General features: G+C 45.8%; 6 protein-coding genes, 1 long non-coding RNA gene and 1 other non-coding gene across 17 annotated transcripts in view; 4 read left to right on the forward strand and 4 right to left on the reverse strand.

The window, feature by feature from the left end:
* The window catches only part of LOC135918652 (uncharacterized), a 12169-nt gene extending 1921 nt beyond the window's left edge, over window positions 1-10248 (forward strand). The window contains exons 2-5 of one of the 2 annotated variants that reach the window (XM_065452281.1): window positions 110-342; window positions 2150-3150; window positions 4893-5067; window positions 8024-10248. In XM_065452281.1, the coding sequence (XP_065308353.1) occupies window positions 110-342; window positions 2150-3150; window positions 4893-5067; window positions 8024-10156 (3542 nt within the window). In that variant the 3' untranslated portion in view covers window positions 10157-10248. The remainder of the gene's footprint in view (window positions 1-109; window positions 343-2149; window positions 3151-4892; window positions 5068-8023) is intronic. The other variant, XM_070540536.1, reaches the window with a different exon arrangement.
* Window positions 10249-26412: 16164 nt separating this feature from the next.
* LOC135918653 (endothelin-converting enzyme-like 1) lies at window positions 26413-39414 on the forward strand. 2 transcript variants are annotated; one of them, XM_065452282.1, is made up of 5 exons: window positions 26413-26598; window positions 28452-28684; window positions 31095-31375; window positions 33113-33290; window positions 37190-39414. In XM_065452282.1, the coding sequence occupies exons 1-5, from the start codon at window positions 26451-26453 to the stop codon at window positions 39320-39322; spliced, it is 2973 nt and encodes a 990-aa protein (XP_065308354.1). In that variant the 5' UTR covers window positions 26413-26450; the 3' UTR covers window positions 39323-39414. The 2 variants fall into 2 exon arrangements, with proteins under 2 accessions (XP_065308354.1, XP_065308355.1); XM_065452283.1 differs by having other exon boundaries at window positions 28455-28684.
* Window positions 39415-46406: 6992 nt separating this feature from the next.
* LOC135918708 (transmembrane protein 65) lies at window positions 46407-62102 on the reverse strand. The gene is made up of 6 exons (XM_065452366.2): window positions 61792-62102; window positions 59578-59687; window positions 57682-57736; window positions 56984-57026; window positions 54378-54483; window positions 46407-53063 (listed from the first exon to the last, which is right to left on the reverse strand). Exons 1-6 carry the CDS (start codon window positions 62084-62086, stop codon window positions 52935-52937), a joined length of 738 nt encoding a protein of 245 aa, XP_065308438.1. The 5' UTR covers window positions 62087-62102; the 3' UTR covers window positions 46407-52934.
* Window positions 62103-66289: 4187 nt separating this feature from the next.
* On the reverse strand, window positions 66290-127069 carry LOC135918656 (ATPase family AAA domain-containing protein 2-like). 7 transcript variants are annotated; one of them, XM_065452285.2, is made up of 26 exons: window positions 126616-127064; window positions 120709-120778; window positions 118933-119180; window positions 117819-117929; window positions 115128-115235; window positions 111727-112051; window positions 107666-107777; window positions 106442-106658; window positions 103907-104048; window positions 102850-102998; window positions 102360-102608; window positions 98780-98992; window positions 97507-97711; window positions 95734-95851; window positions 93752-93944; window positions 93100-93285; window positions 89849-90072; window positions 88963-89219; window positions 87639-87665; window positions 84641-84763; window positions 83792-84130; window positions 73385-73528; window positions 69885-70090; window positions 68780-68840; window positions 67773-67954; window positions 66290-66692 (listed from the first exon to the last, which is right to left on the reverse strand). In XM_065452285.2, exons 1-26 carry the CDS (start codon window positions 126715-126717, stop codon window positions 66633-66635), a joined length of 4371 nt encoding a protein of 1456 aa, XP_065308357.1. In that variant the 5' UTR covers window positions 126718-127064; the 3' UTR covers window positions 66290-66632. The 7 variants fall into 7 exon arrangements, with proteins under 7 accessions (XP_065308357.1, XP_065308359.1, XP_065308365.1 ...); XM_065452287.2 differs by having other exon boundaries at window positions 67773-67951; window positions 126616-127040; XM_065452293.2 differs by lacking the exon at window positions 126616-127064 and adding an exon at window positions 126105-126348.
* LOC135918663 (mitochondrial enolase superfamily member 1-like) lies at window positions 124755-148305 on the forward strand. 2 transcript variants are annotated; one of them, XM_065452305.2, is made up of 16 exons: window positions 124755-124826; window positions 127630-127752; window positions 128105-128207; window positions 132405-132520; window positions 133128-133241; window positions 137073-137113; window positions 137213-137244; window positions 137330-137368; window positions 138433-138515; window positions 139354-139388; window positions 140396-140483; window positions 141596-141730; window positions 142421-142592; window positions 144441-144540; window positions 146440-146521; window positions 147817-148305. In XM_065452305.2, exons 2-16 carry the CDS (start codon window positions 127633-127635, stop codon window positions 147910-147912), a joined length of 1356 nt encoding a protein of 451 aa, XP_065308377.1. In that variant the 5' UTR covers window positions 124755-124826; window positions 127630-127632; the 3' UTR covers window positions 147913-148305. The 2 variants fall into 2 exon arrangements, with proteins under 2 accessions (XP_065308377.1, XP_065308376.1); XM_065452304.2 differs by lacking the exon at window positions 124755-124826 and having other exon boundaries at window positions 127449-127752.
* Window positions 148306-149218: 913 nt separating this feature from the next.
* Strump (WASH complex subunit strump) lies at window positions 149219-188833 on the reverse strand. The gene is made up of 27 exons (XM_065452294.2): window positions 188619-188833; window positions 187624-187858; window positions 186130-186236; window positions 184328-184412; window positions 183885-183985; window positions 182838-183030; window positions 179862-180014; window positions 176538-176651; window positions 174536-174713; window positions 172768-172904; window positions 171085-171214; window positions 168394-168506; window positions 165546-165712; window positions 163441-163516; window positions 161909-162160; window positions 160995-161177; window positions 158126-158305; window positions 157062-157189; window positions 155589-155679; window positions 154031-154205; window positions 153136-153215; window positions 152836-152939; window positions 150986-151115; window positions 150354-150450; window positions 150074-150233; window positions 149668-149758; window positions 149219-149451 (listed from the first exon to the last, which is right to left on the reverse strand). The coding sequence occupies exons 2-27, from the start codon at window positions 187843-187845 to the stop codon at window positions 149395-149397; spliced, it is 3504 nt and encodes a 1167-aa protein (XP_065308366.1). The 5' UTR covers window positions 187846-187858; window positions 188619-188833; the 3' UTR covers window positions 149219-149394.
* Window positions 188834-189096: 263 nt separating this feature from the next.
* LOC135918711 (U4 spliceosomal RNA) lies at window positions 189097-189238 on the forward strand. The gene has a single exon (XR_010569735.1). It is a non-coding gene; the product is annotated as a U4 spliceosomal RNA (small nuclear RNA).
* A 78457-nt stretch (window positions 189239-267695) lies between these two features.
* LOC135918655 (uncharacterized) lies at window positions 267696-268985 on the reverse strand. Its single transcript, XR_011506955.1, has 2 exons — window positions 268838-268985; window positions 267696-268750 (listed from the first exon to the last, which is right to left on the reverse strand). It is a non-coding gene; the product is annotated as an uncharacterized lncRNA (long non-coding RNA).
* Window positions 268986-284062: the final 15077 nt, after the last annotated feature.

Here is a 284062-nt window from a genome sequence, read left to right on the forward strand (position 1 = left end):
CCAATCACAGCCGTCAAGAGTTCGACCGTTTGGCAGAACTTAGCTATCTTTCAGATAGAACTCATACAATTGTGCCTAAAACGAATGTGATCCCACAAACCGGCCGTAGCAGTGGACCAAGGGGTTAAAGCCAAGCCAGCTGGAAGCACCTCGCCCCAGAAGGGAGAACCGCCAAAACGAGAGTCAGCGGGGCCGGCGAAAGGGGCGGCGGCCGACCACGCGTCGAAGCCCACAGAAGGGGGATCCCCTAGGCACGCCGGCGGAGGATCGCCCAAACACACCGACGCCGCCAAAAAACCAGCGGCGACAGCATCAGCGAAGCAGGAAGGATCGCCAGGGAAGGTAAGACCACGAGGTAGGAGCGTTACGCAATCACTGATGTGATTAGATAGATAGATAGATAGATAGATAGATAGATAGATAGATAGATAGATAGATAGATAGACAGACAGACAGACAGACAGACAGACAGACAGACAGACAGACAGACAGACAGACAGACAGACAGACAGACAGACAGACAGACAGACAGACAGACAGACAGACAGACAGACAGACAGACAGACAGACAGACAGACAGACAGACAGACAGACAGACAGACAGACAGACAGACAGACAGACAGACAGACAGACAGACAGACAGACAGACAGACAGACAGACAGACAGACAGACAGACAGACAGACAGACAGACAGACAGACAGACAGACAGACAGACAGACAGACAGACAGACAGACAGACAGACAGACAGACAGATAGATAGATAGATAGATAGATAGATAGATAGATAGATAGATAGATAGATAGATAGATAGATAGATAGATAGATAGATAGATAGATAGATAGATAGATAGATAGATAGATAGATAGATAGATAGATAGATAGATAGATAGATAAGAAAACTTTATTGGAGGTGTAAATTAGTAGTTGAGACACTGGCACAGAGGAGCTAGGCTGGAGGCCATGTAGCCGCGACGCGGTTAGCCTGCTCTGCCAGCATGACTTGGTATTCTGGGTCATTCTTCTTGATCGCACACCCTCACGCTTCGAGCGTAGGGGCTTGCCGACAATGTCTTAGCTGAATTCACACAGGTGTGACATATATCTGGCTTTTGGTATCTTGTAACCGCTGCCGGAAAAACAACAGTGCTTTAGCGCTTCCAGAACATTGTAGCGAGTTGCAAGAGATATATAAATGTAAGTTTCAACGAGACAAAAACCCAGAATTAGTCGCTGAGTAAGTAAAATAAATGGTCCGGGCCTAATGAGCGCCAATATAGACGTAAATTTACTTCATTGCACCATACCCCTGTAAAGAATGCACAGCCGTAAATGTGGATATGTTGAGGCAAAGCCACCGTATGGAACACTTTTGGGTAATAGAGTGAGTTCGCTTGGTCTAAGCAGGACTCGCTTAGACAGAGGGCAGCTGGAGAAATTAGCACAGTGGCGGAAGTGGAGCAGGTCACATTGTAAGGGAGCGTAACTGAGGGAGAGGCAGTTTCGACGTAGTAGAACAAAAGTGTTTTGGATGCTAGTGCGATTCCGTGCATCAGGTTACCGAGGAGGACAGTCATCCAATCACAGGGCGCCACAGTATATCGCATTGCGGTCGCTCGGGTGTAAGCCATGAGAACATGTTAGTTCTTTTCTTTTCTTTTTCTACCAGAAACAATACGCATGAGGTTTACTCCTCATGAACTTTGTACCGTGCAGCAAAGGTTGGCGCTCGTGTCAACCAATCAGTATAAGGAGAGCCGAGTGCGTGCTACAGAGAAGGGAAGAAGACTAGCTTGTTGTGCGCTATTGGTCCTTGCGCAACGGAGCTTCTCACTGCATCCGGCTCGAGAGGTTCTCTTTTGGTTCTTCGGATGTACAAATTGTTCAATAGTGTACGCCTACTCCCCTTAGGGCTGATCACGGTGGACGTAATGATCTGCACGTGGTGTCGCAAGAGAATAATTGAATATACAACTATGTGGCAAGCGATTCTCTCGCTCAAAGGAGCTCCCAACGCTCGCAAGATGCAAACTACATATAGGAGTGTGTCCTGCTGCTATATCTCCCACTGGGACAAAGATATGAAAGCTTGAGATCATTTGCGCTAGTTCTCCGTAGACCTGATAGATTCAACAACGCTTTCCAGGACGTCGCGTCCAAGCCCAAGGCAGCAAGGGAGTCCCCAGAGTTTGGTAGCCCTTTCAAGGCAGCTGGCGCGGCCAAGTCCCCAGATCATGGCAACCCTTCCAGGGCCGCTGGCGCGGCCAAGTCCCCAGAGCGTGGCAGCCCTTCCAGGGCAGCTGGCGTGACCAAGTCCCCAGAGCGTGGCAGCCCTTCCAGGGCAGCTGGCGCGGCCAAGTCCCCAGAGCGTGGCAGCCCTTCCAAGGCAGCTGGCGCGGCCAAGTCCCCAGAGCGTGGCAACCCTTCCAGGGCAGATGGCGCAACCAAGTCCCCAGAGCGTGGCAACCCTTCCAGGGCAGCTGGCGCGGCCAAGTCCCCAGAGCTTGGCAACCCTTTCAGGGCAGCTGGCGCGGCCAAATCCCCAGAGCTTGGCAGCCCTTCCAGGGCAGCTGGCGCGGCCAAGTCCCCAGAGCTTGGCAGCCCTTCCAGGGCAGCTGGCGCGGCCAAGTCCCCAGAGCTTGGTAACCCTTCCAGGGCAGCTGGCGCGGCCAAATCCCCACAGCTTGGCAGCCCTTCCAGGGCAGCTGGCGCGGCCAAGTCCCCAGAGCTTGGCAGCCCTTCCAGGGCAGCTGGCACGGCCAAGTCCCCAGAGCTTGGCAACCCTTCCAGGGCAGCTGGCGCGGCCAAATCCCCAGAGCTTGGCAGCCCTTCCAGGGCAGCTGGCGCGGCCAAGTCCCCAGAGCTTGGCAGCCCTTCCAGGGCAGCTGGCGCGGCCAAGTCCCCAGAGCTTGGCAGCCCTTCCAGGGCAGCTGGCGCGGCCAAGTCCACTGCGGGCGCCGTAGTGACGACTACACCCACGCACATGCCGTTCTGGATGCAGCCTGACGCCGCCGCCACCCTGTCGCCGAAGACAGCGGGCAGCGCTGAAGGGCCTCCGGGATCGCCGTCCTCCGGCCGCAGGGCCACGTTAGCTCACGGAGTGAGGAATATCACCGGAAAGCTGCTGAGCATGGTCGGCTCTCCCAGGTGACAACGAGAGGAATCGAGATGCGTGTGTCCTTCGCTAACTATCGTAGTTTTGTTACCCACGGGGAAAGTTATTATGCCCCACGTGAGCCTCACACGACGCACCGAGTCTCCAGACTGCGAGTTGTGCGATGTGAATGAGACTATAGGTCACGTGCTTTGTGACCGCCCTAGCTACGTGAAAGAGCGTCAAAAGTTTTACAATGACGTTAACGCGTCTCGACAGCCAACCGTTGCCGGAGGACGTTATTTTAGGCCCTCGGCCAGACGCTCAATCGAGTTTCAAGGCCATCCAGGCGTTACTGAACTTTTTTAAAAACTACAGGCCTGGACTGTAGGCTTTGAGTATGCCAAATTGCTTGCCAAATGTTCTACATCTTTCATCTCTCGTCATCGCCACCCATCGTGCGCCTCTTTGTTCCGTCTTTCTTTCCCTCTTCCCCTTCCCCAACGCCGAGTAGCTGGCTAGAGGAATACACGTCAGGCCGACCTCTCTGCATTTCGTGTCATTAAACTTCTCTCTCTCTCTCTCCCACACAACATGAGGTTAACAAAAAATAAGAAGAAAGAAAAGATCGTGGAGAAGCTAGAGGAGCTGCGCAGCGAGTGATAGAACAAAAAATAACTGATAGGCGTAACGTACAGAGACAAGAACACGGCATCGCGCATTAGAAAGCAAACAGGGGTGGCTGATATCAGAGTTGAGATTAAGAAATAGAAATGAACTTCGGCAGCCCCATGGTAAGGCGTTGAGCCGATAACCGATGATCTATTGCAGCAGCTACTAAATGGTTGCCAAGGGTAGGAAAACACGCCCAAGGACGGCCAAGAATAACGTATTGTGATGAAATAAGAAAATATGGAGTCAGCTGATGCAAAACAAGGGTAATTGCAAATGGATTGTATGGGCATCCGTCCTTCAATGGACATGAAAGGTCATCGCTGTTGAGCAGAAATCCTAAGGCTAGCGCGTACTTTCGATACATCCGTTCCTAAAATCAGCCACAAATAGCATTTGCATTCCAGTTAAAATTTTTCCGAAATCTTCCCTTTAGAAGTTCGAAATAACTTGAAGTTGAACGCCAATGCATCACTTTCTTGCATATTTTTGCGGACAGACATCCCAAAAGCGGTAATATATGACCATCGTCGATTATGGAAATGCATATGATTCAGCATAGATACGGGCAGTGGTGGACGGGTCTAGGAAGCTCACTTGAATATATTTCAAAAACGCATTGCACGTGATGAGCCTCCAGAGTAACCTTACTTCATTACAAGAATTCACAAAATGTTGGCCACGTGCCCCAGTGGCGCGTCCACGAAGTTGCGTAGACGATCGCCCTCACTGCTTCGCACTTGGAGGTGGAAGGAACTACATCTTTATTGTTTTTTATGCGTTAGCATTAGGAGTGTCAAAGTAAAAGTCGTGTGTGTGTGTGTGTGTGTGTGTGTGTGTGTGTGTGTGTGTGTGTGTGTGTGTGTGTGTGTGTGTGCGCGTGCGTGCGTGCGTGCGTGCGTGCGTGCGTGCGTGCGTGTGTGTGTGTGTGTTCCCGGAACAACACTTTGCAGTGTGGTGAACGCGGATTAAATCACAGAGGTGGGACCTCAAAGAAGTGCGACGTAATGCTAACGCATTTCTCTCGCATTTCCCGCTAATTCGCCGCTAATCTCATTTTTTTTTAATCTGACAAAGTTGTGCTCAGTCACAGCCAAGAAATCCACGGTTCTCCTCCACGCAGCCCTCCCAATGCGAACGAGCAACAGGCTCTATCGGCAACCATGCTGTCCGGCCTCACTAGTCCCGGGGCGAGGCCCAGGCTATCGCAGCTCTCCAAGCGAAAGCTGCTGTCGAGCACGACCGGAGGGGGCAAACCTAAAAAGGGCTTGCGGCGATGGATCAAGCAGCGCATACGGGTAAAATTGATCGATTGAGTTTCGACGCCTGAACTATATATTATATTATTTGGGGTTTTACGTGCCAAAACCACTTTCCGATTATGAGGCACGCCGTAGTGGAGGACTCCGGAAATTTTGACCACCTGGGGTTCTTTAACGTGCACCTAAATCTAAGCACACGGGTGTTTTCGCATTTCGCCCCCATCGAAATGCGGCCGCCGTGGCCGGGATTCGATCCCGCGACCTCGTGCTCAGCAGCCCAACACCATAGCCACTGAGCAACCACGGCGGGTGCCTGAACTATATGAGAGGCGCCGTATATTATAGGTACACTGTAGAGAAAAGCTAAATCAGTTAGGAATGATAATGGAGGGGTTTAGCTTGTGCCACATTCGGGTAAACGCAGGCGGACGGGGTCGTTGGGGCAGAGGCGTAAACGGGAGCGATCTGCTCGGTGCAGGCACCTGGTGGCGCTGAGCTCAGCCAGACAAGCAAAGCTAATATTGCAGTAACCAAGTGTATTTTACTTTGATGCGGATGTAAATTTGTGCAGCAACACGATTGTGCCAGTGCCAAAATGTACACTGGCAGCAAAGTAGAATACATTTGATTGAGACAATATTAGCTGTTTTTGGTCTGTTTGAGCTCTGCGCCACCAGCTGGCTGCACAATGCAGGCCGCTCCCGTTTAGGCACCCGCAGTGTTCGGGTGTATATCTTGGGAAGATTACCCCGCGTCCTGTTTATCGTGTGTCTAGGTAATCTTCCCGAGATATACACCCGAACACTGCGCCACCTCACCCATAAATAGCCGCGCGCCTATGCCTACATCTGGATTGTGATCAAGGGACCCGTACGGGGCCCAAAACGTCGGTTAATTCTTTATTTTTATTTCATTCTTGGCGAGTAAACCGTTTTTGACACCGCAATTACAGTCTATATCTTAACCGATAAAAATATACGCTAAGTCCGAGTACACGCCGCCAAAATCTATGACATCACGACGACCTGGTGCGCGAAGTTCGAGGCGGCGTCGCCAGCCCGTCTTTCGTTCTTGCTTTTTTTTATGGCTTACAGACTAACTTAATTCCAGAAGTCTCAGGGGAAAGAAATAACCGATTACAGTTAAAATTACTTCATTCAAAACTGTTATGATTACGGTGACCAGTTACAGCTCCAGGAAAGTAACTGAGCAATTTCTAAACTAAAACGTGATCGATTATCTTACATTACACTGCTGGCAACTGTTCTTAAAATTGCACGAATACGGTAAATACGACGAGCCGACCTCGCTCTTGCAATGCGTCATCTGCACTCTAGCACGCACTCTTTATAATTTCACTAAGAATGTCGTTTCAAGATTTTTATTCTGTCGTCTACCCTCGTTTTCTTAAGAGGACATTGGCAGCGACACTAAACGTCGCTGGACATATGCGCTGGAGGGAAGGGTGCCGTCGTAACGTACGCAGACCGGACGGGAAAATGAGCGAACAAAGGTCGATAACTATTCAATGGCAATGGAAAAAAAAAACGCGAAGTTTGAGCTCGCCGGACATGAGCGTTCCGACGTGGTGGCGTTCATACAACGACAAACGCGAAACCCTCTACAGATGCACAAACTACGGTGCAGAAGACACAGGCAGCACAACCTTCCGCGAAGGTCAGGAAACAAACATTGGGCGCCGCTGGTTTCACCGTCTTCACGAGGCTACAGGGTTCTCTGGGCGTTCTACTGGGCTCTGAACTCTGGGCGTTCTACTGCAGTTACCACTACATTCGAGTGTTCGAAGCTGCGTCGCCTGTTACAGCGTGTCTCGTCGATAAAGTAACTGCTTACGTGTAATTGGTTACTGGGAACAGTCACTGAATTACAGTGAGCCTTGCCGAAGAAACGGGGTAATCGATCCATTACAAAGCTACAAAAAAGGTTGATTACAAGTATTTAGTAAGCTATATTTCTTAAGTATGCGCACTGAGCCTCTTCTATCAGTAAAGGTGTATTTTTGCTATTTTAGAACGGTAATTTATTAGTACAATTCTCATTATAGTTCTGTTTAGTAATTGTTTAAGTACCCAGCCTAACCAACCGTGCGCCGCGCAACAAAAAAAATCATAAAAGAGAATCAGAATGACTAATCTTGCATTCTCCTCTTCCGACCGCCCTCCGCACTAGGCTGGCTATGTGCAAGCGTCGCGGGAAGATTAGTAGCGCACATTGGGCGATGCCGTGTTTCCTCCTTTCTCTCGAAGGCGCAGTCAGCTCTCGTTACTAATTGGCCGACTCGATCCCTGCAGCATTCGCTGCACAACAGGGAGTTGGTGAGGTGCAGTACACGGTGGGGCTCCAGATTTATCTTGGCCATTACGCTGAAGCTAGGTTACTGGCGCCAGCACAGACCGTACACCGCAGCATGCACATTGCCAACACAGAGAGAGAGGGACGACAGCGATTGGTCCATTCGTGTCTTACGTTTCGCTCAGCCCTGTAGAAGTGTTCCTCTAGAGAGAATGACACATGCCTCCGTGCGTGGTCAAAAATGATTGGATATCCCTCTGTCTCGCTAGACGAGTTTCTCCACGCCATTCTTGCACTGCCAAACGAGGGGGGAGCAATCATGAATTTTTTTCAACATACTGCACATTTGTAGGCCATACAACTCCTGATGAAACCTAGCTTGATACCTGCTATGGCACAGTGAGCTCTCTCAAACGCGACCCTTCCTGGTCGGATGAACAAAGGTACTGCCGAGCTATACGCCTCTTGGTCGCGTCTCGAACGACGGAGTGAGTCCTGGTGCGGCTGAGAATTTATTCAACGCAAGGGGAATATCGCGCGTGTAGCCAGGTTTTCACATTCCACCAAACAAACCCATCACGTGGCGCAAACAGCCTTTCGCTGCAAAACGTTACATCGTCTTGCGTCAGCAACCGCTGATATTCATGCCGAGTTTGTGTTACCCTGTATGCAACCGCAGGCTCGCAGCGTCGGGGGAGTGACACACGAGCAGGAGCCCATGAGTGAAGTCAACTCGGTGGGTCGCACTGTGCTGAAGGTCGTGGTCATAACGGCGGTCACCGTCCTGCTCTGCATCGCCATGCTGGCCATCACCTGGCGCGTTGTCACCGGTTCCTGGAGCATGCGAGGCCGAGAACACGGCCTCTCCGCCGGCCACGACAAGAACGACAGCAGCAAGGCGCGCCGTGGCAGCGGCAGATCCTGTGTCGCGGACGCTTCCGGAAGCCCTTGCCTCGACCGTTACGAAGCGCTGTTGCGGAGCTCCGTCGACACGTCCGCCAGTCCGTGTGGCAACTTCTACCAGTACGCCTGCGGTACCTGGAAGCGGAACCACGCCTCGTCGGCGGCCATGGTCGCGTGGAAGGCGTTCACAAGCAACGTCATCCAGCGTGTCCGCAAAGAGAAGGTCTCCGCGCTCAGAAGGCACGACGAGCCGGTGGGACAGGCGGCGAGGTTCCTGGAAGCCTGCCTCGACGTTGGCCGTGGACGTGGGTTCTCGGAGGGTGTTGGCGCCGAAAACGACGTGAAGGCGGTCTTGGCTGAGGGTGGTATGACGTGGCCGAACAGCAACGAACGCGCGGACTTCGTGTCTTCGCTCTTCTTCATGGCGAGGCACGTCGCCCTGCCGGTGTTCTTCGGCATCGAAGTCGGTTACACCGAAGACGGACTGCGCGCCCTTTTGTTCCCTTTGGACTCGCAATTCCAGAAGACACTCCGCCGCTTCCGGCAGCACATGAAGACGGACCGCGCTAGACAAGACGTCCACGCCGCTTACAAGAGCTTCACGGAGGGTGCCTTCGACGGAGCGCGGTACGCCGAAGTCGTCAGCGCCTTGTCCGCGATGACCAAGGTCTTCGACATCTACATCGACGCAGCGGACAAGGAGGAGCAGGAAGACGTGACGTCCCTGAGCCAGTACGCACCGTCCGTGCCCGAGGAGAAGTGGAGGTCCCTGCTGCGACGCTACCTGAGGTATTACTTCTCCGACCTCGAAGCCGTCGTCGTGTACAACACCCGTTCCTTCGCCGCCATATTCGAGGCTCTCCGCGACAGAGGGGAGGCCGTCATGAGCGACGTGCTCGGCTTCCTGGGCATCCAGGCGGCCATCTACTACACCAGCACCACGCTCAGGGACGTGTTCTTCGATTCCCCGGGCGAAGCGGCCAGCCAGCAGGAACAGTACTGCTTCACTCGAACCTACAGGTTCTACGAGCACGCGCTGAACCATTTCCTCCTCGAGGGCAACGCTGGAGCCGCCGCGTCGCTGGAAGAGTTCCGCAACCTGGCCGAGAGGATCCGCTCGCGGTTTCCTCGGCTCCTGGAACTCAACGACACGCTGCGGGGCGACATTTCGTCCCGGCCCGCGGAGTACAACGTGCGCGGACTTTTCGACGTCGTGGAGAAGTCGCGACCCGAGTTCTTCGGGCCGCACTACGCGAGCTACCCGAACGTCACGAACAGCGCGCTGCGCAACTGGATCGCGCTCTCGGCGCACATCAGGAAAGCCGGCGCCTCCTCGGCCGAATACGTCGAGAGCGGCGGCGCTGCCGGCGGCCAGCAGGTCGACTGCGCGGGCCAGTGCGGCACGCTTTTCTTCAGGTGGCGCCTCACGCCCTACCACCTGGGCTTCCCGTGGTACCTTCCCAACGTCCACCGCGGCGTCCTGCTCGCTGGACTCGGGGCGCGGGTGGCGGCCGCGCTCTTTCTCGACTACGTCGACAGAAACGCCACCTCCCGAGAGGAGGTGTACACGAGAAACCACGCCTGCCTCAGCGCCTGGACGCCCAACCTGGGCACTTCGCCGGACCTGGAACTACAGGCCGGAGTGTCGGCGGTTGGGACGGCGTTTAGAATGTACGAGGACGAGGCGAACAGGTGCGCCAATAACTCCTCTCTCTTCGCCGACGTGGGCACCGTGAAGGCGCCGCAGGTGTTCTTCGTCTTCGGCTGCCACCTGTTCTGCGGCGACGACGCAAGCGGCGAGCGCTTGTGCAACGTGCCGCTTCGGCAGAGCCCCGACTTTGCGCGCGTGTTCAACTGCGATCGGAGTTCAGCGATGAACCCCGAGAAGAAGTGCGTGATGCACATTTAGAATCGGGGGTCACCCGTGCTTGTTGACAGATTAATGTCAAGTTTACTGTTTAAACGAGTCTCACAAATGCAGTAAAATGTTAGAACAGCGTGTCCTCTCGTTCTATCTTTTTCTCCCTATCTTTACGTGCCCCATTTAAAGGCGTGGTATAAACTGAAAGCTGGGCGAGATCGTACCGATACACATTGTGGGTTTCTCGCAAAACCCGCCGACAGGAAAGGAAACGAACAGACGCCGCGAGAGCAAATTAACAGCTGGCGTTTTCATTGCGATTGCAATTATATACACACTCCAGGCGCATTCCCGCCGTCGCCGTCGTGGTGATGTTCCGGTTAAGTCCAAGTGCAATAACACCGTGGCCGCGCGCCGTAGGTGCGAGTGAAAGCGTGCGAGGGTGAGGCGAGGATGGTGATTTGATCTCGTGCGGGCAAGGGAGGAAGCCGGGCCCGCAGTCTCCCACACGCGTGCAAGGCACGGGGTGCGAGGAGACGGGGCGGGAGTTGGAGGGCTGTGCTAGTTCGGCGGTGGCTACGACTGAGCGCCGCAGCGCGGGCGCACCAATTTGAAAGCGACCTGCGATGAGTAAAGACGGCTCGCACGAGGAGGCTTTAGCTCGGGAACTCCTATCTAAATACATAGAAAATGTGAACTCCTTTTACTCGGCAACCGCTGCACCAACTTTGATGAGGTTTGTTGCATTTAAAAGAAAGAAGTGACTGTTGTAAACATGCCTTGAAGTATCTATAAAAAAATTTTGAACATCGCAAGTTTTCAAAAACAAAACTACCAAGTTTAGAACTCTGTAACTCAGGAATGAAAACAGATATCGCATTTCCCTAAATTGGATCTAATAGTACATCAACAGCGGACAGAACTGGCGGCTTTTGAATACACCACTAATATGCGAGTAGGACTTCTGCAAAACAGTGAAACCGGTAACAATTTCACGTAAGATATAAATTGTTACACGGAATTTGTCTATTGGATATGTTATTGGGCGCGGTTTACAGAACTGCGATATCTGTTCTTGGTGGATAGTTACTCACTTGTAAACTTCGGCTTCTATGTTTGTTTTTTCACTTACAACTTTCGGAAATCTTTATTTAAAGATTCATGCCCTAAATCAATATTCCGCCTCCAACAGTAACTAGAATTCAACTTTCTCTGCAACAAATTTCATTAAACTCGGCTCAGGGGTTATCTCGGAAAAGCACTGTTCCACGTTTGAATACGTGGCAACGGAGTCGGGCCCGAGTTAAAGCTTCCTCTTAACCCTTACAGATCTGCTTACGCAAGGAACCCGCGAAGGCGGTATAGTGCGCACGCGTAGTTCGCCCGGGGTCTTGAGCGCGCACACTGTAAAATTTACACCCTAAAAAGTGAAAAAGGGTGTAAATGTGTCTGTAACTCACACCCTTAGGGTGTTATCTATATAACGGACACCCTAAGGGTGTGAGTTATAGACACATTTACACCCTTTTTCACTTTTTAGGGTGTAAATTAGTTTACAGTGCACCCGAAGCTTTCCAGGCGCTGCGGGCTCTGCGTTACGTTCTCGCGAGTATTATCGCGTATTAGCCGCGCGAGCACATTTTCCAAAGTGGCTTCGAACGAAGGGAGGCTTATTGCGACCGGCCAAGGGTGATCTGCAGCGACACGTCGCGGCGAGGCCTGAAACGCAATCCTATCTGTCAAAGGAGATAAACGTAATAAAGAAAAGCACAGTTACGTGGGCGCTAGCATGAAACAAAGCTCGGCCCCAGCTGTTTCGTTGGGTTCGCCAGTGTGTCCGCTTTCAGACGTCGGGGGAGGCGTGTGCCCCCCTGCCCCCTCGGTGGATGCGCCTGTGGACAGTATAGCGTCCTTGGGCTCTTCAGTTTCACTTTTCCGTGTGAAATTGGTTGTAGCTTATTGCGCTGTGAAAATTAGCACCGGAAACTTTTTTTTTTGCAATTCTGTAAATGGTGATTTTCTCTGATATGGCGCTCTTAAATACTTTCGTTAGCGTCAGTCTCTTGGTTAAAGAGTTAATTATCCCGACTTGCAAAATTACTTGTCTAATGACTGCATCGAGACATTTTCAAATGTATATGACTGTGTCGTAAAACCAATACAAATTAAGTTATTTGGTTATCTTACCTATTTTAGTGCAGAGCTCTTAAGAGACCGTTCCCGCGTCGGCGTACCTCGGCGTCGTCGGGGCTCTGCCGAGCGAACGAGCAGAGCGAAGGATGAAAGAGCGCATCGGGGAAATGAAGAACGAGACCTCTCTCCCCCGCGAGAGCGAAGAAAGGGCAAGGAGGAAAGCGGAGGAGAAGCATGAGGCGGAAAGCGCAAGAGGAGCGGAGGGGGATGTCGTGGGATGCGCGAACAGTCCGCGGACCTTGGGCAAGGGCAGTTGCAGCGGCGAATCCAACGTTACTTATCACTGTGTGCCAATGAGTGAATTCAACCTATCCTTTCGAGGTGGTTAGACATTAGACATTAGACATTATTTATTCATCATGAATTTGTACATCAACATAAGCAAACAACTGTTGGGCCCATAGCCAAGGCTAGTGTGGGCCCATGTGGTATACATGCGTTTGTGCTGCGGCGATCAGGACAGTGACGAACAAATGTATATTGATTACACATAATTGTACAGGATGAGAAACAAGAGGGAAAAAAGAAAACATACGTCAGTGCAACAATAGAATAGTATCACAGAAAAATATCACCACAAAGACAAAGCAACATTCTTAACTAACTTTTGAGAGACAATCTTTTTATGGAAAATAAAAAGTTACTGGCACTCTTCACTTCTATTGGTAAGGCGTTCCATATCTTTGTACCATGATACTGAATTAGTCTTTGACCGTATGTGTTTCGGGTAACTGGTAAATTGAAATTTATGTTAGTGGCGTGTCTAGTATTTTGTGTAGGAATCACAAATGTACTAAACGACAATGAGTGATTGCGACATATTATGTTATTCACTAAAATAGCAATTTTCATTTCGGAGGATAGGGTAAAGGGAAGTATTTTCAACCTGCAAAATAAATGACTGCTGGATTCGAATGGACTAGAAAACGTCATTATCCACACTGCTCTCTTTTGTAAGCGCAAAATTGGATCCAAATATGTTTTAAATGTGGACGACCATGATTCGCAACAGTATGTCATATGACAATGAAAGAGAGGAAAGTAGAATATTTTCAGTACCGAAATATCGAAGCATGCCCTCGCCTTTAAGAGCCCATAACACGCTGACGCTAGCTTCGAACATACATTATCAATGTGTGGTTTCCAGTTTAAACTACTGTCTAGTGTCACGCCCAGATATTTAATTGTGTTCACCTGTTCCAGAATGCTATTATCAAGATGTATTTGCAGGCGTGCACTGTTAACATGACTATGCCTAGAATGAAAAATCATGTAGTGAGTTTTAGCTTTGTTAAGTGTAAGTTTGTTTGCTCCAAACCACGATGAAACACAGATAAGTTCTTTATTAGCAATCTGTATTACTTCGTGAAATGTTTTGCCTGTGAACACTAGTGCAGTATCGTCCGCGTACATGACAGCTTTGGCAGATGTGAGAATTGAAGGAAAATCGTTGACATACAAAGAAAATAAAATTGGTCCTAGGACAGACCCCTGTGGCACACCAGTTTTAACAAAAGAACACGAAGACGTAAAATTAGTAATTTCAACAAACTGCTGTCGGTTGGTTAAGTAACTAGAAAAAAAATTGAAAGTACTGGCACTGAAACCGCAGTATTCAAGTTTCTTTAGTAGTATGGAATGAATAACTCTATCGAAAGCCTTCTTGAGGTCTAGAAATATTACTAGGGCTAATTTATTATTATGGAGTGCTTCGTTTATATGCTGCGACAACTCTAGTACTGCTGAGGACGTAGAGCGAACGGTTCTGAAGCCATGCTGAGATTCATTTAAAATGTTGTTTATGCTCAGGTAATCTTTACATTGAATAGAAATAACCTTTTCAAACACGGTATTAATAACACTCAAAACCGAGATTGGTCGATAACTTCCAGGGTCATTATTATCACCAGATTTATATATAGGAGATACTTTAGCAATCTTTAGAGCTTCATGGTATGTACCGCGTGCGATATTAAGATTGAAAATGGTTGTAAGAACAGGGCAGAGGAGGTCAACGTTATCTTTTAAAACTTTGACAGTAATGCCATCGTGACCAGCCGCCTTGTTAACATTCATATCGGTTAATATACTTTGTAATAGAGTATCTTCTATTGGTTTAAGGCAAAATGTGCAGCACAATAATGGTTAATTAACATCACATGTCTGATGAGTTATACTGTCAGCTAGAACTGGCCCAACGTTGGTGAAGTATGTGTTACACTCATCAACTTTTTCGGTGTCAATCCGGTCAGGAGCAATGTGCCTTTTCACAGGTGCACTAATTACGATGTTAATAATGTCCCACATCTTTCTAGAATTACCCTGAGCCTTACGGATCAGTTGCGCATTAAACTCTTTTTTCCTTATACGGATGATTGCAACGTCAAAATTTCGGGAGCTACGAAACTGCTGTAAATAGTGCATACTATGTCTTTGCTGTTTCCACTTCTGATACCAAGTGTCTCTTTCCTTAATGGCGCTTAATATAGTCTTAGTCATCCATGGACACAACGGCTGCTCGTACCTGTGATGATTGGTTGTTGTGCATTCAGAGATGACACGGGAGAGGGTTTTCAGTAGCTTGTCACATTCGGTATTGTTGTCTGCAGTGCGTACGTCAGAGAAATTTATCTTCTTAATTTTATCACGAAGCAGCGAGTGATTTATTCGACCTGTGCGTGGATTTAGTTCATTCCTAGTAATGCTTCCATCATTAGGTATCAATGCAAAGACAGGAGAGTGATCTGTTATACTCGTATTGTATACACCTGCGAGAATATTATTATGATTGCATAGAATATGGTCGATGATTGTGGCTGAGGTTGCTGTAATTCTTGTGGGTTGAGAGATTGTGTTCTTGTAATTGTATGATTGTAATAACAAAGAATAATCGGCATTTAGGTCTGCGTAAGTGTCTATGTTGAAGTCCCCGGTTACAACTACAGAGTTAAAGTTTCTATCGGTCAAACCGGAAAGAATGGTTTCCAGAACACTGTAAAACTGTTGTAAAATTGAACTGGGTGGTCGATAGACTACGCCTATGACCGTGCCTGTAGGTATTGCGATAAAAAGTGATTCAATGTTATCATTACTTATAAGTAATTGAGGCATTTCGATGTGGGTTAGTTCTTTTCTAACATATAAAGCAACACCTCCGCCACGTGATGAAGTCTGTCTTGGGTTATATAGAAAATGATAACCGGAAATCGGAATGTGTTCGCTGTTTCTTAGCCATGTTTCCGAGAGCGCAATGATGTCGCAGGAAAACTGATGCTGCGCTAAAAATGCGCACAATAAATCTTTGTTTCTATTCAGGCTCCTGATGTTGCAGTGAAGTATAGACATGCATGGTTTTGCATGAAATTCGGTGTTAACTTCAGTGATTGAATATGCCATAAGGACGAAAAGCAGTAGCTCGTTAGAGATGTGAACACTAGACAACGTTGGCTAGGTCTCCTTCAGTTCTTATGTGCAGTACAGTGGAATTTTCAAGCTTCCTCATTAGGATCTTAGATTTTGACACCCAAGCAAACTTCCAGTGTTTATCCCGCTTCATTTGTATGGCTTTGCCGAGCAAGATCTTGTACTCTGGACAAAGATGCTCATTGATGTACACAGGTTCGTTCCTTTCAAGACCAAGTGACGATGTCGTTAACCTGTTACGTTTAGCACTCTGCAGCAGACGGTCACGAACGTTCCTGGAAACAAACTTAACGAGAATGTTTGGTCGTCCTTTGTCTTTTGTCGGAACCCGATGAACCACATCAATGTCTTCCAGTCGAAGCTCCTCCTTCAGGCATGTGGCTATCTTCAGCATCATATCGGGTAAAGATTCTTCAGAAGATGCAGGGACGTTTTTGATTTCTAAGTTGTTCCGACGGCTATACTGCTTTAGCTCTATCATTTCCTTCCTCATGGTATTTACCTGAGTGTTTAATTCCTTTATATCTCGACTGTGGTCGGACTGCTTCTCCTTTACCTCAGTGAGTTCGCTGCACACGCCTTTCACATCTGCTCTGAGTTGCTCAAATATGGAGCTCATGTGGGTCATAGAATCTTTGAGTCCTTCCATATCGGTAGATGATTTCTTGTTATCATCAGCTATACCTTTGATGTCTGCTCTGATTATTGTAGTGATCTGTTCAAGGCGCAAAGTAACATCAACTAGAGCCTTTGCCAGTTCTTTAACAGTCGACGGTGGTTTGTCAGCAAGTGTCTGTCCAAGGTTTTTTAAAGGATTATCACCCATATTTAACAATAAACAGTAGAAACAGAGCGATCCAGGAGCCTAAGAATAATATCAAGCAGAAAAAACAGCTGTAGAACGTACCTGCAGAAAGCAGTAGAAAAGGCTTAGTTTCGAGCTGTTGCTTGCAGCTGCCTGGATCGCTCTGAATTGTGGCCGATGAAGGTCGGGCACGTCTTTTTAAGCGGTAGTCAGTTGCGCAGAAAGGGCTGAACTCTTGATATGCGCATGAGATGCCACTGCCACATCAAGTCCCTGGGTCTTCCGTATCAAGTTGTACACGCGTGGCGAAGTGCGCAGGTTGTTGAAGGGACCAGTCGCCTGTGTGGCTATCGATGGCAAGCGCGGTGCAGTAGTCAGGTCGGGCGCCGGATCCTGCAGAAAGCAGTAGAAAAGGCTTAGTTTCGAGCTGTTGCTTGCAGCTGCCTGGATCGCTCTGAATTGTGTTACTTTGTGTTAATTGTGGTTAAGTGTCGTACCTCCGCCACAGCGCGTTGACAAAGCTTAAGATTATATTCTCGCGAAAATGAAAAAACGGGAAGGCCCATGAAAATATTCTTTCAGCCAAGAAATATATGTTCCCTCTAAAGCGTTAGTTCTTCTTACACGTCATTCCTTGCGCACGTAGTGACGCATTTTCGGGGTAGCCGCTCTGCCATCTAAGCCATCAAGGTTTCTAGCAGAAAGCAGGGCGCAGTCGAATTTGTCAACAACCCCAAGCAAAGGCAACAGTTCCACGTCGTAGTTAGCTCAGATGGAAGAGCGGCTGGCCCGGAAAGGCGGCTGTCCCGGGATCGAGTCCCGGACTGGGACGAATTTTGTTTTTTCAACTGGGAGGCGTTTCTTTCGAGGATTCAGTACGGGTTTCCTTCGTAGCTCTTAGCTACGTTTAAATGGATGTCTCATTTTTTTTAAATTAAAAATAAGCTCTCGTGCGCGGTCACGGCTACACTCGTTCACCTGCTCTGGGAGTGCAGAAACGCTCCGTCCGGCTCTACCTCCGACAAGTGTGAGCAGACCCTACGAAGCCCGCTCCGACAAGACCAGCAATGGGCTGTCCAGCAGGTTCGAGCAGCGGCCGCCAGGTACTCCCTGTCGGTCCCTGCGTGAGAGACGCCCACTGCGTGCTGACGTGTGGCCTGCAGGACCTTTAATAAAGTTCCACCAATCCAATTCTCTCTAAAGCGTTACTTCTTCTTTTAGGTCCCTCCCAGCGCACCTGCTGACGTCGATTTGTGCGCTGTTTGTTTATAAATAAATAAAAAAGAAAGAAGCCGCTGCGCCAACATTGTACCGTGCTTACCTTTTTCCGAGAAAGTCAATCTGCGCATATCCTTTTATTCATGGCGTAAATTGGCGGTAGCACATGTATTAGCATGGAAACAGTTCAATGCGCCCAACCAGCGCTTTTTAGAGAAGTGATTGAACACGGCTGCGACAACATTGTAAGGTGCCGTAGGCTTACCTTTTTTTTCCGAAATGGCAATCTGCGCATTGACTGATTGATTGAAAACTTTATTACTCCACCAAGCTGGGGCGCTCACCTCCACCTACACGCAGGTAGGAGGAAGCGGAGAGGACGAAGCAGTCTACCGCGGCTTGAGGACGGTGAGTCTTCATGGTGTAAGGATTGGGGTCGGGCATGAAATAAGTGGCAGCTGGCCCATGCCGTCGTCCGACTCATCCACGCTAAGGACATTGTTGAGGGGAGGGACTTGTTCTTATCGAGAACGAGGAATACGGGATTAATTTACAATATCTATATGAAGGCTGGAGAATGTTACATTTCATCAGTCTAGCTTGACTGAAAAGAAAGCACACCGAACAGCCGGCAACGGCTGCCTAAAAACCCTCTGTCCTCCCTAGGTCCCTAGGTGAGGGAAAACTGCCTTTCAACCTTCGTCCAATGGGAGCGTTCAAATTCATCGTAGTCGACCCGCCTTTGAGAGTGAGGGTTCACACACTCACTTTCGCGCTTTGGTTTCCCTGAACACACCGAGGTGAGAGGGTTCTCGTAGACTGGGGATGATACGCTTGACCCAAGCAGGCGCTTCTTGATGTCAGACCTGACTCCTAGCTAGCCGCCGCGTCTGTCAGTTCAATGTGACGACTTCTGGGGCCCGTGAGAAAGCACCGCAAGGCACCCTTTTCCAGGAGCTCTCTTGCTCCAAGTAGACCGTGAAGGCGACAGCGAATCGACTAACAATATTATGTCCGCCGAACGTGGCTAGACTCGCTGGCGCCGCTGGGCTGTACGCAGGAGGCACATTGTTGGCTCTCCCGAACGACTCGTCGCAGCGGGCTGGGAAAATTTTGCAGGTCGGTACCCCTGCCGGCCGATCGCAACAACAGCCTCAACGGCCAGGCGGATTGCTCGACGCTGCTCGTCTTCAGCCTCGCTCTGGAGCAAGGCCTCCCAGGCTTCTTCATTGTCAATCTTTTCCTTGGCCCTTGGAAAGCCAGCACAGTCCCATATTATAAGGTCTAGCGTACCTTTCTCCTTAAAAATTTTTCAGAGAGCGTCGTTATAGTCCCTCGTCTGAGTTAAGTAGATCCAATATAGTGATGTGTAATTGTTTCCATGTAGGCGTCGCCAAATGCCAGCGTCTTCCAGAGAGAGATACCGATGCGGAGGTGGAAAGATTCTTCTTTCGGCTCTGTAATGATCTACGATTTCCCTGTATGTGATGATGTTATCAGTACACGCCTCACACGTATCTCGGTTAACGCTAACGCATTATCGTCGAAAGGCATTGTGAGATCGGTACTGCCGCGATTTTTTGTCATTGAAGAGCTGCACATACACAGTTGCACATAGCGACGTCAAGTGGGCGTCAGAAAAAGTTCATTGAAGAGTATCCGCGCCATGGGCGCAACAGTAGAGCAATTAGGACACGTTCCAGTGGTGTCGGCTGTAAACCCTATAGGTGCACCTGATATGAGGTGTCTGGGCCGCCCCAGCTCGAATCGTCAAAAGTCAAACTTTCTCCACCCGAAAGATTGCGGAGATGGAAGCGGACACACGGGAAAGCACGTTATATTCCCTCGGAGGATGAACCTCTGGGCGAACTTTTGAAGAATGGACCTCTAAGCCGTCAGAAGCATGTAGAACAAGCATGGCAAATGAGCCGCCCGGTGGACTAGTTGTGGAGATGACTACACGTCCCTGTAAGAGGGAGGAAGAAGAAGAAGCTCGAAGCGTGCAGACGTGCTTTGCATCGGCTCCGTGATTTCAAATTTTCCAACCGTCCAGAATCTTCTGGTGCCACAGGGATCAGCGGAACATATTTCTAAACATCAAGGGGATTCTACGGAACCGAACTTCGGTGAGCCGCAGTTTTAAGACCAACGAGAGCCCTATTCATTCGGCCACGCCGACGGTAGGGTTAGCCCTAACACCGAACGCTGGCGCGCGGGAGCTCGGAGACCCGCAAGCAGCCACCGTTTCTACGGTGAGCTGTGGGGGTGACCCAGCCCGGAACGCTACGATGGCGGGAAACCCAGGCACCATTGCCCACCAACCCACCGACACCGAAACCATGGAAGTCGTATCCGAGAGTCACCCGAGACCCCTGCCTGACGAGGCCTTGCCTGGGCCGTCTCCCGTCCTCTCGGAGCAGCTCCACAATCAAGAATCTCAGTGGCAAATGGTCGTTTCCCTTCATCGGAAACGCCGTCTTCAAAAACAACAATCCTCTGGTGAGCAAGACCCAGTCGGGCAAACCCCGCCATCGAAAGCCACACCGTTAGGGCTAGCTCTAACCCAGGCGCCAGCCGCCGCCGCGAAAGCCACGTCGCAAGCTACCTGCGAAGAGCGCGGAGCCGGAACACCTATTTCTGAAGACGCGGCTGCAAGGAGCAGGCCTCGCCGACGCGCGCCTCCACTCCCGCGCACTGACATGAAAATCATTATCCGCCCGACCCCGGGCCTCATAGTTCGAAAACTACAGACCCACCAGGTGGCCAAGGCGATCGTCCAAGCCACCGGAGGTGCGCCGACCTGCAAGGGGGAAGATTTCATCGTCCGCCTGCGACATGGCTCGAACATCATCATCGTGAGCACCCCTCACGAGGCCATGGCAGCCGCCCTCGTGAAAATTATAAGCCTCGCCTTTCACGGACGATCACACCCTGTGAAGGTGTATCTATCAACACCCGAGGGCCTGCTTAAAGGTGTCGTACACGGCATCGACGCAGGCACCGGCGAAGAAGAGCTTATGGCGAATCTTCGGGTCCACACACATGGAGTCCGCATCGTGCGGGCCCGCATGCTTGCACAATCCCAGACAGCCCTACTCCACTTCGAGGGACCCCAGGTGCCTAGATTTGTGTATTACTGCGGAGGGGAGATGCCTTGCCGAGACTACCAGCCGATAAGGCAGTTCTGCTCCATCTGTAGAATCACCGGACACCGACCAGACGTCTGCCCCAACCCAACGGTTCGTGCGTGCAACGTTTGCAACCACATTGACCCAGACGCCGGACACACTTGTGTTCCGAAGTGCACCCTGTGCGGAGGGGCCCATCTCACCGCCGCAACAGAGTGCAACAACAAGCTCAAGCGCATTCCACCCAGATGGAAGTCTTCCTCCACCACCACACCCAAAACCCAACGACAGCTTCGCCCGGTCACTCAGTCGACCAAGGCGGCTGACCTTCGCCCGCGATGGTTCAGCTCCGAGCGGGAAGACTCCGACTACTCGGAGTCTCCGAGCATCTACGGATCCCGGTCCGGTTCCAACCCAAGGTCCAGGTCCCGCTCCTGCTCTCGCCCCCGGTCTCACTTTTGGTCGCCCAGACGGCGATCTCGGTCGACGCCCAAACAAGCACAGCAGGCAGCACCAGCCACCGCGGCACTCAAAGACAAGGGGCCCCAGCAACACCACCGAAAGACCAAGGAAGCCTCACTCAAAAGGACTACCACCAAAGAACATGAGGTAAGCTGGGCAGCAGTAGCCTCCCCCTCGTATAAAAAACCACAGACGCCACCATCTGTTAAATTGGAACAGGAACTCGCCACCATGCGCGCACAGATACAAACACTCACACAAGAAAACAGACAACTCAAACAACAAGTGATACAACTCACACAAATACCACAAGAGATGGCTCCGCACAAAGACATCATTGACCTACAAACCCATGTCGATGCCATCCGTACCCAGATGCAAGCCTTCATGGACGCTACAAGCGCCCAGTTGGAACAAATAACACAGACTGCAATACAACGCACAGATGCAGCAATAAAACACATGGAATCCACTGTAGATAGCAAGCTTAGGAACCAGCTTCACTCCATAAAACTACGAAAGATGCTACGACAGAACCTTTACAAGGCCACACCTGTAGCAGCACCGAATATCACCGACCACAACGTCCAACAATGCCTAGACGATACAGGCAAGTCAAAGAAAACTTAGAAATTTGGCAATGGAACTGCCGTGGGTACCGGAGGAAGAAAGGGCTGCTGACACAATTGATCGCCCATTCCTCAAAGCCACCGGGGGTCATAGCCCTACAAGAGCCCGGTACCCGACCAACACTACATGGCTACGAAAAATACCACACAAGTCAAGACGACAAGTGGAAGGTAGGCACACTAGTAGACAGAAACATCACAACCATACAGCACAAACCCATAGACGACGTGGACATACTACATGTACTTCTCGAAATAATATACAAAGGCAATCAGAAACAGAGCGCCTTCATCCTCAACATTTATTGCCCCCCCAGCCAAAGGTGGGCAAACATAGGAAAACTCTTTGGGGACACCCTCCGCCTCGCTAAAGACAGTCCCCTGGTAATCATATGCGATTTCAACGCTCAGAACACGCTATGGGGGTACCAGAGGCAGGATTGGAAGGGTCTCCAGCTACAAACACTAATTGAACAATGTCACCTCACACTCATCACAGACCCGAACATACCGACGAGGGAAGGGAACAGCGTAACACGCGACACCACTCCCGACCTTGCCTTCATCATTCGATCAACACACTCGAAAACCTAGGCAGCGATCACTACATACTAAACATAACACTACAGACTGGACGCCTACGCAGGCAGATCGGCGCAGCTAAACTCACTGACTGGCGAAAAATCAGGGAAGCCCAAGAACCAGGTTTCTTGGGTTCGTGTTGTTATTTCTGGGAACCCCAAGGTTTGTAGGACCTGCCGGCCCGTGCGAGTCCGCGCAAGTCTGTTGTTGCGAGACGTAATGGGCTTCTGTCAGTTCGCTGAGGGTGTTGTGCAACCCTAGCGCCAATAATTTTTCAGTCAATGTACTCATCGGCAGGCGGAGAGCGGTCTTCAAAACCATCCTCGGACTGTGTGAGGTGGTAGTAAGGCAGGCTGTATGTGATTCTGCTCACCACCAGGCTACTGACCAGTCGGAGGGTGTCCCTTTCCTTCATGCCTCTGTTCTTGGATGTTACACGGGAGATCATGCGTGATACCGCCTTGACACTGGTTTTAAGGAGTTTAAGGGTGTGTGTGACCCGCTGGTTGGACTGCAGCCACATGCCCAGCACCCTCGGCAATGGCTTTTCTGGTATGAGGGCCCCGCTGAGGCGTACCTCGAGTCTTCTTGTTGGGCCTGTGGGGACTGTGTGGTTACCCCGGCCTCGCTAGACTCGTAGGAGCTCAGATTTCTCGGGGGAGCATTGTAGACCCCGTTGGCCGACGTAATCTTGAATGAGATTTGCTGCAGTTTGCAGCCGTTCTTCTTTTTCAACGAGGGACCCTGTTGTGGTCCAGAGCGTTATATCGTCTGCGTAGATTGCGTGCCGCAGACATCCTACGTCCTGCAGTTTGCTTGCGAGACCGATCATGGCGACGTTGAACAGCGTGGGAGAGATGACAGCACCTTGCGGTGTGCCCTTGTTGGGAGGGTGGTACACTGGAGTCTGGATCTCTCCCATCTTCAGCTCCGCCGTGCGATGGCTCAGGAAGCTCTGAACACACTTGTACGTTCGCTCGCCGCAGTTGGTGTTGGCCAGCCCTTCTAGGATTCCTTGGTGGCTGACGTTGTCGAAAGCCCCTTTGATGTCGATTGCTAAGATGACGTGTTCGCCGCTGCGGGAAACGTTACTGAGGACTTCTTCCTTGATTTGAAGTAGCACATCTTGTGTGGACAGGCCCGCGCGGAAGCCGAACATGGTGTCCGGCAGGTGTTTGTTATCTTCCAAGTGTCTCTGTAGTCTCGTGTTTATAATTTTTTCGTACACCTTGCCGAGGCAGGACGTGAGCGATATGGGTCTGAGGTTTTCAATTGCCAATTTCTTGCCCGGTTTAGGGATCATGATTATTCGTGCGTGTTTCCACATCGCCGGTACCGTACCTTGTTCCCAGTGTTGGTTGAGAAAGGCCGTGAGCGCGGAGATAGACTTGTCGCTCAGGTTTCTGATCATCGAATTCGTGATTTGGTCCGTGCCCGCCGCTGTGTTACGGGTGGTGGCACCGGTGACTGCTCTCAATTCGTTTTCGGTGATAAGTTCGTCCATTAGTGGGTTGGGTTGTCCTGCGTAGGGTGTTCTACATGGTTGTGTGGGAGTGGGATCTCCGTTGCACTTGGTCTTGATGGCATCGATGAGGTCTTGTTGGCTCCCTGGGTAGGTGTGTAGTAACCGTTCCAGAGCCCTGTGTCCTTCTCCTTTGGTTTTGGTGGGGTCCAGGATGGCTTTGAGGATGTGCCATGTTTTGGCTGTGTCCAGCGTGCCACCGAAGGAGTCACAGAATCTATACCAGTTCGCTGAGGCGAGTTGCATGGCATATTCTTCTGCTTCCGCTGTTATTTGTGCTATGCGCGTCTTCAGTTTCCTGTTATATTTCTGTTTTTTCCAGCGGCGGGTAAGGCCCCTTTTGGAATCCAACAGGTGTAGTAAGTGGGGATCCACCTCTGGGGTCTCTTCCGTTCTAGCGATTTCCTTTGTGTGGCATTGTTTATGTCGACGGAGATTGTCGCACCAGTCTTCCAGGTTCGTGATTGTGTCGGCATCCTGGATCCTGTCGGCCTCGAGTATTCAGCCATCGTGAACTACCACAGAGGGCGTCGCTTGCGATATGCACCACCCCATCAAAACCTAACGACAGAAGAAGCCGCTGCCTCGCGTAGGCTCCAGACAGGCACTTACACGAACCTACACATATTACATCGGATACACCCCACAGCCTACAGGGACGAATGCCCATGGTGTGGGGCCACACCAACCCTATACCACATTACGTGGGAGTGCACACAACACAACATAGAACACCCAGACACGAACACAACGAGGGAGCAATGGGAGGCACTGCTGTCCAGCTCGGCCCTCGACGACCAGCTCAAGCTGATTAAGAGAGCTGATAAGATGGCAAGAGCCAGCGGAGCCCTGGACTAAGGGCCCCGACCATTAGCGGTTTTTCTGATTATTCTTTTAATAAAGTTTATCTATCTATCTATCCCTGTAAGAGATGTGGAGTCAGAAAGTAGGAGTTAATTGCTCAGGTAGTTAACGGCATCCCAGACATAAAGCAAGAATCTCTCAGGTAGTTAATGCAACAATACGTTATAATAACTATCTACGTACCACAATACTTAATTTTCCGGCATGAAACACGAGGGCAGTTAGTAACAACTGTATTAACTTACCACAATGCCACAATTTATATAGACAGAGACTATTGGTCTTCAACGGTGCTCTAATATGGAACGCACTCCCGCTCAGAATATAGACCGGCCAAAACTTTATGCAGTGCTTAAAAAACTTCTTTCATGAACGCCCACAGGATCTTCCTATTTGTGTCCCCTGATGTCATGACATAGTCTTTTGTTTATTCTACATTTTCCATGTAAAAATGATTTCATAACATGTGTTTATGTTGTCTCGTACAATAAGTATGCTGTTATTTTTATGTCTATTTTGTTACTGGACCCCAAACTAGCCGCCAAGGCTATGGGTCCGGACAGTATTGGTGTATTGCGTGTACGCAATTAATCAAAATATTTAATTTCAAAAGTCCAATGTTTTGTAACGCTGAGGATGACGAATTTTTTTAAACGAAGCGTTCTTTGCCTCATCCTCCTACTTTGAAGGCTCTGTCCTGCCAAGTAGACAACTTGAGAGACTGGATACGTGCCACTGAGTATGTTCCCTTGGCATGTGCCCGCATAAACTTGGCTTAGTGCGTCTGCACAACTGGGCGCGTGACGCCGGGTATACGTGCACATTATTGTTCATTGTCCCTGAGAAGGTATGCGTCCTAATAGGCAAGCAGAACAATAGAACGTGAACAAGTCGACAACGAGAATTTGAAAATGTCGTCTGTAGGGAAGCGAAGCAGACGTCAACCGAAGCAGCCGAATGTGGAAACGTGAACAGAATGGGTCCACAGCGTCCGTTGAGCGATGAGCTATGCAGAGAAGTGAAGAAGTTGGCACAGAAGCTGCCGAGTGTAGAGGAAGAAGTTATGTTTCCAAGACACTTGTCCAAGCATTTGCGGGAACGCCATAGAAAGCTTTGTTTAGCAGATTCCCACATAGATACGCCGAATCTTTTATCCTAGCTTTCTACCTACAAAGGGGGGCGGCAAGGAATCGGGCTGTGCTATTGTAGAGAATTGGACGATTTCGGGCCAACATTTCGCACGTGCCTCGTTCAATGCAGGTGCCGGCATTCTATCTTTCTCATTTTAAATAAAACACAGAAATTAAACCACTCGCATCCGGCTATTGAACACAGGTTATTTTCTTCTTGGTTTGACCTACGGAGCTTTAAAAGTATACTCAAAGCATTTTTGCCTGCGCCCCCATGAGTCTTAGCATATACCCGTTAATCGGCGTGCGCAATGGTTCGAAGTCGTCGTCGTCGTCGTTGTTGTCATCATCATCACCATCGAGCTCCAAGAAAAGAAGTGGAAGCCATGGCCTCGCCAGGCGGTTCTCCGGATGGTAACATCAGCCCGTCGAATAAGATCACCTCGCCGAAGGCCCCGCACTCGTCGCACAAAAGTGGCGGCTCTACAAAGCCTAGTGGTCACGCTAAGCCGTCCGGGGGATCGCCGAAACGTGGTGAGTGGCCGGCGTGCGAGGTGGGCAGGGTTGCCCTCCGCGGTAGCTTAGTGACTATGGCGCTGCACTGCTGAGTTGGAGGTCGCAAAAAGTTCCCTTCCGGGCCGTTTCGCGGCCTCATTTTGACAAGGGGGGGGGGGGGGCGGGGCGACGCAATAACGCTCGATCACTTAAATTTAAGTGCACCCGACCTGCTCACAAATAATCCGGATTCTACCAGTGCGGCGCGCTTCAAAATCGTATCGCAAATTCGGCACGTAATTTTTTTTTTACGCCGGCAGTTACAAACCCTGGCCACATACTCGCCTGTTAAGCAGCATTAACTCAGAAGCTTCCCTTAAAACTCGTGGTAGAAAAATGATAGTGTTGTTCACCTTTCGTTACAGTTACAGTGATATCGAGTTCGTTGCGTTTAACAGAATGCGAAGCTAAAACCGGCTGCCTGACGGCAGAGTTTAGCTTTCCCCTTCGAATGCAAGGAGCCTTGTCAATTTCGGTTCAACCGAGAGCCGAGCGATGCCATTTCTGCATGTTCACATTTCCGAGTTCATGCCCTTGCACTTAATCCATCATTTTCATTTTTCGCCGAAACTGAAAATTTGTCGACCGTGCAAATTCCTTTCGGATATTTGGGGACCTTGTTGGGCCCGCTTATTGGCACTGCTGGTACGTTACGTCGGGTTACAAAATAATTGCGTGAACGTTTTTTACGGTTTGGTTCTTACCAGGGGTGCAATTCTAATGGGCACTGTAGAATGTCTGCCTTACTTTCGAATTCATTTCATTTCATTTTATTTCCTTAATGGTCCCGCACAGGTGGTATCACATAAGAGGTGGAATACAACATAAACAAACAAGTGTTATATTGCATTCAATTCTGTAAATCAAAACTTGTTGCTTCTTGAACAAACTGTGAAGAGCAGGTGATGGCAGCGATTTGATGAGGAAGGCCATTCCAGTCTTCAGATTCTCGGTAGAAAAATGAGGCTGAAAATGTATTTGTGCGTGAATTTGGTTGTGCTACCTGCTGGGGATGGCCAATGCGTCGTGACCGGCGCGTTGGGGGAACCATGTATATGGTGGTCGATTAAGCGTCGAATAGTAGAACCTGTGGAAGAGGGAAAGGGTGGCAATGCGGCAACGAAGGGATAGAAGCGATAAGGAAGATATGCTGACGTTGTAAGAGTATGTGGGATGAATATACCTGGTGGCGCGATTTTGAACTGTCTCGAGGGCCTTGGCGAAATATGCTTGATGCGGATCCCAGATCGCAGATGCGTATTCGAGTTTCGTTCTTACCAATGACCTATAGGCTAACAGTTTTACAAGCAATGGAGCGAGGCGTAAGTGACATCTTAGAAATCCCAATGTCTTGTTAGCCGATGAAATAACATTAGTAACATGCGCATTCCAGGCTAGATCATTTGTCAAGGTGATATTTGTAAGATTCCACTTATTCCACGGTGACGTCTCCTATCCGATAAGAAAAGCGAAGAGGCTGATGACGACGGGTAAACAAGAGAAGTTTGCATTTATTGGAGTTGAGTGTCATCAGCCAAACATAACACCATTCTTGTACCCGGTTAAGGTCGGATTGAAGAGTTATTTGGTCAGTGATGGTATTGACTGCGCGGTAAATAACACAGTCATCGGCAAACATACAGATATGGCAGGACACATGCAAGGGTGATTCTGCAATTGAGGCGTTTTCAGCCAATAGGAGAGGCCGCATCAGTCTCCTGAGCCAATCACAGCCGTTAAGAGTTCAACCGTTTAGCAGAACTTAGCTATATTTGAGATAGAACTCATACAATCGCGCCTAAAACGAATCTGATCCCACAAACCGGCCGTAGCAGTGGACCAAGGGGTTAAAGCCAAGCCAGATGGAAGCACCTCGCCCCAGAAGGGAGGACCGCCCAAACGCCAGTCAGCGGGGCCGGCGAAAGGGGCGGCGGCCGACCACGCGTCGAAGCCCACAGAAAGGGGATCCCGTAAGCACGCCGGTGGAGGACCGCCCAAACACAAAGACGCCGCCAAAAAACCAGCGGCGACAGAATCAGCGAAGCAGGAGGGATCGCCAGGGAAGGTAAGACCACGAGGTAGGAGCGTTACGCAATCACTGATGTGATTAGATAGATAGATAGATAGATAGATAGATAGATAGATAGATAGATAGATAGATGATAGATAGATAGATAGATAGATAGATAGATAGATAGATAGATAGATAGATAGATAGATAGATAGATAGATAGATAGATAGATAGATAGATAGATAGATAGATAGAGAGATAGATAGATAGATAGATAGATAGATAGATAGATAGATAGATAGATAGATAGATAGATAGATAGATAGATAGATAGATAGATAGATAGATAGATAGATAGATAGATAGATAGATAGATAGATAGATAGATAGATAGATAGATAGATAGATAGATAGATAGATAGATAGATAGATAGATAGATAGATAGAAGTAAACTTTATTGGAGTCGTAAATTAGTAGTTGAGACACTGGTACAGAGGTGCTAGCCTGGAGGCCATGTAGCCGCGACACGGTTAGCCTGCACTGCCAGCATGACTTGGGTTTCTGCGTCATTCTTCTTGATCGCACACCCTCACGCTTCGAGCGTAGGGGCTTGCCGACAATGTCTTAGCTGAATTCACACAGGTGTGACATATATCTGGATTTTGGTATCTTGTAACCGCTGCCGGAAAAACAACAGTGCTTTAGCGCTTCCAGAACATTGTAGCGAGTTGCAAGAGTTATACAAATGTAAGTTTCAACGAGACAAAAACCCAGAATTAGTCGCTGAGTAAGTAAAATAAATGGTCCGGGCCTAATGAGCGCCAATATAGTCGTAAATTTACTTCATTGCACCATACCCCTGTAAAGGGTGCACAGCCGTAAATGTGGATATGTTGAGGCAAAGCCACCGTATGGAACACTTTTGGGTAATAGAGTGAGTTCGCTTGGTCTAAGCAGGACTCGCGCGAGGCAATGTTGTCTGGGTGGCATTTTCGGTGGTGCCCACAAGAAGAGAGAATTATTCGCAGTGTAGCTACAATTGGCGGTATAAGCGTAATTAGCGTCAATATAGTCGAAAATGAACCACATTGTATTGTAGATTGCACATCTCCGGGATCAGTGCGCCTTCTCTCTTGTTCAGAAAAACGAAGAGTCGACCAAGTGTCGACGCAAAAGAAGAGAAGGCAAATGTAAATGAACGTGAAATACGATACTGATTAGATACTAAGTGAGTCAATAATGAACGCGAAAAAAAGACAAGAGACGGAATAGAAATATATAATGAACATTGAATCGTAGAATCATGGAATCATTTTAACCGCTATGCATGTGGACCTTGTCTCCTTTGTCCTCGATACTGCTTGACTGTTTTTCCTCATGGTGTTCTGGCCGCATATTCTTCGGCATCCTACAAAAATTGTGGACGGGAAACTTCAAGTAGTGCGGTCTAACCAGCATGGAAATGACGGGCATTGCATAAATTTGCCCCAACTTCGTCATTTCGGCTTCAAATGGCTTTGTGAGCATACAAGAGCATATTCCCACGAAGTTTAAACAAATCTAAGTGCTATAACCATCATTCCCATGGTGGCTGAACTATCAACGCGTCAGAGTTATCTCTAGTAAATTTAGTAGGAAACTATGTTGGAGAGCTCAAGTGTCGCGTGGCAAAGAGCATCACAAGTCACGTGGTAAGGAGGCAGGCATCGCAGCGCCATAGTTAGCGTTTGGCGGCGAGAGGGCAGCTGGAGAAATTAGCACAGTGGTGGAAGTGGAGCAGGTCACATTGCAAGGGAGCGTAACTGAGGGAGAGGCAGTTTTGACGCAGTGGAACAAAAGTGTTTTGGATACTAGTGCGATTCCGTGCATCAGGTTACCGAGGAGGACAGTCATCCAATCACAGGGCGCCACAGTATATCGCATTGCGGTCGCTCGGGTGTAAGCCATGAGAACATGTTAGTTCTTTTCTTTTCTTTTTCTACCAGAAACAATACGCATGAGGTTTACTCCTCATGAACTTTGTACCGTGCAGCAAAGGTTGGCGCTCGTGTCAACCAATCAGTATAAGGAGAGCCGAGTGCGTGCTACAGAGAAGGGAAGAAGACTAGCTTGTTGTGCGCTATTGGTCCTTGCGCAACGGAGCTTCTCACTGCATCCGGCTCGAGAGGTTCTCATTTGGTTCTTCGGATGTACAAATTGTTCAATCGTGTACGCCTACTCCCCTCAGGGCTGATCACGGTGGACGTAATGATCTGCACGTGGTGTCGCAAGAGAATAATTGAATATACAACTATGTGGCAAGCGATTCTCTCGCTCAAAGGAGCTCCCAACGCTCGCAAGACGCAAACTACATATAGGAGTGTGTCCTGCTGCTATATCTCCCACTGGGACAAAGATGTGAAAGCTTGAGATCATTTGCGCTAGTTCTCCGTAGACCTGATAGATTCGACAACGCTTTCCAGGACGTCGCGTCCAAGCCCAAGGCAGCACGGGAGTCCCCAGAGCGTGGCAACCCTTCCAAGGCAGCTGGCGCGGCCAAGTCCACTGCGGGCGCCGTAGTGCCGACTACATCCACGCACATGCCGTTCTGGATGCAGCCTGACGCCGCCGCCAACCTGTTGCCGAAGACCGCGGCCAGCACTGAAGGGCCTCCGGGATCGCCGCCCTCCGGCCGCGGGGCCACGGTATCCCACGGAGTGAGGAATATCACCTCAAAGCTGCTGAGCATGGTCGGCTCTCACAGGTGACAACGAGAAGAATCGAGATGCGTGTGCCCTTCGCTACCTATCGTAGTTTTGTGACCCACGGGGAAAGTTATTATGCCCCACGTGCACCTCACGCGACGCACCGAGTCTCCAGACTGCGAGTTGTGCGATGTGAATGAGACTATAGGTCACGTGCTTTGTGACTGCCCTAGGTACGTGGAAGAGCGTCAAAAGATTTACAATGACGTTAGCGCGTCTCGACAGCCAACCGTTGCCGGAGGACGTTAGTTTAGGCCCTCGGCCAGACGCTCCATCGAGTTTCAAGGCCATCCAGGCGTTGCTGAACTTTTTTAAAAAGTACAGGCCTGGACTGTAGGCTTTGAGCATGCCAAATTGCTTGCCAAATGTTCTACATCTTTCATCTCTCGTCATCGCCACCCATCGTGCGCCTCTTTGTTCCGTCTTTCTTTCCCTCTTCCCCTTCGCCCAACGCCGAGTATCTGGCTAGAGGAATACACGTCAGGCCGACCTCTCTGCATTTCGTGTCATTAAACTTCTCTCTCTCTCTCCCACAAAACATGAGGTTAACAAAAAATAAGAAGAAAGAAAAGATCGTGGAGAAGCTAGAGGAGCTGCGCAGCGAGTGATAGAACAAAAAATAACTGATAGGCGTAACGTAGAAAGACAGGAACACGGCATTGCGCATGAGAAAGCAAACAGGGGTGGCTGATAGCAGAGTTGAGATTAAGAAATAGAAATGAACTTCGGCAGCCCCATGGTAAGGCGTTGAGCCGATAACCGATGATCTATTGCAGCAGTTACTAAATGGTTGCCAAGGGTAGGAGAACACGCTCAAGGACGGCCAAGAATAAGGTATTGCAGTGAAATAAGCAAACATGGAGTCAGCTCATGCAAGACAAGGGTCCTTTCATGTCCTTCAATGGACATGAAAGGTCATCGCTGTTGAGCAGAAATCCCAAGGCTAGCGCGTACTTTCGATACATCCGTTCCTAAAATCAGCCACGAAAAGCATTTGCATTCCAGTTAAAATTTTTCCGAAATCTTCCCTTTAGAAGTTTGATATAACTTGAAGTTGAACGCCAATGCATCACTTTATTGCATATTATTGCGGAAAGACATCCCAAAAGTGGTAATATATGGCCATCGTCGATTATGGAGATGCATCTGATTCAGCATAGATACGGGCAGTGGTGGACGAGTCTAGGAAGCTCAAGTGAATATATTTCAAAAACGCATTGCACGTGATGAGCCTCCAGAGTAACCTTAATTCTGTACAAGAATTCACAAAATGTTGGCCACGTGCCCCAGTGGCGCGTCCACGAAGTTGCGTAGACGATCGCCCTCACTGCTTCGCACTTGGAGGTGGAACTACATCTTTATTGTTTTTTATGCGTTAGCATTAGGAGTGTCAAAGTAAAAGTCACACACACATATATATATATATATATATATATATATATATATATATATATATATATATATATATATATATATATATATATATATATATATATATATATATGCGTGTGTGTGTGTGTGTGTGTATGTGTGTGTGTGTGTGTGTTCGCGGAACAACACTTTGCAGTGTGGTGAACGCGGTTTAAAGCACAGATGTGTGACCTCAAAGAGGTGCGACGTAATGCTAACGCATTTCTCTCGCATTTACCGCTAAATCGCCGCTTATCTCTTTTTTTTTAATCTGACAAAGTTTTGCTCAGTCACAGCCAAGAAATCCACGGTTCTCCTCCACGCAGCCCTTCCAATGCGAACGTGCAACCGGCTCCATCGGCAACCATGTTGTCCGGCCTCGCTAGTCCCGAGGCGAGGCCCAGGCTATCGCAGCTCTCCAAGCGAAAGCTGATGTCGAGCTCGACCGGAGGGGGCAAATCTAAAAGTGGCTTGCGGCGATGGCTCAAGGACCGCGTCCGACGGGTAAAATTGATCGATTGAGTTTCGACGCCTGAACTATATGAGAGACGCCGTATATTATAGGTACACTGTAGAGAAACGCTAAATCAGTTAGGAATGATAATGGACAGGTTCAGCTTGTCTCGCATTCGGCTAAACGCAGGCGGACGGGGTCGTTGGGGCAGAGGCGTAAACGGGAGCGACCTGCTCGGCGCAGCCACCTGGTGGCGCCGAGCTCAGCCAGACAAGCACTGCTAATATTGCAGTAACCAAGTGTATTTTACTTTGATGCGGATGTAAATTTGTGCAGCAACACGATTGCGCCAGTGCCAAAATGTACACTAGCAGCAAAGTAGAATACATTTGATAGAGACAACATTAGCTGTTTTTGGTCTGTTTGAGATCTGCGCCGCCATCTTGCTGCACCATGCAGGTCGCTCCCGTTTAGGCGTCTGCCCAACGCCCTCATCCGCCTGCATTTACCCGAATACCGGACAAACTAAACCTCTCTAATGTACGCTGCTGCCTCGTATAACGAACTTAATATTCGTGCTGTGGTGAGGTCTGTCGGTGAGACGTCCGTTCCGGGTGACACGTTTTCCCATTGTTTCCTATAGGAACTCCTTCTCGAACCTGGGTTAACCATGCGAAAGCGCTCAAATGTCGCTACCGGCGTCCGGTAACCCGGCATTGCGCAAGCGTTGTCATATATGTCGGAATACCGGTCACGCAAAAGCTCTACAACGTGACGTCACCGACATCAGTGTTTCTTTTTATTTAGGCCGTTGCGACTCGGTGAACGTTCTCGGAACTTGGTAAGTTAAGTGCTCGGCGCATTTGTAATGCAATTATAGTCTATATATTAACCGATAAAAATATACGCTAATCCGAGTACACGCCGTCAAAATCTGTGACATCACGATGACCTGGTGCGCAAACTTCGAGGCGGCGTCACCAGCCCGTCTTTTGTTCTTCTGTTCTTTTATGGCTTACAGACTAACTTGCACAGGTCTCAGGGGAAAATATAACCGATTACAGTTAAAATTACTTCATTCAAAACTGTTATGATTACGGTGACCAGTTACAGCTCCAGGAAAGTAACTGAGCAGTTCCTAAACTAAAACGCAATCGATTATTTTACATTACACTACTGCCTACTGTTCTTAAAATTGCACGAATACGGTAAATAGGACGAGCTGACCTCGCTCTTGCAGTGCGTCATCTGCACTCAAGCACCCGCTCTTTAATTTCACCAAGAATGTCGTACGTTTCAAGATTTTTATTCGGTCATCTACCCTCGTTTTCTTGAGAGGTCATCGGCAGCGACACTAAACGTCGCTGGGCATATGCGCTGGAGGGAAGGGTCCCGTCGTAACGTACGCAGACCGGACGGAAAAAATGAGCGAACAAAGGTCGAGAACTATTCAATGACAATGGAAAAAAAAGCGAAGTCTGAGCTGGCCGGACATGAGCATTCCGACGTGGTGGCGTTCATACAATGACAAACGCGAAACCCTCTACAGATGCACAAACTGCGGTGCAGAAAATACAGGCTGTGCGACCTTCCGCGAAAGTCAGGAAACAAACATTGGGCGCCGCTGGTTTCACCGTCTTCACTTGGCTACTGTGTGACACAACTGTGGGCGTTCTAATCCTGTAGTTACCACTACATTCCAGTGTTCGAAGCTGCGTCGCCTGTTACAGCGTCTCTCGTCGATAAACTGCTTACGTGTAATTGGTTACTGAGAACAGTTATTGAATTACAGTGAGCCTTGCCGAAGAAACGGGGTAATCGATCCATTACAAAAATACAAAAAAATGTTGATTACAAGCATTTAGTTAGGTATATTTTGTTAAGTCTGCGCACCGAGCCTCTTCTCCCAGTAAAGGTGTATTTTTGCTATTTTATAACGGTAATTTGCTAGTACAATTCTCATTATAGTTCTGTTTAGTAATTGTTTAAATACCCCACCTAACCAACTGTACGCTGCGCGAATAAAAAATCATAAAAGAGAATCAGAATGACTAATCTTGCATTCTCCTCTTCCGACCGCCCTCCGCACTAGGCTGGCTATGTACAAGCGTCGCGGGAAGATTAGTAGCGCACATTGGGCGATGCCGTGTTTCCTCCTTTCTCTCGAAGGCGCAGTGAGCTCTCGTTACTAATTGGCCGACGCGATCCCTACTGCATTCGCTGCACAACAGGGAGTTGGTGAGGCGCAGTACGCTGTGGGGCTCCAGATTTATCTTGACCGTTACGCTGAAGGTTACTGGCGCCAGCACAGACCGTACACCGCAGCATGAACATTGCCAACACAGAGAGAGAGACGACAACGATTGGTCCATTCGTGTCTTACGTTCGCTCAGCCCTGTAGAAGTGCCCCTCTAGGGACATACTTAAAGAAGGGAATTGCGCTAAAAAAAGACACGGACGAGCAAGGACATGGATGGGCGCAAACTCGCGACTGATTTTATTCAGAAAGAACGCAAATATATATACCTATATTCTTATTGCCTAATCATTACCTAAGCGCACATGCCAAGAACTTTTTCTCTTTCTTATACAAATTGATACTAGAATCGCTTACGCAATCATCACCTGACTTATCAATGTAAAAAGCTTCTGCGAGTTCACGTGCTACCTGGTTTCGACTGCGCCTTAAGATTTTGGTTCTAGCCAGCAAAGGCTGGCATGCTTTATCAGGCGTAGCCAAAGGGCATGCGCCGCAATGTAAGGGCAAATTTGACCCTTTTTTCGTTAACCATAGAAAGCTTATGTTCCCTTAGTCGTTCATTTATATAACGGCCCGTCTGGACAATGTAAACTTTTCCACGTGTCAGGGGAATTTCATACATAGCCCCGACCGAACACCCGACAAAGTGGGTGGCGTGACGTTTCGTGCAGTCTCGCACGCATTCCTCGCCGGAGACAATCCGGGGGCACAAAGAGGCCAACTTGCGCGGGGCAGAAAATACCATGCACCGGCACACCGTAGCGATTGGCAACATTCTTTAGGTTGTCACTATAGTCACTATAGTCACATTAGGTTGACACCCTATGAATATAGGGTAGAACCGCCGCTCTGGTCTTCGGTTGACCGCCACCATCTTGAGGTGTTCTAGGTTTCAAGCTTTGCAGAAGCTTCTCTGCCACTGCAGCCACGACGGAAACGGGAAAACCAGCCTTCTGTAACCTGCCAATCTGATTGTTGAGGCTGTCCTTTACCAGGTGAACACATGATTTCCGCAGGGCTTCCTTCAGGCACAGCATAACAATGGCGCGTTTTACCGTCTTAGAATGAGCGAACTCAAAAGGCAACAGGTCTTTCCGGGTCCTTACTCGTCCGTGTCTTTTTTTAGCGCAATTCCCTTCTTTAAGTATGTACGACCGACTCGCCCAACAACGTGCTCTCTTCTAGGGAGACGGACACGTTCCGCCGTGCGTGCTGAAAAGGGTTGGATATCGCTCTGTCGCGCTAGACGAGTTCCTCCGCGCCATTCTTGCACTGTACCTCTCAAACAAGGGTGAAGGGGGAGCAACCATGATTTTTTTTTCAACATACTGCACATTTGTAGGCCATACAACTCCTGATGAAACCTAGTTTGAGTTCGATAAGGCGTACCTGCTATGGCACAGTGAGCTCTCTCAAACACGACCCTTCCTGGTCGGATGAACAATGGTACTGCGGAGCTATACGCCTCTTGGTCGCGTCTCGAACGACGGAGTGAGTCCTGGTGCGGCTGAGAATTTATTCAACGCAGGGGGAATATCGCGCTTGTAGCCATGTTTTCACATTCCACCAAACAACAAACCCATCACGTGGCGTAAACAGCCTTTCGCTGCAAAACTTTACATCATCTTGCGTCAGCAACCGCCGATATTAAAGCCGAGTTTGTAAGTGTGACCCTGTATGCAACCGCAGGTCCACAGCGTCGGGGGAGTGACAAACGAGCAGGAGCCCATGAGCGAAGTCAACTCGGTGGGTCGCACTGTGCTGAAGGTCGTGGTCATAACGGCGGTCACCGTCCTGGTCTGCATCGCCGTGCTGGCCATCACCTGGCGCGTTGTCACCGGTTCCTGGAGCATCCGAGGCCGAGAGCACGGCCTCTCCGCCGGCCACGACAAGAACGGCAGCAGCAAGGCGCGCCGTGGCAGCGGCAGATCCTGTGTCGCGGACGCTTCCGGAAGCCCTTGCCTCGACCGTTACGAAGCGCTGTTGCGGAGCTCCGTCGACACGTCCGCCAGTCCGTGTGGCAACTTCTACCAGTACGCCTGCGGAACCTGGAAGCGGAACCACGCCTCGTCGGCGGCCATGGTCGCGTGGAAGGCGTTCACAAGCAATGTCATCCAACGTGTCCGCAAAGAGAAGGTCTCGGCGCTCAGAAGGCACGACGAGCCGGTGGGACAGGCGGCGAGGTTCCTGGAAGCCTGCCTCGACGTTGGCCGTGGACGTGGGTTCTCGGAGGGCGTTGGCGCCGAAAACGACGTGAAGGCGGTCTTGTCTGAGGGTGGTATGACGTGGCCGAACAGCAACGAACGCGCGGACTTCGTGTCTTCGCTCTTCTTCATGGCGAGGCACGTCGCCCTGCCGGTGTTCTTCGGCATCGAAGTCGGTTACACCAAAGACGGACTGCGCGCCCTTTTGTTCCCCTTGGACTCGCAATTCCAGAAGACACTCCGCCGCTTCCGGGAGCACATGAAGACGGACCGCGCAATACAAGACGTCCGCGCCGCCTACAAGAGCTTCACGGAGGGCGCCTTCGACGGAGCGCGGTACGCCGAAGTCGTCAGCGCCCTGTCCGCGATGACCAAGGTCTTCGACATCTACATCGACGCAGCGGACAAGGAGGAGCAGGAACACGTGTCGTCCCTGAGCCAGTACGCACCGTCCGTGCCCGAGGAGAAGTGGAGGTCCCTGCTGCGACGCTACCTGAGGTATAACTTCTCCGACCTCGAAGCCGTCGTCGTGTACAACACCCGTTCCTTCGCCGCCATATTCGAGGCTCTCCGCGACAGAGGGGAGGCCGTGATGAGCGACGTGCTCGGCTTCCTGGGCATCCAGGCGGCCATCTACTACACCAGCACCACGCTCAGGGACGTGTTCTTCGATTCCCCGGGCGAAGCGGCCAGCCAGCAGGAACAGTACTGCTTCACTCGAACCTACAGGTTCTACGAGCACGCGCTGAACCATTTCCTCCTCGAGGGCAACGCTGGAGCCGCCGCATCGCTGGCAGAGTTCCGCAACCTGGCCGAGAGGATCCGCTCGCGGTTTCCTCGGCTCCTGGAACTCAACGACACGCTGCGGGGCGACATTTCGTCCCGGCCCGCGGAGTACAACGTGCGCGGACTTTTCGACGTCGTGGAGAAGTCGCGACCCGAGTTCTTCGGGCCGCACTACGCCAGCTACCCGAACGTCACGAACAGCGCGCTGCGCAACTGGATCGCGCTCTCGGCGCACATCAGGAAAGCCGGCGCCTCCTCGGCCGAATACGTCGAGAGCGGCGGCGCTGCCGGCGGCCAGCAGGTCGACTGCGCGGGCCAGTGCGGCACGCTTTTCTTCAGGTGGCGCCTCACGCCCTACCACCTGGGCTTCCCGTGGTACCTTCCCAACGTCCACCGCGGCGTCCTGCTCGCTGGACTCGGGGCGCGGGTGGCGGCCGCGCTCTTTCTCGACTACGTCGACAGAAACGCCACCTCCCGAGAGGAGGTGTACACGAGAAACCACGCCTGCCTCCGCGCCTGGACTCCCAACCTGGGCACTTCGCCGGACCTGGAACTACAGGCCGGAGTGTCGGCGGTTGGGACGGCGTTTAGAATCTACGAGGACGAGGCGAACAGGTGCGCCAATAAGTCCTCTCTCTTCGCCGACGTGGGCACCGTGAAGGCGCCGCAGGTGTTCTTCGTCTTCGGCTGCCACCTGTTCTGCGGCGACGACGCAAGCGGCGAGCGCTTGTGCAACGTGCCGCTTCGGCAGAGCCCCGACTTTGCGCGCGTGTTCAACTGCGATCGGAGTTCAGCGATGAACCCCGAGAAGAAGTGCGTGATGCACATTTAGAATCGGCGGTCACCCGTGCTTGTTGACAGTTTAATGTCAAGTTTACCATTTACACGCGTCTCACAAATGCAGTAAAACGTTAAAACAGCGTTTCCTCTCGTTCTATCTTTTTCTCCCTATCTTTACGTGCACCATTTATAGGCCTGGTATAAACTGAAAGCTGGGCGAGTTCGTACCGATACACATTGTGGGTTTCTCGCAAAAGCCGCGGACGGGAAATGAAACGAACAGACGCCGCGAGAGCAAATTAACAGCTGGCGTTTTCATTGCGATTGCAATTATATGGACACTCCAGGCGCATTCCCGCCATCGCCGTCGTGGTGATGTTCCGGTTAAGTCCAAGTGCAATAACACCGTGGCCGCGCGCCGTAGGTGCGAGTGAAAGCGTGTGAGGGTGAGGCGAGGATGGTGATTTGATCTCGTGCGGGCAAGGGAGGAAGCCGGGCCCGCAGTCTCCCACACGCGTGCAAGGCACGGGGTGCGAGGAGACGGGGGCGGGGCGGGAGCGGGGGGCGTGCTAGTTCGGCAGTGGCTACGTATAGCGCGACTGAGCGCCGCAGCGCTGGCGCGCCAACTTGAAAGCGACCTGCGATGAGTCTCGCACGAGGAAGCTTTAGCTCGGGTGCTCCTATCTAAATAAATAGAAAATGTGAAGTCCTTTTATTCGACAACCGCTGCACCAACATTGATTAGGTTTGTTGCATTTAAAAGAAGAAAAGCGACTGTTGCAAACAATTTTTTATTTGTGCTTTGAAGTAGCCATAAGAAACGTGAAAATCGCAAATTTTCAAAAACGAAACCATCAAGTTTAGAACTACCCAACTCGGGAATGAAAACTGACGTCGCATTTCCCTAAATTGGGTCTAATAGTACATCTATAGCGGACAAAACTAGCTTCTGAATACACCACTAATATATGCGAGTATGACTTATGCAAAACCCTATTGAAACCAGTAACAATTTCACGTAAGATATAAATTGTTACACGGAATTTGTCTATTGGATATTCTATCGGCCGCGGTTTACAGAACTGCGATATCTGTTCTTGGTGGACAGTTACTCACCTATAAAGTTCGCGCTACTATTTTTTTTTCACTTTGAACTTTTGGAAATCTTTATTTAAAGATTCATGCCCTAAATCAATATTCCGCTTCCAACAGTAACTACAATTCAGCTTTCTCTCTTAGCTGCAACGAATTTCATTAAACTCGGCTCAGGGGTTATCTCGGAAAAGCACTGTTTCACGTTTGAATACGTGTCAACGGAGTCGGGCCCGAGCTAAAGCTTGCTCTTAACCCTACAGATCTGCGTACGCAAGGAGCCCGCGAAGGCGGTATAGTGCGCACACGTAGTTCACCCGGTGTCTTCAGCGCGCACACTGTAAAATCTACACCCTAAATAGTGAAAAGGGGTGTAAATGTGTCTATAACTCCCAGCCTTAGGGTGTTATCTATATAACGGACACCCTAAGGGTGTGAGTTATAGACACATTTACACCCTTTTTCACTTTTTAGGGTGTAAATTAGTTTACAGTGCACCCGAAGCTTTCCAGGCGCTGCGGGCTCTGCGTTACGTTCTCGCGAGTATTATCGCGTATTAGCCGCGCGAGCACATTTTCCAAAGTGGCTTCGAACGAAGGGAGGCTTATTGCGACCGGCCAAGGGTGATCTGCAGCGACACGTCGCGGCGAGGCCTGAAACGCAATCCTAGCTGCCAAAGGAGATAAACGTAATAAAGAAAAGCACAGTTACGTGGGCGCTAGTATGAAACAAAGCTCGGCCCCAGCTTTCGTTGGATTCGCCAGTGTGTCCGCTTTCAGATGTCGGGGGAGGCGTGTGCCCCCCTGCCCCCTCGGTGGATGCGCCTGTGGACAGTATAGCGTTCTTGGGCTCTTCAGTTTCACTTTTCCGTGTGAAATTGGTCGGAACTTATTACGCTGTGAAAATTAGCACCGGAAACTTTTTTTGCAATTCTGTAAATGGTGATTTTCTCTGATATGGCGCTCTTAAATACTTTCGTTAGCGTCAGTCTCTTGGTTAAAGAGTTAATTATCCCGACTTGCAAAATTACTTGTCTAATGACTGCATCGAGACATTTTCAAATGTATGACTGTCGTAAAACCAATACAAATGAAATTATTTGGTTATCTTACCTATTTTAGTGCGGAGCTCTTAAGAGACCGTTCCCGCGTCGGCGTACCTTGGTGGCGTCGGCGCTCTGCCGAGCGAACGAGCAGAGCGAAGGATGAAAGAGCGCATCGGGGAAATGAAGAACGAGACCTCTCTCCCCCGCGAGAGCGAAGAAAGGGCAAGGAGGAAAGCGGAGGAGGAGGCTACAGTGAAAGCATGAGGCGGAAAGCGCAAGAGGAGCGGAGGGGAGATAGCCTGCGCATGCGCCGAGTTGCCGGCGGCCACGGCATCCGCAACCGCGCGGGCGATCTCATCTGCGCTTCCGAGGTTGGCTACGCTCGCCTGCGGCGTCAGATGCTGAGGTCAGTCCGCGCTACCAGCGTGTGTCTGACGGGGATCACTGCCCTTGCAAGAGGCGATGGCGTGCGGTTACGAGGATTACGAGTGAGGCTCGACGTTACGCTCCCTTGGGTGTTGTCGCCGCTGGCACTGGTGACACGATTTACCTGCGACGAAGGACCGACCACTCTCGTCGTTGGCAGAACCAAAGCGTGAGAAGCGTAGTGCCGCGCAAGACGGGCTGTGCGCCGACGATGGCTACGATATGGCGCCAGAGTAGCGCGTGTCGTCTGTGTGGACACAAATCGCCGCGTGAGCGGAGGTTCGTCTGCGGCAGCTGCTGTGAATCGCGCCCGCGCATCACCCACGCGCTGCCTCTCGCGATTAACGAGGTAGTCGCGCCATACTTCGCTCCGTTTTCAGTGTGCCGCACGAGGCAGATTGTCCGCACCAGCTACGCTACTTATAGAGTGTTCTCTTCTTAGTATAAACCGCGTACCTATGTAATCATCATACAAAATATTGACACGCGAAATAAAAACACGTATAGAGCTGCACTCAAATTTCGCGTTAGGTAGTATCGTGATAGCCGGTGAGTATTTAAAGGGCCCCAGGTCTGATCATATTGAGCTGACCTGCATACAATGCGCACTAACGATCATGTCCGCAAAGTATTACACTCCTACATGCCGCGAAAAGAGGTGAAATTTGAAACCAATCACCGTGCGCCCTTCTCGGGGTAACCACGCTCCCAGCCGGAGAGTCGACGTCAATCGCACAAGTGGGCCAAGTGCAGCGCTGTGGCGTCACGCACAATGACATGCGGCTTCGGGAATCGTTGAAGGCAACATCAGTTGTTTGATCTGTTGCTTCAATAGCCGACTTCAGAGGCCCCTCAGCAGGCACCATAGCAAATTTTCGTTATACGCTGGAAGTTGTTACGTGTCTTCTATGGAGCGTTCTGCCGCAAAAAATTTTCAAATCGGCTCATTAATAGCCGAGATAAACATATTTTAGTGCCGCGAACCCATGATTTCAGGAGGCGAGCTTCACCGAAAACATAGACGCTCGCTCCACTTGACCGTCTAGCCTCCGCAAGCGAAATTCCTTCCTTTAGTTGTCCCACACTAAACCTCGAGTATCACGTGACGCATGCGTCACAGACCCCGCCTTCATTTTTTTTTCACTTTTTTTTGTGGCGCGGCGCACTTCCGCTGACGGCGTCGCGTGCGATTCGCGCAGCACACGATTTTGCGCTCTTTGCACGAGGGCATCTGACTAACGGCATAAGCCTGTGCTACACGAATACTGAGGCAGTCACAAGCGGATCACGGAGCATGATTGCGCCCAGGAAAACGGTAGAAAATGACAAAGTTTCGGTGTCTGCGCGCACGACTGTACGAGGTGGGACAAGCAGACGAAATGGAAGTACATCTACCTTGCTGCAGTGCGAAGTAAAAGAAAAACATGCAGACATTCGGTTTGTGTGTTTTATTATTTCTCTAAGCTTTAATTCGTCTATTCTAGCGACGTATAACAGAAATAACAGATGTTGGCTTGAATAATTGCCGAAGTCACGTATCACCACGAGTGACGTCATAGCACGAACACGTGTACGTAGGCGCACTAGCACATGTACGTCATCCTCCAGCTTGGAGCGCGGCGGCCGCGAGGAGAATGGAAAACGGCGTTCGGTTTGAAATTTCAGATCTTTCCGCGGCACCTAGCAATGTAATACTTTGCGGACACTATCGTTATCGCGCACTGTATACTCTGCGCTTGTCAGCTCAAAATGGCCAGACCTGGTGAGGGGACATTTAATGTTTAGAGAGTAAAACCTACAAACCGATTGTCTGCGAGTCTGTTTTACTCCATGCCCTAGCAAGAGGTACGTACTTCCGCTTCTCGCGGAACGTACCCGCAGAACATGTTATTTTACCAAGCCCGAGGGTACTGGGCCTCTTTAATGAATGAATTTGAAAAAATTCCTGTGGTAGAGCAGTTCTTGGAGTGCACATAGCTTCCAGCATGTGACCAAAATTTGCTATGTGGCCTGGTAGGGGACTCTAAGAAATTTCAGACGCATTTCGTGAAACACCCAGTATAGATAACAGAACTTTTCTATCATGAACAATGGCTAATCACTCTTACTAAATACAGTTGCATACCAAATATACTAAACAGTACATTTTTTCATGCCTTGCAGTGACTGCCGGAAGGGAAATTTTGCACATGTGCCAACAGGGTGATTCCAACCTACATTCACCACCTATCTGGAAATCTGTAGCACTAAGGACGTTCTGCAATAAGCACCGTTTCCATGTTGTGTGAAACCATGAATTCAAGAGTCAAGCAATGCTATCTGCTTGTCTTGCCATCTGCTGGTCTCATGGTCGGCTTAGTAACAGAAGCCTCAAATGGCTGTTGCGGCATGTTCAATCTCTGGACAAGGATATCTTTTTCGACTTTACAGCTTTCCTTCCTTCAGTTTCGTTTGCAGCTTCAAGCCTGTTTCGGGCAAATGTCAACTTCTTGCTTGGAAGATTTCCACAAAACTCATTTGATAGCACCTCGAATTCAAGAGAATTTATGATCAAAGCCAAATGTCAAGCAAGGTTCAGTTGTCTTGAAGTTGTATGAAGACTTGCCTAAAGAATGAAGGCAATTAATAAAGTTGGCTTCACCTCGCAAGGTCTACTATTGTGAACAATTCAGCTTTGAGATTCATCTGGAGAACGTGAATTCACTTTGCATCGCTTCTTCAAAGTGCCTGTAAAGAAGGCAAGCCTTTAAACAGGTTTATCTCTAAACTACCTTTTCTCTGAGGCTTGCATTAGAAAGGCTGGCAGAAGCGCAAGACAGGAAAGAGTGGGTGCCACTAGGAAGCAACATGAATGAGCTCTTTCTAGTTTATGCATGTCTAGTTTTGCACTCATTTTCCTTGCATAGCAATGCTTAACAAACTCTGCCTGTTAGAGGGCTGGACATACTTGTAAAACGGAGGCGAATGAAACGAGATTTGCACATGTGTTATTGTGAACATGTCTCCTCTGAAAGGGAGCCCAGGCAGAGCTGGCCATTGACTGAGTGTAGGTTACAAGTTTGAACTGCTTTTAAAGCGGCATATGTGATGTGTCTGACATATGTGCCACTGCCATCCCATGCACAGTTGATGTGGTTCGTGTAAGAAGCTGCTGAAAACAACGCCGAAATTTGAAGCTGGTTCGAGTATCCACACTTCTCTTTTACAAAGAAGACGGGTAGAGTGTACTTAGGTTAGTTCAAGGTGCCTTTGAAATCAAGCGATGATCGAATAGTTCTTATTGTTACTTTGTTAGTGCAGATGCCTGCAAAGGAAAGGTAATGTCTGCAGCAGACTTGTCTGTACAAGAGATCCTGCTGTGGAGGAACCAGCTTCGAAGAAGCTACATGCAGTGATTGGTTTTCAAGTGTTTAAAGCTGAATTGAGCTGAAATGCAAAGCTGGTTCGAGTATCCACACTTCTCTTTTACAAAGAAGATGGGCAGAGTGTACTTAGGTTAGTTCAAGGTGCCTTTGAAGTCAGGTAGAGAAGCTAGCTTCGAAGAAGAAATCAAGCAGTTTAATTTTTGGTGTTTGAAGGTGAACTTGGCTGTAAAGTAAAGTCCAGAAAACATCTCACTGTGCAGAAGCCAGCAAAAATAGAAGCTAGGCAGAACAAGTTTGAAGCTACTGATGCCCGTAGAGGAATATTTAGCACTCCCTGCATGCTTCGCTGATTTGCCAGTAACACAAAAATGATTACAGTCAGCTTACTTCTCAAGTATACTAGTAGCCACGATTTCCCCGAGGTGAGCTCCACACGAGGGTACAGGTTTTAATCCGGTTTGCGCATAAAAAATGAATGAAAAGAAAAGAGAAAGAGGGAAAGGGAAAAAACAAAAACAAGTCTGGCAATGTGTTCGAAAGTGCATTGTTACAACTTTGACGTGTTCTAAGATGGAAGATGATTTTAGCAGACCAGGCTGGGTGAATTGACCTCCAGCTTCCACATGCACTCTAACGAGTGAACAAATGCCACGTGCAGCAAAAAGAAAGGAGTATGCTGCTCCCCGACAGCATTTGGGCTCCAGTCACAGAGGGTGTATTCCCAGTGTTGAAACGATGCTACATTCCAAAGGTGAAGAAAGTTTTAACGGCAATCAACGTGCTTTCCCAACGTCATCCCAAGAAAGGACTTCCGCATGATTACGATTGGCCAGTGCACTTCCAACTATGGGGCAATGATGATGTGGCGAAGTCTGGCCACAAGGTGCGCGGTGTCGGCGAAAGAAGACGTGTGAGCTGTGCATTCAAAAGAAAATAAAAATCAGTCTGAAGGGTTAGCCTTGCAGGAAACAGGAAAGGCCTTGAAGAGGCCTTTCCTGTTCTCGCGACAATGTCATTGCTGCAAAAAAACTAGTAGCACACAGTTTTAATTTGAATGTGGGATTTACCTCTGCTCATAAACTACTACATAGTACATACACAGCGCATAGTGACAGGCCAAAATTTTCCACCTAATGTGCATGGTTAAATTTTCTCCAGAAGCGCTGCAGTCTTTCTAGGTCTGCACTTTATAAAGAATGCTACACAAATGTTGATACGTCTTTATTGTGTTTTACAGCAGCGATAAAAGTGTGCCTCGCCTCAGAGGCCGACTGTTGTTTCTAGTTGTAAACTTTGTTATTTGACTAACAAAAGGCTATTTCTTAAACCTGCACATGTAGAAAGAAACCACCAATATCCACCAGAAAAAGAAAGCCAATTGTCGATGTAAAAATATGGAAGTCACACTGGTAATACATCACCTTATCAGTGCAATGAACTTCAAAAACAGAATGTGCAGGTGTAACCTTATAAACAGCTGCTATACGTTTTATAAATCTGCATGCTTTCATCTTGTTTTTCTTTTTTTTTCATAGCAAGTTTTTAAATAAATAAAACAAAATGACTGTTACCCAAGAATGGAGCCATGAGTGCACGATAACCATGAAGGAGGTAAATACATTATAACAATAACAACACATACAATTACAGAGTGTCAACAAGAGAATAGGCACCAGAATTCTGATGCACGTTTGGTCATGGTATATTGCTGTCAAACACACGTTGTACAGCATCAGGACAATGCTATAATTCTCTTTTAGCAGCAAAATAGGTGAACACTGCATATATTAACAAGCACAGGTAAAAGATATCACAACTCACAGGCTGATTAGGTAGCAATTGCATGGACAGCTTTAAATATAGATGAAATACAGCAGTCTCCACTATATTCCATAAGATCGGCCCTGACAAAAAAGTAACTCAAGTACCCACTTCCAATGCAAGCTTATATGTTCAGGAATGTGGGACTTGGAACATAACATCATGGCGCAAAACTGACAGGCTTCATGACTTGCAATAGGAGATATGCTACTAAATAGAGAATACCAATTAAAACTGCCTGGATCAAACAATTATAAAATTATAGTAAACTAATGCATCAATAACCAGCCCACACAAGCAACTGCAAATGGCATCTAGTTCCACATGCAAATTTTAACCAAGAAAAGGCGTCCCACAGAAGCTGTACCACCAGATACTACAGCATGCAGTCCCATAACTTGTAACCCAGTGTGAACATCTGGACATCTGAACATTTGAAAAAATGCTATGAATGCATACCAGTAGGGTTTTCAGGTATCTCCTTGGCAAGAACCCTGTTTATCACAAAGGTTGTGATGGGAATCTCATTGCAGTGTCTCCTAACAATACAAGAGAGAGGCACTGTTAAATCTTGGTGCACAGTGAAACACAACAAAAGCCACCTTGGCCATGGTCAGCACAACACTGGGATGCAGTATTTCCAAAATCTTCACAAGCTTCGATAAAAACAGTGAATTCGTATACGTGTAGCATTTGAACCTTTTGGGATGTGAACATGATTACACTGTGGGCAACAATTTTTATCTCACAATGATAAGCATTCATGAAAATGTTGCGACCTTACACGTATAGCATTTACACCTAATGGAGTGTCAACAAGATTACACCCTCCAAGGAGCAATTTTTATCCTACATCACCTTCTGTCATGCATGTCAGAGGAGGCAAACAGATACAGGTACAATGTTGACTACTGCGCGACAAAATTACACTCTGAATTGTGCAACAGCGTCAAGATTGAATCATTGGGACAATTCATCAATGTGGGAACGATAAGAAACCAAGATGTAAGGAGCACCTGCTTTTAAATAGCCTGTTATTTTCAAGCAGTCATACAGCACTGATGGAAAATGCAGAAAAGCACAAACTTCCACACAGCCTTCCATTTTGTCTGTGAACTATAGTATTGGGGCAACATGGCACCCACACTGCTTAGAATGCTGTTTCTTAGATAGGCATTTATGTGCACAGAGCAACCGAATTCAAACAGACCATTAATGACCAGACTTCAGACTACATTTACCTAAATTATGCCGAGTTGTGTTAACCAACTTTTATAAAAAACCTCCTAGCTCTCATTCCTGAAGATGCTTGCTAGAATAGTAATGTTGCTTAAGTATCCTAAACGTCCTCATACTCTATTCTCCCTCCTCACCTATAGCTTAACTTGGCATCTTTCTGCTTATACACAGACTGTCATGCAATATGCTACGCTGTCTAGGCCTCTTCAAGCTCGGAAGTGTTCCCATTGAGCCAAAACATGGCAATGATTGCAATATAGCTGAGCAGGCATCGTAATAAAAGATTACTGTAAAATGCAGGCCCGAGAATGTCAAATGACATGAGCTTCGATCTATGCACAAACACATCTACACACTACACTAAACATGACAGGAATATGTGAGAATGCAATAAACAGCTACATAAACTCGCAACATCCCTAGGGATGATCATTCTAGGTTTCCGTGCAATGTGAGATTGAGAGAAATGTGTATGTCAGCTCATGACTCAGCGTGGCAATCACTCGGTGGTCTTCTCGGCAGTGTGGCCCCTAGTATGGTAGAAATTCAATGCATAGAATGAAACTGATGCCAGAAATGGCAAAACAAAGATCCAGCCTAATGTGACATCGAAACAAGTTAAACCTTAATGCACCAGTAAATCAGGTTAGTAGCTGGTTAGCTGCCACCGCATTTGGGTATGTTTACTGCATCCCATGCTGTCAGCTCTGATGCACCAAACTGTTTCTTGTACACCTGAATGCGATTTTGAGCATTACAGTAAATGTTGATGTGATTGCAGTCACAGAGCATGCAAGCATGGAGGTACTGGGCCACTAGCATTAGGCCTATACAAGCTCAAAGGGCACTAAACAGAAATATCAATTTGACCCCACACAGAGCCGAATGCATCTCTAGCATGCTGAACTTGACACCTCGATATTCTTATTACAGCATGGAAAAGTTAACAGAACTCAAACGGCAGTTACGATTGTGTAACACAAATGTTTAAAAATTAGCTATGGTGTGGGCTAGGCATTCTCGCTCCCCGATTGTAAGCTTGCCAAACTGCTTGAGGGTCTGAAGGTCCTGCTTCCTCAATGACATTTCAGGTTAAATGACATATTACAGCATGCTGGCTTAAGCTTACACTCCTTTCCGATAGCTTGCTCACTGAGCAAGCCATCGCTACCGGCACTGCCGTCAAAAGATACACGCACACTGTGGCCAACTCCATGCTGCCTCCAACTCACGAAGGGAAAGGCCCTCGAGGCTTGACCGCACCACAGCAAAAATTGTACAATACTACGGGTACAATTAGTGAGTTCTACTACCCCTGATGTGCGAGTGGCAACACTAACTGGTGGTGTTGTGGCGACCCGAGCTCTGCGTCGCATGATTAAACTCTCCTCTCTCATTGGTGGAAGCACACATGGCATCGCATGCACTTCTCCCAATCGATGTGCTGCGGACAGCGATGCCAATGATGGCGATACAAAACTGAGGAATGAGCTAAGGAAAGATATTGATAAGCTGGAGTGAGTTTTGAGCAGGTGACAGTTCAGGAAGCCAATTACTAATTAATGTTTACGCACATTATTATTATTATTTTTTTTGTAGAGCTGCACCTTCCATGACCAGGAATAAATGTTAACAAATTGTCCTAATTTTTCTAGATGAGGAATGGTGGCTGGGCTTTGTGGAGTAAAGCAGGATTGGTAGATTACAGTTCTCAAAGACAAAAGGTCATATTTGCAGCTAGAGGGAGGAATACCACACAGTATAAAACATAAACGACAAGGGCAGTAATTTTCACACTTGTCTGTTTTTTACTGTGTATATGTCTTTCAAGCAGCAAATATGTCTTTCAGGAAATACCAGTTTGACCAAGAACAAGTTCTCATGGAATACCAAACAGGCGAGTCCTACTGGGAGCAAGGTGGAAAGGACGCAAAATCAAAACATGGGTAACAACACAACCGTGCAATTTGTCCATCAGCTCCATGTAGTGTCCTACATTCTGACAATGCCTGCTAGGTGCTTGTTGGTTAAATATAAAGAATGATTGTGTACCATTCAAACTCGTTTTCTTCGGCATGGAAGGAGCCAAAACATGTGAAAATGCAGTGACATGCGCAACATCACATTGATATCACTGCTGCTCCAGTAATGGTGTAAACTTCGAGAAGCTAAGTTTGAGCTGCAATTTCTCAGCTACATTTATTATTTCAGCAGAAAAGACAAGCAGATTTTTTAATGAGTAACTCACCAGTATAAGCTAATTTAGCATTTATCTTTCGTGTGCCATTAAGCTTAATTCTATAAAAAGCAACAAGAACCTGTTGCTTTTTATTCAAGAACCATAATGTCCATCAATACCCGTAATGGGCTACACTTGACTATAATGTCATATATCTGCAATATTTATCTACCTGTGTCACCTAAATATTCAAAGCAAGCACCTAAAACAGCCTACGAGTGAACACAAAAAGTACGCTCAGGTGTTTGACATGTTTTCCATGCTAAAAATGATATACAACATGAAATATTGAGAATGGGCACTGATCCTCTTCATTTCATGTTGTGTTCCATATCTAAATTGAGGCAACCTACTGTAGCTGGTGTACTTCGTGAGATGTGACAGCATGTGGAAAATGTAATGTGCCTGTAGAAGTTGCAAAACTTCACATAGTTGTGACCACTTTTAAGTAGTTAACAGACAGATTGCCCTTCTATGTACAAGAAACAACTTTCAGTCTGTCGCTCTGATGTGCCTTCCAATGCTAATTGCCTCATTCCTTGAATCCCAGATGTGGCGACATTTCACGACACTGCCTACATTTTTGATCGAATAAGCTTGTCAGATTTTGATGTAGTATTGGTCCTGTATGAAATGTTTATAATGGGATGACCTTTAGAGGCATAGGCCACAATTTTCTAGCAATTATTACTGCACTTATCATCCCCTGTTCATGGCCAGCTGATACCACTGATAATATGGGCAGAGCATTGTTCTGACCACTGACGAAGCCCAAATAGGAATAGCATTGAAAAAAGCGTCGCTAGAAAATGCCAGCCCTGGATACAGTATGTCCCTACTCATACAACAAATGTACACCCAACCAACAAGCCACATTAGTTAAGAATCCACAAACTTAAGTTTGAGCCTCACAGGTGCATCAGTGGCTCAAACACCCATATGCTGCTCTTTCAAATGGCAGGAATCTCAATAGCTTTTATGCACATTTCATCAAAGAGTTGTTCCTGCACACTGCAGAAGTAATCGTAAGGCAATACAAAAATAGCAGCCATGTGCCACTACATTTGAGAATATGTTAGCCGGGGTGTCTCTTGGAATAGTTTTAAAAGTCAGTATTTGACGATAGTTTCACACCGTCGCTTAGATGGCAGCTAGGATTGGCGACCGATTAAGCCCAAATATCTTACAGGGTAAAAAATACGTAAAGGACTAGTGCAGTTATTACCACTAGGATACATGGGCCAATCAATCAGTGGCCTTCTACATGCAAGCCACAAAGAAACCTAAAATATGGTTAGAACAGGTGAACACGAATGGTAAACATTACAGTGAAAAGTGCACCAGAGCTAACACCTATATCTAGTTGGTCACATAAGCTAAGAGAACATGCTCAACATTACACTATATATTACCTAAACTGATGGTTACTTCTAGATGTTGCACAGCTTTGGATTCCATGGCATTACAATTCCGCACTCATTGTACCGAATGCAACACCAGCGGCCTAACGGTTGACTGCCCAGTGGCCCTCAGAGAATGAAGAAATATGCAAAATATAGACAATAGCAACTGGTGTTTCATGAACTCATACCTTTTCCTGCTACCTCTACTAAGCTGTTCTATGTCGGTGCCTAGTTTTGATTATGCTATAGGTAAGCTAACAGTGCCACAACCTAATCTGGAGAGACAAAACATCTCTTGTGGAGCACAGATGTAGTCATGCAAGAGTTCAGTATGATAGGCAGTCTGCAAGAGGCATTCATGTTTTAAGTACATGCAATGGTGGAAAATGTTAATGTTCAGTGTTCAACAACACACAAGATGACAGACCAGCTCAAAGCCTTCAGTTCAAATATCACCGCATTACAATTTGCGCAGCATGCACGACAACCCGTCATTCCCATGCAAGCGGCTACCACAATGGAACTAACGCACACCCGGCCAAGCAACAGGCACGCCTGTTTTGCGGGTAAGATTAACCATCATCGTTCTGAATAACTCGCGGAAAAAACAGCTCGGCCGGGAGCGTTACGCCAACGAGACCTGCAAGAGCTAGCTTGAACTGACCTGCGCTTGCCAAAGACACGACAGCAGCTCGGAGACAAGGCTGGCTGTTGACAGGTTACCAACGTCACTGCACTTGTGGGTGCATAAAACATGTGCACAATCAAGACGGCTGGTCACAGAGATCACAAGACGTCATTAAACATAGAGAGTTCATAGACAGTGTCAGTTACGGCATGCCTCGCAGTCAGTGGTCTCCCACCGCCCACAAGGCACCAGCAGCCAAGAAGAAAGGCAGAGAGGTGCGTAATAGTCGATATGCTTCCCAGTTGAAGGAAGGCTGGACGTACAGGCCGGACAGATTAGGCAGCGCTCAGGAAGTCAACATTCTTTGGCGGGAGGTTCGGCAGAAGGTGACAGATGGCAGGCAAGCTCAACTGGTAGACTTCTTGTCTTGCGACTGGCGACCTTCTGATCTCTGCCTCATGTCCTCTTTCGACGAGAGAAACAACAGTGGGAACATGCCCAGAATGCAGCCCAGGAAGACACCAACAGCTCTTCCCTGCAGACAGAAGAGTAGAACAGCCAGTGTTGCCATGAGATCTACCTCATTGTACTTGTGTGCTGGTTCTTTATATGGTCGAACTATACCGATTCGCCCAATTTTTTGTTTAGCTGAAGACCTAACTGATCAAAGCTTCTTTGTTGTTGTTTTTGTTGTTAGCTTGTAAATGTTGCTACCAACTTCCAATTGCCATGCTTATTGGCACAAAACATTGCAGACACTTACGGTTGGTTCAAATTCTAGAACCCACGTGGACGTGTAGAGCGTTCAAGTGAACCTTCTACTATAACTTTATTGATTTGCACATTTCTCACATGCAAATACATCCACTTGGAGGTGTTTTCCTGGCATAACGTGGATGACTACAGTCATTTGTGAATTTCTACACAGGTGGTTTTGAAACTATGGTTCATGGACTTCCTGAGGGACCCTTGAGAGAATTTAATGGCATTCACAAGTTCAGGTTTACAGGTACGTCACTGATGAACACAGCCTGTCAAAGAAGCTAAAAGGGCATCTGGTGAAGCGTTTGTGAAGTGACTGCACTCTGATGGCCCTGATCAAGGACTGAAAACTCGAAGCTGCCTTCTACGAATGCAGCTTCACAAAATTGGATACAAAGGACAGAATGCAAGTGTTCATCACTTGCATTCTGCGAAGAAAAAAAAGAAAGGTCAGCACATTACTGCAGTTAGAAGTGATAGCCTTTTAGACCAATGAACGAAGCTCACACGCTTGTGCATTTCCTACAAACAGACCTATCTTAATATTGCCACATTGTAGCGACGGTGAAGGATCAAGCACTGCCAAGTGCATAAGTTAAGAACTTGATTATTGGGTGAACTTGACCCCCGAAAAACAAGCAACACTCAAAGCACAACAATAACAGCAAGTAGATATAAGAATTTTCTGATACAGTCAGTGCGTCTTACCCCAGGCAAGAAATTGATAACATTGATAGTCCAGTAAAACATGGTCACTGTCAAAAAAGCAAAACAATGCATGTGCGATGATATGTCTGTTTCTGCCAGTTTACCCAATTGGTGTATACAGTTGAAATTAATTACAATAAAGTCCCATACGACATGAAAATAAGTTTGTTACATCCTACATTCGTTATAAGCATACTTTTGTTACCCGGATATTGATAAGAAGCATTCTAGATTTACCTCGTATCTGATATTCATTATATCTCATTATATGCATGTTAGTTATACGGAGGTTTGGCTGTAGCTCGAAAGCAATGTACTCGTAAGACGTTACCCAAAATACAGCCCCTGTACACGCGGGTGTCAAAGCAGCAACACTCACAATGTTGGCACTCCATCGGGTGGCAGCCAATTCCAGCTGAGCAGGGCTCAGGCTCGGAGCCTGGACACCAACCTTGACTGCTAGTTTCTCCACGTACCAGGCAGACCTACGTGGTAGAAAAGGAGGTTCTAACTGTTTTTACACAATGCAACATGCACAGCTCTGCAGTTATAAAACCTAGTCAGACCTAACCTACACTCTAAAAACAGTTGCACCCATTGGAGTGTATATTTGCCGCAAAACAATAATCGTCATCTGTCTTGTCCGCATTTCCTTTCTTTAACGCGCCAAGCCCGGTACTTCCCAGTAACGAACGGCATGTGCGTTATCAGCATGACATAGCATTCCCGACAGGAAAGTAACGAGCGCAGCGTTTTCAAGAAAGAAAATGCGGGCAAGACAGATGACGATTATTGTTGAGTGGCAAATATACCCTCCAAAGGGTGTAAACTTTTCTTAGAGTGTAACCGTGAGGAAGAATACGCATAAAATTTTTTTCTCACTGTATCGTTAACACAGTTGACTACCGTTCCTTCGATGTTTTGCTAATTCGGATTCACTGGAAGGTCCCGGCAAGAATTCATACATTACCATATTTACCATAATTCACACAGCCTGTCAAAGAAGCTAAAAGGTGTGGGGATGCGTGACTCTCACACGTCCCCTGATATGTTGTTTTTCAGCATAGCTCCCGTCTCCTGTAATCCGGCTTCGCTGCATGGCTTGATGCCTGCAGCAGTCGGTGTGGTTGAAGTGCATCGCGAGAGATGGCGTGAGTGTGGCTCTGCTAACGCCAACTAACAGCGGGGCTACTTGAGCGCGGAAAGGAGAAGGCTCTTCCTGTTTGGCTCGGGTTCGGCAAATGGTGCGGACATCCCGCGAGTGCACCGATCCATGCTTCTGCGAGACCGTCTCGTGAGGCCTCGTTCGAACGCACCACCATTCGCATGACCATACGCACGAATGACCAAGCGTTGGTGTCAGGCAAGGAGCGAACATATTCACTCGTTACCCGGTCGCGGTTAGTTGGACTTCCGTGGTTTGTCGCGCGTACATTGTTGTAATGTCATTTTGGTAACTCCGGCATCGTCACATCGTCGTCGTCATGCCATTGTCATCATTGCATCATCATCATTCCATCTTCATTGTTTCATCGTCTAATTTTTCCATAGCATTTCCAGTGCCTTTATGCCACCATCGCCATTACATTGCAGTCATTGTCACCTGTGGGGCGCTCAACTCTTGCACGTCCCTTGGTGTTGTTTTTCCCGCAGGGCTCTCACGTCTACTGTAATCCGGTTTCTCTGCGTGGCTTAGTGCCGGTGGCGGTCAGTCTGGTTGCAGCGCATTATGAGAGATGGCGCGACTGTTGCAGTGCTAATGCACCTAACGGCAGGGTTAGTCGGGCGCAACCGGGAGTAGGCTCTTATTTTTTGGCTCGTGGTCAGCAAGCTGCACGGACGTTCCGCATGCGCACTGATCCGTGCTTCTGCAAGACCATCTTGCAAGGCCTACACCGGAAAGGATGAACATGATCGTTCAAGCGGGCCACCGTTCATGTTACCGTACATGCGAACGACCAGGCATTGGTGTCTAGCATGGAGCAAACATATTCGCTCGCTATCCGGTTGCGGTGAGTCGGCCTTCTTTGATTTGTCGTGCACCCATCAGCACGTTCTATATGTTGCGAGTCGGCTAGCAGGCATTAGTGTATAAAGGTGCAATAAATGCCCTTGTGATTGTCTGCACTACTGTGTTGTTGTTCCTTTGACCCAAGAGCCCAGATCACAGCCCCACATCTGGCGCCCAACGTGGAGCAGCCCCACACATCATACCATCGTCATCGTCGCGTGGTCATCACATTTTGTCGTTGTCATACAGTCAGCTTCATGGCGTCACGGTCATTCCATTGTCGTTCCTTCGTTGCCATGTATAGCACGTCAATGATTGAGTACAAGCTTACGTTGAGCAAAGTGGATCCCAGTGAAAATGTGCTTGACTGGGTCGTGTGGTCTCTACTTGCAAATGATCAGTAGGCTCGAACAGTATTCTTTCTTCACAAATATTAATGAAAGCTTCTCTCAAACATATTCCCACAGTGGATGGGATCCACAGATATTGTTAATACAATTGTTCTTTACAAACCATCACAAGCAAACGTCAATTACAATTGAGCCTCACAAATTTTTTTTAGACTAGTATACAGAATTCTAAAAAACTGCCTTTGGTAGAGAGTATGATTCTAGTTCTTGAGGTGTATTAGCCAACGTAGTGGGCGTTACTTGCAAGAGAAATTGAAATGCATAATCAACTAATCAACTAATTTGCACTAATTAAGTTTCTAACTTATTACTTTACGGCACACATTTCTATTTACAAATTGTAGTCCCTGAGCTTGCACAGCATGTCACCTTGAAACTAAATGCAAACCATGTGGCAGATTGTGCTGTCTCAAGTCGCAGGCAATGCTTTTTATTAAATCTAACACATCATAGAAGAATGCCTACGTTACAGAAAAACCTGCTCTGTTCATATTGTTGTTCACATAAGGCACCAAGACTGAAGTATTTCTGAAGTCTAGCACAAAGGTGGCTCAGAAGTCTTACCCGATTCCAGCAGCATCTGATATGGCATTCCCCAGGCCGGCAGCTGGAAGAAAAAGACAAGGGCAGTGGTGTATTTTGATGACAGTTTGATAGTTTTGTGCACTGATCACACTGCAAATGTCTGATGCACCCTTTTAAAAAAATTTGAAATAGCACTATGAATTGCTTCCTACATCTTCACTGGCTCAGTTACCACTGTCTAACACTAGTAATTCTCAGAAGTTGCATCTTGAGCAACTGTAAAATGCATTTATGGGTTCCTCCACTGAGTGACCTCCTGAGCACTCACCACAATCATCTCCACCATTTTTTCTTCTTTTTTTTTACTGCCGGGACTACTGTGCTTATTTCTGAAAGCATGTAACAGTGAATAGCTCATTAAAGAGCACCTATACAGGCAGCTGTGCTAAGAAATTTTTAAGAAGTGCTAAGTTACTTCAGTGTAGCGAGTCATGAAAATCAAGAAATAGCATACCAACTCTCAGGACTCGGAAGCCTGAACTGTTCTGTGCATAGTCATCACCATGTGTGCAACACATCATGAAAACTTGCACTTTTTTGTATCAAAATTGCAGCTGTGATCTCAAAGCTCAGCTTCTCTTATCAAGCAAACAGGCAGCAGGTCTACAGGGAGGCAACACTGCTTTAGTTCAAGCCAAAAAGAACAGAAACAAAATAACAGAGGAAGGCTTCAGCACCTGCCATTGTAGAAATGCCCAGTCCAATGCCAATGGTGGTGTCAATGTAGTCACCCTGAACAAAAGAAAGAAAAAGCATAAACGTTAAGATCACAAGAAAACATTAGCACATATACAAAAAACAAGATAAGATAAAATTCATTCCAAGTAGCCCACAAAGCAAGGCCAATGTGGCCTAATTTGGGGCCTACTGTAAATAGGGGCAGCAGGTATGTATCACCTTTCTAGTTAAACAACTGGTTTGTTAGCATCGAAATTTTATACAAAGGTAGCGTTTCACGGCAGGTTCAGTTCAATACAACATCTGCAGGCACGCTTTGGATATTTCATTCACAATAAATCTCAAGTGCATATTGTCAGCAGTGCAACCATTACAAAATGCAGATTTTGTTGCAAAGATACCGTGGCACCATCTCTCGCCGCTGCGACAAAATGCAGCATTTGCCATAGCGGCAACAGATGGCGCGATCATTCCATCAACCTTGCTTTAGGGCACGGTGACCAAATCTCGCTGTTGAAAGGCTCAGCTGCGTTTTAGGTTTTCCCCTGAATACAGCAAGACGACAGCGTTTTGTTGATCGGCCTATCATATGTAGTAAACATGGCCCTCGGCCAAGTACTAGTTAAAAATTGGAGATTGAGCTGCACCGAATCAGCCAGCGCTAGCGCTCGCTTGTGCTTACACCAGGATAGCTCACCACCTAGACATGTTGAAGTGTAAGTTTTGAACCGAAATCTTAAAAATCATTTTTTAATGCAATTTTGTGACCCACAGCTCCCCTTAATGTCTACTTTATCTCAACATATAAAAGGGGCCCTGCAAAGCTCCTGAGAAGGCTTGTTGGGTAGCAACGAGAGCATCTTCACGATGTGGCTATTTCGTGCACCTTGTGTGACAAGACGTGACGTCGATGTGTGGCACTTTGATCACTGGTCAAAAATGTAACATTTTATTTACATTCACAAGATATTGGAAGTGCTGCAACAAAAGCTATGGCATTGCATATGAAGCCATTTCAATTATCACCGAATTATCACACAGCCACAAGCAAGGTGTCACAACCAAGGGAACAACGCACCAACAAGCAGAGCACATGGCACACCAACGGCTGCCTCACGGAAGCAATTGCAACCACAGAAGTGATGCATGGCCTCCGAGACTGGTGCGCGTACCACCTGGTTGTGAAGGCCATGTTAACACCATCAATGAGCTGAGAATGCTTGGCAACCATAGCATGCCAACTTACTCTACGTAACACTGATGCTTTGCGGCTATTGGGTTCCATACTAGGACATGGGAGACTGAAATGTGGCAACTTGAAAGTTGAAGTTGACGGTAACTATAATTTTGCTTGTATTCTGAAGTTTCTGCAACCGATAACTTCGGTTTGTGTGCATTATCGTAATTTGTTTTGCTCTTGGTTCTTTGAAATGCTAAAAATATTGGCCTCCTAGAGCGTTGCAGGGCCCCTTTAAGCAGGAGAGGAGAGAGCTTGTAGGGAACTGGCTAACAAGCCAGAGCTGGGTGAAGTGTGCGAATGAGGGAGCTTATCCAACTTTGACCAGCCATAGCCATGCCATAACTCACGACATATGTTGAGCAATGACTAGCTTCAACACGAGGATTGCCTCGTGCACACTAAAGTCATCAAAATTAGTAGGCTGAAATTAGTTAATAAGATAATTGTGTCTTGCGATGCAGTGTGCAATGATCAATTGCATGATTTGCACCTGGCCAGGAGGGAAATCTTACACCATTCACATCACAGTCCACAAACACTCCACGCTAGGTAACCTCACATGCTAGACGATGACCATGAAAATAATTTTTGCTTCTTGAAGGCTTCCACTCCCCATAATTTTTTAAATACACAGATCAAATAGGCTGTTACTTACCGCTACAATCATGATGAAGTTGTCAAGGAACCCAAATCCCACAAATGGCAGGGCATTGTGAATGGCTATCATTCTCAGCTGGGCAGCTGTGGGCATCGTCCCTTTCCCATCTGATAGCCAGCGAAAACAAATAAAAGCGCCATAAGAAACTGTGAAGCCTCTCAGTCTTACTAACATAATAATGGCAATTCAGAGCAAATTAGCAGTTTCTTGAACACCTCACGAGGATGCTTAAAGCTGAAGTCCACATGCTTTAGTTGTATTACATGAGGTAGCCATCCTATAGATGGCATCGTAGATCAAATAGAACAGCAATGTGAAATGCACAGAGTGAGACGTCTATAATTCACTAAATTGAGTAGCTTCCAAAGTTGCCTGCTAAACGTGAAATGGAGTATATGAGTGGCGTGGCGGCTCTTTGGCATGGCGGTTCTTTGGCACAGCTGGCATTGAGATCGTCATGATGCTGCTACAACCAGCACACTTGGACCACAGAAGAGTTCATTCTGCGGGAGTTCTCTCATATTGGTTTTATAGCTAGGGTAGCAAAGTAATAAGATACTGCCATAGTTTATATAAATTTTTAGTGTGGCAATGCTGCGGATGCAGCCTGTTGTTTCAATGGCATGAAAGCACCATTCGAAGATACAAAGTACAAAAACAATGTGCACATGGACCAGTCAAGCATGAAAAAAGTACCTCAAAGTGCACTTAATTGTGCTTTCGCTTGCACTTCATCACGCATAAATGACATTTAGTTCAGTGCTGGTTGAGGACTTGTCTCAGTCTGTCCTGCCACATTATATCTACTGGATATGAAGTGGCAAGGAATGAAGTACAGTTTATGCTTGCGTAAATCAAAAAAGAAAGTGGCTTTGTTTTGCACTTTGCGGCCTGACAGAAAATGCTTCTCAATAGGCATCAGGTACCGACACTGTGCTTTTTTTTATACTTTGCTTATGGAGAAATGACAGAACTGAATTTAGTGAGCAGCAAGCTTCATACTTCATACCTTCACGCTCGAGTGGCTCATGAAATTGTATGCTGTGCCAAGAACCGTAGTCGAACAAGGGTGGTGACTGCAATATGCAGTGCCTCCTTTCCTGTTTTTGCTCATGCCACATTAATTGGGATAAAATCATTAATCGAAAAATTGCAAAATTCAAAATGCCCCCCACAAGGCACTACTGGTAATAAATGCACCTCCAGCGCTTGTCGAATGGATGCCTGCCGAGGTGGGGCCGAGCCCCGCCTTAAAAAGTGGAGAGGGGGGAGGCGGGCCCCCCTGACTGCATCTAGCTTACAATTAAGACTCGGTCTGTAGGCAAGTCTACATAGAAATATGAAAATTCGGGACAGGCTGCTATATTCTCAAACGTAGGTGCATTGGGAAAAAACTAGCATACCAGGGGAAATGCTTGCAGTGCGAGACACGGTACGTAATTAAAGCCCTGTAGCGCCCTCTCTTGACGTGATCCTGAAAGTGCAATAAGGCCACATTACTTTCTGGCCGTCCATATCAGGGTGTCCATAAAACGCCAAGCATTCACTTTGCCCGCCATAAAGGCACCGCCTGGAGAGACTGGTGAAGGTCGCGCTAACTTAGACACATTGCAGGGAAGGCTCTGTTTATTATAGGTTGCCGGAAAAAGAACCACGAGGATAAACGCATGAAATGGGAACGTAAACAGCGCTCATGATGTAGCGCAGCAGAAAAATGTATATATATTGAGCGAACGGTAGTCGCGCACCGGATTACAATAACCTTTTTCCCCCGCTTTCTATCGTCGTTGTGCAGCACATTCCTAAAGTTAGATCCACTTCGCGGACACTCGCAGCCCACGCTAAGACGAGGCAATCAATAAAAATGGCAACGAAGTAAGTGTATACACGAAAAGGTTTCACATGGTGTGCATGTGACATAAGCGCGCGCGTATGTAAATATCGCAGTTAACCTCGCCCTTCAGTCTCATATGGGCACGAATAAAATTCACATCTAAGAGTTGTCTAACACGGTGACCACCCCGCTCCGTTCATATGATCACTCAATCCGAATGGGTTTCAGAGAAAGAACGGAAAGCAACATCCCATGTCGACGGACACTCGCAACAGGACACCTGTTGCGACGAGTTTTTCTTCCGCACGCTCGACGTATGTCAAGGCGTGCACAAATACTAAGTCGCAGTACAAGTACGTCTACGCAATAACACTCACTCTGCTCGGTTTTCTCAACGTGAATCGTCAGTTCTTCCATGAGAATCTTCCTCTCTTCGGGCTTGAGCCTCACGATCAAGTCCTGGGCGCGCTGCTTCGTGAGAATGATCTCGTGCGTTCCCGTGTGCTTTCCGACGCCATTGCTGTAGGCGGACACGCAGAACGATCGCAACAGTGCCAACGGCGCACTGCGATGCGGGTGAACGCGCGTGAAGGCGCCAAAAAGTTGCGACCCCGCCAGCCTGCAAGCCATCGCAGACGCTGTAGCAGCTGACGGAAGCAGGGTCGACGCCATGTTCGTCACAAAACGACGCCTGCCGGACGCCTACGGAAACCGAAACTTACCGTCGCGCTCCAAGAAACCAGTTTCATACAATAATTATTGAAACTCTATGCAAGAAACGGTCACAAAAGCAACTCACGGTTTGCGGAAGCGCTGTAGTGGAGGAAATCAGGGTTAGCCTGCACAACGTGGGTTTCTTTAGCGTAAACAAGGAAGGAAGCGCTTCACTGGATAAAAATGGCGATCCAGCCGCTAAGCAGACCTTAAACTTTTAAAAAATGCAGTCAAAGCCTCTCAAATTATTACTTAAGTTGTTTGAAGAATAACTTGTTCTGCAGCTATGCTGTGAACATGTACTCTTGATCTGTGCCATTAACATACCTTATTTGGATACTACCTTACTACCTTATTAGGTCACAGTGCTACACGCACACACAAAAAAAAATCAGTGGGAATCGCTGAAAATTAGAAACTGTTATTATTTTTTTATCAGTACTGCCCCAACTGGATGCAAGCAGAGAACTGGGGGATCACTGACATCTACAAAACTGCAAACAAGCTCTAAAAAATTTGACATTTCATGATTAAATTGCTAACAAAGGAGCTTGCTCGGTGCAAACACGACCATTGACTAGCAGCACAACTGCATCAATATGGTTAAAAGTGGATACGGAATGTTACCAAGTAGCAGCAATTACGCTTTCAAGTGTCCAATTTCCATCTCTATTACACCATGCAAGGATCAAACATGATGGAACAAACATGTCCGTTTCTTCCCTTTTGCCTTCATGCTGTTAGTTCAATATGACCAAACATACTATCCCAAACCTGCACTTTGCATCCCCACATCTACCGCCACCTAGACTTCTTTAACCTTGTATCAAATCAAATGAAATTCTCACAATTCAGCAGCAACACTCAAATTCAAAAAACAGTTTGGTTTAGAGTGTGAAACTAACTCTTCCCTATTTCGAAAGATGGAATAAACCCCAAGCCACTGTCTGCCACTTCCTCGGTTAGTTCTGGCACATGAATTCACTGCACATAGTCACAATATTTTGAACACAATTAGAGAAAGACTTGCACATGTACAAGACTCAATTTCTTTATTCACTCTTTCATTTGCAACACGAGGTAGACGGCCCTATCAAATGGCAATGCTGGCAGTGGCATCGTTTTTCTGACCACTGTTTCCAGCAGCATTTGAACATTATTAATGTTATTAGCTCAATAAGTTCGTGGCAGTGTTTAAACCTTAACCTCCACAAAAAAACCACAGATGTGGATAACGCTCTTGGCCCTTTGATTCCAGCTTGTGCAACATGTGCGACACGTTTACTGCTGGACATCACTACACCACTCGCAACCACATTAAGGCTGTAAGGCTTCAGTTTTCGCATCTGTAACACAGGCTGGGAAGCTTTATACAGGGTCAAGAAAAAAGCAGTTTCTGCGTGCGAGTGTTTAAATTAGTCCCAACGGGCATTCCGTTGCAGAACTGCAGCCAGTGATGGTGCCTGGTAATGGAGGTGCTTCCCTTCTCTCGGCAAAACAAAGTGCTCTTGGAGGAGTGAATAGCCAGCCACACTAGTGAATGTAAGGGAAATAGTTGAAATAACGAAATCAAAGGTACAGCATGCAGCCTCCCTCAAGACTACACAATTCACAAGACCACCTTTGAGAAACAATTTACAGCAGTAAGTTGACACGTCAGTCCTATCACAAAGCATGCTACGTGTGGCTGGCGTAGCAGCAAATCTCTTAGTGTTGCAAAATGGTATCCTTAGATTATGTGTTTATTTTCTTTGGCATCGACACAAAATGTCTGACCAAAAATAAATGAAGTACTTCACAATCAAAAGCAATCGTCTCAGAAAGCTTAAGAAAATGAAAGAAAAAAAGAACTTGTTTCACTTTTGAAACTTAAACAGGCTGCACCAACGTAACTATGCAAATGCACAGCAGAAAAGCCGTTCTTGCAAATTATGAAAGAAAATGGTCGCTACTTAAGAAACAGTCCACATTTTCATAAGAACCTTTCACAGAATCACGAACAGACCTACAAAATGAATAGTGTCCAGAGGGCTGAAGATCAAAAAAGGGAGGAATGCACTCAGCTCATCTCGACACAAAAAAATATTTTTAAAAAATATTCCCCACCCAGCAAAACTGGCAATATAAGCGAGTGCGCCCCTTCTAGATGCAAAAGTTCATGAAAACAATAACGTAGCAAAGGAATATTGACAACATGCACAGCCAGTCCAAAAACACACTCAAACGTTCGCATGTGCAGCTGTAAATGCTGCCCAATCACGCTTTCGCCAACGCACGGCGGTGGGCGACTTTCACAGCCCATTCGCTTAAGCACCAGCGCACACACTGTGTCGATTCTATTTCCTCTGAATCCAGATGTGCATTGTTAACCCTATTCTGGACACTCACACTTTCATCATAGTTATTACCACAAACTACCATCAAGCACACCACGACAATTGATACCAGGTAGCAACTTTATATGAACCATCACGGAAATCCTTCGTGAGAGCTCTTGCTTTTAATGTTTACTTGGGAATAAAGAGAACAGAAGGCCTTACCCAACATTTTGTGAGAAAAGGTAGTCTGCCATGCATCATTAAATTTAGCATCAAACTTGAATGCACTAGGGACGCATCATTCGATACCCTTCAGGACGAAACCTTCATGCTAGCGTGTTGGCAACGTCCTTCCAACTATGCCATGCCAAGGTGTACACAAAAATGTTACACCCTTAAGAGTAAAAGTGATAGCCATGGGACAAATCAAATGCACCTCTTGCTCTTTTTACACCTCTAAGGGTGCAAAATGTTTCGCTACCCCTGTACGCATGCCACAGAAGATAACCATCACAAATGAATCCCGAGTGCAGTCAGCCCACCTCCTACAATAAAATAAACGCCAAAACACCATTCACAGAACTTTACACATGGAGAGTGCACCAGAATGATCCATTTTTATAGCCCTGACATATCGAGTACCACCAATGTGCAAAACTCCGACTATCAAACAGGTGCGCCCGACTAGTTGCGTCTTTATGCCAAGTAAACATCCAGGCACGACAACACATTCGTTCCAGCGTCAACTTCACGTCAAAACCACAGCCAAGACAAGTCCGGTAAACTAGGCTTTCATACCAAAGGCATCTATGATGTGTATACTATCTAGAAACGACATGTTGAGCAAACAACACATTTCGTTCACAGGCACAGACACAACACGAGAAATAACTGTTCCTACTATGGCCTGCAAGCGTTTCAGTATGCAGTGAGAATGCCAAGTGGTCAAGACGGTCCAAATCGGTAGTTCCATTTGCAGGTACACATCTAGGAGTACTAATCACGGTATGCATTAATTAATGGTACTCTTTGCCAGGCTAGTTAATTCACGTATAGAGGAGACATAACAGCACGATCAAAGATGATCACATAGAAGAGTTTAAGTTCTTACATTCTTTTATGCGATCTTTCTTTACGCCATTATGTCTTCCTTACGTGCATTATTTGTCACGTCAATTCCACAACAACTGTTTAACCCCCCCCCCCCCCCCCCCCAAATACGATGCGGTGCCCAACACAGAATGAATGCCGAAGAAAAACAAAACGAAATAGGCACTCAAAGTATAGCCACACAAGCCTAGGCCTACATTTCAAGACCTTACGTACAGCTCAGCTGGCTGCTCTCCCAATGCCTGTGATGGGCCTAAAACAAGCGCAGGGGTACAATTTCGCACCTTCCCACTCCAGCTCAAATCCTGTATGAGGTGTTACAAAGGCAAGACCCGCTTTGTTCACCATGAGGAATCAGTTCATGGTCTCCAAAGTGCAGATGTTCGACTGTGCCGCCACTAGGGCGGCAACAAGACATAAAAGCCACACCCCACTGACATAGGAGCGTGGACCAGCAGAACCCCGGTAGGTACTTCATTTCATCTGGCTGTGATGAGTCAAACCACTTGGCTGTGTCCGCTTAATTGTTGAGAGTCGAGGCAAGCTTTCCGGTCGCAGCACAGACACAAGGTAAAAAGAAAAAAAAAAGAGACAACAAGGAGATGACAATGAAAATGTTAAGTTTTCTCAACATACGATCCAGACAGATATGACAGGCACCACAGGAGGAAAAGGCTCCCAGGTGCCACATTCGTACACGCACACACACAGGCACGCACACGTAGGCATGGTGTTGGGAGAAAGAAAAAGAACTACGGCAGCATATTTTAATATTGTCCATCTGCATCATACCGGAGAGAAAGAAGATTCTCAACGGCCAGGGCAGTGTACTAGAAAGGCATCAGTTCAGAAGAAGAAATGATGTGGTCTTGAACTGCGAGAATGTCTTGTCACGCATCTTGCTGCATTTGTCTGCATGATCGGCGCAGGTGGACCCGTTGGTTTGGCAGTGCTGCAGTGGTAGTGCGTTGCCCACAGCTTCGTCGCGACAGGCTGGTGCTACGGCAGTCCCTTCCCTCTCTCTCGCACCAGTTATCATTAAATACGTCGCGGCAGTGAGATTGCTTGAGCCGCTGCTATGTCCGTGTTTGGCAGCCTAATAGGCTCCTGAAGGAATCCAGCTGTTGGGCCATCTCCTGCAAGCAGGTGGACCAAGGCAATCAGATTCAATTCCAAGAATTTATTTTCAATTTGAACAAGTCAGCAAACTAAGAAAAAAAAAAGAAGCATTCACAAGCTAGAAGCTAGCACGAATTTGAAGTGCAAGACTCTTTGAATGGGACAATTTAAAAACCAAGTTATCGTCCAAAATTGAGATTGATTGCTAACAATTTGCTTTAATTTTTAAATTATTATTTATTCCCCCCTCTCTACATCATCCAGTGGCTAACCTGTAGGCACCCCATGCTTCATAGAAATCAGTTCAGTAAGCAAAATTTTCATAGGCGTTTGCAAGAAATGCCGATAACGTTTAGAAACAATTTGCAAGAAGACCCCACAATAAAGCTGGAGACTTTTTCATCTGGAAACACTTCGCTCAAGATGAATGTCCAGCACTCCAAAACTGCCAACTAGAACCAGAACTGGTTTCTGCGCACATTACACATAAACCGAAACTCGCTTTCACTGCACAAAGTTTTTCTCAAAGTACTTGTTAGCATCTCAGTGCTAATTGCACCACAATGCTCCGCACCAGTGCTTTGCGCGGATGGAGGGAGTGCCGTGGTAACAGGCAACGTACGAGTTTGTCAGCGCCGCGTGCGCTGTTCCCCAACTACTAAACACAATATGGTGACCTGTAAAGAGGAGAATGGGCAATCATGAAAGAGGGGACAAGGGAGCTTCTACATGCAAGGGCTGGAAGAGGGTCGGGTTCCCTAGGGAAGGACGAAACTTTGCATAGCGGAGAACCTTGCCTTGAAGCCACACTTCAGGGCGAAATGCGCGTATAGCCCGCACCCCATTTTACTGCAAAATGTTTTTGAATCTCGGTCTGAGTCATACGCGCAAAAATACGGTGATGCACATCAAATGCACTTTTGAGCCCGAATGGGATTGACTATCTCGATTGTGATTGGATCTTTCGCACAAGCTGCAGAGGGGAGCCCGCCATGGTCGAGAAATTTGGGCCCAATCAGTCTTGACTATGATCTAAAGTGCCCATGTGATAACTTTATAAAGAAATAAGCAGGTTGAAAGGGATTCACACCACCTACCAGGAGCATGACGTTACGGTCCCAGGAGCGCCGGTGACGGCGCACAACGTTGAGCAATGCGCAGTACAGTCTTTCAAGCTGCTCCACGGTCGCACCTTCTGTCTGGTTCACTGTCCTGTCCTCAAGCTCCTCCAGCCAGCCCCGGTTCAACTGCAGCACCTGTGCCGTTGTGGTGGGCTCTGCTGGGCCAGCACCATTTAGACGAGAAGAGCACATTGAAGCAGTTTCAGAGCTGGCTTCAATACATTGCGCCGATGAACACCCTGACATAAGTACACACAGTTGGAATCGATTTGAGCTCTAACTGCATGGCTGCCAAGTTTTATTTCTGACTGCTACACAGCCCTACTCAATTTATTTTTCCTGCGCGTTGATTCTTTGTCGCAGTTTTTTCCCATTTAAGTATTTGTGAACAGTTCATAAATTCCACCGTTTGCCACAGTCCCGACAGACAGGCCACACTGGTCATGGTGACGACTACCCTTCCAATACTCAATCTTGGTGTTTTTCTTTGCGCGCATTTTCCTTTTTTCTTTCAAGTCACAATTCCTGCACGTGATGACCCACCGGTGAGTCAGCGGTAAGTTGTGCCCTGTGTAAACTTCCTTGCATCGAGATGGTGCCACGAACTGTTAAACCACGAGCAACGAGACATTTCTTCACCGTCGATTCTAAGCAATGATGTCGCTTACGCACTGTAGAAAAGACCTGCACATAGGGAATAACTGCAGTGACCCACATCCAGCGAACATGTCCACTTTTCAAGGGTTAAAAAAAAAAATTTAGTTTTCAAGAGCAAAGAGCAAAAGTAATTTGGTATTCTGGAGTAAAACATTGGCCCGGTCATCAATCATGCTGGAATGCCTGTGAAATGCCACTGCCGGAAGGGACACTTTACACTACTTTGTTGCAGGTTTTTATACAGCCGATGGAAATTAGGTGAGCAAATGCAACGCTCTGCTCCAGATGAATACTGTTGCTATTAGGCCTCACTGAGGTGATCTCACCTTCAACAGAGGATGCATCTTCTGTCACATCGTCTGCTTCACTTTCTTCTACTCGTGCCGCCTATAATAAACAAAACAAAAATGAACAAATGACCGACAGCACTGACCAGTTGCTAGTAAAGACAAAGATTGCTAACAAGCAAGTCACTCAGAAGGTGCAAATGTAATGACAAGACAAAAAATCTCGGTCCTGTGTTAAATAACAGCACAGTAGTAGTCACAAATGCAGAAAACTTTAGCAGGCTCTTATATATATTTAGTAAATACGGAATTTTTTTTTGTTTAGTTTACATACATATTTTTTAATCACTTATGAAAGAGTACGATTCGGCTGGTTCAGGTAAAGTGCCTGTAAAAGTGGACATTACTTGCTCAGCAAATTGCAATGCCTAGATAGCTATTTAGGAATAATTGCTGATTAAGATCTCTCTCATTTCTGTTTCCCAAAAGACTCTCTCTAGTATTTTGGGGTGGTATTAACCGCAGAGACAATACTAAATGAGCAATGTAACTTTCAGTGCATATAATGCCTGCCTCCTCGGATAATCCACTTAGAAAGGTCAACTTGTGCATTTGACAGAACATTTTTGAAAAGTGCTGTATTTTAAAAATAAACTTGTGGCTACCTGTTGAGGACATTGCAGTGACTAATTTGTGTGAAGCTGGGCACCACACTGCTGACGTCGTTATCCTTTCGACAGGAAAGAGTTCCAATAACAGCGATTGATGTAAAAACCTTCTTTCCAGTAGAAAGACTTGAGTTCCATGAACTGGAACTCTTACAAACACGGCTGAACATTTCTGAGTGCCGATTTTACTGAGTCATAATGGCCACTTCTGCTATAAAGGACAAAACGCCAAGCCATGCTCAACAAACCATGTGCTTCGATCCAAGGTTTCTAAGCTCATTCCTCCACAAACCACGACCGTGGACAGCCTCATGGTAGTAGCAGCGTTGTGAAACTCACTTAGAAGTCGGGCAACAGATAGGCGCTGAAATGTTCCCTGAGACAATCATTCCTGCCCAATCCCACAATTCGTCAAATGCCACATAGGTGCACCAATATGGCATCGAGTGCCGAGAATGTGAAAGCATTCTGTTCACCTTTTCTTGTGGTGATTTGCTGGACTCCGCAGCGTCAGGACCAACTTTCTTTGACCCCGTGGGTGTGGCTGCCTGCCTGGTTTCCGTCGACGGAGATTTGTCCTTCGCCGCAATCTTGGCAGCTGGTTGTGGCGTGTTGCAGTTCTTTCCCGTTCCATCAGAAGACGACCGCCGTCGCTTAGCTGAAGTTCTAGGCGCAACTTTATCTGCACCAAATTCGAAGTTGTTATGCCACACCGTTGTGTTGAGCCACAATGCCAAGACGATATGCTCAGCTTATAAAGATTTGTGACGAAAGAAAAGCTACATGGCACAAGGCAACTAATTTACAGCCCTCTGGCGTTTCACAGTGCCTGGCAACAAACTATTACTGGGGCAAACTAAAAATTCCTTAGTTTGGTTCAAAAAAAAAGGTAGCTGCTACAAATTCCGTATTCATGCAGGTTATTCTCGAACATTCATGCAGGAAGACAGACCTTTCTTTTGAAAGAAAAATACCTTGGTGCCTACAAAAAGAAAAAGTTGGCAAATGGTGAAAATTTGGCCATAAAGCATCTCCCCTTTCAAACAAAATGTTCGCAACACTGCTTGCTGGAGTCACTACTTGCAGCAGCTGTATGTACTTCTGGCTTCCTTTGCTGCCTTTTTGGGCAAAAAAGAGAATGCACAACAAAAAAGCTTCATTTTGAAAACAGGCCTTACATGTTTCTATCAGATGCTAGGAGGGACATTCATAAAGTTCGTATTATCGGTACCATAAGTTTGGAACAAGCGTACAATGATGCACGTGAGAATGAATGCAAGCCTCTTTAGTTGCAGAAGAATATAAAAATTTTGCTCTACACAGTATCGCGAAGCAATGCTAGAGCATCGAAACAAAAATGGCAGCGTTCACCAGGAAACTTAACTGAAGCACCAGGAATGATCTGCTTTCTCTTTTTGAAGGGACACAAACACCAAGGAGGTTCATGCCGAGCTGGTGGCGGTGTGCGGCGACAATTCCCCCGGCTTATGACACAGACACTGCGGTTTCAATGCGGTCAAACAACCCTAGACGATGAACAACCAAGTGGCCAACTACAACTCAATTGCGAACCAAAATTTCATGTGCAAGTGGAAGCTCTAGCGCTTGCCAACTGGCAGACAAGTGTTCGGATTAAGCTTAGGCTCAGATCAAGCTCTCATCCGAATCTCACTGCTTAAGTTCTGCTCCACTTGGCCATAGCACAAACTTGAAACACTTCCTTTAGTATACATTACGGAGATATCGCTGCAAGCAATTGACCAGGAATGTCAGTCCTAACTTTAGCTACAGTTTAGACCAAGAATATTAGTTCTGGTTAGCAGAATCGGATAAATCCATCATATTAAGTTGACCTGACCAGCCAACAGATCAGGTTCGGATGCCAAGCAAAAATTCAGGTCATCTGTCTGACCAGCTCCAGGGGCCCATTACCAGCATAAGAATAATTATTGCTGCTCATTTGCTGCCCCACACATCATAAAATTCATAGCTAAAATTCTGAGGTAGCACAAAAGAGAAATGTGTGCGTCACTGAAAATTTCGCTGAGAAGATGAGATCACTTTTGCATGCAGGTACTGCAACAGTATATGATGCACTGCACCAAGCAGAAAGCGAGAACATCATAAAACAATATGTAATGCAGGACCGTATTCGTAGTCCCTTTACATAAATAATGTAATGCTTGATAGCCATGAGTTTCCCATGCTTCAGAAGTATTAGTGTGAAACTTCAGCAGTTGGTATGATTTTGTTCACATGAACAAAGATTGCAACACATTAGTGATTATACAGGATAAAATAGCAAGGAACCCAGAAGCAGGGCCCTCCATCACAGCCACCACCATCGCATGACCCTCTGCTATGGCCAGATTTTCATCCCTTGAAAGGACTACATTTGCCATTCTATCCTTTAACAGTTATTTCATTCTGTTTGTCAATTGCAAACAGAACGGACAGTCAGTGCAGCACTAACCGAAAAGGGCAATATGCCAGGTGACAGAAGAAAGAGCTCAGTCTCCCCAAAAAAGCCTAACATATATCTGCGGTTTGTCTCGGCTGGACCAGAAAGGAAAATCAATAAAAATAAATGTAAGGCCCACTCCGCTCAGGCAAAGGGTGCCCAATGCAGTATGCAGTGTTATGCAGAAAGCCTCAATGTGATGCCAATGGCATTACTGAATACACTTACATAAATGCTGCCCTTTTTCTTGCCCCCTCCCACCGAACCCGCAATCGTGACGAGGTGCGGCCCTTGGAGAAACGGCCCACCCCTGTTCACAATCCGTGAGATACCTTCGCACCAGAAACGGTGAATGCTATTGCTTTCACAATGGATTAATTTCTCCACGCATGCATGCACCTGGTGCCCACCTAGTCCTCAACACCTTCACTTCCGCGGCGACTCGGGCTCCGATTGGTGCAGCACACTTGTGGATACAGTTGTTCTCCGTGCCATCTAAGGCATTAGATATGCTTCTGATTTAAAGCTTTTCACAACAATGCCCAAGACATTCCGAGAGCAGACAAGCTTACATTCTTGCTTTCAAATTTTGGGCTGCCAAGTTTGGAGTGCGGCCCTTACTCAAGTGGAAGTGGTTATCAATAACGTGCTTGCTGCATTCTTAGTGAGGAGCCCATCCGAACTAAAAGCGCATTGTTGCCGACTGCTGCGAACATAGCATTCTGCACAGCTTAAGCTATACACCAGAGTGCAATTGCAGGCTTGAGCAATGCTTAGTGGAGAGTAAGCCAATGGAATCAGAACGCGCCTCTGGTCTCAAGATGACCTATAGCCTTCTAACCACAATCGCTCCGAGTGCTAAGCTCTGGCATCTAAGTTTCCAGTGACACCATGAATCGATTTTCCTTTTTCGCATCCAGAGCTGAACTAAACAGGATGCAGATGCTGGCGTGACCAGCACTTTTGTTCAAGGGGTTGCAGATTCGCATAAAATGCATACTGCATTAGAAATAATTGAGCCATGCTTTGAAGATACCACACTGTTGCCTCGAACACTAAGGCAAGGTTTCCGATTTCGTCTCAATATAACCTCAGTCGTGGACCACCAGCCAATCAATAAATTTGATGCTGTCATTTTACTGGGCATGCGATTAAACCACATAGAACTTGGTGCAGTCGTAATCCCAAGCAAGCAGGCATAGAGCTCGAAGCAAGTGCCATTTTACCTGTGCATGGCCAATGACTCGTGATAGCAATTTTGCACTCATAAATCCTTTTCCCCTCCCTGGCTTATTACAGCACCTTTCTTTCCCGTCATCCTTGGCTTCTTTCGTGGCTCATATGATCTCATACAGCCCCTAACTGAAAGCAAGCCTCTTCTGTCAAGAGCTTTCCCCCTAGTGAACCACCACCAGGGAAGGAAACCCGAATCTGCGCCGTTCCAGACACCATGCAAGCACAGCCCAGCAAACATGAGAGAAATTGGGGGGCGAGGGTTCTGAGGAAGACCCCTACCGATCACAGCGGGCGTCTTTCTGCGGCCGGGCAGAGCAGCAGCGGCGTGCCGCGTCACGTGGCGACGGTAGCTGCCAAACCACAGCGACTTGCGACGGCGCACCACGGGGTATGCCCGCCGGTCGCCGCCGGACGTCTCCCCTCCTGGGCACCACCCGCACACTAGACGTGTCACAACACCGCCGCAGCTAAAAACCGCGCACCGACGCTCTTGCCAGAGGGCGCTCGCCGCAGTGCAAACACCTTGCAGACAAGCCACAGCGACTAAACATGGGTCCACAAAGCGGTCTGGCAGGAGCCACCGCGCTAGAGTGGGCCAAATGAGCACAAGCAACCTTCCCTCAGGGTGTCTAGCAAATCCAGTTTTCCCGATAACATGACCCCTCCGGGTTGTCTCGAACTACATCAGTCAAGCTTCAATTTAATGAGATTTCATACAACCAGCACTAGACGCGTCTGCGTTCCTGGTACAATGCTGACCGCACTGTCCTGGCCATGTGGCAGAAATGCTCTTGACCACAGACGCCAACACATTCAGGGCTGGTCACATGAAATCTCACTAAAGTGAACACGTCTCCGAAAGCGATTACCCAGGAATACCGCCAAAGCTCTCTTGCATCCACAACTTCAATCACACCCATGCAATAGTTACACAATGGCAGAGTCCGGTTCCTGATCCTACAGTAAAACCTCGTTAAACCGTACCCGCTTAAACGGTAGTTTCGTTTTAAAAGTTGTAAAGTCAAATTCCCGACTTGGCGGCCATTGAAGATAATCTGCTTTGTATCCGCACAAACTGTACCAGCTTATTACGTACATATTGGTTAACACGTAGCATTTCCACTTTTCGCTGTGCAAACAAGGCGGTGTGCCGTCTCCATCGGGCGGCCTGGCAGAACAACAAGCCTCAGAGATCAGAACACAGCCTCTAAGCACCTTGTGCATTCGCGCATGAAGCCACATCAACATCAGCATCATAACAGCGCCATGCCCCCGTGCCAGAGAGCGTTGTGGCGTCGTGCAAACAAGGACTTGTGTCATGCCAAATCTTGGATAAAAAAGACGCAAGGTGCTCAGCATAGAAGAAAAATTAGACATCGTTCGTGCTATCGAACGTGACACAAAGAAGTCAGCGCTGGCACGCGACAGGGATCTACTGTTGGCTACGGTGTGTAACATTTGGAATGCAAAGAGGCTGCTCGGCAGCGCTGCTGCGACCGCGAAGAGATATCGGCCGTGTCGGCTACAAGGTTAGACTTTTCGCCATCGTTGCCTCTGTTGTTGCCGAAGTGTCGACTAGCGACAGTGATGAGGACAACACGGAAAGCGACAGCAAGGGCGATTCAGGCGATTCACTTGTCGTGCGAAGTGAATAAATACTGCATGTTTTTTTGCCCTTTCATTGCACTCTCTCTGATTCCGTTTTTGACAAATAAGTGAGTGATCTCATGCTATTTCGGTTAGGCAGCACTACTGTTTAGTACATACTTTTTCCAAGCTCCGGCCAACTACAGTTTAACGAGGTTTCACTGTATTTACAAAGGCATGATTGAAGATGGCACAAGTGCTTCTTTATTAGTGCCTCTTGTGTCACAGGCAAGACAGACAGGCAAGTGAGGAATTTTGTTCATTTGAATCGTGGATCCTGATACATGGATACGTACCAGTGAAAAGGACTAGCCCATGGAATGATTTCTGAATCATTCGAACACAATCTTTCAACACAGAACGATTTCCCACATAATCTGCATGCCTTCCAGCGTCTAATTGGCCCAATCTTCACGTCCTTTCGCACTTCCCGAAATATGCGCCGCAACTTTATTTGCTGTCGTTCCCTCTGCCTGCGTTGCTTCATAGTTTCGATCACTCTTACTGGCCTGGATCTATTGACAGAGGTGGCCGCAGCCAATGCAGTGCCGTTCTGCAGATTACGGCATTTAGGTGCTGTTTGTGCAACCCTTGTATCGGGCCAACGCGGGGACATGCGTAAGGCAGAAGCACTCGCAGAAACAACAAAATCTGTGAGCGTGTCCACCGGCGTGACCCATGTTCTGCGTTCGCCTGTGCGGCATTGAGCACGAGGGGCTCTGCGGCACATGTGACATATGGCGCAACGTGGGCCTCAAGAGTGAATATTTGATTTATGCATCGAATTATTCTAGCATTCGCTATCAATTTGTTGCAGTGATATCAGAGTATTCGCACACCCCTATTATTTAGTACTGTGAAAGGCTGATTTACTAGCTTCGCTCAAATCATTTTATTTTTCCATTTAGTTTTATGGGCAATTTTTTAACTTCAGCCTACTAGTATCTTGAAACGACAGTACGATGACTGTAGATTCAAGGTTGTGCTAGGTGGGAAGAGTGAACATGCCAACACTTGAGCATGTCAGTATGGCTGTATGTCGAAATGTATGGCGTGGTCACATTTTGATGCCCACTTCACATTATTTTCACTGGCACAGTTCATTTCTTGCACACATCAGTGCGGCATTTCAACAATGCTTCAATGCAATGCTTGGAATTAAACTATGGCGTTTTACGTGACAAAAACACGATCTGATTAAGAGGCGCGGTGTAGTGGGAGACTCTGGAAATTTTGACCACCTGGGGTTCTTTAGCATGCACCTAAATCTAAGTACACGGGTGTTTTTGCATTTCGCGCAAGGCTTGGAATTTCCCTCCCAACAATTCCCTGTCCTCCCACTTGTCCCCGCTTGCTAGACACCCTGAATATCATATTGAACACGTGTAGCACAGACATTCTAAAAGCCATGTTGACAAAGAACCAGTTGCACAAATAAAAATAATAATAAAAAAAAGTACAGACACAGCAAAGCACAAAGTGGCCACAGCGGTCTACACTACTGCATTCAGCAAGCACATATACTTTGTGGATACATTATCAGCATTTCATTTTGAGTACACGAACCATTGTGCCATGCAAAAAAATTTTCTTTTTTTACTGCAAACAATTTCTGTGTGCCTGTGTATACAGATCAACACTCACAGAAGCACCAACACGATGGTGGAAACCTGACGACCACAAACATGGCCAAGGGCCCCTTTTTAACGACTCTTTTCATTATTTGCATGCCACCTGTAGCCCTGACCAACCGATCCCGTAGATAACTGCAGCGTGGCAGTGGGCAAGCCAATGGCAAAGGCTGAGAACAGTTAAAGAAAAGCCTTCAAGAAATATTTTTAAAAAATTAAATTCTCGGGTTTTACATGCCAAAGCTACAATCTAGTTACGGGCATGCCACAGAGGAGCTCCAAATATATTTTGACCACAGGGTATGCTTGAACGTGCCCCTAAATTTTGTATTTCACCCCCCTTTGCAACGTAATGGCCCTAGTAAAAACACCTTTGACTCTTTATGAAAATGGAGCCATGATTCATGATTGGAGCCTTGTCATGACACAGCATCTTCGCATCTTGCACATATATCAAAGTGGTTGCAGTGTTTATTGGCACAGGCATGCCCAGATTATCATGACAGAGTAATTTTTCATCTTGCACACTTGCCAAAATCCTCTTAAACATGTGCTTGCTGGGAAAGAAATGTCCAAACGGTCAAAAAACTGCAATTTTATTTGCAGCACACCAGTAAGAATGAAATTAGGGGGTTTTACATGCTAAATCCACTTTATGATTACGAGGCACACCATAGTGAAGGACTCTGGAAATTTTGATCACCTGGGGTTCTTTAACATGCACCTAAATCTAAGTATACGGGTTAGTTAGTTAATTTGGGTTTAATGGCGCAAAAGCGACTAAGGCCATGCTGCGCCAGCCACAAGATATTAGGAATTCAAGTCTTAAAGCAGCGCAAGCTGCGATACTTTAGAGTTTGTGCAAAATATCAGTTTCTTCTAAAAAGCTGAACAAGTCAGTGAAGGGCACTAGCGGTTCATCTCCGAGTATTGATGCGGGGTGCAAAGGTATGTGTAAGTTGTAGAGATTTTGTAAAAGCCTTTGTCTCTGTGTTTCAATGTTTCGACATGTCATAATAATGTGCATTATGGTGAGAGGTTCATGACACTTCTCGCAAGTTGGCGGGTTCTCGTTTTGAAGTAGAAAATTGTGTGTCAGGTGTGTATGCCCGATTCGAAGTCTACATAGTATCACCTCATAGAAGCGTTGCTGGTGACTGCATGACTTCCATCCTCCAAGCAGGGGTTTTATTGTGTGTAACTTGTTATTTGTGCATGAGTCCCATTCTAGTTGCCACTTTGAATCGCTCGGATACTGTCTTTGTATGGAAGTGTTGTTTGTGTTATACCTTTGTGCGCAGCTATGAACGCGCATCTATCTGCTGCTTCATTCCCTGGTATCCCGACATGGCTTGGGACCCAGCAGAATCGTATGGTTCTTCCGTATTCATTATAGGCCAACATGTTTAGGATATTACCAATTAGGGGTTCAGACGCGGAGTTAAGGTTTAGAGATCTGAGTGCGCTTAACGAATCAGTATATATGATAGCATTCATCTGCTTGTCGCTGGTTATTTTTTCTACTGCCGTCCATATTGCAAAAACTTCGGCGGTAAACACTGAAGAAAAATTATTTATCCGAATGCTATTTTGCCAATTTTTTGTTACGATCCCAACACCTACGTATTCTTGTGTTTTGGAGCCATCAGTGTAAAACTCCGTGTAATTTTTATATTTTTCTTGAATGGCTCGGAACTCTTGTATTATGTGTTCTTGTGGAATGTCTTTTTTCTTTAGATGTGTTAGTGTCCAGTCACATAGCTGTGAAAAGTTGTACCATGGTGGCAACCTTGGTGGCCTTTCAGCAACCTGCAGGGCCTCATGAGGAACGTCGTAATTTTGACAGTATTCTTCGTGTCGTAAGATTAGTGGCCGAATCATGTTTGGTTTGTTTGTGTAGTGTATCCGTGATTTGCACTGTGTTACGATGCTGTAGCATATATGTTGTGGTGATGATCGAATTCGTAATACATAGGAAAGTGTAAGTAGTGCTCTGCGTTGCTGTAAGGACGGCTCATTGCAGTCAACATATAAACTTTGGACAGGCAATGTTCTGTACGCACCGCTCGCCAGTCGTAGGCCAAGATTGTGAACTGGATCAAGTCGCTTAATGTAGGACTGCCTAGCTGCACCATAAACTACACTACCGTAGTCGAGAATGCTACGTACAAGAAATCGGTATATACGTAATAGACACGTTCGGTCAGATCCCCAGTGCTTGTGCGATAAAACCTTAATGATATTTAGTGCTTTATTTGCTTTTATCTTAGTTGAGTTAATGTGGGCAAGGAAATTAAGTTTTGCGTCAAAAGTTACACCTAAAAATTTGTAGTCTTTGACCGGCAGCGTTGTACCATACAACGTGAGAACTGGAGTGCAGTGTAGACCTCGCTTCTGGGAAAAGAGAACTGTAACAGTTTTGTGTGTTGAAAACTGGAAACCATTCTTGTCGGCCCATTGTGTCAGATTATTTATCGTTATTTGTAGTTGTCTTTCGCAGGCGGGTAGATTTGAAGCGCGGCAAGCCACTTGCAAATCGTCGACATATAATGAGTGCATAACAGATGATGGGATAATTTTATTAATAGAGTTCATTTTGACTATGAAAAGTGTCGTGCTCAGAATGCACCCTTGTGGTACGCCATTTTCTTGTGTAAATGTGCGTGAAAGTGTTGTGCCGAGACGCACTTGAAATGTTCTATTTGACATGAAATTACATAGACAATTTAGCATTCTGCCGCGAATTCCCAGGTCAGCCAGGTCTCTTAGGATTCCATATCGCCACGTCGTATCATAGGCCTTTTCTAAATCGAAGAAAACCGTCAGACAATATTGCTTGTGTAGGAAGGTGTCACGTATTTCCTGTTCTAGTCGTACGAGATGGTCAATGGTGGAGCAACCCTTTTTGTATCCGCACTGGTGCATATCTATTAGGCGTCTTGTTTCAAGAATAAATGTGAGTCTTGTGTTTATGATGCTCTCATAGGATTTCGCTAGACAGCTTGTTAACGCAATGGGTCTATAGCTACTAGGGGATGTTGCGGGTTTACCAGATTTTAGAAAGGGCACTACTATCGCATTTTTCCAATCTGTGGGCATTACCCCAGACTCCCATATCATATTGAAAAATTTAAGAAGTGTCCCTACCGATTTCTGAGGTAAGTGTGCCAGCATTGTGTAGTGGACACGGTCAAGACCTGTTGCCGTTTTTTTACCGGCAGAGAGAACTCTGTTCAATTCATGTATTGTGAGGGGGTTATACATTTCAGCTGAAGCCCCAGTGGTGGGCAGTCTCTGTTTCTCCGCCGACTCTTTATATTTTAAGAATGAATTTGAATAGTTTGCCGAGCTGGAAATGTTGTAAAAGTGTTCACCTAATGAGTTGGCTTGGTCCTGTAGTGTTGTATGTGTGCCTGGGGATGTAAGTAGTGGTATTGTGTAAGATGAGTACTCTCCTCTAAATTTTCTCACCTGATCCCACATTCGTTTTGATGTTACCGAACTATTAATTGAAGAGATGTATTTTTGCCATGATGATTTTTCAGCATGTCTACGAATGAACCGGGCTTTGGCTTTGGCTTGTTTGAAAGTTAACAGGTTGCTATAGGTAGGGTACCTTCGTAGGATTCCCCAGGCCTTATTTTGTGCTTTTTTAGCGTCAGCACACTCCTTCGTCCACCAGGGGTTTAGCTTTTTGTGCACAATACCTGATGACTGGGGTATGGCCTTTTCTGCCGCACGGATTATAACCTCAGTGATTTTTTTATTAAGTTTGTCAATACTTAGCTCTGGCGAAAAGACATCTTCTAGTATCGCGTTCTCCATAAAGACCGGCCAGTCCGCGAGCTGTAATTTCCATTGACGTGGTCTAGTTACTAGGGTTTTTGGTGATGATAGGAGTTTGATGACTGCGGGTAAGTGGTCGCTGCCATATGACGTGTCGAGAGCTTCCCATTTAAGATCAGTAAAAAGTGAAGGTGAGCAAATAGCTAAGTCTAGACAACTAAAAGTGCGGGAAGTTGGTGAAAAGTAGGTCGGGACGCCTGAATTTAAGAGACAGATGTCATTGGATAAAATAAAATCTTCAACCAACTGTCCTCTTTGGTCAGTTTTGACACTCCCCCATAGTGTACAATGAGCATTAAAATCCCCTACTAAAACAAATGGTTCTGGTAACTGATCTGTTAAATTTTCTAATTGTTTAGTAGTGAAGTGGGTGTGGGGTGGAATATACAGTGAGCAAATGGTGATGGTTTTGTAAGATAGAATGGTGACAGCTATGGCTTCTAAAGGTGTATTTAATTGGACGTCTCGGGTAGGAGTGCCGCCCTGCACGACTATAGCCACTCCGCCTGACAGACGGGTGGAACATTCGTGGTCCTTTCGGACGACAGTGAAACCTTTGAGAATCTGACTATTTTTTGGACCGAGATCTGTTTCCTGAAGACATACAGCAACTGGTGAAAAAATGTTGATGATATCTTCGATGTCACCTAGATTGTGCATGAGACCTCTGCAATTCCAATGAATAATAAAAGCCATTTTAAAATGAAACGGTAAGAATTGGCACTACGGAAAGGATAAGAGGTGAGATGTTAGGTGACATGGATTTAAAAAGGCTTATACAAATGAGCGATAACCTTCAGGTTATCGCCTTCTTATTTTGAGTGGTTATTGGGATCTTTTCCCTCTTACCGCGCTCAAGAGAGCGCTTGTCCTTCGGTGTCAATGACACCGGTGTTCTTGTGTCGATCTCCATCGCTCTTTCTGAAGCGCTGGAAGACCGAGAGTTGGGTGCCGAGACACATGCCTTGGGCCTTGGGGTTCGCTTTATCTTAGGGCCCTGCGGGACTGGTGTTTGCAGGGCCTTGGAGGAGGATGGAGCAGCGTCGGCTGCTTCCATCACGGGGGCGGGAGGAGTCACTGCGGCACCACTGCGCGTGGGCTCGGAGGACTCCGGAGGCCTCTGTGACGCTGCCCCCGACTGCGTCACATCGGCGTAACTTCTACGCGGAAGGTATGATAGCCGCTTTCTGGCTTCAAAGAACGAAATTTTTTCTTTGACAGTTAGTGCAATCACTTCTTTTTCTTTTTTCCAGCAAGGGCAAGACCGCGAGTAAGCTGGATGATCTTCTTTACAATTAACACAATGTGGTGGAGAGGTGCAGTTATCTGATTGGTGATCATTGGAGCTGCATTTAGCACAGGTTGCTTGGCCTCGGCATGCATGTGAAGCATGTCCGAACCTTTGGCACTTAAAGCATCGTCTAGGGTTCGGGATATATGCTCTGACATTGACTTTAACATAACCTGCATCGAGTGAAGTAGGCATTTCACTTGTTCCAAAGGTGAGTATGACATGTTTGGTGGGGATTTCTTGGTTGTTTCTGCGGATTACTATTCTTTGTACTTTTGTCACATTTTGTTCTTGGAAACCCTCAAGGAGTTCCTCATCGCTCAATCCAATAAAGTCTTCTTCAGAAATCACGCCCCGGCTTGTGTTCAGTGTTCTATGTGGTGAAACTGTCACTGTGGCGTCGCCAATACTGGTAAGGTCAGTGAGCTTCTCTGCTTGGTCTTTATCATTCAGTTCTAGGAGGAGGTCCCCGCTAGACATTTTGGAGGCTTTGTACGTCGGTCCGATTTTTTCTTTCAGGCATTTGGCTACAAGGAATGGTGAGAGTTTTCTTACTGGCATGTTGCTTTCGCTGTGTACTACATAGAACTTGGGGAAGGATGGAGCATTGCTCCGAAAGGAGAAATGGAATGGTACTTCGGTGCGGCATCTTTTTAGACGCCGATCATAGACGACAGAGGTTTGTGCTGCCATAGAAAATGAGTATGTTCGGCAACAGCGCCGACCGCCCACCACGGAGCCCAACGAGGGGACGCGGCAGAGCTTGTGTACAAGCCTGCACGACGCCAGCCGTACGCCGTCGCTATAACCAAATATGATGTACCCAAGGTAGGATATCCACACAGGGTTAACCCTTGCCGCCGTAGAGAAAGGAAGTAAATGGAAAAGAGAAGAAGACAGGAAAGGTAAAAAAGTGAGAGATAAAGACGAAGGCTTGAGGAGAGTGAGATAGGAAGAGGCGACTACCGATTTCCCCCGGGTGGGTCAGTCTGGGGGTGCCGTCTACGTGAAGCAGAGGCCAAAGAGTTGTGTTGCCTCCGCCGGCGGGCCTTAAAGGCCCGATCACCCAGCATCGGCTCAACCTCCAGGATCCCCCTTTCCCCGGACACGGCTAAGCCGCGCACAACTACACGCGGGAGGGTCCAACCCTCGTGTGCTCGGGTCCGTGGTGTCGCAACACACCAAACGCCTGCTGACGCAGACGCCCCTGCGGGGAAGTATACGGGTGTTTTCGCATTTCGCCCTCATCGAAATGCGGCCGCCGTGGCCGGGATTCAATCCCGCGACCTCATGCTCAGCAGCCCAACACCATAGCCACTGAGCAACCACGGCGGGTACCAGTAAAAATGCTTGAAAACCAGTGTCACATGGCAAAGCGACATTCCGCACTGAATCTTTTTGGCACCACCATTGATTTGCATAGGATCTGCCTTGCAACTAACAAAACTGCAGTGTCGAAGCACGATGCAGTGCGCATTTGGTTTCAGACAGAACTTCAGGTGTCTCGGAAATAAGAAAATTGACTCGGTAATGTACGTTCCTTTCCTTGTTATTGCTCACTGTACTTTCATAACCACTCTCAAAATCCTAGCTTATAAATAGGGGTTCTTGGTATGCTCGGCAAACAGGGTTATTGGAATGCTACAAATTCCTGCTCCGCTCGTCTCTACGGCAAGCTGTACGGCAAGCTGTTGTATGGCAGATTGCTGTCAGCAATCTGCCGTAAAACGTTACACAACTGGCCACATTATCACGTGCCTCCCTGACAAGGTAACAATCATTCCTCAGAAAAATTAATGCTATGATTTGTTTCATGCGCACCCCTATGCAGTACAGGAACTGGCTGTCACGCTGTATTATGTTGAGCGAAATATTTCAACTTCAATTAAAGAACAAACCCAGGGGTTTTACGTGCCAAAACCACGATATGATAATGAGGCATGTTGTAGTGGAGCATTAATACTGACCACCAGGGGTTCTTTAATGTGCACCCAATGTGTGATCCACAACGCTTTTGCATTTGGCCCCTATCGAATTTCAATTCGCTGTTAGCAACACTTGTTCGTGAAAATACACAGGAATAATATTTCAGTAAAGGGTAAAGCACTCTCTAGGCACTGAGTGTCTTTGCAATCAGGCTCATAGTTCACTGAATTAATGCTCGATACTACTGACCCAGTAACTTCACCTGAAGCTAAGCAGTTACAACCCTGGCTCCTGGCTATCCAATCACGAACTTGCACAATCAAACACGCTGCAATGGGTGCTCACCTTTGCTATTCGACGAAGGCCTGGACGACGACTGGCTATCTGGTGTCGACGCGACTGGAACCTCGACTGCAGCATCCTGAGCAGCAGTCGTCTGTGTGGGAGGAGGAACTTCGGTCTTGTCTTCCGCAGCTGCGTCGGCCGTGCCATTCTCCGCAGCGTCCTCTTCGTCAGACGGGACGACCACCATTCCCCGAAGTCTCCGACTAAACCTCTTGGGGCCCGCCTCTTCATTGGACGCCTCGGCTTGAGGCAGATCAGGTACTGGTGCGTCGGAGTTCACCGGGGCAGGTCGCGGGGCGACGTGGTAGTTCTTTGGAACATAAGGCACTGGCTCCTCCCCTGAGGAAAGGAAGCAACAATGGCAATTACCTTTCTTTTATCCTTTGGCACAAGGGCTGCTTACCTAAGCAGTGCTGATACGCCAAGGGGATACCAGAAATAAAAATTATTTGAGCTGAATTTGTAAATTACACTTCTACAGAAACTAGAAGAAGGTCCTCTCACTGTGAGAAAAGGCTTGCAAAGGCATAAAAACGAAAGACTGGTGGTGACACCGCCTTTCAAGTTCCCCCCCAGCAGCTTGCTTTGACGCATTGGATTTCCACTATGTCTGCTCAAACCTAGTAAATTCTTTATCAGTAAAAATGGACTACATTGTAGGTTAACGGGGCATTGAAATACTTTTCTAATTAATAATTAGAATGGGCTCAGTATTAACGGACGTTGTCTCACAAATCTCCCAACGCACATATTTTTGTCCGAATCCTTCAAGTATAAGCGGAGTTTAGCATAGTTATCACAGCAACACAGTGCTTGAGCAGAGGTTCCCAAGACTGAAAAGCTACTTGCCTCTTTCCTTGCGGGCCTGGACAATGTCCTGGCAGATCTTCTCGAAACCCCAGTCGAGCTCGGTGTCCACGAGCGCGTTGGCTGCGTCCTGGAGGGCGCAGGCCCTATGCCGGATGTTCTTGTCTGCCGGGAGAAAGGGGCCATCAGACGGAGGAACAGGAATGCGCAAGTACGGGGTCAGCGGCAAATAAGAAATGGCCGAGCTAACAAAGATGGCACAGCCAGACATTGTTATAAGCAGTCGCATCCAATGCAAATACAGTCAGACGCCATCACGACAAATTGACCAGTGTAACGGCCAGGCCTACTTTCTATCTAACAGCTGTATTGTGACTGCCATCACAATGAAGAATTGTACAATGAATTTGCCTGTTTAAATAATCTACGCATCCCTGTCACATTCTGGTCTTCTAAACCTAAGTTAGGCCAAAGCATCTGCAAATCGTTTGTTGACACTTTGCGTCGACAAAATGCAAGTCTAGTCGGTGACCCTACAGAAAGCAATGAGAACTCAGTTAAAATATCAGAGTAATGGTAATAAACGGTCAGCAAATATATTAGGTTAAATGGCGACAGGGCAGGGGATTCACCGCGACTATATTTAAACGGAAATTATCGTACTTACTCGAATCTAGGCCGGCCCCGATTCTAAGTCGAACCCCGAATGTTCGAAGCCAGAAAAAAAATTTTAAAAACTTCCATCGAATGTAGGCTGCATAAAAAAGTGAGGACAGCATTCACAAAGGAAAACAGCATATATTTAATATGAACATGCCTGCGGGCACACTTGCGGGCACACGCAAGCTCATGTTGGCGCGCCTATGCATGCGCAGACAGTGCGGCACAGCTCGCACGCATCGTAATGTGGCGCGATCTCGGTGTACAGCTCCTCTGTTATTGCATGCATATTTCCCTTATCACTGTCATCTCCTCGTTGCGGCACACGCAAAAAGCGTCTCCCATTGCCCCCTCTAACGACATGCATTTTTCTCATTGATGCCGAAGTCCCGCCCGGCTTGAAAGTTTGACGATGCCTCTGCAGCTAGCACAACTGTTCGTTTGAAAGCATTGCCTGTTTGGTGCCATTACGCTAACGCCACGCAATGGGCAACGCCGCATGCCAGTACGACACAGGTCAAAGTAGCGACGTCGCTAGTGTACTTCAGTTGGCTACTGACACGGCTAATAACGGCTGCATACTGACTTTTCTAGATGGCGCTAGAATGATGGCACCGTATATATTATTTTTAATTACAAACTGGCGCGTTTTCTAAAATCCTCGAATCTGAGCCGACCCTAGAGTTTAGTATATGATTATTTAAAGAAAACTATTGGCCTAGATTCAAATAAACATAGTAGTATTAGGTTGGTATGCATTAACGAAGTTTTGCTGCAGACACGCTTAAGGGCACCACTTTTTTCCAGATTTTGACAAGGTATGGCCCTCACACAGAACAGGGTCATTCAGTCTAATATTTATTGCAAGTACGAAATCTGCGGTAGTACTCCGTGATCACCCACCACCACAAAAGTGAGCACCATCCTTTTCGCAATTAATTCAGTCATTCATTCATTCCATTCATTTGCGTGCTGCCACGGAGGAATGCAAGGAAGCCAGTCGTGGCCACGCTACGCACGTCAGCAGTCATCCTTCCTCCGTGAGAGGTATAAGCACAGCTCTCCCCACCCAATAACAGTGCATGAAAATTCGGTGAAGGGTGCACGTGGCATCAGCACACCGAACACGATTGCTTCTCAGAATGTTTTTTTTTCTCAAGATTTTGGGCTGTCAGTTAGGCTGCAGCCTTTAAATTGGTTGATACGGCAATTTTAATTTCAGCATGTTCATTTTTACTTGCTAGGTGCTGGTAGAAAGGCAACCTTTATTAAGCCATTATGCTAGTAAGCCGCTATACTAAAACTTTGTGTATTTGGCTCACACCAACTTGGAAAATTTAGCAATTCCCACTAACTGTCCTCACCAGTTTGTGCTTTATAATACTGCATCAAATGCCCATGAACTCATTATGACTGGAACAGGGAATTTGACCCTCTTCCAGTTGTCACTCATCGCGCTTGATGCCAAGCAGTAAGCTCAGAAGTGGGGGTGGCGCTGGAAAAAAAAAAGAAAAAAAAAGAAAAAAGAGTACACCCTCGCTGTCTGCAAACCCGTGCCCCTTGCTAATGAGAGGCTGGCTTTCCCTCAAAGCGTAGACGTTTAATGGCTAAGGGCACTTTAAAGGGGAAAGTTCGCTAGTAGCACGAAATCGCAAAATTCAGCACAAAATTGCCCCGATATTCTTAGATTTGGTAGGCCTCGATATTCTTAGATTTGGTAGAAACAAATGCTAAGAACCATGTTTGCTCCCGCACACCCAGCAATATACTCGATTTGATCAGAATATTCAACAACCGAATGTTCGAATATGCAACTGAATGTTCGAATATATTTTTTTTTTATCGAATACAAATATTAAAAATATAATATTCGATAATATTCAAACTTTGCAAATATTCGCACACCCCTAGTTATTTTGGATCCCACTTGTTGCGTTACAAAGGCATTTAACTGTATACCTTCATTATTAGCCACACTGATTTCGCCAGGGCAAGAAAAAAAGATCAGGGCAGAGTCTTAAGTGTGTTCGCTTAGACGGCCCAACAATAGGTCCTCCTACCAGTTCTCATGGTCGGTCGGCAGCATGCCATGCCAATACATTGGTATGTGAACAATGCTAAATTACAAGGTTGCATGAAGGTTAACCAAGAAATGCTGACATTGTCAAGTGCTAAACAAACCATACCAAGACATACAGCTAGGTGTTACAGTGCAAAAGTACCAAGTGAGAGCAAATAGACTGCAGAAATTGATGCTGAGATGCAAGTGCTTCAAAAGGTAGCCAAAAGTTTATCCCATGTCTGGGGTAAACTTTTGTATAAACTAAAAGTGTAATGGTTCATTAAAGGATGTGAAATTCCTTACGGCATGTATACTTACTCTTCATCTGCTGAGCAGATGAGGTCGCTGAAAGCCACAAAAACGCAGAATAGTCAGAAGTAGAGATCTAATGTCAAATATGAAGTCCGTGCTAACACATTCGTTCACACTACAACACTTAAGCAGAATACTTAGCCAAGTTTCGTGCTGCAACGCAAGTACAGTCGAATCTCGATAAGTCGAACTCGAAGGGAGCCGAATATTTGATCGACTAAAAGGAAGTTCGCATTAAACGGAAGTTCGCATTAGAGGAAGCTAACTAAATGGAGGACTTACCTGCAGTGATGCATGTGCACTGAGTTAACACATAAGTGGCAATTTCCACACACATAAGTGGCAATTTCCACAAGATTTATTCACACGTATTTACAAATAACAGTCAGTTATTAGGCGCATCGGTGCTCGTACTGTGATAGGGGACGGCGAGTTCACGCGTGTATATTTAAAGGAAAAACACCGCGTCCTCGTGACAATTGCCCCCTTCGAATTTTTGGTATGTTTCACCGCGCAAGACTGCTGTATCGGGGCGAAGTTGACTTTCAGGAACTGGTATTGTGTAAGACGCACCCAGGCATTGGCGAAGATTACAAAGGCGGAGTCGGCACCATTGCTAACAGCAGCGAATTGTTTCAATAAAAAACACGGCACCACACAGCAAGAAGCCTGGCAGCGAACGTCAAAGTAGCTAGGCCTAGCGTTGCCGCGGTGTGGCTACGGCTGCCAGCGGATCTGGGTGCGAGAGCACCGGCTCAAGGCAGCGCAATAATCAAAATGGCAGTGGTGGTGGCTTCGATTAATGCCCAATCACAATGCTGCTTTCGCCTTTCTTTTGCTTGTGTTTGCTGGTTTATTTTTCAGTGGAGAAATACATTGCTATGGCCATGCTGAGCTCTGATCTCTCCTCTTTATGATGATGCCAAGATGGCGGCGCTGCGTCAAAGGATAGCCGAGCGAACCACGGTGTGACAGCGCCTTTCGTACCCCGATTTTTTTTGCAACTTTTGATGACAGCACTCTACGAAAGTGCTGTTTTCTCGATTTCTGCCGCACTTTGTTATAAACATTTCACTATGAGGTAAATAAAGGTCCAAGGATTGCGAAAAAACATTAATCAGAAAATTAAAAATTTTGCCAATTTGACTAATGCTCTTGAGAACGCGGGACTTTTTTTTTTTTTTAAGAGTACATTTATTTGCGCGCACTTAAGCTCTGTAGTTTTCTCGTCACTGCCACAGAAAGTTGTCAGCGGGTACACCGCCCGCCCAACATGAGAAACATGTTACCGACAGGTTTGGTCAGCGGTGAGAGACAGAGAGAAACGCACCCGTGGGGTTCCGGTCGGGGTTGTATTCGAGCGCATTGGAGCAGATGAGCTCGATGTCTTGCAGGAACTGGGCCACGGTCTGGTACTGGTGCAGGTCTATCTTGACCATCATGGTCTCCATGTCCATGGGCTGCTTGATTACCTCCAGGTAGTCAGGCACCTCCAATGCGTCCACGGGCTTAGCAAACATGCTGTACCGCCTGTCACGCATCAACTTGGTCAAGATGTCCCGCAGGAAAAGGCGCAACTCTCGAAGCCTGCGCAAAAGAAGGTTCCAGGGCTTCAACGTGTGCCTACGTGATGAGGCGGAAGCTTGGGCGAGTTGGTGTTTGAATATCGACATGTTTGCACAGCGCATAAGACGAGGACTGAAGGAAGAACAGTGCCCGTGTTGTGTTCTTCCTTCAGTCCTCATCTTCCGCGCTGTGCAAGCATGTCGGTATGGTATGCCTGCAACTGCAACTACAACTATGCCATCTGCAAGCTTTCAGGTCCATACAATTCGCCTGCATTTCCAGGCCTCTTGGAGTGGAAACTTGCACATTGCGCTCACTGGTGCAGATATCCTCGGTATTTAGGTTTACTTACTTATTTGGTGTACCTTACAGGAACCTGTGAGGGACAGTGGGTATGGAGGTGTCACATAAGACTCCCTACACAATTGTACAACAGGTCTACTTTCATTCATTCGATCCTAACGGGACCGATGAAATTGAATTATCTGGTGGGTCAAATTAAACGAGATGCAGAAAAAATATCAAAACACACTGCCGATTCATCAGGCAGTACTTGGCCAATTCTAACACGACGTCGAATCAAACACGTGCCTGCTTGAAAGCCTGAAAGGGATTTGGCACATCTGTGACTGGGATGACTTTGCTCTTACGTTGCTTCCTCCTGCTGTCGGAGGCGCTCCAGTTCGGAGGGGGTCAGCTTCCGAGGCTCCGGCGGAGGGGCTGCTGGCAAGGCTGGCATCTGCTCGGGAGGGGGTCGCTTGGGCCGCGGTGGTGTGGCCGCCTTGGTGAATACCGGTGCGAAAAAGCTGCGCCGTTCCGCCTCTGTAGGGGGCACCATCTCGAGCACTTCCGACGGTCCAAACAGCTGTTGCACCTGCAAGAGACAAGGAAGTGATGCCAGCCCTTATCAGCAACACGCGACATGACTTTCTGAATGTTGTGATCACATTAGGTTTGATGGCCTAACACACACGGGCGCGAGTTTATAAATAAACAGCAATGTCACAGACAAGCTGTGTGGGAATGCGCGACCCTCGCGCCTCCCCTGATGTTTTCCCGCATAGCCCCGTCTCCGTGCGGCGTCGCCGCGTGGGCCGCGGCGTTGGAGTGGTACAAGCGCGGTGCGAGAGATGGCGTGAGCGTCGCGCCGCTGCGGAGGTTACTTGGGCGCCGAAAGGAAAGCGCTGGCTCTCTTGGGTTCCAGACGGCCAGCGGGAGAGACGTGCCGTCCCGCACGTGGAGCGACCCTCTTTCCCGGCGGGTCGCCGAAGCAGCGCGGACATCCCGCGTGCTCGGCGACCGATGCATCTGCGAGACCGCCTCGCGTGGCCGCCTTCGAACGCGCCACGATTCGCGTGACTATACACGCGAACGACCAGGCGTTGGGATCCAGCATGGAGCGAACATATTCGCTCACGAGGACGCGGTAAGTCGGACCTCTAGATTTGTCGCGCGCCCATCGGCATGTTTTGTGGATAGCAACTCGGCTAGCAGGCATTGATGTATGTAAGGTGCAATAAATGCCCTTGTGACTGTTTGCACTACTGTATTGTCGTTCCTTTGTCCCAAGAGTACGGTGTGAGATATCCCATATCAGACCCCACATCTGGCTGCCCAACGTGGAACTCTTGGGGCATCGGACGATAATTTTAAGTGTTGCTTCGTTCGAGACCTTTGTTTGAACCGAAGCGTAGGCCTAGCGTGGATTTTGATCGCTAGCGTCAGCGGCGTGCTTTCTTGAGCGAGGCGGCGGTGGCTGTAGTGTGTTTGAACATGTCAACTTACTAAGCCTTTTCGCAAGTGTTTTTTTAATGGCATTCGTTGGTACGAGAGCCACGTGGTCTGCATCCTGGGAGAGCGAGGCTGAGCGCCCGCGGAGCAGTGGCAAGCCTGAAGCGAGTGAGTACGGAAGCCTCGTGGGTGGTCCGAATTTCCTATGTAAATATGTAAATAGCTTCTTCTATCTCTTTGACTCTGATGAAGTCGCGGCTCTGGGAGCCGGGTGGCCGCGGGCCACGGGTGCCACGACGGGCTGACTGGTATTGCGGCCTGGCACCGGGCGCTCCGACACCGTCTGGGACGGTGGGCGCCGTCAACTCGGATGCTGTGTGCACCGAGCGGAGTAGGACCACCTCACAGAGCTGACGTCTCCTCGAGGCTGCCTGTTTTGCGCCCATTTTGGGTGTTGTTTTTGGATGCCGGTTGTTGTCAGAGAGCGACGCTTTAGGCCTAAGGCTTTACGAAGCTGCCTGTCGCACGTGGAGGGACACAACCCGGTGGACCGTGGCGTTGAGGTGTTGCACTTTGCTTACCTCATTCTAGTTAGCCTCGCACGAATTGAAATTACTCGTTCGACTCAAGAAAGCGAGCTTCGTTCACGTGAACTTAGCATCTGAGTATAGCTGCCCGATCTTTTGCTAGCCGAGTTGAACATCGTACCACGTGGGCGATGCGCATGCAGACTTCCTCTCCCTTGCACTACATTAGTGTTTGCCGAGTGTGTTGAGTTTACGCAGTGTGATTGGAGTCACCCCTGGTTTGCCGTCGCCTGCACATCGTCTGCGCTGCTGCCCCGGACTACGATCGAGCCACCCCCGGGCGATGGTGATGCCGTGGCCAGTTCGGCGCGACGACTTCGGCGGCCTCCTGTATCCAGCTCGCAACCCTCGGCGGCGGACAAAAGAGCCGGCGGTCACCGACAGCTACTGCGGCTCCCGCCAGCAGGGCGAGTCGGCGCGAGCGACGCTTGCTCGTACCGACTACTGCGTCGTCGTCTCCGGAGTCCTGGCCTGGGATCGTGCCGTCGAGGCTGCAAAGCCGCTGCTGTGACCGGCGGACGCCAGCGGTGTACCCAAGGACAATGTCGGCTCGCATGCTATGGACAGCGTGTGGACATTTCCTCAGCGCGATCACTGTTACATGTACTACCTTGTCGCGAAGCGCGTGTTGATGTTAGACCGTGTGACATGTTTCGCCGGAATAAGAAGTGATTTAAGGTTGGGGGGATGTGGGAATGCGCGACCCTCGCGCCTCCCCTGATGTTTTTCCCGCATAGCGCGTCTCCTGTGGTCCCGCTTCGCAACGTGGCCTGCGTGACGTCAGCGCGGTCGATGTGGTTAAAGCGCACTCCGAGAGATGGCGCTAGTGTTGCGCGGCTGCGGGGTTACCCTCGGCGGGAGAGACGAGGCGCGCGCTCTTGGCTTCGAGACAGCAAACGGGCTGCACGTGCAGCAACGCTCTTCCCCGGCGGGTCGCCGAAGCAGCGCGGACATTCCGCGCGCGCGCGGCGACCGATGCATCTGCGAGACCGCCTCGCGTGGCCGCCTTCGAACGCGCCACGATTCGCGTGACTATACACGCGAACGACCAGGCGTTGGGATCCAGCATGGGGCGAACATATTCGCTCGCTTCCGGTCGCGGTAAGTCGGACCTCTAGATTTGTCGCGCGCCCATCGGCATGTTTTGTGGATAGCAACTCGGCTAGCAGGCATTGATGTATGTAAGGTGCAATAAATGCCCTTGTGACTGTTTGCACTACTGTATTGTCGTTCCTTTGTCCCAAGAGTACGGTGTGAGATATCCCATATCAGACCCCACAGCTGTTACAGAAAGAAGAGGGTCTGAAAAAACATCGCCTGACACTTCTGCTTGTCAAGTTAGGGTGATGAAAGTTTCAGAAAGTAATTTTTTTAGGGGTTAATCGAAGATATGCATCTTACTTTCCTTTAAATCCTATAAATTATAATGTGTTGAACAACTTTTTCCCAATTTCTTCTGCCGTAGTTTAAAGAGCGCAATTCATGCTAAATCCAAGACAGTCTTTATATACAGGAAAGGAAGCTTCTCGCGCGCAAGTTTCGAGAATCGCCGCTCTCGATGATCGAACAAGGCCCCTGCTCACCTGTGGAGGCAACTGATTGAAAGGCACGTCGGCCGTGGCCAGCCAGAGCACCGGGGTCAGGGGCTCCAGGTCGCTGAGGAGGGTCAGGAAAGTGGCTCGGACCGCGTCGCCCAACGTCTCCCACCACTGGCACACGTGCGGGAGGTACAGCACTCCGGGCAGCACCCGCTGCGCTTCCTGGAGCACCTGTACCAACAACGGCAGAGTCCGTCAGCTGATGTTCAGAACGTGGCAAACAGTGCAGACGATGGGACAAGCGATTCGAACAGGAGAGATGTCACTGGATCTGCACACTTGTCCGTCTTTTGAAGAAAAGCATTCTTTGCCTCTACCCCCCCCCACCCCCTTTGCAGATGCTGGCTGCAGTCTTTTAAGACTTGAGCTAAACATGGCTGACAATGTTACCGGATTTTAAGCCTTCCCAGATAATGCGTTTTCATCATGATCCCTCCCTTTGAAATATATGAAGAGGTTTCTACTGCCTTCTAAATTTCCCGAGCATCATATTCTACAAACAAATACAATGCCAAATCACAACGACAATTACTCATTGTCGAAACCTCTAACACTTGCACATCTCTGTCCATCACTGATGCAGTGAAAAATCGGCTTTAAAAAAAAAAGCAAAGTAACGGCGATGGCCAAGCTATACCTGGGCGCAGGCCTCCTCGGGTGCGCGAGCTGTGACAGAATGGAGTGAGGGCAGATCTAGCCGGTGCAGGGGCAGGTGCTCCAGCAGATGGAGCACGGCAGGCGCCACGTGAGTCGTCTGGCCGAGGCCAGGGCGGCCACAGATGAGAAGGCGGGGCCGGTGGCTGGCACTGCGGCTGGCAGCGAAACGAGACCTGCACGCAGAAAAAATATAGAAAACTCAGTTCGACAACACTTGGCTGTAAGTGGCACTTGCTGGCACTCCCGCGCCTATTCTTCAGCACACGCACAAATATCTAGCAAGGTTGACGGGATGATGACCTGCCGCAACAGTTTTAACCCTTTACTGCACCTTGTTGCATTTACACAACATTCTGATGAACAGCGTTAAACACAGAGGCAAGTACATTTAGAGCTGCCTGTACACATTGTTGCATTTCCGCAACATTCGTCTAAAAAACGAGTCACCTTGTGCTGCCATCTGTGCTCATCCTTTGCATCTTCTACCAAAACAAGCGTAGTGGAGGCTGCGCGCACCCGCGAGCAGTGATATGGATAAGTTTTGCCAACTGTAAATGTATTTCTCCATAAGACAAAGCCCCCCCAAAAATTCTCACGCTAAGCTCCACATCCTCCTGACTCTGTAGATCCCCAAAAGAACATTGTTATCTCGGAATAGTTTGTTCCTGGCGACAGAACGTTGCTATGTTGTGCAAATACAACAACGTGTACAGTCGCCGACCGCTTATTCGGACCTCAGGGGGACTGCGGAAATGTCCGAATAAACAGGTGTCCAAAAAGCAGATTAAGAAGAAAAAAAGGAAGAGATCTTTTATTTCCACGCACTTATTCGGGCTCGGCAGTAGGCTTGAAGAAATCGTGAATGCGCTGTTGCACGCTGTTCCGTTTATGTGCAATCAGATAAGCCTGAATCTTGGAGAGGGTCACACGGTCACTATAGCGGGCTGAAAGCACAGTCACTGCTTGTACACGCTCTGCATGCGACGGCAGCGTAGCACATGGTGCGTCGTCTCCCGACTCGGGAGTCATCGTCCGGCAATGCAGCAGAAACCTGACGGATGATCTCGCCGTTGTCGAGTTCTGCGCATGTCAGTACAGCAGTGTCAGCACCTGTGAAACTGTCAAATGCGACGGTGTCCAGAATCGCAATGCAACCACTGCGCAGGTCTCGGCAGAACATTTTTGGCGTCAGTAGGGAGCACATCGGAAGGCGACAAATCTTAGGCCTCCTGGCAGCCGCTTGCTGGCATTCCCCAGCGCAGTCTGCGCGGGCACTGTCGGTGCCATTAGACACTTGACACGATGTTTCCATATGCCGCATTGGATCACCGGAACCTCGACACAGCACACAAAGCAAGCACCACCATGCCAACACCAGTCGCACAAACGAAAAACGTGGCCTACTCGCAGCGTCATCATAGAAAGAAGAACTGGCATCGTGCGCGAACATGTGTGCAAAGAAACAAATCAGCTGCTGGATTGTCTTGACATGGCTTACTAAGCTGAAACCGGAACTGCTGTAGTGCTGTAGAGCCACTTTATCGAACCAGGCAGAAACAATAATGATGAGCGGGGATTTGCAGTAGCGGCACTTCATGGGGCAACAAGGAGGTTCTGTTCAAAACAAAAATGGTGTTCAGCAAGTCGAACCATGCACCGGTCAGAGTCGGTGCATGGTGGACTCGATCGAGTTGGCTCAAGGAGTGTCCGAAAAATCAGACGAGAGGTTGCAAGGTGTCCGAACTTTCGGCAGTTGTTATACATTGTGGTCTATGGGGAGAATGGCGGTGCCGCGAAGCGGACCAAATAATCGAGCATGTCCGAATTTTTGGAGTCTGGAAAATCAGTCGGCGACTGTATATGATGCACATGCACTTGTGCTGGTCAAGAAGAGAACGCAGAAATAAAGATTCAATCAAATGCATCAAGCAAGAAATGCTACAATAAATAAGTGACCTTCACCTGATGCTTGGAATGATGCTTTCGGTGCCCGCGACCTCAGCGAGATCGACTGCAGAGTTGCAGACTCCGTTCATGGCTTCATCATCAGACACCACACTGCTGTCGTCACTCTGATTGCCTGAAAAAAAAAAAAAGAAAAAGAAGAAAGAATATTTGAAGTACAAGCTGAACTCAAGCCATGCAAACACCACACATATACAGAGCGATTCTAGCTTTATCGATAGTGAAATGGCAAAGGGAGCAGCGACCGAAACTGCCAAAAATTAAAAGCTGGGAAAGTGTTACCCAAAATTTCTTTTGTCAGAATGATTGCAAGAAAGCCTTAGAGACGTTAAAAGCTGCCGGGACAGCAGTCCTTTAACAGCGAGGTCATGTTTTCTTTATATTTCCATGCAATCCATGGCTTTCTTTAGCAGTATCATGCAGCTTGTCAGCCGTTTTCAAATGCCTTGCAACATTATTAGCAGCCAGCAGTCACATGTGAGCGCGTCGCCATGATCACATTTGCGCGTCCATCGTGCTGTGTGAAAATTTGGTATTCACTTCCCCATGGAGAGCCTTATTACTTCTGTTCAGTCTTTTGCACCCATTGAAACTTTCCTACTTTTGTACCCATCAGATCGCATGCACAACGATATGAAATAGCTTTGCCACCACAAGAAAAGCAGGCAGATCTCTTATCCAGCACAAATCATATCCTGATCACTATCGGGCAGCAGCTAAGACGGAACAATGGAGGAATTGCAAGATAACGAGGCAGATCTTGAAATGTCAGTCTCGTAACACACAAAACGTGCAGCTCACCGCTGCCAAAGAACAAGCACACCAGCGATTGAAACCTGCATCAGCCAATGGGAGCGCTATGTGTGCAGTAACGAATTGCAATGCTAGTTTCCCCTTTTCCCATTTGCCTTTTATAATTTAATTTCCGCATGAAAAAATACTGCACTGTGGCTATCTTAAGCTCCTACCTGCTGTGTTTAAGGGCGATATCAAGGTGGCAGCATTGCATCAACGAAAAGTCATGCAGTACGCAGTGCTACGGCAACTCCCAAAATAGATTTTCCTTTGTCTCGAGGTCATTGCATTGAAGCGAGATTCCCTTAACTTCCTCGGCATATTTCTTTATAACATTCCGCCATGAGATAATGAAGAGTGCGAATGATGGAAAAGAAACACATAAGGAATTTGAAAAATTACATCATGTCGACCATTTCATTAGCATTTCAGCCCTGAATTATTAGTGTTTCAGCATTAATTATGACTACTACTTTGTTGCCGTTACTGTCTCTGCCCCCTGCCAGCTCTGTGCAAGCTGCTACAGGTCACCTCTGGGTCACATGCTTGTGCCACAGCCAGAAAAACAAAGCCACGTGTGCTTCAAACTATCATTCGGACAATGAAGACATTTAGGACACTGGTGGACTAGGTCGGTGCTACTTAGCAAAAGAGGGCAACACCACATGGAGGGGCACTAATTGACGGTCCCGAATATGGGATATAGTGAATGCTGACAGCTCAATCCACCTCGTGGATTGAGCATCACCATTTTGTCCACTATTGGCCTGCCGCCATCTTTGTCCAAATACAAACAAATCCCCCTGACTCTCTGTTGGCACGAAAACATGGCAAGCAGAAAAATCAAGGGCATTTTCAATTTGTCATTTCTGGCCGTGAAATATTCGGCGCACGGAGAATTCGCTTCAAGAGAGACCATCCGCCCTGGGTGCACTAACCGGCACTCCACCGGGTTGGGGGGCCCTTGCAACTAACCGTCCTGGCCGGTGAGTCGCTGCGCAATGGACGACTTGTGCAGGCCAGCGGCAAAGGCGTTCTGCAGGTACACCAGGGCCTTCTCCACCAGCTGGCACAGCAGGGGCCGCACGGTCGTGCTCAGCGGGCGCGCCGGCGAGGCGCCGCAGCGTTGGGAGGCCGGCACGATCTTGCGCATGGCTCGGTCGTAGTCCTCCGGCAGGATCTGCACAGATGCAGGCACAGGGATGTGTCCACTACGAGCTAGCCATCACCGTAGCCCAGTGGCTACGATGTTACGCTGCCGATCTCAAGGTCGCAGGTGTGATCCTGGCTGTGGCGGCTGCATCTCGATGGGGGCGAGATGCGAAAAGGCTAGTCTACTCAGATTTAGCTGCACATTTAAGGAACCGACCCCAAGTGGTCAAAAATTGATCCAGTCTCTCCCACAACAGAGTACCTAGTGATGAGATTGTGGTTTTGGCATCTTGGCAAAATCTTTATTTTTATTTAACTGTCCAGTATGCATGCTACTGCAACAAAATAGACCCCGGACTAAGTCGGCATTCACACTGGCGATCGGCATAGGTTGTGCAAATGTCAACCCAACTGCCACCTGACCGTGACCATACTGAACTCCTGTGGCGATGTGCTGTCGCCTGATCTGCCTCCGAGTCGGAGAGCAATTAGGCCGCCGAATCAGAGGGGCGAAAACTGTCCTGCAAGTCGTGCTCTTGCCTAACTTGCCCTGCCACGTAAAATAAATCTCGGCATGTATTCCCACCCTGCCCATGCACTGCTTCAGTCAGCAGTGCATGAGTGCGAAAATGAGGCAACGAGAGAGACTGACCCGAGAACAGTTGCTCTTTGAGCCTCATGCTGTCCTACCTTCATTATATCCAATATTTATTCTAAGCAAATACTCATCACACAGTTTTTATCAGTGAGAAACATTTTATATTTATTTCACATCCATACATTAAGGTTCCACTCCACAGTCAACTAGTTATCAGTCATTTGCTAAGTATCAGTGAAATTATCAAAATTACTAGTAGTGGCTACCATTTAGAAGAGAGGACACACATGTAGTAAAACACCCTCAACAAAGTCATTGGGACAGGATCTCGCTAAACACAGAGGAGATAAAGGAAAGTCACAGTGACGCGAGAGGAGGAAAAACTTCAAATAAAGCTATTTTGTTGTAACGGGGGTTTACTGCATGCTGCAATGCTCGTCAACCATCAATAGCCTCGTCACGTAACGCATGGCTGCCAGTATCGCTTGAAGTGCGCACCTGTACTGTGTCTATGTTGAGCTGCAGCTTTTCCTTGGTGGCATAGATCTGGGGAAAGCTGCGCCTCAGAGCCACCAGGGCAGCCTCCGAGCACAGCGCCTTGAGGTCAGCCCCGCAGTAGCCCGTGCAGCGAGCAGCCAGCTCCGAGAGCAATGCTTGGCTCGGGGCCGGATGCCAGTCCCGTGTGTGGATCTGGAGTATGCTGAGGCGTGCCTGCAAACCACGGCAATGTTCAGGAAAGATTGGAAAATATGGATGAGGAGGCTTTGTGAAAGGACACGAAAGAAAAAATTAGTAGAGATGCATCAGTTAAAAGTCACTCCTGCAATACCAATAAAATTGCTCTTACCATTAGAAAGGGCTTGACGAGAAAGAAAAGAAACGCAAAAACGAAAGATGGGAGGTGATTGTCACCCGGAAGTTCTTGCACCAGCTCACTGCGACATAATAAATTTCGATGCCATCTTGTCGAGCGCACTATATTTTTATCAGCAAAGATGGACTAAACAGTTCTCTGAAGCAGCCAAAGGACGAATTTAGCAAGTTTCGATAACTTTTACTACAACACAACAGCCCAAATTAAAAAAAAAAAACTTTGAAATCTCACGCTTATGTACTAGTGCTGTGGTTTCAGTGCACAAAAAAAAAATTTTGAAAGTTTGATGTTGGCTTTATCTTCTGGTAATCAATCCAGTGTAGCGCTCAGCTCACTCGCCTCCCTTGATGTTTTTCCTGCATGGCTTTCATGTCTCCCAGAATCCAGCTTCCCCATGTAGCACATGCGGTTACGTAATTGTACGAGCGATAGCGCCCGATTCACTAATGCCACTAGATGGCAGGGATACTAGACTGCACAGGGAAGTAGTCTCCTCCTCTTTGGCTGCGGGAACTCTACCCGTATGAACAGACTGTGTCCGCGCTCGACGGGGCACTTTCGTTCGGGAGACTTCACCCGTGAACGACTTTAGCATTGCTGTCGGGCATGTGGCGAATATATTGGCTTGATATCCTGTCGCGGTGAGTCGGACTTCGATTAATCAGTGCCCATCGGCATGCTCCATTAATTGTGATTCAGCCAGCTGGCAGCATAGAGAAGGCACAATAAACGCCCTTTGGCTTGTTTCCACTACTGTGTTGGGCTTCCTTGGCCCCAAGAGCATGCTTGAAACCTCCCAACCTCTACCCACAAAGTTAACGAAATGAAGCTATGGAATAATTCTCAATCTGTCAAACTGATTTAGTGCTTCTCTTTCGTGTCCTGTGAAACTCTGCCAATATCCAAAATGAGCCGGGGTGCTCACCCCCTTATCTACAAATCCAGTAGAGCACAGATGTTCAGGCACTCAAAAATTAGCCCCACCCAACTAACCAAATGGTTAATTGATTGGTTAGGACAGTGATTTCATAGTGATGCATTTTTCCGATGCTATTCCTTTTCACACTTTGTCAGTGGTCAGACTGACTCTCTGCCTGTGTCATCAATGGGATCTGCCAGCGGTGAACGGTGTGCGATGGTGGTACAAAATTGAGCCTAAGGCATTGCTGGAAAATTGCAGCCAGGTTTGCTAGTTGCAAGAGCGAAAGGCATGCCGACTCCTCCCAACTATGAAATGGTTACAAGTGAACTGGAAGCAGTAGAACACATTGTACGGCTAGTTGGTTCGCGAACAGTGACAGCACACTAAGGAACAAAGACAAGACAAGGCACCTTGTCCTGTCTTTGTTCCTTCTCAGTGCGCTTTCAACGTTGGTGCTTCGTCTTTTGGAAAAAAAAATGAACTGGAAGGTAATAACAATGAAAATAGCACACATTACTGTCAAGTGTGCATATGCTTCCCCTTGACCAGTTAACGGGTGGGCCAGTTACATTTGGGGCTCAGTTCATGTCAGCTGCTACCTCCAGCTGCTATCACATGTCTGTTCCTGGACATTATTCAAGGGGAGACAGCACTTATCTTTTATTTATCAGTGCATTTCTATCACACTTGCATTACTTCAGTAGTTTGGCATGCTGATTTCATATATGCAATAGATTTTTCTTTGTAACAAGTAGTCTATGACATACTAATAAATGTCTTTTGTGCATACTAGTTTGGGGGTGAGCTCTTTCTGAAATGCTGGTTGTTATGAAGGTGCACGGCGCATCAAAATGATGATGAATGATAATTTTCAGTGCTACAATAACAATGCTCTAGACTGATTTGGGCCAAAGTTACAGCACGCCAATCTTTTTAAAACGAAAGCCATGGATAAAACACCATGGATAAAAATATAACTTTCTCAAAATTTCTGTTGTAATATTTGCTCATATTATAGGCCTACTGCACCCTCCAACTGTCTACCTTTCCGGCTGATTACTGCGTTAGGATAAGTAGAACCCGAGATATCAGCATCCCAAAAGTAGCACACCATCGAAAATGCTGTTTTGAGAAAACAACAAAGAACACTTAACAACATGTTCATGGTGATTAAGGCAAAGGCTAAATCAATTGAGGACAAGGGTCCAATCAAGCAAAAATAAATGCTCCACACCAATTTAGAGGTGGCACAACTATCACTGGGGGCAATCACTTTCTAGTCCTGCATTGTTCCTAATGATGTTTACTCCTCTGAGCTTATATGAAACAAAAACGGCTGGTACTGCTTCCAAAACATGGTACTAAGAGATGTATACAAGCCAAAGTGCCACCCCTACATTAAATATGGGTGCGACCAAGTCAGTGGTTCAGCTGAAAGAGCGACTCATAATCGAATACAGTCAAACCCGGACGTACTGAATCTGAAGGGGGTCACAAAGAAGTTTGATAAATAGGTAATTGAATTTATAAAATAAGCATTTCATACAAAAAGTATCAAGGGGATCTTACAGCTGTTCAATATATACTACAATAATTCATTATATGTGGGTTCGATCCATCCGGGTTCGAGTACGTTATTTGCACAACATTCAGTATACAGAGCAGGGCCGGCATTCACGAAGCTGTTTGCAAGTTGGAAGAGTTGGAACAAGTGCCAGCCAATCTTAAAAATAAGCAGATGATTAGTCAAAGTTAATGGCCAACGAAAGTGCTTATGAGCATAATAAAGCTCTGGAATCTCCGCCTCTGATCACTTTGGTTTTGAACAAGCTATAACAAGGACCACTGGGTCCACTCACATACTTAGCTTGAAGAGAATTTTTTTTTAAATCTTAATAAAGAACGAAGTTACAAAGGAAACCCATACAGGTTTTTTCGCAAACGGCTTTCATAGTTGAACAAAAATTTGCCCTGGTCTGAAGATCGAACCCAACACGCCTTTACACAGCGATAGCTCCACCCTCTGAATTATCCAACAGGCTAACAGGTCACAAAGGATCACAGGACATGTAAATGACAGCCCCAAAAAGACACTGATACCAGGGTTCAATCCCCGTATCCTGCTTCATTTTTCTTCCACTGCGAAGCCTTGCTTTTGAGAAACCTTTATGGGTTTTCTTTGTAGCCTCGTGCTGGAGTCCAAGTGGATGACAACTTCCCCTTCCACAACCCTTCCACCACCTGGTGGATTTCTGCCAAATTAATATGCCACACACACTTACCTTATGGCAGGGCAGTGAAAAGTGGAACTCGCGGTCGAAACGGCCTGGCCGTCGCAGCGCGGGATCTATGGCGTCGATGCGGTTGGTGGCCCCAATGACGACCACCTCGCCCCGAGAGTCGAGGCCGTCCATCAGGGCGAGCAGCGTCGAGACGATGGAGCTGTGGATCTGGTCCTGCCGCGTCGACCGCACGGGTGCCAGGCCATCGATTTCATCGAAAAAGATGATGGATGGACGCATGGAGTAGGCCTGTGAGGTGTCACGAAATTACTTCAGTGAGCACTGGTCAATGTAAAACAACAAAGAAATGTTGTTCAACTAGCACACAACACAGCCGAACTGCCAAGAACTATAAAATGAGTTGCAATTTTCCCCGTAGGCAGGAATAATGGTCGCGCCACATTTCCGTCTTGCGATACTAGCAAGCAATTGCACATTTCAGGTCACGAGCGCCCGAATCACCGCAGCATCCTCGCAGTGACGGCCTCACCTGGTCGAAGAGCAAGCGCAGCTGTCGCTCGGACTCGCCGACCCATTTGCTGAGGCAGTCGGCGCCCTTGCGCATGAAGAAGGCCACCCGCGAGTCGCCTCGAGCACACTCGTTCGCCAGCGCTCGTGCCACCAGCGTCTTGCCAGTGCCTGCAATGCAGACGCAAGCGATTTGTGGCAACCACAGAACAAACAGCACTGGTGGTGGAAGGAGCCTACAAACAATGCAATGGGAGCCTTCACAATGCGATTTTCCAGGGTTGTGACAGCCTATGGAAAGGCCGTTGGCCCAATAAATTTGATGGCCGCTACATTTAGCCAGCGAGAATCAAAATGGCCGTCCACCAAGGAGGCCACACAGGTTGACAGACCAGATACTGATATCAGCACTGTGAGAACATACCAAGTACCAAAGCACAAAAACAATATTGTGTAAGAGGATAAACACTTGTTTTATAAGGTGGCCATATAACGCCACAAACATCTTAATTACTCAGGGTCCCTCGTATGCTGCCACCACCTGGTGGTTTAAAGGCCGACTGTTCCATCATAATCTCCCTACCATTATCGCAATGACAGGAGGGCAAGCTTGCTTTACACACCAGTGAGTTTACACCCCTTACTACAGTCAAACCTCATTATCATGATGTCGTAGCTGATGCTAAGATGCCTTTATTGATCTAATATTCATTATAACTGTATACTCGCTACATGCTCATAATGGCATTTAAACGTTCAACCGACCTTATTATACCCATAATTTGTTATAGCAAGGTTCAACTGTAGTTATCTTTCCACACACATTTGTTCACATGATGCTACCTGGTTACACACTCCTTTTTTATTTCTTTTTCTAAAAGGCTCTCTCTCTCTCTGTGCTGAAATGTTGCAACGCAAATAACTACAAATAGGCAAGCACCTAGGCTACCGCAACACTGCACGTAACTCAGTCCAACACAAAGCAGGCACAGAACTGAAAAATTGCCCTGTTGCACAATGCGGTCAGAAATAAAGAACAAGCGAGTCACTGCACTGCAATGGGACACACAGCAACTTACCAGGGGGTCCATAGAAGAGCACGCCCCGTGGTGGGGTGATCTTGAAGCGCTCGAAAACTTCGGGATAGATGAGCGGGAAAAGGATCATCTCCTTGAGCTGCCGAATGTGACTGTCCAGCCCACCGACGCGGTCAAACATGACCTGCGCATTCAGGCCCATGTTTTAAATCTTTCACACACCGAACCTGCTTTCCACGAGAAAAGTGACTGTGGAAAAATAATAATCGGCAAACTTCAGCTATTCCACCAGCTCTGACCTCGTTTATTGGCGACAGCAAGAAATTCTCGCATTGGGCACCACTTTACAACACAAGAACTACTACTTTGTGATGCACGTGGGATTGTCTGCCTGCTACAGTATTGCCTGTTGTGGCCTACGAAACACACGCACAGATGTTGCCCCCTTTTAGAGCCTCTGCGGCGCGCAAAGCCCTGTAGAAATTGCCAAATTCCAAAGCTGCAGGATCGCCCAATGGTCGGCCCATTCAGCTCCCAAGCGCGCATTGCTGCAGAGACATGAGCTCAAATCCCTCTGGTGACGATAAACAAAGCTTCGTTTTTCTTTTTGCCAGTAGCATATCTGTCATCTTGTGAATGTTAAAATACATAAAAAATCCCAGAGACACAATAGAAGCGGGCTGTGGGGAATAGCATGCATTCTTTCTTTGTTTTTTAAACTTTCAACTGAGCCCAAATCTGTGGGATGCACATGCACTTTATTAAAGGGACCCTGAAACGATTTTGGCGATTTTCTACAAACGTACTGAGTCGTTAGAGTAGGTTCTTCTGATCATTAATTGATGCATCTAAGTGCTCTGCGTAAAGCGTGTAATTTATTATAAGGTTTTAAAAATACACATCACTGCCGATCGCAGCGCACTGCTCGGCGGAATTTTAAGCCGCCCCTACCCATATGATGCAAATAACCCATATTACGTCACATGGGCGAGCTATATGATTGGCTGACCAGGGCGCGTGGTCGATAATTTTTCCAGCTTTATGGTGAACAAATGATGCTCGTAATAGTTGGAATGTTAGTTACTTTGTTTTTGTAAAAAGAAAATAACTTAAAGAGAATACACAAGAATAGTTTTTTAGTACACTTCAGCACTTCCGGCACACAGCAAGTGCCGTCTGCTTGTGTTACAACGTACTCCATTTTGACGAGAGCTCCGCGGTCAGAGTAGGTTTCAGTCTTTTCGCGAGCACTATGATTCGACTTTGTTGCCTTGTGGACTGCAAACCTAGCGACCTGCAAACCGCGAGTCCAGTATTAGGGCAAACGCAAGCGCAAGGGGACAGGGTCTGGCCGCTTGACTGTGCCGGGATGAGCCACGAGATGAGCAGAAGGGCAAATGTGAACGGTCTGCACGGTGCAGCCACCTGGTGGCACAGAGCTCAACCATACACAGTAGCAGCCACGAAGTGTATTCTTTGCTGCTGGTGTGTGTTTTTCGCAGGAGTGTAATCATCAACACGTTGATTTATAAATGTTTAAAATGCTTTACACTTGGTTAGAGCAATATTAGCGCTTTGTTTGACTGGTTAAGCGCTGCGCCAGCAAGTGTCTGGACCGTGCAGACCGATCAGGCTGCTCACGTACGTCTACGCTAAAGTTCCTTCATCAGCTTGAGTTTATGCCTCCAGTCATTTGCCGAAATGACCAGCTTGCCTGTTTTTAGTGGAGTACCGGACACGTTCGGCGCTACGACAGAATGCTCGCAACGCACGCTGCTTCGATAGCTCTCGGTCGACGGCCAAGCGGCTTGCGGAGAGGTCTCGCGCGGGAGGGGGCGTGCTCCTAAACAACCGGAAGTGAGCGATGTGACGTTGCATCGTGACGCTGAACCAGTGAAGGCGGAGCTTAGCGCCGCTCGCTCGGCGAGCGAGTTGAGGAGGAAAAGCATAGCTAGGGAGGAGGGTAACTTCTAATCGCTTGCAGCTCCATTAATACGTAACGCTTCACTTAAATTGTGGTGCGAATGTTCTACTTAAGCTGTACGCTATGCGCCCACAAAATTTGTCCGAACCGTTTCAGGGGCCCTTTAACAATTATTAGGTTTCCTCTATATAAAAAGAATATACAAGAACACTAAAGACGGTTTCCCTCCAGCACCATAGGTGTCATGGAGCACTTTGGCAGTCTGAGAGAATAAATAAGGTTGGACGATAGTTCCGGGGCATTGTAGGTACAATCCCAACTTCTATTTTTTTCTTTTTAAATGCATTTATCTTTTGTGTGGTAACGCTTCATTAGTAAAATCAGAAAACTGGCCCAAATTAGCAAACATTATGGGATATCCAGGAGAGTTAGCAACTTCACTCTAAGTAATAGGTGGTGTCCAAATTGTTACCCCAGAGATGGCTCTCCCACAGTAACAAAATACAATTTCAAACGTCATGCTGCAGCATGCTGCAAGCGCCGAAATCAATTGCAGGAGTTGGAAGCACATCACGGTCGCCGCGTTTTGAACACCGCCTATTCCAGTAGGAAACTCCGCACAGCGGAGGCTCAAATCAGGGTACGACACTTGCCTCCTTGTCGACATGCATGGGGTCTACGTCGGCCAGGCTGGAGCCGATCTTGGCTCGGTCGCGGAGCACGCCCTCAAACAGGTCCTTCTCCTGGAAGTTGAAAGGCAGGCACCGGTTTCGGGCGCGGACCATGCTGCGTGCCTTGCGCCGCTCGAAACGCCGCTCGTCGTCACTCGAACTGCTCGTCGAGGAGCTGTTATGCGTGGCGTGGCGTTTCCTGCATCAGAATGAGAGGCGATCTTGTTCAATGCAGGCTACATTCAGCATTGATTTCAAATAGGGAGGACTGTTACAACTTGCGTCCCGTGAAATCGTGCAAGGGTGAGCCGAGAAGGATGGTGGCTTGATAAGTGCGGTCTTACTGCGCGAGCAAGGGGAAAGGGCGGGAGGGGAGCGCACTAGCGGTACCGCGATCAAGTGCATGCAAGGGAAGGGGGAGAGAAAGCGGGGGAGCAGGTTGGCCCACGCCTCTTTCAAGCACACCCGTGGCTGCACATGGCTGAGCACATATGCAGCCCGTGCACTCAGTTTTAGACGTAATCTGCCGCATGTGCATTGAGTAGGCACGACAAAATGGCAGGGCATCATGTGCACTGTCTTCCCATGCATTTAGCACTGGAGGCTGTGTAATCTCAAGATTCGGAGACGTGCAAACGAAGCATTTGCTTCCCGCTGCCGGCACTTTTCGTGCTGGCAACACTATCATCCATGGGGGGCAAAGTACACACGAAAGCATGGTTGGCCTTGCTTCGCATTCCTGATGTGAAGATGTAATCGATAATCCGATTACCCCGATAATCCCGATACTGCTGGCTGAAGAAAAAAAGAAGGCATCTCCTGGAGCATTTTGTCAGCCAAGGAAGAGCAGGCATGGACTCCGAAAGCGGAGGATATAATGTGCACCTAGCCAGCGGATTATCCAATGTGACAGTCTCCAAGATCAGGTAGCATGGCTCAGAACAAGTGATTTAGTTCGGAAAATCAAACTTTGGAGCCTAAGTTTGTCCAAAATATCAGTCGCGCAAATGCATTAGCTCTATGGGAACCCTGACGGTGCATTTATTAAGTCCGGAATATCCATTAAAGTCCAAATTCTTGCAGTCCAAAAAATACATTGGCGACAGTATTGTTACGTGTTATTGTTATAAGTGGACTGCAGTGTATAACGAAGTTCAACTATGTTGAAAAGGTACCGATAACACTGAACATTTTTGGCATCCTCACCTTCTGTACATGGGACTCCTGTGGGCAGGAGAATGGTAGGAAGACCGGTTCCGCCGATCATGCTTTGGTGTGTGGAAGATGCTGGCTATCCGCTTGGACCGCTTTGTCTCCGCTGCACACAGATCGAGACGAGAACATTTGTAGAGACGAGTCGCACTTACCAGATGAGCAATTTTTCTTGCAGTAAGCCACACAAAGCCACAATGGGAGACCTAAACTAGTAGCTGCAATCATCAAGTTTTTTGCAATAATTACCTGAGAAAACTCCACTGCTGCAATCGCCCAGCCGCCATGGGATTGAGGGGTAGTACGTGGATTTGCCTGACCTTGGTGCTTGTGGACTGAGACGTTCTTGTGGCTTTGTTATCACATTTTTGTCTGCCTTAAGGCATTGTCCTAAATTTCAGTATACGAAGTGCAGAAGACTCTGCAAGCATGCACAAACGCTGCTAATTGCAGCAGTTCGGCCTCTCAAGGTGGCCAAAGTGAAACACACCAAGAGTCTAAAACATGGTAGCTTGCCTGTGAGAAATTCATAGGGGTGTTCTATGCTGCTTGTCGATGCACGTGTTCCAAAATTGGGCTCCTGCGCTAGAGTTTGTGTGTGTGAATCCTGCCGTCAGACAATTTTAATTAATGTCCATTCCATTATTTATTACATGGTACTTTGTTGAAAATGACTAGCTTACAAAGCCACAAAGCCATTTAAAGTCAGACGGACAATGTTCAGGCAAATCCACGTACAGTAAAAGCTCGTTGATTCAGACATAAAGGGAGTGAAAAAAAAAAAATATCCGAATTAACCGATTGCTGACTTATCAAATCAACAAAAATGGTACATTTACAATTCTTTTATTGCGTACCTTTACTTTGCGAGGAAGTCAGTGATGCTTGTTTGTTTTTTCGCGGCTAGTTGGGCGGAAAGAACTAGTTTTCGTATGTGCAACAATCCCACAAGTGCAAGCGTATTGCATGGAGCATCATAGCAAAACTCCTCTAAAACAGCGAGAATCTGCGGCTTCTTTTGCAGTACAAGTACAGTCTACTGGTTAAAACAGACTCGCGTACAACAGACTTGGATTTAACAGACCATATTTAAACCTTAGCTTGTTCTACCCATTTTATCAATGCAACGAAGCTCGCCTCTAATGGACCGTGCTACAATGGACTATCGGCTACACCGGACGAAATTAGAGGCAATCTTATTTCAAAATTGGGCGTGTAAAACTGAATTTTGCCGTGTGAACACGAGCTGACAACTGACTTGCGAGGGTCAGCTGACGATCGTGGCTCAATATCATGCACGTGAGGGAGGAAGGCGGAGTAGAAACGCGCCATCTTTCGGGCGCGAGGCATGGGGTGGGGAGGCGAGAGAGAAGGGGGTTCTACTCCGATGGCTGCTGCTTGTGGCGCAGCCACCGTATCTTGAAAGCGATCTGCGATGTGGACAAAGTGCGCCCATGCCAGCCGCTTCGTATGTGCTGTGCTTTCGACGCTTAGTTCGTCTTGAAGCAAGAGATAGCACACAGGTCAATTCACTTGCTGCTGCAGCTGCACTTATCTGGCTTAATTCGCTATTGCAATGTACGCTTCACCTTCCAAGTGAAACAGTTTTTTTTTTTAAGACATCACAACGATAGTTTTGGAAGGAAGGCGCCTTGAATATTATGGACTTTGGATAAAACAGACGTTTTTCGTCGGACTACTAGGGTCCGGTTTTAACGAGAGCCGACTGTACTGCAACTTCTTCAAATGGGTCGTTTTCATTGGACAACCTCATCCACCACACCGAGGGCATTCTGATCAACACCGAGGGTTGTTCTGATCATCGCTTAACTGGCCGGCAACAACGTCGTCGTCAATTGCAACGTAGTCGGCAAGGTAAACTTCGTCGAGAAGCAGGCCAGCGAATGTCTCATCACCGCTGTCTTCTGGCGCTGCAGCCTCTGGGTTTTCAGATGTCTCAGCCCGCACAAATCCACTCTGTCTAAAACAGTTTGCCAGCACTTCTTTCAACGTATTCGCCCTCACGTGCACCAAAATATGTATCACACTCAGAAGTGTGATGTTGTACTGCTGCTTCCGATCCATGCAGAGAAGCTTGCATTCCAACACTTGCTTACGAAAGTTTTCTTGACATATTGGATAATTCCCTGGTCCATTAGTTGAAGGACAGCGGTAGCATTGGGAGGAAGGAACACAAGCCGGATTGCCTCCAGATTCAAAATGTTGCAGTATACAGTGCAACTGTCCACTAACATCAGCACCTTGTGTTCACTGGTGCTGAAGCGTCGATTCAGATCCTGCAGCCAAGCACGAAATATGTCGAAGGTAATCCATGATTTGCAAGTCGCACGGTACTCGACAGGAAGATGCTTAATGTTGTAAGAAATATCTCAGTTTCAGCACCTTCCCAATAACGAGAATTGGAAGGCACTCCATCCCTGTCATATGTGCTGCCAACACCACTGTCACCTGCTCCTTGCTTCCTACCATCAGTACAAGAGTCCCCCCATTTAATGTAATTGATTTGTTTGGCAGCACTTTGAAGGAAAGTACTGCTTTGTTGGCGTTAAAGACGTTTGGGTTGTAGGCTGCCACATGCTCCTTGAGCTGGACGTTTTGCCATTCTTTAACAACTTCTTCGTCCACCTCACCCCTCTCCCCACACATGGTCCTGAACACAAGGAAATGCCGGTCCTTAAAACATGTTAAACAACTTTCCGTCGCCTTGAACGAAACAACATTCATTCATAAGACATAGTTCTCTCCTGGTGGGCAGATAAGTGGTCCACTCAATGGCAGCTTCGTGTCACGTGCAGCAGCAACCCACAAAAAAAAATGCTTCCCCCAGAGATGGGTGGGCTGCAGTTCGTAATCGCTTCCACTTCTTGTCCCTCATTCTTCCCGTGTGTTGACAGCAAGCTTCTTTTTACATCTAACTGGCACATCACCTCTTCTCTGCAAGCGCCGTCTTTAAGTGCCTTGAGAATTTTGACTTTTTTCACGAAGTCCTTCACCGTGTACTTCGCATGCTTAACCAGTACTGCCATCACGGCAGAGAGCAGCTGCACGGTAGCACCTCATGCACGAACCCGACAACTATGACAGTAGCGATGCCTGCTCCAAATCCCTACCTTGACCGTTTAGCAGCGCCCCCTTTCATAGGTCACCGATGACACTAGCAATGAGTACTCCGAAAGCTTGTTTCAGTTGTACACCAGTGCCAACCTTGGCTTGCCTCCAGTCCAAATTAAACGATGCGCGTGCAATTTCGTGCCGGATTAACGGTTTGCTGCCACAGGGCTGCGCACATTTTTGAAGGGAGGACGCGGGGCACCAAACTGTCCAAATTTCCAGGGGCTGAATTAATGCGCTTTTACTGTGCTAGCCATCAAATCCAGGCTGGCTGAGCCACTTCACTTACAGCTCCCGTAGCGGTAATGCCACAGTCCCCTCTAGTAATTACACGAAACCCTCTGGCTACGACGGTCATGTTCGGTCAGAGCCCTTCTCAAACTTTTATACACAATGAATCTCTTGTTCAATGGTCGTTCACGACCCACTGAGTCCGTGTTACTTAGTGGCTTATGCCAGGGATGCATTATTAGGTAAAGAAAACATATTGTGCCATAAGAAATAATTGCGCTATGCTTTTGGCTAATAGCATTACATTTGAAATGCTTCAAATGTCAATTACGTTCATGAATTACAAAGTTGAATGCAGGGAAGGATGTTGCTGACCTCAGGTTCACTCAAGTGTTTACTCAGCACTTACGGTGAAGGATTTTAGGGTTTTGAAGATGAACGAAGTTGACCATATCCATTAGCAGAGCACTTTTATTTTGTTAAAATAAGGTTTTGCATATGTAGCTCTCTAAGGGAACTTCACTTAGCTATATATATCTTATTTCATTAAATCTCTCCTGCTTTGTAATGAGGCTTCATTGTATTAAATAACACACAACCCCCCCCCCTCCTCTCTCTCTGCCAATGATTTCCACGATGCACGACTTACAGTATGAAACTCTTCGGTTTATGTTGACAGGAGACGCACTTACCAACAGGCACTTGGAAGCGCTCCGTGACGGGCTTTTTGGGACGGAGGTGGTAGCCATTCATCACAGGCAGCGGCACCTCTTCTTCCTCATCGTCGACGTCGCTGTCCCCAGAGACCCCCGAGCTGCCACCGTGGGGCTCCGAGTCGCTGGCGGCCACTCCCGCTGCCGCGGCTGCCTCTCGCCGGCGCCCGCGCCGCTCCTCCGCAGCCGCACGACGGGAGCTCCTTGTGCGGAAGAACGGCTGCTCTTCGGCTGCTGCAGCCGCCGCCTGGTGTTGCTGGCGCGTCCGCTTCACCCGTGAGTACATGTCGTCTGCCGAGAAATGCTGCAGGGCAGCATGGGAGGAACAGAAGCTGTCAAGTGCAATGGCACCTTGGCGACCCATTAGTTCAACCTAGCCCAATACTACCGTTCTGAATACTAGCGTTCAACACTAGCGTTTCGAATCAAAACTTCTGACACGGGAATTTAATATTTGATTCCTTCAAATACTGATTACGGCTGAATATATCGGGTTTACCACGATTGCTAGAGCCTGCTTGCTAGATTGGTTGTTCTAGCCATGATTGCTAGAACAACCAGCAACCGCATCAGCCTTTCGTTTCACCTTTTAGTTCCTGCCAATTTACAAGCTGCCCAGTTCCAAAGATACTTGCGTAATAAGAGGCGCTAAAACACTTTTAAAAGATTAAATAAAACATTTCCGATCTGTAGAAAATGCTTCCGTAAACATGCATGCCAAATATTCTTGCTCCATGCAAAGAACAACCTAAAACCATGCGTAAAAGCTGCTCTCCTCCGACTTTTGAGGCCCAAGTTTTCTTTTTATCCACTTCAGACGACGTCAGTGATAACGTTGCAGCAGGTGCGACGGCTTGACACCAGCTACTGGGTGATTATGACCATGAGTTACTATTCGAGAGCTTGCTGGAACACAAGTGCACACTTTTCAGACTTTGGAGGAAACTGGGAAAGCGACTGTTAATACATACTGCCTATCCAGTTCATCACTTTTCTGTAGCCCTAAGGCATTTTTGCCAGTTGCCTACCTCGAAGAGTTATCGTAAGCGTACTGTGAAAACAAGAACGCAATAAAGAAAGCTACAAACATGGCATTGCAATCGGTGTCAGGCCAGCTTAGGGCAACGAATCAGTTAAGAGAAAAGGGCAAAAGTAAACACAGCGCTCTTTACACTGTAGGGAAGCTCGATTCTCACGCGTCCCGATGTTTTTCCCACATGGCTCCCGTCTCTCCTACAATCCTGCTTCCCTGGAGAGCTGTGCGCAACCAGCAGTTGCAGAACAGCATAAGAGATGGCGCGAGTGTTGTGTGTTACGAACACCATGTAACGGCAGGGTTACTCAGACACAAAAGGGAATGAGCGTCTTCCTTTCTAACTGGGGGCCAGCAGAGCGTGCGGACTTGCACGCATATCAGTACGTTCTGCGGGTCTGTCCCGCAAGAGGCTTCAGAGCAGGGCCTTTTTTTCATTCACTCTCTTCTCCATTCCTTTTCATTACCCCTTCCACCTTCCTTTTTGCTCTTTCTGAGCTGCACTGCAAGCCTACAAAAAGACATGACATACCAACTCGCCCAAACTGCTATGCTTTTGATTCAGAGGAGGCCTCTGGGACAGATGAATACAATCGTTCGAATGGCCCACCGTTATTTCCCCACCGTCTAATCGTTCCCCAGAGAATGATTAGGCACTGGTGTCTGGCAAGGGGTGAACATATTCGATTAATATCCTGTTGTTGTGAGTCAGACTTCCTCAATCTGCTGCGTGTCCATCAGCATATTCCATTGGTTGTGATTAAAATAGCTGGCCTTGTATAAGAGGCGGAATATATGCCCTTCTGATTGTTTGCACTATTGTGATGTCGTTCCTTTGTCTCAAGATAACATTTGAGACTTCACTACAACTCCGTTCATATTAAAGGGGTTGGGACACCAAATTTTGAGGCTATAAAGAGCATGTTGTAGGCTGCTTCTGTAGGCAAGGACACCCAGAACGAGGTATTGGACGCTGCAAACATTTCAAAATAATTTTAATTCAGCTCCAAAAGGTCATTAAAAACTCCTCGTAGTCGAGACCCATCGCTAGCGCGGCAGTTACTACGTCACAGAGGAGGAACGAAAATATTGACGTCATAGCACACTAGCACAAATACGTGGCGTATGATGAGTAGCGATGAAATGCCGATTACGGAGCCTGCTGAGCCAAGCGACCGAGCATAGCCTCCACTATGACCAAGCCACAGGCATATAGAAATCCTTTCTTAATGCAAAGAAGGGGTAAGGCATGCAGACACGGGCACAAGAGGAGAGAAGTGGACAACACGAACGCCGCACGGCGGCCCGCAAACGACAAACTGCGTGCGGCGAGTTGCCATGCGGACGGGCCTTTACACGTTTGAGTGTAACACTAGCCGGTCGACTCCGAAAGGGAGCAGGATATGCAACGTTCGTGTTGTCCGCTTTTCTCCTCGCATAATTTGGCAGCTCGGAGCGGTCTCTCGTTCGCTTGGCCTTTCTCAATGTGAGGGCCCGTCCACGTTACCGGCACGGAAACTCGCCGCACGCTGTTTGCCGTTCACGGGCCCCTGTGCGACGGCGGTTTTGCTCACGAACGGTGAGATTTCCTTGCCGTAGAGAGGACAGGCCCGGGACCCATTTGTGCGGTAGCCGTACGGCGAAGCGGCCAATCAGCGACCGAGGAGTGGTCATTCTGGCACCGACGGCAGCTTCACCGCCTCTGATCGTTTGGCGCCGCCGATATCGTCGCTACGCCTTTTCTGGTTGACTTCAAAGCTAAAGCTTACAGCACTTCGGGATGAATCACTGACTCTCACAAGCCGCAATATTTTCTTACCGTTGTTGTTGCTCTTCGCAATAATATTAATCGCGACATGCACTTCGAATCGCCAGTTGTTGACCTCTGCTGGCAGAGCACACAGATGCGCGAGCAGACGACGCAGCATAGTTTTACGTCACTATTTCTTGTGGCCCACGTGACCAATCCATGTTGCGCTTCCTCCTCTGTGACGTCATAGCATCCCCCGGAGCTCAGAAACCAAAACCAAAATCGCTCGTTATAATAATGCGATTATTAAATTATTTATCGCATATATACGAGTCCCTCTGTGTGTATCGTGCTCCCTGAAGCATGACGCAACGTTTGAATCAACAAACGCATGAACGAAAATTTTGATGTCTCCACCCCTTTAGGTCCTTTTCAAAAATTTTCCTGGCAAATATATTCCTTGAAACGCATCACATCGCCCTTATTCAAGAGTGTTGCCAAGATTCGAGAACAGGTTTTTCGGGGCCCCTTTAACTAATTTGCCATTTGCACCCCTACAAGACCACATGGCGGCAGTTGATAAGCAACAGCGCTCACCTGCATCTCAGACAGGCCGAGACGGCGGAGCTCAGCATTCACTCCTTTCTCGTTGCTCCGCTTTGACTCGAGGCTGTCCTCATTGTCCCCGTCTAAGGTCTCAGAGTCCTGGAGTGAGCAAATGCAAGCCCATGAAAACTAGACAGTTGCGGGTTCATACCAATCTCGCAATGCTCTTACTGGCCATGAAGCCTCAAAGATAGAGAAAGAGAGCTCTTTAAAGGGTCCCTGAAGCGGTTTCTGTCGTACGCCTAGACATAGAGGGTATTTCTCAAGGAATGCTTTCTCACAAGAAATTTGCATCAGCACGCCGCAATTACACAGGTATGAGCGATTAAACATTACAATCCCCTCAAGCCACTGCACACCCCTGAACATTTATACCGTGTGGCCGTCGCTATGTTCCAGCTCCTTCAAGCAGCGACGTCAGTGTTTTCTACTTTTGGTTGATTTGAACTGTGTGTTCCCACATCTCTTTTTTATGCAGTTTTTATTAAGCCTGGGCTACATGGAGTAAAGTTTAAAGACGAACTGCGCACGACGGCGCTACACATAACGTTTGCTGGCTTCCCCTTTCTTTTTTAGTGCAACATGAAGCGAAAAGAGATGGATGACACCGTGGCCGTTTGCCAATCGTATATGCAACGTAAAAATTAACATGCAGCTGGTTCGGGAATTACTTTCGTTTGATAATCCCCTAATAATATGAAAATATCTATTACGTAGATTTATGATTGTCGCTATATGACACTCACAAGATTTCTTTGTAGCCGTCAGCAGAAAATAAAAGTGCTGCCACTAACTTGTGAATGTGGTGAAATGGACTGTTAATAACTTTGTCACTACTCTACAATTCTACCTAAAAAAAAAAGGAATGAAGTTAAGGATACAAAAAAAAATAAAATAAAGTACGCAAATCGGGAAGCGAACCCACACTTTCAGCGTGGAAGGCAGAGACAATACCACTACAGGGATGTAACTCAAGATGGTAGCTTTCTCACAGACGTTATGACACCTGGTGAAGCACATTCAATTTCCTTTGCAACAATTTTTTGCCGGATCTCCGCTTGTTATGGTATTTTTCTGCTATCATTCTGGACAAATTATATACAAAACTTGGCTCTCTGAAAGATGTGTAATACAGCGCAGGTACCATTCATGTTCCTGCCGCAAAAGAAGACATCGCTGCTCCTATTCTCACATGACAACTCCACCGCGTTCCATCTGCTGCCCACTTCCAGAGCTGCAGCAGACCATCTACATTGTCAAACGTAAGTGGGCCATTGGTGTGAAGAAACGTCTGAATTTATTACATTTGTGTACTTATTTTTAAGGGTACACAAAAAAAAAAAACAGTTACTACACATACGTAAGCTATTAAAAATAACCTTAATACGGCGGCATGTTTGAAGCATTCCCAATGACACAACATTGGTAGCCATCGAATAGCTTGACCAAATGACATCACGCGCCCCCACTCTATGTAGCAGGGGACAGAGTGGCTGAAAATTCAGGGGAGCGAAGCGTCGCTGCTATCAGTAATGATGCACATATAAAAAATCATATAATAAATTACACACTTTATGCGGAGCGCTTAACTGTGTCTATGATTAGAAGGACCTACCCTAACAACTTGGTATGTTTGTACAAAATGGCCAAAATAGTTTCAGGGTCTCTAACTAAAGGCAGAGGTTTTTGCTGACGTGCTAAGGACTGCTGACACGAAACTCTACATAGGAAAAGGAAAGGAGATTAAAAGATTGCACGGTAGGGTAGCAAAAAAAAAATATATATAGAATGAGCAAGTAAACCTGATAACGGTATTTACAGGTGAGACAATGGAGAAAAATACAGGCTTTTCTACATCTTAAAGTGAACCTTCTGTAAAGCTTTCTGAGAAGGACAGCTACTGAGAGATATTGGAACGATAAATACAAGTCCTGCTGCTGCTTTGTTGAACTGCAGGTCATAGAACTTAGGATGCTATGGAATGTTAGCTGGACACTTATATGTTCTCTGCCCAAGCACCGTTACAGGCTAGCTCTTATTCCCAAATCACTTGCAAGACCGGTATCGAACACGACTTCAAAATACTGCTCTGTTCAATTCAAATGTTGATGTTCCTCTAATGTCACACCTTGAGGGATGTGTTCAGAAACTGTTAGTGCAGCTCTACTAATGTCAACTGCACAGGCAATTTCTTTTTTCAGCAATACTCAAGGACCGCAATTTGCACAAGAACATGGACACAATGAAACATTATAAATGCTGTCGAAGCTGCTTCCAATAGAACAATGACTTTGCGGACATAAACTTTAACAGATCAAGAATGGCCACGCTGAGTAAAGCTTCCAATGGTTTGAACCACTAGAGCCACTAGAACAGGCCGTCAATTATTCTTGGCAGAGGCGAGAAGATTGCGTATTCCTACTGCTGCATTTTGTTGACCTGTTGGTTGGACGCGCAATACAAGTACCAAGGGACAGGGGCACGAGAAGGCGACACGACATGGTGACGCAGTACAGCGCCATGTTGTGTTGCCTTCAACCCCGCACGAATTGCCAAGCTAAGAAGTTGTGCAACCACATTGTGGTTAGCAAGACCAGCTGAAAGGGCACAGCAAATTTAGGCAGGCCAGGATTTCCCGTTTACTGTTCAACACAAACATAAAGTTGGAAGCTGAGAACTCACGTTGCCGCCAGGAGGCATGCTGTTGTGGTGGTGGCTGGCTGAGCTGCGGAGGTAGTGGTGGAAAGCGGTCGGGTCCTTCTTGTTACCAGCACCCGACTGGTTCGTAGGAGACTGTTGCGAGACGAGAGAATAGAGTGTCACAGTCAGTTGAGACACACGTGGCTGCAAGCAACGACCCAAGCATGGGCCTCGGAGACTTTCAGCCTCTGCGTGTACATTCTGACATCTACAGAACACCACAGATGAAGACATGAGCAGCCAAGCTGGTGACACTACCTTGCGTCGCCCGAGTTTATACGAACTCAAAGAGCCATCAGTGCTATGATCACTCCTACTCTAATTAGCTGCTGGCATGTAGCGTTGGAAGCAGCATAATCATTAACATAAAGTGGCGGCTCAGCTCGTTTTTTCCCCCGACAAGAAGTCTAACCCACGTTTACAACAAACATTTCTTATGTGCAGCTGAATATCAGAGGCTGGCACTACCGATGTGTCTGTTGCCAACCATGTAAAAAATTAGAGGGAGAGCGATTCCTTGGGTTTAGCTTACCAAAGAAACACCTTGCCTGTGACAGACACTGTACCAGGCTGTGGACTCATTTTGACCACCTGCAATCCTTTCTTTCATTCCACTCCCATTAGTATGTATAAACATAAGTATGTGTAAATAAATAGACAAGTTATGGTCATATTGCCCAACCGGGGATTGAGCTTGCAACCCACTCCTCAGCAGCAGATTACTGTAGTCACTGAGCCAATGTAGCAGGCAAGCTTGCACAACTTCACAAGACCTTAATAACCTAGCCCCTTGACTGCCTTTCACGGCACTGACTGACAGTTTGCAGCAAGAAGAATTTGTAAAAATTTAACCGTTTCCATCGTCAGCCCTACTGCCGTAAAACCCTACTGCCCAAACAAGAACTTGCATAACGTAGTGATTTCATTTGCTTATTTTATTCCTTTCTTATAATCCCCCGTTCACGACCGACAAGTCGTGTTGACAATGCAGGCGGAGTGCTGCTTGAACCATCAATGAAGTGCAAAAAGGAATGGCACTGGAATAAATCTGTTACATAATCCCGGCCCAGATGACAGCTAGGAAGTGACGACAGACCTTGCTGAAGTCTGGCAGGCTTGACGTCAGTATCCATGTCTGGTTGAGGTTGCCATAGATACACTTGCGACGGCGTGTGCTCCGTCGCACCATGCTGTCATCGTCCTCGTTCATGTCGTCATCCGTTGAGACGGCCACATTATTGGGTGGCGGTGGCGGTTCACGGCGTCGCAACGAGGAGTGTGCCCGGCCGTTGGGCAGCAGGTGGTTTTGGTGGACGTGTCCCCTTACCGACTGCGTCAGGCGCGCTGCAAGACAGAGAAAAGCTGGCGATTTGAACGAAAGGTCGGCGGCATAGGCCGATATTAGCTCACGTACACTCACTAATATTTTCACAGGCTGTATACTCACTCGTGGACTTACACTCCTTGGCAATCCCTCCCGTTCCTACTCCAACTGACATTCACCAACACTCACTTGCCTTCATAGTCACTTCCATTCACGTGTGCACTCACATTAATATTTGCGTCAACTCTTCCTCACCGGCACTCACACATATTCACACCCACTCGCACTTGGCGACAGTCACTCACAACCACTCAAAATCACAGACTTTTGTTCGTACCTGCACTCACTCCCGTTTGCATTCACTCACTCTCTTCGTCATTCACTAATGCTTGATCTCGCACCTGTGAAACATGTGTGAATTGAGTACGAGTCAGTGTACTCATGAGTGAGTATGCCAACCTATACTCGGAAACACGCCTGGTTAACTGATGCATTCACTCATTAGTTGACTATCTGCTTGTTTGTTGCATTCCAGAGCTACATCAGAGGCCATCCGTCGAAATGTGGCAGGGCAATAAGACTAACAATTATCTAAGCACACTTACAAAGAATACAAACAAATCTAAGCATACTTAGATTTCCTTTTTGTCTGTATACCTGCTTTCATATAGTTTGCGTTACGTTTCATTACTTTGTGTTAGCGTGAATCTGACATGTAGCATAATTAGTTTTGCAAGGGTAGCCAATATTTTTGCTCTGCACTTATGTCCCTGCCAAGTTGAAGTTATGTGCCAAGTTGAAGGGACAGTGGACTTCTTCAGGCCATTTTGTAGCTATTTGGCCCACAGCCCTCAGTATCTGTACAATTCGTTTTGTTAGCCCAAGACCACAATGAGTGAAAGTTTCCAGAACTGAGACCCTACGTTCTGAATTTGGCCGATTTGCTAACAAAAGCAAGTTACGGCACATAGGGCAGGCATTTCCAATTCAGTGATAATTGCTTATTGATATTTTTGAAAAGAACCATGGATTACTGAGTCTACTGATATTTTTGAAAAGAATTGTCGTAATCATTGCAACCTAAACGCAATGAAGGAATTCTATTTTATGTCACCATAAAGGTGTTCTGGCAGAAATAATCGTGACATGCATATTCAGCAGTTTATTGTGGGTTCGACACTTTTAGACCTTCTCTTTATCGCAACTTTACATGGATGTGAAATGCCTTGGCAGGTAGGGGATGTTACTGTAAAGAACCTTCAACTCCCTTGTTTTTAAACACAAATAAAAGAAACAACAGCCATTCTGCCATTTCTTTTTACTCTGACACTTCATATTACACCAGACAAGGATGCTGGTGTTATTACAATTAAGAGCCTGGCACTTCCAAAAATCCCTTGGACTGTTTTCTACAATGCAGCAGTGAAAGAGAGTTACCACAAACGAAAGGGAGACGATATAATGCAAGAACTCAAAACAGCCTGCAAATGCATCGGCAAGGAAATGGTGAGGTGGAAAGGCCGATGTTCAACTTCAATGAGGACTTGCCTGAAGATTCGTCGTCGGAGAACTTCAACCTTCGAGACGATCGCCTTTTGTCTTCATCGTCAACGGACTCCTAGAATGAACAGAAAAATAAATCATCTTTAGAACTACACCGCCCTTATGCTACCAACAATATGTTAGCACCATTGTACAATATAAATGTTCGCACGTGTGTCAAAAGCTACGAGGGGCAAAATTTTTTCCAAGATTCTTTGGCATGTTAACCAGAACCAAGTTCTAGAAGTAAAGCCAGCCAACCTTGAATACATCATAAGGTCGTTCAACAAAGGAGCATGCATGTTTGGCACTTGATACTACATTAACATACGTAGCATACATTAGTGTATTAGCGTACAAAACAGACTGCACTCACAAAATTAAGTAAAACAAATATGTAGAAGCAATGCACAAGTAACACGCATCAGTTTTCACTTTAGACAATACAAAAACGAAAAACAGATGACTAGACACTACAGTCAAATCCCTGTCAAGTTAATCTATTCATGGAATCTCTGAACAGGTTACTATAGCTTACTTGAAGCTTCTATGGATCATGTCGCTGCAAAAAAATTATTTGGCTAAAGCATATCAGTATATATCTAAAACATATCAGTATATCTATCAAGAGCAGATTGCGAGGTGAGCAGACAATAAAAGAACTTATGGATCGATTCCAAGCTAAGCATACCTTGAATGTGGTGTACTGAATATTTTCCACTACCAAGTATTTTCTATTTTAGGAATTAACCTGTTACCATGAAATCAATGAAATTGTAGTTTTCAAAATTATTTATCAGTCTGCACTGATTTAAGTTCCACTTCGCATATTTAAAAAGTGCATATGACAATAGCAGTAAAATTTTAGGATTAAGCATAAATAAGGAAAAGGCTCCTCTTTCGTGGGATTAACTGCCTCTTCGACAGCAATGCTGAAAATATGAACACAACACTGAGCACTTCTAAATTATAGGAAGACAAGACTCGAACGATAAAAGTCCACCAAGGTCTGTTCAGATATAAAATCTGGATAAAATATCACAGATTCCACAAATTTGCCTAATAAGAAGCAAAAATCGCACTGCAGTCATGAGCCTACGATTACGATTGAGAAGCTTGAATCGTGATGCACGAATTTGAACAAGACTTGATCCAGATTATGCAGTCACCATCGAAAATGCCCATCACGCAGCGGCAACTGATCCACATTCGGAAGTGCCCACGTGACATGGGTATGAAATATATTAACTTAGAATTTCTTGGGTCTTACGTGCCAATACCACGATCTGATCATGAGGCATGCGATTGCGAGAGACTGCAGATTTATTTTGACCATCTGGGTTTCCTTAAAGTGCACCTAAACCTAAATACAATGTGTGTGTGTGTGTTTTCTTTGCATTTTGCCTCCATCAAAATGCAGTCACTCGCGACCTTGAGCTCTCAGCAGTCCAACATAACCACTAAGCTACTGCGGCGAGTTGCATAGAACAGGTGCTGCCAAGCATGTTAATGAGGTAACGTGGCAGACAGAGCACGCAGAGGCAAAGAATGGAAGGCCAGGCATTTACACTCCACTGCTAGGCGAACATGTGCATAAGTCATGGCACTGAACTATTCAACCTACAGGCATTTCCTTTCTGTAAGCTATCCCACAAAAAAAAAAAAGAGCAATAGACGTTTGCTGCTCATCGTACGTCCTTTCAGCTGTGCTGCGGCAGCATAGGTCTTAAGCCATCATTTCAGATACATTCTTCTGGTTGCACCTATCTTTTGACCACAGAAAGCTTCAGACTTTGTATGAATGGCAATCAACCTCTGCCAAGGAATATGTTTGTCATTTGGTCATTTGCAGGGATGTACTTTTGAGATGTTGAGAAGCGAGAAGCGTGCCTCCTTAAGGTTACGCACGTGCGGAGCTCAGCGTTTCAAATGCGATACTCGGGAGTGCATGGCTTTCAGCGCTCTCTGCACGGATACCATGGGCGCTAGAGACACAGAGCTGATGCATTGTGGTGCACAATAGAAGACGGCCTCTGTGACGCATCGCGACTGCATCTGCGCTTACAGTAATCACCCGGCGCCCACCAGTGCTGCAAACAAAGTGGAAGCTGCCACGCGTTCCGAGTATCACATTTCGATCGCCGAGCACTGTACAGTTACAACTATTTTGCAATAAAATCATAGGCGTTCAAACAGCAAAATTTCTAACTGAATAGTGAACATTTCCAATTTCTATATAACATGAAATTTCTAGACAAAATATGAATCTTGCACATAGTTCATCGGATGAGAAAAAAATAAGAGGGGGCTTCTATAAAATATTTCATACATGTAAATATGCATCAAACAAAAATGCCACTACCTGAGTATCAGGTCAACTGAGAAGCTATTAAATTAGAAACAATTGAAAGTAAATTGTATAAGGTGCACCAATGACAATAATAAAACAAAGTATCCGTATGTTGCACATTGCACATAGAGTTCTGTTTGCTGTAAGAGCAGTGCATGTAATAAAGGATCCAAACATGACGAGATTGGTCACATAATAAATTGCTTTGCCTAAATCAAGAATACAAATTCTTAATCGATGTTAAGGCAAGGCTGAATGGCTGCAAATCTAAGAATAAGCACTATTTCCATGTGTTCGCTCAGGTATTGGCATGGCTGCGCAACCACCGCAGCTCTGCTGCCGTAGTATGACATGAAAGTTTCCACACAAATCGGTTATTTCGCCCTGTAGACTGCAAGAACCATTGCCATGCTTTATTGTATTCAAATAGAAACGAATATCTGGAAATCTGAATCACAGTTTCCGCACAAATCGGTTATTTCGCCCTGTAGACTGCAAGAACCATTGCCATGCTTTATAGTATTCAAATAGAAACGAATATCTGGAAATCTGAAATCACAAACTTTCTCATCAAACAATAAGGGCTATAATGCTCATATTTGAAATTTCACATCACCAAATGGCATTCATTTCACCAAGACATAAAAAAAAAAACCCGCACACAATACAGAAGTGCCCAAGTGAACTTTGTTTAGGACAGAAGATCATTGAAGGAGCACAAGAAGAATAAAGGAGATGTGCATGGACCGAAATTGGTTAGATTAACTAAATTGTTAGCATCAAGAATGCTGTCATGAGGCTCTAGCGTAGAGAACACGAATCTTACTCTAAGGGACATCGGAGGAGCTTCAAGACATCTTGAAGTAATCATCTTCAATAGATATCTGTATGGCTGGGTGAAACAATCAGAAAGACAAAATCTCCATCCGAGCTTCAAAATGAAGGTGTCTCGTTTTTAAACTTGGCTGGAGATCGCTTAACAAAATTTCCTTTTACAAGATTCTTGCAATCCTGGCACCCTACATACATATAAAAAAAGGACTAAATGAAAGAGTCCATGCTATCAACGAAAAAGTCCAATGGTGTGAGAGGTGGCACTAAGCCGGCTGCTGGAGAATGCTCCAGCGCCAGCTAGAGCAAGGCTGCAGTCAACCCCGCACAGAGTTGGCACGAGTAAGCACACCTCCGAATTCACTCGACCCACACCAGTCTTTTCGTTCCTTACTTCACCAAACCCAAAAGACAAGCAGTTCACGTACAAGCCTCACATACAGTTTCTTTCCAACACCTTCCAAATCACTTTTGATACTTTTTCAAGCCGAACAGTTGCATGCTGCGTTTATTTTTTACCAAACATCAGAAATGCTCTCTTAAATTGGATCCGGCTGTTGATACGCTTTCACCACCTTGCAAATATACTTTTCGTACCGTTTTATTTCACCAGTAACATGCCACTTTACCCAACATCAAAATTGCTTTTTCAGTTGGACCGAGCTGCCAGGTATGCTAGCAAAAGCTCGAATAGGCGCGAGGCTTCCTTTTTTTCTATTGCATCTCCCTGATGCAACTCTGCATCGCAATATATTTCTTTTTGCTTTTTACACTCTGCATGTCCCCATCCTGTCACACCTGCAAAGCATCTACCACCTGGCATGCTCTCATGCAGCGCCGCTCTCGAACAGTGTCGGCAAGGACAGTGCCTGCAGACCACCTAGTAGATTTCACTGAAGCACACAAAAAGGACCTGCAAGTTCCACCTGCAAGTTGACCATTGGTAAGCTAAGCTCTAACCCCTTGTTCATAAACATGGACGAGCTAATTATTTATTTGACACGTCTGCGAGGTTATGCCATAGAGCAGCAACAAATTCGTGCGTCTACGACAAGTTCTGGGGCTGAACCTGCTAAACCAGAATAAAAACACGCCTAGGATGCGGAATGCAGCTTAAAATTATGGCCAGCTGGAGTTAATCATAGTGCAGAAGTGCTCAATTATGTGTGATAACATAGCGTCACAGTAACCGTTCGTAGCAAGCTGAAATGTGGACAGCTGTCCTTGCAGCTACTAACTGCGTTTAGCTGCGGGCCGAAAATTGTTTCGATCGATGTCAAAGATAACTAGGGGGAAAAAAACGTCTCACTCAAGTGGTTATCTCAAACAAGTTAAACGCCTCGACAAATGCACGAAAGTAGTTATCGAAGCACGCTAGCGACCCAAAGAGGCAGGTCGGTGCTGAACAAATCAACTGTCGTACCGGCGTTTGTAGAAAAAATGGAGTGGAAATTCTAGTGACAATAAACAAAAAATGCATTTAATTAGACCCGTAAATGGGAGATAAGACACTGACCTGCAGGGTCGAAGGCGCAGGAAAGTGAACAGAAAACTTTCCAACGCAAAACGGCTAAAAACTAGAAGCATACCGACCGCACATGCATCGCTCGGGCAGTACCCCGAACGGAATAAGAAAAAAAAAATCCTCCCCGCGAATTAAGTCGCGGTGGCTTCAAGAAACGTTAAACTCTAGCGTTGCTCGAACACTCTGTCCTAAGTTTAATTACAAACGCTGTCGCTGCTCCGTTCGCGACGGGGAAAAAAAATTAATTGAATGACGCAGAGTTGACGTCTGACCTACAGTGACCCCACCGCCCCCGCTCCAGCGCGACGACCGGCAGTGACCACGTGATTCGAGCGAAAGAAACACGCAAGCAGATGCCCGCCATGTGACTTCCCCGAAAAATGTAAACAGTGGGCGAAGGTCGGGTCGCGACCATCGAAATAGCTGCGAAAAGCCGCACGACGTGCACCGTTTAAACGCGATCAAATCGAGGCAGCCGTCCAGATGAGCGTCCCTACTCCTAAACGCCAGCGGCCGCTTGCAGTTTGTGGCCTTGAGACAATTTCGCGGCAGGGGGGTTTCCCGAGCCGACAGTCATGACTCGGAACCGTCCGGCATGACGCAAGTAACCAAACTCGGTCAAGCCAAACTGTGCTCCTATGCGACAAGACGACGGCGCGTCGCGGTCAGGACAAGCAGGTTTAAAGCAATACGCACCCATTTTTCGACTTTGTCAGCTGAACATCTGACCAAGCGCGCGGAGAAATACGCAGATCAGCGAAAAAGGATGGCAGCGGGTGGGCATTCCTTGTAACCCGGTCAGCTGTAACGGCGTCTCCTAGGTGCATTAACGCGGTAGGAATAAAAAAACCATACACTGCAGTAAAATTACTGCGTTTTAGAGCAACGGGTAAAATCAACAGCACCCATTCTGCGTAGGGAAGCGGTCTTTCCGCTAGCGCCGCTCAAATTCCTCGTCGCCGATATGCCCGCAAAAGACGTACCCGATGGGCACGGCGTTTGCGATTCGTTACAGAGCTGAGAACATCCGCGCCGTCGCAGTACAGCGTCCGCTGTGACAATAAACAAACGTGCCAGCGTTGGAAAACTATGCGTTGATAGCGGAAAAAACGCGGTTATCCTCGACGATGTCGTTAGGGCTAGCGTCGTCTTTCTTGCCTTCCAATCACTCCACCAACCATTGTTCCCCGCCGCGCTTCAGACTCACCTCTGAATTGTGCGATTCGGTGACCTCGGCCTTCGTAGATCTCCGTGTAGCGATCCTCGGCGGAGGTTCCGCCGCGGAGGACTTGTTTCTCGTCTTAACCATGTCGCTCGATGTTCAACTCGCCGAACGAAGCATAACCAGCGAGACGCGGGCAAACACCGCCTAGGCCTAACGATTCCCGCGGAGTCGGCGGACCGGAGGGAAAACTTTCCGCTCGCTTCCGCGTAGAATCGTGCTGCTCTCACGCGCGCTTCGTCACAATATCTTCGCGATGCACACACAAACAACACGATGCTTTCGTTCCGAACAGCCACCAAGCCACCTTCACAACACCTCACAGCACTAAACCAACCGACCTCCGACGACTGCGCGCCTGACGACTGCCGCCTTCGGCTGAAACCGATGCGCGCGGGCGGCGTTGAAAATTGGCGCGTTTTCGGAACAATCAGCTGATCGCCGCAAAAATTGGTTTGCCTGTACGCGCGTTTTTAATTTTCTATCATTAAAACGTCAAAGTGGGGCGAGGGCAATTTTTTTTTCTTCTCATGTTCAGCGTTTCACCTTGCGGTGCGTGTCACGAGAAGACAATTAAAGATCTTGGCGAAAGCAAAAGAAATGCATCGTGGTCCGTGGTGGCGCCATTTTTTTCTTCGAGTTTTGATAGGCAACCTGCTAGTTTTCGCACGCTTGGAAAACAAAATAAAGCACGAAGCTCTCGCGAGTGACGCGAACGTTTCCCAAGTCTATTTTGGGTCCACCTATTGTTTGCAACGGGCACTAAATGCACGAAAGGAGTCTCTCGCGTTTATCTGTAGCGGGGAGGGGAGCGCCGAGAAAGCTAGCAGACGACGCCGTTGCTAAGTGCGCTCGTCTGCTAGCCGCTCCGGGCCTGTTTTTGCGTGTGCGGTTGATTGTCCTCTCGGAGCTATCGAGTGACAGCTACGGCGTGTCGTATCTAATCATGGCCAAAGGCCCTCGGCTGAGGTAGAGTATCACCGCCTCTGACTGTCGCAGTAGATGCAGTGGCTCCGACGAGCGAGGTTTCGAGAAAAAATGGTCGCCGGCTGCGTCACCAAGGTGGACGTTCACGATGTGCGCTTTCCGACATCGCTTGGCTGTCACGGTTCTGACGCGATGGTGAGTGCCACATTACGCTATTGTGAGGTCGTGTTTCGTGTTACAGCTTCTCTCTGTGTTATTTCTGGTGTCAGAACGATGTGTCAAGCTTGATCTGCATTGGCGATCTGTTGCTGCACCTAGCGACAAAATGTCTATTCGCTGCATGTGTATTGAACATTTATTCCCAGTATGTGTAACCTAATTTCTTCGTCTTAGACTGATCAGGGTGTCAGCTCAGACGTCATTTATAAAACCAGGTTTCAAATATGGACCTGATATTCCTGTTGTCACACCTTCTTGTGTATCTGTGATCCGAACAAAAGCCGCATGCTTTACGTTTAACGCTCTCTTGTTCTTCCGACACGCAAAGCACACGGATCCTGACTATTCCTGCGCCTACGTCGTGATTAGCACCGATACTGATTTCCAAGGCCACGGCTTGACTTTCACTATTGGACGGGGTACCGAAATAGGTAAGCATTATACATCGCATTTGTTTGTTGATAGAGTTCGTATAACTATACTAAGTATATGTGATGCTGCAGCGAAAATAACAAGAATGCCCGCGAATGACATATCATAAGCAACATTTATAGTCGAGGTGGGGTGTTATCTTAGGTAAAGAAAGCTAGAGTTGCTTCTCTATTTTATCGGGACAAAATGTTTATTCACGTAATGCTTGTAGATGGCGCGATATTACCTCTTCGGGTAAAAGCACAAACGTGACAAAGCGTACATTTATAACATTGAAAAAGAGAACATATAATAACGGCTTGTGTCCTTGCGTGCGGTGAAATGGATTTGGGAGCGATTTTAAATGGAATCCACATTTTCGTAACAAAAGTAATTCGCAGACGGATATCTACGGTGTCCCAGCAAGCATACACCAAGGTTTAAAAACCTTGCAAAGCCGTGTATATCTATATAGTTGCATGTTGTCAGCAACGACCTGAGGAAGCGTCTCATATTTGTGCTCTTCCAAGTTAATATGTTTATAACGATAGACCAACTTCTTTATTTATTACAGCAGTTACAGCAGATATTCAAACACTGTAGGTGTTACAGAACCTTCAAAAATAATGCTTTTTGCGTGTTATCTTCTGCGTTGCTTCTTTCATCTTTCTTCATTTTCTTTCTTTTTTTTTGCGCGTAAACGAAACCCCGCGAAATATAATACCATACCATGCGGCTATACATACGCGCGCACGTGGTCGCATGTTATTCAAATACGATAGACTAAATAGTATTATAAATAAGTCAAACACTGAACTCGTAAAGTTTCCAAAATCTTACCGTTGCGCAACGGGCCAAATAACATGAAATCGATGACGTCACACTGACGTCTGTCATCGAGGTTTCGGCACGAAATTTAACACAAATGTATGTACTAAAGTTTGGTCTTCTTATTTTCTACAGTGGGCATCTATTAATTCGACTTCTCGCTTAATTCGAACACACTGGAAAGTTCCGGCCAGAAATCGTACATTGGCTATGGAAGGAAAGCAAACATCACTTCATTCGAATTTGAGAGCACGACACCTTGTCATGCGCGCACCAGTTACTAAAAGCTTGAAAACGCAAGAAAATTGATCAGACGGCTTAGAGCTGTTTCAATTAAATGAATTTTTATCTTTTAGTGGATTTATTCCCGCTGTTTTCGTGGAGTGTCACGCCAAGACTAAACTTGACTGCATCTTCCTAGAATTAGCGAGCCAACAAACACTGACTCCAAGGACAACATAGGGGAAATTACTTGTCCTTAATAAATGAAATAAAGAAACGATAAATTAATGGAAACGAAAGTGAGTGAAACAACAACTTGCCGCAGATGGGGAACGATCCCGCAGGTGGGGAACGATGCGAAGGTTGTGGGATCGTTCCCCACCTGCGGCAAGTTGTTGTTTCACTCACTTTCGTTTCCATTAATTTATCGTTTCTTTATTTCATTTATTAGGGACAAGTAATTTCCCCTACGTTGTCCCTGGTGTCAGTGTTTGTTGGCTTCTTATATATGATATGACTAATTTAAATCGGGCCCCTCGGTTAACCCCCTTTCTTCTCATTTATTAGACTTAGCGAAAGCATTCGATAATGTTGATCATCGGCTGCTTATACTAAAGCTACACCGCTTGCGTATTGACCCGCTGTTGGTCAGTGAATGTAGTAATTTATTCCTAACCGCACACAGTTTGTTTCCGCTATCGATACTTTTTCTCATGAGGCAATCGTGCGCTCGGGTACACTTTGTGTAGTTGTGTTCTAGGTCCATTACCTTTTTTTTTAATATATCAGTGGTTTAACAATTAACAACAAAAATTCGTCTATTTGTCTTATTGCTGACTATTGCGTTATCTACCGGAAAGTTAATAACGATGCTGATGTCGAATCCCTTTCTATTACGCATTGGTGTGGCCTCTGGAAAATGGAACGTAACTTTTCTAAATGTAAAACAATGAGGGTTACCTGTAACCACACGCCTTTCCTTAACTATAGTCGTATTCTTTGAACGCAATGCCGCTTGAATCTGTCCGGTCATCTTGGTGTATACATCACTAATTCTTGTTCATGGGCTGATCACAATGACCACATAACCAGTGGCGTAGCTAGGTCGTTTGGCCCCCGGGGAGGTTTTCTATCAGTACTCCCCCCCCCCCCCCGGGTGTAGTGAGGAATGCGAGTAGATTTAAAATTTTCGGGGAGGGGCAGTATTGTTTCAGCACCAGCACAGCTAGCCGCCTTGGATACCGCACATGCCCCCCACCCCCCCCCCCCCTCCTCTCCTTCCCGTCGCTTTGGTTCCCAGACATCACGAATGTAGCAGGTATACACGGTGTTTCATTTTCTGCATTAAATATACCGCAAGGTGCTGTACTGATAACTATTGATAAGCACATCTGCTGTCAGACTGTAACGCTTGGCAGCTAGTACAGATGCAGCATTGTGGAAAATATGGCTCACAAATAACAAACATATTCTAATGAAGTTTTAATTAGCGACTTTAGAGACGATGTTGCCTTTTTTTTTTAATTGAAGCCTGACAGTCATATGTTGCCCAACAACAATGCCACAGAATCCGTCGTAGGCACTACGGCGTGCAGTATTTTGGCTGTGGCCAGCCGTGAACCCGAACGAAAATTAAATAGCGCGTCAGTGATTTCCTCATCCTATTAGCAAACTCCATCTGCGTTCCTGCGTGCTGCGCGGGTGACAACGTTATGACGATTATAAGTTATCTTCGCTCTGATCCATAAAGCCTTTCCATATTTGCTGCTATTGGCAAGCGTCATTATCCGAGCTGTGGCACCGCCGAAAGGTTCGATTCCTGGGGTTACCATGAAAATAAAAAAAGAAAGAAAGAGAGAGAGAGAGATGAAGCCCGCGCCAGCGAGAGCTTGCGCTACTTACAGTTAGTGTCTGCACTCGCAATGGAGAGGGCAGGAATATCGACGTCACTGGTGCAGTATTTCACATTTGTTTCGGCACTGCCATAATGGGCCACCCACAGTGCCAAAGTGCTGCAGGCTCGAGCACCCAAGACGATTTTGTTTAGAGGAAAAACTTTTTGTTGAGTTACTAATATGAGTTTGGGTCCTCAATTTCATAATTGTAACGTTTCCTCTATGACTGCTATTTGAGCAGTTATTTAAGATATCATCTTTCAAGATAGCCCGAGGACTAAACGGAAGAGGGACCCAGGAGCACGGTGCCCAGGAGCCACATCGCCAGACTATGTTTAGCGACACCTGCTTTGAACATGAGCGCATGGCGAGTGGTTTAGCGACCACTTAGCAAATTTAATTTTTTAGCCCGCACATTCGTGCAATTATTAGGTAGAATGTTGATCATGCTGCAGCCGACAATTCTGCGGCACTACACTTCTGGCACATCGGGTACATGAGCTCGGGCTGCTGGTTACCGGAGCATCTTAACTGTTACCGGAGCATCTTAACCTACTGAAGCCGGCGGAAAGAGGGCGGTCTTCAGAGTTATATGACCCCCCCCCCCCTCCCGCCTTCTCGCCTGTTACTACGCCACTGCACGTAACATAGTATATTCTCGGTTAGCGAAAACGAAAGTTGTCCCTTAGGGGACCAGTTTCGTTTAGGTCCGGCCACGGCGGCCGCATTTCGATGGGGGCGAAATGCGAAAACACCCGTGTACTTAGATTTAGGTGCACGTTAAAGAACCCCAGGTGGTCAAAATTTCCGGAGTCCTCCACTACGGCATGCCTCATAATCAGAAAGTGGTTTTGGCACGTAAAACCCCATAATTTTATTTGGACATACTACTACTATAACGCCATTGCTAGCGCATTAATACGATGTCCTTATTAACTATAGCTCTCCTAATTGTCCTTTTATATTTAATCTATTTGTTCTGTCATCTTATGTCCAGCTTTTCTCGTTATTGCTTCATCTTTTTCGTGTTTTTTTTAATACTTACATGCTCCTGTTCTTTATTTTTTACTGTATATGGGTGTGCCAGCACTCAGACCTTAAGATTTTTCCTGGACAAGTTTAAGAAATCGTTGATTATTAGGTTATTATTATTATTGGGATAGAGTTTTCCAATTAAAATGGCGCTGTTCTGTCTAGCCGGTTTTCGTTTTAATTTTTTGTTTTCTTCATTCGTATACGTACGGAATGTTGACGTTCTGCCCCGTGACGCAGTGGTCGCCGCAGTCCGGGCTCTGGCTCCACTCGTGGAAGACGTTTCGCTGGAGTCCATATACACGAACTTCGGACAGTTCTGGCGCAAACTCACCAGCGACAGCCAGCTGCGATGGGTGAGGCACTGCCTTGCATATGACAAATGTGCCTCCATACATAATCGTGACCTCATCGTAACTACATGTAACTTTGCTTCATAATCACGTTCGCAACTGTACTGCGCTACAAAACTTGTATGCGTACAATTCGCCATCCTGAACAATGTGGTATGCACAAGAGGGGAGGGGTATTCTGTAAATGTTCACCCAGTGGGCGAGTCCATTTCTCCTGCTGCTGAATGCTGATTGGCTGGGCGTGACTCTCTCCTTCGGACGCGTACCCAGCCCAGCCAATCAGATCTTCAGCAGCGGACGAAATGGACATGTCCACTAGGTGGACACTTACAGGATACTCCCCCCAGAACTCGTAAAACGGGCTATACATTTTGAATTTCCCGCCCTCGAGTTCTCTTAGTACAAAGTGACGTCATCTTGGCGTCGTGGCACGTGCTGCGGAAGAAATCTAGCCAGACGTACGCCGTTAACCATAGGGTTTCCTGCGATAATTACTAGAGGGACGCATAAAACTCCATGCCGTTACTCCCATAGAAACTCTATGGTAATTACTCCCCCCTACTCCGTGTCCATTTTCAGAATCACTTGTTCACGCGTTCTTCCCTTCCAGATCGGGCCAGAGAAGGGAGTCATTCATCTAGCCACAGCAGGAGTCATCAACGCCCTGTGGGACTTGTGGGGGAAAATTGAGGGCAAGCCGGTGTGGAAGCTACTCACGGACATGGTAACACGCAACAACGTGCTTGCACCTTATAGCTTGGACGGCTGCGAGCTCGTTTTACTAAACGCCCCAGCGATTGATGGTGCATAAATGTAAAGATAGGTGCACAGTACGTCCCTCTATATGTGCGTATACTTGAAGCACAGCATTCGCGCATGTCACACACGTTTACCGCTAAATAAAATGACGTCATCGCGCTTCTAGCAAGGTATGCAGTTTTGTACAAAAGTTACCAGGCAGCGGCGGGCAGGACTAGAGTTGCTGTGCCGGGCCACTGCAGATATGTGAAGTTTTTTTCTATTTTGTTTTTTTATGTCGTAATTAAGGCAGCCCTCCCCTTAGCGTGGTGTAAGATCTCTAACGTCATTGTGAATTCTCATATCCTATATATGGTCGAAGCTTCCGTGTAAACGTGTGTGTGTGTGTGTGTGTGTGTGTGTGTGTGTTTGGCAAAACTTGCACAATCTGCCGTGCGGTGCCGTGCGCTGAGGAAGGAAGGGGAAAAAAATTAATAAAGACAATCTTCATTGTGGCGCAGTGACAGTCGCCGTACGCGACGCTACATCTATATATAAATGCGATTTCTGTTAGAAGTCGGCTTATCGGGAACGGCGGACGTCAAAAAAAAAAAAGAAAAGATGGTGTTTCAATTTTTTTGCTAATCAGTGTGAAATGCAATTAATCTATTCATGTAGCGCAGCTACGTTTCTCGCTTTTTTTTTTGTTTTCGCTGGGAAGCCGAAACTGCGCGCTTGAGGAGCGCGAGAAACCACACGTGCACGAGAAACGTCAGCATGGTGACGTCCAATGACGTCACCCGGTCTGCGCTACGCAAGCCGAATCGTATTTCGACGGACGCGTTGACGTCGGTGACCTCGCTGACGTAAACAATCTGAACGAGGCGGGAAGCATCACGCGTGCAGCGCTTTCGGCGCTGTTTGAGCGCCCTGTCCCGCTATCGGATCGAGCGAGAGAGAGAGAGAGAGAGAGAGAGAGAGAGAAAATGTTTGTCGACGAATGTAAAACCACGGATGGCGTTTTTAAAATCGTGTAAATTGCTCTACTCTCGTGCAACGTTCCGCTGTCCATTGCAACATGCATGGCTTGAAATCGTGCAGGTAACTTACAAGCTAATTAATTAATTTTTGATAATTAGCGAACATACTGCAACGGCCATACTTTCTCACCTAATATCCTCCGCGCTCAAGGGACGAGCATTAGTGAAGGTACCCTCGCATCGGTTAAATTGTATTTTAAAAAAATCTGGTTCGGTTAAAGTAGATAAGCAAGCATTGCTGGGCAGTACCCATACCCCTTTGGCAACTTGGAACAAACCACTAAAGCCATTAGTAAATTTTCCAGAAACTTTTCTGAGGTGCCACCAGCATGCAGCTGCTGTATGTGGCTTACCTACACATGCATGATTTTTTATCAGTTAACAATGAAGATTTTTTTATAAGTAAAATAGAACGAAATCTGGCGGCGTGCGACGCTGGCAGTAAAGCCCCTCGATAATTTGAAAGTAGCGACACTCTCCTCCTCACGGCGCTTCCTCCTCGATTATCCTCGCCCGCCGGCTGCGCACGGCGCGCTATGCCTCCTGGGCTCCCGCGGACGGGCCACAGGATTCTATGGAGGCGTGTTATTTTGGGCCAGTTGCGCGCCCCAGTGGGGTTGAAAATTTTGAAAAATGCTAATAACAGCATCGATAATGCTGGAGGCAACGTTTATGAGGAGGCTGGTTTTTTCTTAAAGACGTATGAACGGGGTATACTGATTTAAAGGGAGCTTTGAGGAGAGTTCTATACTCCAGACAATATTTCTGCCACACGATCAGATGCTTTACTTCGTGCGTATGATCTAGTATTGCTCGTGACACATCTCTTCATGTGTGGCTTATTAAGCGAAAGCCTTAGACCTCTGTTTCAAGGTCCCGTTCTGAGCTACAGAAAATATCATGTGACCGAAGGAAGGCGGGAAGCGAACCAAAGCATGTGCAGCCGCGTATAAGAGATGACTAATGATTAGCAAAGTAATGATTGATTAGTGATTGGATTAAGATGAATCCGAGTGTATTAAGGAGGATTAAGGTGCATTAAAGTCAATGAAGGTTCATTAGGGTGAATAAAGATGGATTAAGGTGCATAAAGGAGGACTAGGTTGGATTAAGGTCGATGAGGTTAATTAGGGTGGTTGAAGGTGCGTTGATGTGCATTGAGGACGATTATAGTGGATTAAAGTGCATGAAGAAGGATAAGCGTGGATTAAGAGGGATTAAGGTGCATTAAAGAGTATTATGGTGGGCTAGGGTGGATTAAAGTTAATGAGGAAGCATTACGGTTGATTAAGGAGGGTTAGAGTAGATTAAGGTCGATGAAGGTGGATTAGGGTGAATTAAGGATGACTTTAGTGGATTATGGTGCATTAAAGTGAATGAAGGAGGATTGAGGTCGATGAACGTGCATTAGGAGGATTATGGTAGACTAATCGGTCTTAATAATAAATGAACCCCAATTCACCTTAGTCCACCCTAATCCACCTTAATGCTCCTTCATCCACCTTAATACAACCTAATCAACCTACATCGCCCCTAATGCACCTTAGCCTACCCTAGGCGGTCTATAATCATCCTTTATCAACCCTAATCCATCATAAACCGTCTTAATCCTCCTTAATCCTTATTCACGCACTTTAATCCCACTTAATGGTCCCAATCTACCTTAATACACCCTAATCCGCCTCTATCAAACCGAATCCAGCTCCATGGTCCCTAATCCACCTTAATCTACCCTAATTCATCCAAATCGGTCTTAATCCTTCTTTATCAACCCTAATTGACCTTATTCCACATTAATCGACCTTAACATTCCTTTATCCACCTTAATCCTTGTTCATGCGCCCTAATCAGTCTTCATACCCTTTCATCAACACTTCACCTTAATCCACCATAATCCTCCTCCACGCACCTTAATCTTTATTTATGCATCTTAATCCTTCGTAATGCACTCTAATCCACCTGAATCTTCTTCAATACACTCTAATCAACCTTAATCCTCCCTAATCCACCTTATGTCAACCACTGATTCATTAACTTGGGTAATCACTCTCTTATACAGGGGTGGACATGCTTTGGGTCCCCTCTGGCCTTCCTTGGGTGACGTGGTACTGTTGTGACGTGATAGCGTCATGACGCGTACAGTTGCTGGGAAAGGAAACCGAAACAGATTCACGGAAGAGCTAATCATAATAAATTATTTCGAACATTCCAAGGCTTACCGGTATTTTTTTCCATAGAGTTTCGAGGTCCTTCATGTGAAGCGAAAAATGAAATTCCGCAAAAGTTGTGTCCATGCTCCTTCATTGGAAGTTTACGTACTGAAGCACAAAGATGTGAATTGCAACACAGCCCCAAAGCGCTCGTTACAATGTAGTTTGTGTTAATTTGCATTTATTAGCAGCCCAGAACTATATAACCAGCAACAACCAGCACTGCTCATAGCTATATTTACTAATCACTCACTTTGCCTTGACGCTTAGTGAGTCATATAGTATTCTGTACAGTGACTGACAGAGTAAAATGCATTTACGTCTCTTGTGGGAAACTTTACAAATGGCAACGGCATGTAACCTGCTTCCTGCCATGATCTAATTCAGCCCAGTCCACAACCATTTGGTTGTCTGCATGGCTGTTTTCAGCACGATGTCTGCCAATGTATTGTCTTAGTTGTGTCGGCTACTATATCCCATTTCCCAATATGGAATGGCTAATAATTCAATTTAGGCCAGTTTTCTCATTGTGTTGGTCGATATAGAATGTTCTTGCCTGCCTTTCAGAGTCCACAGGAAATAGTGTCCCTCATTGATTTCCGATACATGTAAGTTAAAAGCGAATTACTATAATTAGGGACACGCAAATGCATGCTCGTGATTGGCTGGCTTATGGAAGGATATTTTTTTTTCCACTTCCTGTTCAGTTCTGACCTGCTGACCAAAGAAGAGGCCGTTGGTAATAATTCAGCCAATCTTACATATATGTCTTTTGCAAAATTTTTATAGCTGCTGCTCATAATGCTTGAATTCTATAACTACAGGTCTACTTGAAGAAAAGCAACAAGGCAAGGTTAAAAGAGGTAAGCACATTAACAAAATACTGACATTGATTTCTTTCACTTTTAAGTCATTGCAACCACAATCAACTATTTTTCTTGACACAGTCCTTTAGTAGTAAACATAATAAATTGAAGTTAGCAGAATGGTACCTACACCTTGTTTCGGTAGCTGCTGTGTACACGTAGTTCTACGTATATACTAAGAGCTTTTTAAATGTATATGATATAACAACAAATTAATCCTTAGGCATAAAAAAGTAGGTTAAAGAGCAGCTGAACTGTGTAGCTGACCTTTGTGTAGTAGCTATTTTATTACTTTGTTGTTCATTTATTCAGTAACACTGCCATTTTGTTTTACGTGAGACAAACAATTGCACATAAAAACTTATTTAGTGTGACATAAGGGATGTTACTCAGCCACATAGTGTTCTATTTCGTTATCAGTTATTTGTTTCATCTAGTTGCGTAAAAAAAAGGGTAAGAGTTAAACAGTTTTTAGTGCAAAAAATAGAGTGTACCAAAGAAGAAAGATTGCTGGAACCGAATGCTCCGCAGCGTTCCACTGCAGCAACTGATGCAACATAAGCACTGCTCTATTACACGCACTTAGTTGGAACAAGCAAATATGCAATAATAACAAAAGGATGCATGCTTTCTGAACGACATGCACAGTGCAGCACACAAAAGTCTGCATCAAAGTTCCACGTGGCATATTTCATTAAGAGGTCACCTTGAAAGCGCATTGCAGTTTGATATGCAAAGACCAATAGCCCTATTAACTAATTAAGTAGTAATGTCTAGTTCCAAAAATGCCAACTACCGGAACTTATTTGAAGTCAGCATCCTGTCTCATCTGTTCTTATTGTCTCGCCTGCTCTCGGTGCTGGAAGTAACATCATGCCCAAACGAACTGCTCGCCCACATACCATTACATAGAGCCAACTGAAGCGCGAACATAGGGTAAACACTGAACAGAAAGCAAATGTCAGACATATAAGCTTTTGGGGTAACATGTTTGGAGCCACTAAACCCTCGAGAGTGAGCTTAAAAGCTGACACAACTCTTTTTTCTTTTCTAAAAATCAGAGAAAGAAATGCTGGCAAGTGGCTTTCCAGCCTACACAACTGCCTGCGGGTGGCTTGGCTACACAGACGAAAAGATTAAACAGGTGAGCATGGATTGACAGATTCGTGATGTTGTAACTTTCCGAAACAACACCGAGTCTATGAGCGATGCCGAAGTAGGGAGCTCTGTATTAATTCTGATCGTCTCGGGCCCTTTAGTGTGTGCCTAAATGAAAGTGCACGAGTGTTTTTTGTTTTTTTTCGCTCCCATCGAAATGCCGCTGCCGTGACCGGCAGTTGAACCCGTGACCTTGTGCTTGGCAGCACAACGCCATACACAATAAGCCAGTGTGGTGGGTACAGTGGGAGGTAGTTGAAGGTTCATTCAATTGCACATTACAGTCGGGCCTCACTGCATTTGCATACGACGTGCAAATAGCTCCATTTGTGATAAGTATGCATTCACTACAGCCAACATCAGTGAGCAAAATGTTTAGATTGATTTCGCTATATGGAGAATTAACTGTGCAATTAAGGAACTTCTTACAAACACAGATGGAGAGGTTAACTAGAAGCGAGTTTCCAGTTTGCTACCCTTCACTGGGGTGGGAGATACAGGGATTGGAAAGAGGGTTACAGACATAAATATCACATAAGCAGTTTACAGCAACAGGACTTTCTGGTGCACGGCACTCTTAGGTGATAACAGAAGAGGTGCCACGCCTCTGAAAAACTTGCATGTACCATATAAGACGTTCAAATGCCGTTTAATGCCGTTGTCTTCTGCTATGCACTTTGGCAAATGAATATGTAGCCAGTATTGCCAAGGTTCCTTTGGTAGCTTCCAGATTCAGGATTTTTCTGACCTAATGTAACTTGCTTTTGACGTTGCTATTTGGATTGAAATTCAGCGCTAAGCCACAATACATACTTACTTTCCAGTTGTGTCAAGACGCCCTTAAGGAGGGATTCACGAGGCAAGTATTTCAGCTATGCCCTTTTCTGCTAACATACAAGACCTGCAACAAACTCGAGCACAAAGACTGACTGTCTAAGATGTCTTCCTAAACAAATACACGATTGCTTAGCAGCGACAGTCAAAGCAACGTACAATGGCATGTTTAAGAAAAGGTCTTCCTTAGTTTTAACAGCTCCTCATGCATCCACAGTGGCAGGTAATAGAACTGGCATCCTTTGTTTTGCTGTCTTCCACAGCTGCTGAGCTGCCACGAAAGAGAAACGTGATTATTAGACAAGTAGGTACTTAATGTACAAAACGAACCTCAAATTATTTAATTTAAGAAGAAGCTGCCAGTTACATTATTGAACTGAGCATTTCTGTGATATGAGAGAATATATGGCCTGCAAGAACGTACTCATTGTTTCATAAATAAAAAAAAGTGTAAAATGGCATTTTGATAAAGGCACATTCGAGTGCACGTGGCATTCACGCAGTTCATGTGTTATAAAAAAGAAAAGAAAAAAATAATTTAGCAGGCTATTGGCTTGCCTAAATGGCACTTACTTACAGGGCATAAACGTGGAGGCTTACGAAAAGGGTTCTACTTAAATTGAGGACGACACCACGAGCTATGGAAAGAAGAATGATGGGTGTAACATTAAGGGGTATGAAAAGAACAGATTGGGTGAGGAAACAAACACGAGTTAATGACATCTTACTTGAAATCAAGAAAAAGAAATGGCCATGGGCAGGACATGTAATGAGGAGGGAAGATAACCGATGGTCATTAAGAGTTATGGACTGGATTCCAAGGGAAGGGAAGCGTAGCAGGGGGTGGTAGAGAGTTAGGTGGGCGGATGAGATTAAGTTTGCAGGGACGACATGGCCACAATTTGTACATGACCGGGGTAGTTGGAGAAGTATGGGAGAGGCCTTTGCCCTGCAGTGGGCTTAACCAGGCTGATGATGATGATGATGATGATGAAATGGCACTAAGGTAGTAGCAAAATTATTCTTTTACAGCTTCAAGGTGAAAGTTGGACGAAACCTTGCTGATGACAAGAGGCGGCTGCAAGTTGTCCGCTCAACAATCGGTGACAAATGCAAGCTGGTGAGATCAATTGTTCAAGGCTGGGGAGGGGGGGCTGGGGTTGGGGATTCTTTAAGTGTCCACCTAGTGGACTGTTCACTTCGGCCACCGCTGATTGGCTGTAGCTGTATGAGCGAGAAGGAGGCAGGCCTTCCTCATTCTCACTCGTACCTCAGGCCAGCCAATCAGTACTGCCGCAGCATTTGAAATGCACAGTCTGCTAATTGGACACTTGTAGAATAAGGCCCCCTGGAGGCACTACGCAATTTGTGTAGGGTGAGATATAGAGGTTGGAAAGAGGGTTACAGATATAAATATCAGACAAGTAGTTTACCGCTACAGGACTTATGATGTTATGAAACGTGATGTTATGAATGACATTATGAAAAGATGAATGCCAAATGTAAGTGACCCACTGAGCCGGGAGGTCCAGAAAATTTTCCCGGTTTAGCAAATCTATTTACTACTGTTGCCAAGTTAACATAGTGACTCTGGTATGAAGCAATAGTTGAGCCTTGTTACAGTGAAATCACATTTAACATGAGAATACCTTTATTACAGCTGGTATTGGTTAAAATAATTGGTTAATTACGTGCTGACATTGGTGATAAACAGTTTAGATTTGCTTAATTATCTCATAATTCATTTTATCGAGGCTTGAGTTCAAAAAGGCCCAAAATTGACTTAGTTGGTCGTGGTCTTTAATGACTGGCATGTTGAGCATATATTTGAGAAAACAACAGTGAAAGGAAAAATCAGTGTGCTTGTTCAAATTTGCGTTCTACCCCTGTCATTACAAAACCAGAGCATCAGAAGCACTAGCATTATATGTGCTATGGGAGTGTGTTGATGTACTGAATATTTTCAGCTGCACCATCTGTCATGATGAACTATACCACACTGAGATAGCTTGCTTAGCAGCAACTGATAAGTAAAAGAACTTGCTAAAAAAAAGAACTGTACCAGTAAAATGCTATCCAGATTTTCTGCATACTCTGTGCCTGGATGCAGGTTAGCCCGTGAGTAAGTAATGTAATTGAACTTTTGGTAAACAATTGGAACGGCCTTTTTCCTGATAACCTATACTGAGCACAGCTACCCATTTTCTTTTATTACTACTTTTTGTTAAACAGATGGTAGATGCCAACCAGTATTGGGATGTCAAGGAAGCCATCTACTGGATGAAGGAACTATCCAGCTTTGGAATTCATTGGATTGAAGAGCCAACGTCACCAGACGACATCCTTGGTCACGCAACAATCTCAAAAGTGAGCTGCACGAGATGTCTAGAACATAAAGCAAATCAAATATTTCGGGATGACTTGCACTTTCTTTTTGTCCCTTCAGCACCTATGCTTTACCTGAAATCGGTGCTGAAATGTGAGCTTACATGAAAAAACAACGAGCTGATTCACTAAAGCGACGCCTGTGCATGAGACAGTGAGCTATGATTAAGACTAATGGCATGTTCGGCTGGTTGCTTCCGAGCACTCTAGAGTGCTCTGGTGGCATGCTTTACATTCCCCTGGTCGAAATCATGTGCTCCTCGGCTGCTTCTTTCAGAGCGCCATGGTCCAGCTCAAAGTGCTCGGAACGTTTGACCTCAGAGTGTGACTGAGATGTGGCAGAAATCTAGTCATGTGGTCACTGCAAATTCTGTTGTTGTCGCCGCACCTTCAGCGTGGCAAGTGCATGCCACTGGTTTGTTGTGCTTGCTTACAACGCTGTTTTCGCTTCAGGCCTCCAATTGCTTTGCTGAGTGCCTATATGTTTGCCTCGGGCATGCTTTCGCTGGCTCTGACCCACAGCAGGCTTTGCGTCGGGTCACAGCAAGAAAAAGCTGAATGCACTAAATGTTTCCGCGTGTGCTACTGAGCATGAGAAATTGTGTCAGAACCTGTTTTTGTACCCTTTTCCGTCACTCTTGTAAACAACACAACGCATATTTTACGCTGCAGGCTCTAGCCCCGCTGGGCATTGGAGTGGCCACGGGTGAGCAGTGCCAGAACCGAGTGATGTTCAAGCAGTTCCTGCAGTCCGGGGCCTTGCAGTTCTGCCAAATTGACAGCTGCCGACTGGGAGGTGTCAATGAGATCCTCGCTGTCATCTTGATGGCAGCTAAATGCAAAGGTGAGACCCACTTACTGACATGCAGAATGCGAATGCATGCAGACCTTCTAACCTCAAGAAGTAGAAATACTAAGGCCAGAAGCTTAGAAGGGGTAATATGCTAGGGATTTGATTAACTGCTAGAATCGCTGCCTTTCTTTGTGCAAAAACTGAGCCACTTGATGACAAGCAGGGTGTCGAATGGAACTCGAATCGAAAACTGTACCTAAACTGGAATTTCAACCTCAACTGAACCGATATTCTTACAACGTGCCTGAACCTGAACCGAACTTGAACATAAAAAAGATTAGCTATTACCAGTTTGGCATGAAACATCGTGCATACAGGGTGCTCAATAGATTCATTGAAATATTTGCTTCCTCAGTTGGCACAAACCACTAGGAGATGGTTACAACTCGCGAGTTGTGTTGTGCTCGAGAATGTGGATAGACCTAGGTAGAGACGCTTGGCACTTCTGAACTCAACCACGCCAGTTCTGTCCCATGGACAAAACTTTGTTTCAGGGGCTCCACAGAATCACCATTTCTGCTGAAGCTCCAAATTCAGCTGTTATAGGTTTGCGTGCTACTACGTTATACTACGCAACTACATTGCCTCTTTTTGTAGTAGCCTCTTTTTCGTTACCTTTATTGTCCTCATGCACCAGATGTGGTCATATTGTACCACATCGGGTGTATGTGTATGAAATAATGTGAACAAACCTTTTTGTTGCTGAACAGACTCCATGAACTTTTTAAATAGTTTTTTTGTGAATATCCATATTCGATTCAATTACAATATTTCAGTATTCGAACACCTCTGTCAATTTCTACTGTGGCAATGAGCCGGAGAGCCCCATTCCTTCCACCTCCTGACAAAATCTGCACGTGTGCCATGCGGACAAGTCATTAGCGCTGCGTAGTGTGTCACCATCATAGGATAAGATAAAGTTTACTGTGCTAAACCAATTCACGAACCGGTTTGCAAGACGTTATAAAATTTAATTCCTCTAAACTGGAACTAAAATAGAATGAAATTGGAGCACGTTGAGCCCGAATTCGAACCTAACCGGTATTTTTTGGGGTTTGACACCCTGATGACATGAGTTTAATGAAACATAGGTGTCCACATTGACAAGCTTCATTCATAGCTTCACGCTAGTCACATGAATGATGACTTTGTTTCATATTATGGATCTTCCTTCGCATTGTTGCTTTTTGTGGAACCCATTATCTAAATCAATATTCCTGCACTAAGAAAGGATCATATAATTTACTACCTTGTTAATCTAGATAGGATATATGTTAAACTTACTCTTAAGTTTATGTGTACTGCTTGCATACTAGAGAAGGAACGTAGGCTAAATGCAACATAGTGTTACAAAGACTTCTGCTTCTGAAGTTGGCTGCGACTATACTGAAGGTGCATTTAACATGAAAATGCATTCATTATATTTTTTATCCATCATAAGTATATATTCGTTACACACTGATATTATCATGAAACATTACATTTACCATACCTAATAATTTATTATACTAAGATTCAACTGTATTACAGTCAATGATCAATGAGCATGAGTAAAAAAAATATAGGCACAGAATATTGCTCCTCTACAGTGTTCCAAGCAAAATACACTACCTTAAGTACAGTGAAAGAGCTCTGACAAATATGTAGTGCATTACTAATTACTAAAAGAGAAAAAAAAGAAACTCAGACTTGCAATATATAACGCCAACTAAAACATTTGTGGGTAGCAGTAAGAAATCTATGCAAATATGACAGCTTTTGGGTGGCAAACACTAGTACTGTACTTGAAAACGTGAGTTTGTAATGCCAAGTTCTTACCATTCTTCATGTCAAATGCAGTGCCGGTTTGCCCCCACGCTGGTGGCGTGGGCCTCTGCGAGCTAGTCCAACACCTGTCATTCTGGGACTACATTGCCGTCTCGGGCACCAAGGACAACCGGTGAGCAAGAGACGACACCCTAATGATCCGCGCAGCTTTTGCAAGCTCTGGATGGATGACTTTAAAAATGGACTGTGTCTAGAACAAATCCCAGCTGCACAAATTATGCACCGATTTCAACTATAGGCATGGTCATAGTTGCCGAATCAGAGTTGTGACTTCCTAGCAAACTGACCAGCTGATGCTACCGGAGGCCAACACCCAGACAGGATCTGGGAAAACCCAGATGGTTTTTGATATAACCAAGACAGTTGGACCCAGAGACCATGACAGTCTCGGATTGTCTTGGAAATCCTGATGGTCTCTGGAACCGTCCAAGTGGCCAAGAAAACTGAGCTGAAGCAGTTCTAGTGCTTGAAGGTTGATCCTCAATCGGGTTGGCTGGGTGGTGCAGCCTCTGGGTGAGCCTAGAGACTACACTGCACAACACTTGGGAAATACATATAAAGAACCTGTTGCAAGATGCAACAATGTTCCAGCTAACACCTACCAGAGCTGCAGAAAATGGAGCACTGATCAGTGTTAACTCGAACATAATGCATTTTGCCATAGACATTGGGGTTGTATTTCCCTGAGCTGGAGCTGAGCACAAAACTTCTGCTAAATGGGTATTACATTTAAACCTAAATACATAACGAAGTTGGTAAAATGGGCAATTTGCTTTGTTATGTTGAAATTTCGCTATACTGAACTTCAACCTTGTATGCAGATAAGTACAGTCGCTGATGGATTCTTCTTACACGGAAGGAGCTGCAAAATTTTCCAAATTATCAAACAGTTGGAAAAAACAAATGTAAATGCAAAAAAAAAATCATTTTGTTGAGTTTGAGAGTCAGTGAAGAAAGATACAGTTTCATGCCACGTCGACGATATCTTCACATTGGTCAAAACGAAGCCAGCCACGCTTTCGTGCCCGCTTCGCCCCTGTGGCTAACAGTGTTGCCCGCAGTGAGACAATGCTATCAAAAGCGCTGGAAGTGGGGAGCGAATGCGTATTCTGCCTCGCGCTTCAACGCGTCTTCGAAACTCGAGATTATGCAACCGAGACATCCCACATGATGCCATGCCATCTCAGCACACCCACTCTTTGCACACGCGGCAGATTACATCTAAAAAGGTGCGCAGGCTGCTTTTGCGCTCAGCTGCACTAACAGCCATACGCAGTCACGACTGCACTAGAAAAAGAGATGCGCGAAAGAACTCAAACACAATTTGCATAGATGTGCCAGGTTCGCTTATTTCTCTGACGCCAAAGGAATTTGTGTGCTTCAAACATAAAACGTCTTTTTTTTTTCTATGTGCACATCTGTTGGTGTCAGTGGTTCTAGGGTGGAACCTGAATGCCTTGTCAAACTTTATGGCTGATCCTGATATCATTGCACAGCCGAAGGTAATATTTTAGCTTGAAGCAGGAAGCTCTTATTCTGCAATTAGCCTAGCATTTACATTAGGAGTGCAATGCCATTAAGCTGTGAGAGGACTCACGGTGGCTTGATGCTCTTTCAGAGGTGAAGGGCAGATGCAATGTGCTTTTGTGGGTGCAGCTTGTACTGAATTCTTTGGTCGTCACCAACAATACTGTCTGACTCTTGAAATAATCCAGCTGATGAAACACAGCTTCAAAATATTTACCATAGGAAGTCTTCCAACATTTTCATTAAAACAGGCAACCTGGTTTATATACATTGAGGGTCACTGACGTCTCATGTGAATTGTGCCTTTTGGGCTTCAGCTTCAGACATGCAGGTCTTCCACTTAGCACAAGTTTGTGAAAAGAGGTTGAAAGCCAATTTAGAAACGACTCCAGGAATGGTAAACAGCGAAATCATTGTATTGTATTGATTGCCTGTCTCGCTTCCAAGCCTTTTGTGTATTATATATTTTTTTTGCACTTTTCAGCGAAATCGAATACGTAAGTCACCTGCACGAGCACTTCAAGAGCCCGGTTCTCATTAAAAATGGCTGCTACATGCCACCACAGGTAAGACTTTTCACATCGCAGCTTCCAACGTCTTAAGAGGAAGTGCTGACCAGAGAAATGATTGTGCTTGGCAGCCACTGAACCCAATTTGATTACATTTGTTGCACAAAGCTAAAATCTTGTGAGTGTAGCAAGGAGATCGTTTATTTAGGCTGTCAACTTTGAAACAAATGTTACTGAAAATTGCGAAACAGCTAAAGAAACCTCAAGTACCAAGTTTTCAACTCCGTAATCAGTAATAAGTAAAGACATCGCATTTCTGCAAGCTGCATCTAACTTTAAGACATCTGAAGCAGGCAAAACTTATCTGCTATGCACTGCTCTGAAACTTACTACTAATTTGTGAGCAGGACTTCTACCTATACCCTTGTAAGCATTGCGACAGTTTCACATAAGTTGTAAAGTCGCATATTGAAGTTGTCCACTTCAGATGCTCTAACAGATGAAGCTTACGGTACTGTGATATCCGTTTTCAGTGCAGAGTTATGGATTTGTAAAACTTTGTGCTTTGATTTGCTTTTGAACTTACTGATTTTCGGCGAGGAAGTATAAGGCCCTATATCAAAATTCTGCTTCCTACAGTAGCTGGACTTTAACTTTCTCAAATGCAATAAATTTTACTGAAATGGATCCGTGAGAGTTGTGATCCACGAGTTGCTGCTTGAGAGCACTTCTGTACTCTACGTGCATTTGAATAGGAAATAGGGAAGAGAAAAAAATCATTTGAGCTCTATTAGTAAATTACCCTTCCATAATAAAAAGAAAAGCCACTCTTGCCACAAGAAGATGAATGATAAGCCAGAGAAGACGGGGAAAAAAATGAGTGGCGTTGCCAATTCCCAAACTAGCTAACGGTGACATTATGAATTTTGATGCTGTCTGTTTAGGCCGAGTTAAAATTTTTATTAATAAAAATAAATTACATTGTATCTACAGGAGCCAAACTTCGAAAGGTTCAAGAATTTTTATGGAACCACAATGGCCGAATGTGAAAAGATAATTTGCTACTTGTGATGTCATACTGATGTCTTGGCACTGCGATTTTGGCAATGAATTTCAAAAATGAAACATTGACCAACATTTTTACTTTTAATAATCAACCTATCCCTGCGAAATCAATTAAGCTAGCTCCTCAGGAATATTTCATCAATGTAAACTGATTCAGCGTTTCTTTTTAGCATTCCCTTTAAGATATCATCCTTCCTGTCGCAAGGATGATAATCCTTCAAGAAAGGCCTTGTTCATTCGCTGTTTTACACATTCTCTGACTCGTAACTTTTCTTCTTTAATTTCAGGCACCGGGCTATGGTTGTGAGATGTGGGAATCATCCATTGAGCAGTACAGCTATCCAAATGGATCCTACTGGAGAAATTTCCCGAGGGCTCGCTAAAAGCTTGAAAGTTGTCCACAGACAATAAACAACACTCCAGAGGCCTTAACTGAATAAAAGCAAGCTCCATCGAATGATTGAGTGAAAAGGAGAAAAGTAAATTAGTCACTGTGACATTATAGCCCCAATCAGCAAAGACAGTGGCCAAATGCAAGAATCCATCTGACAGAATTCATCAGGAAGGCACTTCATCCCTGGTGACTTCATGATGGTATTATGGGGCTGATGCAAACAAGAGGGGAGGGGGGGGAGGGGAGGAGAAGCGTAGTACGCTTCCTGTGGGATTGCACAGAATTAAAACACATTACCAGGTTAAAGGAACATGCTGTCGGTGAAATTGTTTGCCAAAATATTTAATTCTTTAAGCTGCAGATGAGAATTGAAAAAAATAAATATTTAACAGGCACACAGGTAGGGAGAGCAAGGGTGGTGGTTTAATATACACTAATAAGGAGCATTGCGCCTTTATTAATGAACATAGTTGACACTGCTTAGCTTCCCATGCATAAGTGCATTATATTTCGTTAGCAATTTACAAGATTTCCCACACAGTAAAGCCTCACTAGATCGAACGCTGATACCTGGAAATATCGGTTCAGTCAATAATTCTTCCTGGTTCGGTCTCAACTCCACGTGCCAAGCCGCACAGTACGTATCTTGTAAAGATGATCTACCAAAATATACAGCTCCTGGTATATTGACCTTTTACGGGAAATTTAGTGGCAACTGGATCCTATGTTGAAAGGCGCAATGGGGTCTGTTTACAGCCAGGGGCTTATATTTTTGTGATTTCACTTATCAAGAAACTATTCCCTATGTTTACAACATCGAGTTAGCGGGGTTCCACTGTAACAGCAAAGAACTAAGATGTAAACCACCTACCTGCCAAGTAAACATTAAGATCTGCCCCAAATCAGGTTTTCTTTTTCTTTTTTTTTGTGATCGTATATAGTCACGTGTAAACTAGCAATTGCTATAATGCAAGACTCTTGCCCAGCACAGTGTTGCCAGAGCAAATAACTTCACTAGCAAATGTCCACACAAGGATTTTCGAATGGCTCACATCTGAGCTGAAAGGTTTTCTTCTGGAATATTTATGCACACATTTCTGGCTTGCGTCTAAGCTAAAGGATTTGCATGTGAACCCTCTCTTTGCAAAGATTTCTGAATGGCTCACGTCTAAACTAAAAGGCTTGTGCCTGAAGTCAAGATTCACTAAGCCAAAGTGTTCCTTTATGGTATCAGGTTTGCTGAAATGAGTGAGATAAGACTTGGTGGCCTTACAAAGTATCAAGCTAACTCACAGTAAGAAAAGAGACATATAACTGTTTATTTTACGCGTCTTTGTATATTACAGTAATCAAAAAGAGAAAAAGACGGCACCGGAATGTTCGAAGATGCATCTGTTACAGAGTATCAACGATCGTAGAAACATTGCAGTCGAAATTCGGCACATGCTCACTTAACTGAGCGCCACATGGACTAGGATGATGACCTAAAGTGGTCAAAGGTGTAGTCAGGAACATAATTCAGCACCACCTGCACGAAAAATGCAGCACAGAAAAAAAGGAAAGCTTCAGAAACATTGCAACAAAATACTAATACAGTGGTACTGCACTCTATTGAAGTTACATCAAACACAAAAATGCCTTCGTTACACCATTATCCATTCTAAGCGTATATTCGCTACATGCTGTTATTGGTGAGAAGCATTTTAGGCACAAGTCGCAGCACAGATATATAAAGGCTACCCACCTTGCGGGGCACGTTGCAGTGCCGCACAAGAATCTCCAGGTAGGCCATAATATTGGTCGTCTCCACGGAGGCATCGGAGAACTTGGTGACGCTGTATGGAAAGGTGACAAGTCTCATGCAGGTTCAACTTCCATGGCACATGCTTAGCACAAGCGCATGTAAGCACTTATCAGCCTCAATTGCATGCAAGCACACATCAGCACTGTCACATTTGAAGCTAGTATATAACAGGAATATTTAGATTCCATTTGATTCAAGAATTTCGCTGTTCAAACAACCTTGCATACAAGGGGGTCTTTGAGCACTAACAGCTCTGAGCTGTTGGCAAATGGTGGCTGGCAGACCCCACGAAATCGTGAAGCCGGGTAAAGTCGAAATCCACACCGTTTAGGCAACACCGACGTACCTTACGGAGCCCTCCTCGAGCAGCGAGCGGACATACTGTCCGAGGTAGGCCAGGAACTGGGTGACGTTGTCCTGGTGGAATTGCTTCAGGAAAGTGAATGACCCCAGGACAAAGGGAAGACCATCTATAGAGTCCACACCCCGCTTGCTCAGCAGGCCGCCTGCAACGCATGGTAAAAAACTCGAGTTCATTCAGAGGTCGCTCACGAATGCAAAACACATCTTCATTCACTGCATGTAAGCCGCGTTGCTAAAGAATGAAGACCAATAAGCATGCCTACCTTGTGAGCTCACATATGTGAACTTTGCCAAATGTGTTACAGTGAAGAGCATCATGAATAGTGGCAGGTTCCCGATGGGCCTTGTAGTCGCATAAATCTGAAGTGACGCAGAGAAAAATGTTTTTCTAAATCAGAAATCACTTTATTCCTGCTGTATAACTCTTTACAAAACAGAAATATTTGGACTGGCAGCCAATGGGCTAGTGAACAGTCCAACACAGTCGCACCACGCCACAATTAAATTTCTGCTACAATGTGTTTTCAATTCCCTGTAAGGATCCCATGGACTCCAATGAATCAAAATTCCCTCCACAGCGGGTTGATTTCTTGAGCAGTCTTCCAGTTACAAAGAAACCTTTTCTGGGTGCAAATCCCTCAATATAACATACTAACGGTTAAAAGTTGCAACAAATACCAGAATCAGTCTCCATAAAGTGTAACGTATTGGCTGGCCGCAACGGAGATAGTTTACATTTTTGTAATGCTGTAAATGAATTTCTTTTAGCTCAGTGTATGAACAGACACTCGGAAAGCCTAAAGAACCCATAACGGCTATCACGGCGAGGGTAAGTTCCCGACTCTGTGTCGTCGTAGTCTGGTCCCTGCATGGGCAAGCAAGGTGCCATGCTCACCTTGGAGAGGGGCTGGTACAGACCGCACCAATCTAGGTATGTGGCCAGTTCCATGAGCAAGGGATTGTCCTCCTTCGGGTATGGCTTGGTGGGGTCCCTATGGTGGGCCTTGACCTCTGCTAGCAGGGCACTGGCGATGGCAATAATGTAAATCAGAGGCTGCCAGAAACGTTTGGGGTAAGTAAACCCGCTGTCCTTAGTAATGGTCAAGGCAAAACATGATGTGTTGCAACAAGTTTACCCTAAGTGACATAGTATGACATAAATTTAAAAGCACAGGCTAATTGTACTCTATATCATAAGTCATTTGCAGCACTACCGAAGGTATGAGGCATGCATAGGCAATATCCCTGCGCAGTAGATTACAGTTCAGGCCTAACTGTCCGATTAATGGCGATATTATATAGTCGTGTTATTATTTGGTACATAATATGTTACAGCGATAAGTGACATGTTAGCATCTTTGCACATGCACATCATATACTGTGAATTCATCAGCCACTGAGCAGACAACGGGGCTTGAATGAACACATGTTGAGAGGCATTTGGCCCTTCTGTAGGCTAAGGAGTCTCGCAGTTCTTACAGTACTGCAAACGACTTATGAGAGGTGGTGTAGTTATTCACACCTAATGCTAAAAACATGCATTAGTACTGGAATGTACAGACTCTCATGCGGGATGTAAAGAGGCATGTGTGCGTGCCTTTTTGCATTGCATAATTTGAGCTGATTCATTTAAACTCCGCCAGAATTTTAAGGAAAGTTTAAAACCCTGATGGCTAGATAAATGGAATCAACAATACTACTGTCATTGGATCATTCCTGTCTTGTCTCACTTCACTAGCTTTTGCTCTGTGCTATTACTGTAAAAGCTTACTCCCCACCATTACTTCACAGCTTTAACCTGCAAACATTATTTGGCCTAGACAGTTCTTCAAGGACTGTCTAGGCCAAAGGCAAGTGTATCTGCACATAGCAATGTGTTGACAGACTTGAGCCGTATTCTTGGACAATCACTTTCAAAGATACTTTCATTTTCGCAATATTTTGAGTGACTAGCACCAGATGCATCAGCAGGTGGCAGCATTTCTGTACTGTGATAAGATAGCGTGCTTGGCAATGTGCCAAGAAACTTGTCACTCATATACGCTGATGTGTCTTGAGCTAGTCACATGAAATTGAAGGTATCTCCTATAGTAGGATTTCGGAGAATATCACACAACTTTTAATAAAGTCTCTTATTTTCTGATAAATCTGGTATTTTGGACTCCTGATTATTTGGGCCCTTTGGCGGTCCCTGTCAAGCCTGAATTATCGGGCAGTGACTGTAGTAAGCAACATAACGGATGTATCGCTTTATGCATGGAATCAGCAGCAACACAAACAAAAAACTAGCAGGTATCTCCAGTCAATGGGAAATTTCGGCTTAGTGCAAGGTACAAAAGCCAACACTGTACATATAGACGCGTGGGGCAGCAAAGAGATTAAAAAATTTTAGCAGTCAGTTTGGGGCAATCTAAATGCTTTTTGAGAGAAATGACATTGGAAGCCTGTACTATTGTTTCCAAATTCCATGCAGTGTTGTTGAGAGTTGGGTTGTGTTCACCCCAGTGGGGAGGGAATGTCCCGTAACTCAGTCACCATAAGTGAGCTTACAACTGCCTCATCTGTCTTACCGACAGCTGTCAAACACAGGTAGGTTCTTTCACTATAAACTCTTAACAAGCATGCACACCATAGAGTGTCATTTCAACACATCGGACATTTTAATTTTGAGCAGCTAAATACCTCGCAGTGTGAGACAGAGCAAATGTGGAACTTCCACAAAAAAAGTAATGTTGAGTCTCTCACTCATTCATGGTCTGCAGAGCACCAACCAAGTCCTTCGACTCAAACTTGGCTGTTGTGTACAGTTCGTGCGCGATGGCTTTGCGCAAGATTTGCATCTGGCCAATCTGCCAAAAGAAAGGAGCACATCAACTTGACAACTAGAAAAAATCTACAAAAAAAACTACACGATAGGGGAAGAGGAAACAAATATGCATAGTTAACAAAATTGGATAAACCATCCAACAGTGCCATCTAGCCAGTACATCCCGATCATAACCTGCCAAGCTCTGATTTAAATGCAGCATGATGGGAAGCACTGACCTTGAGAATGCTTTCGAGGAAAACCGACCACGTCTTGGCAACTTTGGTCAAGGTTGCACTGTACGTCTTGCCCACATTTTCTGTGCCATGCAAAAACAAGGACAGTGAGTGAGTGACACTGAAAGGAGGTAAGCACATAGCACCATTTATGAGAGATTTGCACTGGCTTCTTTAAAAAAAATTAAGGGGTTTTACGTGCCAAAACCACTTTCTGATTATGAAGCACGCCGCAGTTGAGGACTCCGGAAATTTTGACCACCTGAGGTTCTTTAACGTGCACCTAAATCTAAGTACACGGGTGTTTTCACATTTCGCCCCCATCGAAATGTGGCCGCCGTGGCCGGGATTCGATCCCGCGACCTCGTGCTCAGCAGCCTAACACCATAGCCACTGAGCAATCACAGTGGTTTGGCTTCTTTAACACCAGTTTTCTGTACTAACACTGGAAATGTTTGAATACATAAACCAACGTGCAAATTAGGCCGCCAAAGCCAGATGATGCTTCAGTGACTAGGACACTCCCTTCTGGCTGTGGGAATAATTGCACTTGTCAAACAAGCAAATGTGGCCATGTTGACTGAAGGAAAACTAGCACACAACTTTAGTAGTTCTTTTATTAGTAATCATGGTGTTATTGATTGATTGAGTTTAACATCCCAAAGCGACACTGAGGCTATAAGAGATCCTGTAGTGAAGGATTCTGTACCAATTTTCAACCTTTCAGTGTTTCTGTAAGTGAACCTAAACCTATGCACACAAGCGTTTTCCCATCCCACTGGAATGAGGCCGCAGTGGCCGGTAGTCAAACCTGCACCCTCATGCTCGTCAGCAGAATGTCTCAGCCAATAAGCCAATGTGGTGGGGGGCAACGCCTTGACGCAGCTGCAACACTTACGGACTAGCCCGTCGACCGGCTGCAGGGCTTTGCTCATGTTGGTGAGCAGCTCCTGCCAGGACTTGTCCTTAACCATTCCCTTCTCCAGGGACCGCAGCACGCCCTGCAGTTCCTTGACTATCATGAACGACAGCAGCCGGTCCAGCCCTGTCAGGCCAGGTGTGCCCACACTTTTCTGCTTGTGTGGAGGAGGTAAAGACAAGTCTTACATACAAGGATTGACAGTTGTCCTAGTTAGTGCAGATTTGTAGGTAACTAACATACAGCACAAAAGCAAAAGACACACACACACGTGAAAGGCCACCTATGTCTTCTTGGCTCTTTGTGCTTAAGTTGTACATTAACAATAAATATGAATCTCGGACAGCTTAGTTACAGCACGAAACCTTGCCCTATACGATGCGCGGTCAATGGTGCAAGAAGGCAAGTAATTTACATGTCTAGCAGCACTTATGGCGAAGCACAATACGCCCTAGATAACATGCATGGGGACGTTTCTGTAACCTGACCCACAAAAGCAGCAAGCACAGGTCTGTTTCCTTCCGTCTTGTCAACACTATTTCACACAATGTTAAAGGAGTGCCCGAACACTTTTGTTTCTGATCTGTACGCAATGCTGCCACGAACATGTGTGCCAAACATTACTCCTCTGGTTCAGCAAGGAACCCACAATCTCATGTACTATATCAATCTTGCTCTCCCCTGCGGATTTCAATGACCCTGCTCTTATTTCACCTTTGGCAACATCAGCGGTGATGTGCTATGAAGCGCAATGGCCCAGACGCTAGCCGTTAGGCAGAAGCATGCCCAATGTTTCAGAGGTTCTAGGACACTAAGACACAGTGGTTGTTAACATGTCCTACTTGTCCTGTAAGCACCTTTGCCACTCTCGGGCAAGTTTGTGAGACACTGGTCTTGAACGGTTACTTGTTAGTGGATCGCGAAACGTGGAAAAGGGAGGGAAAGAGAGATAGGCAGGGGATTGCTATCAGCATTTTCCCAGCTTAGAGAGACCAATATTCTCTTTATTGGAAAAAAAAAAAGTGCCAACAGAACAGGGATGCAAGGAACGGCGACAACATGAACCTTGTTCCATTCATGCTCCTTTTCATTATGACACCTTACCAATTTGTGTAGTTGACAATCCTCCTGCAATCTCTACCCCTCTGTTCATATGGGGCCCTTTTATAAAGTTCCTTTGGACAGATATTCCACAAAAGGTGTCACACTCATTCCAGCATGTTTCGCTGCATTCAAGAGGTGTCTCGGGCCTCTTTGATATAATGCGGCTTTGGAGAGAATCAAAACCTGTGCAACACATTTTTTTTTCCTGCACAGGAATCGCTTGAAATCCAACTGCTCCCCTACTTATTGGAAATACTAGGACAAAAACATTTTATTCAGCAAGTATTGCTCTGCGGACAAATAACCAAAAGTTGATGCATGCCCTGCAGTGAATGCCATTCACAGTGTTGAAAAATGCAAATATTTCTGTTGCCCACCATACTCGTAAAATACAAATGCAGATTGAAGAAAACCCTGAGGGCATCTCTCTTGCCTGAAGCAGGGCGAAGAGGCTGAGGTTGATCACTTCCGCATGTGACTTGGTGTCAAACCAGGCATTTGACTGGTCCACGTAGACAGTCGTCCTAGGAGCAGAAAGACTGTTGTAACAGGAACATTCAAAACTGCTTACATCAATGAAAAACTAGACAAGGCCTAGGTTACACTGAAGGAAGCCATAAGAAGAATGGGTGCACAACTGTAAAATCTACTGCAGATTGTAGCAATATTACTAGGAGTTTTTTCTTTTTTTCTTTTCAGCTTCCCAGTGCAGATAATGACTGCTTTTAGTTATAGTGGAGTGGTGTACAACTGACCAACCAACAAGTCACCTGCGGTCACAATAATGAGACAAGAGGATATTTGCACAGTTTTGAAGCAATAACTAGAGGAGTTACCAAGGAACAGATTACCTTATGTCTTGACCTGAAAACAAGTGCTTTGTGTTCATAGTTCAGCGTTTGTTAGGGAAAATCACATCTGAAGGGTCCGCATGTCTTTAGCGCAATTCAAATCGCCCGCCCCCGTGCAGGGAGTGGTGACATTGCACGCGCCATCCCCGCCCTTTGTTGCCTAAAACAGCGACCAACGAACAGCGCTACGTTTTTTTTCAAAATATGCTAACATGCGGCTGTGGAGACACTGAGCACAGCATTGGATTTGCCACAAGCGACGTGGACCATTCAGGCATACCGAGACATCACGTGGACCTGGCCTTCTCTGCTACTTGTAGTTTGTGCGAGTTTTGCGAGCCAGCAAAACCATCGCAGCACTTCACGATAATGAAGCGACTGAAACGCGAAAGTGTGGGCAGTGCAAAGTTGAGCAAAAGCTAAAGCTTTTGACTGCCCATGCTGCTGTCAAGGGCAACATTAAAACATAATTTTTTCCAACAAGCGAATAGAAGTAGACAAGTAGCATTTTCTTTCACCTTATAATGCAATGCAATGATATATTTAATAGCAGTGGTCAAGTACTAGTGACCGAATTATAATGAGGAGTGCCTACGTCATCAGGCTAGTACTTGATTGTCCGGGAGACTCTCAAATTTTGTCCTGCACTTCTCTCAATTTCTCGATTATTTAAGCTCTGATCGCGATAACATTGACACCTTAGACATTCTAGAGCATTAATCTATCACTTTAGCTTGACTTAACATTTCCTTTAGTGTCCCTTTAAGCATAGTGTCAGTGCACTTTTTAGCAGATCTTGTGGGACAGCCATGTTGGAAATGGTGCTTGTCTTAGCATTTCCATTCAACTTCCATTCGCAATTTCAACATGTGCTCTAGTGCAAATAATTTAAGAGTTAATTAGAAAATCTTTTTATATTTAGCTACCTGGACATTCCAATTTCTCACGCAGCTCATTTCCATCTATTCCAGAAATCTCCCAGATAAGATGGAACAACAGTATCTGTCACTCTTTCGCATTTAAAAACGGATGGTATACATAATGGCAATACTCACTTTGGATCAGTAACACGCAGCACCTCGCGTGCTAGCCTGCCAATGAAGTTGACCGATGCCTGGTCCAATGGAGGGAATGTCGGAATAGGGATAGTGCGTGACTGGTAGACGCTCTGCCAGTCTTGGACCTGCATTTACAAGTGTTTGTTTCGTACTTGTGAAGGAAAAGAATCTCATACAAAACAAAAGCAAGAAGCATGTCGGTAGCGTCCTGCAAACATCACGGCACTGTTCACCTCATGGCCCTTTTGATTGGTGATGCTCTAATTAGAACCATGAGCAGTATTCCAGAGATTCATTGTTCTTTATAATAAGGTTGCATCTGACAAGAGAATAGTATCTCTGTTATGTCAGATATTCATTATAAGCATACATGCTGATAGCGGGAAAAGAAATTTTAAAAATTTTATACTACTTTTGCTATATCCAGTAATCATTATATTCAGGTTCATTATACCGAGGTATGACTATATTTTTGCATTACTGCAATACAAATAATATGGACACCTTAGCTGCACTTGTGGTATCGGTGTCATGTTCCCACTTCAAGCAAGAAAGAGAGATGTTCTGCGCACTCCATGCACAATGTGTTCCTACGTGTAGTGTCATGCTGGAGCACTGGCATGTGAACACAGAATACACATACATAAAATTAATTTTTTCAACACGGGAAATGCTTCGCGAGACACTAGCCACAGTGTCAGATGGTATAACCCTAGATGCAGGGAATATAAACAGATCACGTATCCTGTTTTGTCAGGTGGGGAGGCTGAATGCTACCTGCCAAGTACACTCGGACATGTCCATATGTCACATCAACCACACTAATTTATAGCATTGACACTAATGAAATGACACTGAATAGCCTTGACACTAATTGAGCTAACAAACACCTGTCCCCAGCAGCTTATTAGGCAGATCTGCTGGGATGCTCTCACTTGGCTTTGACAATACAACCCAGAGTGAACAGTTTCTTGAGGACCCTAAAGTAAGTTCAAGTACACCTTTCCTGCACTTTTTTTTCTAGAAGGCAAACAACAGGCACATCTGCAAATGGAACATACCTTCTGTCGAAGGAAAGCATTACACTCCTGCTCCACGTTGTAGCTGACTATGCGAGACACCTCCTCTTGCCAGACACGCAGTCCATAGATGCTCACATAGTCCTGGATGTACTCGAACGATCGGTAGTAGCCGTCCATCACCTTGCCCAGGGCGGTCAGCTTGGGCACCAACTCACTGGGCTGCAGCAGCAGTTGTAGCAGAACGGATAAGTGGGCTACTAACTGGGTGGTAGGCTTCAGTACGGCGGTACGTAGAAACGGGCACAAAAGATCAACAGAGAAGAAAGAACCTAACAGATGTGGCGACAAATATGTCAATGTATCTGCGCCATCTTCATGAAGACTACCAGTCATCAAATTAAATTATAGTGTTGCCAACACAAGTGCTCCGCGAGTGACAAAATTTACTTCATTATGCTTTGTGAAGTTCACTGCAGTGGCATCCTTCTAAGCAAAAGAAGTGAAAACTCAAAATTTTTTATGCCCCTACATTCTTACAGACCTGTAACATCCGACAATAACGACATCAATTAGATAACAAAATCGTGTCCTTCTGCAGTAAGCTACATGCTCACAATTATGCCTCTGCTGGCACTTTTATGCCAGCAGCTAAGAACAGAGCTTTCACTATTGCATACATTCATTAAACACATCACAAGATGCCACCAACGGTCGTGGTTTTCCATCTAGTATATGTGCACATTTTATGTACAGCAATTGGTATCACCTATATGGCAGGCTAATAGGCTAGCGCCATAAAGGTTGAATGAGGATATCCAATACACTTCAGCCAAGCAAAATCGCCTGGCAAGCTATTACATGTTAGAGGACGTGACCACTATGCTTAATTTTCAAGTTCAGATTGTAGCAACTTCAATTATAGCGTCAAGTGGTAGTGACGGTCAACAACACAGCAAAAAAACTGTGAATGGCAAAACTCTAATTCTTTATTGGGCGAACCTGTGCCCAGGAAAACAGGCCACACTCAAAGCACAATGATAGCGGCGAACACAGTCGGCGTCGGCTTTTATACATGAGTCATCGAATGTTCCAGAGTAATCGCTGGTGCTTGCATGTCTTCCAGAAAGTGCTACACAATTTGCGTCGCGTCATGCGCAACGCAAATTCCATCTCTAGGTGGTGTAGTGCAGCACGAAGTGAGACAAAGGACACGGAAAAATGAGGACTTGTCCTGCTTCTCACTGCACCATACAACCTCATGGAAAGCCAGCTAGTCCAAACCATCACCCCGTTTCGAGTTACGAATTCATAGCAGAACGTGAACGGCATGAATAAACATGATATGGCAAGTCAAGTGGCACTGCTAGTGTTCAAATTGATCAGGCATATGCAACACTGATGTCACATAATGATACATTGTCTAGCCAGCAGAGTGTAGGTGATGTGCTGTAGGACTGAGCTGTGTGAATTGAGTGTAGGTGACGTGGGGTGAAATTGAGAGATGTAGTGTAAATATGAGCTGAGGAGGAAGGCCACTGCTTAAGAGAAGGATAATATTTGCATGTAGTTAATTTGAATACAGAATGGCAGATGCTGTCTGCATGTCTACCCTTCTCTTACATCTGAAGATTGACATTTCAGGGACTTGGCTAGCTTATAAGAGTGCGGTACATTAAAGTAGCAGAAAACAGAACCAGGAGATCCTAATGTACTTTACTAACTACTGAATATATCATATGAACACCATCAAAATGTTAATAAAGTCACAGTTGTTTTTGTTTATAATTTTTAATGTTTTGTCATTATTTCTGGTCATTGTTTCAATTCCGCTTACCATTTCATTAATTCTGTTTCATTATTTCAATTTACATATCTATTTACTGTTAGATGTTTTATGCTTCATATTTACAGCTATGTGTGCAATGATGATACCTTGTCTTCCGTTTAAAACTTGGCTCTTTTTGTTATACAGTCGACTTCCAATAACTTGAGCTTGATGGGACCGATAAATTTGATTGAATTTGACAGTGGATCAATTATGCATCAAAAACACCAAAACACACTGCTGATTTATTCAGCAATATTTGCCTGATTCTAACACATTGCCAAATAAAACACACGTCCCCTTTTTATGTGTCCAAAGTAGTGAACTAACGTAAAAATTGTGCTAAAGCTCCTAAACAAAGTAGAAATGTAATGCACACTCAATTTGTTAACAAGAAAAATAAGCAAAAGTCCAGTGATGGCCACTTTCCTAAAATAAGCTTCGACGCAATATATCCGTTTTATGCAGCAAAGCATACAAACACCGCGAAGGCGGTTTCGCTTTTGTATGCGACTGCACCGCAAAGGCAATTCTTGGCCCAATTTTCTTGGGTAAGCAAATAAAGAAAAGAAAGAAACAATCTCGTTAGAACTGGGTATATACTGCAATTAGACATTGTGAGCTATCGTCCTTCAAAATTTTCTTAGAGCAGGCAGAAAAAAAATGCGGTTTTCGACTGGAGATGACATGTGTTCAACACATTCACTGTCCCCTGAGCTCTGTCAAGATGTGCTGCCACCAAAGGAGCTTCTCTTAGGGTCACCATAGGCGTCACACGCGTGCATGCTGACTGGTCAAGTTCGAACCATCCAGAGAAGGGAAATTTTAAGATCAATATAATGAAAATTGGAGACCAGAGCTTGTGCGCTTGCCGGGACCCTCAGTCCTGAATTAACGGATTATTGTAACATTTAACGGATATTATTGTAACATAACGATTGGCGATATGTTGTAATTCTGTTGTAATCATGTTCTTTTGTGCGGGGCTCCCATGATAGCTCTCAACTTTGAGGCTTCTGGTGTATCACTGACTGGGAACACACTTATTTTGGACCAATGGCATTGACACATACATATACATACCTTGGCCCTGGGGTTGAAGACGAGCCCATTGTGCAGGGCACGCATGACCTGGTTGACCAGCTCCCTGCGGATGCCGTCCTCGAGCAGCTGCTTGGGATCGATCTGAACGATACCGACCAGCGTCTTCTTCATCATCAGGATGCCCTCGGTGAACACCGAGATGGAGTACGTCAGCTTGGCCACCTGACAGGAGAGACATGAGAAAGGGCAGCGTTGGAAATGGGAATGAAGAACTGATCGAAGCATGAGCAAATATGAAATCAAGTTTAAATTAAGGGGTTTGAAGATGCTAGAGCAACACATCCATGTGAAGCGGACAGATAACGAAGCCAGGGAATGTACAGGGGAAGTCATTTGTAGTTTTCATTTGAAGCACAGAATTAATAAGCTGAAGAGAATCTAAAGCAGATGAATAAAACTGTTGGCCACTGGGAGGCAAACCCATGTATTACGAACTACGTAATGCGCAGGTTGTGGGTTCGGTCCCCACTGACAGCAATATGTTTTTTACTACACTTTCAACTTTCTTTAGTTTATCAGTTATACTCTCCAATTAGAAATTACGAATAACTTCCCCTATGCTTTCCTTGGCTTCCTTATCTGTTGGGTTCACATGGCCGTGACTAACAAAAGTTGGGCACCTTCGTTTCCCTTCTTTAAGTTCAAAGCAACACATTGGCTTTGAGAGATACTGTAGGACTTCAGATTAATTTTTACTATCTGGTGGTTTTCAAACACACATTTAGGTAATCTAAGTGCATGAGTGTTCTTGAGGTCAAGCTTGATCAACACGACCACTGCAGCCGTGTATCAAATCTGCAAGCTTGTGCTTAGCAGCAGATTACCATGGCTACTGAGCGCCACCTCACAGGTAAAAAAGTGGGATTCGCTTTCCATACTTTAACGATTCTCACCTCGTAACGCTGGTCCAGCTGAGCGTATGCCTTCAGCTGGTCCTTCATGAGGCGCGTGGGCACCTCCTTGATTGCTGTCGTCTGCAGCTCCACGATGCGAGCGAGGACGCCAAACATGGTCTCCGGAATGATGTGCAACACCTTGCGGACATAGTTCACCAGCTCGGTGGAATAGTACTGCGACACCGACACCAGGTCCGGGCTGTTGGCTTGGTTGATGCGCAGAAGTGGCAGGTCCAGGGCTGTGGCCAGCTGCGAAAGAGATGGGAGCAAAAGCTCCGCATGTCTACAAGTGATATTCATGTGACACTGTAATGAAAGATCCACATTGTTGGGATCGGCAATGGCACATCAGTGCGTCGTGGACTGGATCAAGCTGCCAACTAGGTTCAGTTGGGTAAGGCATTTGAAGGAAGGCAATGCTGAAAAACAAGACGAGGAAAAAAAAAGGAAAAAGGAGAAAGGAAAAGAAGGAGAGATGCAGACAACACAAGCACATCGTCTGTGTCTTTTCGTCTCCCTTTTCAGTGCTGCCTCTCTCTAAGTATCATGGATTACAGATGCAAAAGGCTTCGACTACATGACTCTGATGCAGCTACAACTGCTGGCTTGATCCCTACTCATCCCAGGATTGGCACGTCATCACGCATGCACAGTGAAGTACTCGTATAACAGTGGCAGCTGCAGCAAGCGGGTAGGCTGTGGCATGGTAGCACAGCAAGCACATCATTGCTTTCTAGGCTTAACACTGTTTCCAATTTGCCTCTTTCCAAAGGTTGCTGAAAAAAAGATACACTAAAGAGGAACACTTAATCAGTTTTAACCCATCAAGTATCCATTAGAAAGTGCATTTTCGTTAATATTGCACTAGGAGGTGGATCAGTGGAAGAGAAAATAGAGGGCGAACTCAAATTTTTTTTCTAAAATTCCCTGTCAAAACCATAGTGCCAGTACGTTAAAGTGAGGATACAAATTTCAAAGTATTCTTTTCTCAATTGGGCTGCTGTGGTGCAGTAAATGCTCTTGGAACTTTCTAAGTTCAATCTTTGGCTTCTTTTGAGTAAGTATGTAATGCATCTTTACCTAAGAACAATTACCTAGGCCCAAGCAGACGGGAAACGACCTGCTGTGGGAAACTTCAAGGCAACATCGCCTCCCGTCTTTCGTGTTTGCATGTTGTCTGGCTTTCTAAGCCTTTTTTCATGATAAAAGTGGCTTTTTCTATTGGCATTGTAGAAGGGCACTTTGCAAATACAGCTAAAATAATTTGTCTCTCTAGTGTCCCTTTAACGCCTTTCGTTACTGGTGCTTTCAGCTAGCAGAACATGCTTTTCAAGTACAAAATGTTCAAGTTATTCAAGACATAGCATATAAGGTTTTCTACCCACTAAAAGCGCATTTCTGGCATCAAACATGCCTAAAATCTGCTAGATCTCTTAAAAAAACCGGCTAATATGGCTACACTGCACCAGTGGATTGCCAAAGCAGACTAAATGTAGGCCTTTTATTACTAACAGTCAGAAGGGCATTACCTTGAGGAACGTAGCCCGAAGTTTGATCACCATGGACGGGTCGCTCTTGATTCCCTTCTGCATGAATGGTGTGTAACTGGAAATTTAAGAAGACCATCAACTTCTCTTCCCGACCATCCTAGAACTGCAATGAACCTATATCCGAGCTTCGTCTTTAATACAGTAGGCCTTCATTGATTCGACTCCTGCTAACTCAACTGTTCGGTTAATTTGATTCCGAACGAAGGTCTTCGCCGGCAAAACTTTCGTTACCTAGATCACGAAATTGGCCCTCAAAGGATAATTTAAATCCAGGAGGCACATACTGCTAGCGCCACGTAGAGACAAAGACTTAGTAGGATGGAGTAGGAAAGAACACAGCGGGCACTAATTTAAAGTTGACCTGTCGGTCCGCACGCACCTGACCCAAATGGTGACCGCAATAGTGGCAGCACGTGACTTGGTGGCGCTTAGGAGGTAATGAATGCGTCGAACACACACTACCTCCTGTCGACAATTGCTATTCTTGGCCTGCCCAAGGGAGGCATTCAAACAAAAAATAGCTCACAATGAATGATCACAGTATTTACCAGTTTATATTTGCACGCTTTTCTTTTTGGTAAGAAAGTTCACCTGAAGTTTGCTTGTGCGGTGCAATCAAATATGCAACCAAAAAAGTTTTCACGGTGTTCGCAACAGCCTACCGCCAGAGCCAGCCTAGGCAGCGTCATCGCCATTGCCATCACAAGATGGCAATAAATGCAGCACAATGCAGACAACGTGCTGCTTAAGGTCCTTGATTACAAAAGCTCATTCAAAAGGTAATATTATTTTACACATAAAGCTAGCAGCAACAAGTTGTATCATGTGTTTTTGAAGTTCTGGAGGATATAGCATGCGTCACAGGGCAAACTAGCAAAGTGGTTAGTCTGGGCTTGGGCCACCATCTTGTTTGCAATCGCTTGATGAACACAGAATGTTACAAGCGCAATTGACTGTGCAGAGGATGGCATGTTGTAGTCCAGGGATAGCAATAAAGTGCTGTCTAAAAAGATGACAACAAACCCTCAGTGCAAAAAAAAAAAAAAACACATCCTGTGAAGATAAAATTTGATGGCTTCAGCCTTTTCTGATTGCCACCATTGGAGGCATGATACATTTTTGCTGTTAAAAAATTAAATGCACATTATACTTCGACATGTTGTTTAGGAGCTTTAATGTCTTTTTTAGGCAGGTTTCCTACTATGAACACATAAAAAGTGGATAAGCATTCAACTCAGGGGGTATGTTAGAATTGGGCAAATACTGTCAAATAAATGACTACTGCACATTAGAGCATGTCTTTTCTTTTCAATTCGACCTTCTGGATAAGTCAGTTAGTTTCGTGAAAGACTCAAACATTCACACACATCACACAAACAAGCCGATGGCTCATTTACCCATGTGCAAAATGCTGGAAGCACGTTAATATACTCCAATGTCTTTAATGTGCGCAGTGTTTGCAGGCAATGTTAGACAAGTACTAGTGGGCTGTTTTTTTGGCAGAGCCGATGCAAGTTAGTCGTTCTGGACTCTAGTATTGCGACATCTTCAGTAGTCACTCGCTTATCCAGTGAACGTAATTCACAAGAGAAGGGCATGAACATGTTTCACAGCAGAAATTCATAAGCTGTGCAAGAAGAGTCATCAGTTAACATATAGTATTCACGTACGTATGTCACCAATGTGCACTTACAGCATTTCCCAAGCAAATGCACATTTTTGCGAAGAACATGGACTAGTTAGCAGTGAAATGCCGACTACAGCCACAGCAAGCTGCCCTATGATGCCCCATGACAAAAAAAGAGTACCTAAAGGCCGACCGGCAAGTAAAGGCCAATTGGCAAATAAAGGCCAACAGGCCTTCGTGTTTTTTGTGAAAGTTGTACATTAGTAAACTGTAGAACTAGTAGCCTGCAAGGCTTCTGATTGCTTGGGAGTTTTCTGTCTTTTCATGTTTTTTTTAATGTGCAAAATCAGTGTTTTGAAAGGAAAATGTAATCAGCCACGTCTCGGGGATCACCAACATGTAGAGGCATTGCGATGGTGCAAGGGTCGCGAAGGTGGGCTTGCAAGAGGAGCAGTACCTGTCAATGATCTCCCAAGCGTAGGAGAGGTCAGCAATGACTTCGAGCGTGACGAGCACTTCCTCCTTGACGTTGATGATGCGCAACATGCTGTGAAGGTACTGGCGCGTCTCAGTCAGGAACTGTTTCACCTGCAGGATGCTATCCAGCCCGTGGAACTGCTCTACCTGCACACACAACACGCTTTGCTTGACTCGAAACATTTACTAATTTTTTTCTCAATCCAAGGAACACTACTGACTTTTTAGAGGTTAGCTAATGCAGCAAACATTTATTTATTTATTTAAAATTTCCTTACAGGCCTTGTATGATGCGTTGGGTAAGGGAGGTGTCACAGTAAGCACTAGATGGGTATATAACAAAACATATTATATACATACATAAATAGAAGGCATAATAATGTACACACAACATTTTATATAAGCATTAGAGCATTGCACAATAATAATGGGAAACGGCAGTGTAAAAAGACAAAGGATACAGCTCATTCAGCAAACAAAATAACAATGTACAAAAGTAGCCGCTCCAAAGCCACCGGATAAAAAATATAAGCAAAGTAACAAACTCATAAATAAAAACAAGCAAGCGTACAGAATGCATACAACTAGGGGAAAAAACAAAGAAAGAAGAAGGAAGGACATCAAATTTTTTGTTGAAGTTAAGCAGTGGAATGTGAACTTTTGAGCTGGTGGAATTCATCAGGGTTTGTTTTGGAGACGATGGAATCAGCAAGAGCCTTCCATAACTGAATGGCATGGAGACATGCTGACCAAATGAATGCATAGGTGTTCCCGTAGATGCGCGTAGATTGTGTAATCTGTGATGTGCAAGGCGCGACTTCAAGTCGTAAAAGAATATTTTCTAGCCGCATGAAAGTACTTGTGAAGTAACGATAAGAGTGCAAAATCACGAGTGCTTAAGGATGGAAGCGAAATATGTTTTATTTGTGAGATGCTCGAATTGTAATCATAATTACGTGAGATAAACTTAGCAGCCCTATCTTGAAACGATTCTAATAGGCTGATTAGGTTGTTATGATAAGGTCACCAATTCGAGCTGCGGGCGAACAAACATCTGATAAGCTAGCTGCGGTTGTTGGAGGGTGAATTGAGTAGGTTTCATTGTAAGTAGCGTAGTGATGTTCAAGCATTAGCATATGGTAGTAACGTGATCGATCCAGAAAAGGCTTGGTATGAGTGCTTGTATGAAGTAGCTGGAAAAACCACATCATTATTTATGTGATAAGGGAAATTAGAGATAAATTGTTTACGAGTGAGAGACATTACTTTGCATTTAGATGAATTTAGAGACATAAGGTGAGTGCACAAGAGAACATAAGACAACTACAATAGACACATTTGCTGACAGGATGCATGAAACAATCCTACTAGTTAAAAATAGAAAAATAAATTTTGATTTACCAACACGGCTGTAATGCTTGGCACATATGAAGAAGTCAGAGAAATGTAAAGCCAGCCACCTACATACCAAACATATATTGATGTTCACGTGTCCAGGAGAGCACACAAATAACCATCAACGTAAGTTGAACCAATCAGTGTACTTATACAATAATCAAAAATGTCTTTCCCCACAAATATGGAAATATGGAAGTGTAGCTGTATTCCGAGCTGGCGCACCCAACATGATTGCAGCAGTAGTGGTTTCTAACGCCCTCACTTGTGTTATATGCCACATTTATGAAGCTGCCCTACAGTAGCATATACATCTCCGAAACACTTGGTCGTACCCTGTTTTACTTTCCTTCAAGAACTGCTGCTTGGTAAAGAGAAAGAAGCAAATCAGAAGGAGAAGATCCAGCCAGTGGGCTGCTTAGTGGATACCGTGATTTGCGCGAGAGTCATCCAAGAGCTGCAGATCCCGCTTAGCACGCAAATGTGATTGAAATGAACAGGAAACATAGCAAAATGGTAAAGAAATGCCTTCGGGGTTTCACCAGAATGCTTTGCACATGCTTTAGTTTTTGATAAAAGGCTGTTGCATAAATGCTTCAGTTAAGCCAAGTTTCAGCTGAACGTTTTGAAATTCGTTAAAAGCGACGTCTTACAGTGGCAAGGCACAGAAAGTTTCATGGAAGGGGAAGTTGGCAACTGTCAAAAAAGTAGCGTGAAGCTGAAATTGGTAGTTGGACTTTCATTGCCAATACAAAGGCATAGATGCAAAGTTAGCGTGCTATTGTGTAACAGAGTTCCGGAGCGCGTTCCTTGCCGGAATGCTGGAAACTAGCGCTTGTGCTGTCACACGAGAACTTTGCGGCATCGGAAGGTTTAGATGCCATTGTGGAGCGCTCGAGAGAGACAACGTTCCTCTACTTTCGCTGCCCTCTACCCCTGTGATGGCTGCAAAACAGGAGGATGGTAGTCGCCTTCCACACCACTGCTCGTGTCGATGGAGACGGTACGCATCTGATGAACCTGCTCATATGTAAAGCCACCTACGCTACCACCAAAGATGTGCTCGTTAACGGCTCTGTTCTCTATGGAATAGCACAATCAAAGAACAAGCGCTAATTCAATATCCTCACTGTAACAAATAACACCTTCAAGCGCATCATTCCTTTAATAAAGCGAATGGCTCTTTACAAGTGTTTGGCTATTTTCTGCTACTGACAATGATTGTCGATGGTTTCTGCACAACTTTCTTTTCTCTTTGTTCACCACATTCATCAAGAGCAGTAGCAATTCACATAGATACCTGTATTTTTTTAACATAAACTTTCTTCTTGCTTGAAGAGCACTGGGGAGCAGCGAAACAAATCTAAAGATGCAGCAAGGAATACCACTGAGTTGAGTTTCGCAAGCTATGAAAAACAACTTGTAGGCGTTACCTCTTCCAAGGCCTGGATGAGCTGGACAATCTTGCGGCCGGTGGCTGTCGTGTCTTCATAATTGAGGGAGTCTATCTGTTTGCTCATCTCCGAGAACCAGGCCTGCAGGTTAGCTGCAAGTCAAAGCAAATGCCAGTCACATTGTCGGCGTTAACCTTCACTATGGTGGCGAAAAGTGTTGCCTTATAAAAAATAAGCCAGGGTTTTTAAATGCCTCACTCATTCTACAACGATGCAATATCAACCATAAACTTCTAATGGTGAAGTGAACAAAGAAAATGAAAAAAACAAAGTATACAAAGAATGAAAAAAGGGAACTAGTTATGTGTTGTTATCTGTAAAGCTGTACAGCTGTAATCTGCACAGCTATTCAAAAAATAAAAAAAAATAAAATGACTCAAATACAGTTTTGCTTATTTTTTTTGCCGGTTGGTGTGCTCTTTAGAAACACGCTCTTTCGGCGCTAACGTTCAGTACATCGACAAAGTGCGTTCGTATGATACGTTTTCTGGCCACTATATTTCATGCAAACAAGAAAAGGCATGAGGCGCGTGCAATCACGAACAGTAACCGTTTGTTGCAGCAGCTTTCCCACAGTACTCGCCCGATTGTGCCACGTTACAAATGCCAGCTCGCACTGTTTTCCATTTAGGAACCAGCAAATCTCCTCGTGAGCCATCACACGCCACATTCACGGCTATCGCCACCAAGCCTATCGCGATAAGCGTCTTCATCTATCTGCGTCGCAGTGTGCGTGGCTTAATGTCATTGGAAGTAACAGAAAAACAACAACGCACATCTCGGGATGCTCGATCCTCACACCAACTCGACGTGCATCGGAGCCCCGTGCTGCAACGCTTTGCAGCATTACGTTGATGTCAGCTACAGTAAAATCTGCCAATTCTTTTAGTGACTTCAGAGTGTAGGTTTTCCCGGTTTGTACATTTGTTCTTGCATTTTCTTCTAAGACATATGAATGAGTTTCTACGGTGCATCGCTATATTGTTGTGCGAAATGATTAAGGAGATATTAGCACTGTTTGATAGAGTATCATCATCATCATCATCAGCCTGGTTACGCCCACTGCAGGGCAAAGGCCTCTCCCATACTTCTCCAACAACTCGGGTCATGTACTAATTGTGGCCATGCCGTCCCTGCAAACTTCTTAATCTCATCCGCCCACCTAACTTTCTGCCGCCCCCTGCTACGCTTCCCTTCCCTTGGGATCCAGTCCGTAACCCTTAATGACCATCGGTTATCTTCCCTCCTCATTACATGTCCTGCCCATGCCCATTTCTTTTTCTTGACTTCAACTAAAATGTCATTAACTCGCGTTTGTTCTCTCACCCAATCTGCTCTTTTCTTATCCCTTAATGTTACACCTATCATTCTTCTTTCCATAGCTCGTTGCGTCATCCTCAATTTGAGTAGAACCCTTGATTGTTGCGTTCATATAGGAGGTTGTGGCCAAGTACTGCACCAGGGTGGCCAATCCTGCTCTGGTGGGGGAGTGCGTTACCAGTTCTGGTCACCGGGATCAAGCCACACTCCAGGCCAGTTCGATAGAGTAATAATTCGATGTATCTAAGTTTGACATATCCACGATCGACGACGACAACAACAACAATAATAATAATACTAATAATAATCTTATCAACAAATCTTTCAAGTACAATTACAGAAATCAGGTTTGCTTAAGCCATAACAGTGGCTTGTCACAAGAAACCTGACAGTCAGTAACAAGACTCGGCTACAAAAACTGACTACTTTAGAAAAAAAGAATAAGAGTGACACTGAAACTTATCTCTGGACGATAAAATAGAAGCCGCAAAAATGGGTAAAAACTGAAGATGCGCTTTATAATGATGCAGATAGAAAAATATGACAATGATAATCCTTCCACGTATAATTCCTTTAAATTTTTGTGAATATCGCGCATAGATTTACAAGAAGTACAACAACAACAACAATAATAAGTACACAGGATACTGCACTTTGTCCTGTTCTACGTCCCATTTTGAGCGCTGTTTGCTTCCAAAACATGCGTCATCAGCATAAATCGAAACCCAAGCAAGAAGTAACTGAGTGGAACATAAGTCACCTTTTAATTACAAAAAAGCGCAATGTACAATTGATCTGTATCCAGTTTCCAAGCATGGAGTAGTTTCAGAATGCCTTCACTTTTGATTTCATGCTGATAGATAGCACCAACGAGCTCAACTAGTCACGTTACTGAAGCCTAAGATAATGCTTGATCTTGGGGGAAAAATCTGCTGAGGTGCTGCTGCTGAATTAACTTATGGATCAACTTCTGCCTTCAATAAATCATTTTTACCCACAGCGATCCAGAAGTGGAATGAACTCCCAGATGCAATTGCCATTGAGCATGATCCTGAAAAATTTAAAGAGCGGTTGATTTCACATTTTGGAAATTACAATTGAAAGATTTCTCTTTTCATTCCAAGTGTGGTTGCATTTGAAGTTGCCTGTACACCTATTTTGTTTTGCTGCATTACTTAACCTGCATTATTTCAATTCATTCTTTTTGTAACATCTTTTGCTTGTGTATGTCTATGATGACTACCCCCCCCCCCCCCTGTATGTAATACCCTGTAAAGGGTCCTTAAGGGTCCAATAAATGATGATGATGATGAACCAGCAGTCATGCGAGGAAAAACGGTGAGCACTCACCGTTCTTCTCGACGCGGGTGAGGGGCTTTGCACCCGAGTAGACCTCGGACAGCTCCTTGAGGTGCTCTGCGCTCTCTTTTTTCATTGAATTCCACTTCTCATGCTTCACGGACAGCAAGTGCTGGAACAGCTGTGGAAAGAAGAGTCATCTCACTTTGTTGGAAGCAAAGCAAAAGTCTTTGGCAAATGTCTTTGGATCACAATGTGCACAGTGATGTAATAGGGGAGGGAACGCAGTGAGAAAGGGAAAGAAGGGTTTTGAGGAGGAAAAAAAATAATGCCAAGCCTATGTTAGCGAATGATGCTGAAATGTAGAAGTATTCATGACAATCTGTCAATGGGTTTCCTTATGAGAATCTGCAATGTGAATCTCCGTGGGCTTGCTATTGGGCACTGGCAAAACAGTGATTTGCATTTTCATTTTGGGCAATTTCAGTAAGTGAATGAATGAATGAATGAATAAATAAAGAAAAAAATAGTGAGCCGTTCCACTTTTGACCAGCAAAGCTGTTTAGCGCGCGACACGGAGGTGACATGTAATTTTGAACAAAGGCACAAACTCATTGTCTTGATCGGTGGTCATTATTCCACTCAAAACTGTAATCACAGTCTGGCACAGTCTGGTACTGGCACATCCACACTGAAATCGATGACAATAGGGGTAGTGTGATCGCAGCTAATTCACGCAAAGTGAGTAGCCCTGAACCTTACTGGACTATGAGTCATTGCATTTTTTTTGCTTGCTTACGAGGGTATGAGCCATTGATGATGATAGTTATTGTTCAAAGAGAACAAAAATGCACGGAACCCTAGCCATATACAGCTTCGCTGTAATAAATAAATAAATAAATAAATAAATAAATAAATAAATAAATAAATAAATAAATAAAGAGATTTCGTGCTCATTTCTGCTTTTCCTGTTTCCAATCTTTTCAACAAGATAGCATTTCCTTGTATGCATTGTTCATCAGAGCCCTTTGCATCTTTGTTTGCCTTGTTCATGCTTAAACTGGCAGTCAAGATGCTGGCCAACCAAAAACCTTACTCATACAAGCAGAGGCTTGTGAACTGTTATTTCCTACCAATGAGTTTGAGTCCCATTTACAGAATTTGGTGGTTCCAAGAAAACTCTAAAGCAAGAAGTAAACACGTATAAGCTTACATTTTACGGTGAAGCTGCTAGAAGGAATTCCATAACAATTTCAATGCAACAGCAGCGTCATGGCTAGTGTCAAATGTCAGCCACAGAACAGCCAGCTACGCAACCAGAACACGACTCCAAAATGGCCAACGCATGGCTGGATGACGGCATTGGTAGAGCTGGCACAGGACATAGGAACATGTTCCAATCATAGCGGAGACTATAGAAGTACTAAACTCAAATACAGTCAAATGTTAAAAAAAGAAACAAGTACAGTGAAGAAATTTTATTGGATATAGTGAAGGGCATCTGCAATGACTTGGATTGATTTTGGGCAGTGGCAAAGCCTTAGGAGTTCCTTGGGACCCTTAGACCTTCAGGACCTCCGAAGGGTGTGACATCTGTCCTATTCAGCTTTAACGCCTTTGATGTACGAGTTGCTCGGGTTAACATACATCCGTAAAAGTTCAATGTCTTTAAGACTGTCTTGAACCCATCACCAATCAAAAATGATTTCGGAACAGCCCCAGCGTGCTACAGACCTCCTTGAGTTTCAGCTCGAACTGGGCGGTGTGCAGCAGGAGCTGGAACACAGTGAGCGGCTGGTACTTGCTGTCCTGGTGGACCTGGTCGCGCAGCTGACGGCACCGCTTGTTCAGCTCGCCACCAACAATGAAGCCTGCGCGTTTCGTTCCGAAAGACAAAAGTGTCAAAATGCAGAGGAAAGTAGAGTAAGAGACAAGAGAACTTACAAGTTAAACCACAATATAACAAACTTCATTACAACGAAATTGTCGAAATAACAAAGTGTTTAACCTTCTATAACTCCTCGTCCATAGGCCACCATGTATTCTGAACCTCAACACTATAATAAAATGCATTTTATGCACACCTCTCATATTGTACGTCGTGTGACAGAGAGCGGACGCCACAGTGTAGCAGCATAGCAACAAGACCCTTTGCAGTCGTGTTCTATAGTCTAAGCGCATCACTTGTGCTATGTAATATGTGTGCGTGGGAAAGTGCACAAGGATGAGCTGAAAAGGATGGTGGCTCGATGTGTGCCCCTTTCCCAAGTGAGCTGAGGAGGGGAAGCAAGTGTTTGCAAATGTTGACTATTCCCTGCCTGTGCATTTCATGACGACGTCGTCCCCCTGCAGGTGACACTACCAGCCACGGTGGCAGAGTGGATGGAAGAGATTCACAGGCTTTGCCTTGCACCGCTGATGTGAATATATCGTCGACATGGCATAAAACTGCATGTTTGGTTGCCGACCCTCAAGTTCAAGAAAATGAAATCTTCTCCTCATTGAAAGTGCTTTCTTTTTTACAACTGCCCAATCAAATGAAAAGGATTACGGCCCCTTCCATGCAAGAAAAATCTGTTGCCGGCTGTACTTATTTACATAAAAGGTTGCATTTCAATATTACAAAATTTCAATATAACGAAGTGAAGTGCCAATTTTACTGATTTCTTTATATGGAAGTTTAAGTGTAGTAGGTACGTTCGAGTGGTTCTTATCACGCTCTGGATTGGTTTGCAGTGGTGCCAAGGCATCTCGACGTTGGAGTCGGCGAAAGCTTGCCCAAAAAAGGGCATTCTGATGCTCCCAGAGCAATTGGAGGAGCGATGTGACTAATTCTGTCGAATTTCACTGGCAGTCCCAGCTTGAAAATGAGAGTGCCTCTGAGTGCCCCTAGCTGAAGCACACTGCTCTGTGTGAACCATAGGATGTGTTTCAAGTGCTCAATTTCAACTGGCCAAATCTAAAATGCATTGTCAAAGCACTCTAGCAGAGCACTACGAAAGCAGCAAGTTGAGTGTGCATTAGTCTAGTAACACCACCAGGTATCACGACGCTGAAAGTACCTGTGCAGTTTCTTCAAGGAATAACTAAAACAACTTTGAAGGGACATTACAGAGCAATGATAAAATTGGTTTGGACAGGTAATGTTTTCTTTCATAACACTACTTTCATTAAATTGGCACAACAAGATTGATTCTTACAGGATAGAATTAAAGCCAAGCTTTTAGCTGAACTATAGTGTGAAAGCATTCCCACAATTGTTTAATGCACATTAGTCAGCTGAATGCGTCCTGCCAGCCATTCCTTTTCTCTCAATAAAGTAGGAGTGTTTCAGTCATACTATTGGCTTTACTACTAGCTAGGTGTTCCCTTTAAGAGTGGATTGTGCTGTACATGACAGTGCCTATTGTAGACAGTAGGTGCTGGAAAGTAACTTGCGATTTACGAAAAGAAATCAACGACAAAGCCACACGTGTGCGCTCTGTGGCAAGCCAACACTCGCCTTGAGAGAGGTTGACAGTGTGGAGCAACATCCACCGGAGGGTGACATTGCACTCGCGCACCGTGTTGAGCAGCTTGGGGACACTGTCGAGCACAAACTCTTCCTCGAGCGCCCCTTCTTTCAGCAGGTGCTGCAGCCTCGGTATCAGCTTCGTGATGCGGTTGTGGTACTTCTGGGCCTGAGAAGCAATGAGACAAGGTAAGCGGATGTGAAGGGTAGTTTGCATAGGAGGAGGAATTTTATTTGTAGAAAGGCAGAGAGGTTGGCCTGAGCTGATGAGCTCCCTAGCCTGATATTGTGTGCTAGGGAAAAGGGAACAAAATGGGGATGGAGGGTGACAATGACAAGAATAGGGATGCGACGAATTCTGGCCATCAGCACAGCAGCATACTCGAAACATGGTCTCGCATATATTCCTGTGTTGCCAGAAACTGCACCGTGGCTCATACTGTTTGCATAACACATCTCGAGTGAGGCTGCAGGACTCAGAATTAATTCCTCTGAAAAAGGTCTTGCGTTGATGGTTGCCAGTGAAGAGTCTGTCACTCGGTTGTGTGCACTCGGCAGATGCATAATAGTATCCGCGCCAGTGTCTCTCGTACGTAACAGTGGTTGCAATTTAGGCTGCTCGGATCACCGATGAGGTGCACAAAGTGTAGAAGGTTGTGAAAGGAAGCATACAGGAAGAATGAATGATTCATAGTATTGAATGAGAAAAACCAAATCAGTTTGACTGATGAAGCACTGTATAAACCGGAATATAAGGCAATGACTCACAATGCGCTAAATACTGCTGCATAAGACAAGGAGCAACTTAAGCTCTTTTCTTTTTCTTCTTGGAAAAAAAAATATCGTCCTATATCTTGCTTATACGGTATCCTTTGAGAACTCTATTATTGTTAATGTTGCGGACCGAGGTTGATTACTTAGCATCATCATCAACAGCCCATTTCATGTCCATTGCAGGATGAAGGCCTCTCCCTCTGATTTCCAATTACCCCTGTCATGCGCCAACTGATTTCAACTAGCGCCCGCAAATTTCCTAATTTGTTCACTCCACCTAGTCTTCTGCCATTCTTTACTGCGCTTCCCTTTCCTTGGTACGCACTCTGTCACCCTAATGGTCCAACGGTTATCTAACCTGCACATTAGATGACCTGCCCAGCTCCATTTCTTTTCTCTTAATGTCAATTAGAATATCGGCTTTACCCGTTTGCTCTCTGATCCAAACTGCCCTCTTTTTGTCTCTGAATGTTATGCTTAGCATTTTTTGTTCCATCACTCTCTGCGCGGTTTTTGACTTGTTCTCAAGCTTCTTTGTCAGTCTCCAAGTCTCTGTCCCATATGTCAGCACCAGTAAAATGCACTGATTATAGACCTTCCTTTTTGATGACAATGGTAAGCTTCCAATCAGGAGCTGACAATGTCTGCCGTATGCGATCCAACTCAATTTATTCTTCTGTGAATTTCCTTATACAAAAGAAAACATGGGACAAACTTAAATTTTCGGAATTTCGTGCTGAAGCGCCAGCGCCGATACGCCACTGTGGTGTCATAGACCAGAAAAATATTTTGTTGCATTTGGGCCACTGTGGCTAAGTGAAAGATTTGGAAACTTGCAAAGTTCAGCCTCTGCCTCTATTAGAATGTGTTGTAGTCCCATGTTCACAGATAAAATGTCAACTCAGCATGAGCAGATGCCGTCAGAATTCATGACATCGTGGTGAGCTGGTGCGTAAACTTCCGCGGCGGCATCGCCACCTACCATTCGTATTTGTGTCTTTTTCTCGCTTACAAAGTGACATTCTAAGCTCATATACAGAGGCAGTTGATCATAATACCATGATTTACAGACGACCACGACATAAAAGTCATGCAGATGTCATTGGATAATCAGGAAATTATAAGACTTTGGTGCCATTGAATTACGGTAATTTAAGTGTTCAGCAGCAAGACCTGTGCTTATTTGAAGAACAAAAGCACAAGCCCTGCACTCTCGTACCTGGTCCTTTACATTTGCAGTGTCCAGGGTGTTGAGCAGAGCTTGCCGAGCTGCCTTGTAGGGTTCCCAAGCATCCACCAGGTTCACCGTCATGCCCATGTAGATGCTTATCACCTGGGGGGCGAAGTGAACACGTTACATGTGTGGCTTAGTTCTTTCGGTGGGCTTTTTTTGGCACAGGTGAAGGCTAACACGTACAGAATGACGGCTCAATCTGCAGGAAGAGCAGTGAAATCACGAGATAAGAAAAAACACCACACCTGAGTCCCCTTAAAGCGACATGAAAGAAAAGAATGATCTTTACTGTAGTAGTAAATTACCCTTCTACAACACCAGAGAGACCATTGCTACCCCAAGAATGGGCTCAATAAGCCAGAAAAGGTTCAAAAGCGCCACACAAGAGGTACAAAACGCAGCTGGCCCTAAAGTGAACATAAATTTTTTGTTTTTCATGATTACATTTTAGAAGAATATAAAAGATGCTCTCAAGAGCACCACATGACGGCAGACAATATGTTGTTGGTTTAATTCCCAGCTGTGGTTTACAACTTTGGCTCAAGATCCTTTGGCTCAAGTTACGTGAAACGCCTGGTATAATCACATTTCACGCTTGAACCTCATGGTTGCACCGCCAGATGGTGCAGCATGTACAGAGGGATGCACAAAAGAGAAGCCCAGCTGCATACATGCTACACTACATGACGTGTTTCGGCAGCGACAACACAATGTGTCGCCACATTGATGTCATACTAATTGCATTCGTCCTACATTCATCCAACAACTTCATTCATGCAACATTCATGCAACATTCATCCAACATTCATCCTAGATAGGCCTTGCCCAAATTTTTAATCTGCAAACTTTCTGTTTAACATGTAAGATGTCAAGATGTAAGATGTAAGATGTAAGTCAACATGTAAGATGCCGTGTCCCCTAAGACAATCTGTTCATTGTCTTAAATAAATCAATAAAGAAAGAAAGAAAGAAAGATAAAAGGAATCGGTCAGTACTTTGGTTATCATATCCATTTACAATAACCAAAGATTTCGAGCAGCTTGAGCTAACACTGTGTGATCTAAGAATTTTTTCGTTGTGTACTGTATGGTTGTAACCTAAGTGCATGTGTATTTACCGCTTTACTATCTTAGTCTGCTACCAATTTATCATGATGTTGTAAACCTTAGCTAAAACTATATAATCAGAAGCCTTTGTACTTAAACGTTCCAACTGATTACATTTGTTTCTTTTTCTCATTTGTTGTAACCCACTTCCCTCTTTAGCCTTTGGCTCTGAGGATAATAATAAATAAATAAATAAAATAAATAAACTGAGGATTTAAGTACATGCGTACAAAATTCTGAGTGGCCAAGCTGTCCACCATTGGGGTTGTGGGCAACGCCAGGAAATACCTGACTGCACCCCTTCGCATTCTGTGATTCCAGAACTGTCGACGGCTCAACACGGAAAAAAGAGGTTTGCAAAAACTGCATCCATCGACACAGCAGTTTGGTCACTTTTGACAACTAGTAGACACAGTTGACTATCGTTAATTCACATTCTTGCTTCATTCAAATGTACTGGAAAGCCTTGGTGAGAAAGCATTCATTGCTATGGAAGAAAGCTTTCTTTAGTTCGAATTTGAAAGTGTGCTGCTTCAGTTAATTTGATTTCCACCAGCATCCCCTCACGTGCACAGGAGTTAGTAAGGCTTTCAGCGGATTACACTACTGTTTCTCTAGGTGTGAAGCTGTTTTCCTTTACCTTAACTTTGCTTTTCTTTTCAGAATTTTCAGAATTTTACTGTTCCTTCCAGTCTAATGCTGAGGCAGTGTTTAGGAATGTCAGTGCTTGTTGTTGCATGCTGGTGAAATTGTGCTTCAAAAGCAAGAAGCAGAAAGACTTCGAGCAATAAAAAATATTTCAAATAATTCATTATTTGTCACCCTTAGTCAATTCAACCTTTCGGATAATTTGACCAAGTTTTGCGGTTTTGCAAGCATCGAATTAACGAGAGTCGACTGTAATTTCCTTTCATTACACAGCATGCAAATTTTTTTCACAAGAACAGCATTTGGCTGTACAGTATAGCCTGATTACATTTTACTTTATACGTTTCACAGCACGTGTACACTTTGGTTGCTGACAGAGCAGTGTCTAATAATTCCTTGATGAATGGAAGATATTGAAGGATCACTTTTACTGCTAATAATCAACTTGTTAGCACAAAATTAACAAAAATATAGTTTAAGAAAGACTGCTTTATCAGTTTAAATTAATTCAGTATATCTATTTAGGGTCCCTTTAAGGGCTCCCCCGCAGGCCTCATCAGAAATTTTGGTTCCACATGATTAAGCTCTGTCTAGAGAATGTTCTACTGCAAGATTTGTTCCAAAACTGGTTCATTATTAGCAGAGACGGGAGAAACTAAAATGTCGCGTTGCCACAGTAACAGGAGGCGAACTATGTGATCAATAAAGACGCACGTATTCTTTGCCTTGACTAGCACCCGCAAGCAACATTCCTTCACTGCCTCTTTTCGCATACTTCGCCTAAGAGATTCTGTCCCGTTTATGCCACTAGCCCTGCCTGTTTCTTTGGTTTTTTCCATCTCTTCCTTTCCTGCTGCATGGCGTATTTCCAGAGGCTCTTTTGCATGTTCTGTATTGACACGAATATGATTTACCAAAGCCACGTGCCACAATCAGTGACGGTGTGGGAATTTGGTGCAGTACCGCCTTTATGCAAGGAAGCAACACTCCTTCGAAAGTAAGGGCATGTGGGCTGCCATATGAATGTTCAGCTGATTCTATGGCATACATTGCTGTAATACAATTTGAAAACACTATTGGCACAAGTGATCTATGCACCATGTCAGCCTGTTTGCAATGCCCAAACCTGGTAAGGGGCCCTTTAAAGGCTGTTACTGTAACTTAGGAACTCATGGCAGCTCACAGTTCCGAATCATTGGGACAAGTCCTTCTCCTATGACATTTTTCGTTAAAAGTGTAGTACTCAATTTTGTATCACTCGCTAGACTTTGGCAATGGGTCTGAACATTAGACTGCACGTGATCTGCATATCTAAAGATACACAAGAAAAGGTAAGTAGATGAAGCAATGAAAAGCTGTGCATCGTTTCCTTACAACAACCATAATTATGCATAATCTTTAGAGTGCAATAACTTTGCAGAAACTGCAAGCAATTATGCCGGTGCCCTAAGATCCTTTCCTTTGCTAAACTGTGACAGTTATTGCATGTACGAACTCCATGTTTTACTTCAGACAAAGGATCGCATATGGCTACAGCCAGAAAATGAACACACACCCAGTTGTCGGGGAAGTACTTGTCGACAATCTCTCGCATCTTGGCCTGCTGGTTGTGAAGGATCTCGGGGGCAAAGTACAGCACCACATACAGCATGGCCGCCTGTGTTGCCAGGGCCATGCTCCGGTGCTCCGGCAGTGGGTAGGCTGAGATCTGCCAAGATAGACCATGGAGAATCGCCGTTTTGGGGTCCACTCCATAAGTGATTCACAGCAGCCTTCCAGCCATATCTCAATTTAGTCTTGCACTGCCAAATACTGACAGGGTTGCAAGAAATATGTAGGCAACCTATACTTTATTTATTTATTTAATATACCTTACAGGCCCAAAGGGCATTGAGTAAGGGAGGTTTAGTTATTACAATGAAAGTACAAATTAGTAAGGGACAGGGTTACTAAGCAAGTGAACATCAAAACGTAAGCAACAAAGTAAATAGCAAAATACATAACAAGGTTTCAAAGCATGTGAACAAAAAAAAATGCACCACAACAAAATATGTTTGCGAAATAAGCACTAAAAGAGCGTTTGAGTAAGTGAAGAAGAAAATGCAACTTATCACAAAATGAACAAATTATGAACTAAATGACTAATCCATGATACAGTGCTATTGCAAAAAATTCACTTCCAGCTTGTGACAAAATGTATTCATGTTATTATCAGAGGTGATATCACCGGGAAGATCATTCCACATGTGGGTGGCTTGTGGAAGTGCGGATGTGTTAAAAGCATTCGTATTAACAAACATGCGCATGAAGCTGAGGTGATTATTTAGCCTGCGTGATGTGAAAAGGGGGTGTTCAAGATGTAACGAGGCTATTTTATTGCTGTAGACGTACTCGTGAAACAGACATAGCAGAAACATTTGATGGCGAATGGCCAATGGTTGAAGGGAATGATCGAGTTTAAGCTGAGACACACTTGAATGATGGTCATAGTTCCTTGAAATGTAGCAGGCGGCTCTGTTCTGAACTGCTTCAAGCACGTTAATTTGATAATGCGGAAGGGGACCAAACAGATTAGGCATATTCAAGTTGTGGGTGGATGAAAGTCAGATAGGATAATTTGCTAACATTAGAGGGTCAAGGATGGAGGTTGCGGCGTAAATAACCTAATGTTTTTGATGCTTTCGGGCAGGCAGCAGTGATATGATCATACCAGGAGAGGCCTGGTGTAAGGTGAATGCGAAGATATTTATAAGATGATTTCCGGGATAGCTTGCCTCCTTGTGTGTGGTAGGAAAAATGAGAAACCTTATGCTTACGTCCAAAAGAATTGCATTTGTTTGTATTTGGGACCATGAGCCAGGTGTTACACCAGTTATAGATAATGTTAAGATCATCTTGAAGGATCAGGTTGTCGTCGGGACAGTTAATTGGTCTCTATAACATGCAGTCATCGGCGAAGATTCTAATACTTGATATGTTATTTGGCAGGTAATTTATGTAGATCAAGAAAAGAAGCGGGCCTAGAATGTTGCCCTGTGGAACGCCGTGAAGACACGAAGGGCATGTAGGCCTGTAAAACAAGTTTGGTGCAGATTTGCCTCACACTACCAACACAAGTTAGCAAAATGAACATCATTCACTACAGCTCAGACTCACTAAAGTATGAGTTAGCTTAGTTCACTTGCTCTCCAACTCACTGAGAGTCAGACCCCGCTGGGCTTACTCAGATTCAAGACTGCTAGGAATCAAAGTGCACTGAACTCGGTCGTGCTCGAACTCACCAAACTCGGACTGGAGTACACTTGCTCTTGCATGGACTTACCTCAACTAACTCGATTCAGACTCATGCATATGTGAACATGACTCCCTCAGGCTCAGACTCACTTCGATTCGCTCAGGTTCAAATTCACTTGACTTCACAGGGGTTCACTCGCACTCATGGTTGGCTTTGAGTCCAAGTCGGTCAATTCATGGCTGAGTTACTGATGTATGGCTATCGCATTAACGACAGGGTGTTGCATCATACTACAGGCGTTACAAGATTGCCTTTTGTCTCCAGGTTTTCATCTCTGACCGCCATGTTACGTTATTGTATTCAAGGGTGGAGTTCATATGTCTGGTTCAGTGCGGCACTGGTTGCAGCAGCTTAGGCTTTCTGCAGCTAAGCACGAGGTCATCAGCGCGATTCTCACCATGCAGTGATGGGCGCGACATGCAAAAATGCCCCGTTACTGAGCTTCGGGTGTACATTAAGCAACTCCAGGTTGTCAAAATTAAACTGGAGAAGCATAATCTGACATGTTGAAGGCCCCTGTGTATGTAAGCTTTGGGACGTTAAGCCATGTCAGTCTTCAAAAACACTTGGCGATTCCTAAATATTTATCAACTACATTGTGATTACATGTGGCCCCCATCCACGTGAGCAAATGTTTTTTTTTTTCATGCTCAAACCTTCTTTGCCTCCACCTGAAGAAGTCAAATTTTTAAAGTGAAGTGAAGATTTGTACTTTCGCACAGAATGTGAAGCGGCGATGTGATAGACGCCACAATATTATGCGCATAAGAGCCTGCATTGTATTGTGCAGTATTGGTTGGCAAAAAAATTTGCAGACATGCATGAGCAATTTCTTTTCAAGAAGAACAAAAGGAAGAATTCAATCAAGATGCTCTCTGCAACTGGGACAATACACTAGAAGACAAAAGCGCCGGTACCAGTGCCACCTAGTGGTGAGATGGAGAAGCCAAGCAAGCACCAGCCAATCATAGCAGTTGGGGGGCATGAGCGTGCTCTTCAAACTCAGTGTTCTTCCCTGCGGTAACATCAGTAAAACGTCTGCGAAGTATAAGCTTTGAGTGGCAATCTTTGAGTCTGGAGTTCAAATCCTTGGACAGTGCAATTTTTTTCCTTTACATCTTTACAAACCTCTCGAAAAGTGCTTTGGAATACCCTACGATACCCTGGCAAACATCAAGACATCTAAAGAAGTGAGCCCATAGCAGTTATTGCTGTAGAAAGGAATGTGGGTACTACCTGGTTGTAGACATCATCCGACCTCAGTCGCCCGAGCACCATGCTGATGTAGGTCTCATTCAGGGTCACCCGTCGAAAGTAATCATCCGGGTAGTTGGCAGGGCGCTTGGCGCCAGGTGCAGACGAAAACCCTGTGCTCCGCAGAAGCTTGCAGACGTCATCGAAGTTGGACTCGTCACTTGAACGCTGCGCACTGCGTGTATGAGCAAAATGAACGGCAGGCAGCAGTTGACACTTGAAAAGTGAATGCTTCAATGCTGATGGTTTGAAAGGTCACGTAAGAGAGAACAAGAAGAGCAATAAGAACAGGAAAGGGTTACGCAAGCATTATGCTGGAAATGTGGCTTGCAATATTACAAGAACCTATTTTACTGTTTGAAAGGTTAGCAGTACAAAACATTGACATGAGAAACAAAAAAGACAATGCATACGTTGGCTCTCAAGAATTTTTCGTTTACATCTCCTTTGTCCGTGTTTCACAAGCCTAACTTTCCTACAATGAATCCTTATCAACTTACTAAGCTTTCTGCTGTTATAGTGGAACCTTGTTGATTCCAACTCCAAGGGGACCAAAAGGTTATTCTAATAAAACCGAGTTCGAACTAAGGAGACCCCCTTCAAAGTCTGTGTTTCGACCATTTTGACAGGCAGATGAAACTATGGCCTCCAAATGAACCAAATTCTCCATCTACTGTAACTTACAAACAGCAGTTAACCATGCCCGATAGCCGTACAGTGGCGGATTTCCGTGCATCCTCTGCCTTTATGCCACCAATACTCCAGCCGCCTTTTACTATTCTCCACTGCTAGATTCATGAACTATTTCTCTATTATCCCTAAAGCCCAACGTCTCTGGCAATGCAACTACATCCATGACAGGGTAACCGCAATCCAGAGGTAGGGTAACTATGGGCATGGTAACCACATTCTTATGCACTTCATACATGCAGAACACACCCCTTATAATAAACACATACTACTATAGAAAATACTACACAGATGACATAACAAAGACCAATTCACAAAGACGCATGAACGCAAACTTGCCTGTAGCGGTAGTAAGCAACGAGCATGCGCTCCCGAACGATGCCCTCGATTTTCTGGTCGACCACGAGAAGTATGACACCACAGAGGAACAAGGCCTCGCACTGCAATCACAATGTCAGCAGCAAGGTGTAAGCTGCATTTCCATAACAAAGCTGTCAAGTGTTGATAGCCCAGAAAGGGAATGATAATTGTTCATCATTAGCATTTGTTCATCTGTTAGCAAATCATCTGTTGGCAAATTAATAGGTGGTGTCCCAATAAAGCGCCCAGAGACTGCTTCTTCAAAGCAACAAAAACAGATCTCAAAGTTGGTGCTTCTGCAGGCTGTTTATGCCAGCAGCAATTGCACAGCTGAAAACACGCCATAGCTGCCGTGTTTTCACTACCACCTATGATCAAGTGCTGTAATTCCGGAAATCTGGTGAAGTTTGGCATTCACTCACCATAAGTTGCTTGCCGTCATCATTGACAAGTACTGATTCTAAGGACTGCTGGATGTAGATGCCTTCGTCCAAGTCTTCGAGAAACCTGGCAATTGGCATAAGAATTCAATCCTAGTGAATACAACATGTAAAGCTTCTTGTATACAGCATGGCACACTGCTTATAACAAGTCCATAATTGCACGATCTCTGGGTCCATAATGAACAACAATCTGACCACTAAAGCAGGAAAGTCCTAAGCTTCCGAAAAATAATCTATCCCTGGTTCAAAGCATATTCTATCTTACACTAGCACAGTTTGTATAATAATTAAGATATTTCACTTGCATAGTAGCCACAAGTAGCTCACTGGTGCTTCAAGATAAACCTGTGTGCAGTGATTGCGCAGTGATGCAATCCAGTGCCTTTTAGTGCTAGCAGAGTTTGTATAATGGCTGAGCTGCTTCTCAAGCATGCCGGTTCCCAACAATGTTGAGAGGCTTTGAAAAGCACCAGTGCCATTATTCACACCCTATATAATGAGCAAGCTATTTAAAATAAACACTTGTTATAAGTAGCTTACAGATGCCTCACTTTAAACCTGTGTGGTTTGCTGGTACCAGCATACCTGGACTACAATTTAGCAGTGCATTGCATGCACTGGTTACATTTAGGGTATTTTCAACACTAACAAGGTCCTGCCCGGATGCAAGGGCAAAATGAGATCATTCTTGACATGTGGAAACCTAAAATGCCACTATACAGAAAGTCACCCACCGAGATTTCAAGCTAAATATATAGTGGGACTAGGAAATGGCAACACTCTTAATGTCTATAGACAAGCGCAGAATGTCACAAGAATCAAACTTAATCTTGAGTAAGCAATGTGATATGCACAGGCAGCACAGACCATAGCAAAAATTCTACATAATATAGTATCAGAAGTTGCAATAGACAAATTGCAGATGATCATTAGTGGCAAAACAGGCAATGCCCTAGACTGGAGCCAATGTTTCGACATGGGGACTTGCCTTCATCAAGGCCTGGACAAGACAAATCGTTTTCACCTTGATGAAAACAAATCTCCCTGTCAAAACATCGGTTCCAGCCAGAGACCTCTCTCGTTCAATCCCTATTGAAAATCTCAGGTCACCTTCTACCTACGAACCTCTGTCTTGTTCAAATTGCATGGATTTTCTGCATATTATTCATGTTACTGTTTTCACTACAGCAGAAGTAGAGGAAAATCAACCTGCTCATCTTTCCGACTACTGTAAGACCAGGCCTATGTGTGACAGAATCAAAACACAGTTACATATTCAAGGGCCCCTAAACAACTTTTGCAATAAAAAAAGAAAACAATCGCATGCTCCTCTCCGGCATGTTTCATCCCCTTCTTCACATGTCGTGGTGCCAGCAGGTCCATGCACATGACATAACCGGCATAAAAGCTGTCGATTAGTCCATATACGGGAGACATCAGTTCTGATCAGTCAGTCAGACTGCCTTTGCCATGGATAGTCACACTCCTGCTCTTCCTTGTTGTCTCACTTGCCTTTTGTGCGCAACTCAAATCATCTCACCATGTCTAACATTTAGCGCATGCATAGGTCAACCTGCACGTGTGGCAGAATCAGTGTGTTGCTTAAAAGCTTCAGTAATGTCCTCGAGACTGCACATGGGGAAGGTAGCAAAGGCAAGACAGAAGCTTCTCATGTGCCGTTGAGCTCACGGTGATTTAGGGGCCCTTGTTACAGTGCTATTTTGTTGAAAAGGTGGCATGGAATGCTGCTGTATGCTTGACAATGTCACATGAAAACTCACCGGTTTAGGTCAATGGTGTACTTGTGGATACTTTCAAATGCCAAGTAGAACCGCGTGAGGATGTCAATGTAGTTCTCCCGCAACTCTTCATCCCGGTCCTGCAGATGCTGTGAGCATAAAAGATTTCCCCTGTTATTGGTGAATTAATTCTGGGGTTCCAAGTGCCAAAACCACCGTTTGATTATGAGGCGCGTTATAATGGGGGGCTCTGGATTAATTTTGACCACCAGGGGATCTTTAACGGGCTCCCACTGCATGGGGCATGGGTGTCTTTGCATTTTGCCCCCTCCGAAAAATGGCGGCGGTGGCCAGGTTTTGGTCCTGCGACCTTGTGCTTAGCACTAAGCGCAACACCACAGCGACTAAGCCACTGCGACTGTCCTTGTTGCCACACCTGAATAAACAGCTCTTAAAAACAACACAACCAGCCATGTTTTAAAAGAATAAAATTAGAAAGGTTTAGCTGGTCAAGTCCAGTTTGATGGAAGCATACCTTCCAACCTGCGAACATTGAAAGTTGTAAAATCAGACACAGTACAGACGGCTGGGGCAGGGGGCGTACAACACACAATTTTTTTAAAAGCTTGCTCTCAGTGCACGCCTGTCCATATATATATATATATATATATATATATATATATATATATATATATATATATATATACATTGCAGTGACCCACGGGTCAAACTTCTGGGCATGGGAGGATCGTATGACCAGGTTCCATGACATCACGACACACTACCAGTTACAGAGACGTGTATACCCATTCCCTCACGCTAGGTTAGACAAGACGCAAGCAGTACACTTCAGACAACTACAAACAGATTCTTACAGAAACCCCAGACTCATGAACGCCATGTATCCAGACATGAACACTACAAACAGATGCACATTGTGTGGCGAGGTTGCCACACTAAATCACATGTTATGGGAGTGTCAGGAGTTAACAAACAAGTTGGGCAGTGCCGACCCCTCCGTCTCTTTTACCACCAGCCACCGCTCGCGCTGGAAGACCGCAGTGCTCAGATCGAACCTGACAGCACAACTTTGGGCTGTCCAGCTAGCCGAGGAAGCTGCTTCGAGACAAGGTCTTGGAACCGCGTCTGCGGTGGGTGCCAGATCCACTAAAACATACACACCGGACTCAAATCTTATTGATTTGAAAATAAAGTTTACACTCTCTCAGGCGAGCTGGAAGGTATGGTCTATACATGCCACTTTCCTTGGTGCAAAATGTATGGGATGACAAATACTATATTTATAACGCTTCGTTTGATTCGTCATAATGCTTCAATCAGAAAAAAAATGTTTATTACAAAGGCAAAGCAAAGTGAGGTTGGCCTATGCATGCATGCCTCTGCAAGCTGCACGTCACCAGAAAGCAAGCCACTTCCAAGTCCCTGCCTCTACACAAACTTACTTTCTCCTTCTAGATGACAAAAATCACACCACAAGGGCAGTTGCACCACGGCAGTGAAGCACCGTATGCTTACGTCATTTGCTTCTATCTTGTTCTCGAAATGGTCGATGACCTTGAAGTAGCTGTAGTCGAGGAGGATGTCGCCGTACTCGGCCACGTCTTTGCGGTTGTCAAGCTTGAAAATGGATGGGACAACGTCCGACAGCCGCAGCAGCTCGGCCACGATGGCGTTGCCCCTGGAGACGAGGTTAAGGAGCGTCTGGCCGCAGGCGTTGTTCTCGGCTAGGAAGTCCATGGCGCCAAGTCAGCTGCACCGTTTCAAAGACAATGAACACAGAAGTTCACACGACGTGTCATAGAGAGGGGTTTCTTCAAGCGATAATTGCTAGCTGTAAGGTTCGCTCGGCAAATGTCTCCAAACAAATCACAAACTGTGTGGCAGCACGATCTGCGCCAAGAAACTTTTCAGAATTCCTTCCTACGTCTAAACCCAAGGCTCGACTGGGCGGATCTACTGCGCGATATTCTAAGCGCGTGAAGTGATGATTAGCTTTGGAGCTACAGTTGTCTTGGTGCAATGATTCCCAATTTTGATGTCACATTCACCTGAAGTTCCAATAGGGCCCGCAAAATGCCGATACAAGGCGCACTGCAGCCTTTACCTCGTATCAAACGTAGTAGTACGTGTTGTATCCGGGCGTCTGTCCACAGGCATGAAACATCGTGCTGCACCGAGTGAGCGTACCACTGACACGTTATCGTTCTCAACGTAACTGATGAGCATTTGCGGCTTCGTTCATGACAGGACTACGGAGTTTTATTGTGAAATCAAGCAGAGAAGCCAGGTTATTTAAAGACGACGATCCGACCCAAACACTCCGCCCCCCCGAACTCAGGCGCATGTGGTTTCGAAAGGTAATCGACTGCAAACGGCAAAGCCACAGCGAACTGGCGACGCACAGTTACGGACGGCATTGATGAGGCCCTTTCGGACACTGTGGACGATTCGTGCGCTAATTTGTGTGTTTGCACAACATCGCAAGCACGCACATGAGAACGAAAACTTGCCCCTCGTTCACTGGTCCGAGACAGTCAAGTTAACATCCTCCGGGTTCTTGACGGCAAATGTGGCGAAACAGGAGCTAATGATGATTCAACATGTGAGGGAACCAGGGCATTTCCTAAATTATCAACTAAATTTACTGTAGTGGCCGAACATTACCACACGCCGACTTATCCAGACGTTCGCAGCAACCGGTGGCGTTAGGAGCTACCTGGCGCCACCTATGAAGACATGTTGAACACAGTCTACAAAACTGCAAACTGCTTTCATGTAAGCACTATAACAAGTTTAGACTAACATATAAAAGAAATTGTTCATAATAAATAAAAGAAATAGTTTAATTTATTAGTGTTACTTTAGAAATATAAAATTTCTGAAATTATTTTAGTTTTTACAGAGAAAAACGTAATGTTCACATGCACAAAACTTGCAAATGTATTGCGGCCTCTTGCGATAGGGTCATATTGAAACAGCATACTCGTCAGCTTTGCGCAGAGGCGGTGTCGTACCCAATGAAGTGATAACTGAGGGGCGACTATTGCTAGTTGAAAACTTTTCCCAATACCCCGCCGGGACGACGTGAAATACCGTCGGCCATGGCAATTTTTGGCAGGCCCTACGGGGCTTCTTTTACGAATCGAAAAACAGAGTGAGTTGTTGACAGTTGGCGAAGAGCGCAACTGTCAATACGAAGCGTTCACGTATTGGTGCATTCAGGCGCGTCGTGAACTTCGCATGCATCGAAATGACGTGTAGGAGATAATCCAGCCGCCTATATCTTCGCATGCATCGAAGTTTGGCATGAACCTCATATTTATTAACCGTATAGGAAGCCAACACCGACCTATAAACGGAGAAACTGTACTTAAAAAAATGAAATACAGAAATTACGAATTAATGTAAAGGAAAGTGGATAATAAAAACAACTTGCCGCAGGTGGGAACGATACCACGTCTTCGCATTACGCGTGCAATGCTCTATCGAACCCCGCACACTGCTTCGCAGAACACATCGATTCCGACAGGGCGCGGGATTTGTTATTTGTTTCATTTTACTGTTTACAATCACAGTTGTCTGTACTTAAACCACATACTAGAAAAACAACGACCGTAAATCACTTCCGTTTGAAACCTTGCCCGCATATAGCACTTGTTAACCAGAAAATTGGCCATACTGCACCCTCCCCCAGTTTGGTTGCGTTCACAGTTGTTCTTTAAATGACTTTTAAAGCTCTGTCTGGATTGCTTGCACGCGCAGTTTACCGCAAATGTCTCAATTAGACTGCACACTTTGAACACAGTCTATCCCTTATTAAATAAACAAGGCGCCTTGACTATTTCACAGAGGACACTGAAGCAACCAACTACGAACGCCGCATGACGCATAAGAAGGAAAAATAGAAAAAAAGAGGGTTCAATATTTATTGGCCGCACTCCTATTCATCATGGCACAAATGCGAAAATTTTGTCACAGATTGCATATACCATCAATTTTGGTGCGACCAAATGATTGAGGTGAGATTTTGAAGTTTTCATGATATGGGGGTGCGTTAAAATGTGACTGCCTCCAGATCTGCCATCTAAACAACTGTCCCTGGGGTTAGAATAAAAACGTTAAATGATGTTATTTTGTTGATTCTGCTGTTACCCACGTTATACTGCAAAATATGTCCGTCTTGCGGAAGCACTAATCTGCAACAACACCACACTCAAAGCGTCTTAATAAAAAAAATTATGTTTTTTTAAAGATATGGTCTCCCTTATATAACGCGGGTCCCAATCCTCCCGGCACAAGATGAGGTTTCAGACTTTTTTTTCTTTGAAAAGTTGCACATACCTGCAGGTCGCAGTGAGTGAAGTTGCCGTCAAAAAGATGCACTGAAGAGCAGCACATTTCATTTTATTAAGTTGTTCGATACCGCGAACCACCATGGATTTCATTGAAGAGTGTCATGTACTCACTGACCCAAATTGGTCCGACGGTCGGTTTGGAACGCGGCTCTCTCAGCACAGCAACCCGATGCTCTAACAAATTAGTACATAATTTGGCGGGAAAACCGCGATGTGACGCAATTTGGCGGGAAAACGGTTAGAACACCGACGCAAACCAGGAAGTATGAAAGGAAGAGAAAGAAGTGCCTAGAGCTCACTCGTTCTCTGGGCCACTCGCTGTTTTGCATTTTTTTACGTTCTTTCCATTTTCGTGAGAGTCATTTCATCAAGGATGAGCAAGACGATGTTCCCACGGCCACCTGAAGAAGGCCAGTCGTCTACTTCATCGCTCATTTTTGGACGACGTGCCTTTGGAAGCTCGGACCAGCTCGATTCCTGGGAGAGCTCAACGCCAGAAGCCATGGACTCTGACAACGAGTACACCGTAGTCATGGGCCGCCGTATGAAGATGCGCCGTATGTCGACTGAGGCGACTTCATCGCATCAGAGTGATCAGAGTGAGCAAGAATCCTTCATGGTTTCTTACGTGCCGCTCTCGACGTCACACAGCATGAACTCCCTCAGCAGGCAGTTTCTAACCGAATATTTTGAAAGTGTGGCCCCTGGGCAAATTAACGAGATCAGGATCAACGCTCGCAAGAACATCATGACAATAGATGCGAAAGATTCCTCAATACTTGATAATTTAAAGACCATTCCACAGTTAAGCGCAATCCCCGTCCGTTCCTTTATTACTTACGGGAAGGAGACGACTGGAGGGATTTCCGACGTGGAGCTTGAAATCAAGCATGCGGACCTCAAGAGTCTTTTGAGGTCATCGGCGCGCATTCTTGAGATTCACCGCTTGGGGGACTCCCGATGTATCAAGTTAACGTTTGCTTCTTCGACATTACCAGCGTCTGTCAAAGTGGGCTACGTTATGCACCGAGTACGGCCATTCGTTCCGACGCCCGTTCAGTGCCGGAAATGGTTGGACACGTGAGCGCTGTTTGTAGAAGTAAATCCATCTGCTCGCGTTGCGGCGGAGAGCATGATACCACCGACTGTGAGGCGCCCTCATTTAAATGTCCCAACTGTACTGGCTCTCACGAAGCGACTTCGAAGGAATGCCCGAAGGTGAAACAGGAGGTTAGTATTCTTCGAAAAATGGCAAGAGACCAATCTTCACGTAAAGAGGCTGCTCAATATGTTCGCCAAAGTGACCAATGCTCGCGACAGAAGCATCACACAAAACCATTTCAGGAGAACTACATAGCGTGGCACAGGTACCACGACCACCTCTGCCTGCGCGTGCATCGAGGAGGGTAACGGCGTCTACTGATAATTCAAGGTCGACGAGTGCACGCGGCAAACATTCACCTCCACCGGCTGAAACAGACACACAATGGCCTTTGCTGCCCTCTAGGCCCACGGCCATGCCAGCGGGCACTAGCGGTCCTCTGCGCCATGAAGCCAAGAATTATAGGGCCAATGAAACCGGTGACGCAACGGGGCAAGCAAGGATATGGACACAATGAGAAGGAGAGTGTACAAAAAATGCTGAAGCACCTAGTAGGGTCAATGCGCGTGATTCTCGGTGGTCTCGAGACTCCGGCCGCTAAAAGCGTCCTACAAATGCTCGCCGTGCTAGAGCCGCTTATCGCAACTCTTTGTATGCTATAAAGATTTTGTTTGGTGCTTGTGCTGTTCACGCAGGGGGGGCCCACACACCAGCTTCGTCCTGGCGCCTCTATTCTTAAGTTCACTTGAATTGCTGACTACAGACTTGATACGAAACCTGATAGTGGCTTCATGGATGACATTTGGGAATGTTTATCATCAGAGTATTGAACTTGCTTTCACCTTTGAGCATCCCTCTTGCTATGTCATCATCTTCCCTCATCACACCTTTATGTCCCCGTTCCCCCTCCCCCTGTGCAGAGTAGCAGGCTAGAGCGCCTTAGCTCAGGCCGACCTCTCTGTCTTCTTTCAATTAAATTATCTCTCTATGTCCTCAGTATGTCGTGGCGCATTAGGCCCTCTGGACGTGGTTTTGTTCCCTCGCCACACGCTGTAAGCTCTCGCGTTCTCTCCGGCTCGCTAAGTGCTCTGATCGACGCGTTCTGTTAAATACTTTCAATAGTATTAACAGATTTCAAAAGCCATGCCAAATCAGTTCGTACAGGGATTCAAGTTTTTCTATTCCGAATGTTGATGACACCCAGTAGTACCGCATAGCAGTAAGTGTAGCGAACAGGAGTCAAAGCACTAGGAGCAAAAACAGGGAGTTTCTTGTTGTATTAGCCTCAGTTGTACTGCGTCTATGGAAAAACTATTAAACATCACAAAATGCGCTTTGTGTCACCTTTAGATGAAATGTAATACAGCATTTATATGGTGAGATATTACGTGTAAAGCGATTTGAAATTCATTTAGGCTTCAATCAATACGGGCAAAACAGTAAATGTTCATAAAGGAATATATTTCTTTTCTTCCTTTTCAGTGTCGAACAATTTTTTAGTGATATTCAGGCTGCATTATACTTGTCATGTATGTGAATTTTTCTGTGTTCTGATAATTCGTTCATGAGCTATTATTACTGGAAAAGTGCAATTTGTGGGAATTCCTGGTCACGCCTTCTTGAAGTAGGGGCGAAACTATTCAAGCAGGAAGCCCTTCTCTCTATTTATATTAAGAGAAAGTTGTCTTAACTGCTATAGGGAATCTACACAGCAGCAGTTCACTTATCTAATTTTTCTAATGGCCATGCAGGTCCGTGCAAGTGGACATTATTTTCCGCGTACATGCTGATTTACTACAAGTGTCACATATTACATACAGTGTCCTGTTATCACTGGCACTCATGAGTTTTACTTAACAGGGCTAAAAACAAAAGATTTTCAATGGAAAATGAATCCTAGAGGCGATTTCTGGCGGTGGCACCATCTGTGCAATATAAATAAAAAAAATATCAAGCTGGTTCACGTCAGTTCAGGCATATATCAACTATCCCGCCACTAAACATTACAAAGCGGGCAAAACGCGGATTTAGGGCTCGGCTAAGACTCGCGCCTAGTCTACATTCCTTCAAGCCCACGTATGTCTGCAACCGCGCCTTCAACCAACGTTCGTGGTGTTGCTTCAACACAGCGGTCGTAGCATACTGGTGTAGCTTGCTTTATTGTGGCTGCTTGAAGAACGAAAGATAGCGCAGGGGACGGCTGACACCTGAACAACTGCTGGAACTCTAACGTGCGTCTCAAACGGAAGGATCATAGGGGAAAGTAGCCAACGGGGTGAAGTTGATTATTTATTGACATCCCCTTTGAAACGGAGCGGTGGTTGGGTAAATCAAGCAAGGTATAGCTGCTTTTCATTCCACCATTATTTGTGTGCAACTCCTCAATCATTTTTCTAATCCTCAAAACTCATCTACCTGGTCACGATACCTACGTCTTTATTGGATCCGGTAGTATAAACTTCTTCCCTGCTTTTTTTCTACCAATACGCTAAACGCCTCTTGCTTATTTCGACTACTGACCGGTGTATGAATCCGCCCACTTTAAATACAAGCGATTCTGGAAGGTGTACGTTACGTGCGGGCATCACTGAGCGAACCCCTTTGCATTCCATTAAGATGTGCTGAGTGGTCTCCGGGTTATTCTGCAGCCCACATGCCTCATCTTGTTGCGAATATTTACCCTGCTATGTTTTTGTCCTTAAGCAAGCAGCTCGAGTGCCAAATAGCAAACTACTACTCTTTGCGTTACCGTACAGATTTACCATTCTTGTTTCTTTCTTGGCACTGTTGAAAATATACATGTTTATTTTTTCCCGTTGTTTTCATCTAGTTTACTCTCTGTTTCTCTCGCTTTCCTTTCGATGACTCCTACTTGTCTATTTACACTTTCAATTACCTTCAACTTGGTTTCCAACTTTCCTGACCTCTTCCTGCATACTGTGTCCAACGTTTTGATGTGCAGATACTTGTGCACTTTAGCCGCCTATTTATCAAACCGAAGCTTCCTTTGCCTCTTCCTCACCTTTCCCACTGCTGCTGCTGCTGTCTGGCACACCACGTCGAAGGATGGCTCAGAGCGTGTGTATAGATGACAGGAGCGAGACAGAGAGGTACGACGACGCGAGAAACTCGTTTGGACCTTTGTATTGCGTCGAATGCCGTCAGTGCCCTCTGGAGCTTCCTGCGCGTCGCCACATTAGCCTTTTGACGGCTGTAATTATCCGTGACCCTCGTGCAAAAGCATTGCAGAAGTTGTAGCGCTTACCTTTTTACTATAACGTGCACCTCAAGAGGCAAGCCTGAGGTCTATTCAACACAGCCAAGTTTCTCTGCACCTATTAGCGGTGCAGCGCGCCTACGTCTTCGATTCCCCGAGGTGCAGCGGTGCACCCTGCACTCCCCGTGCTCGACTGAACTGGGTGCAAAGCAAGTGCTGCCGGGGTGCAGTGCACCCTTCAACCTTACAGAGCGGGTACAGCCTGGCGCACCATAACTGGCACCACTTGTACCTTTCCGTTTGTGGTTCCCGTGCACCTTTTCTGAACCAAACAAACCTTAGATAGATTGGTAGAGTATTGGGAAAACAAGGGGGCAGATGAAGCAGAGAATGGCTAGAAGTGACGTAGTCGCAAAACAAGTAACAGCCTTGGCAGTTTTCTCTCGCAGTTCCCATACAAGGGTGGGAGGGGGCGGTGAGAATGTGATGTCAGAAGGCAAGGAAACGGTACTAGTATAAACATGCCAACCCTCGGTTCTGGGCAAACTGAATAAATTTAAGTTCAAAGTGCGGTGCTGTACGTATACCCTGATGTCCAGAAAAGCTGGATACGCTTAGCTTCGGCTATACGCTCCTGACAGGGGAGTTAACCGGCGACGGCCGCGCCACCTGTAGCGTCAAAAGCGCGACTTTGGTACTGATAGAACTTCAGTAGACGGCGTAGAATCCAGCTGGCGCGCGTGTTGTGATCGCGTGTGATTCGAAACTTCTGAACCACGTGCGCCACCACCCTGCAGGTAAACGTTCTCATACCGCTGTTTTACGATGGCAAGTGTGCAAGACATCCAAGAAATTGCCTGCCGGGTTTTTTCGCTCACGGCCAACGCCGCCGACAGCGACGACACCGGCTTTTCTGCGACACGAGCTCCTTAACGCTGTCGCGTTAAAACCCAGGGAAGAAAGCGCGGGGACGTCGGTACTACTGCGTGAAAGGCTGTAACGGCCGTGCAGAGCTGCCCGCTCTCCGACTCTACAGATTTCCTGGCCGGTCGTGGTTTTGTGCTCGCGCTTCCTCCTGGAGGATCGCAGTAGAAAGTATTGTAGTCAGTAGACTGAAGTTTTTGGTCGAGAAAGAGTCCTGCCGGGCAGCCGACTTACATATTTTTGTAAATTCTTCATATCTTTAGAACTATTTATTTTGCTGTATGAAGCGTAGTGCGTGGCGGCTGCAGGGGCTTCCGTGAATCACTGAGCGCTTCATGCTGTGCGGCTCTGCTTGAGTTCAGGTTGCATGATACGGTCAACCGTGTATGGGCGGCCGGAGCGGCCCGAGGTCGTGCCGGTGCCCCGGCATGTCGTAAACAAGGTAATACGGTTGCTTGCCAGAACATTGCGGTCAAATAAAATTTTTGTGCAAGTTGTTTAATAGAGCATTTTAGTAATTCGAAAAGATATGGCGCCTGTCATCCTTGGCCAATGAGGCTTTGCGAGCGTTTCAAAACAGCACCACGGAAGGACACGTTTTTGTCTACGGTAACTGAAATGGCTGGATAAGAACACATAGGCCCAACGTTTAGTAAGCTCAGCCATGCCTGCACACTCAATTGAGCTCCTTGATCGATCAAAGCATAATGAGATAGTTGAGTGTACTCAGGCCAGAGATACGCGCTAGTTGTGTTTGCCTTGCTGGGGGTGACACTTCGCCAGCACAGTCACGCCGGCAACTTCTTTCACGCTGTGAACGTGCCCGGCAGCGTAGAGCTTTTCCTCTTTACGACGAAGAGCAGGGCGTATATCCTACCGCTTAATTTCGAGATTGGCTTGAAACCACACAGCAAAACTTGCTCAATTTGTTCATTTCAAAACAAGCACGGACATGCGATCACGTTGGCAGATCCGTCAGGATCCGTGTGGGCAGCGTGAGTAGCGCGGTCCGTCAGAGTCAGTTTTGACGGAAAGTGCCGCAAGAGGCGCTGACGATCTCTGGTCGGACGCGCCGCCTGGGCAGTGTCAGCAGCAGCGTGTTGCAAAAGCAGGCACTCTTGCACCAAAACATGGCCGTTGCCAAAATCCCCATTCGTGTTCATGCAGTTTGTAAACAACGCTAAAAAAAAGCGACGCCCGTTCACAAACGACCACTGATTTCGGATGCTTGAGGAACGTGCTTTTGTTGGCTACACGCAAAGCCTTTCCGTCGCGCATGTTTATAAAAAGCACCCTTTCTGGCGCTCTGCAAGGTGCGACATGGAGGGACTCTTCACCGAAGTAATTGAAACGAGCTTTCTGGGGGTCTTCCGAACGTAAGGAAATGGGCATTGGTTCACACGGCACATGCGATCGAAACAAAACTAGTGTCGGCGGTTCACACGACTCTTAAGTTTTATGCACGTGCACGCGGTCCGGGGTAGCTTACAAAAGCACTGCGACTTCGAGCAGTCGGGCCTCGCCACCCCATGGTCCCACGTGACCTAACAGTGCCGGTTACAACCTTTCTCGAGGAAGTCACTCCACAAACGAACTGTCCTTTTTTTCTTTCTTTTTACTTAGCCACTCTGTTGTAAGTATCACGTTTTTACTATATACTCTCTACTAACCTTTACGCCTGCTCTTTTATCGCCATCCCTCACCACTCCTGACCGCTGCTCCGGAGTCAGCAGACTATGCAAGACAGTTACTGCGGTCAATAGCAATTCTTTTCCCTTTCTGTCTATGTGTTTACAGGCGCAACGCTACATTTACCATTTCGAGCCTAAAACATTCCTTTAGCGGGTCCGTACTTTAGAATGCTAAAAAAAAGAGAAGAATAGGGACTAGGATGGAAAAGAAACAAAAGCTGTTGATGATCAACGTCACTCAAGGTTCCGTCCGTTTCACTCTCAATCTGTCTTTATTACAAGTACTGCGTTCCGACGAGGTAGTGAGCACCACAGCCAGCAGGCCACCCACCGAGATGGTTTTGGAAGCAGCGGGTGGCCCTCACGTGACAGCCACGTCAAAAGCGACAGTGATGAACCACTTACCACCGTCAGCGGCAATGACCATTTTACATGTAGAAATGCTGTACCAAATCATTGTTGAAAGTATCAGCGGGGAGAGGGGCCACCACGCGCAGCAACAAAACAACAGTGGTGCCAGGCGCCATACGTTCTGAAAAGAAGGGGGGGAGGGTAGGGCATTTTCATTAACTACAGCAGGTCTACTGTCGTAGCGTTGCTACACAGAGAGACAGACTGCAACATGCTGCGACGGCGAAGAACAGACCCCCCCCCCCTCCCTTTTTTTTTTCCAAACGTGTCTAAGTGGCGTTGCGTGGTCGGAGAATACAAACTTCATGGAAGATGGCGGCCGTTATACCTTCATATTCTTCAAAACTTATCTGTCTACCTGGCAATGCTACCTATGCCTAAACGATACGCACGTATCAATCTCGTCCCTGATTTTTCCACCAATACTGTAAAAGTATCTTGCTCATCTCACCTGCTGACCAGTTTATGCTTCCGTCCACTTTAAGTCCAAGCGCTTCTGGAAGGTGTACGTTAAACTACGAGCCTCACTGGGGGAATCAATTCGCATTCCTTTAGGATGCGCCGAGGGGTCTTCGGGCTTTCTCTATAGACACACGCATCGTCTTATTGAAAACATTTGCTTCAGTATGCTTTTGTCCTTACGCAAGCAAGTTGAGCGCCAAATAACATAGTACTGTCCTTTGTGTTTTCGTGCACATCTTCCCTTCTAATTACTTGCTTTGCATGCTTGAAAATCTGAATGGTCTTTTTGTTCCCGTTACATGCATCCAATTTACCCTGTGTTTCTCTCAATTTCTTTTCGATGTTTCCTGGTTGTCTATTAAGATATTCAATTACCCTGTACTAGTTTTTGCCAACTCTCTTGGCCTCGTCCTCCACACTGTATCCGCGGTTTTGAGGTACAGATACTTGTGTAGTTTAGCTGCCCATTTATTTTTATTCATGCTCCCAAGTCTTTTTTCAAAACCAATTTTCTTCTGCGCTTATTTGACTTGTAAAAAGCCCAATCCCATGTCACCATGTACTGCCTCTATTGTGGTTTTAGCGTGGGTTCCTAAGGCCAACCGATCTTTGGTTAACTTCAAACCCCGAAAAGATAACCGATTTTAAGCACATAGTGGCATTTGTGAACGCTAGCTCTGGCACCATTACTCCAGTCTAGATTCCACGCACTCCTTCATGTTTATTGTGGCAGCAAAGTGATTATAGCTGCATACCGCTTCCTTTTTATTTTCATATTATTTTGGTGGGTACTCGACTAAGTCCTTCCCTTGTTTATGTATTCGCCGGTGTAATTATGCCGCTTGCCTTTGGGTATGACTTGCTGCTTAAATGACACCACGTTTACCCGTCTCTTCAATAAAGATCATAATTACCGATTTCCCTGACCTAACTTCATGTCTAGATTGATGACGGTCGCCGCATTGCCCCGCCTACATTCGCAAGGCTCTGTAAATCTCGTGCATTGTCCTCTAGTAGCACTATGTCGTACGCATACATTACGCATGACGGATCAACCAGACCCTAATTCACTGTTTTCCTGTTGTCTTTCTATGCCCTTAAACTAAAGCTCGAAGAACTATAGCACCAGATCAAGGGCATTTCTCCTTCAGCCCTTTGTGAATTTCCGCCACTACATTTCCACCTTTGCATACAATTTGTACTTGGCTTTGTCTATAAGTATAGGCCGCAGCAGTTATATCGCTGGGCTGTAACGATAATTACCGCCCCCCCCCCCCCCCCCGTTTACTGGACACATTTGGCCGATATCTTCAAAGTCGATCTCTGGCCGCGACTCGTGGCAGAAAAATTCTTCTGTAAGAGCCTCTATTTTCATAAATTTCGTTTTGTTCTTGCAATCCCCGTAACTGACGCTATTCAGACCGTAACATAGCCAACATTTTCCCTAGAGATAAACTACGTTTCATTTTTTCAGATCGCGGCAAGCCAGGTTTTCCTTACGCCCTGTATATAATTGCTCCAAAACGGAACTAAACGAGACTATGGCGTCTTCCACGCGGTGCCTAATATATCGATATACATTAATACTGCTAAGACCACCAGCCCTGACCTCCCGTGACTTCTATCAAAAACGTTCGCGCGTATGATTTTGGTCTTCCGACACTGGCTACACACACGCATAGGGCATGTGAACCGGAACAACCTACTGTACGATCTTTCGTGTTCAATACTACAACAAACTCACGTCACGCTCGTATTCCCGCCGTATCAGGCAGATCACAGCGCACGTGCAATCATCACTCAAAGACTGCGTGAAATGAAATGACATTATTATTTATTCACAGATTGCGACTCTAAAACTACAAGTGCTCTTCATGGAAGTTGCCGCTGTGCACTTGTGCTTGGTAACGTCCATTCGTCTTTGACATTCACCTCTACAACGGCAAGCAGCGCCTCGAATGCTGCCGAGTGTCACACTGCAGGATGTTGTCCCGGCCACAACGGCGGCAGATCTTACGTCCGATGCAGCAGTCGGTCAAGCTGTGCTCCTTAATGTGTCTCAGCTCGGCTTCGAAAGCACAGCCGAAGCGTCTGTTGACGCAGAAAGCGCGTTGGTGGTGCAGCTGAGCCAGGGGGAAGGTGAGGACATTGACCTCGGACTCGGCAAAGCAGGTCCCGTCCACGGGACACAGGCCTCCGCGGTGCCTGGCTGCGGCGCAGGCGTCTCGGTGCAGCTGTGCAGTCGGACGGACGAAGGCGTCGTACTCGCATATCTCGCACAAGGTGTGGCCGCAGGGAAGGTGCACGGCCCTGGCAGGAACCACCGAGCAGCCGGCGCAAACGCGGACGCTTGGAAGTGGCTCCGCGAACGTGATTGATCTCATGTTGAGGAAGTAGCAGTCATACCCTCGGAGGACGTGGGTAGCCGAGCCGCGGTTGCCCAGGTGGCGCTGCTGCAAGGACCGCGGAGGCTCCCGTACGAGATGGTTGCAGCAGTTGGCAGTGGTGCAGCTGAACTGTGGTTGTGCCATGATGACGCCGAATCTCGACCAGCAGTGTCCCTTTGATCGATGTCGGTAGCAAGTCGATGATCAGCAGCAAGTCTCAGCAAGTCGTTGCAAGTGATCAGCAAGTCGATGATAGTCACAGTGATCGTTAAAGCACATGGGCTGAGGATATCTACGACGTCTTAGGACGGACAGATTGTCAATGTGACTGGAGCAAGTCTGGCTTCAGAGAAGGATTCGACGGTTTTTAAAGCCTGGCAGGGCTCTTTGCAAGCGGCGAGCAGAGGAGGAAAATTGAGGCGGGTCCTCGACCAGTTATACCCATTGGCTATGTCTTCGTGGGGGAGGCGCTTCGAAGCGGTCACGTGGTTAGAGGGGCTGCGGCTAACTATGCGAGCAGTGAAAGTGGCGGAGGAGAATGAAAGTGTGGTGGGAAAAAGCGGAGAGTTTTTGTAGAGGGCAAGTAAAAGAAAGCACTATCCTCTCCCTCACCCTCTTTCATTTTTTACATCTAGAGGTTCTTGTGACCCTCTCTCTACTTTTGGCAAACCTAAAGGTGCAAAAAAAGCATGTGGTAATCTCCTTGTGCTGTTCTCCGTAGTTGTTTTATGTGATATAACTCTCAGCTGGGCATGGCACAGTATTGGTGAAACATTGCCAGAAGCTGCCTTACAAACTTATATGGAATTTTTTTTACGGCACATACTGTAGTTGACCAATAGCAGCCGGTGACTTTCAAGGGATGTCACCTTGGAGCTAATACTAAGGCCGACACCAGTTTGGCGACAGGCACTGACCAAAAGGCGATGAAGCGGAGTCGTTCCATTTTTACTTTTTTTGAATCTGTATATCAAAATTAATTTTGTTATTAAAGTAAATATTACAACACTCCATCGTGCATGGTCGCCCTTAGCAAAAGAAAACACACGGAGAGCTTAGTGGAATACAAAACACGTGTCTGGTTTATGGGTGTTATGTTATTCGATTATATATATATATATATATCCGTCTTTATATATATAAACAAAGACATATATATCGGTCTTTGCTTCCTCTTCTCGTTTGTTTTATTGTACATCGAAGGAGCCCAGGCGAGCACTGCTCATCGCAGTGAACGTTTATATAGCCAAGTGTGCCCTACCATAATTATTTAAAGAGTTGATTAAGGAAGTCTTGTTTTCAATTCTGGTTGCCGAATTTTCGTGAAAGTGTTGTTCACGTGTCTGAGTTATCGTGCCTAAAGACGAGACTTCGGGCATATGTCCCAGGCGATTTTTAACATGAACTAACAGAAGGAATTTGGGGCGTAGGTAATTTTGTATTTTACGTGTTGTACGTAAACGGGAAGCATATTCAGAAAATAATAAAATACCAAAACAACATGTGCTCATGGAGAATGCTCGCGTACTCCGAGAACCATGCATTTTACAATTGAAAGTGACCCATATACGCCGGTCCTGCAATCAGACCATTAGTGTTGTCAAAGCAATTGAAGCCTCCCAATTTTCTTGACCACTCTTACTCCTCCCAGAAGCAGTCATTCTTTTAAGAAACACTATTTTCTTTATTAGTGCCAGCGTTTCTAATACGCAGATTCTGACAAGGAAAGTTTGTTCTCTCGCTATACAATAAATATATAAAAATATATTTTCTCAGTCTGATTACGAAGAAAACAATGACGTCGAAACATTTTCGCGTCGACGTGTCAGACTGACAACAAGTGACTCTTGGTAAATAAGGGTCCAAAATTAGGTGTGACCATTTCAGAGGGCGGAGAACATTCAGAGAGGACCATGCATTTAACACACGAATTACGTCCACTTTCCATTTTCTTCGCATGCGCACTCACGTTTATTATACACGTGATTTGGCAACGGCAATCAAATGGTGTTGGAAGTATGCGCAATGCTGGTCATCTCTCTGTCTTTGTTCTTCGCGCTGTACGTCTTTCTACTACTATATTGATTGAGGTTACCATGTGGTATATCAACAACAAAGCAAGTGTAACAATAGTAGGGAGGTCGACAACAGCTCCGGGAATATCACACCCTATGATGACGAGTTAGAAGAAATTTATTGTGCTTTTTATGCCGCAGATGCTATACTTTTGTTTATCTGTAATTTCATGTTTGTTTATTGGATCTTTATGTACGCTATCAACTATTCTTCTTTACCAAGAAGAAAACGTTAAGTTTAGAATTTATTCCTAATTCGTGTTTATCTCGCATTAAAAAAAAAAGAGATTGGTTTTGCGTAGCCTTGTGCAGAATGACAGCCTAGTTTCCAGTGAAGCTGCTTCTTTTGACCAGTTGCATCGAGGGTCGAAGTGTAAATTAACCATGGTTTTCAGAACGTTGTAATGGTATATTTCTTTCGATAACTCGACAAATAGATTTAGTACATAGCAGTGAATTTGACTTAAGTTGTTTTAAACGTTTTCCAGTTCAGGCCGGTGAATTATATGGCCATTTTAAAGATCCTCAATTACTCTTTGGAGTGCCTGCATTTGTAAGTTATTGCAAAGGACACATATCACGCAAGTACGCTGACTTTTTAATTATGAGCATAATCAATAATGTTTTCAACCCCCGGTGGTTGTTTTGTGCCTGTGGTGATGGGCTGCTCAGCAAGAGGCCGCGGGATGGAATCGCGGCCACGGTGGTCGCATTTAGACGGGGGCGAAGTGCAAAAACATCGGTGTACTTAGGTTTATTTGCACATTAAAGAACCACAGTTGTTCAATATTTTCTGGGTTCCCAACTACGGCGTGCATCGTAGTCAGATTGTTGTTTTCGCACGTAAAAACGCAGAATTCAATTTTTAAAAATAATGTTTTCCTGAAGCATAAACGAGATCTCTCGTGTAATTCCCAAAATATAATATGGCTGAATAGCCTAAACCTCCGGGCCGGTGTTCGGTGCTTGGTTAACGAACAAACCACGTGGCGACAATACCGATAGTGGCAACGGCTGCAGAAGGGCGCTATGAATCTTCACACGTGTCAAAACCAAGGTCACGGTTAAATTTTCACCCGCGCACTGAAGGGCCCGTCGTGTCTGACGAACAAAGGATCACCCACGACTACCTGCGCTCACAGGTGCCTCCACATTCTCGGAAAACAGAATGCACTTGGATTGGAACTAGGGATTTCTTTGACCCATTGTTGGTCCGGCCGATTTCCAAGTCAGGTTTTCTGGAATGCGAGGAGGCATTGAGTGTTCCTGCTTATTCTAACGATACGCTGTTTACGCCTCGTGATCCTACCTGGGCGACCACACCGCACCATGGAAATCCTTCCTGGGAAGACCGTGCCATTGTTCTGCCTGTGAATGGAAAGCTGGGCGCGCATTCAGGGAACTGCCACTTATTTTTTGTCCCTAAGGCATCCTGCCCACTACTCAACTGCTAGAGCAGTCGACATATCTCTTTCACCGTATATACACTTCTAGGAAGACCTTAGCCCCGTCTACCTATCACTGTCGTACACTGGTGACTTCCTTACAACTAACGAAAGCTTCTTTTCCTTTTCTCACCAGCACTATTTGCCGTAGGCCGGTGTCATATTCTGACTTTTAGCCTTTACGTTGTTTTCAATGGCAGCCTATGTTATCGCGTCGTACTTCCATGATTTCCTGCTGTCGTTAACCTTTGGACAGTATTTGCCTAACAGCCTCATTTGAAAAGTTATCTCAACTTTTTCCCAGTCTCACTGCGTAAAGTAGAGTTTTCTTGGTGAAGAATGAAGTCTTTCAGCAAGGCTTCGATATGTTTACTCATAAAGCATGTCGGAATAAAAAAAAATACATGAACACAAGTATGTTTACGTGGCACGATCAACGAGACTATGAAATGCTAAAAATGCCAGGGGAAATGCGGCTGCTTTTATATCTCTCTTCGTGTAAATTGAACCAGAGAAGGCCTATTCGATAAGAGCGCTGAGGTGACCACGTGACTTAAATGTAAAACGTCATTGTTTTAGGATGGGGTTCGCTTCTGGTTATCGTTTTCTTATTTTTCCGCTCACTTAAGCGTACAGGGTCATTTGATATCCTGGAAAAGAAAATATGGTGAAAAGCGTCATGAAGCAGTGGTGTCACTGACTTTTGAAGGAATGCTGTTTTACTGAACGACATTTCCTTTAAGAGGTCGTGACGTGATTATAAATACGGTGTCACCACGCTAATTTTTTCGGACGTGCTTTAACTACACATAATGCCCGCTAAACTTGCTTCTAGAAGCTGAACGCAGAGACAGTTTTCACTTTAAGCTATGACGTCACGGTAACACATTCTATTTGACAAACATTAAACAGTAGATAACAGTCGACGTTCTTCTTGAGAAAGGACATGTGGCTCATTAAAAATCTGGGTGTGTGCCTCGGCTCATGTTTTCTCCCCGTCCTCGGGGATAAGTTATTAACTGCTTATGACAGATACCAGAATTCTGACCTTGGCGAGACAAATACTGTCAACCGATTCCAGTATGTTGAATGTTTTTTTGTTCATATTTCGTGCAGAGATGCGTGAGGCCAGGCAGAAAGCGAAATATACTTCTACCATTTTTTTTCTTGTTGGATGAATAACCTGTAATTTCCCATGAATAACAGGCGGAGATCTTCAAATTTATAAATTTTGTTCATACCGATACATGTTGGCTGGAAACATATCTCGCTCTGAGAAAGTCCTGCTCCCTTTGAGTTTTGCACATTCGCAGCTTGCCAAGTGGGGGAGAGCAAAAGCTTGCATGAAGGCCTCCCTTCCAAGCTCTTGTCATCACCAGGTCAAAAAGAGCTTTCATTGACAAGTTGAAAGATTAAATTCTGCAGGTTTCCCTGACCACCTGCTCTTAGGCATATCTAAATCACCTATGGGAGATGCTAGGAAGAGAGAAAGAAGGGCACGACAAACAACCATTTAGGATGAATCGAAGGCGAAGTTTTCAGCTTTACCTTATGTTCGGTAGGTGTCGCATCGCCTAAAAAAATTGGTAAGCCGGTACTTACTACATTTCAGATTACACTTCTGTGCTGCGCTGTGTGAAGAAACGTTTAAAAAGGATGTAAAAAGCACCGTGGAAGTTTTCCATCACACTTCTTTATTGTGCGATCACGGCTTCCTCGATCACAAAGGCGATGTATTCTCGTCCACCTAAAAGAGCCCGAGAATTTGATGCGCGTGCCTCTAGGTAGAAGCCTGGCAAGTCGCTCTCCGGAGAAAAAAATTGCGTGAGCGGACTTGCACTACCCGATTAGACAAATTATAGCAGTTCATCTTGAGGTAAATCTTGTTCTTTTACATGTCCTTACGAAGTGTTTTCAAGCCCTCTTTCTTTCTCCTTCCTTCCTTCCTTCCTTCCTTCCTTCAATTTTGGCTAATAATAAACTGTGCAGTTAGCATGCGTTCTATCCTGTCGCCTTGTTCCTTACTACGATTTGCGCTCGAAAAAAAAAAAAAGAAGAAAGGGTTCTTCCTTGTGCAAACCATATTTTACCAACCAGAGGAAGCAGCCATCTGTTGTAAAATTGCCTTGTGGCTTCGCAGAAACATCTGCCATACGTACAGACAGATAGATATTAGCCCAATCTATAGGTGATAATGATAAAAAACAATTTTCCTTTGCATGGATACGAAGAAAAACCCACTGTTCAGGAATTTACACATCTATAACTAATAGTGAGGAGCAGCTGACTAGATGTGTAGACCACTGACTCTGCTCCAGGAAACCCTATTGTGATAAGGTTCGATTTATTTCATGGGTTGCACGAAAGTGGCTCACGTTAAAGAAGCGTCCACCATCAGGAGTGTCCACTTCAAGAGCCAGAGAGCATTCCCTTGAAGTGCGGGAGCTCCTCTGTGCCATTATTGGGAAAATGTTCTGTTCATTTAGTCCCGCTAAAATAATAAAGTGCTGATCAAGACGAAATGTACTATTATGGTTCAATAACCTTTATCAACGGGTACCAAGGTAGAGGGGTGTGTAGGGTTTTGGCGTGGTAAGACGAAACCATTGAATGGGAAGAATACCTCGTTTTGCTTGCCTGTGGTCGTATGTTTTACGCTAAGAAAAGTCTGTTTGTTTTTCATCTTCTGCGTGATTGCGGCAAGATCGCTATTCCGAGTTTTGGGAATTTCTCCCGTCCAGTAAACTTCCCACTTCGGCCCTTAGCAATGGCTGTCTCCCTGTCTTGTTTCGTCCCTGTCAATTGTGTGCATTCAGATTGTGCATCCCTCAGTAGAGAAAAGATGAGCAATGTTTCTTTAAAAATGACTATTATGACATTCGACTTCCTTTGTATGGCGCCGACTGCTTCCCCACCTGAATCTTCCGCTGTTTCCTGACCAGGATAATGCACAAATCACATCGATAGAAATCTTATGTCTCTAGATTGGATCTTTTCTTGTACGTTTTGAAGTAGAGAACTCAAATATTGGAATGCTTTGTTTGATTTAGTGAGTGAGAACTCCACTTCATCCCATTCTTATTCCCGTCACACTCCTATTTCTGTGCTGTAAAATGTGACGACTTTGACGTCACCTGACCATTGCTCAACACAAATAAGGGCTGTGCTTTCGAATACGGTAGAGGCCATTTCTGAATGAGGCACACCTCTATCGTTGCACTAGAGCTCAGGTTGTACATTCCCGCTGCTGCTGTTGCTGCTGTCTTGCACTCCGTGTCGGGGGTGGTTCGCTCTTCCTTTCACATTCTTTTCGTTTAGCTCATTTCCTTGATAACAATATCGGTGTGTTCTTATTTTGTACGTGCAACGAAGTCCGGCATACACTGCTCACTGCAGGGAATTGCTGAATAGCATAGTGTGTCCTACAAGGCTACACTAATTAGCTAAAAGGAGATTAGAGAAAAGGTTGTCCTGTTTTAATTTTGGATGCCTTATTTTGCTGAGGGTATTGTTGACTTACCTCAGTAAATTTATTAAAGACTAGATTTCAGACCAGTGCCAAAGGCTATCTTGAACAATTCTGTTAATTAAAAAGTAAATGGCGGCATAGGCCATTTTGTATCCTAAGTGTCCGATAAACGAGGAGGATATTAAGAACATAATACAAGATAAAATCATTATGGATTCGTAAGAAACGTTTTGTATAATAACTCGCCTACTCTGGTAAGTATGCTACACGCAACTGGAACAGTTGTCCATCTACGCTGAACCTGGAATCCGGCGTTTTGTCCCCCCCATGCAATACCTGGCCACCAAGATAGAATCTACTGCTGCGATTCAATAGGCTTTACCATCGGGAAAACTTCTGTCGGAATGTGTCGTTTTCGCACTAGTCCGTACAAGCTTAGCATCTAATTTCTGAGAAAAAAATATTCCTGCGGCAAATATATGCGTCTGCGCTTGGACATTCGGTGTTTCCTATTCATATTCAATTCATATTTTTAAAAGAAGTTGAAATTCATCCATCCCTTCTTCCTTTTCCTTGCATTCTTCAGAATAGGAAACGGAAGGATTATTTCAAGGAATTAGCAATATACTTCATTTCTCGCTTGGCGTAAACAAAAGCGTGAGAAGACGGAGCTGCAGCTGTCGGCTGTTGCTACTATAGCAAGCTATGCTGCATTGGTCTTCTTTTTTTTTGCTTTAGCCGTGTTTTTTATCGCTGGCCTGCATAAACGGGGACGCAATGCGTTAGGAAAGAGCGTGGCGCTGTTCGCTCGAAGCAGCAGGCACCAGCTATGCCGTCGCCTTTTCACATATTCGAGGTCACCAAATCAGTCACTGCGTGGTTTGAATTCATTTGAAACCCATTTTGAGAGCTCTACCCACGCGTTTGGTAGACGCAGTTGCCCGCTGTAAGGCGGCATCCTTTCTCGCGTTTTGCGCGACTGGTTCGAATTGAAACGCATATCTACTTTCCCGAAATATGACCTGCTTTTGCGATTACGAAAATACGGTTAGATATTCAGATTGCCGGCATCTTTTCAGTGACTCTAAACGCAGACATCGCCAGTGCCTCGCAGTGGCCACTGGTCCGCGATCCATTTACTAAGCACAAATGAGTTGCTGTTAGAACATCACTTCTGTCCGCTTTTCAGTTTCTGCGCATTCGCCCTCGGCAACAAGAAGTGTTGGAAGCTAGCGCAGCATGTATTGGCTCTATAAGTTCTGGCCCTTCGTGCTGTACGTCGTTCTGCTATAATATCGATTTGAATGACCATGTGGTATATCAGCGAAAAATCAAGTGTAGGATTTCTTGGGAGGTCCACTCTAACTGCTCAAAAACACACCCTGTGATAAAGCGTTAGGACAAAGTTATTGTGCTTTTTATGTCGTAAAAGGTATACTTTGTATACCTGCACTTTCATGTATGTTTATCAAATGTTTATGCACACTTTGATTTATTCGCCTTTATGAAGAAAGAAGTTTATCTGAGGACTTATTCCTAATTTGCGTTTATTTGGCACTTAAAAAAAGAAAAGAAAGAATACGAGATCGCTATTGTGTGGCTTTGGACAGAATCGCAGCCTAATTTCCAGCGAACCTGATTCTTTTGACCGCATGCATCAGGGATTGGAGATGAGTGTAAATAAATGACATGCTTGAAACGGTTAGCATGTCATACTTCTCTCGAAAACTCGACAAATGAATTCAGTACATGGCAGCGAATTTGATGTAAGTGGTTGTGATAAACGTCTTCCATTTGCGCCATGTAAATTATATGGTCCTCTTAAAGCTCCCCCAAAACTATCTGGATCGCTTACATTAGCAAGTTGCTATGAAAACCATATTTCACCAAGACATTCTGGATGCTGAATTTTCATGAAAATATTGTTCACCTATCTGAGTTATATATCGAGCTCAAAGACTAGACTTCGGATATATGTCAGAGGCAACCTTTTAAGAATACTCTGAACTAAAACAAGAAAATTGAGGTACAAGTCATTTTGTATTTTACGTTTTGTATAAAGGGCGAGGATATTGAGAACTTAATAAAACGCCAAAGGCACCATGCATTCAGAGCACATGTAGTATCATAGTAAATGTAATAATGGAACCATGTCTTTCATAATAGTAAGAGTGATCCATCTGCGCTGATCCTGGAATCCGGCCCTGAATGTGGTTAAAACAATCTAAACGTTCCGATTTCTCTTACCACTCTCACTCCTCATAGACACATACGTTTTTTTTTTCAATTAACACAATGTTCTATATTCGCGGCATCATTTCTCAAACACAGATTGCAACAAGGAAAGTTTGTTCTTTCGCCATACGTTACATATATGAAAATATATTTGCTTGCACTGATCACGAAGAAAATGCCGTTCAGAGATTTTCGCTTCGAGATGTCGCAGTGACATAAAGGGACTCATGATAAAGAAGTATGCAAAATTAGGTGTGCCTACTTCAAGGGGCACACAACATTTATTTCTGGAGGGGGAGCTGCTCTTCGCAATTATGCAGAAATTTCCTCTTGTGGTCTCAAACACCTGGCCGCGAAGATTAAATGTACTACTGCCATTCAATAGGCTTCGTCAACAGGGAAACTCTGTTTAGTGCTGTCGTAATTCCGCTAGTAATTAGGGGTTTGGTACCTAATTACTCCGAAATAAATATTAGCGCTGCAAATATCAGTGGATCACAAATGGGTTAGACGCAGTAGTTCTGCGGAAACCCACAAGGTGGAGAGGAGTAATTAATAAAGGGAGAATCAGACATCCACCCGGTCGTAGCAGTTGCTACAAATGAAACCCACACGGGTTCCTCGAAAGAAACGCCTCAGAGTTGAAGAAAAATTCGTCCTGGTCCGGGACACGAACCCGGGACCACCTCCTTTCCGGGGCAGCCGCTCTACCATCTGAGGTAACCAGGCGGCTAGCAGATGGCAGGGCGAAGTCGAATTTGTCGACAACACACGAAGCAAAGGCATGTGTTTGACGTAGTAGTTGTGCGGAAACCCACAAAGTGGAGAGAAGCAATTAATAAAGGGAAAATCAGACATCCACCCGGTCGGAGCAGTTGCTACAAATGTATTTCCCTTTTCCCTTATGTATTTTCTCTTTAGAAATGGGTTACTGCGGTCAATTTTTCAGAATGATAGGATGCACAAAAAAAAAACTAAAATGGTAACCATTTAACACAACGCTACTAATTCGCGTTAAAATATATTCGAATACACTTGGTGCAGTATTGAAAAGCCCGCCACGGTTGCTTAGCGGCTGTGGTGTTGGGCTGCTAAGCACTAGGTCGGGGGATCGCATCCCGGCCATGGCGGCCGCATTTCAAAGGGGTCGAAATGCGAAAATACTCGTGTGCTTAACCCCACGTGGTCCAAAATTCCGGATTCCCACACTATGGCATGTCTCTTCGTCAGATCGTTGTTTCGGCCCCAAAACTTCATAATTCAATTCAGCTTTGAAAGGTGCAAAACGTGGCTACAATCAAAAGCACATTAAATCTTATTAAAGAGTTTATGAACAAAAATGACTCCCGCGTACGATTAACTAGAATAGCGATTGCATCGAACACATATACTGAACCAAATAATATTGCTAACGCTTTCAATGACTATATTTCTTACACCGAAAGCCCTCAACGCCCTCAACGCCCTCTATCATTCTCTCATTTCTCGTGCTGTGCACATTCTTTTTACTTATATCCAGTTTCTACAGTTGCAAAGTTCATTTTGTCATATCATCACTTAAACCAACCGAGGCAGGTTTAGATTCCATTTACCCTTCAAGAATAAAACGGATATACAATGAAGTTTCACCTATTCTTGCTAACATCACAAGAACATATGTTGAGGAACACTACTTTTCCAACCGCTCTATAAAAACAGAAAGATAACTCCTGTTTTCAAGGAAGGGGACCGCGAATGTATTATTTATTACCGTCCAATCCGCACTCTTCAATTTAATTAAGTAATGTGGCCGAAAAGCTTCAGTACCAACACCTGAGAGAGTGAGTATACTTTATTTCGGAGACTGTTGATGCCATATGGTGGGCTGCCACCCTATTCAATTTGACCGTGCTCCTGTTCTGAAAGGCTAGGCCTGCTAACCAGCCGCAGTTGGTGCTCAGGTTTTCGGCTTGTTAGCTGTGCCTGCCACTGGTCTTCGGTTGCAGCTTGGATAGGCGTTGTCCGCGGGTTCTTTTTGCATTCCCAGACCATATGGTAAAGGGCACCTTACGCCTAATGCTCTTGAACTGGCACTCATTAGTTTCTCGAATAAAATTAATCTTGCTCTAGATGATGGATCACTGTTTGGTGCAATTTTTGTTCACCTTACTTAGGCGCCCCCTCACCCCCAGCCCCTTTAACCCTATTGTTGACCCTATTAATCACACAGCTCTCCTTCATAAACTCGAGATTTACAGGATTACTGGTCCAGCTTTGATTATTATAAAAAGTTACCTAAAAAAAGGGGCCCAGGTTTTCGCAGTCGATGGTAGCATTTCCACTGCCAAAATTACTAACCAAGGAGTACCTGAGGGATCTATTCTAGGTAATTTGCTTTTTCTATTATTTATAAATGACTTGCCCCTAACACTTCACCACATTGACAGCTTACTATATGCGGATAATTGAACTATATATTCATCTCACAAAAACATCACGCTATTGCTAGAAAAGGTCATCGCTGATTTGAATAATGTCAGCGCTTGGTGCAAGAATAACTATCCGAGCCAAGAATAACCCGTCAAAAACTAAAGTTGTAATATTTAATTACCAATTGTTAAAGTGGCTCCCGTAATGCTCATGATAGAACAAGAAGAAATACCGGCTATTAACAGCACCAAGTTTTTAAGTGTTACCTTAGACGAGGATTTAAACCATAATGGTGACGTTCATTCACTAATAATGGAGATTTTTTATGGCATCCATGTAATCATTTAATTACGTAACTATTTCCAGAGACACATGATTATTTCACTATATTACTCCGACATTCATCGCCATCTCTCTCATTGTATATCATCTTGGGGTACCACTTACTACTGTCACGTATAGGCCCTTCAACGCCTTCCAAATCAAGCGCTCTGACTAATGATCTTTAACAATATTTTTTACGTTCTGGAAACCTCTTTACCAAAGCCTGAATATTCTACCGCTAACAGAACTGTTGAAATAAACGATACAACTATTTGCCCTCAAGCTTAAATATTGTGACACTTTTCCCAAACTATATCCTCAAAAATACTAACGTTACCAGGTTTTCTGCAAATCATAATTTACGACTTCCCCGAGTTCGAACAAACCACGGAAAATTAAGTGCCGTCTTCTCTGGGACATCGGTTTCGAATTCCATACCATACGAAATGAAATCACCATCATCGGTGCATATGTTTCTATGCCTTCACAAGAAACATTTACTAGACAAGTTATATCAAGGTCTGCACTAATTAATAATTCTAAAATTCTTGTATTGCTTATATTACATGTTGCTTCCGTTTTTCCTTTTCTTTTTTATTACTACGCATGCTTGAGTCATGTAAAATATAGTTCAGGAATTAAATTATTCGATTTAACGTGTCAGTACTACGATCTGATTATGAGGGACGCCTTAGTGGGGGACTCATGAAATTTGGACCACCTGGGGTTCTTTAACGTGCACCTAAATCTAAGTACACTTGCGTTTTCGCATTTTGCGCCCATCTAATGGCGGCCGCCGTGGTCGGGATTCGATCCCGCCACCTCGTGTTTAGCGTCCCAACATCACAGCCACCAAGCAACCATGCTGGCTGAAAAATATAGTCTATTGTGTTTCTATTGGTCCTGGAAGCATAAATTTTGCTTTCGCTTATTGCTGCACCGCTTTGTACAGCGATTTTTTCCTTTGGCTTTGTTGAATTCAGTGTTTTAATTTATTTCATGAAGCCTACACTATTTTGCATTTGCATGTTTTCCAGCTTACACTAATTGTTGTATATTGTCAGGACGGTATATACAATATTTTCATTTTAATTGTTTACTTTGACTTTTGAGCTATGTCGTTTCCCCTAGCTTTTCTGTTAATATTTATTGCTCATGGGTCGCTTTTATAGCATGCTGCAGTCTATATCGGATATGTATAGCATTAGCTGGTACGCCTGACAGTTTCCTAGCAATGGCACCCCCGAATGTAGTAACGTCACTAATGCTGCTGTGATGCACGCAAGAAAATATGAATAAACTTGAACTTGAAGACTTGTATATAAGTCATATATCAACCAGAAAATTTGAATTGTTTATTAGCGTAACATAGAAGATTCTCCTGAAACATAAGCCAAATGTTTCGTTTTTTTCACCAAATGTATTCCGGGTTAATCGTGCGAGCCTCAGGGCCGCGGTAGAGTGCAAGGTTCACGAACAAACCACGTGGTGACATCAACGTCAATGGCCACCGAAGGGCGCAATTAATCATCACATGTGGCAAAACGATGGTCGCGGTTCAATTTTTGCCATGCTCCCAAGGGCTATTTTTGTCTGACAAACAAAGTAACAAGCACGCGCTACCAGCATTTAGTTGTTCGTAAGCATTTTCGGAAAATAGAATGCACTTTGAGCGGAACCTGGGATTTCCGTGACCCTTTGTTGGTCTCGCCGAAATCCAAACCAGGTTTCCTAGAATGCAAGGAATCAATGAGTACTTCTCCTTGATCACACGATATATGCCGCTCACACCTCGGGATCATACCCGGGCGACCAAGCCATGGACACCCGGTCCGAAATGACCGTGCCATTGTTGTGCCTATGAGTGCAAATGACAAGCTGGGCGCGCATTCAGAGTACTGTAGAGAGAGAGAGAGAGAAGAAACTTTATTAATGAATGACTGGCAGTTTCGTTGTGGTGGCCTCAGGTGGCGGCTCCAAGTCCTAGGACTCGGGCGGCATCTTTGGCTTGCCGGACGGCCCAGAGCTGGTCTGCCAACTCTGAACTTTTGAGAGCCGCCTCCCAGCGGCGGTGACGCCGATGGAGAAGGTCCCCGGCGGGCCCCGCAGCTGGGGCGGCGTCGGGGAGAAGCGAGCTCGAGGCTTCCCGTACTGTGGCAACGGCCCGCGATTACGGACACGTCGCGAACGGATGTGGTCCCATTACCGTGGTTGCCGGCACATTCCCAGAGCATATGTCGCAGCGTTGCTCGCTGTCCGCAAGCTTTACAGGCATCTGTTGGATATAAACCTGGGTAGAAGTGATGTAGGACCGCGGGGCTAGGGCAGCTGCGTGTCTGTAGCTAGCGTAAAGTTACGGCCTCATTCCTGTTTAACTTGTCGTGTGGTGGCGGAAATGTGCGTCTTTGGAGTCTGTAGTGTCGTGTGAGATCTCTGAACGTGGTCAGGCGATCGCCCCACGCCCATTGTGATTCTTGTTGCCGCATTTCTGTTGTAGTGTCCCGATCAGGCAGATCCGATGCCCCGCTCTCGGGGGCGGGGGCGGCGGCCCCATAATTTGCGGCGGCTCGGCGTGTGAGACCTCGAGCCGTGGCGTGGGCCGCCTCGTTGCCCGCGAGCGGGACATCGGCGTGTGCCGGGGTACAGAGGAGGAAGGCTGTAGAATTTTGGTGTTGCGAGGGCGATGACGAGTCGCCGTCGTCACAAATTTGGAGTGTGCGGACCGCTTCCCGCGAGACGCGACCGCGCGCGAAGCCGCGGTCGCGTCTCGGTCGGTCGTGTCGGTCGGTCGTGTCGGTCGTGTCCCGTGGCCAGTGCTAGGGCTATTGCGGCTTCTTCGGCCGCCTCCGTGTGTCCCGTGGTCACTGTAGCGCTCGCGAGGCACTTACCCGTGCGGTCTACAACCGTGATCGCGTGTGCGCTTTTCTCTCCTTCATATCGCGCAGCGTCTACGTACACCACCTTGTTACTGTTGCCAAACTTCTTCTGAATTTCTCTTGCTCGATTGTTGCGTCTCGGGGCGTGGTGCGTCGGGTGCATGTTTTTGGGAAGCGGCGGGATGATCAGGCGGTCGCGGACCGAAGCCTGAACCGCCATCATTTCTCCATGCTGAGTGTGGTACGCGATGCCGAGTGCCTCGAGGATGCATCGACCCGTCTTTGAATTAGATAATCATTAGTACTGCGCAGTGTCGTGCGCCTCGATTAACTCGTCAAGTGAGTTGTGAAGCCCGAGCTCCAGAAACTTCTCGGTGCTCGAGTTTAGTGGAACGCCGACCGCCCTCTTAAAAGCCTTTCGTATCATGCAATCAACCTTGTTTTTTTCGCACCCTATCCACTTAAGGTAGGGGCATAGTACTGTAACTTCTTTTTTTTTAAAGCGAGGCTTTTTTTCATTGTTGCTTCGACTTTCCCACTGCTGCTGGTGCTGCTGCTGCTTGCCATACCGCAAGGGGGGGGGGGGGCTCAGAGCGTGGGTATCCACCTCAGGAGTGCGGGCCAGAGCAATGGTGACGCGAGAAACTCGTTTGGGCCTATGCACCACGACGAATGTGGTCAATGTCATCTTGAGCTTCGTGGGCTTCGCAGCATTCCCCTATTGCCAGGTGTAATTATCGCTGACATCCCCAAAAGCATTGCAGAAATTGCAGCTCTTACTTTTTCACTAACGTGCATGTCCAGAGGGAATCTAGATAGAATGGCAGAGAGCAGGCACAGCATGGGTAGAATCGACGCTGTAGCGAAACGAATAATGGCCTTGTGACTCTTCGCTCACTGTTGCCATACAAAAGGAGGGTTGTGTGTGTGTGTGGGGGGGGGGGGACGAGGAATCGGGGAACTGTTGCGTGAGAAGGCAAGGAAGCGCTAATTATCTGGCTGGAGGCTAGGTAAATCTTACGGCTTGTATATAAATGCTACAAATGGGAAGGAAACCAGAATGACTACTTTAATATGGCGCCTGTTTCACCAATACACATTAATACTGCTTAGCCCCCCAGCACTGATTTTCCGCGAATTTCCTCAAAAACGTTAAGTCATTGTAGTTGTGCTCTCCCGACTCTGGTTAACTGAAAACTTCGAGCCACATTAACATTTAGGCAGAAACAACCGGTTTCGAGTTGTATGCCAAAGGATACTCACATACGCAGTGGTTGCTCAGTGGCTATGGTGTTGGGCTGCTGAGCACGAGGTCGCGGGATCGAATCCCGGTCACGGCGGCCGCATTCCGATGAGGTCGAAATGCGAAAACACCCGTGTGCTTAGATTTAGGGGCCCGTTAAAGAACCTCGGGGGGTCGACATTTCCGAAGCCGTCCACTACAGCGTGCCTCCTAATCAGAAAGTGGTTTTGAAAACCCCATAGCATAACAACAGGAAACTCACGTCACGCTCGTGTTCACACCGTATCAGGCAGATCACAAGGCACGTGTAATCATCACTCAAAGGCTGCGTGAAATACATGAACATGATTCTTTATTCACATATTGCGATATTAAACGAGGAGTGTTCTTCATTCTTGGCTAGGCTTCTGCTTTGACATTCGCTTTTGGTATGGCGAGCAGTGCTTCGAATGCAGCCGGGTGTCACATGCCAGGATGTTTTTCCGTTTACAAAAGAGGCAGATCTTGCGTCGGACGCAGCGGTCGCTGAAGCAGTGCCCTTTGACTTCTCCCAGCTCGCCTTGGAATGGACAGCCGAAGCGTCTGTTCACGCAGAAGGCGCGATGGCGGTGCAGCTTACGCAGGGGGAAGATCACGGCCCTCAGCTGGCATTTGGCAAAGTAGGTCTCGTCCACGGGACACAGGCCTGTGCGGTGCTTGGCTACAACAACACCGGCGTCTCGGCGCAGCCGTGCTGTCGGACGGACGAAGGCGTTCTGCTCGCATTCCTCGCACAGGGTGTGGCCGCAGGGGAGTCGCACGGCCAGTGCAGGAACCACCAAGCAGCTGGAGCAAACGCGGACGCTTGGTAGTGGCTCCAAAAACGTAATGGGTCGCGATTGCAAGAAGGCGCTGTCATTCCTTCGGACGAGGTAGGTAGACGGGCCGCTGTTCCGTCTGCCCAGGTGGCCCTGCTCCAAGGACCGCGGGGGGCCCCGAACGAGATGGTTCTCGCTGTTGGCAGTGGTGCAGCTGAACTGTGGTTCTGCCATGATGACGTCGATTCTCCAGCAGGCGGTGTCCCTCTGACGAACGTCGTTAGCAGCTTCGGTCAGCAAGTCGATGTTTGGTCACAGTGATCGGTTAAAGCACGTGGGCTGACGATGTATGCGACGTGTTAAGGACGATCGTCGCTGCTACTGGAGCAAGTCTGGCTGCGGAGAAGTTTGCTACGGTTTTTAAAGCCTGGCAGGGCTCTCTGCAAGCGGCGATGTGAGGAGGAAACTTCAGGCGGGTGCTCGACAAGTTGTACTCATTGGCTTTGTCGTCGTGGGGGAGGAGCTTCGAAACGGTCACGTGGTTTGAGGGGGCTGTGGCTAACTATGCGAGCAGCGAAGGTGATGAAGGAGAATGAGACTGCGGTGTGAAAAAGCGGAGAGTTTTTGAAGAGGGCAAGTAAAAGAAAGCACTATCCTCTCCCTCACACTCTTTCATTTTATACAAGTACAGGTTCTTGTAACCCTCTGTTTACTTTAGACAAACTCCGAGGTGCAAAACAGCACGTGGTAATCTTCTTATGCGGTTCTCCGTAGTTGTTGTATGTGATATTCCTCTCAGCTGGCCATAAAAAAACGTTGGTGAAACATTGCCAGAAGCTGGCTTACAAACTTATATGAATTTTTTTTACGGCACATACCGTAGTTAACGAATAGCAGCCGGTGACTTCAAGGCTTGTCACCTTGGAGCGAATACTGCTGTAGACACAAGTTTTGCGTCATGCACTCACAAGAGGGCGACGAAGCGTGGTCGTTCCATTTCTGCTTTTTCGAATATGTATATGAAAAGTAATTTTGTTATTGATGTAAATACTATATCACTTCAAGGTGCATCGTTACCTATAGCAAACGGAAACGCTCAGACAGCGTGGTAGATCCCACCCCACGTGTCTGTTTTGGGAGGTGTGATATTTTTTTTTATATCTATATCAGCCGTTTCTTCCTCTTCCCGTTTGTTCTATTGTACGTCCTAGTAGCTCAGGCGAAAAGTGCTCACCGCACTGAGCTATTACATAGCCAAGTGTGCCCTACCCTAATTATTTGAAGAGTTGATTAAAGAAGTCTTGTTTATCAATTCTGGTTGCCGAAGTTTCGTGAAAGCATTCTTCACGTATCTGAATTATCGTGCCAAGAGACGAGACTTCGAGCATATGTCCCAGGTGATCTTTAACAATTCTCTGGACGAAAACAAGAGAAATGGGGTGTATAGGTAATTTTGTATCTTACGTGTTCCGTAAACGGCAAGCACATTGAGAACCTAATAAAATACCAAACACTATGTATTCGCAGAAAATGTATAGCAGAATAGTTCGCGTTTTCAAAGAACCATGCCTTTTACAATTGAAAGTGACCTATATACGCCGGTCATGCAATGCGGACAATAGTGTTGTCAAAGCAATTTAAGCCTCCCTATTTTCTTGACTACTCTTTCTCCTCCCAAATGCATTCATTTTTTAAGAAACACTATTCTCTTTATTAGTGCCAGCGTTTCTAATACTCAGATTTTGACAAGAAAAGTTTGTTCTCTCGCCATACAATAAATATATAAAAATATATTTTCTCCGTCAGATTATGAAGAAAACAATGCCATCGAGGTATTTTCGCATCAACGCGTCGCACTGACAAAAAGTGACACTTGATAAGTAAGGGTCCAAAATTAGGTGTGACCATTTCAGAGGGCGGACATCATTCAAACAGGACCATGCATTGAGCGCACGAATTTCGTCCACTTTCTATTTTCTTCGCACGCGCCCTCACGTTTATTATACACGTGATTTGGCAACGGCAATCAAATGTTGTTGGATGTCAGTGCAATGCCGGTCGTCTCTCTGTCTTCGTCCATCGGGCTATGCGTCGTTCTATTATCATATCGATTCGGATGACCATATGGTATATCAACGAAACAGCAAAAATAGCAATAGGCAGGCAGGTCGACAAGAACTCCCCGAATATCACACCCTATGATAACGAGTTAGAATAAATTTATTGTGGTTTTTATGCCGCAGAAGCTATACTTTTGTTTATCTGTAATTTCATGTTTGTTTTTTGGATCTTTATGTACACTATCAACTATTCGTCTTTACCAAGAAGAAAACGTTAAGTTTAGAATTTAATCCTAATTCGTGTTAATCTCGCATTAAAAAAAGAGAGAGATTGGTATTGCGTGGTCTTGTGCAGAATGACAGCCTAATTTCCAGTGAAGCTACATCTTTTGACCAATTGCCTCGAGAGTCGAAGTGTAAATAAACCACGGTTTTCAAAACGTTGTATTAGTATATTTCTTTCCATAACTCGACAAATAGATTTAGTACATAGCAGTGAATTTGACTTTAGTTGTTTTAGACGTCTTCCAGTTCAGGCGGGTAAGTTATATGGCCATCTTAAATATCCTCACTTACCCTCTGCAGTGCTTGCATTTGTAAGTTATTGAAAAGGACTTATTTCACCCAAGTACGCTGAATTTTTTTATTATGAGCATACTCAATAATGTGTTCTACCCGCCATGGTTGTTTTGTGCCTATAGTGATGGGCTGCTAAGCAAGAGGTCGGGGCATCGAATCCTGGCCACGGTGGCCGCATTTAGATGAGGGCGAAGTGCGAAAACATCCGTGTACTTAGGTTTACTTGCATGTTAAACAACCACAGTTGTTTAAAGTGTTCTGGGTTAGCAACTACGGCGTGCATCATAGTCAGATCGTTGTTTTGGCACGTAAAGACGCAGAATTCAATTTTTAAAGATAATGTTTTCCTGAAGTATAAACAAGATCTCTCGTGTAATTCCCAAAATATAATATGGCTGAATAGTATAAACCACCGGGCCGGTGTTCGGTGCTTGGTCAACGAGCAAACCACGTGGCGATAATAACGATATTGGCAATGGCTGCAGAAGGGCGCTATGAATCTTCACACGTGTCAAAACCAAGGTCACGGTTAGATTTTCACCCGCGCACTGAATGGCCCATGGTGTCTGACGAACAATGGATCACACACCACTACGGGCGCTCACAGGGGCCTAAACATTCTCGGAATATGGAATGCACTTGGAGTAGAACTAGGGATTTCTTTGACCCATTGTTGGTCCGGCCGATTTTCTAGTCAGGTTTTCTGGAATGCGAGGCCTTGAGTGTTCCTGCTTATTCTAAGGATATGCTGTCTACGCCTCGTGATCATACCCGGGCGACCACACCACACCATGGAAATCTTTTCTGGGAAGACTGTGTCATTGTTCTGCCTGTGAATGGAAAGCTGGGCGCGCATTCAGGGAACTGTGACTTATAGAATGTGAACTGTGACTTAAATAGAATGCACTTGGAGTAGAACTTGGGATTTCTTTGACCGATTGTTGGTCTGCTGGAAATCCGAGCCAGGTTTTTCCGGAATGCGAGGACGCCTTGAGTGTTTCTGCTTATTCTAATGATATGCTGCCTGGGAATGGCAAGCTGGGCGCGTCTTCCGTGAACGGTCACTTATTTCTTTCCTAAGGCATCCTGCACACTACTCAACTGCTAGAGCAGTCGACAGATCTCTTTCACAGTATATACACTTCTAGGAAACCCGTAGCCGCCTGTGCCTTTCACGGACGTACACTGGTAATTTCCTTACAAGCAACGAGTGACAAAGGACCATGTTCTTCAAAGTTCTCAGGTCGTAAATATGCATGCATAATGCAGCAAAGCTCTTCTTCTTTTTTGTTTTTGGCTTAGCACTATTTGCCGTAGGCTTAGGCCATATCCTCACTCGTTGCCTTTGCGTTGTTTTCAATAGCAGCCTATATTATCGCGTTGTATTTCCATGACTTCCTGCTGTCGTTAGCCCTTGAACCTTAATTGACTAATAGCCTCATTTGAAAAGTTATCTCACTTTTCTCCCAGCCTCACTGCGTAAAACAGATTTGTCTTGGTGAAGAATGAAGTCTTACAGCACGCCTTTTTCTAATTGTTTACTCATAAAGCATGTAGGAATGAAACTAAATACATGAACAGAAGTAGGTTCACGTGGTACGTTCAAGGACACTATAAGATGTTAAAAATTCCAGTGAAATGCAGCTCCTTTGTTTTCTATCTTACTGTAAATTCAACCAGAGAAGGCCTATTCGATAAGAACGCTGAAGCGACCACTTTACTCTAATGTAAAACTAAGGTTTTGGGATGGAGTGTGTTTCTTATTATAATTTTGTTCCTTACCGCTGAAATATGAGAACAAGGACATTTTCTATTCAGGATAATGAAATATACTGAAAAGCGTCATGAACCGGTGGTGTCAGTTGCGTTTGGAGGAATGCCGTTTTATCGAACGCATTTTCCTTGAACACGCCCTGACATGTTTATATATATGCTGTGTCCACGCTAATTTCTGCGAACGGGAATTAACTACACATAATGCCACACTAAACTAGTTTCTGGAAACTGAACGCAGACACAGCTTTCACTTTAAACTATGACGTCACGATAATGCATCTTCCTTACATACATTAAACAGTGCATCACAATCGGCGTTCATTTTGACGAAGGATATGTGAATTATTCAAAATCAGGGTGTGTGCCTTGGCTAATGTTTTGCCCCCAGTCCTCTGGGATATGTTATTAGGCGGTTATATCAGGTGCCCGAATGCTGACCTTGGCGTGACAAATACTGTTAAGCTATTGCGGTATGTTGAATGTTTTTAATTCATATTTTGTGCAGAGCAGTGTGACGCCAGGCAAGACGTAAAAAATATTTTCAACATTTTTTTTCTTCGTGGATGAATAATCTGGTATAGACCGCAATATGTTCCTTGAACAACAAGCTGATATTTTCATGTATACAACTTTTGTTCACGGCGAAACATGTTTACTGGAAATATATATACCTCGCGCAAGAAAAGTTCTGCTACCTTTAAGTTTCGTACATTCAAAGCTTGTTAAGCGGGGGATAGCAAAAGCATGCATAAAGGCATCGTTTTTAAGGTGTTGCCATCGGCAGGTCAAAACGAGCTTTCATTGACAAGTTGAAAGATTAAATTCTGCAGGTTTCCTTGAGCACATGCTCTCAGGTATAGCGGAATCACTTTTTGGATATTTTATAAAGGAAGAGACATGTGCAAAATAAGAAACCTCGTAGAATGAATCCAAGGCGTAGATTTCAACTTTACCTTATGTCGCGTCGGCTAAAAAGAAGTGTTAAGCCAATATTTACAACAATTCAGATTACACCTCCGTGACACGCTGTGTGAAGAAACATTTAAAAAGGATGTAAAATGCGCCATGGGATTTGTCCATCACACTTCTTTATTGTGCGACCTCAGCTACATGGACCACAATGGCGATGTATTTGGGCCACCTAAGAGAGACTGGCAGTCTGATGCGCGTCTCAAGGTAGCAGCCTGTCAAGTGGCTGTCCTTTGAAAAAACTTGTGCGAGTGGACTTCTTTTACCCAATTAGATAAATACGATCAGTTGCTCTTGAGGTAATGCGTGTTTCTTCACATGTACATAGGAATTTATTTCAAACCATCTTTTTTTTCCTTCTTCCTCCCGTCCTCGATTTTGCCTATGTTCCCGCCATCTGAACAATAACCTGTGTAATTACCATGGGCTCTATCCTTTCGCATTGTTCCTTACTTCGATTTGCGCTAAGAAAGGATTGTTCATTGAGCAGCACATATTTCACCAGCCAGACCAAGCAGCCATCTTTTTGAAAATTATCTAATGCCTTCGCATAAACATGTGGCATACGCGCACTCATATAGATATAAGCCCAATGTACCGGTGACAGTGATAAAAAAAGAACTTTGCATGAATATAAAGAAAAACCTGCTGTTGAAGAATGTACACATCTATACGTAATAGTGATGAACAGCTGACTAATTTTGTAGCATCAATGACTGTGCACCAGGAAGCGCTATTGTGATAAGGTTCGAAGTATTTCACAGGTTGCACGAAAGTGTTCCCGTTAAAGAAGCGTCCACAATCAAGAGTGTCCACTTAATGACCCAGAGAGCATTCCCGTTGAAGTTCGGGAGCTGCTAGAATTTTCAGTTGTCCGATTCCCGCTACAATAATAACGTGCTCATGAAGACGAAATGTATTATTATGGTTCACTATCCTTTATCAGAGGGTACCAAGGTAGAGGGGTTTGTAGGGTTTTGGGATGGTGAGACGAAACCATTGAATGGGGAGAATAACTCGTCCTGCTTGCCTGTGGTTGAATGTGTTGCGGTTAGAAAAAAATTCTTCTGTATTTTGAGCGTGATTGCGCCCAGCTGGCTCTTCCGAGCTTTTGGGAATTGCCTCTCCTATAAACTTGTCACTTCGGCTTTTCGCAATGGGTGTATCTCTGGCGTTTATCGTCCCGGTCAATTGTGTTTGTTTTACCTATATTCGTCGCTATAAGAAATATAGCCAATATTTAAAATAAATTCACTATATTGACATTCAACATGTTTTGCTAGGCGCCGACCTTCTCCCCGCCTGAATCTTCCGGTGTTCTTGAGCGGAATAATGCAAGAAATCCCATTGATAGGAATCTGATAAGTCTCTAGAGGTGCTGTTTTCTTCCACGTAGACAAGCGGCGAGTACTATTATTTGAATACGTTGTTTGCTTAAATGATTGAAAACTCCACTTGTTATTCCCGTCACACTTGTATTTCGCTGCTAGAAAATATGAGACTTTGACAATATTTGACGAACAATCATTGAAAATAGGCACTACACTGCCGAATTCGCTGCAGGCCTTTTCTGAATAAGTCGCGTCTCTATCGTTGCACCTGACCCCTTGGCACAAGAAGTGTACCGTTCTTAAAGCGATGCTTGCTTTGCCTTATTCTTCGACTTTCCCGCTGCTGCTGTTGCTGCTGAAGTGCACGCCACGTCGTGGGTGGTTCAGAGAGTGTATATACATAAAAGGAGCCTGGCAGAGTATAAAAGAGATGCGAGAAACTCGTTTGACCACAAACTTTATGTTGGTCCAGTTGGTTAGGATTCGCTGTAAGACTAGTAACAGGGCAACACAAGACGGGGACAAAAGGTGGAAAGCGCCCTGTCCGCATTTTTCACCTTCAATTTGTCCCCATCTTGGGTTGCCTCGCTACAAACCTTACAATGAAACTCGCTTGACCTTTTGCACCGTGTGGAATGCGCACAGAACCCTCCGGAGCTTCCTTGGCGTCGCCCGATTAGCTTCTTGACAGCTGTAATTATCTGTGACCTTCTCAAAAGCACTGCAAAAATTGCAGCCTTTACCTTTCTAGCAGCGTGCGTGTCTTCAGGGAAGCTAGGATGGTTAGGAGGTGGGGGGGAGTGGAAGCGGAGAATGAGTATAACCGACGCAGTCGCGAAACCAGGGAATAACAGCCTTGCTACTCTTTGCTCCCAGTTCCCACACAAAAGGGGAGAGGGCGGAGGAGGATGAAGAATACTTGACTTGAGAAGGCAAAGAAACGCTGCTACTAGACAGTGGATTGTTAAGGGGAAGCGGGGTAAATATAGACCGTTTCATCGGGCGAGGAGGATAGGGCTCGCGGAGAGCCTTTCCTCCTCTCTGGCTTGGGCGATCCGGCGCGGCGCAGCTTGAAAGTATTGCTCTCGCGTGCTGCGGAACGATTTCGAGATGTTTTAGATCTTACTTTGTGAAATTTACGCCATGTTAGTTCATATAAGGTCGTCAGGGAAGCCTTTCGGTGCATCGGTAACTACTGTAGGCAGAAATATGTCTTGGGGGCGCAAAAATCAGCCGCGGTGTACGCGCCTTATCAGTCGCCCTGCGTGTATGTGTTGTTTATTATTTTACTTACATCGATTTTAATTCAACAAAGAAAACCGGCATCTCTGTATTACCAGCATTAAAGAGTAAATCAGCTCGCTGTCTGATCGATTGGCGCAGGGAGTAAAACATAAAACATAAGAGCGCACGCTCGTGCACGGCCAACCTAAGGCAACCACGAAACGTCTGAGTGGCAGGCGCTATGAAATATTTGTGATACACTAACGTTGTTCTCACGCGTTTCAAGCCTAGTATGTTTGACGTTATCATATGTCTACGCTAGCCTTGCTGCATGGGACCTATGGCGCTGCTCAACACAGCGATCACTGCGGTTGGTGAGCCAGCATGATACATATATGAGCTGTGTGCTTCGGCATTGCCTTTTTGGCTTGTAAACAGCCATAATATATGAGAGGGTTCGCATAAAAAGAATGCGATGGCTATTTTTGAGCGCCAAATTTCCGTAATACGTGGGAGTGCGTCGTAGAGAATTGAACAAACACAACCGAAAAGAAAATTCGGTTATCATCCTCTTTCCCTAAAAAGCAAGCGAACACCGACTAACGCCGCGCAACGTTTATAAATATATGACCGCTGATGCCGTATGCTTGGACCATGCGCTATATAGTACAAAGATATTTGTAATCCAGCACCTACTACTGCTTAGGACGCTCGCTCTCGTAAACGGTCGCTTTGCTGGACAAGCTTAATTCAGACTGTAAGGTATGCTGCTTTTACTAGCCAAAACTATTTTATTCATGGGTGGAAACTTCATCCATCCAACCAAGTAGTCACGCAATGTAAGCTGCAGCAGACACTTTGAACGCTTGTCACTCCTATCGTAGCAGAACGGTACCCACGCTGTTACGATCGTCGCGTATGTTTAATGGCTCCTAAACCGCAGCTTAGAAATAGAGGATAATATTGCAATAGGCCGCATTAGTGATTGGAACATTCGGAAATAAACAATTGATCTCCAAAGCTGATTGTAGGCTCAAATATGCTCGCACACATCACGCTGCGTGTTCCATCCACCTCAACGCCAGCAAAAATTCCGGCCATGACGCTTTAAACCACTTCAGCACGTCTCACAGAACCGTTTACCATGTAGAAGACGCACGTCATACTAAACAGACCTCACTAGCGCGAAAACAAACGCCAGAACCTACCGCCGAGCGTATACCTGCCATGCCAAAGACCGCTTTCACCCAAGCCAGTATGGCACTGCTCATAGGCGGCGCCACTGCATCACAATATGGCGGCGCCTACGAAAAAACGGTCTTTGTATTTTCAACAATTTCTGCTGGCGTTAGCCTTTGAACTTTCAGGGCCTGACGGCTCAATATGAAAAGTTATCTCCACTCTCTGTTAGCCTAACTGCGTAAAGCACAGTTGTTCTGATGAAGTCTTTCAGCAAGCCTTCTTACATTTACTCACTCGCTTATAAAGGGCGTAGGTATTTAAAGAAATACGTGAATGTAAGTATGTGTACGTGGTAAGATCAAGGAGACTAGGAAATGTTAAATGCCAGGTAAAATGAATCAATTTTTACATCTATATTTAAAAAAAATGGAACCAATGAAGGCATTCTTGAGTAAAGCGCTGAAGGGACCACGTTGCCTGATTTAAAATATTTTTTTCCAGAGCTGTGTTTGGGGGGGTATGGACGGGGGGAGCTTCTCAGTATACATTTTTCTATTTCTGCGTGCAACAGTGCACCACAAGAAAGGGGCAAAAGGCGAAAAGGGCCATGTGGTATTTCTCCACCTTCCATTTGTCCCCGTCTTGTGTTGGTCTGTGACAAACCTTACAATGAAGCTCGTTTTACCTCTGCTGCGGATCGAATGGGCACAATGCCCTCCGGAGCTCCCTTGGCATCGCCCAATCAGCCTCCTGACAGCTGCAATCATCTGTGACCACCTTACAAGCAATGCAGAAATTGCAGCCCTTACCTTTCTAACAGCGCGCAGGTGCAGGGGGAAGCCCTAATGGTTAGGAGGTGAGTGGAGTAGATGCAGAGCATGGGGGCAACCGACGCAGTCCCGAAACCAGGGAACAACATCCTTGCCACTCTTTGCTCCTAATTCCCACACATAAGGGGGGAGGGGGTTGAGGAGGATGAAGAAAATGTGACGTGAGGAGGCAAGGAAACGCTGCTACTACACAGGACAGCGGTTATGAGGAAACGGGATAAATTTAAGTTGAAGGTACGGTAACGTACGTTCCTGCTTTTTATGAAAAAAAAAGTTTTGTAGATATGTCAAGTGTAGAAGTTATGGAGGGTGGGCACAAGCAGTGGTGCAATTATTAAAGCGCAGCGCTTGGTCTATCGGCGACACTACGGAAGCGGTTGTGCGTGTCCAATAAAAACTGTCATTAGGGTAGTGACCACGAGATCCGTATTTCGATAGGGCGAAAAAAAAAAACACTCTTGCTATTAGATTTGGGGACAGGTTAAAAGAACACCATGGTGTCAAAATTTATCCGGAGTCGACTTACGGCGGGCCTCACAACCCAGTTATGCATTTTAATTCAGTTAATGTTTAATACTTCTGCAACGACGCAATGTGCCATGTGAGGCATTGACAATGCAAAATTCTCTCAGATGTTATCACCGCTAATTATCGTCAATCAAAACAAACAGCCCAGGAAGCTTCGCTTACATAAATTCTCACAGTGCGTGGGATGTAAAGATTTTTGCACGCAGGAATAGTTAAGCATAAAGCAAGAGACACCGCGCACACACACAAAAAAAAATCGTTACTTGAACCAATGAGTAAGATTTTGCCCCATACCCTAAATAATTGCGATTTTCGTCGGTTTGACAGAAATAACGAGAAATACGGCTTTGCAATATATTTTTTTCTTTGCGATCATGAAAGCCTTGTACCAGTGATTGCTATCACGACCAGACGAAAACATATGTCAAATGGACAATCTATGCAGGTCGCGCCGAAGCAGTGCCGTAGTAATTAAAGCGCACCGCAGGGTGTATGAGCGACACTACGGAAGCGGTTGCAGGTCAAACCGCCACCTCTGTATTCCCGTGGTAGCTTAGCCACTATCTCATTGTTCGTGTTCGCGGATGTGATTCCCACCGTGGCAGCCACATCTCGACGGGGCGCGAAATAATAATAATAAAAAAAAACGCTCACGCACTTATATTTAAGGACACGTTAAGAGGATTCAGCACAATGCGTTGGCGGGCTAGTTGGTGCGAGTCCATGAATACTTTGTTTGGCGCAAAAAGACAGACACAAGCGCCTTGTCCTGCCGTCTTTCTTGATCCTGTCTTTTTGCGCTAAACAAAGTATTCATGGACGTCAAGAGGACACCGCGTTGTCAAAACTAATGCGGAGTTCGCCACTTCGGCATGCATGCCTCATAATCCGATTGTGGTTTGCCACGTACAGCCTCATAGTTCAGTTAAATTTTGATACTTCTGCCAAGAGGCGATGTGATATGTGACGCAATGAATGTGCTCAACCTTCTCAGAGATTATAAAGTATGCAGCGCAATAACGCTCCAAGAAAACACTTCCTCCATGTGGGTTCTGTGTGCAACGCAGGCAAACAGAAGTAGTGCAAGCAATGTAATGTTTAACATCAATACACCCCTCTCGCGTTGGACTAAACATTGAGAAAATGAAACTTTGGCCATCAAAATCAAAGATAATAACCCCCAATCAAAACAAGCCGCACAGACAGCTTCGCTTACATCGATTCGCACAGTGCATGGGATCCGCATAATCTTTTCTCTTTTTCAAGACCTATTTACCCCTCATCGCTGCCTATGTCTCGTCCATGCCATTTTTCACCAATACTCTAAAGGGCCCTTGCTTGTCTCGACGGCTGACCAGTTGATGCTTCCGTACACCTTAAAGGGACACTAAAGGGAAACAATAAATCAGTTTAGACTAATGAAGCATTCTTTCAGAACCCTGCAGGCAGTCATTTAACCAAAATAGTTTGGTTATTAGATGAGAAAATGAAGGTCCAAGTATCAGTATTTGAATTTCGCGCCGAAACCCCAGCGCTGGTACGTCAGCGTGATGTCAGGGATTCCAAAGTATGTTTTCGCATTTGGGCCGCGTTGGCTGAGTAAGGGTTCCCGAAACTGGTCATGTTTAACATTTGGTTCCTTTAGAACACAACGTAATCACACTGTACCGCTATATATAATTGTTAAGCCCTAGAAGATGCCATCAAAATCCATGACGTCACAGTCCCCAAGTGCGGGAACATAAGTAGGCGTCGCCACCGGTATTTAGTTCTTGCGCTTTTTCTGGCTTACCAAACGTCTTATCGTTGTGGGAGTGGTGTTTTTGGTGTTGTAGAAAGGTAATTTACTGATGCAGAAGAAATCATTTCTCACTTTAGTGTCCCTTTAAGTCTAAGCGCTTCTGGAAGCTGTACGTGGTGCACGAGTCTCGATGGGTGAATGCCTTGGCATTCGCTTAGGATATGCTAAGCGGTCTGCGGGTTTTCCTTGCGATGTACGCACGCCTCATCTGACAGCGAATACTTGCTCCGGTTTGCTTTTATCGCTAGGCAAGCAGCTCGAGCGCCAAATATCAAAAGCACTGTCCTTTGTGCTCTTGTATACAAATCATCTTTTCCAATTCCTTTCTTTCCAATCTGGAAATTCTAAACGGTGTCTGTGTCCAGTATTTCCATGCAATTTACCCTTCATTTCTCTCACTTTCTTTTTGATGGTTCTTGGTTGTCTGTTGACATTTTCTGTTGACATGACCTTTGTTTTACCAACTTTCTTGCCTCTTCCTCCATTATGCAACTAAGGTTTTGATGTGCAGGTACTTGTGCCCTTTAGCCACTCGTGTATTTTGATTCATGCATCCGTCTGTCTACAAAACCAAGCTTTCTCAGCGCTTATCTAATCTGGGAAAAACCCAACACGGTGTCTTTATGCACTGCCTTATTTGGGGTTTTAGCGTAGGTTCTCAAGGCCTACCGACCTTTGGTTAATTTGAAACCCCGACAAGGTATACGATTTTAAGCACATAGTGGCGTTCGCGAATGTTAGTGCTGGCACCATTACACCATTTTTGGTTCGACGCACCACCTTATATTTACTGTGGCAACAAAGCAATTCTTGCTCCATTTGCCTTGTCTTTGTGTGTGTGCGCTCTGTACTTGTAACGTAGTTGCTTCATTCTTGAATAGCATTCGCTACAATATATGTTAGTTCAATACTGTTCTCCCCCCTTTTATATAATGTCCTGTTAAGGGTCCTTAAGGGTTAATAAATGATGGTGATGATCCCGCACCTTCTGCATTATCATATTTTTTTGTGTTTGCTTGGCTAAGTTGTTCCTTTGTTTATGTATACACCGGTGTAATTATGTCCCTTGACTAATGACATGATTTGCTGTTTGACTCGCGTTATTACTAGCATCTTCAATAAAGCTCCTAATTACCGATTTATACGACCTAACTTGAGCCCAAGATTGATGTCGGTCGCCGCATTACACCCCATATATTTGCAAAGCTCTGTAAATCTCTTGCAAAATCCGCTAGTAACACTACGTCTTCGCCATGCATTACGGATCAATCAAACCCTACTACACTGTTTTCCGGTTGCCTTTCTATGCCCTTAACCTAAAGTATGAACAATAAAAGAGTCAGGGGGTATTCTTTATGTGGTTTGGGAATTGCCACCACTGCATTGCAGTTTCGGGCCTTCTCAGAAAATTTCTACTTGGTTGTGTGCTTTGGAATAAGCGCCGTAGCAGTTATGTTGCTCTACCGTAAAGGTTAATAGCTCCCCGAATTTCCTCGACACATTTCGCCGATATATATATAGTGCAGATCTGGCCGCTGCTCGTGGCACAACACCTTTTCCGCAAGAACCTTTATTCGCGTAAATTTTAGCATAGATTTTCTTTTTTTTTCTTAGAAACTGCGTGCCTGACGCTAATAAAACAGTAACATAAGAACTATTTCTTCAAAACGTGAACTACATTTCATTCTTTTAGGAGCGCAGCGAGCCTGGTAAATCTTGCGACTTTTATGTAACTGCTACAAAAGGGAAGGAAACGACACTGGCAACTTTCATAAGGCGCCTGTTATATCGATCTACATAAGTACTGCTAAGCCCACCAGCCTTCACTTTCCGGAGAATTCCTCAAAACTGTCTGTTTTTGAAGTTCTGCTGTCCCGACATTGGTTAACTGAACAGCTCGAGCAGCATTAACGTTTGCGCAGAAAGAAGGTACCTTACAATGTTTCGGGTTCTATGCTACAGCAAACTCACGTCACGCTCGTGTTCACGCCGCATAAAGCAGACCACAGCGCACGTGCAATCATGACCCAAAGGCTGCGTCAAATAAAAGAACATTATGATTTATTCCCATATTGCGATTGTAGAACTACAAGCGTTCTCCGTGGAAGTTGAGGCTGTGCATTCGTAGCTGGTAACGTCCGCTCGTATTTGACATTCGCCTCTACAGTGGTGAGCAGTGGCTCCAGTGCTGCCGAGTGTCACGCTAGGATGTCTTCCCGTCCACAATTGTGGCAGATCTTACGTCGGATGGAGCAGTCGGTCAAGCTGTGCTCCTCAAGGTGTCTTATCTCGTCTTGGAAATCACAGCCGAAGGGTCTGTTGATGCAGAAGGCGCGATGCTGGTGCAGCAGAGCCAGGGGGAAGGTCAGGACATTCACCTCGGATTCGTCAAACCAGGTCCCGTCCATGGGACAGAAACCTCCCCAGTACCTGGCTACGGCACTGGCGTCTTCGTCCAGCTGTGCTGTCGGAGGGACGAAGGCGTCGTACTCGCATATTTTGCACAAGGTGTGGCCGCAGGGAAGGAGCACGGCCCTGGCAGGAACCACCGAGCAGCCGACGCAAACGCGGACGCTTGGAAGTGGCTCCACGAACGTGATTGATCTCATGTTGAGGAAGTAGCAGTCATACCCTTGGAGGACGTGGGTAGCCGGGCCGCGGTCGCCCAGGTGGCGCTGCTCCAAGGACCGCGGAGGCTCCCGTACGAGATGGTTGTAGCTGTTGGCAGTGGTGCAGCTGGACTGTGGTTGTGCCATGATGACGCCGAATCTCGAGCAGCAATGTCCCTCTGATGGACGCTTCGGTCAGCAATTCGATGATAGTCGCCGTGATCGGTTAAAGGACGTAGGCTGAGGATATCTACGACGTCTTTAGGCGGAGAGATCGTCAATGCGACTGGAGCAAGTCTGGCTTCGGACAAGGATGCGACGGTTTTTAAAGCCTGGCAGGGCTCTTTGCAAGCGACGAGCAGAGGGGGAAAATTGAGGCGGGTCCTCGACATGTTGTACCCATTGGCTATGCCGTCGTGGGGGAGGAGCTTCGAAGCGGTCACGTGGTTAGAGGGGCTATGGCTAACTATGCGACTAGAGAAGGTGGCGAGGGCGAGTGAGAATACGCTGTGAAATGTCGGAGAGAATTTGTAGAGGGCAAGTAATAGAAAGCACTGTCCTCTCCCTTCCCCTCTTTCATTTCTTTTACATCTGGAGAGTCTTGTAACCCTCTGTTCACGCAAACTCGTAGGTGCAAAAAAAGCACGTGGTAATCTTTTTTTTTTTTCCCTGGTTCTCTGTAGGGCACTAACCGAGGGGCCCGATTTTTCTTTTATTATTCATACCACAAGACTCATCAAACACTGACACCAAGGACAACATAGGGGACATTACTTGTGCCTAATAAATGAAATAAAAAAGGATAAATTAATGGAAATGAAGGTGCATGAAAAAACAACTTGTCCCGGGTGGGGAACGATCCCCAAACCTTTCGGCTGTGCAAATCAAAACGTTGGTGAAACGTTGCCAAAAGTTGGTTTGCAGAATTACATAGCAATTGTTTGATGGCGCATACTGTAGCTGACCAATAGCAGCCACCGACTTTCAAGACATGTTACCTTGGAGCGAATACTGAGGTAGACACCAGTTTGTTGTCATGCTCTCACAAGAAGGCGACGAAGCGTGGTGGTTCCATTTTTACTGTTTTCAATCTGTATATCAAATATAATTTTGTTATTAAAGTATATATTTCAACACTGCATGGAGTATGGTTGCCTTTAACAAAAGAAAACGCGCAGAGAGCGTAGTGAAAAAAAACAAGCATCTGGTTTGTGGGATGTTATATCTTTTGATATCTATAGCAGTCCTTTCTCCCTCTTCCCGTTTTTTTTTTCTATTTTACATTCAAGGAGCTCAGGCGAACACTACTCACCGCACTAAAATATTATATCGCCAAGTGTGCTCTACCCTAATTATTTAAAGAGTTGATTGAGGATGTGTTGTCATCAATTCTAGTTGCTGAATTTTAGTGAAAGTATTCTTCACGTATCTTAGTTATCGTGCCTAAAGACGAGACTTCGGGCATATGTCCCAGGGTATTTTTGACTATTATCTGGAATAAAACAACAAAACTGGGGTGTAGGTCACTTTGTATTTTGCATGTTCTGTAAACGGGAAGCATATCCAAGATTTAACAAAATACCAAAATACTCTGTATTAATAGAAAATGCATATTAGAAATGTTCGCGTTCTCAGAGAATCATGCGTTCTGCAATTGGAACTGACCCTTATACACCGGTCTTGCAATCAGGCCGTTAGTGTTGTCAGAGCAAGTTAAGCCTCACCATTTCTTTGACCACTCGCACGCCTTCCAAACACATTCAATTTTTTAAGAACCACTATTTGCTTTATTAGTGACGGCGTTTCTGATACACAGATTTCAAGGAAAGTTAGTTCTCTCGTTATACATGACACACACACACACACACACACACACACACACACACACACACACACACACACACACACACACACACACACACACATATATATATATATATATATATATATATATGGTCACGTGGTAGTGACGGTGAAGAAAGAAGCAATACGGTGGTATACAAAACTAGCTTTTATTGGGCGAACCTGTGCCCACAAATACAGGCTACACTTATAGCACAACGATAGCGGCGAACACGGTCAGCGATCGTCGGAAAAACTGATCAGCGGGTCAAGCGCGTCGGCTTTTATAGATAAGTCATCGAATGTTCCAGATTAACTGATGGGACCCGCGTGTCTTCCACAAATCTGATAACACAAGGTTCGGCGACACCAGACACGCGGATAGAAGCGTCGATAACTTTCCAGAAACGTCGGATACATGCAAGCGCGTACCTCGCTCTGCGATTACAGTTGTTAAGCGGCGAAACGTGGTTGCCCGATAAAGATAAGTACACGTGTCAACATATATATGTATATATATATATATATATATATATATATATATATATATATATATATATATATATATATATATATGTATATATGTATATATATATATGTATATATATATATATATATATATATATATATATATATATATATATATATATATATATATATATATATATATATATATATACCTTTATTTGATAAATATGGGTCCAAAATTAGGCGTGACCATTTATAGGGGCAAACAACATTCAGGGAGGACCATGATGTACTTAACACATATTATTTTCTTTTATAGAACTCGCCTTTTCCGCTTTCCATAATCTGGGCATGCGCCCTCATGTTTAATATACACATGATTTGGCAACGGCAATCAAATAGTGTTGGAAGTCAGCGCGATGGCTGCCGTCTCTCGTTCTTTGTCCTTAGTGCTGTACGACGTTCTATTATCACATCGATTGGGATTTACATGTGGTATATCCACACACAAAGAAACAAGTATAACAATAGCAGGGTGGTAGACAACAACTTCTCGAATACACACACCCTATGATAATGCATTGGAACGAACTTATTGCGCTTTTTATGCCGCAATAGCTATACTTTTGTTTATCTGTACTGCCATGTTTGTTCATCCGGTCTTTATGTACACTAACATTTATTCGTCCTTACGAAGAAACAAAAACCATTAATTTGTTAATTTAATTGGAATTTGTTTGCACAGAATCAGAGCTTAATTTCCAGCGAACCTGCTTCTCTTGATCATTTGCATCGAGAGTTGAAGTGTAAATAAACCAGGCATTTCAATACGCTGTAATGGTATATTTCTTCCGATAACTCGACAAATTAATATAGTACATAACAGTGGCTTTCACTTAAGTTGTTGTTATAAACGTGTTCCAGTTCAGACCGGTGAATTATACGGACATCTTAAACCTTCCCAATTACTGACGCTAGGATTTGGTACGGTCTAGTTTACGGCTAGTACGATTGATCCCAATTACTCTCTGGAGCGCTTGCATTAGTAAATTTTTGCAGAGGAAATATTTCACGCAGGTATACTGATATTTTGTGATGATCATAATCAATAAGGTTTTCTACCCACCGTTGTTGTCTTGTGCCTATTGTGTTGGGCTGCTAAGCAAGACGTTGCGGCATCGAATCCCGGCCATGGCGGCCGAATTTCGTTGGTGGTGATGTGCGGAAACACCCGTGTACTTAGGTTTATTTGCACGTTAAAGAACCACAGTTGTTCAAAATTTTCGGTGTCCCCAAATACGGCGTTCTTCCTAATCAGATAGTTGTTTTGGCTCGCAAAGACGCGGAATTGTTGATATTGTTTTTATGAAACATAATCAAGATCTCTCGTGTAATTCCCCAAATATATTATGGCTGAATAGTGTAAGCCTCCGGGCTGGTGTTCGCTGCATGGTTAAGGAGGAAACCACGTGGCGACAATAACGATAGTGGCAACGGCTGCAGAAGGGCGTAAATAATCATCACAGCTGTCAAAACCACGGTCATGGTTTAGTGTGCACCGTGCACTCAAGGGCCCTCTGTGTCTGTTGAACAAAGGATCACACACCACTACCAGCGTTCACAGATGCCTAAGAATTCTCGGAACATAGAATGTACTTTAAGTTGAACTGAGGATTTCTTTCACACATTGTTGGGGTCGCGATATCCAAGCCAGGTTTTCTGGAAGGCGAGGACGCCTCGAGTGTTTCTGCTTACTCTCACGATGTGCTGCTTATGCCTATTGACCATAGCCGGGCAACCGCACCATGGAAACGCTCCCGGGGATGACCCTGCCATTGTTGTGCCTGTGAATGTCACGCTGGGCGTGCATTCAGTTAACTACCACCTATTTTTTGTCCTAACGCATCCTGCACACTGCTCAACTGCTTGAGGAGGCGAGAGATCTCTCCCAGAGTATGTTTACTTCTAGGAAACGTGTAGCCCTGTCGACCGATCCCTGTCGAATGCTGGTAATTTCTTTACAACTAACGAGTGAGAAAGGACGTGTTCCTTAAACTTTTCAGGTTATAAATATGCATGCATAATTCACATTAAGCTTTTTTTTCCTTTTTTTTGCGCGGAACCATTTGCCGTATGCCGGTGCCATATTCTGACTCGTTGTTCTCAATGGCAGCCTATATCACCGCGTTGTATTTCCATGATTTCCTGCTGTCGTTAGCCCTTGAACCCTAATTGCCTAACAGCCTAATTTGTAAAGTTTTGTCAACTTTCTCGCAGCCTCACTGCGTAAAGCAGAGTTGTCTTGGTGAAAAATTTAGTTTTTCAGCAAGCCTTCTTTTACTTGTTTACTCATAATGCATATCGAAATTTAAATGTATACATGAACAGAAGTATATTCATGTGGTACAATCAAGATGAATATGAAATGTTAAAAATGCCAGGTGAAATGCGACTGCTCTTATATTTATTTATTTATCCAATATGTTCAATCCCATCAGAAATCGTTACAGAAAGGGGATTCAAAAAATTACACTGACATACAAACATAACAAGGATAAACAGTTCAGAAATGCACTATATTACATTGAATAAGCTTATACATCAGCAAGAGTAAAAAAAATAATGTACAGTGAGGTTCATGCTGCAAGGTTTGGGTTGGACAGATAAATGTGCCACAAAATGCAAAGCCAGCGTAGTAACAAAGTGATACTGACAATAAACGAAATACTTAGTGATATGCAAGAAGATTGTGTTTAGCAAACATGATAAAAGCAGTTACAGATGAACTATTAACAGAGCTCACATTCAAAGTGTTCCCAACGCGTATACTCTGCGGAAAGACTGAATACCTGAAAATGTCAGTACGGAATGCGAACTAGTTTAGTGTGTGTCGGGGATTATGACGTGTTTTCCTCGTTTGAGATTTCGTTACGTATCGTCATGTATCGAGATTTAATAGATTGTTTATGAGTTGGTAAATGGTGTTAAGGCGCGCTAGTTTTGCTCTGTTTTGAAGGGTTAGCATCCTGGCTTATTTGAGTAGTTCTGTCGGTGAGTCTGCTGGCCTATGTTTGTTAAAAAAGTATCTGAGCGCCTTTCTCCGGACACCTTCAAGTTTCTTGATCAGCTTGTTAGTGAAAGGAAACCAAACGGCATTTGCATACTCTAGTGCCGCTCTGGCAAATTTTTTATAGGCTAGCAGGTGGCGCTAGTCTGAGCCATCGATTAATGAAAAATAACCGTTTCAATGCGGCTGCCGTGACTTTGTTAACGTGAGCATCCCATCTTAGGTCAGACGTTAGTAATATTCCTAAGTATTTGTATTCGTGAACCGAAACAGGAGTAACGCTGTTTAGTGTGTACTGAAAGAGTAATCTATGTTTCTTCCTGGTTGCAGATAATAGAACAGATTTGTTAACGTTAATATTCATCTGCCAATCTTCGCACCACTTGGTTACTGCTGCTATGTGGTTATTTAAAGCTATATGATCGATGACAGAGTTAATTTCCTGATATAGTATGCAGTCATCGGCAAAAAGTCTACTGTTTTTAAAAATGCAAGAAGGAAGGTCGTTTATAAAAATTAGGAATAACACTGGGGCTAAGACGCTTCCTTGTCGTACACCTAATGTGACATCAGCTGTGACGGATTTTTCGTTGTTAATTTCGACAAACTGAGTACGGTTAGCGAGGTAATCATCATACCAGTCTAAAATTGGGCCAATCGCTAAAGTTAGTTCAAGCTTGCTAATAAGTTTTGGGTGTGACATATTACCCGCCGTGGTTGCTCAGTGGCTATGGTGTTGGGCTGCTGAGCACGAGGTCGCGGGATCGAATCCCGGCCATGGCGGCCGCATTTCGATGGAGGCGAAATGCGAAAACACCCGTGTACTTAGATTTAGGTGCACGTTAAAGATCCCCAGGTGGTCGAAATTTCCAGAGTCCTCCACTACGGCGTGCCTCATAATCAACATGTGGTTTTGGCACGTAAAACCCCATAATTTAATTTTTTTTGGGTGTGACACATGGTCGAAGGCTTTCGAAAAGTCATAGAAAATGAGGTCAACATGTTTCTGGTGATCATTAAAGGTGGTTACGTCATGCACGAGTTCAATTGATTGAGTAACGGCAGAAACTCCCTTGCGAAAGGCATGCTGAAAAGGTGGTAGAATTTGGTTATGTTCTAGATAGGATGTTATGTGCTTTAAGATGATGTGTTCAAGTAGCTTGCATATTGTGCTGGTCAGTGAGATTGGTTTGAAGTTTGGGGGATCTCATTTGCTGCCTGATTTATGTATTAGCGTTATTTTTGCTGTTTTATATTCTTTAGGAAGGGTGCAGGATGACAGGGATTTGTTAAAGAGTATTACTAAAAACTTCGCAATCCACTCGGCATATCTGCGGAGAAATGTGTTAGAAATGTTATCAGGCCCCGGTCCTTTTTTAGTGTCTAAATTTAGTAGAAGGTTTAAAACTCCAGCTTCGGTCCCAGTAAGGGGCCCTAGTTGCTTGCTGGTGCAGGGTCTATTGCGAGGTGCATTTCCATCGTCTGGAGTGGAAATGAAACAAAAGTAGTTATTCAGTGTGGTTGGAGTATTTCGTTTTTCCTTCGAGGACGGATGACTTTCATTGTGTACTTTAGGATTAAAGAAACGCCAGAACTTTTGGGGATAATCTTTTAGAAAATTTGTTAGCGTAGTTTGAAAATAGAAAACTTTAGCTATATTGATGTTACATTTTAAATCGTTAATGGCTAATGTTAATTATTCGGCGGTTCCGTTTGATGGGTGGCGTCGCTTCAGCGACGCCACCCATCAAACGCCGTAGATTGAACCACGGCGTAAAAATGAATCCAAAGTCGCTACTATGGCGTAGCTCGCAATGCTATGGTTGTTAGTACACGCACATATCCAGAACTCAATTAAATGTAATACTTATGCCAAGGTCCTGCGTGCTATGTGAGGCAATGAGTATGCTCAACCCTCAACAATAACGCCTCAAGCAAACACCTCTGCCTTTGTATTATGTGTGCTAGCAGACAAACTGCCGTGGGGGAAGAAAGGCGATGTTTAACATCAACACACCCACCCCGTGTTGGACTAAGCGTTCAAAAAATTAAGCGTTCGCCGTCAAGGTCAACGATAATTATCCCCAATAAAGCCCGTAGCACAGAAAGCTTCGCCTACATCGATTCCCACAGTGCGTGGCATCTGCATAATCTTTTCTCTCTTTCTAAACTTATCAAGCCATCATCGCTAACTATTTCTCGTCCATGATATTTTCCACCAATACTCTAAAGGTCCCTTGCTTATCTCAAAGGCTGATCAGTTGATGATTCCGTCCACCTTAAGCGTTAGCGCTTCTGGAAGCTGTACGTGACGCATTCAATTAGGATATGCTGAGGGGTCTGCGGGTTTTCCTTGCGATGTACGCACGCCTCACCTCATTGCGAATATTTGCTGCGGTGTGCTCTTGTCCGTATGCAAGAAGCTGGAGCGGCGCCAAATTGGAAATCCTGTCCTTCGTGCTATTTTGCACATCCCCCCTGGTAATCCATTTCTTTCCGTTCTGGAAATCCTAAATGGTCTTCCTGTGCCCATCATGTGTAACCCTTGTTTGTCTCACTTTCTTTGTGATGTCTCCTGGTTGCGTATCTACAGTTTTACCAACTTTTTTACCTCTTCCTCCTTTCTGTGTCCACTGTTCTGAGGTACAGATACCTGTGCCCTTTAGCCGCCCGTTCGTCTTGATTCATGCACCCCAGTCTTTCTTTACCAGTTTTTCTCTGTGCTTACTTGATTTAGAAAAAGCCCAGTGTCCTGCCAGCACGTACTGCCTCATTTGTGGTCTTAGCGTGGGTTCCCAAGGCCAGCCGACCTATTGATTATTTCTAATGCCGAGAAGATATGCGATTTTAAGCACGCAGTGGCATTCGCGAACAATAGCCCTGGCAGCACTACTCCATTTCCGGTTCCACGCACCACCTCATATTTATTGCTGCAACAAAGAGATTATTGCTGCGTTCCGTTTCCTCTTTACTTTCATATCCTTTTGGTGAGTGCTTGACTAAGTATTTTCTTTCTTTTATATTCGCTGATGGAATTAGGTCGCTTGACTATAAAAGTATGACTTCCTCTTTAACTGACACCAAGCGATTACTCGTCTCTTCAATAAAGATCGTAATACCGATTTCCCTAACCCAAATTAGCTTAGAATGATACGTGTCCCCGGATATATTCGCAAGCTCTTGCAAAATCCGCTAGTAGCCCTAAGTCGTCCGCATGCATAATGCATGTAGGATTAATGAAACCAAAAGTCACTGTTTTTCACTTGTTTTGCTATGCCTCTAACTTAAATCACGAACAACCATAAAGCCAGAGAGCATCCTTTCTTCAGTGCTGTGGAAATCTCCACTTCATGGCGATTTCGGGCCTTCTCAGAGAATTAGTACTTGGTTGTGTACGTCGATATCGACGGCGTAGAAGTTAAGTTACTGTACTGTAACGAGCAACAGAGCCGCATATTTTCTCGACACATTTCACCATTATCTGGAAAGGGGTGATCTGGCCTCGACTCGTAGCAGAACAGTTCTTCCGTAAGAGCCTTTATTTGCATCAATTCTATATGCATAATTTTGTTTACTTAGAATCCGCGTAATTAAGGCGCTTAAGACAGTAACATAACCACTATTTCTTCAAGAGGTTAACTACTTTCCATTGCTTCAGAACCGCGGCGCACTTTCATAACCCCAGCGAGCCAGGGAATTCTTAGGCCTATAGTATATAAATGCCACAAAAGGGAAGGAAGCGACACTGTGGCAACCTTCATGCGGCGCCTGTTATACCGATGTAAGATAATAATGCTATGCGTACCAGCCCTCTCTTTCCTCAACATCGTTGGTTCATGAAGTAGTTCTCTCCCGATACTGGTTAACTGAACACTTCGAGCCACATTAGCATTCAGGCAGCAACAAGCTACTTGACGATATTTCGACTTCTATGCAACAGCAAGCAAACTCACGTCACGCTCGTGTTCACGCCACGTCAGGCAGATCACAGCGCACGTGCAATCTTGACTCAAAGGCTGCGTGAAATACAAGAACATTATTATTTATTCACGTATTAAACAGCAAAACTACAACTGTTCATGGTAGTGGCGTCTTTGCATTTGTGGCTCGGGATGGTGATTCTTGGCTAGGCTTCTGCTTTGGTGTTCGCCCCTGGAACGGCAAGCACAGCTTCCTATGCCACCGCATGTCACACGCCAAGATGTTCGCCCGTCCACAAACGAGGCAGGTCCTGCGTGGGATGCAGCCGTCTTTGAAGCAGTGCTCCTTGAGTTCACCCAGCTCGGCTTCGAAGGCACAGCCGAAGCGTCTGTTGACGCAGAAGGCGCGATAGCGGAGCAGCTTACGCCGGTGGAAGACCACGACCCTCCTCTCGCATTTGGCAAAGTAGGTCTCGTCCACGGGGCACAGGCCTGTGCGATGGGGGACTACGGTGTCCCCGTGCTGCCGCGTGTTCGGACGCTTCAAGGCGGCGTCCTCGCAGAGCTCGCACAGAGTGTGGCCGCAGGGCAGCTGCACGGCTTGTGCAGGAACCACCGAGCAGCCGGCACAAACGCGGCCGCTCGGCAGTGGCTGCACGAACTGAATAGGTCGCTTGTCCAAGAAGCGGCAGCCATACCCGCGGAGGACGTAGGTGGATGAGCCGCGGTCCCCGTTGTCCTGGTGGCGCTGCTCCAAGGACCGCGGAGGTCCCCGTACGAGAGGGTTCTCGCTGCTGCCAGAGGTGCTGCTGAGAGGTTGTGCCATGATGAAGTCGCTTCTCCAGCGGCGCTGTCCCTCTGGTGGACGTCAGTAACAGGTTTGGCCAGCAAGTCGATGATTGCACCGCGATCTGCTAAAGCAGGTGGGCTGCGGATATCTGCGACGTGTTAGGGAGCACTGATCGTCACAGCGACTGGAGCAAGTCTGGCCTCGGAGAAAGTTCCGATGGCTTTTAAAGCCTGGCAGGGCTCGTGCAAGCGGCGATGTGAGGAGGAAAATTGAGGCGGGTCATCGACACGTTGAACCAATTGGTTGCGTCGTCGAAGGGCAGGAGCTTCGAAATGGTCACGTGGTCAGAGGGGTTGTGGCTAACTATGCGACCCGCGAAGGCGGCGTCGTAGGATGAGAATACGGTGTGAAAAAGCGGTGAGTACTTGTAGAGGGCAAGTAAAAAAAAAAGAAAATCCTCTCCCTTACCCTACCTCCGCCCCATCTCCCTCACGTCCTGCGTGGGCAAGTTAATGGAGCACGCGTTTCTCAATAGACTCACGGATTACCTCGAGGACAACGACTTATTTCCACACAGCATGATTGGGTTCAGAAGACATCTCTCCACGCAAGACGCCCTTCTGCAACTAAAACACCAAATCATAGACAATCCGGGGCGTTCGACGAAAGCCATCCTCGGGCTGGACCTGAAGAGGGCCTTCGATAACGTTCGCCACGATGCCATATTGCGACAAATAGACAATCTAAATCTCGGCCTGCGCACGTACAACTACGTCCGAGACTTCCTCACGGGAAGAACCGCTCGCATGCGAGTGGGGCAACTACAGTCAGAGCAAATCAACATCGGCAGCTCGGGCACCCCGCAAGGCTCGGTGATCTCGCCAATGCTCTTCAACCTCGTCCTGCTGGGGTTGCCCGACCAACTGTTTCAAATCGAAGGACTGCATCACACGCTATACGCGGATGATATTACGATCTGGACGACAACGGGCAGTGACGGAGCGATCGAGCAACGTTTACAAGAGGCCATCCAATGCGTAGAAAACTACCTCGTGGGCACGGGACTCGCCTGCTCGGCCGAAAAATCCGAACTGCTGCTGTATAGACCAGTCAGAAAGGGGCGCCCACCTAAATGCTACACCCCCCAGGAAAAGCAAAAGATCCAATTAACGGCATCAAATGGCCTACCCATCCCGATAGTAGAGAAAATCCGGGTACTAGGAATGATGATAGAGCATAAGGGTGGCAATGGCGAAGCACTTCGCAAGATAACGGCAAAGGCCACCAGCACGATGCAGCTCATTCGACGCATCACCAACAAACACGCGGGCATGCGCGAAGGCAGCGTCATCCGACTCATCCAAGCCTTCGTCATTTCCCAGATAAGGTACACGGCAGCGTTTCACAACTGGACGGTTGCGGAAAAAAACAAGCTCAACGCGCTCATACGCAAGGCGTACAAATGTGCGTTGGGACTTGCGCCTGGAGTCAGCACCACCAAGCTCTTAGAACTAGGCCTACACAATACGCTCGAAGAACTCGTGGAGGCGCAACAAGTGTCCCAACTTGAACGCCTATCCAAGACCCGCCCGGGCAGACACGTGCTTGAAAATCTCGGCATCACATACCACTCGCAACACGGCGTCAAAGTAGACATACCAAGACCCATACGCGAGCAACTATACGTACCCCCATTACCTCGCAACATGCACCCCCAACACCACACGGGGAGGCGTAAAGCCAGGGCACAACAAATGAACAAAAGTTACTCTAACGACAAGGATGCGGTCTTCACCGACGCAGCCCGCTATCGAAACAGGAAGAGTTTCGTGGCAGCAGTTACTAGCCACCGAGGCAACCACCTCACGAGCGTCACCGTGAACACGGCACATGCCGAAGCGGCAGAGGAAGCGGCCATAGCACTGGCCCTCACACAAACCAAAGCTACATACGTGATCTGTGACTCGCAAACGGCAATTCGCAATTTTGCAAATGGGCGCATCTCGCAAGAGGCTTATCAGATACTCCAGCGACATCCCATACACCAGGGAGAGGCCGACATTGATACCCGAAGGCATTTGCTGTGGATCCCGGCACACACTGGAATGAGCACCCCCAACGAAGCGGCTCACGGCGTTGCTCGAGGCCTGACTCACCGAGCAGCATCGGAGGAAGAGCCCCCGCGGGGTACTGCAAACGTCTGGGCATGGGAGGATCGTATGACCACTTTTCACGACATCACGGCACACTACCAATTACAAAGACGCATATACCCATTCCCTCACGCTATGTTAGACAGGACGCAAGCAGTACACTTCAGACAATTACAAACAGACTCTTACAGAAACCCCAGACTCATGCACGCCATGTATCCAGACATGTACACTACAAACAGATGCACATCGTGTGGCGAGGTTGCCACACTAAATCACATGCTATGGGAGTGTCGGGACCTAACAAACAAGTCGGGCAGTGCCGACCCCTCCGTCTCTTCCACCGCCAGCCTCCAGTCACGCTGGATGACCGCACTGCTCAGCTCTGACCTGACAGAACAACTCTGGGCCGTCCAGCGAGCCGAGGAAGCCGCTTCGAGACAAGGTCTCGGAACCGCGTCCGCGGCGGGTGCCCAGACCCACTAAAAGACGCCGGACTCAAATCTTGCTGATTTGAAATTAAAGTTTACGCTCTCTCTCTCCCTTACCCTCTTCCTTTTTTACATCTAGAGGGTCTTGTAACCCTTTTTCTACTTTATGCAAACTAAAAGGTGCGAAAAAGCACGTGGTAATCTCCTTGTGCGGTTCTCTGTACGTGTATGTGGCATTCCTCTCAGCTGGCTATGGCACAGCGTTGGTGAAGTATTGCCAAAAGTTTGCTTGCATATATATATCAAAAATTTTTTGCGGCTTATACCGTAGTTAACCAATAGCAGCCGGTGACTTTCAAGGCATGTCAGCTAGGAGCGAATACTGAGGCTGACACCGGTATAGCGACATGCACTCAGAAGAAGGCGATGGAGCATGGTCGTTCCATTTCTACTGTTTTGAATGTGTACATAAAAGGTAATTGTGCTATTAAAAGTAAATATTACATCACTGCATGGCGCATGGGTACCTTTAGCAAAAGAAAACAGAAGGAGAGCGTAGTGGAATACAAACGACGTGCCTGTTTTGTGGGGTGTTATATATATATATATATATATATATATATATATATATATATATATATATATATATATATATATATATATATATATAGATATATATATATATATATATATATATATATATATATATATATATATATATATATATATATATATATATATATATATATATGTATATATTGTTACGCTCTTAGGTGTGTAGTGGACTCACGAATGTGACACATACGGACTCACGTAATGACACACACATAATGGACTCACGTATGTGACAGCATAGTGGGTGCACGCCTCAACAAACAGTATGCGGGGGCACCGGAGGGTGGTGAACGAGGAAGACGACGTGTGGCTGGCTGGCTGAATCTCGGATACGGAGATACGGATACGGAGCTTGAGTGGTCGGTTCGAGCTAGGCCCACCGTCCTAGGCAGAAGAAGTCAGTAGAAATCAGCAGCTGGTCGTTCGTTCGGCGTCGTTCGGATCGTAACAGTGAGCTTTCGGCGTTTTGGCTAAGTGTCGGGCGGACTTAGTCCAGCTTTGTAGATACCTAGCAGGGTTTTAAGATAAATTTACATTGTCTGCTACGGAGATAGAGCCACAAATGTCTAAATGTTCTCCAGGGGACGGCACAGGGCGATCTCCGCCCTTGTCGGCCTCGCTACCACCTGATCAATTGCCTCTTGAAGCTTTCTTTCGTAGTGGGGTGAGCAGCATTCCTGTGGCGCTGGTGCCTCTGCATGGAGGAGCCATCCGGCTCAACAACCCGAAGGCAGTGCAGGCGGAACTTCAGGCGGCAACGCATCACTACTTGCACATCACTGATGTGCGACAGTTTGGCAGAGGTGGGATTGTTTGCCGTTCGCCAGACCAGGCGTGTGTGTACGACTTACTTAAGTGCTCATCATTTGGATCGATGCAAGTAAGTGCCTTCATTCCCCCACATCTTGCCTGCACTAAGGGAATAGTTCGTGGTGTAGACTCCTTCTTAAGTCCGACAGAGACCCTAGAAAAGCTCTCCGCGGCTGGAGTAATTGCGGTTTACCGGTGCAACAGAATGGTGGACAATACACGGGTCCCTACTGAGTGAGTAATTGCCACGTTTGCAGGTTCGTCTTGCCCTTCAGAGATAAAAGTCTGGCCTCTAATATTCAGAGTGGACCCGCTTGCCTCGCGTCCATTACAATGTCGAAATTGTTGGCGCTATGGTCACAGCATGGGTGGTTGCAAATCCAGCCTTCGTTGTTGCGTCTGCGGCGGGAGCCATTCCGCTAGTAATTGCTCGGCCGAGCCGGACTCTTGCTGCCTCTGTGGTGGAGACCACAAAGCTGATTGCTCAAACTGCCCTGCGAGAACTCAAGAAGTCCAAATAATGGAGGTTATGGACAAAAGGCGCTGCTCACGTCAAGAGGCAATTGCGGTGGTAAAAGAAAGAGCCCATGGTTATGCGAGTGTTACAGCACGAACCCAAGCTGTCGTTGATGGAAGCCTGTCAGAGGTAATCGCACAAGCTATTGAAAAGTCTATGGCTAAAATTATGGAGCGCATAGTAGAAAGCGTCACAGAATGCTTCAATGGACTGGTTACCTCAAAGTTAGAAAAATTATTACCGAGTGTTCCTGCCCTGCCATCATGCTCTGACATGAATGCTTGTTTAACCCACTCTCAGGAAAATGGAGCAATTGCGTCCGCAACCCTTATGGAGCAAGTCAGGTCTGCCGCAGGTACCTCAACCAAGGCAACTAATAGCCCAGACAACCCTGATCATCCAGATACCTCAAACATGGAAATTGACGTGAGGGCACATAAAAGGAGGTGTTCTCCCCTTGAGGCTACCACTTCCCACTCAGTTAGTAAATCCAAGAAAATCCTCCCTGAAGTCAACCCGAAGGGTAACATATTGGAGGAGGCTGTGGCCTCTGCGGTGCTCTCATCACTGGAAGGTAGATGAGGGTATTGCAGTGGAACTGCAGATCACTATTCGCTGCTTCTACAGATTTAAACGTTCTATCGTCTCAAATTTCTCCAGATGTAATTTTACTGCAAGAATTCTGGTTATCCCCTGAAAAACAATTTTCTCTGCGCAATTTTAGGTCCTTCCGCCTAGATCGCCCATCTAGAGGTGGGGGACTGTTAGTTATGGTCTCAAGCAAGTTTTGCCACAGGGCAAATATATCATTCCAGCTGATGTCTCCAGAATGTGAAATTCTAGCAGTAGAAATTACTCTCCCTGGCAGTAGGCCTTTTTCATTAGTCAATATATACTTTCCTTCGGGTGTGCAGGATACTCACCCACTAGACTCGGTTATGGCGAAATGCGGTAAAGATATAATTTTGGCAGGTGACTTCAACTCTCATCATGCATCATGGGGATCCAGGACAGACTCGTGCGGAAAGCGTCTATGGGACTGGGCAATCACAAATAACTTTTCGTGTCAAAATTCGGGATCAGTTACGTTTCTTCGCGGACAGTTCATATCTGTGCTGGATCTTACATTTTCAGGTCCAGGTATTCCCACATCCGCATGGGAAACGGTGAATGTCGGGACTACAAGCGATCATTTGCCTGTTGTGTTTGAAGTGGTAGTTCCGCAGTCCACCGTGCAGGCTCGCATCCACTCTTTTGTGGATTACCGTACATTTAAAAATTGCCTGCGGACTACTTTCAAATCAATGGAAAATTCTCCATTGCAAGCCGAGGATATTTGCTCCATCATTGATACTTCGCGCAAAAGATCAAAGTTCCAGGTAAAGGCATGTAAAAACACTGCTTCTACAAACTGGTGGAATGACGATTGCTCGCGGGACTACAAGCGACGCAAGGCTGCATGGAAACAACTCATGCATAACCAATCTCCGAAAAACTGGAAAAACTATAAATTTATTGCTGGAACATTTAAAAGAACGCTAGGTAAGGCAAAAGACGCTTACAATGTCCGACATTTCGAATTCCTTTCGAAAGCAAATAATAAGCGTGCATTATTTCGGTTTTTAAGATCCCAAAAAATGATTCCACGCCCCTTCAACTGGGAGTCGGTAGTTTTAACCACAAGTGAGAAAGCTGACTCTCTAAGTGTTATCGCGCAAGGATTAAAGACCCGCTTCGCTACCTCTCTTCCCTTCTCTCCTTACGCGCAGGGCACTTCAGAAGATTTCGAAGAGTTTTCCATGTCAGAATTGTCCCAAGCCGTTTCCTGTTTACCAGCTGCAGCCCCAGGTCACGATGGAGTCACTACCAAGATGATTAAACTTCTCTTTGAAGTCGCTCCTAACGGCTTATTAGATACCATTAATTACTCAGTAAAATATGCATGGTTCCCTCCTGTGTGGAGAATTGCGAAGGTGATTCCTCTGCTGAAAGACCAAACCAAAGGGTTTGTCCTAGACAATATTCGGCCTATTTCTCTAACATCAAATTTCGTAAAATTAATAGAAAGATTATTAAACGCACGTATGGTTCAGTTTGTAAGCACAAGAGAATTATTGAGCCCCTGCCAAATTGGCTTTCGACCAGGGATGTCCATTTGGTGCGCACATATCGACCTAGAAAGCCGAATTCAGTTGGCTCGTTACCAAAAACAATATGCTGCCCTAGTCACGTTAGACATTTCTAAAGCATACGATTGTGTGGAATACCCTTTATTAATAAAAAGGATGCAGGATATTGGATTGCCAGACTACTTCGTGACGTGGACTGCAGAGTTCTTGCAGGGCAGGGAGTTTTACTGTGCACAAAGCGGAATTTCATCGGGAAAATTCAGACAAACACGCGGGGTTCCTCAAGGGGCAGTTTTGTCCCCGCTGCTGTTTAACATCCTACTCAGCTCCATTCCTCATCATCAAAATGTAAGCACGTACGTTTACGCTGATGATATAGCGTTTTTTGCATCAGCAAGTGATATTCAGTCACTGTACGAATGCTTGCAGAAATACTTATGCGAGCTAGAAGCATGGCTGGACAGTATTCGCTTGTCCCTTAATGTAAGTAAGAGTGCCGTTCTTGTCTTTCCCCTACAAGACCCAGTTACTATATCCCTTTCATACCGTCACTCCACTATCCCACAAGTGGAAAAGGTCAAGTACCTTGGAATTATTTATAATGGTAATCTTGATTGGCATCCGCATATTGAACATATAACTTCAAAAGCTTCTCGTGCAATGGGGATATTACGAAGGATAAGTAATTATCGATGGGGCATGCGCAGAGACACACTCATAATGATTTACCGCATGTACATTCGACCTATACTAGAGCTCGGTTGTGTATTATTCTCCGGCGCCGCGGCTTACAAGCTACGCCCACTAGTTTTGCTAGAACGGGAAGCGCTTCGGTTATGTCTGGGGCTTCCAAAGTTCGTAGCCAACGCTGTACTCTACAAGGAAGCACGATTACCTTCCCTTGAAATGAGATTTAAAATACTCACCGTTCAAGCGTTTATAAGGCTCTATGAATCCCCACTAAGAAGGTCTCAGTCGATCTTCATCAAACAACGAGTCCAATTTTTTGGAGTCAGATGGCCACGGTTTCACACGCCACAAGTCATTGTATCGCAATCATTATTGAATCCGTTAGACGTAAATATAAATGATATAATCACGGAAAACAGAATCTCAAATTCACTAGTTATTACTTATGATGACCTATACCCAAATAATGCAAAGCAGCTTCCCTCACATATTCTTAACGGCTTACTCCAGGATCACTTGAATCAACTCCACACTGACGTAATTATAGCAACGGATGCTTCGCAGATTGATGAAAAGGCAGGAGTTGGAATCTTCTCATCATCATTGGACTGGTCTTTTTCTATTCGGCTTCCCGACTTCACTCCAATATACCTAGCGGAATTCCTAGCTGTTGTCCTAGCTTTACGAAAGCTACAGTCTTCCAGGTCAACGGCGGTCATAATCACAGATTCTTTGTCGCTGTGCACCTCACTTACTGCTCCCGGCGAGACACACATATTGAAAACTTTGAACTCACTGGCTCCAAGTCATTTGAGAAGTTTACGATTAATATGGGTACCTGGCCACAAAGGCATATTTATGAATGAGGTGGCAGACAGCTTGGCCAAGGCTTCTATCAGCGGCCCAGTGCTTCCCCTTCTTCCAACAACGGGCTTTATCACGTCCGCCAGGTTCAGAAGATACATCCTTTTAACATCTCAATCGAACCTCAAATCATCATTGGAACTACGCCACTTACAATTCCCTTGGAGCAGGAAGTTTTGCAAAACAAGACAAACGGAGGTTACATTAACGAGACTACGTTGTCGAGTCCCATCTCTAAATTTTTACATGCACCGATCTGGTCTGGCAATATCCCCATTGTGCCATTTTTGCAATGCATTAGAGACGATTGAGCACTACCTACTGGAATGCCGGCGTTTCTCCTCCATGAGGAAAATGACATTAGAAATTACAGTGCGACAGCTTGGTCTGCCATTGAACACTCCGGTACTGCTGTCTTTCGGAGCGTCTGTGCTTGGGCACTCACACAGGAATGTTTGCTTCGCCTTAGAAAAATTTCTTATTGAATCAAACCGATTTCATTGATGACCGTATTATTTTATTCATTCCTCCTCTATTGCCTCATTGATATATTTAAGATACTTATTTTTTTTTCTCCTCTACGTAGCATGACAATCTACTGAACCATTTCGATTTTCCCTCGCCTAAATTTATGTAACAAAATTTTAGATTTTTACCTCCTTTTCTGAACACATAAGCAAAGTCTGCCCGACTCTTGGCCAATCCCCGCGAGTGGGTAAGCGCCAAACTCATCCAGGACATCATCATCATCATCATCATCATCATCTCGCCAGGGCGCTCAGCTGATCCAGGCCATCGCTGCTAACTCTACCCGGCTTCAAAGTAACGCCTTTTGCGGGCGCAACAGAGTGGTGGAGGTGCGGGGTACGACAGGACGTACCATGGAGTCGCAACATCCAGAACTTCGCCGGAGCCGTCGTCTTGCCGGTCTCTTGCCAATGACCTTCCCTATGGCTCAGGACGGTGATGGACAAATGCCAGCTCTAGTTTCACCTTCTCAAAGGTCAGCGCCAGTTGGACCTTTGCGGCACTACATGGAGCCACGCTCGTTCGCGGGGAAAGTGGGCGAGGACGTCGACGAGTGGCTGATGCACTACGCAAGAGTGAGCCGCTACAACCGTTGGGATTCTGTCACTCAGCTTGAATATGTCGCGCTCTTTCTGAGTGAGACGGCGCTGATGTGGTATGAAAACCACGAAGACTCCCTAACAACATGGGAGCACTTTGTCGAGGAAATAAAGAAGTGTTTTGGCGACACCCACGCCAAACAGAAACGCGCCGAGAGAACACTTGCTCAAAGAGCTCAAGCTCCTGGAGAAACATGCACTATATACATCGAGGAAATCCTCAAGCTGTGCAAAATCGTAAATCCGCAGATGTCCGAGGAAGACCGAGTCGGACATCTCCTCATAGGAATTGCAGAAGATGTATACAATTTCCTCATAAGTAGGGAACACGTTGATTCCGTCTCAGATGTCGTGCGTCATTGCCGTACGTTTGAGACGTTGAAAACACGTCGCATTGTGCCAAAGTTTGGACGCCTGGCGAATGTGACAACCACTGCCAGCGTAGATGAAAGCCCGTCTGCCGATCTTTCGTCTACTATGCGGCAGATCGTGCGTGAGGAACTGCTGCGGCACCAGGAACTTGCGCGCGACGTCATACGACAACCTGACGCTTATTACCCGCAACACATGGCGCCTGCCGCACACTGCGCTTCCTGGCAACCGGCGGTATGTGTCACAGACGTCAACCGCAGAGGTGCTCCATGGCCACGTGAGGACACATTTACGACCGAACACCGACCTGCAGAACACCCTCGCTCCAGCAGGTTTGCACGCAGACCGACCGTTTCTCCTGTGCAGCAGGCTCAGCCGCTTCGCTCTGCTACACGACCCCCCACGGCTGAGCGCTTCGAAGGGCAGTTCATCGATCGTCGTTTGCCTGTGTGTTATAGCTTTGGCGACTTGGGTCACATTGCCAGGTACTGCAATCGCCGCCAACCACCGAGGTTCTACCGATCGACGATGTCTAGGCGGTACCGCGCTCCTCTGGGCGAAACATACTCGCCTTCGCACACATACTTAGTACGCTTGCCTCACCAGCACCCGGAGCCGCTGCGGAACCGTTCTCCAGCATCCGATCGCAGCTTGACACCACCACCCGCTCCTCGTGTAAGTCGATCGCCCTCTCCGCGGCGTCGATACCCGTCGCCACCTCCGGAAAACTAGCCAGCGTTGGAGTTGGAGGTGAGGTCGCTGGACAATCTTCACTGTCGACAGAGATACCTCCAACCATTTGTATGTTTAAGAATACGGTGTTTGTATTAATTGACGGGGTTTCATCCATGGCCTTAGTGGACACGGGAGCAACCGTTTCAGTGATGAGTCTGGCGTTTAAAAGCCTCCTAGGACGAAAGGTGATGTTTCGCTGGGACCATGCCGATACGTTTCGCGGAGTGAGTGGGGAGTTGTTGTATCCTGTGGGCGTGTGTAATGTAGATGTAACCTTGGGTGGCCAAATATTTAACGCGGAGTTCGCTGTTCTACCGCATTATACGCATGACGTAATCCTGGGCCTTGATTTTTTGAAACTGTGTGGTGCCACTGTCGACTGCAAAACGGGTGAAATCAGTGTAGGTACGAGCTTTTCTGCTGCGTTTATGGAAGGCCCACCGAATCGTGAAAGTGTGCTTTGTGTATCCCGGGATACCGTTGTGCCTCCGTTATCCGCAACGTACGTTTCAGTCGCCTGTTTTCCAACCACCGACGGAACGTTTGACGCTACCGTGGAGCCCGTTCACCTGAGTTGCATCAAGATGAATGTAATGATACCGTATTGCACGCTGTCAGTTGTTCAGGGACGCACCAACTTATGGGCCGTAAACTGTTCCAGTGAACCTGCAATACTACCACAGGGTCTGAAACTTGCCGCCTACCATGAAGATCACGTGCTATCGCTCGCCATTCTTACAGAGGCCCTTGATTCTGCGGATGAGCGCCATTTCGCTAATGTCTGCCCTGCGGCGCACTCCTCATTTCTGCCTATGGTAAACAAGTCGCTCAGCACTAAGCAGCGTCACGAAGTGGCGAATATTCTGCTAAAGCATGCCCGACTGTTTGACTTCTCCCAGCAAGAGGGGCCACCATTGTTTCCTCCTTCTCGTATACACCATCGCATAGATACGGGATCTGCCCAACCACTGTGACAGAAACCATACAGAGTCTCACCATCGGAACGCAAGGTGATCAATGACCAAGTCCACGAAATGCTAAATAAGAATGTAATCCAAGAATCCTGTAGTCCGTGGGCAGCGCCAGTGATCCTGGTTAGAAAGAAAGATGGTTCATGGCGATTTTGTGTTGACTACCGCCGCCTCAACACCATCACTAAAAAGGACGTATATCCTCTTCCGCGTATTGATGATGCTATCGACTGCCTCTCATCAGCGTCTTACTTTTCGTCTGTTGACTTGAGGTCGGGGTACTGGCAGATTCCGATGCACGAGGCAGACAAGGAGAAAACGGCATTTGTAACACCAGATGGACTTTTTGAATTTAATGTGATGCCGTTCGGGCTCTGTAATGCGCCTGCAACTTTTGAGCGCTTCATGGACAACATCCTGCGTGGTTTGAAGTGGGAAGTATGCATGTGCTATCTAGATGATGTAGTGATTTTCGGGCGCACGTTCAGTGAGCACAACGCACGTCTCGATCTTGTGCTAGACTGCTTGGACAAAGCGGGTTTGGTCCTCAACTCGAAGAAGTGCCATTTTGGAGAGCGCCAAACACTCGTTCTGGGACACCTAGTGGATAAGGACGGTATACGACCTGATCCAGCGAAGACTGCTACGGTGGAAGCCTTCAAGCAACCTCGCCATGTAAAAGAGCTACGCAGTTTCCTAGGGCTTTGCTCGTACTTCCGCCGGTTTATTCGTGGATTTGCCAACATCGCGTATCCGCTGACATGCCTCCTCCAGAAGGGCGTTCCCTTTGAATGGACTCCTGAATGTGAAGCTAGTTTTCGTGAGCTGAAGTCTCGTCTGACGTCTCACCCCATTCTCCGACACTTCGACCATGCGGCTCCCACAGAAGTTCATACGGACGCTAGCGGTATTGGCATCGGCGCTGTCCTTATCCAACGCGTTGACACCAAAGAACACGTCGTCGCCTATGCGAGTCGTTCTTTAAGTAAGTCCGAGCGTAACTACACCGTTACAGAGCAAGAATGTCTTGCAGTTATTTTCGCAGTACAGCGCTTCCGGTCGTACCTGTGCGGGCGCCCCTTCACTGTGGTGACAGACCATCATTCTCTCTGCTGGCTGGTTAATCTCCGTGATCCGTCGGGCCGGCTTGCGCGTTGGACACTCCGATTACAGGAATATAACTTTACCGTTTCTTATAAAAGCGGCCGCCGACACGCCGACGCTGACTGCCTCTCGCGCATGCCGCTTCCAACGACGGACTGCGACGCGGACAACTTCGACTGCTATATTGCATCACTGGAGCCGGGATTTCCTGATATAAATACCTTCAAGGTCGAGCAACAAAAAGACAGAACTTTAGAACCACTGTTCATTACTGCAAGGCAATCAGCACCATCCACTCGTTTCTGTGTTCGTGATGGGGTTCTTTACAAAAAGAACTATTCTACTACAGGCCCACGATATCTTCTGGTGGTCCCGGAGAGTCTCCGTGTCTCCGTCTTGCGCGCTATGCATGACGATCCAACATCTGGACATTTGGGTTCTGCGCGAACTCTCTACCGCCTTCAAGAAAGGTTCTACTGGCCCAAAATGCGCCAGACGACCGCCCAGTATGTGTCCAGCTGCAACGAGTGTCAACGTTATAAGCGTCCGACGAGTGCTCCTCCTGGTCAACTCCATCCAGTGCCACCCCCCAGCACTCCCTTTGAGCAAGTTGGCATCGACCTCCTCGGTCCTTTCCCGCGTTCATCCGATGGGAACCGCTGGATTATCGTGTGTGCCGATCACTTGACACGCTACTGTGAGACAGCCGCAATACCATCGGCTACTGCAACCGAAGTGTGCATTTTTCTGCTGCGTTTTGTCATTCTTCGACATGGACCTCCCAGAGTCATCATCAGCGATCGTGGGCGGCAGTTCACTGCAGACGTAGTCGAAGAGATGCTTCGTCTATGTGCTTCAAGGTTTCGACATTCCACCCCGTATCATCCCCAAACAAATGGCCTTACGGAACGCACGAACAGAACTCTAACATGCTGTCCATGTATGTCGAGTCAGATCATAAGAACTGGGACAGCGTGCTACCTTTCATTACGTATGCATTTAACACCTCAAAGCATGAAGTTACGGGTTACAGTCCCTTCTTTCTTCTTTACGCTCGTCCGCCTCGTTATACACTAGACACTATCTTCCCCTTCTCCAGCCACGATAATCTTTGTATATCAGAGACAGTCTGTCTTGCTGAAGAAGCCCGACGACTTGCTTCTTTACGCACTCTTCTTTCACAAGACCGCTCGAAGGCACGCTACGACCGCCGACGCCGACACGTGATATATGACCCTGGTGATTTAGTGTTGCTCTGGAAACCAACCAGGAAACGTGGACTCTGTGAAAAACTGCTGGCCCACTATGTTGGCCCCTATGTTATTACGGAGCGCCTCAGCGAATTAACCTACCGCATAGCACGTCTCACATCAAATGGCCGACGGTCAGCAAAGACTGAACTTTTGCATGTCGCCCGTTTAAAGCCCTTTATTTCTCGATAGCCTGTTAGACTTGCCCGGCGGGCTTCGTCTGCGCGGAGGGAAATGTTACGCTCTTAGGTGTGTAGTGGACTCACGAATGTGACACTCTTAGGAGCATAGTGGGTTCACGCCTCAACAAACAGTATGCGGGGGCACCGGAGGGTGGTGAACGAGGAAGACGACGTGTGGCTGGCTGGCTGAATCTCGCCAGGGCGCTCAGCTGATCCAGGCCATCGCTGCTAACTCTACCCGGCTTCAAAGTAACGCCTTTTGCGGGCGCAACAATATATATATATATATATATATATATATATATATATATATATATATATATATATATATATATCCGTCATGCAAACACTGGTCACGCAGTGAAATATTATATAACCAAGTGTGCCCTACCCTAATTATTTAAAGAGTTGATTAAGGAAGTCTGGTTTATCAATTCTGGATGCTGAATTTTCGCTAAAGTATTTTTCACGTGTCTCATTTCTCGTGCCTAAAGACGAGGCTTCGGGCATATGTCCCAGGTAATTTTTAGCGATTCTCTGGACTAAACAAAGGAAACAAAGGGTGTAGTAATTTTGCATTTTACGTGTTCCGTAAACCAGAAGTATATTCAGAACTTAATAATATACAAGAACACTATGTATTCACAGAATATGTATAGTGAAATCGTTCGCGTTCTCAGAGAACCATACCTTTTAAAATTGGAAGTGACCTCTATACGCCGGTCCTGCAATCCGGCCACTAGTGTTGTCAAAGCAATTTAAGCCTCCCCATTTCTTTGACAACTCTCACTCCTTCGAAACACATCCTATGTTTAGGAAACACTATTTTTTATTAGTGCCAGCTTTCCTAATACACAGATTTTAACAAGGAAACTTGTTCTCTTGCTATATATATACATATATATATTTGCTTAATGAGATTATGAAGAAAACAATGCCGTCTAGGCATTTACGCGTCGACATGTCACACTGAAAAAAAGTGACCCTTGATAACATAACATTGAGGGAGGACCATGGAAATAGCAAGGATTACTTGCTGTAAGAACACGCATTTTGCCCGCCTTCCATTTTCTGCGCATGCACCCTCATGTTTCATATACACATGATTCAGCATCGGCAATCGAACAGTGTTGGAAGTCAGCGCAGTGCCTGTGCTCTCTCTGTCTTTGTTCTTCGCGCTGCACGTCATTCTAGTATCATATCGATTGGGATTACCACGTAGCATATCTACGAAAAAGCAAGCATAGCAATGTAGTACGGAGGTCGACAACAACCTCCAGAAACGCACCCCTATGATAACGCATAGGGACAAACTTTTTGTGCTTTCTTATGCCGCAAACGCTATACTTTTGTTTAGCTGTACTTGCATGTTTGTTTATCAGATCTTTATGTACACTATGAAATATTCGTCTATAGCGAGATAAAAGAACGTTAATTTTAGAATTTCTTCCTAATTTCATTTATTTCCTGTTTTAAAAAAAGAGATTGGCATTGCGCGGCTTTGCTCAGAATCAGAGCCTAATTTCCAGTGAACCTGCTTCTTTTGATCAGTTGCATTGAGAATTGAAGTGTAAATAAACCATGCGTTTCTAAACGCTGTAATGCTACATTTCTTTTGATAATTCGACAAATAAATTTAATATATAGCAACGAATTTGACTAAAGTTGCTGTTATAAACGTCTTCCAGTACAGGCCGGTGAATTATAAGGCCATCATAACGATACTCAATTACCCTCTGGGTTGCTTGTAGTAGTAAGTAAATGAAAGGACCTATTCCGCGCAAGTAAACTGAATGTTTTATAATGAGCATAATCAATAATATTTTGTAAGTGCCGTGGTTGTTTTGTGCCTATAGTGTTGGGCTCGAAAGCAAGAGGTCGCGGCATCGAATCCCGGTCGTGGCGGCCGCATTTCGATGGGAGCGAAATGCGAAAACAGCCGAGTACTTAGATTCATTTGCACTTTAAGAGAACCACAGATGTTCAAAATTTTCGGAGTCCCCCACTACGTCGTGCCTCATAGTCAGATGGTTGTTTTCGCACGTAAAGACGTAGAATTCAATTTTTAATATAAAAATTTCTTCAAGCATAAGCAAGATCTTTTTTGTAATTCCCCAAACGTATTATGGATGAATAGTATAAAAGTCCGCGCCCGTGTTCGGTGCTTGGTTAACGAACAGACCACGTGGCGACAATAATGATATTGGCAACGGCTGCAGAAGGGCGCTATGAATCTTCACACGTGTCCAAACCACGGTCCCTGTTTAATTTTCACCCTGCACTCAAGAAAGGGCCCTTTGTGTCTGACGAACAAAGGACCACCCGGAACTACCCTGCGCTCACAGGTGCCTACACATTCTCGGAAAACGGAATGCACTTGGACTGGAACTAGGAAATTCTTTGATCCATTGTTGGTCTCGCGGATATCCAGGTCAGGTTTTCTGGAATGCGAGGAGACCTTGAGAGTTTCGGTTTATTCTAACAATATACTTCTTACACCTCGTGATCATACCAGGGCGACCACACCATTGATACCTTCCCTCGGATGGCCGTGCCATTGTTGTGCCTGGGAATGGAAAGCTGGGCGCGTTTTCTGTGAACTGCCACTTATTTTTTGTCCTAACGCGTCCTGAATGCTACTGAACTGCTAGAGCAGCCAACAGATTTCTTGCACAGTATACACACTTTTAGGAAACCCGTAGCCACGTCTACCTTTCTGGTAATTTTGCTTGTAGTAACGAGTGACAAACGATATGTTCTTTAAACCTTTCAATTTATATATACGTATGCAAAATGCAAAAAGCATTTTTTTCCCGCAGCAGTATTTGCCGAGGGCCGAGGCCATGTTCTGACTCGTTGCCTTTCCGTTGTTTTCAAACACATTCATGTTATGGCGTTGTATTTCCATGGTTTCCTGCTGTCGTTAGCCCATGAACCTTAAATGACTATCAGCCTGATGTGAAAAGTTATCTGAACTTTCTCCCAGCATCACTGCATAGAGTTGTCTTGGTTAAGAATGAAGTCTTTCAGCAAGCTTTCTTATATTTGTTTATACATAAAGCATGTGGGAATGAAAAGAAATACATCAACAGAAGTATGTTGACGGGGTACGATCAGGGAGACTACGAAATGTTATAAATTCCAGGTGAAATGTACCTGCTTTTATATTTATCTTTCTGTAAATAGAACCAGTGAAGGCCTGTTCGATCAGAGCACTCAGGTGACCACGTGACTCTCATGTAGAACTGCAATGTTTTAAGATGGAGTGTGTTCCTGATTCTAATCTTGCTCTTTTCTGCTGAAATAAGGCTACAAGGACATTTCAAATTGAGGAAAATGAAATATACTGAAAAGCGTTATGATCAAGTGGTCTCAATTACGTTTGAAGGAATGCCGTTTCATCGAACCCAGTTTTCTTGAACAGGTCGTGATATGTTGATAAATATGGTGTAGCCACATTGATTTCTTGGAACGTGCATTAACTACACATAATGCCCCGCTAAACTAGTGTCTGGAATTTTAACGGAGACACATATTTCACTTTAAATTATGGCCTCCCGATAATTCAGTCTATCTTACAAACATGAAACAGTGCATCACAGTCGACGTTCATCTTGAGGAAGGACATGTGGTTTATTCAAAATCAGGGTGCGTGACTCGGCTCATGTTTTGCAGCAGTCCTCAGCTATATGTTATCAGCTGATTATGACAGGTGCCCGCTGCTTACCGTGGCGAGACAAATACTGTTAAGCTGTTGCGGTATGTTGAATGTTTTCAATTCATATTTTGTGCAGAGCAGTGTAATGCCAGGCAAGACGCAGAAAATATTTTCAACATTTTTTCTTCTTTGATGAATAATCTGTAATTGATCAAAAAATTTTGCTTGAACAAGCTGAGGTTTTCAGATTTACAGCTTTTGTTCACGTGGAAACACGTTTGCTGGAAACATGTTTATCTCGCTTTGGAAAAGTTCTGCTACCTTTAAGTTTCACAGATTCAAAGCTTCTTAAGCGGAGGATCGGAAATACTCGCATGAAGTCATTGTTATCAAAGTCTAGCCATCACTTCAAATTGCGATCCCTTCAATTGAAAGACTGAATTCTGCAGGTTTTCTGACTGGACCTGCTCTCAGGCATAGTGGAATCACTTCTTGGAGGTGTTAGGAAGTGAGAAAGGCGTACAGGAAAGATCAGCAATATTTTTTGTAGCATGTATATTACAACATTTCACGTGTTCTTTTTCGGCGCGACCACCTCTTTGCCAGTGTATCCCGCTGTTTCCTGGCCAGGAGAGCGCAGTAAAGCAAATTGACAGAAATCTGACAAGTCTCCAGAGTCGCTCTTTTCTTCTACCTTGTCAAGCGAAGATATTTGGCTGCATTGCTTATGCGAGTGAAAACGCCACTTCGTCCCATTCTTATTCACGTCGCACTCATATTTTGCTTCTGAAAACGATGATGAGTTTCAGAACAGTTGACTAACATTAAACAAAAATAAATGCGTAGTTGCGGAATACAGTACAATCGATATTAGAATTAGGCGCGTCTCTATCGTTCTACTGAAGCTTACGGCACGAGAACTCTACCGTTTTTTTATTAGAATAGTTAAGCAAAAAGGAATGCAGAGTGAACATTAAAGAAATTATTCGTTACTTGAACAATGGAGTATCTTTTAAACCCGTACTATATATCATTGCGATATGCGTATTCTTGATAAAAATATGAAATAGAACCTTGTAACAGCATTTTTCTTTTTGCAATCACGAAAGCCTTGGACCAGTGATTGCTATCATGGCCAGGCAAGAACCTGTGCTCCGCGATTGCACAGGTAGTGGCTTTCCGCATTTTGATATTACACACACGTGACTTTGGACGCACTTCGAAATTGCGGGTTTCAGGGTTGGAAACACGATCGCAGGTTACGCCGTGTATTCAGTACAAATCGTTGGCAAACCCGTTAACGTGTGATGTTCTCAAAAAACGTCTTGGTCGGCGTCTATTCTTTTTGGTTTTCACACGCAAACGTAATCGGAGAAGAAGAAGAGAGCTACCTGGAAACAGCCTCCAGGAGTTGCTTTGCGACATTTGTGGCATGGACGGAAGACGCAATTAGACACAATGTCGGTAATCCAATGATTTAATTAAACTCGACTTGTTTTCATTAACTGTACCGGGTAACTCGGCAACTTCAAGGCAATACAAGGTCTAAGAGTAATTTGAGCGTTTAATAAATAAACCATCTTTTATATCCAAGGACTTGTCTTGTTACCTAAGTTCATCGTTTTCTTCAGGTGATGACTGCCGCAAATTCAGCTGCAGAATGGCGTCTGTGTTACGTGTGGAAGTAAAGCAGCAGTGCTAGTTTGAGTTTTTACAATTTGAGGTTGACTTTCCCGCCCCGTTTGAATATGGCTTTCGATGAAGACATGTCCAAATCATGAATGTCCATTACACGGGGTAGAAGAAATTATTTTCTAGAAAGATGGCTTTCCTTTGCAATTATTTAGAAAATTTCCCTCTGCTGCTTTCCCGCACCCAACACCTGGCCACAAAGATGGAATGTACAGATGCCATTCAATGGGTTTTATCACCGGAGAAATCTGTAGAACGCTCTCGTTTGGCCGTAATCCAGACAGGCTTGTCATCCGTCCAATTTTAATAAATATTCATACTTTAAATGTATGAGTCTGCATTTGGCATTTCTATTGGCATTAAAAAAAGTTGACTTTCACATATACGTCTAGTATATTTCTTTGCATTCCTCAGAAAAAAAATGAAGAGAAGAAATACTTCGGAGAATTGGCGCTACTTCGTTACGGTCTTGGTGTGTGTGAAAATGCGAGACGACGACTGTGTAAGTTTTGCCTGTTTTTACTAGGAAGCAACTCTCGCTTGCTCTTTATTCATCTTTTTGGGGTTAGCCACATTCGTTTTTGCGTTAGCCAAGCAACAAGAAAAGAAAAAATAGAATGTTTTAAAGCACGTGATAAATAGACAGGAACATATTTGAAAAATAAACCACGTGGCTTTAAATTTTGCTTGCATAGCACCGTCAATAAAGTTTTCCCTAACCGGTAACAAGATGTCTTGTTTAATTCACCAAATATACTTTAGGTAAATCGCATAAACCTGACGGCCAGTGTTCGGTGCATATGGTTCACGAACAAAGCCCGTGGTGGCATCGTCACTGACCACGGCCGCAGAAAGATACAGTTTAAGTTTACATGTAGCAGAGCCAAAGTCACAGTTCAATTTTCTCCCTTCTCTCAAGGGCTCTTCTAGTTTGAGCAAAAAAGTTCCTCACACGGTACCACCTCTCAGAGGAGTCTAAAATTCTCGGAATAATAGAACGCACTTGGGAGTGAATGCCGCAGAAAGATACAGTATAAGTTTACATGTAGCAGAGCCAAAGTCACAGTTCAATTTTCTCCCTTCTCTCAAGGGCTCTTCTAGTTTGAGCAAAAACGTTCCTCGCATGATACCACCTCTCAGAGGAGTCTAAAATTCTCGGAATAATAGAACGCACTTGGGAGTGAATGCCGCAGAAAGATACAGCTTAAGTTTACATGTAGCAGAGCCAAAGTCACAGTTCAATTTTCTCCCTTCTCTCAAGGGCTCTTCTAGTTTGAGCAAAAAAGTTCCTCACACGGTACCACCTCTCAGAGGAGTCTAAAATTCTCAGAATAATAGAACGCACTTGGGAGTGAATGCCGCAGAAAGATACAGCTTAAGTTTACATGTAGCAGAGCCAAAGTCACAGTTCAATTTTCTCCCTTCTCTCAAGGGCTCTTCTAGTTTGAGCAAAAAAGTTCCTCACACGGTACCACCTCTCAGAGGAGTCTAAAATTCTCGGAATAATAGAACGCACTTGGGAGTGAATGCCGCAGAAAGATACAGTATAAGTTTACATGTAGCAGAGCCAAAGTCACAGTTCAATTTTCTCCCTTCTCTCAAGGGCTCTTCTAGTTTGAGCAAAAACGTTCCTCACATGATACCACCTCTCAGAGGAGTCTAAAATTCTCGAAATAATAGAACGCACTTGGGAGTGAATGCCGCAGAAAGATACAGCTTAAGTTTACATGTAGCAGAGCCAAAGTCACAGTTCAATTTTCTCCCTTCTCTCAAGGGCTCTTCTAGTTTGAGCAAAAAAGTTCCTCACACGGTACCACCTCTCAGAGGAGTCTAAAATTCTCGGAATAATAGAACGCACTTGGGAGTGAATTCCGCACCTCCTTCACTCATTGTTGGCCTGCCCGATATTTAAGCCTGGTTTCCTGGAATCCAAGGAGACCAGAAGTGGTGCTACTTTCCTGTTCACAACACTGCCAGGTTAATACATTGTTTCTATGTACCTCTTCTCTTTTCATTTATGTAGAAGCTGAAGATATTGTAAATAGAGAAGGTAATCAAATGCCATATGCGCGGTTTCTCACATTATTTAATATTTTTTCTAACATGTTTATCAGGATGTTTGTCCCTGCTTTCACTTAATAGATTTTGGCACTAGAGTATAATGCGGTTAAGCATTGGCACACATACAACATTCCCAAAATATGCTACTTTGGCGACATTTCATAAATAATCGAGTCTGGCAAAATGCGAACGGGATAGTATGGCTAAAGGACTCCTTTTGAATAACCGCTGAGCACAGAATGCCTTGTGGAGGGATGTTTCTCTGGAGAAGGCAACATGGTTCAGAAACGTCCTGTTGTCGGAAACACACCCCAAAACAAGATTTATATTTTTTTGCGAATAATCATTTTATCGGCCCGGCTGTGGCTTGCCCGTTTCTAAAAGCGTACCCCCTGTCCAGGTGTCTTAAGACGAGGAAAAAAGCAGTATGAAAGAAAATTTATTCATTCACGACGAGCTAAACGGATGTAAATGAAGAACATGGTTTTTTATTTTTGATATTGGTTCACTTCCTTATTTTCCTTTTCATCGCTTTGGGAAATGAAAAAAAAAAACAGAGACAGAAATGCTGCCGAGAGGCGACGGAAAAACTAAGATACAGAAAATGCGAAAGATCTGGTGCACGGGAATATTTTCACGTCGCTTCACACGCCCATCTTTATGAACACGGACCTTTCGTGGTGCACCGTATAACTTCAGTCGACTCGGTATGGTCGTCGTTTGCGGCTAACTGGATGCTTGATAAATATTGTTCCCGGTGGTATAGAATGTAAACAAATATACGCCTTCGCGAAATATCCCAATACAATTTTTGAAAAGCATTGGTAAAGGCAAGTTGCCGGCACCTTTTCAGTGCCTTGAAACGCAACAATCCTCAGTTATAGGGGACGCAAGCGGCTTGCGTACGCAAGAACTAGGGGCGACGGCACTGCGCATGCGCAGACCGCTACGTCTACTTGCGTCCGTGGGTTGTTTGGCCGGCCGAAAACATCGTTGCCCCTAAGTGGTCACATTACCCACGTGACTCTTGCGGTGTAGGAGAACTTACGAGTAGCTAGCGGGTAGACAATCTAATAAATCTTTCGCCAAGTGTCGACAGACGTCATTTTTATGTGTATTAGAGAGGTTTAGCGTGTCTGGTATTCGGATAAAAGCAGTTGGGGTGTTGGGGGGGAGCCATAAACGGGAGCGTTCTGCTTGGTGCATCCACCTGGCGGCGCAAAGCTCAAATCGACAAAAGCAGCTAATATTGCTGTAACCAAGTCTATTCTACTTCGCTGCTGGTGTAAATTATCGGCACTGGCTTAATTGTGTTGCTGCCAAAAATTTATACCCGCAGCAAAGTAAAATACACTTGGTTACTGCAACATTAGCTGTTTTTGTCTGTTTGAGCTTTGCGCCACCAGGTGGCAGCACCATGCAGGCCGCTCTAGTTCATGGCTCCGCCCCAACGCCCCAGCCTGCGTTTACCCGATTACCGGACGCTGTAAACCTCTCTTTTACCTGCTTCTAATAAAAATAGTTTAATGTACTTTACTTCATATGCTTCATTTCATATTTTATCAAATGATAACGCAGCAACGATCAGACGTTTGTGGTGCTGCGAGCGCACGCGACCTCATTGCGGTTTGCGTTTGGGGCCGCTAACCTATAACACGTTTCTGCTCATCCGCCCACCTAATCTCATCCGCCCACCTAACATTCTGCCGCCCCCTGCTACGCTTCCCTTCCCTTGGAATCCATTCCGTAACCCTTAATGATCATTGGTTATCTTCCCTCCTCATTATGTGTTCTGCCCATGCCCATTTATTTTTCTTGGTTTCAACTAAGATATCATTAAGTCGCGTTTGTACCGTCACCCAATCTGCTCGTTTCTTATCCCTTAGCGTTACACTTATCATTCTTCTTTCCATAGCTCGTTGCGTCGCCCTCAATTTAAGTAGAACCCTTTTCGTAAGCCTCCAGGTTTCTGCCCCGTAGGTGAGTACTGGTAAGAAACAGCTATTACACACTTTTCTCTTGAGGGATAATGGCAACCTGCTGTTTATGATATGAGAATGCCTGCCAGACGCACCCCAGCCCATTCTCATCCTTCTGATTATTTCCGTCTAATGATCCGGATCCGCCGTCACTACCTGCCCTAAGTAGATGCATTCCCTTACCACTTCCAGTGCCTCGCTACCTATTGCAAATTGCTGTTCTCTTCCGAGACTGTTAAACATTGCTTTAGTTTTCTGCAGATAAATTTCTTGACCCACTCTTCGGCTTTGCCTCTCCAGGTCAGTGAGCATGCATTGCAGCTGGTCCCCTGAGTTACTAGGCAAGGCAATATCGTCAGCGAATCGCAAGTTACTAAGGTATTCTACATTAACTCTTATCCTCAATTTTTCCCAATCCACGTCTCTGAATACCTGCTGTAAACACGCTGTGAATATCATTGGAGGGATTGTATCTCCCTGCCTGACGCCTTTCCTTATTGGGATTTTGTTGCTTTCTTTATGGAGGACTACGGTGGCTGTGGAGCCGCTATAGATATATTTCAGTATTTTTACATACAGCTCGTCTACATCCTGATTCCGCAATGCCTCCAGGACTGAGGTTTCGACTGAATCAAACGCTTTCTCGTAATCACGAGATCACGCACGGGCAAACCTTAATCCCCAACAAATATGCTTATCTTGAGCCACATGTGAAGAACACAGTGTGTTAACCTGAAATTTTGTCTGAAGCCATGAGCTGCGGCTAAAACCACCAAACACTTTTCATCACCGAACTCATGAATACGTATGGCATAAGTATTTATTTGGCATTGACCACCCGCCTGACTGTAGGACCCCAGTGGGTTAAGAAATTGCGCTGGGGCCAGTTTCATCAAAGAAGAGGATAACAATGGACGCAACTGAAACGTGTAACTACCTGCTAGTTGGTAAGGAACGTGTACAAAGAAGCGCTGTAAATATACGCATGTAAATACAGGAACATACTTTTTCGTAGGCAGTCTGCATGCTTTGCGACCGCGGAAGCAAAGGGATACTAAAAAAATAAGCGAAGATATCCCGGTACCATATAAATACGTGTCAAAATACAGGTATACGCTAACGAATGCGGCAAGTTGGCACCCTGGCATGGTGGAAGTGTGCGTGGGCGTTGGAAAGGTGGCGAAGAAATTACCACTGAAATTAGGTGCTGCTAGAATTGTAAGTAAAATAAAAGTACACCTTGCACCGACATTCAGTTATCTGTCACGCGGTGACTGCTCTTGCTGTACTGCGCGTTTAATTGTCCAATACGTGGCTCAAGCGTGCTGGCCAGACAAATGGCTCCTTAAATATTTTCGAACGAGGCTAATCGGTCTGTTACGCAATGACTAGGTCCTCGATTACCCGGCGCACCTAAATGCCACTTCGAATACAATCCGTGCATCAGTCGCGGTGGCACAGCCACCATGGCTTCCATTTTCTAGACAAGATCTTGTATGTTGCATTACCCTCTGCAGCTACGCGTATACCGATGCATGTGGACTGCGAAAAAGCTCGCGTAATCGTAGTTTTAACCTGGAGTTAATATATTCCAGGTACTAAAATGTAATCTCCGAGCCTTCAGTAGAGCCATAATAATAGCCCAAGTTCATACTAAACCAATCCGACTTCGAAGGAAATAATTGTACTAAATGCGTCATGTAAAAAAAAAAGTCAAATAAAAAATTGCACCCGCAAGGAGCAAAGCTCAAATGCGTAAGGATAAATTGTATTTCATTATGTTGAAGCGTGATTGAGCTCAGCAAAAGAAGTTGCTGCGCTGTCTCAAAACCAATGACTGGGCGGAGAATAACAGTAACTCATTCATTCATTGCCAAGAAGTCAGAACGTAGAATAGATATTTCACACAAATATTTTGACTTATGTGCAGTACAGACTTCGTTGCTGGATTTAGTCACGATGGTTAAAAATAAAATGTGCAGCGTGTGATTTTGTCTTTGCATGTGTTAAACACAACTACGGGCCATGCCGCAGCCTAGAACACATTAAAACGGCACAGCAGACCCCTGTGGTCACTGGGAAAGCAACCTAGTGGGCTTAGCCTTTCCATGCCGATCAGGTCGAACGACGCAGGCGTCATAGTGGCAGGCTTAGAAGCCTTCAAGTAGACCCTGTCGGGGCGGTGCTGAGGCTTTTTACTGAAGTCAAAGAAATTGTTGTCATTTACCATCATGTCCCACGTGTAGCGGACATCCCGCCGCCTGCCACAGTGTTCCCAGACGTCCACCAGGGAGCGCGGACGTCCACCCACGTCACTGAGCTCGTGTCCGCGCGCAGGCCGAGGTTTCCGCCGAAGATGACCGTCCTGTTAGCGGGGTGCCTCAGACACTTCTTAAAACAGCTGGAGAGTTGCTTCTTACGCAGCTTCGGCTTGTCGTGATCGGATTCTAGCGCCGCGTTCATCAGCGTGATCGGGAGGCCCGCGAACGATGCCTCGATCGTCGCCACCTCCCGCAGCACCCGGCCCTGTTTCAGCTGTCGCATGTGGCACGTCTTGAATTCTGTGGTGGCTTTCTTCAGCATGGTTACCGTAGAGTTGCTCCAGTAGTGTCCTCGGACGCACCTGTAGTCTTTTCGAAACGCCGGCCATATGACTGCATAACTTTCAAGCACCACTTCCTGGAGGAAGACCACGTCCGGGTCGGCGGCTCAGATTATCGAGCAGACGGCTTCACTACGCGGCCGCAGGTTGCTTCGGTCGAGACCGTTTGTGCCCCACGTGATGAAGTTCAGTGAGACTGGGGTGCCCGGTGTACCACCAACCGTGTTCGGCCGGTCGCTTCCGCTGGTGGCCGCAATTTCCCCAGACATGGCCGCTGTAGCGTTCGAAATGCTTCCACGGAGCTGCACGAGAGAAAGGGAATCCCCTCTTCCTTCGACTGCACCTGCAGCCCTGGACCGGTTCAAGAAATAGATTACTGGATTGCTTACCCCAAACTTCACTGACTTGAAGCTGGAAATGGGTGCGCCCCCGTTAAACGACGAGGTTAATTTTGCGCAACAGCTAATGCTTCATGTCATAATTCATCCCAGCTAGTTGAAGCGGGCTGACTGTGCCCTTGTTGCTATTGGGCCTGGATTTGTGAGAGGTACCCACTACGGGGCATGAACCCTAATTGGTAGGAAAGTAAAACAAAATTTACTAACAAATAAACCATGAAATCAATCAACATATAAATATTGACTTCTTGTTAAAAACAATAATGTTCAATGTTAAAACAATATTGTAAGTAATGTTAACAACAATAATGCTTCTTCCTGTCCTGTCTCTCGTGCTGTTGCTCGTTTGAACTTCACACGAAGCCAACAGTTAGCGAAGCCAAGCGAACCACAACGGAAATAATTTGTTGTTTTAATCGAAGCGCAGTAATGACGCGGCAAAATGAAATGAAAACTCACGAAGAAAACAATTTGCTGTCGTACGGAGCCGAATCAACACCCTTTGCATTACGCGTGCGCTGCCCCATCAAGCGAGTTTCAGCGGCGGCTGTTCTCACATCCTCTTTACTGAGAATTTGTGTACTGTGCAGCCTAACTTCGGGAGTGTTAGGCAGCGCCATTCTTATTCTTACTAACAACGGCGGCTGACGCCCAATGTTTGTTTCTGTGCAACCATTTAGTCGATCGACCCTTGTTTCACACTGCTAGCTCGATGCATGACAGGGGGCCGCGACGCTGTTCGACGCCGGACTACACGGGGCCCGTCGTTCGCGCCTGTCCTGGTGTCACTCGATGCCGTACGCCACTCTTCCGCGCGTCTCTCGAGGTCATACGCGCGGGCGCGGCGCGATAATCTAGCGATTCCTGATATGGGCGTGTGCGTTGGCAGTGGCAAGTTCTGAGCCGACAATACGTGGCTGGCGTGGACACTTTCGGCGCCGTTGCTCGAACAATTTGGTTTCAATGTTGGTGACGTGTGCATGTAAAGTTTCTGTGCTTTCTAACCCGAAAAAAATCCAGCACCTATAACAAAATGAATTAAGCAGAAAAATGTAGCACAACAAAGTTCTGGATAAGCTTTCCTCAAATACATACAAGAGCGGTTCGGCTCAAGCTGATCTGGCAGCTAAATGAAGCTCGCAATTGACCGCGTATTATCTGACCTGGCCTCAGTCACACACGTACGGACTCGGAGTCACGTAATGTGAAGCGTATACGCGTGGGGAGACGCGCATCTTGTGCTCCATGGGGTCGGACTAAGGGGCCTTGAGGGTTTAGACAGGCCGGAAATCTCACCGCGACCCAGCGACATTTCCGGCCTGCCTAAACCCTCAAGCCTGTCTGGTGAGGGACGCACCAAGGAGAGCGCGCGCTCCTCGACTTTTCCGACGCCAGGCGCTGAGGCGCGCCCAGCTTAAATCTCGACGCTGTCACATTCACGAAGACGCGGCACAGAACATCGCACGAAATAAATGTTTCTTTCATTTTCTAGCTTGCCAGAAGCAATACCATGGTCCCTGTGTTTCTGTGGGCGTATTTAGTTTACAAATATTTCTGAATCTGAGTTATTTAGGGGATACAAAGCAGAAATATTATGGATTCCTACACTTAGGTTACGCTATACCACAACAGCAAAACAGCCACCACCGGCTTATCCTGACAGAAAACTTCGCAAGGCACGGAAGACACTAAAAAGAAGTGAGTGGCGACGTTCGTCAGCAGTTGCTAAAAAAAATTCGCCAGGACGTCGTGAATTATCGCAGTATTTCGCTAGTGTATACAGTCTATTCTTACAAAAGTTACGCTTACAAGTTATGTTGTTGTTCTTTTGACGCTTTGTTGCCTTCAATAGACTCTGTGTTGAAAGGCAATTGAATCGCATTCGTAATTTTTCCACGAGTAATTCAGAAGAAGGCAATCCCAGGGAACTAAAGCACTTGTTATAAGTTGTGAATGCAAATGCAATCATGTGAATTTGAACTCGTCTTAGCGGTTCTTCGAGTTTTGCGCTGCGTGTAAGGTATCAAAGCGCTATGTGCTGTCCAAATCAGCAAGCAGCAGCAGCCTGCGGTGCCAACGCCGCATACCACCTACTTTCTCGCGAACAGAGAGCGGGGAAGCAGTACCCACCGCCAAGGCCGGCAGGTGCGCCCGTCAGCTAAGCCTAGTGGGGTGAGTGAGTGAGAGATGCGGACAGCACGCCGCTTGCCGAGAGAGAGGGAGAGCAAGGGTGACGTGGCGTCGCGGCGATGCCCTCTCTCCTGTCGAAACACCTGGCGCGCTATGGCAACAGAAGGTGCGCCCTTTCGTCCGATCCCCTCCGTCGAGTCACACTCGGGACAAGGCGTCGCAGCCAATGGTATCTTTGGTTTCACGAGGATGAAGTCTACCGCTGCGTTTATCACGAAAGCGACCGCAAGTGCGTTCCTATCGCGTCACGTTTCCCTCCCTGTCTGCGTTATAGCTGCCTTTCATGACGATGCAATTTCTACTCGATTTGTTCTCAACCAGACGTAGGAATTTATCAAGAACCGTTTCTTCTGATCTGGCTTTTGCAGAACGGCCACCCAATGCACGTTGCATGTGTGTCTTGAGCCGACAGCGTAAACGTCCTGTATCAGCTCCAGTACGCCCACTTCAAACTTTCCATTGCCCGTCCGCACTCGTCTAATTTCTCGGCGTCTCAAGGGTAGCTGTTCGAAAACAAGCGCCCATAAAGAACGCCTTTCTTTGTGCCCGAAGAGCACTGTAGCGAGTACGAAATGGTAATGAAATGTAAGTCTCAACGAAGCGAAAAGCGTGAACTAGTCGCAGAGTAGGTTAAATGAACGGCACTGGCGTTCTTAGCGCCTAAATTGTAAAAAATATTAACAAAGCACTATAATCCTGTAAAGGATGCACCGCCGTTGATAGGGTCATCCTGAGGCAAAGCCGCCTTACGCCATACCTTCGGGACATTGAGTGACTTCATTTGGACTAAACGTTAGCCCGAGGAAATGCTGTCTGGAACGCGGCTTCACCGGTGTGCACTTCGCTCGCGCGGATTCGACGCCTTTCATTGTATGTGACGTCAGAGAGCCGCGGGTTAGCAGCGGGGTCGCGAAACACGAAATGTCGTGCACCATCGAGGGCCCAGGGGGCTTACTCCATCTGGTCGTCTGGCTGGCAATTCGCGCCTCCTCCCAGCTTGCGACTAGAGCCGTTAGCGGGAAGGTGGGTGCGGGTTTAAACTGTCGGAAAGTTAGCGAAACGTTGCGTAAGGACCTCTGGCTCAACCGGCCAACCCCCTTTCTCTTGTTGGCCTTACCCAATGTCCTTGATCCCTGCTGGGTGCGTGCAACATTTCATTGTACCTGTGTGAGAGGCTACGCTATAGACACGCGGCTGAACTCGCGCGTACCGATCATACACTGCGGTGAGTGCCTCCCCAATGGCTATCGAGTTAAATAAAGGGTCATTACATAGTGATGGTATTACTACCGCTAGGAGTCGTCCAGCTTTGTAGCGGCGCCATTTCCATGTTGTGCGCCCTTGGCTGGATGAAGCTTCGGCTCAGGCGTACCATGCGGTTGGGTTAGAACAGTGCGATTGCAGCGACGTCGTCGACAATGAAACGCTTTCCTTGTGTTAGGCGTTTTCTTCGAGCTTCACTTCGCTCTCTGGATCTGTGTGATGGTGGAGCGGTGGCTTCGGGCACAGTCAAATACTCGCGACGGAGATTATGGGCCCCAGTGGGCTCGAATCTTCAGACCTGTGTTGTTGACCCCTTCGCGCATAGTTCGAGACCAGAATAATGAACTTTCAAAAATATTGATATCTGACATCATGCCAGTCAGTATTCGAATACGCGGCTGACAATGTAGTTTATCGAGGAGAGCTGCATACCATTGGCTCGCGTGCAGAGGAAGCACAACTATCGCGAAATACAATACCGGCAATAAGTCAATAAGTCAGGGACGTTGAGCTAGACCAGTGCGCCGGCTGCTGACTCATTAAAAATAAACACACACACATACAGCGTATTCAAGCGCATCCAGTAGCACTAAGAGGTTCACATGAATATTTAGGACCATTCCGTACACCATGGCTCTTTTGTTGTTCATTGGTTCACTCCACGGCAAATCGACCAGCATGTTTTCGTGCATTACAGATATACCTGAACAATCCCAGATGTTTTCTTAAGTTAGAGACTCATTCAACACGTTTATTTTTCTTCCGCAAAATTTTCAAGCATTTTGCCCACAGTTTTCCTCTTTGCCCAGCTGAGCTAGAAGCCATCAATCAACATTTGTTTTCAAAGGCACATTTTATAATCCAGCAGTTCAAGTGGTGTGCTTGGTGAGACAGTGAAGTGGTGTGATGGCCAAAATAGCCAATTTATCGTATATTTGAATACTTCGGGTGCTTCTAGCATGGGTAACGGTGAGTAAAATTGCATAGGTTCAATTTTTTTTCTGGGAATGCGAGAAAATTCGGCGCACTCAAATGAAACGAAATGGCCGCTCGGTTTACATAGCATGGCCAAATAAATATTTGAACCTTCAACGTTCCAGTCGATCGCCCGAAAAAAAAGCTCTGAATTTTTAAATTGTTTGCATAGGGCTACGTGTTCAATCTAAAAAAAAAAGTAGCTTCAGTGTCCTGCTTGAAGATATATGTGATACATAAATAGATAGCTTTACATGTCTTTTACACATGTAAGAATTTAAAAGAAGGCCATTGCTTTTTAAACACAAAAATTTGTTTTGTAATTCTTGTGTCAGCACGGGCTTCTCTTCGACGTGCGCCTAAGCATCGCGTACATTTTCATGTATGCGATGCCGTCCCCACTTCTATGAGAAACACGTGACCTAAAATAATACTTTTCTGGAAATTGTAAACAAAAGCAGCAGCGTCGACAGCGTACTGGGCATGCGCAGGCTGGACCACGCAATGCTAACACTAAATTCTTTGGTTGGCTGCCTTCTGTCTATACTCAATGTCACCAGTATCTAATTATTACTCATTAATTATTTCTCCTAACCCTTAAGAAGGCTGCTCTTAGCCGACACAACTGAGCATAGCGTTGATGGTGCGTCCACTTTGGTTCGTCGTTTTGTCAGGCAAATTGCACCCCGCCTCCTTGGAGACCCTGTAACCCTCCACGCTGGAGCTGCGCATGCGCCTAGCGTCTGTATGAGTTCTATCGCAATGAAATTTGCATAATTTTAATTTTTTTCTTCAGGAAAATTTTAATGCCATTAGCGCAGTAGTCATTGATGCTTCCTTCCAAATCCTACATGTCGTCATGCGTTGGACGCGTAGATCTCTGTTACGTCACTCAAGGCTAGTCAATAAAGGCTGTCCTAACTGACTCGAATTCCTGAGTTCACCAGTGCGGCTGCGTGTATAAATATTTATGAAGGGCCTGCTGGGATTTATCGCTCACGGCCAACGCCGCCGACACCGACGCCGACGACACCGGCTTTTCTGCGACACGAGCTCCTTAACGCTGTCGCGTTCAAAAGCATCACAGTTGCGCCATAACGGCGAAGCAATGAATGCCATAGCAATAATAATAATATTTGGGGTTTTACGTGCCAAAACCACTTTCTGATTATGAGGCACGCCGTAGTGGAGGACTCCGGAAATTTTGACCACCTGGGGTTCTTTAACGTGCACCTAAATCTAAGCACACGGGTGTTTTCGCATTTCGCCCCCATCGAAATGCGGCCGCCGTGGCCGGGATTCGATCCCGCGACCTCGTGCTCAGCAGCCCAACACCATAGCCACTGAGCAACCACGGCGGGTAAGCCATAGCAACGTATTCAAATATCACACAAAGTGTAAAGGCTCGCAGCTGTAATCTCAGCATGAAATGCAGTAAACGTACGCTTACTAAGTAAACGTGCGTGGTGTGGCGTGTGCAGACACCTTAACAGAGAGGACTCGATTACCGTGAAAAGCATCGGTCAGAACTGCAAAAATTGTCGGCGTTGTCGCCTTGCGTTGACCTCGCGTTCCCGTAGTGCGACACGCTCGCGGTGGGCCCCGCTTAGCGCTTTCGAACCGCCGGGCTTTGTCGCTGTTGTCGCTTAGCCTCGGCCTCCCGTCGCCCACAGCGCCTCCTACGGGCGCTTCAGGCGTTGAGTTCGTGCATACACTGCACACGGAGAAGCACGTTGTCTCTGCATCTGGGCCACGATGTAAGAAACGATCTGAACTAACGTAGTGGTCATTGCGCGTATGCGGGCCCGCCTTGCTTCGTTGCGACGAGCGTTTTCGGCTTAGACTTTCGGCCATTGTTCTGACAACACACGGGAGCATGTTCGTGCGAATTTAGGGAAGCAGTGCTTCGCTGCAGAAACCACGCCCCGGGTAATATTCTAGCCTCCGTATATCTTGGCCACTGCGTGTGGGGAAACGTTTGCATAAGCCGACAGGATATGCATTGCCTGTGTAGCTTGCGTTGACTGTTTCGCAATTATTTTCCAGCGAGAAAATTTGTCTTGCTTGAGGTCTTAGATTACGGCTGCTTCTGTGCGCCAGCCTCGGCGATTGGAACACGAACGCACCTAGACATATTTCGCCACCTGTCGTTCAAATTCGGACGCAAAGGAAAATCGCGCAGTTAATGGAAGCAATATTCTTCAGAAAACATATATAGAACTAAGGAATTCAGCATTAATGGGTGTAATTATCGATTGCGGCGCAATATTGCATGGGGTGTTCATGAAACGCGCCAAGCGTTTCAACGTGCTGGCTTGCACGCCGTAAATGCCTCGCAGTAGGCCACCGGCGCCATCATAACCACATTTCAATATCAACAATAATAACCACATAACTGATAGGCACCCGTGGCCTAAAGGCTAGGTGGTCGAGCTGTTGTGCTCGTAGTTGTCATCTGTTGGTATCCGGACGCATTGGACAATTTCCTTTATGTTTATTTAGTGAAGACAAAATCTGTTTTTGCAATTTACCCCCATATTTATTTATCGTGTATATTTCAAACCTCTTTCGTGGGCCGATTCCGGAGATTGTGCGGCCTAAAGGAGCCGCGCCAATAAAATTACATTACTTTCAGCTTTGAGCTCTCATATACTCTGTCATACGTATATTGTTTAGAAGTTTCGGAAGATTCAAGATTAAAGGCATACGCTCTTAGTGTTACGTTTCGTTACATTTGTTTTTGCGCTACCATTATCGAAATTCTGAGAAAAAATTTTATAGGGAATGTAAGACCCGGTATGAGCAACTTTAGTAATAGGAACAGTATGGCTACGTAACTCGCATATGAAGCACATCAATCTAAACATCTTTATTCACCCCCTTTCTCTTTTGTGTATAGTTTTCGTATAATGTCAAAGCCGGCTATAAAGAAAAAAAGAAATGTGCGCAGGCTCATGGTAACGCCGACAGCGTCCATGTAATGGCGATCGCAACAAAGCGTAGCCGGATGTGTTACATTGCTGACATCATGGAATGTTACCTTCATCGATTTAGCTCAATTTTTTTTTTACAATCGTTAAATGTTTTCACTTTCAAAATAAGTGGTGTGATAAAGCTGCGAAACTTCCAGGCATGTCTTGGAATCAGCTAGCGAAAGACAGGGGTTATTCTGGTTGGCGTGCCGTGACGTGATTGGCAGCCAGCGACACAAGATGCATCGGAGCGCAGAATGGAGCTTATAAAGGAATTCCCAGTCGCTATAAAATAAAAGTCGCCTCGCGTGTACTTCCCAGAGCAAGAGGCAACACGGGGGCGGAAACGATAAGGCACAAACGTTGGCTTCCAACTGACATATTTATTGGCACGTACGAGGCCTTTACACATGCGTACACGAGATTACACGAGAAAAATGTTTGCGCGAAACGTAAATTGCAAACGTTCCACAAAAAGCTGATCGAACACTCGCGTCCGCTGCCCGTAGTTCCTTCTTCGAAGAATCACATTTATCTATAAGATGGGACTATCGTTGGCTTATTGGCAGGCGCACACCACTCCCATTACCATTTGTGCTGCTTCACTAATTAATTAGGCGCGTCTTTTTGTTTATCAACTCCAAAATCACTGCAGTCCGCTTGAAGCGCCACACGTTTTCGTCGCCGTGTTGCTCTTGCGCTGTTTACACTAAATAAACAAAAATTGTCCGGCTATTACGACACTCTCGAATGCGAAATGCGAGCGGAGCGCGATACCTCTTTTCATTTCGCGGTGTATTGAGGCAAAGAATTGGAGACTGAAAATACCGCACCGACTGGCAGTGGGCCACTGTCGCCAGTGCCTCCGCAGAGGAGGAGGGGGTGGGGCAGCGTGGAACGCTTCCGTGATGAGCGGCATCAGAGCCAACTGTGGAAGAATACGAAGACGAACGCGCGAGCAGTGACAGGAGCTTGTTCGCACGGTTACGCCAAGGGACGCCGACGCTCTACCGGGTTCAAATCCCGCGTCGCCGGCGACCCAACCGGGTTTATTTATATAAACAATTGGGTACAGACTCTTTCCTCACGTATGATAATCTACCGATATGAGGGATGCCTGGACATATCAACCCCAGTGGTTAGGGTGGAAGGCCTCGGTGAGAGACGGAGATCAGCCAAGGAGTCTCGCGCGATCAGAGGTCTCAATCAAGTCAAGCCGATAAAGAGGTGACTGGGCTATCCTCCAGCGTCCAAGCGGAAGACCCCTGTATGAGATTCTCCGGAGTGACCACCAAGTCGACGTCGACAGCGATGGTTTGCCCTGGACTGAGGGTACCACTCATCCGAAGACCTCTGTAACCACATCTGTCTATCTCGCTTCCTTCACTTACTTCTGAAATGTTGTCATTCACCACCAAGCTGTACCGAAGAACGGGCACCTAAGAGCTGCGCTATAAAAGGCGGACGTTATTAGCTCGATAAATCGAAACGCATAATCACCTAACTTACTAAAAATTACGAATAATTATACAAACTGCAGCCGGTTAGTTCGCAAGGCATATCAACCATATTAACTATCACACAAGCTCATTGCAGCAGTGCCGAAGGTACGAGGCGTACACAGGCAACATCCATGCGCAGCGGTATATACTTCCGGACGTAATGGCTGATTATTGGTCACACTGGAGAGGTTTATTTTGGCTCGCTACACGATATGGTACAGGCATACGTGACATGTTAAAATCTTTGCGCATGCACGTTGTACACCGAGAATTACTGTGGCATTTTCCGCCGGTAGCCGTAATCGTCACCCTAACCGTTGCAACATCACAGCGCCCATACAGCGCCGACCACCCGATTCGAATCAGATTCGCGCTTCTCACTCTCTTCACCCTGTCAGCAAGAAACAATCGACGTCGTCGCTAAGTCTTATTTCAAGTTGATGTCAAATCATCAGGTACGTTTTGTCGTAATTATTGAGATCGGCTGTTTGTTTTCACGCTGCTAGGACCACAGATATGGCACCGAGCAGAACAACCGGTTTGATTTCTAGTTAGCAGATGGCACTACAGCATTAGCATTGGTGCTGCGTTGACGATGCCGAATGCTATAATAGCCTAATTGTTCTCTGCATCATTAATTTACTCCCCCGCTCTAGCACGGTACTTGATGACGGTAGCGAGAAAACGCCAAGTAGGCACCGAGCAGACGCTATGGCGCAGGTGGACGTTTGTAAGGGCATTCGCCCGTACTACTTGCTAAGGCGGCTGCAAGGTAATTGCTGGGAAAGCGTACAGGTAAAGCAATGCCCTACTGTCGCATGCATGCGAATGTAGCTTATGCTTGCGGCGTCAACAAAATTTGGGGGACAATCCACCAACCATGGAGCGTGTAACAGTACAACGTGCAGACGCTGAGCAGACGACGCGGAGCGGATCTCGAGGGGCATTCGGCCTTCCTCTTGGCTAAGAATTCTTGTAGCTGCCACAGTGCTGCAACCAGCGTGTGAGAGAGAATATAGGAGCACATATTTAGGATGGGCCGGCTTCGAGATAGGCGCCATCAAACTCGTGGTAAAAATGCACGGTTCCACTTCTTAGCAGAAGGCTGTGTTATGCATTAATTGAGGCATGACGTTACTAGAGCACTTATTTAGTTCGTCGCAAACTGTGGCAATGAATGTATCAAAACTGATCCCAACCTGCAAATTAATTCTAAGCGAATCATCATCATCATAATCATCATCATCGTCGTCGTCGTCATCATCATCATCATCATCATCTTTGATCGCCACTTCAGAATTGCAGAATGGGAAGAGTCTACGTGGAGCGATGAAATGAGGAAATTCGCAGGCGCTACTTAGAATCGGTTGGCACAGGACATGAGCAATTAGAGATAGCGGGGAGGAGGCCTTCCAAGTGGGTACGTCTTGCAAGCTCACCGGCTACAATTCATAAATTGCCATATGTGCCATGAATGTGTAGCGACATCCGTCACTACGTTGTCCCCGCTTCACAGAAATCCACTTTACGTCGCCTTGCCTCGCCAGTGCGGTAATTGCCCCCTGCTCTCTAGGAACCGAAGCGGCTGTCCGACTGGGGTGCCACCACTGCTACTTGGCAAACCGGCTTTTACTTTAGAATAAAGCCATTCGACTCTCCGTTCCCAACCTGTCAAAACGTGTATCACTTGCTTCCTCTAAACCAGGCTCACAAGAAATTAAGCAAATAATGAACATTTACTACATTTCCGTTAATTAGTTGTTCATGTGTTCAAATTTCTTGTGCAAATAATATTCGACTGCTTGACTATATTCCAGCTCAGGGAATGGAATTATGCTACCCGGCACAGGGGACTGCTAAGAATTCCTGTCAAACTTACTAATGATCATCCGTTGCATATGAACAAATACACCCGGAGAAATATCGAGCCGGTAGCAATCAAATAAATCCTCTCGTTAATATAATACTTTTAATAAATTTTGTGGTGGGAGTCCGATTTTCTCAGTCGACACAAAGTAATGGTTATGTGTCACTTCTGGCGGTTACCGAGCGGTTATTTGTTTTTTCTATTACGGAATATACACCATTTAGGGAACCATAACAGGAGCCGGTATATGCATGATTTGTTCTCCAGTAATTTATTATCACATGACCTCAATCATCACACAGTTCCCGATTTCGATATTCACTCCAGCAGGGGAGGATAACATTCGAGTGAGGCAAGTGATGTTTGACCGACGTCACAGTGAAGCTGCAAAGTGTGGGCGACAAAAGACTCGTCTCTCATCTGCTCAGTTTCACACGGGCGCCTACGTTGGTCAACGCCACGGTTGGGTGGGAGGCGCGTACCTGCGTCTCCATGCCGCGTTTCATAAAACGCGCGTGCAGTCGTCGAAATGCCGTCGCATCAGAGTCCTCAACATCGCACTATTTTGCTCTCCAGAGAGACGTTTTCGGGATGGCTAGCGTGACGAGTTCGGAGAAGGCAGCTATGTTCTATTTGGGGACCCTAAAAATATTTCTAGGCTTCCACCTGCCAAAACCACAATATCATTACGAGGCACGCCGTAGTTGCGTACTCCGGATTAACTTTGATCCCCCAGGGTTCCTCAACGGGCACTGGATGCACGATACACGGGGGTATTTGCATTGCGACCCCACTGAAATAGGTTCGCCGATGGCTTTGATGCACTGCCTTAGGACTTAGTAGCGCAACGCCCTGGCCACTACGACACCACAGTAGATTTAATTTCAGGACACTGAAATTGAAATAAATTACATTTTAGCCGTCTGCTGTCAGTAATACTTCGCGAAAGCGTCCATCATAAACATGCAAAGCTCATGCTATAGAAAATATCGCGTTTTAGGATGGTTTCCATGCTCCATTAAAACACGCGTTTTCTTCCGGCGTAGTAGATTCATCAAGCACATGACCAAAAATTTAGGGCCACATGCTCCCTTAGCTTAGAACCCAAATGTACGCGCGCTAACAAAGCTTTCATAGAAGCCCATGCGTTCAGAAAATGGCAGTTTATCAACGGTCTATATGTCTTAGCACCAACTGTGCGAGTAGGGAACAATTCCGGTGCAAAAGAAAGTGACGCCATATCCGACGAAAAAATAAGTGATGTCACATTTGTTATTGACTTGAAATTTGATTGTTTTTCGTACGGTTGTGATTAGAGCGGTATTTTTAGACATTCTGCAACTCGACACGAGCTTGGTGCGAACTAAGCACTAAGAATTTTAAGCTCCACTCGATGGGTGCTTTAAGCTGATGCTGGCTTTTTAAATCTACAGCTTTATGAAATTCGGAATCATGTATGATGGCAAATAACTTATACTTGCAGGTACTTTTGTTCCGCCTTGGTTTCGCTGTTAGAATTAGTACTCTGCGTGATCGGTACCTTGGCCAATTACCATGGCCCTTGAATTATATCTTTATTCAGCATGTTAAGCACAGCCGGCCAAGTACCTCATGTGTCCACATTATTTTATTGTTTCTCAGGTAAGGACCACGCGATGCTTCACATTGCTAGTAGTCTGCATTGAAACGAAATAATTTCCTTTTTATGCCCGAATTTAAGTCAACAGGGGATTTTTATTCGCTGAATATCACGCAAGAAGAGTTAAACTTTGTTGAACACAGGCCACACCAACTATGGCGACGAAAAAGATATGCGTCAGCATAAGGCGATCCCAAAATCCTTGCGCATAACAATCACAGTTCGTGATCAACATATTGATGCGCAACTTCCTCAATATTAGTGTGACTATAGCGAACGTACGAACACACCGTAAGTAGCTGTATAGGAGCGCGAATCTAGATATAGTACTTCCTCAAACTTCAAAATTTAATTCTTCTTGCGCGTGTAATAATAATAATAATAATAATAATAATAATAATAATAATAATAATAATAATAATAATAATAATAATAATAATAATAATAATAATAATAATAATAATAATAATAATAATATTTATTGTTGCCATCTTACAATAATCGTACATCAGAAGGCAGGCCCGTCAAAGCCAACGAAGTGGCTTGCGTGACTTGGCCCGGCATGTCGGCAAACAAAGTCAAAATGGCAACATGTATAGAAATGACAAGCTCGTGAAGTTCATCACACAAAATGAAACAGAAAATCAGCTGAAATCAGTGACAAAAGAAATACAAGAAAAGAGAAATGCAGTATTATACATATCTTACAGTGCCTTCAACATTTTTTTCAAGTTTCGTTTCGAAGTTGCAGTAAATATATGATCAGGAAGATCATTGAATATTCTTGGGACATAAGCATACCTACTAGCCTTACCAAATCTTGTGTTGCAGTGCGGTACTACAAAACGCAATGTTTTCCGCAGTGCACGGGGAGCAACATATTCTTGTTTGAAATCAGGGTTCCAAAAATGTCTCACCACAACCGTTTGAGTGAACAAAGTTTGAAATGACGGAAGACCCAGATGTATAAATAAGTTCACATTGTCGGCCGAGGAAGAGTTATAAACAATGGACTTCAACATATTTTTTAGAATACTGTCAATTCGACAAAGCCATCGAGATGAGCAAAACCCGAACAGTGTAATGCCATAACGTAACACACTGTATGCTAAGGCGTGCATGATAGTGATTTTTACAGGCATCGGAACAATGGATTTAATATTAAAAAGCAGCGAGGAAACACTTCTGAGCCTGCCGCAAAGATACGTCATGTGATCATTCCATGAGAGGTCACTGTCAAAGAAAACACCAAGGTATTTAATGGAGTTAACATATTCTACAGGGGCACACTGACACGATTGGCAAGTACGACAGTGTAGAAACAAGGGTAAATTTGTAACCGTTGCTTTAAGTGGATTTCTAAAACATAACAGTTTTGTTTTTTCTTTGTTTATTGACAAACAGTTGTTAGCAAACCAGGTCACTGCGTCGTACACACTCTCTTGAAGTAATGCAATTGCTTTTGAGTAACAGATATGTTTAGTTAAAAGGACAGTGTCATCTGCGTACTGAAATATCATACACTTCGAAACAGCTGAAGAAAAGTCATTTATAAATATGTTAAAGAGAAGAGGAGACAATATAGAGCCCTGAGGCACTCCAGCTTTCAAGGGTAGTTTGTTATTTATGAATAACTCGTTGTCTAAAGATATCACCTGCGAGCGGCCGGACAAATAGTTTTTTAGGAACTGGTAAAATGGACCCCTGAAGCCGAGCAGGTATAGTTTTTCAAGCAGGAGTTCGTGGTTCACAGTATCAAAGGCTTTAGAAGTATCGAGAAACAACGCGCATGCAAACATGTTTTGTTCTAAAGCTGTGTTCAATTCATCGGAAAATTCCTCGAGCAGAGCAATGGTGCCCCGTCCCGCGACAAAGCCGAACTGACGACTCGATATAACTGAAAACTTATCTAGAAATGACGTCATAGTTTCTAAGAGAAATTTTTCTATTATTTGTGACATGATAGGCAAGATTGAAATAGGTCGGTAACTGTCCACAATACCTTTCTTTCCTCCTTTAAATAATGGAGATACAATAGCCGTTTTTAATTCCGCCGGCATTGTAGCCGTCTCTAGGAATCCATTAAGTATGACAAGAAGAATACGCGATAGTGCGTTGAAGTTTCGTTGGAGCAAAGATGCCGATATACCGTCTATACCAGCTGGCTTATGTCGCCTAAACCCAGCAACTATTCTTGCGAGTGTGTCGAATGTTATCGTTGGTAAGAACGCGGAAGCCGATAAGATTTTTTCTTTTCCAGAGCGGCCAGCTGGCACCATTGAAGTTGCTCCCGAAGCGCGCGCGAAATGTTGATTAAAGATTGCGGCTGTCTGTGCAAGATCACATGGGAAAGTGTCAGCTAGCTTTGAATTATTAGTGTCTTTCCCGCGTAGGTGATTTATCAGTGACCACGTCTTTGCCGGATTTCGAACGGATAATTGAAACTGACGTTGAAAGTAGCGGCGTTTTGCGCATCGTATAAGGGCGACGACTTTATTCCTTGCGCTTCTGTAGCTAGCGCGAAGCTCAGCATTGTTAGGAGTTCGTTTAAGGCGTTTCCACAGCAAGTCTCGGTAGGCGATTGCATTCATTATATCCACGGTAAGCCAGTTATGATTTCTTCTCTGTTTAGTTAGAACAATTCGAGTGCAGGCTTCTTGAAAGCTGCGTATTTTCGAACTGAATTGTTCATAAATAACAATTGGCACTCCGGAAACAATCAGTGAAGACCAGTCGAACCTGCCAATCATTTCATCCAATTTGCGTTGATCAACAACGATAACGCGCGTCCGCCTATCTGAGCTATTT

Source organism: Dermacentor albipictus, chromosome 6 (genome assembly GCF_038994185.2).
Source record: "Dermacentor albipictus isolate Rhodes 1998 colony chromosome 6, USDA_Dalb.pri_finalv2, whole genome shotgun sequence".
NCBI lineage: Eukaryota > Metazoa > Arthropoda > Arachnida > Ixodida > Ixodidae > Dermacentor > Dermacentor albipictus.

What these genes read in the sequence shown, in the direction of transcription:
- LOC135918653 (XM_065452282.1), top strand. Translation starts at nt 26,451, where the DNA reads ATGGCCTCGCCAGGCGGTTCTCCGGATGGTAACATCAGCCCGTCGAAT. An exon ending in AGGAGGGATCGCCAGGGAAG is followed by an intron (nt 28,685 to 31,094) that starts GTAAGACCACGA and finishes AACGCTTTCCAG; the next exon opens with GACGTCGCGTCCAAGCCCAA. An exon ending in AGCATGGTCGGCTCTCACAG is followed by an intron (nt 31,376 to 33,112) that starts GTGACAACGAGA and finishes TCCTCCACGCAG; the next exon opens with CCCTTCCAATGCGAACGTGC.
- LOC135918708 (XM_065452366.2), bottom strand. Translation starts at nt 62,086, where the DNA reads ATGGCGTCGACCCTGCTTCCGTCAGCTGCTACAGCGTCTGCGATGGCT. An exon ending in CGTTGAGAAAACCGAGCAGA is followed by an intron (nt 59,688 to 61,791) that starts GTGAGTGTTATT and finishes GCTGGCTATCAG; the next exon opens with ATGGGAAAGGGACGATGCCC. An exon ending in CCCGATGGAGTGCCAACATT is followed by an intron (nt 53,064 to 54,377) that starts GTGAGTGTTGCT and finishes TTCTGTCTGCAG; the next exon opens with GGAAGAGCTGTTGGTGTCTT.
- LOC135918656 (XM_065452285.2), bottom strand. Translation starts at nt 126,717, where the DNA reads ATGGTTAAGACGAGAAACAAGTCCTCCGCGGCGGAACCTCCGCCGAGG. An exon ending in CCGAGGAGGCCTGCGCCCAG is followed by an intron (nt 93,286 to 93,751) that starts GTATAGCTTGGC and finishes TTGTTGGTACAG; the next exon opens with GTGCTCCAGGAAGCGCAGCG. An exon ending in AGATGCATCCTCTGTTGAAG is followed by an intron (nt 67,955 to 68,779) that starts GTGAGATCACCT and finishes GTGCTGGCCCAG; the next exon opens with CAGAGCCCACCACAACGGCA.
- LOC135918663 (XM_065452305.2), top strand. Translation starts at nt 127,633, where the DNA reads ATGCAGTGGCTCCGACGAGCGAGGTTTCGAGAAAAAATGGTCGCCGGC. An exon ending in CTTAAGGAGGGATTCACGAG is followed by an intron (nt 139,389 to 140,395) that starts GCAAGTATTTCA and finishes ATTCTTTTACAG; the next exon opens with CTTCAAGGTGAAAGTTGGAC. An exon ending in GATGGCAGCTAAATGCAAAG is followed by an intron (nt 142,593 to 144,440) that starts GTGAGACCCACT and finishes TGTCAAATGCAG; the next exon opens with TGCCGGTTTGCCCCCACGCT.
- Strump (XM_065452294.2), bottom strand. Translation starts at nt 187,845, where the DNA reads ATGGACTTCCTAGCCGAGAACAACGCCTGCGGCCAGACGCTCCTTAAC. An exon ending in GCCTCTTCGCCCTGCTTCAG is followed by an intron (nt 154,206 to 155,588) that starts GCAAGAGAGATG and finishes CCACACAAGCAG; the next exon opens with AAAAGTGTGGGCACACCTGG. An exon ending in CACATATGTGAGCTCACAAG is followed by an intron (nt 150,234 to 150,353) that starts GTAGGCATGCTT and finishes CATGCGTTGCAG; the next exon opens with GCGGCCTGCTGAGCAAGCGG.